The sequence below is a fragment of the Gorilla gorilla genome, chromosome 23 (assembly GCF_029281585.2).
Source record: "Gorilla gorilla gorilla isolate KB3781 chromosome 23, NHGRI_mGorGor1-v2.1_pri, whole genome shotgun sequence".
Lineage (NCBI taxonomy): Eukaryota > Metazoa > Chordata > Mammalia > Primates > Hominidae > Gorilla > Gorilla gorilla.
Window position 1 is genome coordinate 36,587,797 of NC_086018.1, and position 234,947 is coordinate 36,822,743.

Below are 234,947 nucleotides of genomic sequence, written 5' to 3' on the forward strand. Positions count from 1 at the left end.
GCACAGGATTCCAGCACGTATAGTTGGGCTTCTACAAAGTGATGCTTGCTGATACATATTCTTGAAATTTCAAGAGCTTGAATTTGAGAAATGCTTTAGTAGAGAACTAAAGAATGAAGGCTCATCACGTACAAATTTCACTGGGTAGAATTCCCCTTAAACATATTTGTTTGTTTTGTTTTGCTTTTTGTTTTTGAGTCAGGGTCTCCCTCTGTCACCCAGGCTAGAGTACAGTGGTAAGTAAGATCTTGGCTCACAGCAGCCTCAATCTCCCGGGCTCAAGCGATCCTCCCACCTCAGCCTCCTGAGTAGCTGGCACTACAGGCACAAGCCACCACACCCAGCTAATTTTTTGGTATTTTTTTGTAGAGATGTGGTTTCACCATGTTGCCCTGGTCTCAAACTTCTGGGCTCAAGTGATCCTCCCGTCTCAGCCTCCCAGAGTGCTGGGCTTACAGGCGTGAGCCACTGCGTCCAGCAGTGTTCCATTTCTTTATCTCAAATTTCAAATAATTTCCCTTTAAGAACAAGGTACTTGTAGCCTATTGCTGAGACCTGTACCTCTTAGTGGCTCTTCCCCTGGCTACATAAAGGTTTAAAATGACTGCTGTTTGTAAAGAGTCGATTAAAATTTTAACCTAGGGTCTTACATTATTCACCTCCAGTTACAAGAAGGAATACGGGGTGCCATAGGAACACATGGGAGGGACATCTTATTCAGTTTGTGGGTAAGTGGGGAACATGGCATTTACAGGCCGACACCCATGAGTAATTCATTAGTCAGGTAATAAGAGGGAACCAGTACTAACTTAAGAGAGTGCATTTAGCTGGAGCTCAATACTTATTTGTAGAATGAATGACTAGTAAAACACCTCTTACATTCGCCAAACTTTCTCTTTTTTTCTCAGTATTCTAGTTCCATCAATCTTGTCATGCTTTTTTTCTTACACTTCTAGTTTATATAGACATTTCAAATACTGTGTTTCTTGCCTCAGTAGAGGGAATATTCTGAAAGATACTAATTCTGCAGTGTGTGGATTTGCATTAACCTAAAGGGGTTTACTACAGATTTACTGGAAAGAAAAAAAAATCTGTAGGATTATGAACCAAAAAATAAAAAACCAAAGTTCCCATCTTTATTCAAAGCATTGATTAGCAAAAATAAAAGGCAAAAGTTGTATATATTTTTGCATATCTACTTCTTTTTTTTTTTTTTTTTGAGGCAGAGTCTCACTCTGTCACCAGCCTGGAGTGCAGTGGCATGATCTCAGCTCACTGCAACCTCTGACTCCCTGGTTCAAGCGATTCTCCTGACTCAGCCTCCTGAGTAGCTGGGATTACAGGCACATGCCACCACATCCAGCTAATTTTTGTATTTTTAGTAGAGACAGGGTTTTACCATGTTGGCCAGGATGGTCTTGATCTCCTGACCTCGTGATCTGCCCACCTTGGCCTCCCAAAGTGCTGGGTTTACAGGTGTGAGCCACCACACCTGGCCGCATATCTGTTTATTTCTGATCCTACTTTTTCAGTCACCTAATAAGCATTTTTCCATGTCTTAAGCATAATTTTAAATGATTGCATAATATTCCATTGAATGTATTATTAACAAATTCCCTATTATTGGACATTACTAATTAGTGTCAGCATCTTTTTGCATTGTTTGTTTTTTAGGATTACTTTTATTTATTTATAATAAAAAAATAGAGATGGGGTCTCGCTACGTTGCCAAGGCTGGTCTTGAACTCCTGGGCTCAAGCAGTCCTCTCACATTGGCCTCCCAAAGTGCTGGGATTACAAGCATGAGCCACTGCACCCGGCTGAGGATCACTTTTCTTAGGGTAGATTTCTGGATGTATAATCATTGATTGAAAGGCTGTGGACAATTTTAAGGCTATTGATAAATATTTAAAGCTCATGAAAATATTTGGTTGTACTAGTTTCCATTTACCAGCAGAGAAAGAGTTGGTTATTTCATAGCTGTCACAGAGCTTACAGTCTAGTAGGAAAGATAGATTTTATACAAAGAACTATATAAGCAGAACTGTGAAAAATGCATTAAGGGAAAAATAGTGTGCACTGTGCTAAGCACACAGATAGAAAGGTGACTAAGTCTCTGCCGTGGAAAGCAACAGTGCTTGGGAGAGGCAGACCAATAAACAGATTGTTCCTTTAAAAAAAAATGTTTTAGGCCGGTTGCAGTAGCTCACGCATGGAATGCCAGCACTTTGGGAGGCCAAGGCAGGTGGATCACGAGGTCAGGAGATCGAGACCATCCTGGCCAACATGGTGAAACCCCGTCTCTACTAAAAATACAAAAATTAGCTGGGTGTGGTGGAGCGTGCCTGTCATCCCAGCTATTCGAGAGGCTGAGGCAGGAGAATCGCTTGAACCAGGGAGTCGGAGGTTGCAGTGAGCCGAGATCGCGCCACTGCACTCCAGGCTGGTGACAGAGTGAGACTCCGTCTCAAAAAAAAAAATTTTAAATTTTTATTTTATGTAAAAAGATTTTTTCTTTCATTAAGTGGATGCGTTGGATAATCTATTCAAGGAAGATCACTTAGTCCAACTTAATGAAACCTATATCCTTCGCGTACTGACTGGCAGCACACATTAAGGCCATATTTCCTTTTCTTTTCGTTTTCTTTTCTTTTTTTTTTTTCTTTTTCTTTTTTTTTTTTGAGATGGAGTCTCGCTGTGTTGCCCAGGCTGGAGTGCAGCGGTGCCATCTCGGCTCATTGCAACCTCCACCTTCTGGGTTCAAGTGATTCTCCTGCCTCAACCTCCTGAGTAGCTGGGATTACAGGGGCCTGCCACCATGCCGGCTAATTTCTGTATTTTTAGTAGAGACAGGGTTTTGCCATGTTAGCCAGGCTGGTTTTGAACTCTTGACCTCAAGTAATCTTTCCGCCTCAGCCTCCCAAAGTGCTGGGATTACAGGCGTGAGCCACCGCACCCGGCTGAGGCCATATTTCTGAATCAGACCTTGCTGGTTTGAGCAGACGTGACAAAAGCACGAACACTGGCCACATTTTCATGGGTGGCTCCAGTAGAGCTGCTGGTGACCTATCTTGCTTTCAGTAGTACAAGGAAGAAAAAGGCATAAACAGGTCATTCTAAGTGTCGTGATTGACAGTTGATACTCACTTCAGTCTTAGTCTGTCCTTGCTTTTTTTTTAAATCACGTTTTCTTCTCTTGCACCTTTTAAATTTCATAAATATTGTTTATTTAACTATAATCCAATATACCACAGCCAGGTGGCTAAATGTCCTGTTTTTGCTCACATACTACCAATTTCTGTTCACCTACTTGAGTACTGTTCTGAGAAAAAAATCAGACTCCATGCAAGTTCTAGAAAAATCTATCCAGGTTCTAGATAAATGAGATGTCAGGGCAAAAACTTGACTTATTGTTGGGTGCAATGGCGTGTATTTGTAGTCCCAGCTACTCGGGAGGCTGAGGCAGGAGAATCGCTTGACCCCATGAGGTGGAGGTTGCAGTGAGCCAAGAGTCCACCTCAAAAAAAAAAAAAAAAAAAGGCCGGGCATGGTGGCTCATGCCTGTAATCCCAGCACTTTGGGAGGCCGAGGCGGGTGGATCACAAGGTCAGGAGATCGAGACCATCCTGGCTAACATGGTGAAACCCCATCTCTACTAAAAATGCAAAAATTAGCCAGGCGTGGTGGTGGGCGCCTGTAATCCGTTACTCAGGAGGCTGAGGCAGGAGAATCACTTGAACCCGGGAGGTGGAGGTTGCAGTGAGTTAAGATCGCACCATTGCACTCATAAGGGTATAAACTCATAAGGATATAAAGAAAGAAAATATTGTTGTATAGTTGTACAATGTGTGTTTTAAGCTACTCCAAAAGAGTTTAAAAGTTTTAAAAAATTAAAGTTTATAAAGTAAAAAAGTTACAATAAGCTAGGGTTAATTTATCATTAAAGAAAAATATTTTTGTATAAATTTCATGTAACCTAAGTATACAATGCTTATAAAGTCTATAGTAGTGTATAGTAATGTCCTAGGTCTTCACACTCACTCACCACTCACTCACTGACTCACCCAGAGCAACTTCCAGATCCATTTATTATAAATGCCCATTTATTATAAGCTCCATTTATTGTAAGTGCCCTATGTAGTTGTACTATTTTTTATCTTTTATACTATATTTTTACTGTACCTTTTTTATGTTTAGATATGTTCAGACACACAAATATTTACCATGGTGTGATAGTTGCCTACATTATTCAGTACAGTAACATGCTGTACAGGCTTGTAGCGTAGGAGCAATAGGCTATCCCACGTAGCCTAGGCCTGCAGTCAGGTATAACATAGAGTGTACTAGGTCTGTGTAAGTACACTCTATACTGTTCACACGATGACCAAATCACCCAATAATGCATTTCTCAGGCATATCCCCATGGTTTAAGTGACACATGACTGTGTGTGTATATATATATGTAAATATATATACACATATAAATAATATACAGTATTTAATACATAAAACATTAATATATAACTTTTATGTGTACGTATAACCCACAAAATATGTATAAAACACATACATGTTTATATTTATGTATATATAAAATAATCCTTTTGGGCTTTGTCATTTATTGTCTGTCTTATAGAAGTATGTTATATCTCAATATATTAAAAGTTTATGTAAATGGTTATTTATAAAAGAAGTTTAAGCTAAACCAGAAATTCATTTGTGCCTAGATATTTGTACTTCTTTAAATCTTGTTCCAGGTAATGTGTTCCTTTAAAGGCTGTATGTAAATGAAAATATTTACTATTTCTTTTTTTTTTTTTTTTGAGATGGAGTCTCACTCTGTCACCAATCTGGAGTGCAGTGGTGTGATCTCGGCTCACTGCAACCTCCGCCTCCTGGGTTCAAGTGATTCTCCTGCCTCAGCCTCCTGAGTAGCTGGGATTACAGGTGTGCGCCACCATGCCCGGCTAATTTTTGCATTTTTAGTAGAGATGGGGTTTCACCATGTTAGCCAGGATGGTCTCGATCTCCTGACCTTGTGATCCGCCCGCCTCGGCCTCCCAAAGTGCTGGGATTACAGGCATGAGCTACCACGCCTGGCTTTTTTTTTTTTTTTTTTTTTTTGAGATGGAGTCTTGCTTTGTCACCCAGACTAGAGTGCAGTGGCGCTATCTTGGCTCACTGCAACCTCTGCCTCCCAGGTTCATGCAATTCTCTTGCCTCAGCCTCCCAAGTAGCTGGGATTACAGGTGCATGCCACCACGCCCGGCTAATTTTTGTATTTTTGATAGAGACAGGGTTTCACCATGTTGGCCAGGCTGGTCTCGAACTTCTGACTTCAAGTGATCCACCTGCCTCGGCCTCCCAAATTGCTGGGATTACAGACGTGAGCCACAGTGCCCGGCCAATTTTTTTTTTTTTTTTTTTACCTAAAATTTATTTGGTTAAAGATGAAGACACAAACACACACAGTAGCCTAGGCCTACACAGGGTCAGGATCATTAATATCACTGTCTTCCACTTCCACATCTTTGTCCCACTGGAAGGTCTCTGCGGCAATTACATGCATGCAGCAGTCATCACCTATGATAACAATGCCTTCTTCTGGAATACCTCCTGAAGGACCTACCTGAGGCTGTTTTACAGTTAACATTTTTTTTAATAAATAGGAGTACACCATAAAATAATGATAAAAACTATAAGATAGTAAATACATAAACCATAGCTAAAGAACACTGAAAATTAAATAATGAAATAAATAAAACATAAACCAGTAACAGTCATTTATTACCATTACACCAGTATTGTGTACTATATTTTATATGACTGGCAGGCAACACAGTACGTTTGTTCACACCAACATCACCACAAACACGTGACTAATGCGTTATGCTATGACATTACGAAGGCTAAGAGTCGCTAGGTGATAGGAATTGTTTAGTTCCATTATAATCTTATGGGACCACCGTCATATATTCAGTCAGCTGCTGACTGAAACATCGTTAGGTGGCGCATGACTGTGTGTATGTATACACACACATACATGTATATTTAATAGTCATTTTGGGCTTTCTCATTTTTTCAGACCAAATTTGAAGAACTTTTTAACTTCAGCACATAGCTGTCCAAGAGAGGCTTGCTATGACAGTTTATTTTACTAGCATTTATTCAACACTGCTCAATTCCACGTCTCTGCTGGATATAAAGACAGGTAGGTACCTGCCCTCAAGGAGCCATGAGTCTAGTAGAGAAGACAATGCAGAAAGAGATAACCACCACACAAGGCAGGATGAGAGGGATTAGACATGCAGCTGGGAACCAAGTAGAGGCTCTCTCTGGGGTTGCGCGGATGGTGGCCCTTAGCTTGGGGCTGGATCAGTGAGGATTTGTCAATCGGGCAGGGCGGGAAAGGCAGAAGGAACACAGAGGCTTATTTGGGGAACTGCAAGTGGTTCTGGTGGAGGATTTTAATTTCAAAATTAAAGGAGAGAGGCCAAAAGGAACGAGTATTTGTTGAACACCCAATAATGATCATGATAGCCAGTACATGCTGCACTTACCATGTGTCAGGCACTGTTCTAAGTGCCTCCCACAGATTCATGCATCCACTCCTCACACAGACACCATGAGGCACAACAATTATCACCCCTATTTACACGATGGAACTGGGGCACCAGGAGGTTAAGTAACTTGCCCGAGGCTCACAGTCTGGCTCCAGTGACCATGCTCTTAACTGACATGCTAAACCACTATATGGCAGGCTTGTATATTCATATCTTGACTTTATTTTCCTGTCATAAGTACACATAGGAGCAGCAACTAAGCCAGACATAGAGCACACTTCAGCCATTCACTAGCTGTGTGGTCTTGGGAAAATTATTTAACCTCTCTGTGCCTGAGTTTCGGTATCTGAAAACCAAGAATAATATCGGCGCTGAGTTGTGAGAATTAAATGGGTTAATACACATGAAGTATGTGGGCTCCTGTGTGGAGAACTGATTGGAGGGGCAAGAGAAAGGGCAAAGAGAATGCTAGGAGAATATTGTATAACAGAAGTCCCAAGCCAGGAGTAATGGTGCTTTAAACAAGAAGAGCCTCAATTTGAAAATGGGGGAAATTGTACCTCATTCACAGGGCTTTAGTGAGACCACAATAAAACAGTGTGTAAAATATGCTTAGAAGTGTCCATGGTAGATGCCTTTAATTTTAAAAATTATGGCTAATATCAAATATGCACAAAAGTAAAACAGTATAATATTCCCATCACCCATCTTCAACAATTTTCAACACATGGTCAATCTTGTTTCACCTATACCTCCATCCACTTTCTCTCTCCCATATTATTTGAGTACAAATTCCATAAATCTTATAATTCCATCTGTGAATATTTCAGTATGTATCTCTAAAATGTGATAACTCTTTAAAAAATATAACCATAATTCTATTATCACACCTAGAATAATTTTATATACAAAATATTTAAGATTCAGATATCCATTTGTCTCATAAATGCCACATTTTAAGTTTGTTTCAATGGGATCCAAATAATGTCCACATGTTGTAATTGATTGATGTCTTTTTTTTTTTTTCTTTTTAGAGATGTGGTCTCATTCTGTCACCTAGGCTGGAGTGTGCAGCGGCATGATCATAGCTCACTGCACCCTCCAACTCCCAGGCTTAAGCAATTCTCCCACGTCAGCCTCCCAAGTAGCTAGGACTACAGGCGTATGCCACCTTGCTCTGCTAATTTTTACTTTTTATTTTTGTAGAGACAAGGTCTCACTATGTTACCCGGTTTGGTCTCACCTCCTGGGCTCTAGGGGTTCTTCCACCTTGGCCTCCTAAAGTGCTGGGATTACAGGCATGGGCCACCATGCTCGGCAACCGATGTCTTCTTTTAAGTCTCTTTTAATCTATATATTCCCCCTCTTTTTCCCTTGAAACTTAATTTGTTGAAAAAAATGAAGTCATTTGCCCTGGAGTTTTCCATGGCCTGGATTTTGCTGATTGCATCCCCTAGGTGTCATTTACCATTTGCCATGCTGTCCCCATCCTCTGTATTTCCTGTTATGGTGGTTGGATCTAGAGTTCAGATCACATTCAGGTTTACTTATTTGTAAGACTATTTGATAGGTGGTCTTATGGTCTAATATCAAAAGGCATTTAATAGCTGTTTGTCTTTTGTGATGTAAGCAGCCATGGATAATCAACCTAGATCCATTAATTCATTAGGGGTTTCAAAATGGTGATATTTAAAGTCTATCATTATTTCTGAATTTATTAGGTGGATTGTTTCTAAAGACAAGTTTCTCTTCCACTACTATTTGGTTACCTGGTAATACAGTTCATATGGGAATGGCATGATAAATGCTGGCCGGGCGCGGTGGCTCACGCCTGTAATCCCAGCACTTTGGGAGGCCGAGGCGGGTGGATCACGAGGTCAGGAGATCAAGACCATCCTGGCTAACACGGTGAAACCCCGTCTCTACTAAAAACACAAAAAATTAGCTGGGCGTGGTGGCGGGCGCCTGTAATCCCAGCTACTGGGAGGCTGAGGCAGGAGAATGGCGTGAACCCAGGAGGCGGAGCTTGCAGTGAGCCGAGATCGCGCCACTTCACTCCAGCCTGGGAGACAGAGCGAGACTCCACCTCAAAAAAAAAAAATAAATAAAATAAATAAATAAATAAATGCTTATTTACTTACCAGTTTTCAAAATAATGAGGAAGTTTCCTAGTATCCAATTAGTTTCTTCCTTTCCCCTTTCCTTTTTTTTTTTCTTTGAGACAGTCTCACTCCATCACCTAGGCTGGAGTGCAGTGGTGCGATCTCAGCTCACTGTAACCTCCGCCTCCCAAGTTCAAGTGATTCTCGTGTCTCGGCCTCCCGAATAGCTAGGATTCCAGGCATGCACCACCACGCCTGGCTGATTTTTGTATTTTTAGTAGAGACGGGATTTTGCCTTGTTGGCCAGGCTGGTCTCAAACTCCTGACCTCAGGTGATCTGCCCACCTCAGCCTCCCAAAGTGCTGGGATTACAGGCGTGAGCCACCGCGTCCAGACACCAATCCGTTTTTTTAAAGTCACAATATGAACTTACAGGTGAGAACATGTTTGACGTGCTTCAAATATGGCAATTATTATTAATGCCCAAATGGTCCTCTCTTTTAGCTAATGGGATTGTCTCTAAGTTTGCTCCCAAGTCTTTCTGACAGGATCCTTGTCTTTGATAGCTTCCTTGGTGTTAAGTGTGATAAGATGTTTCAGGTCTCATGATTTTCCTGCCCTAGACCTGGAACTGATCATTTCTTCAAGGATCCCTAGATCCTTTTAGGGCAAATAGTATTTCAAGACCACAGTCTGGGTCACTGCTGCCGGGTCAGTCTTTATTTCTAGGTCATTTCAATGGACAGAGTTTTAGGAAATATATACACATATTTTTGAGACAGAGTCTCGCTGTGTTGTCCAGGCTGGAGTGCAGTGGCATGATCTTGGCTCACTGTAACCTCCGCTTCCTGGGTTCAAGCCATTCTCCTGCCTCAGCCTTGCGAGTACCCGGGACTACAGGCAGCCACCACCACACCCGGCTAATTTTGCATTTTGAGTAGAGACAGGATTTCGCCATGTTGGTCAGGCTGGTCTCAAACTACTGGTCTCAGGCAATCCACCCGCCTCGGCCTCCCAAAGTGCTGAGATTACAGGCGTTAGCCACCGCACCTGGCTCAGGTTTTTTTTTTTTTTTTCCCAGACACAGTCTTGCTCTATCACCCAGGCTGAGTCTAGTAGCACAATCATAGCTCATGGCAGCCTTAAGCTCCCAGGCTCAAGCGATCCTCCCACCTCAGCCTCCCTAGTAGCTGGGACTATAGGTATGCACTACCACATCGGACTAATTTTTTATGTTTTTGTAGAGGCAAGGTCTCATTATGTTGCCCTGTTTGGTCTCAAACTCCTGGCCTCAAGCAATCCTCTTGCCTTGGCCTTCCAAAGTGCTGGGATTACAGGTGTGAGCCACCATGCCTGGCCTGTTCGTTTTTTAACAAAGCTTTATCGAAGTATATTGACATATGAGAAACTGCACACATTTAAAGTGTGTTTAGGTGTGTATACACCCATGAGCCTTTCACCACAATCAAGATAGTAGACATATCTGTCACCCCCAAAAGTTTATTTGGGCCTCTTTGTAACCCCTTCCAGCTTCCCTCCTATCCCCTCTCTAGCTATCCCTCCTGTTCTTCAGGAAACTGTGTGTTCTAAAACATACATTTCATCATCAATTCATAAGCAATTCAAAATCAGGACTATAGGATTTTAACTTCATCTCTTCTAGTTTAACATCTGAATTTATCTTCTTCCATGCTGCGAATATGGGTTTTCAGCAACACTGGGAATGACAGAATTAGAATATCATACAATTACTCATTTGCTTTATCCCACATTACAGCAAATGCTTTTTAAATGTTAGTTCCCTTTGATGCTCTACCCCGCTTCCCTTATAAAGGGCAAATAATTCTTCCCCATAATTTTCCCTTCTAATGTTTACAAAGGGCAGAGACAGGTTTCTTCATATTTAACATCCTGAGAGGCTACAGCTCTCTGAGTCCTCAGTCATTTCTGGAAAGGGTCCATGAAGGGATGATCTTGGACTGTGCAACAAATGGTCCTGAGAGACAGAAATGCGGTTCGTCCTGGGCTTAGAAAGTAAGGAGACCTTCTTGCTGTATGGGGGCTAATAATAGCGGTGGATAGGTAAACAGGCAATTCCAATCTACTATGGTAACTGCTGCCATAATGGGATGGCACAGAATGCTGTTGGAGCATAATGCAGTGGAGCACTTGTGCCTACCTTGCTCCTGGTATATTAGGGAAGGCTCCCAAGATGAGGGACGTCTAAGCGGGGTCCTGGAGGAAGAGCAGGAATTAGTGATGTTGGCAGTTAACAAAGAGGAGGGAGGAGAAGGCATTTTCAGGTCCAGAAGCAGCAACAGACAAAAGGTCCAGAAATAGGAAAGTGTGGTTCCTAGAGAAACTGCAAATGAAGAGTTGACAGTCGCTGGGGTAGTAAAGGGAAGGTGAGAGAGTGTTCTGCTTATCTGCCCCACATGGTGCCTTGTACTCGGCAGGTGCTCACACGTTCTGGTTTCAGAAGACTATACTTTTTTTTTGAGATGGAGTTTCACTCTTGTTACCCAGGCTGGAGTGCAATGGTGCAATCTCAGCTCACTGCATCCTCCACCTCCCGGGTTCAAGTGATTCTCCTGCCTCAGCCTCCTGAGTAGCTGGGGTTACAGGCACCTGCCATCGTGCCCGGCTAATTTTTTTGTATTTTTAGTAGAGATGGAGTTTCGCCATGTTGGCCAGGCTGGTATCAAACTCCTGACCTCAGGCGATACACCCGCCTTGGCCTCCCAAAGTGCTGGGATTACAGGCATGAGCCACCGCACCCGGCCAAGAAGAGTACACTTTATAACAGCAATAACAACAATAACAGCTTGCGGCAATTACAAAGTGAAAAGTACTGTGCCAAGAACTTTGCACAAATTATCTCATCTAATCCTCACAACGACCCTCCTAGGCAGGCATTCCCTTTCTGCAGTCAAGAAAGCACGTTCAGAAAGGTCAAGATGCACAGCTACTATGCTGAGTCACACATCCATATGGTGAAGCAGGGCAGGGATTCAAAGGCCCAAATTTTCTCATGCCAAAGCCTAAGCTCCTTCCCTCTTACCTTTCCTTCATCCCCTTTTACATGAGTAATAGCCTCCAAGGGGGTCACCTAGAGTTCTACTCAGGATTCAAGTAAAGACGTGTGTCTGAGGGATGAGCTACATTTCCCAAGATCTGCTTATCTGCTGCTTGGTTTGGGCAAACAGCCATCTGCACCATTTCTTTCCTCTTGGCTGTGACAGGTGAACTGTTCTAGCACAGACCAGGTCACTGCCTTGTGCCTTGAAGCTCAAATGATAAAACCTATGCCCCTCAGCCCAGCTGCTGGTCCTTTGGCAAACCAACCCCTGTGCCTGTGCCCCTCAGTGAAATATCTTCTGTCCCAAAGGGCTGCTGGCACACTGGCTTCACCTGCCTTGGTTTTTCTCAGATTCCACGCAGCTCTCTATTGGAGCATTAATGCATTTATTAGTTTACACATCCTTCTCTTTTTTCCAGATTGTAAGCCCCATAAGGTCAGGGACTGTGTCTTTATTTATCTCTGTATTCACAGGGCCTAGTGCAGGGATGGTACAGAATAGACATCTAGCAAATACCTAATCATCCCCACCAAGTCCGTTTCTTCCTAGGAGAAAATGGAGGTAACAATATCCATCTTGGGGGACACCAGGAAGGTTAACTGAGATAATGTCTAAACCAGACTTAGCAGAGCACTCAGCACATACTAAGTACTCAATAAATGACATCGCCTATGATTACTATTATTATGTTATACAATATTAGATACTCCAGGCCAGGTGCGGTGGCTCACACTTAGAATCCCAGTGCTTTGGAAGGACAAGGCAGGAGGATTACTTGAAGCCAGGAGTTCGAGACCAGCCTGGGCAACACAGTGAGATCCCATCTCTACAAAAAAATTTCTTTAAAAATTAGCCAGACATGGTGGCATACCTGTAGTCCTAGCTACTTGGGAGGCTGAGGTGGGAGGATCGCTTCAGCCCAGGAATTTGAGGTTGCAGTGAGCTATGACTGCACCACTGCATTCCAGCCTGGACAACAGACTGAGATTCTGCCTCTAAAAAATTTAATTTAGTTAAAATTAATTAAAAAAAATTTTTTTTGAGACAGAGTTTCGCTCTTGTTGCCCAGGCTGGAGTGCAATAGCATGGTCTTGGCTCACTGCAACCTCCGCCACCTGGGTTCAAACGATTCTTCTGCCTCAGCCTCCCGAGTAGCTGGGATTACAGGTGCCCGCCACAACATCCAGCTAATTTTTGTATTTTTAGTAGAGATGGGGTTTCACCATGTTGGCCAGGATGGTCTCGAACTCCTGACCTCGTGATCTGCCCACTTCAGCCTCCCAAAGTGCTGGGATTACAGGTGTGAGCCACCACGCCCGGCCTAATTTAAAATTTTTTAATTAAAAAAATTAATTTACATTTAAATCCTGACTTTGGCTATGGTAGGAATGAACTTTAATATTCCTTGTCTCATGAACTGGGAGTGACTAAATGTGTCCCTAGTTGCAGTATTATTCTGTTTTCTTATTTCTATTTTAGATTAAATCAGACAACATGTGCATGCTTTACCTATAAAGTTTCTCTCAATTCTCGGACAAAGATTCACTCAAATGAGCTGGAAGGTGAGAGGTTAAGAAGGCAGAAGCCTGGGAGTCACACAGAAACACATTACAGATGTCATGTGTCCCTGGGCTGAGTTTAGAAAAGACAAGATGTTTGCCAGGCAGAAAGAGGGCATATTGGAAATAGGCTGGCAATCCCAGTGGTTAGAGGAGCAGGAGGCAAAGGCTCAGAAGCAGCATAATAGAAGCGCCTATCAAATTATCAAATTAATAGTTCCACAAAGCTTGTTACAAAAAATTGCACTCCTCTAGGCCCATTTTCCTTTTCCCTCACAACATTTTTCTCTTTTTCCTCTGTCCAATACTTACAGCATTTAATGTGTTGATACATCTGTCTTCCCTCTACCAGATGGTGACTCCCTTGAGAACAGGGACTGTGTCTTATCTACTGTTAATTACCCAGTGTCTACAGCAGAGAACTTCGGAAACCTTTCTAAACCTGGGCTTGCTGCTGCGTAAAATGCAGTGGATAATCCCTACTTCATATGGCTGGTATGAAAGTTTAACCTTTGTATGAGGTCATATTTGTAACATACTTACCAGCATGCACGTAATAAAATACTGAAAGAGTAAATTTATGAATAAATGTAGTGACCCAAGCACCAACTCTCTACTCCTGCTTTTCACTCAGCCTAGGAAAAACTACAACGGAATCCTTCCCCTATGGAGAAATCATGATTCCTATTTCTGTCTTTGGCCACAATTTTCTTATTTTCTTGTTGTTCCACTCCACCTTGTAGCAGAAATATCACGGATTCTGCAGGCGCTTCCTGGTTCTAGGTTGTGGAGCTCCTCAGGGCTTGGAAGTGAGTGGAAAGAAATGTTCAACTTCTGTTTCTCTTCTCTTTCCCTCTCCTCCTTTCCCCTCCTGTGGGGGAAACAAACGAACAAAAACAAAAATTAATTTAAAAAATGTAATTTCTTCAAAGACTTTGCACGTGAGCAGTGGCGTGGCCAGTGGTGATCCTTGTGTGCATGGAATATCGAGGGTGTGCTCCTGCCTCCAGAGAAAGTGGTCGAGCAGGACAGCTGGCATCCACGGCTTCCACATCCCCAGTGCCTCCATCCTTCATCTTTCACCAGTACTGACAGGAACACTGCTGCATGGGATCTGAACTGGGCCCCAAAAACCTCTAGGTAGCAGGCAGGTACTACTCCATTGGAGGTGACATCCCTCTGGTGACGCTGAAAACCTGGATTGTGTTTTCTAACTCTGTCTGCTTCACACCTCCAGATGTGAATCTTCAGAATATTATTTGCTGGGCTATGGGATGGAGACTAGTCTCACAAGCCTAAAGGACTTCCTTTAATATTTCACGAAAGCATTACATTTATTTTTTTCTTTCTTTTTTGGGACGCAGTATCGCTCTGTCGCCAGGCTGGAGTGCAGTGGCGCGATCTCGGCTCACTGCAACCTCTGACTCCCGGGTTCAAGTGATTTTCCTGCCTCAGCTTCTCAAGTAGCTGGGATTATAGGCATGCACCACCATGCCCAGCTAATTTGTTTTTTGTATTTTTTTTTTTAGTAGAGACAGGGTTTCACTATGTTGACCGAGATAGTCTCAATCTCCTGACCTCGTGATCCGCCTGCCTTGGCCTCCCAAAGTGCTGGAATTACAGGTGTGAGCCACTGTGCTTGGCCTACACTTCTTCTATTTAGGTTCACTGTCCGTATTTGGAAAGAACATGCTACAACTTGAAGGAGAGATCACAAGATATACTAAAAAATATTTTGAAATAAAAACAAAAACATAACACAATAAAACTTATGGAGTGCAGCAAAAGCAGTGATAAGAGGGAAATTTATAGCCATAAATGCCTATGTTTTAAAAACAAGAAACATCTCAAATCAATAACTTCATTTTATGACTTGTGGGCCTAGCAAAAGAAGCACAAACTAAATCTGAAGCTGGTAGAAGGAAGGAGATTAAGATTAGAGCAGAGGACGTGAAATAGAGAATAGAAAAAATAGAAAGTCAACTGAAAGAAACAAAATGTTAGTTATCAACAAAATTAACAAACTTTGAGTTTGAATGACTACCAAGAAAAGGACACACATAGATGAAAGTGAGAACATGATTACCGACCTTACAGAAATAAAGCTTGTAAGAGAATACAAATGCCAATAAATTATATAGCCTACATGAAATGGAAAACTAGAAATACACAAATTACCAAAACTGACTCAAGAAAAAAATAAAAATTCTGCATAGACTTATAACAAATAAAACGATTGAATCAACAATCAAAAATCTCCCTTTGAACAAAGAAAAGTGAAAGACTACAGGGCTTCATTTGTGAATTCTACCAAACCATTAAGGAAGAATTAACACCAATTCTTCTCAAGCTCTTCCAAAAAATAGAAGAGGTAACAGTATTTCATAGCTCATTTTATGGGGCCAGCATTATGCTGATACCAGAACTAGACAAAGAAATGACAAGAAAAGAAATTATAGACCACTCTTCCTTAAGAATACAAATGCAGAGATCTTCAACAAATACTAAAATATTAAAAGGATTATACACCAGGAACAAGTGGGATTTATCCCAGGAATCTGAGGGTAGTTCCCCTCAGTGAAACATAAATCGATCAGTGTATAGAGCACAATAAAAGAATGAAGGGAAAACCCCACCTAATTATCTCAAATGATGCAGAGAAAGCATTTGACAAGAACCAACAGCATTTCATGATAATAAACAATCAGAAAAATAGGAATAGGATGGAATTACTCCAACATGATTATGGACATTTATGATAAACCCACAGATAACAGCACACTCAATGGTTAAAGACTGAAAGCCTTTCCCTAGGACCAGGGACAGGACAAAATGCCTCCTTTCATGGCTGGTATTCCACTTTGTATCAGAAGCTCTAGACAGATAATTAGGCAAGAAATGAAAGGCATCCAAATTGGAAATGAAGAAGTAAAACTATCTTTATTTACAGATAGCACGATTCTATACGTTGAAAATGCCAACACAGCAAGACCCTGTCTCTACAAAGAAATTTTAGCCAGGCGCGGTGGCTCATGCCTGTAATCCCAGGACTTTGGGAGGCCGAGGTGGGTGGATCACCTGAGGTCAGGAGTTCGAGACCAGCCTGGCCAACATGGTGAAACCCCATCTCTACTAAAAATGCAAAAATTAGCCGGGCGTGGTGGTGCACACCTGTAGTCCCAGCTACTCAGGAGGCTGAGGCAGGAGAATCATTTGAACCCGGGAAGTGGAGGTTGCAGTGAGCCGAGATTGCACCACTGCACTCCAGCCTGGGTAACAGAGTGACTCTGTCTTAAAACAAACAAACAAACAAAAAAAAAAACGCTGGGCGCAGTGGCTCACGCCTGTAATCCCAGAACTTTGGGAGGCCGAGACGGGTGGATCACGAGGTCAGGAGTTCGAGACCATCCTGGCTAACACAGTGAAACCCCATCTCTACTAAAAATACAAAAAAAATAGCCGGGTGTGGTAGCAGGTGCCTGTAGTCCCAGCTACGTGGGAAGCTGAGGCAGGAGAATGGCATGAAGCTGGGAGGCGGAGGTTGCAGTGAGCCAAGATCGCACCACTGCACTCCAGCCTGGGCGACAGAGCAAGACTCCATCTCAAAAAAAAAAAGAAAAAAGAAAAAAAGAAGAAGAAAGCTGTTATAGGTTTAATCATATTCCCCAAAAGACGTGTTAAGGTTGTAAACCCCAGTACCCGTGAATAAGACCTTTTTTGGAAATAGTCTTTGCAGATGTAATCAAGCTCAATGAAGACATCAGGGTGGGCCTTTATCCAATATGACTGCTGTCTTTAGAAGAATAGATGCAGACAGACATGAAGAAGGCCAGGTGATGACAGAGGCAGAGATTGGAGTGAGGCCTCTACAAGCCAAGGACAGCCACGGACTGCTGGCAACCACACGAAGCTAGGGAGAGGCAAAGGAAGACTACCCTGAACCCCGCACAGGAAGCATGGCCCTGCTGACACCTTGACTTTGGACTTCGGCCTCCAGAACTGTGAGAAAATACATTTACGTTGTTTGAAAAAGAAAAGAAATATATATACAGATGCCAAGAGGCGAATAAAGAAAGATAAGAAAATTAAAGGATCAGTCCAGCAGGTCTGACAATTGACTATCATAGTTCCAGAAATAGCAAAGAAAATGAAGGAAATTTTCAAAGAAATAATACAAGCAAAATTCTCAGAATTGAAGGACTCTACCCTCTGAACTGAGAGCACTCCCGACCTCAGTGACACATATTAAGAAAAGGACTCATACCAAGGTATATCATTGTGAAACTTCAGGATACTAAGAATGAAGACAATATCCTAGAAGTTCCCACAGCTGGGAAGACAGTGACCCACAAAGCCATAGGAATCAGAATAGCATGAGACTTCTCAACAGTAAAAGCAGCAGGCAGGAAAAATTCTCCAAAGTTCTGTAGAATATTGACTTTTAACTTGGAATTTTATTTCCAGCAAAACATTTGTGAAATATCAATCAAGAACAAAGACATTTTTTCATGTCTAATCCCAGCACTTTGGGAGGCCAAGGCGAGAGGACTGCTTGAGCTCGGGAGTTCGAGACCAGCCTGGGCAACACAGCAAGATCTCATCTCTTAAATAATTATTTTAAAAATAGAACAAAGGGCCGGGGATGGTGGCTCACACCTGTAATCCCAGCGCTTTGGGAGGCCGAGGCGGGCGGATCACCTGAGGTCAAGAGTTTGAGACTAGCCTGGCCAACATGGTGAAACCTCATCTCTGCTAAACAAAACAAAACAAAACAAAACAACGAAAAAAATTAGCTGGGCATGGTGGCACGCGCCTGTAGTCCCAGCTACTCAGGAGGCTGAGGCAGGAGAACTGCTTGGACCCAGGAGGAGGAAGTTGCAGTGAGCCAAGATCGTGCCACTGCACTCCAGCCTGGGTGACAGAAGGAGACTCCATCTCAAAAAAAAAAAAAAATGTTTTGGATATGCAAAGACTCAAATAATTTCCCATATACCTTCGTTTTGGGAACTGCTAGAAGATGTGCTCCAGCAAAGTGGACATGGCTTTTTAGGTCAGGACTATAAGGAGACAGACTTGGGCTGTCCATGGCCCTGAGGCAGAGGCAGCTTGAAAAAGAAGTCAGCCCACAGAAGGGAAGAGGATCAAGAGACAGACAGAGAAAGAGCCTGAAAATATCAAGCTGTCAGGTCTAATATGCCTGCAGATGGCCTACCATGGCCTTCCCAGTTATTTAAGCTGCTACATTCTCCTTCCATTTAAGCTAGTTTGAGCTGGCTTCCTGGCACATGCAACCAAGGAGCTCTGTCTCATACAGTTCATAAAGTACATAGGCCAATGCTTGGTACAGAGGAAGTACAAAATCATTAGTAGCCCTTACTACTACCAATAATAACACTAAAACTAAAATGAGAGTGGTGTGAGTAATACATAAAAGTAAGTGAACTTTTTTTTTTGAGACGGAGTCTCATTCTGTCTCCAGGATGGAGTGCAGTGGTGTGATCTCGGCTCACTGCAACCTCCAGCTCCCGGGTTCAAGCGATTCTCCTGCCTCAGCCTCCCAAGTATCTGGGATTACAGGCACGTACTGCCATGCCCAGCTAATTTTTGTATTTTTAGTAGAGATGGGGTTTCACCATGTTGGCCAGGATGGTCTCGATCTCCTGACCTCATGATCCGCCCACCTCGGCCTCCCAAAGTAGTGGGATTACAGGCGTGAGCCACAGTGCCTGGTCATAAGTGAACTTTTATATGCTCTTTCCTATGTTTTAAGAATTTTCCAGCCTGGGCAACATAGTGATACCCCGAACTCTACAAAAATAAAAAATGAGCTGGGCATGGTGGCACACACCTGTGGTCCCAGCTACTCAGGAGGCTGAAGTGGGAAGATTGCTTGAACCCAGGAGGTGGAGACTACAGTGAGCTATGATGGCACCACTGCACTCAGCCTTGAGGAGAGAGTGAGACTCTGTCTCAATAAAATAAAATAAAATAAAATAATTATTATTCTTACACTGTTCACACTTCTACCTTTCCCATGGTTTTTGTTCGAACAAACCTTAAACTCAATTTCTCTTTGGAGACGTCCCTTAGTTTTCTTGTCAGGTGATTCCTCATTGATGGCTGAAGGTGGGATGAACATGTGGTTTGCCTTTTTTGTATCTGCTGCTTTTTGATCAATATTCTTCATTTCCCTGGGGTGAAAACACAGAGACATATGGAAAAAGGCTGGAGTGATTAACATGTCCTCAATGTTCTGTATGTCCTATAAACTGATAGATCCACGTGACCATTTACAAAACATGTATTGAAGTATAACATAGAAACTAGGAGTGCACAGATTCTAAGTGTGCAGCTCAAGAAATCTTCATATACTGAGCACACCCATGTAACCAGCACTCGGATCGAGAAAGAGAACGCTGCCAGCTCCTTAGAAGCTGTTTCACGTCCCTGCTCAGTCACTATCCTACTTCCTTAACAGCAACCCTGCCCTGACGTCTAGTAGCACAGTTGTGTTTTAAGGCACTGCTTTTATCTGTAGACAAAACTTTGAGAATCACTTTATTAATATAAGGCATGATGAGCTTCTCAACAATATCTTTTTTTCTTTTTTTTTTTTTGAGATGGAGTCTTGCTCTGTCGCCCAGGCTGGAGTGCAGTGACATGATCTTGGCTCACTGCAACTTCCGCCTCCTGGGTTCGAGCGATTCTCCTGCCTCAGCCTCCCGAGTAGCTGGGATTACAGGTGCATGCCACCATGCCTGGCTAATTTTTTGTATTTTCAGTAGAGACGGGGTTTCACAGTGTTAGCCAGGATGGTCTCGATTTCCTGACGTCGTGATCCGCCCACCTCGGCCTCCCCAAGTGCTGGGATTACAGGCGTGAACCACTGCGCCCAGCAACAATATCTTAAACAACAAAAAGTGGATGTACTTAGCAATGCAACTGCTAACACACAGTTACAAACTTCCTCTTGACAAAAAAATCTTTACTATAATTCACCTAATGAGAATTTGTTTATTAAACAAGAGTATCCTTTATTTCTGAAATATATAAGCTATAAACTTAATCCTGGATATTCTGTATGAATTTAATGTTAATTTTAAGCTAGTTCTGAACTTTAAAACGTTCTGGCCATGGAATAGAAGGGTTATTTGCAACTTCCAGAAGAAATGCATTTCTTTGGACTCATCTTCCTTTGAACTGGATGAAATGTGGACCTGGTGGCTGGAACTTGAGCAGCCATTTCTTACCATGAAGTTAAATCATGGGCTGAAGCTAAATCATGGGCTGAAGCTAGCGGAGCAATATGATAAAAGATCTTGAGACCCTGTCACTATGAACTTTCATATCTGCTGGAGTCCTTGTAAATGAGAGAAAAGAAATTGTAATAAATTTTAGCCACTGTTTGAGTTTTTCTGTCACTCTAAGCCAAACCTAATTATAACTGATACAATTACCTACCTATGGGCCTAGTTCTGAGAAAAGTCTTTACAGACCTTAATTTATTTGATCAATACAACCCTACAAAGTAGGAAACACTATCAAATGACTGAAGTACAACAAAACGACTGAGGATCAGTGAAGTGTGTGCAAATAACCCTTCCATTTTTATTCCATGGCTAGAACTTAGCCCCATAGCCAGACCTACCTGTGGCCTTAAAAAGGCAAAAATAGTTTAATAGTCCATGGTCACAGAACCAGTCAGTAAAAAGACCTGTATCCCAACCTTAGCCTCTGCCATTCCATGGATCCCGCCATCAAGGCTTGTTACGACTATTGGGAGAGACAGATATGAGAGCAATCATAATGCCTGGTGCCCAGAAGGTGCTGAAAATCTGTTGGGACAATGAACTACAGAATAAATAAAGCATAATGGACTGGGCGCAGTGGCTCACGCCTATAATCCCAGCACTTTGGGAGGCTGAGGCAGGCAGATCACAAGGTCAGGAGATCGAGACCATCCTGGCTAACACGGTGAAACCCCGTCTCTACTAAAAATACAAAAAAATTAGCCGGGCGTGGTGGCGGACACCTGCAGTCCCAGCTACTCGGGAGGCTGAGGCAGGAGAATGGCGTGAACCCAGGAGGCGGAGCTTGCAGTGAGCCGAGACTGCGCCTCTGCACTCCAGCCTGGGCGACAGAGCAAGACTCCGTCTCTAAAACAAAACAAAACAAAACAAGAATAAATAAAGCATAATGAACAACAGTTACAGAGGCAGAAGCAAAGAGCCCCAAAGAGCAGTCCCTATGTCTTCTCCCTTCTCCATCCTGACCCTCTCCTCCCTCACCTACATGTTCAATCTCTCCCCTTTCACACAGGCTTGGGTCTTCTACCTTATGTTTATTTATTTATTTAGAGACAGGGTCTCACTCTGTCACCCAGACTGGAGTGCACTGGCATGCTCCCGGCTCATTGCAACTTCTGCCTCCCAGGCTCAAGCGATTCTCCTGCCTCGGCATCCCAAGTAGCTGGGATTACAGGTGTGCGCCACTACCACCCAGCTATTTTTTCTATTTTTAGTAGAGATGGGGTTTCACCATGTTGGCCTGGCTGGTCTCAAACTCCTGACCTCAAATGATCCACCCGCCTCGGCCTCCCAAAGTGCTGGGATTACAGGTGTGAGCTACTGTGCCCAGCCTTCTACCTTATGTTTAAATAGCCCCTGTTGCTTACCATCTGATCTTGCCTTTTTGATGCAGAATTTTATTCCTTCTGCTTCCTAGGAATCCCATCCATCCACAGGGACTTACATCTTCCCCTTCACGTCCCAGGCTCTGCCTTCCGACCTTAGCCTTGTTGAGACTGCCCTCTACCAAGTCGCCTACCTGTCTCTGCCCCACGTTTTGGAGTCTGGCCACCACACTGCTGCTTGCTGTTTCCCTACTGTCCTTTGTCCCCTTGGCTTTATGGTCAGTGTGTCTGCATGTATGGACTCTCCTCCTTCCCTTCTGGTCACTCCTCCCCTTACAGAATATTCTGTCCTCCCTGATGTATGTGGTTGCCCTCCAAGGTTCTGTCCTCAACCTCAGCTTCCACATCTGTAAAATGGGGATAAGTAAATAATTGTACCACTTTAAACACACTGTCTTATAACCTAAACTTCGGTCCAATAATATGTTGTGACCATCTTTCCTTGTAAAACAAAAATAGAGGGAGGTTCTTCTTGGCTGCAGAGTATGGAGGTATGATAGTTTTATTTAACCAATCATATTTTGATGAACATTAATGCTGAACTGCATTCCTGTGGTGGTGGTGGTGGTGATGTCTAACGGGGTTTTGTGAATGTGTGTGGTCTGTGTCCCATAATATTTTATAAATAACTCAATTGTGGCCGGGTGCGGTGGCTCATGCCTGTAATCCCAGCACTTTGGGAGGCTGAGGCGAGCAGATCATGAGGTCAAGAGGTCAAGACCATCCTGGCCAACATGGTGAAACCCAGTCTCTACTAAAAATGCAAAATTAAAAGGCCGGGCATGGTGGCTAACACCTGTAATCCCAGCACTTTGGGAGGCCGAGGCGGGTGGATCACGAGGTCAAGAGATCGAGACCATCCTGGCTAACACGGTGAAACCCTGTCTCTACTAAAAATATAAAAAATTAGCCAGGCGTGGTGGCATGTGCCTGTAATCCTAGATATTTGGGAGGCTGAGGCAGGAGAATCGCTTGAACCTGGGGGACGGAGGTTGCAGTGAGCCGAGATTGCACCACTGCACTCCAGCCTGGCGACAGAGCGAGACTCCGTCTCAAAAAATATATAAAAATAAAAATAAAACCCAATTGTATTATACTGCATAACAAAGTATTTATCTACATATTCATATTTTTCTGTCCCTCTTATTATGGGAGACATGGATAGCTGTCTAGCCAATAGCAATTCCCTCTTTCTCGTTTGTAAACTGAATCCCATTTTGTTTTGGACAACAAAGTGCCCAGTTCTATGGAAGGTCCAGTCCAGCTGTGGAAATCTCGCCCTCCTTGGCCAGATATTTCCCATGCTTCCCTTGCAGACAGGGTGGCTCCATGAAAGAGTTATAGGGGCATGCAGGAAAGACATGAGAGAGACAAAGAAAGATAAAAGAAAGTGAGCTATTCTTTATGGAAAAATGCCAGCTAATAAATGTAGAAGGAATGGCAGAAGTAGAAAAATCACCATTTTGCAACCTTAAATGTAATAGTTAATCAGGCAAAGACCACTGATGAGTGCTAAAACCACTGTGTGAAAGATGTTGGGGAAGCACATTCACACAGTCTGGGAGAATCACATCATTTATTCCTGACTAATTAGAAAGACAAACATGTGCTCTTACAATGCAGAGATCTGGTAGATACCAGTTTAACCAAGTGTTTAAACTTAGCATCACCAGCAGCAGAGCAACCTGACATGATATGCCTCCTAATGGGATGCAACATAAATATACAACATCACCTGTGAAAGATTCTGGGCAAAATGATTTAACGTGAATCTAATCAAACCTCTAGCATAGACCTAATGTCCAGTGTACAGAAAACATAGTCTATATTGGAACAAATTCAATGCTACTTTGAGGAAATATCAGAAAAACCCAGAATGTGGCTTGAGCTTTTCAAAAAAGTCCATGTCATAAAAAAACAACTAATAAAGGGGGGCGAGCAGGATACTGTTATAGATTCAAAGACACCAAAGAGATAAAACTAAATACAATTTCTGGCTAGGCACGGTGGCTCACGCCTACAATCTCAACAGTTTGGGAGGCTGAGGCAGGGGCAGATCACCTGAGGTCAGGCGTTTGAGACCAACCGGGCAACATGGTGAATCCCCTTCGCTACTAAAAACACAAAAATTAGCTGGGCATGGTGGTGCACACCTATAGTCCCAGCTACTTGGGAGGCTGAGGCGGGAGGATTGCTTGAGCCCAGGAGGCAGAGGCTGCAGTGAGCCAAGATCACACCACTGCACTCCAGCCTGGGCAACAGAGTGAGACTCTGGCTCAAAAAACAAAAAACAAAGTATAATTTGTGATTCTTGACTGGATCCTGGAGCAGCAGGTAAAGCCAAAGAAGACACACTGAGTTAGGCACAGTGGCTCATGTCTGTAATCCCAGCACTCCAGAGGAGGCTAAGGAAGGAGGATCACTTGAACCCAGGAGTTTGAGGCTGCAGCAGGCTGTAACTGAGCTGCTGCACTGCAGCCCGGGTGACTGAGTGGGACCCTGTCTCTAAAAATTAAAATACATTTTGGGGACAATTGGGGAAATTTGAATTTGGATTAGATATTAGAGAGAGAAAGCAAATGGGGCAAAATGTGAATACTTGGCAAATGCCTGATGGACAGTTCAGTGTACCATCCTGATGGACAGTTCAGTGTACTATCCTGATGGACAGTTCAGTGTACTATCAACTTTCTGAAAGGTTTTTCTAAGTAAAATAAAATTTCTGAAAAAGGCAGAAGACAGAGGAAAATGTCCATAATATGCTGCTAGTGGGAAAAAATAGGTCTAAAAAACAGACCGACAGTATGACTCTACTACTTTATTTAGTGATGCGGATATATGGGCCCAGAAAAAAAAGACTGGAAGGATTTATAGGAAAATGTTGGCAATGTGTATCTCTTGGTACTTTCATGTGGTTTCCGGGTCCTTTGTTTGCTTTCATTGAACACATAATGTTTTTGTAGTTAGAAAAAAAAATAACAACAAAAAAAGCTCTGGTCTCTGTTATTAGGAGTTTATAATCTGACCACAAGAAAGCTGATTATGCTTATGATGGTTACAGGAAACCCCCCTGCCCCACCAACCCATTTAAAAATGATGATGATGGTGTGCTGCAAAAGATGAGTGCGGAACAACGGCATTCCCCAAAGCCCCTTCCATACCTGGAGAAGTTGTCTTGCAGCTCCTTTAGATGCTTGTCAAAATAATTCCATTCAGTCCAGTGACGCTGGTACAACTGATTGAGGTTGTCTTTCCGCTTCTTCATGCTGCACAGGGTCTCACTGATGACATCAGTATACACTGGGGTGCAGTCAGTGGCTTCCGCTGTCAAGGAAATCCCCGTACTGTGGAACTGTGTTGACGCTGCATTATTAGTGGCATGAGTGCAGTGCATGGGGAAGAGGGGCATGGAGGACAGAGCAGGGAAAATGCCCTGCGTTTCTGGATAAGATACCTGAAATCTGAGCAAGAGATGACTCTCCTGCTCTTTGACCATGGCCTGCTTTGGAGGGAAGAGGCCATCCTATCCGTGGCCAGGCGTTCTCTACGTAGGAATAAAGTCCTTCTCTGCCCCTGTGGATGGAAGGCAGGGCTAAGAAATACTTTTTTAGACTGTCATCTGAAATTCTTATTCTATTATCACAACGGTGAACAGGAAGGGCTCCCAGCTTTCCTTTTCTCTCAGCCCAAGGCCTCATTCTCCATCTCGTTTGTATATAAAAATATGCTCGGCCAGGCGCGGTGGCTCACGCCTGTAATCCCAGCACTTTGGGAGGCCAAGGCAGGCGGATCACGAGGTTAGGAGATTGAGACCATCCTGGCTAACACTGTGAAATCCCATCTGTATTAAAAATACAAAAAATTAGCTGGGCATGGTGGCACATGCCTATAATCCCAGCTACTTGGGAGGCTGAGGCAGGAGAATCGCTTGAACCCAGGAGGCGGAAGTTGCGGTGAGCCGAAATCGCGCCACTGCACTCCAGCCTGGGCAACAGAGTGAGACTCTGTCTCAAAAAAAAAAAAAAAAAAAAAATTCTCCCTCTGCTCTGCCCTCCTTCCACCCCTTCTTGATTGGTTAGAATCTCAGCTACACTCGCCACAAGCTGTGGGACCTCAGACAAGATAGCAGTCATCCTCTGTGCCTCCATTTCCATATCTGTAAAACAGAGATAATAATGCCCACTTTAGATGATGTTAATCATAATCCTGGTAGTTATTTATGTAGTATCAGCTGTATGCCATTTAATCCTCATCACAACACTGTAAGTTTGGTATAACTATCTAAATTTTAGGAATGAGTAGATAAAGATATTGAGCTTGGAGGTCAAGCTGTGCACATAAGATCTCAAAGCCAGTGGTTGCTAAACTGGGACTCAAATCTAGGGCTGCATATCCCAACCCAGGTTCCTTCCACTACACTAAACTGTCTTTAGAGAACAATGAAGAGATGTTTGGGAAAACATGTTGCAAGAAATAAAACACTATGAAATGTGAGTTGTTGTTATTACTCTCTCCCTATAGAACATGTAAATAAGTTTGTGGACATGCAGTTCTGTGCAGAAGACGCAAAGTCCTCCTAGTTCATTACGAAACTCCTCCTGTTGGGGAGCTCAATGTAGACGTGGATCATCCCAGCCCTTGTCATCTGCCAGGCACTAGCCTTTATCTCTGTTGTGTCTGTAATCTGCATAATAGCCCTATGAGGCAGGTACTCTTATCCCTATTTTACAGGTGAAAAAAATGAGGCACAGAGAGAAGCTGGAACTTATCTCAAATCACTCGGTTTGCAGTAGAGTTGGTTCCTGAGTCCAGGTCTATTTGAACCAATAGACCAGTTTGATTCCAAATAGAACCCGTGTTCTCTGACTCCTATGGTAAGCTGCTAAGACTCAGGACACCAATATATGCCACATTTGTTTTCTTTTTTTTTTGAGATGGAGTTTTACTCTTGCTGCCCAGGCTGCAGTGCAATGGCGTGATCTCGGGTCATTGCAACCTCCGCCTCCTGGGTTCAAGCGATTCTCCTGTCTCAGCCTCCCAAGTAGCTGCGATTATACAGGCATGCACCACCAGGCCCAGCTAATTTTTTTTGTATTTTTAGTAGAGACGGGGTTTCACCATGTTGGCCAGGCTGGTCTCAAACTCCTTACCTCAGATGATCCGCTCATCTCGGCTCTCACAGTGCTGGGATTACAGGCGTGAGCTACCATGCCTGGCCAACCACACCTGTTCTCTTGAGATCTGAGCTTTCTATTAGATCTTTAGGATAAATGGCAACAGGGCCAGGAATATGCTGATGGGTCTAAGGGAGGAGTGTGTCTGAGGAGGGTGTTAGATGAAACATACATGTGGACAACAAAATTCCTGGTCAGGACATACTCTGGGGTCAACGAGTGTCTGGGAAGCACTATTTAGTTTCAATATATGTTAGAATACCAAGTTAGCACATTCATTCTGGTAAGTGGAAAAGAGATTTTGCACACAAGGAAATTTGACACACCCTGGGGTCTCACGGCCAGTTCACAAGGCTGGCTCTAGATTTGGAACTAAGATGAGCACGATTCTGACCCTGAGGCTCGCACCACTGGCCACCTCTGGCGAGTACACATGGTGTGCCAGGCGCTGTGCTAAGGCCTGGGTGCCATTCCCTGATCTTTGCTTCTGGGAAGAGGACATGGGGGCCTGGAGCAGTGCGCACCCTGCCCACAGTGACAAGGATATGGGGTGCTCGTGGTCTTTTCCCTTCTGACTATCAACACATTCTTGCCGTGCTGCTGCAGACTGGCATAGTTCTGGAGAAAGTACACAATCAGAGGGCTCTTCCCATAAATGTCGAAGAGGTTTGAAGTCAGCTCAGGGCTTTTGCAGGCAGCACACGACTAAGGATGAAAGAAAAAGGAAAAATAAAGGATATTGTCATTTTTACAGTCTGTATTAAGAACCAGAAAGGCATCAAAGCACTCATGTCCTTTGATCCAGTAATTCCAGTTTTAGGATGCATCCTAAGAAAATTACTCAAAATAAAGCAAAAAAAGGTCAAGGGGCAAAGATGTCCACTGCAGAGATGTTTACTATACATAGCAAAATATGAGAATAACTTAAATGTTCAAGGAGAAGACATTGATCTCTTTATCCAAAGGAATGGTATGTCACTATTAAAATGTTTATGAAGAGTTGATAACCTAAAAAAGGTTTCAGGTATAATAGTAAATTTTTAAATACTGAGATGCAAAGTTTGATAGTGTTTTTTATGTGTGTGTGTGTATATATATATATATATGTGTGTATATATATATACGTGTATATATATATAGTGTATATATATACGTGTATATATATAGTGTATATATATACGTGTATATATATAGTGTATATATATACGTGTATATATATATAGTGTATATATATACGTGTATATAGTGTATATATATACGTGTATATATATGTGTATATATATACGTGTATATATATGTGTATATATATACGTGTATATATATGTGTATATATATACGTGTGTATATATGTGTATATATATACATGTGTGTGTATATATGTGTATATATATACATGTGTGTGTATATATGTGTATATATATACATGTGTGTATATATATACACATGTATATATATATATATATATATATAAAATTTTATTTTATTTTTGAGACTTGGGTCTCAATCTATCGCCCAGGCTGGAGTGCAGTGGCACAATCTCAGCTCACTGCAACCTCCATCTCCTAGATTCAAGCAATTCTCCTGTCTCAGCCTCCCGAGTAGCTGGGATTACAGGGGCCCACCAGCCACCATGCCCAGCTAATTTTTGTATTTTTAGTAGAGACAGGGTTTCACCATGTTGGCCAGGCTGGTCTCAAACTCCTGACCTCAGGTACTCTGCCCGCCTTGGCCTCCCAAAGTGCTTGGATTATAGGCATGAGCCATCGTGCCCAGCCGATAGTGTTATATATTTTATAGAAAATAATTTAGTAAAAGCCAGGTGCGGTAGCTCACACCTGTAATCCCAGCACTTTGGGAGGCCGAAGCAGATCGCAAGATCAAGAGATTGAGACCATCCTAGCCAACATGGTAAAACCCTGTCTCTACTAAAAATACAAAAATTAGCTGGGCGTGGTGGCATGCGCCTGTAGTCCCAGCTACTCAGGAGGCTGAGGCAGGAGAATCACTTGAATCTGGGAGGCGGAGGTTGCAGTGAGCCAAGATTGCACCATTGCGCTCCAGCCTGGCGACAGAGTGAGACTCCGTCTCAAAAAAAAAAAAAAAAAAAGAAAATTATTTAGTAAAAAACAGATAGATGAGAGACTGGAAGACTCTTACCAAAACGTTAATAATTCATTCAGCAAATATGTATTGAGTGATTACTATGTATAAATACTATTTTAGGTGCTGAAGATTCAGCAGAGAACAAGACAAATTCCAGCCCTTATGGAGTTTGCATTACAGTTGGAAGAAAACAATGAAAAAAATCAACAAATAAAGGAATAACATGATATGATGAATACTAATAAGATCAATCAGGCCAGGGTATGGAGAGTGGTAGGGAGGAGAGGACTGGGGTTCCATGGGGTGATCAGGGAAGGCTGTGAGGAGGTGAGACCCCAGGGATCCTGAATGCTGTGGGGAAGGGAGCCATGGGAAGGTCTATCAGGAGTTGTTCCTGGCTAAGAGGACAGCAGGTGCAACAGATCCAGCCACAGATATGTGCTTGGTGTGGCTAAGGGGCAGAAATGAGGTGGCTCACAGGGGTGGGGGTGGGTGCAGAGGGAGCAGGTGCTGTGGTCATGGTGAGGAGCTGGGATATTTTTCTAAGGGTCATGGAAGCCACTGGCAGATTCTGAGCTGGGGTACAATATAATCTGAGTAATCTGTTAAGGTCTCTTTGACTGATAGGAGGAGAAATGACTGTGATGGGTAAGAATGTGTGCAGAAGAGCAGTCAGGAGGCCCCTGCAGGAGTTGGGGAATTGCTGATGGGGCCCAGGACTTGGTCATTGCAGACAAGGGGTGAGAAGTGAGCAAATTTACAACATATGATAAAGGAGAACTGGCAAGATTTGCTGACGGACTCAACTCTACGTAGGTGTGAGAAAGAGAAGAGTCTAGGGCGGCTCAGAGGACTTGGGTGTCAGCTGCTCAGGTGGGACAATCTGGGGAGGAACAGGCTGGGGTGGTGGGAAAGTCAAGTCCCGTTTTGGATGCTATTTGAGATGCTAATAGACAGCCAGGAGGAAACAGGTAAGAAAGAGAACAGGCTGGGGCCAAGAATGGTTTGTTTTCTTCTGCCTTTTTCCAAAAATGACAATACTGCTTTTGTGTTTAAAAAAATAATATTTTATTTTGAAGAAGCAGTTATACCTTAATGAACAAAAATTCCACCTCATGAATAAAGGCTGCAGCAGTACCCAATCACACTATTTTCTAATCCTGTTCTAATGGGATAGGGTTGCATTTAATTAATTGTCTAATGGGATTTCTTCTGTCTCCAGCAAGGTTTCTCAACTTCAGCACTACTGACATTTGGGGCTGGATATTTCTTTGTTGTGGGAGGCTGTCCTGTGCATTGTAGGATGCTGAGGAGCATCCCTGGCCTCCCCCAATGTCCCCCTGCCCCCAGTTGTAACAACTAGAAATGTCTCCAGAGCTGGCCAAATGTCTCCCAGAGGACAAAACTGCCCCAGTTGAGAACCACTATTCTAACAGCAAGATACCACTGGAATCACAGAAACCTGGAGTTAGCAGGGAATTTACAGATCATTTGGTCCAGTGATTCTGACATGCTGTCTCCTAATGGGGGCCATGCTGTGTCCAGTGGTCACCAGGGAAATGAGTGAAACAAGGAAAAATCTACATGAGTCTAAGTAAATTGATTCACTTTAAAGACCTTTTTAAATTTTCTGATTTGTGATATTAATGACTTTCTTTTATAAAATGCTACTGATGACAGACAGCAGTCATTTTGTTTTAATGAATTTACTTTGTAAAAAAAAATTTTTTTTTTCAAAGCCTATGAAAGTCCAGCATCTGGGATCCACTAATGCAGTGCAAGGTTTCTCTGAGGGTCATTCTTTTGGCAACCCAGCGTCCTTCCCCTTTCCTAACAGCCCCTGACTCCGGTGTGTTTTTGAGGGGGTGATCTGGCCTCTACTGCATTTGGGCTTGAAGTTTTGCTTTTTGTTGTTGTTGTTGTTGTTGTTTTTGAGATGGAGTCTCTCTCTGTCACCCAGGCTGGAGCGCAGTGACGCAATCTCTGCTCACTGCAACCTCCGCCTCCCAGGTTCAAGCAATTCTCCTGCCTCAGCCTCCCGAGTAGCTGGGATTACAGGCACCTGCCACCATGCCTGGATAATTTTTGTATTTTTAGTAGAGGTGGGGTTTCACCATGTTGGCAAGGCTGGTCTCGAACTCCTGACCTTAGGTGATCTGCCCATCTCGACCTCCCAAAGTGTTTGGATTACAGGTGTGAGCCACCATACCCAGCCAACTAATATTAATTTTAAAATTATTTGCATTACTGTGGGCTGGGAGCGGTGGCTCACGCCTGTAATCCCTTTGGGAGGCCAAGGTGGGCTGATCATTTGAGGTTAGGAGTTTGAGACCCGCCTGACCAACACGGCAAAACCCCACCTCTACTAAAGATACAAAAATTAGCTGGGCGTGGTGGCACACACCTGTAATCCCAACTACTTGGGAGGCTGAGGCAGGAGAATAGCTTGAACCCAGGAGGTAGAAGTTGCAGTGGGCCAAGATTGCACCACTGCACTCCAGCCTGGGCAACAGAGTGAGACTCCGTCTCAAAAAAAAAAAAAAAATTATTTGCATTCCTGTGGTATGGGCACCCCTCTCCTCATCTCTTTAAACTTCAGTAAAGTCTTCCATTCTTCCATATACACAAATACATGCACACAGAGGCCTTGTGTGAGTGGTTTTTGTAAAAATCAGAAGAGTTCCACATTCGGGCTGATGCAGTTAGTATGTGCATGTTGTATGCAGGACAGACAAGGAGCTTAGTACCAGGAAAACATCAGGCCCCCAGAGGTCACAAACATATTTGAGAGGGTACTAGACTTCAAACAAATTAGATAACAAATGCTTAAGCCAATTTTTAGCTAAATTCCAAGGAACAGAGTGACCCCTGGTGATACTGGGGGGTTATGTGAGTAAAGATTTTATTGAGAATAGGTAATAATATAAAATATTGGGAAAAAATTGGGGAAGATGTTTTATATAATCTTAGAATGGTAAAATGCTTAGCAACAAATGAAATCTAAAAGCCATAAGAGACTACTAAATATGACTATAATAATTAAAAACTTCTAACGTAAAACACCATGATTAAAGTCAAAAGATTAGCCCAGGGGTGGTGGCTCATGCCTGTAATCCCAGCACTTTGGGAGGCCGAAGGGGGCGGATCACCTGAGATCGCGAGTTCAAGACCAGCCTGGCCAACATGGTGAAACCCCGTCTCTATTAAAAATACAAAAATTAGCCAGGTGTGGTGGCACACGCCTGTAGTCCCAGCTACTGGGGAGGCTGAGACACGAGAATCACTTGAACCCAGAAGGTGGAGGTTGCAGTGAGCTGAGACGGCACCACTGCACTCCAGCCTGGGTGACAGACTGAGACTGTCTCAAAAAAACAAAAACAAAAAAACAAGAAATCTACATTCCTCGTGTTACTTGGCCCAAATTCTATGGCCGACTCCCTTGCTAGCTGGTGCCTGGGGAAGCTCCCAAACCTCTCACCCTGTTCTGGTCCCACTACACAAGACTGAAGTTCCTATTGATATAAACTACCATCCACTGAGGTTTGTGGGGAAGGGGAAGAGGAGAGAATGATGCTAGTGAGTTTCCTGTGCTGGGCACTGCACTAGAGGGAAAGCTCAGTGGTTGAGAGCTCAGGCTCAGAGCCAGGCAGATCTACATGCAAATCTTGGTTTTATCACTTATTTGCTTTTTATTTTTTTATTTATTTTTTTTGAGACGGAGTCAGACTCTGTTGCCCAGGCTGGAGTGCAGTGGCGCGATCTTAGCTCACTGCAACGTCTGCCTCCCAGGTTCAAGCGATTCTCCTGCCTCAGCCTCCCAAGTGGCTGGGATTATAGGCACGCCACCGTGCCCAGCTAATTTTTGTATTTTTTAGTAGAGACAGGGTTTCACCACGTTGGCCAGACTGGTCTCAAACTCCTGATCTCAAGTGATCCACCTGCGTCGGCCTCCCAAAGTGCTGGGATTACAGGCATGAACCACTGCATCCAGCCTTTATTTTTTTATTATTGTTATTTATTTTTTTACTTTTAGTATCACTTATTTGCTTTATGATATTTGACAAATTGGGTACCTGCTCCCAGCATCACTTTGCTCATTAATAAACTGGAGAATAACAATGATAACTATCTCAGAGGACTGTGACAGTAGAAGAAAATGCACTGTTTGCATAAGGTTTGGCATAGTACCTGGCATATAGTAAATATTCATTAAATGTTAATTATCATTTTCTTACCACACCTCTCACCCCCTTTGGAATCACCTTTACTATTAAATTTCCAATCATGTGCTCACCTTTTTAGGAAACATATTCTCACATTCTCTTGCTTCTGATATCCTCTTGACTTCTTGTGTAGGTTTCTTCAAGACCAGGGTCTGACAATGATGCTCTGTCAATGTGACATTAGCAAGAAAATGACCATTAGGTTCAAGCAATTCTCATGCCTCAGCCTCCTGAGTAGCTGGAATTACAGGTGTGTGCCACTGCACCCAGTTAAATTTTGTAGTTTTAGTAGAAACGGGGTTTCGCCATGTTGACCAAGCTGGTCTCAAACTCCTGGACTCAAGTGATCTGCCCACCTCGGCCTCCCACAGTGCTGAGATTACAGGCGTGAGCCACTGTGCCCTGCTAAAGCCGTGTTTAGAGGGAAGTCTCTAGCCTTAAATAAATGCTCATATTAGAAAAGAAGGTCTCATTTCATTCAGTTCAAATATTTTCTAATTTCCCTTGGCAACTCGTCTTTGATGCGTGGGTCTTCATGAATTGAATAGATATGTAAGCTCCAGGGGACTTGCAAAGTTTCCTACAAATATTTACCTCTATTTAGAGCCCTGGCTAAACCTCTTGATCAGTGGTCCCCAAGCTTTTTCTTTAAAAGTTTTACTGGGACATAATTCGCATACTAACTTCTCTGAGCATCCATTTCTCCCTCAAAAAAAGAATAAAGTTTAAATAACAATAATGATGTGAAATTACCTAGGATGATACTTAACAGTTCCTGTTCTGTGTTTTCTTATATTCCGTATTTGTCTATTTGCCATCCATTAATTACCAGGGCTAGACTAACAGACAAAGTTGCTAATATACCTCTCCTACAATCCAGAGGCCACACTTTGAACCAACTCTTATATCTAACTCACACACCAAGCCAACCAGGGACAGCCCCTATGCCCCAGAGCCCATTGGAATTATTCAATCCAGCCAATTCTAAATTTTTTTTATTTTGTTCTTTTTTTGAGACAGGGTCTCACTGTCACCCAGGCTGGAGTGCAGTGGCTCAATCATGACTCACTGTAGCCTCAACCTCCTGGACTCAAGCAATCCTCCCACCTCAACCTCCTGAGTAGCTCGGACTACAGATGTGCACCATGGTGTCCAGCTAATTTTAAAATTTTTTTTGTAAAGACAGGGTCTCGCTATGTTACTCAGGCTGGTCTCGAATTTCTGGGCTCAAGCAATCCTACTGCCTCAGCCTCCCAAAGTGTTGGGATTACACTGTAATGTACCCAACTAATCCTAAACTGGTTACCATGCCTTGCTTTGTCTTTCCTGCTGAGAAACTTCAAAAAAGAGTGTGGCCTGTCCCTTCCCCATGCTCCTTTCTGCCTCCTGGCCAGCACTGGTGCTTCCCCCTGTGGCCCTCCATGGTGTGCTGAGTTTAACATTACTCATGATTTCCAGGGCGAATTGCCAGGGGAATTGCAAGTAACACGAAACTTTTCTTTCAATGGCACTGACCTCTCTGTACTATCGCAGTCACCAATATAAATTAAGACCTGGGTGCAAATTAGTTCCAACCTTAGTAATTCCTGGTTTCTGGTGGGGGAGAGGAGCAGTCATCATGTCTTAAATTTATTTTCTTCTGGTGTCAGTAACCTCTCTTCCCCACAGATAACAGCACTGTGCTGACCTCATCACCACAAAAGTGGAACTTAATCAGTGCTTAGGCTGGGCGAGGTGGCTCACGTCTGTCATCCCAGCACTTTGAGAGGCCAAGGCGGGAGGATCATGAGGTCAGGAGTTTGAGACCAGCCTGGCCAACATGGTGAAACCCCGTCTCTACTAAAAATACAAAAATTAGCCAGGCGTGGTAGCGCACGCCTGTAGTCCCAGCTACTTGGGAGGTTGAGGCAGGAGAATCGCTTGAACCTGGGAGGCGGAGGCTGCAGTGAGCTGAGATTGTGCCACTGCACTCCAGCCTGGGCGACAGAGTGAGACTTCATCGCATAAAAAAAAAAAAAAAAAAAAAAAAAAAAAAAAAAGTCAATGCTTATTGAACTGAAAAGACAACTACATCCTTTCATAAAATATTACTTGGTGCCAAGGCCCAGGCTGGAACCCCAAGTATAAAGTAGGTCAGCAAATTCTGTTCATACGAACCCAAGAAACCACGGTTTTGGAGACAATAACTAAGCCAAAAGCCTACATTTCCCTTTTTGGTAGTCAATATACCTTTTGCAGTATTCTGCATTCGTAAGCTTTTTTCTGAGTTCTGCTTGGCCGAAGAGGTTTTTTCACTGGGTGAATTTGCACTAGAAGACTTCAGGAGACGAGAGAGAGAGAGAGGGAGAAAGCGAGAGAGAGAGAGAGAACAAAATAAAATTGGCAGTGAGAGAAATACAAAAAAGTAATACATGCAATTTCTTTGCTATTTCTTATTGTTCTCAGCAAAGGAACATGCAGAACGAGACCTTTCAGGTCCTCCCAGGAGCATGGCAGACAGCAGTGGCTGATGTGGAGAACACATGGGCTGGGGACCCAGGGCAACCAGGGTTCCAGTCCCAATTCTCTCACTCAACAGCCAGTGATCTGGGGCAAGTCATCAAACCTCTTTACCGCCTTGGTTTCCTTGTAGGATTAAGTCAGCAAATGCATGCAAATTACATGAGTGCTCAAGGTGAGTGCTTCAAAAACATTGCTGTCACCCTTTATGCAATCACCTTTTTCAGCAAATGTTTCACTGGGCAACTACTAATGTCTGCACTGGGCAAACACTGAAACTGAGCCCCTGGCTTGAGGAGCTTCCAGTCTAGCAGGGGAGATAACAGGAAATAGACAGTTATACTAAAGTGTGGAAAGCATCCCATATTTGTTATAGAGAGGCAATAGAAGTTAGAATTATGTTTGAATGTGACAGAGACTCAAAATAACAGTGGCTCAAACTAGGTAGAAATTTCTCTCCCACCATCCTGGGCAACATAGTGAGACCCTGTCTCTACAAAAAAAAAAAAAAAAAAAAAATTAGCCAAGCACGCTGGTGTGCACCTGTAGTCCCAGCTACTTGGGAGGCTGAGGTGGGAGGATTGCTTGAGCCCGGAAGGTTGAGGCTGCAGTGAGTCATGACTGTGCCGCTGTACTCTAGCCTGGGTGACAGAGCAAAACCCTGTCTTTAAATAAGTAAATATAAATACATTTCTCTCCCACATAAAAGTCTGAAGGCGGGCAAGCCTGGGTTCATATGGTGTTTCTAAGCACTGGTGGTGCTAAGTCCTCAGGGATTCTGACTTTTTTTTTTTTTTTTGAGACGGAATCTTGCTCTGTTGCCTAGGCTGGAGTGCAATGGCACGATCTCGGCTCACTGCAACCTTTGCCTCCCGGGTTCAAGCAATTCTCTTACCTCAGCCTCCCGAGTAGCTAGGATTACAGGTGTCCGCCACCACGCTAATTTTTGTTCTTTTATTAGAGATGGGGTTTCACCATGTTGGTCAGGTTGGTCTCGAACTCTGGACCTCAAGTGATCTGCCTGCCTCGGCCTCCCAAAGTGCTGGGATTGCAGGCATGAGTCACCGTGCCAGGATAGATTCTGACTTCTTCCAGCACACAGTTCCAGCTTTCATAAGATAAAATAAGACCCTTGTTCCTTTTTTTTTTTTTTTTTTTTTTTTGAGATGGAGTTTTGCTCTTGTTACTCAGGGTGGAGTACAATGGCGCGATCTTGGCTCACTGCAACCTCCACCTCCCGAGTTCAAGTGATACTCCTGCCTCAGCTCCCCGAGTAGCTGGGATTACAGGTGTGTGCCACCACACCCAGCTAATTTTGTATTTTTAGGAGACAAGGTTTCACCATGTTGGCCAGGCTGGTCTTGAACTCCTGACCTCAGGTGATCTGCCCAACTTGGCCTCTCAAAGTGCTGGGATTACAGGCATGAGCCACTGCACCCAGCCAAGATCCTTGTTCTTAGGGTCCAAGGAGGCATCTGGAGCTCCTGCCATCACATTCGCATTACAGGCAGCAGGAGGGAGGAAAGGACAAAGAGATAAAGCTGTTTTTTAAGGAAGGTTTCCAGAAACTGCCACACGACACATCCACTTACATCTCATTAACTGGATCTTAGTCATGTGGCCACACGTAGCGGTAGGGGAGGCTAGGAAATACAATCTTTATTTCGGCCAGGTACATGCCCAGCAAAAAATTGGAGGTTTTGTTTTCACAGGTGAAGGGGACAACAGATATTGGGAAACAACTCATAGTTGGCCGCAAGTGGTATGAGGAGAGTATCACGGGAAGCTAGAGCGAAGAACGCTCGATTCGCCTGGGCGAGAGCTGGAGGGCTTCCAAGGAGAGACGACATTTGCATTCTGTCTTTAAGGATGAGTAGGAGGTTGGCAATGTTAAACAGATGGCCCACCAAGTGGCAGACAAGCAGTCCACCAGCCTCAACAACAACCGTTTGCTTTTATAGAAATGTGATATTTGAATGGGCAGGAGAAAGCCGAAAGGACTTCCCAGACATCATGCAGCTGGCTGTCCAACAGCTACTGGTTTTTATAGTGTTGAGGTGGTTGCAGGGAAAACACTCCCAGGGCTCAATGAAGCATCAATGCTCATTCTTTTTCTTTTTTTTTTTTGTTTGAGGTGGAGTTTCACTCTTGTTGCCCAGGCTGGAGTGCAAGGGCGCGATCTCAGCTCACTGCAACCTCCGCTTCTCGGGTTCAAGTCTCCCGCCTCAGCCTCTTGAGTAGCTGGGACTACGGGCGCCCGCCACCACGCTTGGGTAGGTTTTTGTATTTTTAGTAGAGACAGGGTTTTGCCTTATTGGCCAGGCTGGTCTCGAACTCCTGACCTCAGGTGATCTGCCCGCCTTGGCCTCCCAAAGTGCTGGGATTACAGGCGTGAGCCACTGGGCCCGGCCATTTTTTGTTTGTTTGTTTTTAAGAGACAGTGTCTTTATTCTGTCACCCAGGCTGGAGTGCAGTGGTGCAATGCAGCTGGGTCCACAGGCATGTACCACCACACCTGGCTAATTTAAAAAAAAATTTTTTTTTTTGGTAGAGACAGGGGGTCTCACCATGTTGCCCAGGCTGGTCTCAAACTCCTGGGCTCAAGCCATCCTCCCATGTTAGTCCCCCAAAATGTTAGGATTACAGGCCTGAGCCACCACTCCTGGCAACCTGGCAAGGCTCATTCTTAACAGGCCTCAGAGAGTTCTGCAGTGGAGCAGAGAACAATGCGGGGGGATTCGCTTGGGTTTCAGTGACTAGACCCTCTTACTTGCTGGAGAGGCAGCTTGCTGATGCAGAGAGAGCTCAGACTGACAGTGTCCTGACATCAGCTGAGGTCAGCTGTGTGGCCTGGGGCAAGCCATTTATCCCCTCCGTCTATTACTTGCTTTGTCAAATAAAGATAAGAAGTAATAATGACCCACCTTGCAGGGCTGTTGTAAGGACTAGAGAGGATATATGCAAAGAAAACCCGAACATGGGAGGTGGAGGTTGCAGTGAGCTGAGATCACGCTATTGCAACAAGAGCGAAACTGCATCTCAAAAACAAAAACAAAAGAAAACCTGAACATGGTAGACTCCCCATAGAGACCACGTCCTTCCACTTAGAAAGTACTTTCCTGGGCCGGCGCGGTGGCTCACGCCTGTAATCCTGGCACTTTGGGAGGCTGAGGAGGGCCAATCACAAGGTCAGGAGTTTGAGACCAGCCTGGCCAATATGGTGAAACCCTGTCTCTACTAAAAATACAAAAATTAGCTGGGGATGGTGGCGGGCACCTGTAACCCCAGCTACTTGGGAGGCTGAAGTAGGAGAATCACTGGAACCTGGGAGGCAGAGGTTGCAGTGAGCCGAGATCGTGCCATTGCACTCCAGCCTGGGTGACAGGGCAAGACTCCGTCTCGAAAAAAGAAAAAAAAAAAAATCTTTCCTATCCATTCCCTGATGTTGTGACCAGCCACCACCCCAGGGGTGTATGAGGCAAGGTGACTATCATAAGGGTCGGGGGTAAACCAAGACTGTTCTGAGACCCCCTGTCCCATCCCAGCATAGAGGAGATGGAAGTGTTCCAGCCCACCTGGCCACCCAGCTGCTCAGATTCAGCACGCTGAGGGCTCAGTTGTTATTGTACAGAGTTGGGGGTTGGGGAGCCTAAATTTGAGCTACTATGAGATACAATCTAGGGATGCCTAGAAATGTCTGGGTGCGGAGGGAGCTGCGCAGACCTGGAATTAGCAGGTATGGGCAAGAGCTGCAAAAATCTTGAGTCCTTATTGTTAAGGACACTGACTATATCTATGCTGTTGAACTTGGGAAAATTCTGGTTAAATTAGTAGGTATTCCGACAAGACATAACTAAACGACAATCTCTGGGACATCACCTACCCCTAGATTGAATCTATAAGAATTAATACCAGTCACAATGCCCATTTCGTGGATAAAAACATTGAGGCCTAGATTTGCCTCAAGCAATGTAACTGATAGGTGCATCACTTAGATGGAAATGTAGGTCTCCTGGCACCAAGCCCAGAGAAGGCCAGCACTGTACCCCAGTGCCTTTGCCCATGGTTCCACCGTAGTCGTGCACTCCTAGTTCCCATATTTTGGCTTGGGTAGAAATTGTTCTCTCTGTAAGCCAGGTCTCTCCTCCAAAGTCCAGTCTTGTATATCTACCCACTTGGCATCTATCTTCATTTGCACTTTTCATAGGCATCTTAAAGTTAACAAGTTCAAAGTTGAAGTCTTGATAGCTTTCCACTAACCCAAACCCTACGCTGTCCATCTCAGTAAATGGCACCATTCGGATGCTGAAGCCGCACACCTGGGAAGCAACCTTCAACTCCGTCCTTTCTTCCCCCACTTCTCCTCCCCACTCCCAAAGCCAACCCACTAGCAAGTGTTGAAAGATCCATCTCCCAATGCGTCAGGTCTGTCTGCTTCTTGCCACCTTCCATATTTGTCATTTAGACAAATACAGAAGCCTCCCAGCTGGTCTTCTGTGCCCCTCCAATACATCCTCCATATTCAAAACACAGTGTGATCTTTAAAAAATATAAATCACATCATGTCATCCCTAATGTAATGAATTCTCATGGCACTTCAATTATATCCATATTCATATTCCTTTCTATGATGCTTACAACTCTGCAGCATCCAGCCCTGCCAACATCCCAGCCTTCGCTTGTGCCTCTCTTCTCACTCTCTGGGGTACAGTATTGGCCTTCTCTGTTTCCTGAACACTCGAGCTCTTTTTTTTCGCCTCAGGGCCTTTGCACATGCTGTCCCTTCTTCCTGGAAGGTTCTGCCATTTACTCTTCCAATGGCTGACTCCTCATCTCTTGGTTCTCAGCTCAAATGGTATCTTCTGGGGTCATTACTTGTTACATGTGTGCTTTTTCTTCTCCACATATGTGAAACCCATCCCCAAGGTAAAAGACTTAAGTTGCAGCTGGGGTGCAGACATTTCACCTGGGCTCTACCTGCAGATGCACCACCCCTGCCTGAGATTTCAAGATGGAAATGAGCAATAGGGAGGAAATGGGAAGTATGCGGACTCCAGTTTTTGGAGAGACTGTTGACAGGAGCAACTGGTTTTTCAAGGAGTAGAGTAGAACTTTTAACATCCAGTCCTCAGTCACACTGGCACACAGTAGCACACCTTGGCAGAGGCAGTATGGTTTGGCCATCATTCTTGGCAGCATGGCCTCTGAAGCTAACACGGAGACTCTTCCAGGGTAGCTGTGCACCTTTAATACATTTCTTTCTGCTTAAAGTAGCTAGAGTGGATTCTACAGTTTGCAACTGAGAACTTTGGTGATGATTCCTCCTTACAGAGGCCTTCTTTCACTGTCTTTTTTTTTTTTGGTGCTACAAAAACTCTACAAAAAATATATTATATATATATAATTATATATATAATATATATAATTATAATTATATATATAATTATATATAATTATATATATAATTATATATAATTATATATATAATTATAAATAATTATATATATAATTATATATAATTATATATATAATTATATATATAATTAATTATATATAATTATATATATAATTATATATATAATATATAAATATATATTATATATTATGTATATATCTATGCTGTATATATATTATATATATAAAATATATATAATATATATATATGTTTGTTTTCCCCCCTGCAAGGATCTAGGTCCAAGGTCCCAGCCCAGGGATGTCCTTGGACCCTGACAATGCAGTTTCTAGCCATCTCATCATCTTCCCAGAGACAAAGCTCAGGATCCTAATACTACGTGTTTGCACCTGACATATATAACGGGGAAGGTGTGTACAACTGGGTTTCACGGATGTTGGGAGTCCCTGAAATGTATGCCTTCCTGGCTCAAAGACATCATTTTTCCTAATCTCCAGCTGTGTTTCTCTAGGTACCACCCTTGTATAATATGATAAGAGCTAATGTTTATTGAGTTCTTACTCGGTGCTATGCTGTTTGCTGAGTGCTTGCATGTAAGATCATATTTAATGCCCACATTGTGACTGATTTCTCTAGGTACCCATTTTACCGATAAGAAAACTGAGGTTCAGTGAGATGAAATGACTCATCTGAGAGCTAGAATTCTTTTTTTTTTTTTAGACAGGGTCTCGCTCTACTGCCCAGGCTGGAGTGCAGGGGTGCGATCTCAGCTCACTGCAACCTCTGCCTCCCGGGTTCAAGAGATGCCTCAGTCCCCCAAGTAGCTGGGACCACAGGTGCATGGCACCACGCCCATCTAATTTTTGTGTTTGTAGTAGAGACAGGGTTTCACCATGTTGGCCAGGTTAAGAGCTAGGATTCTAGTCCACGCCTAATTTGATAGTCTGGTCTCTCAATTATATACTACTTCTCCAGGTTTAGGACCTGGGGAGCTGGGAAAGGGGGACACAGAGTTGAGCCACTGTGCAAAGAGACGCAGGGGAGAATATCCTGCCTGCTGCTCTTTTCATCTCCCTGGTTTTCTCTCTCCCTATCATTTTCTCCCTCAGATTCCATTTCCTAAAACTTTTTATCTTTAAAAATATTTATTAAATGAACAAATGACTCAGTCTCTAATAGGTGGGTGTCCTAATTTATAGCTGGGTCTCATAGCAGAAGCCAGCTCTGTGGTTAGATACTTTTTCATTTCCACTGTGCAAATCCCTAACACTTAAACAAGAGAAGGGCAGAGAGGAGACCAGAGATGGAAAGTAATTGCAACTCATTCCCCTGAATTGTGGACTCTCAGACAGACTACTGCCATTGAAATGCATATTTTGAACACAGCCAGCTCTTTCATTGAGCAGATGGGAAAATGTGTCTGCTCTTGATGAGAGAGGCTCTATCCCCACCACAAAACCCAATTACTCCCTCTATCCTGGTTTGCCCATTAAAACTTCAGCTGTGCTCAAGGTTCCAGAGTTTTTGATTATTTCTATTTTGGGGGCCGTAAATGGAATCTCTTAACTAGGTTCCTGAAATAACTGTCAGAAGAGTTTATGTACTTCAGTACAAAGAACACACGCTTGTTTCAAGCCATTGTGACAGGCAGTACCCAAACACTGAATAATATTTTGGTCTTGGTCTCTGGGTGATGGCTGTCCCTCTGCAGCACCTATGTCATCTGCACTTTTTGGGAACTGACGTTTACAGAGCACCGTCATATGCTAAGCACAGGGCCAAGAGTTTACATAGATGACCTCATTCACGAAGTCCAGAAATATTTGTTAAGTGTCTTCTTTGTGTTAGGTCTGTTCTAGGAGGTAAAAGAGATAGAACAGCAATAAATGTTACCCAGGCTGGAGTGCAGTGGCACGATCTTGGTTCACTGCAACCTCCACCCCCTGGTTCAAGCAATTCTCCTGCCTCAGCCTCCCCGTAGCTGGGATTATAGGCACGCGCTGCCACGCCCAACTAATTTATGTATTTTTAGTAGAGATGGGGTTTCACCATGTTGGCCAGACTGGTCTTGAACTCCTGACCTCAAGTGATTCGCCTGCCTGGGCCTCCCAAAGTGCTGGGATTACAGGCTTGAGCCACTGCGCCCGGACAGAGTTTACCTTCTAAGAGAGGGAGACAAACTCTAAACAACACATCAACCCAACAGGAAGATAAGTACTATACAGAGATTGAGATAGGTGATGGGAAGACAGTGGCTGGCAGTCAGGGACAGCTTCTCTAGGGCAATGATAGTGAACCTGGCATCTGAGGGACAAGGAGGAACCAGATTTCCCCTCTGGATCCCTGAGGAAAGCAGATTCCAGGCAAAGAGGACAGCGAGTGCAAAGGCCCAACCAGGCATAGACCTGGCACGTCCAAGAGGCAGAAGGAAGTCCAGTGCCTGGTGCTGCGGGAGGGCATGGGTGCCAGGCACCTGCAGTGGGGGGGCCTGATTCTGTACGGCACTGCAAGTCAGGTGAACGAGACTGGATTTTATTCCAAATGCAATGAAGAAGTTATTGGAGGTTTTAAGCAGGGAATAACCCCATCTGATGTATATCTGTAAAAGGTTACTCTGGTCACTATGTGGAGGCTGGGTTGGTGCTACAAGTAAAAGAAAGGAGCCCAGGTGGCAGCTGCTGCAGTCAGCCAGGCAAGAGAGGACACTGAGGGTTAGGAGTCAGGTGCTTTCCTCACCTGGTTAAGTCTCAAATCCTCCTGGTGTGGCTGAGAAGGCTGGTGGATAGACAAGTACGAGTTCCGGGAGAGGCCAGGGTGAAGGTGGGTCACTGGCGTATGGGCGGTATTTGAAGCTACCAGACCAAATGAGGCCACCCAGGGAGAATATGTAGATACACTAAGGAAGGGGGCTTGGGAAAGAGTAGACTGACAGGACAGGGAGCTGGCAGAGAAGATGGAGAGGGGTCAGCCAGTGACGAAGGAAAACACTGTCAAAAGTTTGGCAACAAAGAAGCCAAGAGAACAAAGCGTCTCAAGAAGATGGGAGTGGCCAACCACACCAAACAGGTTAGAGGAGTGACTCAGTCCAAGCCAGTGGGGTCCCCACGCTGTTGGCAAGAGCAGCTGCAGTGGCTGCCGAGGGCAGGAACCTGACAGGAGTAGCCAGGCAGAGATGGGGGTACAGAGGCATCTTTCAAGAAGTTCTGGACTGGACGTGGCTCACGCCTGTAATCCCAGCACTTTGGGAGGCTGAGGCAGGTGGATTGCCTGAGATCAGGAGTTCGAGGCTAGCCTGGCCAACATGGTGAAACCCCGTCTCTACTAAAAAGACAAAAAAAATTAGCTGGACATGGTGGTGCAAGCCTGTAATCCCACCTACTCGGGAGGCTGAGGCAGAGGAATCGCTTGAACCTGGGAGGTGGAGGTTGCAGTGAGCCAAGATCATGCCATTGCACTCCAGCCTGGGCTACAAGAGCGAAACTCCATCTCAAAAAAAAAAAAAAATAATAAGTTCTGGAGTGAAAGGGAGCAGAAGATGGGGATGTGGAGTCAAGATAAGAGATGATGAAAGCACGGCTGTTCAGTGATGGGAATGACCCCACAGAATGGGAGGAAATGAAGATGCAGGAAAGAGGGGCGCTAAGGGCATCTCTACTTGGGAAGCTGAGGGCCAAGGTTCAGAACACAGGCTGGGGACTGACCTGGGAGGGGAGCAGGACCTCTCCATAGGCACAGAGATGGCAGATGGCGAGGGTGCAGAGGGGGCCAGGCTGTCTTGGTGGTGGGAAGGCACGGGCCTTCCTGCTGACTGCTTGTGATTTCTCAGTGAAGACCTTCCCTGGGTGGTGCTGGGGTGGAGGGCAGGTGGGGAAGGACATGCTGCAGGGGAAGTGTTTCGAAGGTGGGAGAATCTGGGCATGCTAGGGCAGTACAGTGGTGCGGCCAGGCAGCACTGAGTGCCCTTCTGAGCTGTGGGGCCGCACAGTCTTCAGAATGTCTGCAAGAAGGCACCATGCTGTCGTATCTATTTTATACCCATAGAAACAAAGTCTTAGGGAAGTCAAATAACTTGCCTAAGGCCACACAGATGGAATCTGAACCTGTGAGAACAGACCTTTTTTTTTCTTTTTTTTTTGAGACAGAGTCTCGCTCTGTCACCAAGGCTGGAGTGCAGCGGCACGATCTCAGCTCACAGCAACCTCCGCCTCCCGGGTTAAAGCAAATCTCTTGCCTCAGTCTCCCGAGTAGCTGGGACTACAGGTGTGTGCCACCACACCCAGCTAATTTTTTGTATTTTTAGTAGAGATGGGGTTTCACCGTGTTAGCTAAGATGGTCTCGATCTCCTGACCTTGTGATCTGCCTGCCTCGGACTCCCAAAGTGCTGGGATTACAGGCGTGAGCCTCTGCACCCAGCCGGAGGAGGCTGTCTTAATGAATTAAGCCTCCAATGCCATTTGTTAAGGAAGCATGTCATTAGAAATGGGGCATTCAGGTACTAGAAGTGGGAATGTTGTCCTAGGGTTTAAAGATTAGCGGGGAGGCTGGGCCTGGTGGCTCACACCTATAATTGAAGCACTTCAGGAGGCTAAAGTAGGAGGATTGCTTGAGCTAGGAGTTCAAGACCAGCCTGGGCAACATAGCAAGACTCCTCTATTAAAAATTCATGGTGACATGTTCCAGCTACTCAGGAAGTTGAGGCAGTAGGATCACTTGAATCCAGGAGGTTGAGGCTGCAGTGAGCTATGATCACACCACAGCACTCTGGCCTGGGCAACAGAGTGAGACCCTGTCTCTAAAAGAATAAACCAATTAAAAAAAAGATTAGCAGGGGAAACAGCCATGATCAGAGTAATAACCAAATAATTACATGAGTGCTCTGAAGGAAAGGGACATTGGCCTGTATAATAAGGAACCTCATCCAGCCCAGAGGGGCAGAAAGCTGACCCTGAGGGTGAGACTGAAGGGGGTCAGAATCTGCCATCCCAAAATAGGCCACTTTGCATAGGAATTATTTTGAGCTGAAGGCAATTGAAAAACAGCAGATGCAGGAAATCTCTTTACAATTCCAGTTTCCATCTAAAAGCAGAGCATAAATTTTCCTTTGTGAAGGTGTCCCCACTTCCCATCTCCAGTACCAGGAAGAAGAGACAACTCATCACTGGAGATGGCACCCCTTGAATCTGCATATAGAAATCTTATTGAAAGAATCCTTATCTTCCATTAGTTTCTCCCATATATTTACCTTCCCACAATTTACCATCCCCAGAAGCCCAAACCTCTTTTCCTTTGTCTTGTCACATCTCCACAATTAATTGCTCTTTGTTAGGGTGGTATGTGAACTATCAGACCTAGCCACTTCCTTGAGGTTTTCGCTTTCTTCCAATGAAGTCCTGTGTCATGTAAAAATATTAACATCAAATAAAATTTGAATGCCTTTCTCCTGTTAAACTGTCTATCTTTTGTCAGTTTAACTTGTAGGGCTCCATACACTTTGCCTCAGAGGGTAGATAAAAGGTTTTTTTCCCTCCATACAAGAATCTGAACTGAGATGGAAGGATGACTATATATCTCCTAGACCAGGGGTTAGCAAACTTTTTCTGCAAAAAGCCAGATGATAAATATTCGGCTTTGCAGGTCCTAAAGTCTCTATCACAAGTACTCGACTCTGCTGTTTCAGTGTGAAGGTAGTTGTAGACAATAGTAAATGAATGGCCATGGCTGTGTGCCAATAAAGCTTTATTTTCAAAAACAGGCAGTGAAAGGTCTGATTCATAGTTTGCTAAACCCTGCCCTGGAATTTTTTTTTCCAGCTCTTCAGAAAAAAAAAAAAAAAAAGCCTTTATTTGTGGCATTTGGTTAACTGCATGCTAGCAATGTCTCTGGACTTGGGAGTTGGGAGGAAATGCTGACAGTGACAATGGCAGTGGTGATAGGAGCTTACCTGGGACAAGAAGAACAGGAGGTACAGAGGCCACATACAGAAAGGGAGTGTGGTATACAAGGAAATAAAAGAAGTCCCCTGAGGCAGGACCCCTGAGAGCCCAGGAGGTTGGAGAAGGGGTTGAGCCAGATGAGCAAGGCTGTGCAAGTCAGTCTACCCTAAAGGCCAGAGGAAGCATTCTGGGGTGTGGAGGGTGTCATTTTATTGGCTAGAAGTAGGATTTATTTATTTATTTTTGAGACAGAGTCTTGCTCTGTTACCCAGGCTGCAGTGCAGTGGTGTGATCTTAGCTCTCTGCAACCTCTGCCTCCCAGGTTCAAGCAATTCTTGTGCCTCAGCCTCCTGAGTAGCTGGGACTACAGGTGCATGCCACCAAGCCTGGCTAATTTTTGTATTTTTAGTAGAGACGAGGTTTCACCATGTGGACCAGACTGGTCTTGGACTCCTGGCCTCAAGTGATCTGCCTGCCTTGGGCTCCCAAAGTATTGGGATTATAGGCGTGAGTCACTGTGCCTGGCCTGGAAGTAGGGTTTTTAGGGTCGGGGGATAGGATAGGGTCAGGTGGTGATGGGATGATGTACTTAGCTTTGCACTTTGAAAAGATGGCCCTAGAAGTATCTGAGAACCTGAGGGAGACCAGTTAGGTGCCTACTGCAGTAGTGATGGGAGCTCAAACTAGGGTGGTGGGAGTGGAAGAGTGAGAAACAGGTGGTTCTGGGAGGTACATCAGAAGGAACATCAATAGGGCAGAGGAGAAAGTATGTATCAGGGATGACTGCTAGGTTTCAGGTTTGCCATGAGGATTAGTGGAGAAAAAAAATAAGTAAAAGCATCTTGCACTGCAGCCTACACTGAAAACCTGGTTCCTTCCCTCTCTCTTCTCAATTGCTGCATTTCTGTGAATGCCCCTTAGTATGCCACTTAGCCACTTACCCACGGGAGACCTGGAGGCCTCCCAGGGCTCCTCACTTAGAAGATGGAGTAGACCTGGGCAAGGGGTACAGAGATGTGCAACTAACCGGAGGCCACTGATGCTCCAGAAGAACCGAGGGTTCCTGAAGCTTATGGGACCCCAAAAGGGTCCCGGTCTGTGCCTCCCCACTTACCTGAGGGTGGTAGAATTTCCTGCTCTGGGCTGGCTTCTGGGATAAGGCTCTCTTACCAGCAAACAAAGAAAACTCTCTCCCTATAGAAGGGGAAAAGCTGTTATTAATTCCTCTTGTCATGGGACAATGAAGATTGCAGCCCAGGAGCTTGAGACAGCCTCCTTTCTGGAGACAGTGACACCCACCAGACCTAGGGTCTCTCTGTTGACTCCACCTGCTGGGCAAGTTACCTAACCCTGATCCTGTTAGACTGTGAACACTATCTCCCTCTAGGGTGAATGCACCAATTAAAGGAAATAATGTATGCACAGGGCCGGCGCGGTGGCTCACGCCTGTAATCCCAGCACTTTGGGAGGCCGAGGCGGGCGGATCACGAGGTCAGGAGATTGAGACCATCCTGGCTAACACGGTGAAACCCTGTCTCTACTAAAAAAAAATATAAAAAATCAGCCGGGCGTGGTGGCGCGCCTGTAGTCCCAGCTACTCGGGAGGCTGAGGCAGGAGAATAGTGTGATCCTGGGAGGTGGAGCTTGCAGTGAGCCGAGATTGCGTCACTGCACTCCAGCCTGGGCGACATAATGAGACTCCGTCTCAAGAAAAAAAGAAAAAAAAAGTATGCACAGCTCTGTGCATAGGGCAGACACTCAACCCACAGGAAAAAAAGGACTGGTTTCAGAAGAAAAACCAATTCAGAGCTCTGCAAAATTAAAATGCTTAAGTGCTTAAGAAACAATCTATCAAACCCATAGCTGTTAAATTTAATATTCATTAAAATGTCATTAAACTCAGGCAATTTATGGGTTAGGTTTTTCTTCACTTTGAAAAAACTCTCTGAGTCGGCCGGGCATGGTGGCTCACGCCTATAATCCCAGCACTTTGGGAGGCCAAGGTGGGCGGATTGCTTGAGCTCATGAGTTTGAGACCAGCCTGGGCAACATGGTGAAACCCTGTCTCACCCTGTATTTTTGTATTAAAAATACAAAAATTAGCTGGTGTGGTGGCGCATGCCTGTAATCCCAGCTACTTGGGAGGCTGAGGCTCAAGAATCGCTTGAACCTGGAAGGCAGAGGTTGCTGTGAGCCGAGATCACGCCACTGCATCCCAGCCTGGGTGACACAGAAAGACTCTGTCTCAAAAAAAAAAAAAAAAAGAAAGAAAGAAAAGAAAACAAGAAAAAAAAAAACTCCCTGAGTGTGCATGATGACTACAGGGAAATCGTATCTATGAAGGGATCAGGAAATGGAAATGCTTAGAGAGCTAACAGGTAAAAGTGTCTATGTCGGGAGGCTGAGGCAGGAGAATTGCTTGAACCTGGGAGGTGGAGGTTGCAGTGAGCTGAGATTGCGCCACTGCACTCCAGCCTGGGCGACAGAGCAAGACTCCAAAAAACCAAAAAGTGTCTGGCCCTGAATAAGTGCCAGCTTATAATTTCCAGCTAATAACCACCACCGTGCTCTGCTCCAAAGGTTTCAGGTATTCTATTCCTTAGTGCCCTAAACCAGGGCTTTTCAAACTGGAACATGCTTCTAGATCACTGGAAGTCCTGATCAACTGCAGAGTCGGAGTCAGTTGATTTGGAGAGATGCTGATGCTGCAGGTCCTTGGACCAACACACCCTTCAAATCTCAGCTCAAATGCCACGTACTGACCTTCTCAGGGCTGGACTGGGTACCCCTCCCGCTGTTGCCTTACCCCGCTGAATCCCCCCACTGCAGTGCCCAATCCCCTGCAGGACAATTGTGTGGCCTGAGTTTCCCACTAGATCATAAAGAGGTGAGGTTGGAGGTGGAACTCTACTTCAGACCTAATTGAAGACTAGCTTCCTAAGACATGCCCACCAGGCATCAAGACAGTTTATCCATTCCCTAGCAATGACCGGACTTGGAATTTACCACCCCTTTTTCCAGAAATTTCTGAATAATCTTGCTCTTAATTTGCCTGTAATTAAAAGTGGGTATAAATGAGCCTGCAGAACTGGCCCTGAGCTGTTCTTCTCAACACACTGCTTATGGGATAGCCCTGCTCTGCAGAAGCAGTCAGAGAGCTGCAACGGTCAAGGTGAGCTGCTTTGTTCTACCACCAGCTCATCCTTGAATTCTTGAATTCCTTCCCGGGCAAAGCCACGAACCTTTCCAGGGAGAAGCCCCATTTCTGGGGCTCCTTGGCCCTGCAACAGAGGGACTGGGCTTGGCTCCACCACCACGTTCCCAGTGCTGAGCAGAGTGCCTGGCACCCAGAGCTCATTATGGGTCTGCTGAGTGAAATAGAAAAGCTGACCTTGGACAAGTTGCTTCTCTGAGCTTTAGTTTCCTCATCCGTGAAGTGGATTTAGTGTGTACTTCAGCAGGTTGTCGTGAGGATTAAATAAAATGGGCTGGCCAGGCATGGTGGCTCACGTCTGTAATCCCAGCACTTTGGGAGGCCGAGGTGGGTAGATCATTTGAGGTCAGGAGTTCAAGACCAGCCTGGCCAACATGGCAAAACCCCGTCTCTACTAAAAATACAAAAATTAGCTGGGCGTGGTGGTGGGTGCCTGGGGTCCCAGCTACTTGGGAGGATGAGGCAGGAGAATCACTTGAATCCGGGAGGTGGAGGTTGCAGTAAGCCGAGATCACACCACTGCACTCCAGCCTGGGTGATAGAGCAAGACTGTGTCTCAAAAAAAAAAAAAAAAAAAAAAAAGAGGCAGAGAGCCCAGCACAGTGCCTGGCACACAGGTAGACACTCATTATCTGGCATCCACTATTCCAATACAAAATTCCATCCCCTGCCTCCCAACGATTATGTTGTACACTACAGTCCACAAGCATGAAGAATTTTGGTGGCTAGTTCGGGGGTACCCGAGAGAGAACTGGACCTGAGGACATCAATGCTAAGGCCTCTCCTCCCTCAGTTAGATAGTGGTTGAGTATGGCAGTGGCAAAGAAGGTGGGAGGCTGTAACTGCTATCTTACCCTTTGTCAGTCTTCTTCTGTATAACATTAATTCTTCTCTGCGGAATCGCTCTGGGTCTAGTTCCGAGTAGTCCCAGCTGTCATAGCTCTGTGGGCTAGGATAGGTGCCTAAGGGAGGAGTCAAGAGTGAGAATGGGGCCGGGTGCGGTGGATTACGCCTGTAATCCCAGAACTTTGAGAAGCCAAGGTGGGAGGATTGCTTGAGCCCAGGAGACCAGCCTAGGCAACATAGTGGGACTCCGTCTCTATTTAAAAAGAAATTTAAAAAAGAGTGAAAATGGATGCTTCTGCAAAAGAGGCCTGGGGAGCCCCTGCTGGCTCCTGGGAGGCTGGGCTTCCAGTGTTAGCCCTGCCCCATGCTAGCCTTGTGGCCTTGGGCGAGTCACTTCCTCTCTAGAGGGCTTTGGCTTCTTCATCTGGAAAACGGGGATGATGACCCTGCCCTACGTGTCAGCTGGGTGTAAGGGTCAGAACACACAGGTGTGTGAGTCCCTGACATGCTTTGCAAATGTGAAGACATCACAGTTATTTGTTTTCCATGTCCCCTGTTCTGGCTAGACCATGAGTTCCCTGAGAACAGGGACTGGGTCTTCTTCATCTTTATACCTCTGGAGCTCTAGATCTGGCACATAATAAATACAGTAGGTGCTTAGTAAATGTTTAACATGATCACACTTAGCTTAGTGCCAGAAATGGTTTCTCTTTACGTGTTTGACAGTGATGCTTCCAAGGATTACTTGAGACATTTGAGCCACTATGCAAAGCTGCTGGCTCCATTGGACAAAGTGGACAGGGGGTTTATTACTGGGGATAAATTGGGGTAAGAAGGTGTAGCCTTGGACGTTAAAGGGAACAGCAAGGTGCAACGGCAAGAAGAGAAGACAGTCAGAAAATTGGAGGCAGGGTGGCATAATGGTCAAAGACCCAGCTTTGGAGTGGCACAGCCCTGGAATGAACACTTGTTCAGTGCTCATGCCTGTAATTCTGGCACTTTGGGAGGCTGAGGCAGGTGGATCACCTGAGGTCAGGAGTTCGAGACTAGCCTGACCAACATAGTGAAACCCCATCTCTACTAAAAATACAAAAATTAGCCGGGCATGGTGGCGGGCACCTGTAATCCCATCTACTCAGGAGGCTGAGGCTGGAGAATCACTTGAACCCTGGAGGCAGAGATCCTGCCATTGCCCTCCAGCATGGGCAATAAGAGCAAAACTCCACCTCAAAAAAAAAAAAAAGATTAAATGGGTGTGCAGAAAAAAGTTAACACAGCAGGCCTGAGACTGCTATCCTTAGAAAGGCCTGCTTGCGAGGATGCCTTGGCTGGCCTCTGGGAACCTGGCTAGTAAACAGTTTCTTCCACTGATATAAAACTCTCTCTAACGGAAGAAGAATGGCTCATTGTGCCTATACTGTTGGTAGAAACTACGTGGCTTATGCTGAACACTGCTTTCCTGGAATTGTGGTACGTGACAGACAGAGGTGTCTATGTGACTATCCCAATGAAAACTTTGAGGACTCCAGCTCTAATGGACTTCCCTGGGCAGAAGCAACACACACATGTTGCTAGATTTTCATTGTAGGGGGATGAGTGGGTTCTGTATGACTCCTTATGGGAGGGAGGGGCATAAGGAAGTCTGCGTATGGATTCCTCCAAACTCTACCTTTTTTCCTTATAATCCAGCTCTATTTCCTTACTACATTACTGTAATAAATCATAGCGAGACTACACTTAAACGCAGAGACCTATGAGTTCTTCTAGCAAATCTTCTAACATGGGGGTGATCTTAGGAAGCCCCAACACAATAGGAAATGTAAAAGTGCTTACTTAGCACAGCACCAGGTACACAGGAACCTTCCTACAAATGGTAGCTTTTAATGAACTTAGAAAATGTCAAGGTTGAGATCGGGGGAGGGGACTAGGAGGTGGTTGAAAAAGCAGACATCTGCCGGGTATGGTGGCTCACGCCTGTAATCCCAGCACTTTGGGAGGCCTTGTCGGGCGGATGATGAGGTCAGGAGATCAAGACCATCCTGGCTAATACAGTGACACCCCGTCTCTACTAAAAATACAAAAAATTAGCTGGGCGTAGTGGTGGGCACCTATAGTCCCAGCTACTCGGGAGGCTGAGGCAGGAGAATGGCATGAACCCGGAAGGCGGAGGTTGCAGTGAGCAGAGATTGTGCCACTGCACTCCAGCCTGGATGACAGAGCGAGATCCGTCTCAAAAAAAAAAAGAAAGAAAAAGCAGGCATCAAGCTGGTCCCGTGTGTGCTGGAGGGAGAGAACCATGATTGGCCACTGGGGGGTCACATGGAGGGTAGAAGGGTGGGATGATCTAAACCCGCATACTGCTTTTGAGTCCCTGAGTCCTGGGTGCAGCAGCCCACAGCACATGGTTAACTAACAGGGCTGTGCTGAAACTTTGCTATCTTATTAGGATATGGCCCCTCACTCCCTGTAGATGTAGCTGAGCACAAAAAGGGGATTAGGGGCTGGGCGCCATGGCTCATGCCTATAATCCCAGCACTTTGGGAGGCCGAAGCAGGCGGATTACGAGGTCAGGAGGTTGAGACCAGCCTGACCAACATGGTGAAACCCTGTCTCTACTACAAATACAAAAATTAGCCGGGCATGGTGGTGCACGCCTGTAATCCCAGCTACTCAGGAGGCTGAGGCAGGAGAATCACTTGAACCCGGGAGGCGAAGGTTGCAGTGAGCCCAGATCGCACCATTGCACTCCAGCCTAGGTGACCGAGCGAGACTATCTCAAAAAAAAAAAAAAAAAAAGGATTAGGAAGGAATGTCTCAGAACTGTTTTGAGGAAGAAGGAAAATTTGTATTCCTTGGGGCTCCAACCACATACTTTGCTCTCTTTAATGTTAAGGAGAGAAAAGAGAGAATGCCTTCATGAAGGGCTGTCATAGCAAACAATAACATACCTAGGTGCCAGCGGAAAACATTTTTCTAGAATCGCTTTCCCCGGTGGAAAAAAGTCACCTCTCACCTGAAATCCACAGGCTCATTGTGTTACAGATGTCAGACTTGAATTCGTGCGTGTTGAACCAGGACTGTGGAAAGCAGCAACAGAAGCTGGTGTACACGGCTTTGCTCAGAAGTGATGGCAGCCTCTGCGGAGCAAGCCGAGCTCAGGCAACGTTCTCAACATTTCCACCCGGCTTACATGATTTGGGGATGAGGAAGGACTTTCTTTTTTTATATATAGTTTTTTTTGTTGTTGTTGTTGTTTAGAGACAAGGTTCTCACTGTGTTACCCAGGCTGGATTTGAACTCCTGGCTGAAGTGATCCTCTAATCCACTTGCCTCAGCCTTCTCGGTAGCTGGGAATAGAGGTGTGTACCACTGCACTTGGCTATACTCTTTAATCTACACAATCTAAGAAGTAAAATGGGGCCGGGTGCGGTGGCTCATGCCTGTAATCACAACGCTTTGGGAGGCCGAGGCGGGTGGATCACCTGAGGTCAGGAGTTTGAGACCAGCCTGGCCAACATGGTGAAACTCTGTCTCTACTAAAAATAGAAAAAAAAAAAAATAGCTGGGTGTGGTGGTGCATGCCTGTAATCCCAGTTACCTGGGAGGCTGAGGCAGGAGAAGCACTTGAACCAGGAGGACGGAGGTTGCAGTGAGCTGCGACCGTGCACTCAGCCTGGGCGACAGAGAGACTCTGTCTCAAAAAAAAAAAAAAAAAATATATATATATATATATATAGAAATTAGCTAGGTGTGGTGGTGCATGCCTGTAGTCCTAGCTACTCAGGAGGCTGAGGCAGGGGGATAGTTCGAGCCTAGGAATTTGAGGCTACAGTGAGTTATGATTGCACCACCCTGGCAGCAAAGCCAGACTCTGTTTCTAGAGAAAAGAAAACAAAGAAAGTCCTTCCTCATCCCTAAATCATGTAAGTATTCACTTATATTTTCTTCTAGCAATCCTTTTAGTACATATATACATACATATATACCTATATAAAAAGTATATATGTATAGTCACATTTTAAAATTTAAAATTATATGCTTATTTAAGTACTACAGAAAAATATAAAATGGAAAGGGAGGCCGGGCGCAGTGGCTCATGCCTGTAATCCCAGCACTTTGGGAGGCCGAGGCAGGTAGATCACTTGAAATCAGGAGTTTGAGACCAGCCTGGCCAACATGGTGAAACCCTGTCTCTACTAAAAACACAAAAATTAGCCGGGTGTGGTGGTACGCACCTGTAATCCCAGCTACTCGGAAGGCTGAGGCAGGAGAATTGCTTGAACCCAGGAATTGGAAGTTGCAGTGAGTCGAGATCATACTACTGCACTCCAGCCTGGGCGACAGAGTGAGACTCTGTCTCAAAATAAATAACAAAATGGAAAGGGAAAGTTTTTTTGTTTTTTTTTTTTTTGAGGCAGAGTCTCACTCTGTTGCCCAGGCTGTAGTGCAATGCTGCAATCTCGGTTCACTGCAACCTCCGCCTCCCGGGTTCATGTGAACCCTGCCTCAGCCTCCCGAGTAGCTGGGATTACAGGCGCCTGCCACTCACTCCCGGCTAATTTTTGTATCTTTAGTAGAGACAGGGTTTTGCCATGTTGACCAGGCTGGTCTTAAACTCCTGACCTCAGGTGATCCGCCCGCCTTGGCCTCCCAAAGTGCTGGGATTACAGGTGTGAGCCACCATGCCCGGATGGGAAAGTTTCTTATAACCTCACTTCCCAGTGATAAGCATTGCTAAGAGTTTGGTAAATATTTTTCCAGGTTTTTTTTTCTATTCATAGGTATATATATCATATAGAGTTGCATAAATTGCTTTGTTTTTCACTTAAATATATCATTGCATCTCCCGATCAGTATAAATAGCTCTACTGTATTTTTGTAACTTCTGCATTGCAAGTCAGTGTATGGATTATGACAATTTACTAATTACTCCCTTATGTAAAGAATGTTTAAGACATTCTCTTGGCATCAGAAATGAATAGAAATCTAATGTGACTTTTTTTCTAGATAGTGGCTGATGCTCACTTTTAAGAGTGCCTCTTCATAGTGGGACTTGGGTACACGAAACAAAAGTAAGGCATAGTGCTGGGCTATCCGGTCAAACAGATTATTCTGGAGCTCCTTGTTTGGCTGCCAGGAATAGAAATGAAAAAGGAATTACTAAAGTCCCTTGCTGAAACAACTGAGGGGCTGGGATTTTTAAATCAGTATTGTTTTCATTTCCAAGAATCTTATTCTCAAGATATTTAGCCTCATACGCTTTATGAAATAATGTGTTCATGTTGGGGGATGAGATGTACAAAGCACGTACACAGAGGCAGAGCGCTGTTGAAGACGGCACCCTAACACTGGCACAGAAGTCCTGAGGTCTACTCTCAACCCTGCCTGTGACAGCCGTGCAACCAGCTCCTAAAGCCTGGGGGAGCCGCAGGGCATTCTGCAATGGCTGAAGCACAGGGTGTGTGGCTGAGGCATGGGACGGGAGGGGACTGGGTGACAGGGGAGGCTGTGGGGTGCTCCATGGGATCAGAGGGGCTTGTAGCTCATGTCAAAGAGAATGGAATTGGTTCTGTAGAAAAATAACTTAAGCAAGGCAGAGAAACAAGCAGATTTGTATTTACCTGGTACCTCTCATGAAATATCCACCAAAAGCTATCCAGCCAGATGGCTCTTGGAGAAGGAGAAGAGAGAAACTTCTCTAATTCTCTACCTGAACAGAAATGCTTGGAAAAAAAAATTCACATTATTATTATTATTGTTATTTTTTAAAAAATCCATCTGGAGTCAATGTATTTTAGAATGAACAGAAAAACCACCTAATCTGTTAGTGAGGCCCTACCCAGGTAATTTTACATACTCTCATTTAACCCCTATAATAGTCTTATGAGGAATACATCGTTATCTCGTAGATGAGGAAACCAAGGACCAAAGTGGCAAGTGGCTGAGCCAGGACTGGAACCCACAAATCTAGACTCTGGACAGCTGCTCCACACCAACTACCTCCAGCTCTCACCTCCTACACTCAGCCAACAGCAACTAATATCAACCAACGCAGTTAATGGGCAAATATAAAACCACTGAACTATAAGATTCTGTTGAGTTAGCAGTAAGCATGTGGAATTCTAAAGTTAAAATGGAATTATCCGTGAGCTCAGAGCAGCAGAGATGTAGCTTCCGTTGTCATACAACTGGGTTTTCACCCTTGCCCTGGCTCCAAAGCTCCCACTATAATAATATAACATGTAACATTTAGTGAACGCTTCCTGTATCTGCCCCAGGGCTAGCACCTCCTCTCACTTTATTTTCCACAATCTATGTGGTAGGTAGTACAGTTATCCTACTGTATAGAAGAGGAAAGTAAGAACTGAAAGGTCAGCATTCTTGCCTGAGCTTACATGGGCCAGGAGGTTCCAAAGCAAGTAGCCTGGGCCCAGACTCACACACAGGTGCCTCTCCTTTACCACCAGGAAGCGTGCCTCTTCTTTACCATCACTCACACACAGGTGCCTCTCCTTTACCATCAGGAAGCTTGCCTCTTCTTTGCCATCACTCACACACAGGTGCCTCTCCTTTACCATCAGGAAGCGTGCCTCTTCTTTAACCATCACTCACACACAGGTGCCTCTCCTTTACCATCAGGAAGCGTGCCTCTTCTTTAACCATCACTCACACACAGGTGCCTCTCCTTTACCATCAGGAAGCGTGCCTCTTCTTTGCCATCACTCACACACAGGTGCCTCTCCTTTACCATCAGGAAGCGTGCCTCTTCTTTAACCATCACTCACACACAGGTGCCTCTCCTTTACCATCAGGAAGCGTGCCTCTTCTTTAACCATCACTCACACACAGGTGCCTCTCCTTTACCATCAGGAAGCGTGCCTCTTCTTTACCCTCACTCACACACAGGCGCCTCTCCTTTACCATCAGCCATCCCTGGGATGCAGACGGAAAGACCCGGTGGCATTCCCCTGCAGCCTCCACACAGGTAAGATCAACATGCATGGATAAACGAGCCTTATCCACTCGTAAGGAGCTCTCTGAGCCCTGCTCTTTGCTTTGTCTTTCTCACCTTTCCTCGTGTTTCTTCAGACTGGCAGTCTAGTGGAGTGATTAAGAGCACAGACTTGGGTGCCAGACTGCCTGGATTCAAATCCAGCTCTTTCACTTATTGGCTGTGTGACTTTGAGCAAAGTTACTGAACCCCTCTGTGCTCGATTTTTTCACAAAACACATAGAGATGGTCATGGTCCCCGCCTCAAGGACTGTTGTGGAGGTTCGATGAGTGGTTCCTATTAGGGCTTAGAACACTGCCAGGCATTCAGGAAACACTTGACAGGAGTATACTAGTTACTGATTGTTTATTCATTCACACTCCTCCCACCTTTCAAAAAGGATTTCATGTCAGCTCTTCAACAAATATTTATTGAGCACCTCCAGGTGCTCAAGATGATGCCATAGACTCCCTGCCCTCCAGGGTTTCACAGATAAAGAGACATTTACAACAGTGTGATAGGATCCCCGGGACAAGGCATCCCAGGGGGATGTGGAGCCCAGAGAGGGCATCTCATCTGCACTTCAGGTCTTGGGACAGTGCTACGAGTAAAAATAACTGGATGGCTGGGCGCAGTGGCTCACACCTGTAATCCCAACACTTTGGGAGGCCGAGGCAGGTGGATCACCTGAGGTCAGGAGGTCGAGACCAGTCTGGCCAACGTGGTGAAACCCTGTCTCTACTAAAAATACAAAAATTAGCCAGGTGTGGTGATGCGCATCTATAATCCCAGGCCCTTGAGAGGCTGAGGCAGGAGAATCGCTTGAACCTGGGAGGCGGAGGTTGCAGTGAGCCGAGATTGCACCACTCTACTCCAGCCTGGGCGACAGAGCGAGAGTCTTACTCAAAAAAACAAAACAAAACAAAAACTGGATGATGCAGCCATAAAAAAAGAATGATATCGTGTCCTTTGCAGCAACATGGATGGAGCTGGAGGCACTATCCTAAGTGATCTAACTCAGAAACAGAAAACCAAACACTGCATGTTCTCACTTATAAGTGGGAGCTAAACACTGGGTATGCGTGGACATAAAGATGGAAACAATAGACATGGGGGACTCTCAAAAGGGGGAGGATGATGAGGACGAGGGTTGAAAAATAACTTGTCTGGTACAATGTTTGTTATTTGGGAAATGGGTTCACTAGAAGCCCAATCCTCACCAGTATGCAATATACTCATGTCACACACATGCACAGGTACCCTCGAGTCAAAAATAAAATACGATGTAAGAAAATAACTGCATGATGAAGGGAGAGCTGAGAGCTCCTCAGAGACGGGGAAAACGTGTGCAGAGGCTATGGAAGCACTTGACACATGTGGGGTACTCCAAGGGGTTTCTGTGCAGTGGAAGCACTGGGTGCAGGTGGCGAAAGAGCAAGCAGGAGCCAGGCTATGAGGCGCCTGGTGCCGGGACTGGGAGCGGTTCTGAAACTGGACAGGGGGAGAAAAGGTACTGGTGCTGAGACATTTTCAACAGGGCAGAACACTGTGACATTGGCGTTCTAGAAAGATCCCTGGTGGCAGTGTACAAGACTCATTGGAGGGGATTAGAACTGCAAGGCAGACAGCAAGCTGGGGAGAAGACACAGTAACCCAGACAGGAAGTTGTGGTGCCTGAACTTGACAGTGGCCAGTGGGAAGGGGAGGAGATACAGGAAAGACGGTAGTTAAATCTTCCTAAGAGTGCGCAGAGGTAGAGATGAGGGTAAGGGAGGAGACTGGCTGATGCCCAGGTGGAAAGCTGTGTTTTCAACAAGACGGGGAGCCCTGGAGGAAAAGCAGAACGGATGGGTATGAGAGCCTGAGGGGCACTGAGGTTAGATAGAGGCAGAGGGATGGAGGGATATGGGAGTCTGCAGTGTAGTGAAGGCCTTGGAGGAAGTGACACAATTCTGAAGTAGTGATTGGTCTCATGTGGGAATATGATTGCTATGGTCTGAATGTGTTCCCCAAAGTTCATGTATTAGAAACTTAATCCCCAGTGCAACAGTGTTGGAAGCTGGGGCCTAAGAAGAGGTGACTGGGTTAGAGGGCTCCACCCTCATGAATGGATTAATGTGGTTATCTGGAGGTGGGTCAGTTACAAAAGCAATTTCAGTCCTTTTGCCCCCTCTCTCTTCCATCTTCTACCATGGGATAACACAGCACGAAGGCCCTCACCAGATGTGGCCCCTTGATCTCGAACCTGCCAGCCTCCAGAACTGAAAGAAATAAATCTCTGTTCTTTATAAATTACCAGTCTCAGATATTCTGTGATAGCAGCACAAAGAGACTAAGACAATGACCAAGGTCCACCTGCCCCCTAGGGTTTGTGCAGAGGGAGAAGACAAGAGAGTAGAAGGGAGGGGTCCCAAAGAACATGGGTGATAAAGGGGCCTGGGACACCAAGATAGTGCTGTTTGCATAGAGGGAGAATGACCCACCAAAACCAAAGGGGAAAGAACTTCAAAATGCAGGGAGCTGTCCTCTGGGTCAGTTCTACCAGAGGTCATCTAATAACAACAGAAACATAATCTTTAGATTCGATAAGGTGAAAGCTAATGATTGACTCGGGACACTTTCAGCAGTGGGTGAGGGTGGGAACCCAGGCTACAGCTGGATGAAGAGAATGGAGATGAGAACATGAAGCCAGCATGTGTGGACAGCTCCTCCAAGAAGTCCCAGGCGAGGGCTGGTGCGGAGCTGAGACGGCACTCCCAGATGGGGCAAGGTGGGAAAGGCTTTTGTCCTTGTGGAGCTCAGGGTTGCTGGCAGCCCCCAGACTCTCTAAAGCAGAGGCACAGCTGATGCCAAGAGTGAGGGGAGGTAACGGAGGAGAGGATTTGAGGAGGTGAGTGAAAGTTTGACATGGCCCCTAAGCAGAGTAGAAGAAGGTCCTTTCGAAGACGGGGCACAAATTTGCTTTGAGTTTCCTGGGAGCCAAAGAAAAGCAAGAAACAGTATCAGCTGTAAGGCTGAAAGCATTCCGGGAGTTGCACAGTTTTATTTGTAGTAAGTCTGAAGGAAAACGTTCCTCATAGGACCTCAAAAATGGAGCATTAAATAACATAGCAGTCTCTGTCCTTGGGGGCTTTCCACCCCGCAAATGAACTGTGAACACTCAGGCTGTGCCCAGGCAGTCTGTCAAGGCAAACTGCGCAGGAACAGCGGGTCCAAGAAGCACAACTCCATGTGCTTCTTACAGACAATTTGAAAATAGAAGAAGTAAAAGGAAGAAAACAACTATAATCTTTTTTTGTTTGTTTGAGATGGAGTCTCACTATATCCCCAGACTGGAGTGCAGTAGCGCCATCTTGGCTCACTGCAACCTCCGCCTCCCAGGTTCAAGCAATTCTGCCTCAGCCTCCCGAGTAGCTGGGATTACAGGTGCGCGTCACCACGCCTGGCTAATTTTTGTATTTTTTAGTAGAGACAGGGTTTCACCACACTGGCCCAGGTGGTCTTGATCTCCTGATCTCGTGATCCAAACACCTTGGCCTCCCAAAGTGCTGGGATTACAGGCGTAAGCCACTGTGCCCGGCCTATCATCTTATAACCTTATAACTCAGAGACCAGTGGTAATATCTATGTATTTCATTTAACATTTTCCCACGTGTGCACTTACATAGATTGAATTATTGGCCAGGTGTGGTGGCTCACACCTGTGATCCCAGCACTTTGGGAGGCGGAGGCAGGTGGACCACTTGAGGTCAGGAGTTCAAGACCAGCTTGGCAAACGTGGGGAAACCCTGTCTCTACTAAAAATACAAAAAATTAGCCAGGCATGGTGGCTGCATATCTGTAGTCCCAGCTACTCAGGGAGGCTGAGACAGGAGAAGTGCTCGAACCCAGGAGGGGGAGGTTTCAGTGAGCTGAGACTGTGCAACAGCACTCCAGCCTGGGAGACAGAGCAAGACTCTGTCTCAAAAAAAAAAAAAAAAAAAAAAAAGATTGAATTGTAGAGAGTTTTCCATACTGATACTTTTCATTCAACAACACAGCATGAAATGTTAACATACACTCTTTATAAACATTCACTTTTATCATCACATTTTATCATGGCTACACAGTCCATGATATAGATGTCAAAAATGACCATGCTGTTCCTCTATTATTGACCGTTAAACTGTTTCTAATAACACTAATTGTACAAACTACCATTTTCTTAGAATTTATGACTTTTAGCACTGTGCTAGGCACCTTTACATGCATTATCTTATTTATTTCACAATAACACCTCAAGGTAGAGACTGATTTTATCTCCATTTTACAGGAGAAGAAATTAAAGCTCAGAGAGGCGCTTAACCACCCAGATGTACTGCTTTCCACTTCCTTGCTATTGTAACGAACACTGTGGTGAGCATCTTTGTACACTGTCCTGTAGGGAACGTGATGCTCTGAGCACCTGTCCCTCCTACTGCCTCTCCCGAGGAAAGCAGGAGCAAAGGGAATCAGGTACCCAACACCTGGGCCACCGCTGCCAGGCCCAGAGACCAGCGCCCCTTCCACTGACTGACTGCAGGCCATGCCAGCAAATAGCACTGTCATTCTGGGCAGTGACTGGCCCAAACAGATCATCTCTCTTAGGAAGTCAGAATGCAAGAAACAGATGGGACCGACATAGCCCAGAGAGAAGGCAGCAGGAAGAAGCCATGAAGAAGAGAGGAGGGGGTCGGGCGCAGTGGCTCACACCTGTAATCCTAGCACTTTGGGAGGCTGAGGCGGGCAGATCACAAGGTCAGGAGATCGAGAACAGCCTGGCCAACATAGTGAAACCCCCGTCTCTAATAAAAATACAAATATTAGCTGGGTGTGGTGGCACATGCCTGTAATCTCAGGCAGGGGAATCGCCTGAATCAGGGAGCGGAGCTTGCAGTGAGCTGAGATCGCGCCACTGCACTCCATCCAGCCTGGCGACAGAGCGAGACTCTGTCTCAAAAAAAAAAAAAAAAAAAAAAAAAAATTAGGAAGAAAGGGCATGGGGAGAAGGAGAGGGAGGCAGAGATAGAGAGATGGGGTGTGGCTCAAAGCAACAGTGAGAACTACAGGTAGAACAGACTGAGATGCTGGGTCTCAGGAATGGTGGGGTGACTGGTTAGGAGCTCAGGGGACAATGATCAGAGCTGCTTTGGGGACAAGAGTTATGTGATGAAGAGCCATGAGGCACAGCTGTACAGTGGCCGAGACCATTTTCTGGGCTTCCTCCCTTCTCCAAGACCTCCCTATAAGGATCTCCCATCTCCAGAGTTGCCAGTGTTTGTGTCGCCTGAGCAAACAGGTTCCTCTGGGCCTTAGAATACTTCCTTGCTTTCTTCCCAAGGAACCCAGCATGCTCTAGTGCGCAGCTCTGCAAGGAAGCATACTCACCCCCAGAGGCGTGAGAAGAAAATATTCTAACTAATGTCTACGTAAGAAAGAAAAGCAATTGGCTGGGCATAGTGGCTCACAACTGTAATCCCAGCACTTTGGGAGGCCGAGGATGGGGAGGGGAAGATGGCTTGAGCCCTGGAGTTTGATAATAGCCTGGGCAACCTAGCAAGACCTTGTCTCTACAAAAAAATTTTTTTAAAAACTAGCCAGTGTGGTGGTGCATGCTACTCAGGAGGTTGAGGTGGGAGGATCACCTGAGTCTGGGAGTTTGAGGCTGCAGTGAGCTATGATAGTGCCACTGCATTCCAGCCTGGGTACAGAGGGAGACCCTGTCTCAAAAAAGTAAGAAAGAAGAAAAAGAAGGAAAGAAAGAAGAGAGAAAGAGAAAGAGAGAGAGAAAGAAGGAAAGAAAGAAAGAAAAAAGAAAGGAAGGAAGGAAAGAGGGAGGGAAGAAGGAAACAGAAAAGAAAAGAAAAGAAAAAAGAGAGATTAAGCATACTCATATGCATTGTAGTGATTGGCAACAGAATAAGTATATAATTTATAAACAGACACGTTTCAATGAGGGTTTGTGATAAAAATTGCACACCAGTAGGATATGTGATCAAAACAGTCTGAAGACTGTTGCTCTGGTAGAAGGAATCTAGGTTTTGCAGTGAGGTTGGGCTAGGGTTCCTAGCTCAGCTCAGACACCTGCAAGCCTGTGGCCCTAGGTGAGTTCCTCAGTTTCTCCTGGGGTGTGAAAGGGTGACAGCTGCATTTGCCCCATGTGTTGGCAAACTCAGGGCAGGCACTGCTTTTTCCTCACCTTGCCACTAAGGCAGTCTCTCTCAGCCCGGACCACGTTGCCCACCATGTCACAGAAGTCCACGCCATTCGGAAGCTTGTTTGGCTTGGAGCTGTTAAAGTTGGAATACTGGTACAGCTCTGCCAGCAGATTTTTATCTGCTGTTTTCTGAAGCAAAAGAGCAGAATATGAAAATGGGGTTCACATTTTGACAGTGTGAAACAATAGGCTAGCTTCCCCTCTTTATTATGAAGACAATATAACAACCTTATAGAATGTTGAGAAAATGAGGGGTGTTTAGGATCCTAGGACCCCTTCCAAACTCCTATCTACATTATTTCTTTTCTTTTTTTTTTTTTTTTGAGACGAAATTTCACTCTTGTTGTCCAGGCTGGAGTGCAATGGTATGATCTCGACTCACTGCAACCTCTGCCTCCTGGTTCAAGCAATTCTCTTGCCTCAGCCTCCGGAGTAGCTGGGATTACAGGCGCCCACCACCATGCCCAGCTAATTTTTTGTATTTTTAGTAGAGACAGGGTTTCTACTAAAAACTGTTGGCCAGGCTGGTCTCGAACTCTTGACCTCAGGTGATCCACCTGCCTCAGCCTCCCAAAGTGCTATCTACATTATTTCTGTTTTCCCTTATATGATTTGAGGAAATGTACACGAACACAAATACGTAACTTCAATCGTAATGATTTATATATGATTCGTCTGGCTGACTTTGATCGTTCTAAGAAGTAAAATATATATGTGATTTTTATGTCCTGCTTTATCTACTTCACTTTAGATTTTCATGTAGTTATGTTGTCTTCAGAATTATCATTTAAGATGATATATCCTGTTAAGACGTGCTATAATTTAATTAACTACTCGCTGATTACTTCCAATTACTACTAATATCACGAATAGCTTGGAGCATGTAGTTCCCCTCCCTTTGGGGTTATTTAGTGTGAATTTCTTAAAATGCTAATATTGGATATTACTATCTTTGTGGTTAATATATATCATTAAATGATTTTTAGGATAAAACTAAAACATGATGACTATAAAAAATGTAAAAATATGGAAAATAGGAAACTAATTACCGCCACCCAAAGGTGCCCACTGAAACACCTGGATGGCCCAGCTGACTTCCTAACTGGGCTCTGGCCATGGTCAATGAAAGAACAGTTCATGATTCACGGCACTGACTCTGAGTTAGATGACTGCAGTCAGGTGGCAGCTCCGCCATGTGCTGGCTGTGCCACCTTTGCAGGACACTTAGCTTAGCCACCATCAATGGATTGTATGACTGTTCCAATGCAGACTCACACCCCCCTTAGGCCTTGTGCTGTTTTGGAATTTCCTAGGCTAAAAGGTGTTAAGAAGGATAAGAACAACATACTGTTTCAGATTCCCTAGCAGTTAAAGGTTTGGATACTTAAGACCTAGGCAGTGTAAAGAACAAGCTAAGGGCTGGGCACGGTGGCTCACACCTGTAATCCCAGCACTTTGGTAGGCTGAGATGGACAGATCACTTGAGGTCAAGAGTTCGAGACCAGCCTAGCCAACATGGTGAAACCCCATCTCTACCAAAAATGCAAATTTAGCCAGGTGTGGTGGTGCATGTGTTAATCCCAGCTACTTGGGAGGCTAAGACAGGAGAATCACTTGAACCCTGGGGGCGGAGGTTGCAGTAAGCTGAGATCGTGCCACTGCACTCCAGCCTGGGTGACAGAGAGAGACCCCATCTCAAAAAGAAAAAAAGAAATAAAGAACAAGCCAAGGAGGATCTGAAACGCGGGGCTGTGCGGTGGGGCCAGATTGCTGCAGGGGAGGCAGTGGGGAGAGCCTGTCTCAAGTCAGAGGACTGAGCAGGAAGTGGGGCCTGTCATCAGTGAGCTGCATGACCCTGTGACAAGTCACCTTCTGCTCCTGAATCTCAGCTTCCTGAGGCATCCGCAGCAACTCTGCAGTGGCACAACTAGCATGGGGTGTGACTCAGAGCAGCTGCACAGGAGCCTGCAGTGTGGACAGCCCCTTGGAGCTGCATGGCACAGTGGCTCTGGATTAGACCTGAACATCTCTGAGCAGAGACACCTTCTAAGTTCTAAAAATAAACAGACACATGACCTCTATCACCTTCCCTATTCTGAGGCTGGGGTCAGCTCTGCCGTTTTGAGGGTGTTATGAGAAATTCTAGATTCAGGAGCTCTGCGATTTTTCCTTCATAATCACTACCCAGGCACCAAGTATTCTCCTCCCCAGGAATAAAATCTTTATTTCATGCCTAGCAGAAGCCGGTCAGAAACAGACACAGCAGTAGATCCCTTACCCTTTTTATAACAGAAGATCTGGCATGTCTGAGTTCGGAGCCTTTGCAGGAATACTGAGATTTCCTTTGTCTCTTGACTGCAGAAAAATGGAGAAAGAGATAAATGAGTAACCACAGGGTCTGTCCACAGCTGTGCAGTGCTTACAACTGTGCTTTTTCATTCCACCTGAGCTGCCAGAGGATACTCCTACTACTAGTCTCATAGGTCCCAACTGTGTTGCCGACTTATCTGATTAGACCACTTGATCCAGAGAAGCAGCAAGGAGGAGCAGACAGACTGTGACTTTAGGTAAGTTACTCCCCTCCCTCCAAGGCTGTTTCCTCATCTATAAAATATATTAAATGGTACCTACTTCCCAGGTGTTATAAAAATTTAACAAGGGGCTGGGCACAGTGGCTCACATCTGTAATCCCAGCACTTTGGGAGGCTGAGGCAGGCGGATCACTTGAGGCCAGGAGTTCAAGAACAGCCTGGCCAACATGGTAAAACCCCATCTCTACTAAAATACAAAAATTAGCCGGGCACGGTGGCGAGCCCCTGTAATCCCAGCTACTCAGGAGGCTGAGGCAGGAGAATTGCTTGAACCCGGGAGGCGGAGGTTGCAGTGAGCCAAGATTACGCCACTGCACTCCAGCCTGGGAGACAGAGCGAGACTCCGTCTCGAAAAAAAAAAAAAAAACCAAGGGAATGTGGATAAAAGCACCTGGTGCCACATGTAGGTGGTCTCTAAATGGTACTGCCCCTCCCTCCTTCCTTGCCCAATGTCAAGAAGTCAGATTTAAGGTTCCTTCAGAAGAAGACAGAAACATCCTCATCTGAAACTTGGGATTCCTACTCAGTTGCATTTTAGACACTAAAAAAACAAACCCCATGAAAAGAGCATCAAGGCTGAGGGAAAGGTTTTTGCCTTTGTCTTCTGGACTGCTGCGAGTTTTCTCTCTTAAAGCCTTCTTCTCCAACTCAAATCTCTCAATTGCCTTCAAAAACCAAGAAAAAGGGGGGCATTAGGGATTAATGCAAATCCTGGAGAAGGGTGGGGTTAGGGTCTGGGCGTTTCCTCTTGTTGGTGCACAAAAGACCTGGAGCAAAGTTTGTGGCCAGTGCCTTGTCTTTCTCCAGGTGGTAGGTCCTGGTGGCCTCAGTGTCACTGACATCATCCCCCAGAGTGTCTCACACTGCCCCTTCTTCTAGGAGTATGTGATTTAGAGCAGGAATTAGAAATTAAACAAGCTATTGTTTAATCTCTTTGTAAAAGGGGGATAATAATATCTGTCTTCCAGGGTTCTTTTTTTTTTTTGAGACGGAGTCTCGCTCTGTTGCCCAGGCTGGAATGCAGTGGTGCAATCTCGGCTCACTGCAAGCTCCGCCTCCTGGGTTCACCCCATTCTCCTGCCTCAGCCTCCCGAGTAGCTGGGACTACAGGCGCCCGCCACCACGCCCGGCTAATTTTTTGTATTTTTAGTAGAGATGGGGTTTCACCTTGTTAGCCAGGATGGTCTTGATCTCCTGACCTCCTCATCCGCCCACCTCGCCCTCCCATAGTGCTGGGATTACAGGTGTGAGCCACCATGTCCAGCCTCTTCTAGGGTTCTTATAAGGGTCAAAAATAAAGTGTTTAATGTATTTTAAAACCCTGGCAAAGAGGCTACCAGATAGGAGCTGTTCAATAAGGGGTATCTATTATCTACCCTTGACCTCTCAAGAGAGACTTCTCTTGATCTCTGACTCTTCCCCACCCCCATCCTTCTACCCCCCTGAAAAGGAAGACAGAAAAATGAATGCTAGTGACCCAAGTTGCATTGATTGTCAACCAAGAGTCCAGCAATGAGCTTGGATAACAAAGTTAACAAACAAGTATGAGTCTGTGTTTTTGCCCTCAAGGGACTTACACTCTATTTGGAGAGCCAAATCAGCACTCGTGGAACAATTAAATGCTAAACTGCTGTGATTATGAATCAAAGTGAGGTCAACGTGGGCCAGAGCAGTCACAGAGGACTGTCCAGAAGAGGCGGACATGAGTGTTGGTGGCATCAGGCTCCTGAGCTTGATAAACTGGGAAATACCTCTCCAGGCCTCCCCCATCTTTCCCTTGCATCAGCACTCCCTGGTCTGCATGAGTGAAAGGTACTGGGCATGTGTGCAGGGGTGTGTGTATGTGTGTGTGCCAGTGGTAGGGGGGCGGTCACAGGGGTTAGTCTATGTATGAACATTGTTGCTCCAATTAAGTAAGCCGAAATTTAAGGCATGAGGAATGAATTGGATGGGTATGAGTCACTGTAGCAATATAGCAATATCTCTGATCTTTACCAATGTCATTATAGCAGACACTGTATGGCCTGGAAGGATGGATAAGATTTGCACAGAAAGAGGGGAGAAAGGATAGTTGAATGCTGAAAGAAGAGCAAGTTTTGGGGGGAAAGATGGTAAGACCAGCACTGGGCTGAGTTTACCTTTGAGATGACTTCAGGGCCTACAAGCAGGGCTGTTCTCCAGGAAGGCAACTCCCAAACCGGACCAATGACCGGCATTTTGGGGAAGTATTCAAATACACAGATTCCCGGGCCTTTGCATTAGAGATGCTTATTTCCTGGGTCTGCATTGGGTCCTGAATTGCATTTATAGTGGCTCCTGAATAAAAAATTAGCCGGGCATGGTGGCACGTGCCTATAATCCCACTACTTCGGAGGCTGAGGCAGGAGAATTGCTTGAACTTGGGAGGCGGAGGTTGCAGTGAGCTGAGATCACACCATTGCACTCCAGCCTGGGTGACAAGAGTGAAACTCCGCCTCAAAAAAAAAAAAAAAAAAAGAAAGAAAAACCTGCAGGTGAACTTGCCTGCAGCTCACAGGATCTCTCAAAGAGTACATCTTCATCATTGTAATCCTCTGCCTCATAGCCACCATCGAGAAGCAGGTCTTTAGTAGTGACTTGTTGGTTGGTTGACATTTCTTTGCAGCTCTCATTTTCAAATCTCTCTATCTCCATATCTTAGAGCTCTTTAGATTTATGCCTCAGATTTCTTAAGTGCAGTTAAAAATAAGAAACAAATACACGCCATTGCCAAAACCCAAAATAGCCAAAAAGACACTTACAGATGATTCACGCCTGTGTTCTTCCATCTTGTGGGAGCCTGCTACACAACAGCTACTTGCTTAACATTTAGCACTCCTGCCTCCCGAAAAGATGTGTGTGTGTGTGTGTGTGTTTGAGAATTATTGAAGGGTTTGTATTTTTTCCCAATAAAAATGTACCAAAATTAACCTTCAGACTTCTTATTTCAGGTCCACATGTAAGGATCTCATAAGTCACCATTCTGTCCCAATAATAAGTAAAGCTGAATAAACTGAAAAATCAACAACTCTTCTTAGATCATTCAGAGAAGTGAGGTCACAGGGCAAACTACTGCCTGAAAACTGAACAGACAGGTAGGTAGATACAGAGAATGCCAACTGGCAGGAGAATAAACCCATGGGCAGAAACCTCCATGGGAACCAGTAGCAAAGCCAAAACTGTCATAAATGAATTCTGGAGGCTCAGTGTAGACACCCTGAGAGGTAAAAACTCCAGCCATCACAAAAATGAACTCAAAATGAATCAAAATCAAATGTAAACATAAAACTATAAAACCCCTAGAAGACAAGAGGAGAACACCTAGGTGACCTTGGGTTTGGCCATGACTTTTTAGATATGACACAGAAGGTACAATCCATGAAGGAATTGATAAGTTAGATTTCGTTAAAATTAAAAATTTCTGCTCTGTGAAAAGACACTGTCAAGAGAATGAAGTGACAAGTCACATATTAGGAGAAAATATTTGCAAAAAAATCCAACAAAAGGCTGTTACCCAAAATATTCAAAGAGGCCGGGCGTGGTGGCTCAAGCCTGTAATCCCAGCACTTTGGGAGGCCGAGGTGAGCGGATCACTTGAGGTCGGGAGTTTGAGACCAGCCTGGCCAACATGGTGAAACCCTGTCTCTACTAAAAATACAAAAATTAACTGGGCGTGGTGCCACATGTCTGTAATCCCACCTATTAGGGAGGCTGAGGCAGGAGAATCGTTTGAACCCAGGAGGTGGAGGTTGCAGTGAGTCCAGATTGCACCACTGCACTCTAGCCTGGGTGACAGAGTGAGACTCCGTCTCAAAAAAACAAAAACAAAAACAACCCAAAACAAAATATTAAAAGAAATCTTAAAACTCAACAATAAGAAAATAACCTGATTAAAAAATGGGCTAAAGGTTGGGCATGGTGGCTCACGCCTGTAGTAATCTCAGCACTTTGGGAGGCCGAGGCGGGTGGAACACCTGAGGTCAGGAGGTCAAGACCAGCCTAGCCAACATGGTGAAACCCAGTCTCTACTAAAAATACAAAAAATTAGACGGGAGTGGTGGTGGGTGCCTGTAATCCCAGCTACTCAGGAGGCTGAGGCAGGAGAATCACTTGAACCTGGGAGGTAGAGGTTGCAGTGAGCCAAGATCACGCCACTGCACTCCTGCCCGGGTGACAGAGCAAGATTCTGTCTCAAGAAAAAAAAAAAAAAAATGGTGGGGGTTGGCGCTAAAGATTGAACAGACACCTCAACAAAGAAGATCTACAGATTATAAATAAGCATATAAAAAGATGTATGTCACTGGAGAAATGAAAATTAAAACAACAATGGGATACCACTACACAGCAATTAGAATGACCAAAATCTAGAACATTGACAACACCAAATACTGGTGAGGACGTGGAGCCGCAAGAACCCTCATCCACTGCGGGTGGGAAGGAAAAATGTTAACACCACTTTGGAAGAGAGTTTGCCGGTTTCTTACAAAACTAAACTCTCACCATAGGATCTAGCAATTGTGCTCCCTGGTATTTACTTAACATGAAGTGAAAACTTATGCCCACACAAAGACCTGGACATGGATGCTTACAGCAGTTTTATCTGTAATTGCCAAAACTTGGAGGCAACCAAGATGTCCCTGAGTAGTGGACAAATAAACCATGGTACGTTCAGACAATGGAATATTTGGCACTAAAAAGAAATGAACTATCAAGCCATGAAAATGGGTTGTTCCCAGAGGGAACTGGCCAGGCACAGTGGCTCACGACTGTAATCCCAGCACTTTCGTAGGCCGAGGCAGGCAGATCACGAGGTCAGGAGATCGAGACCACCCTGGCTAACACGGTGAAACCCCGTCTCTACTAAAAATACAAAAAATTAGCCTGGCGTGGTGGCGGGCGCCTGTAGTTCCAGCTATCGGGAGGCTGAGGCAGGAGAATGGCGTGAACCCGGAAGGCAGAGCTTGCAGTGGGCCAAGATCACGCCACTGCACTCCAGCCTGGACGAGAGTGCGAGACTCCATCTCAAAAAAAAAAAAAAAAAAAGATGTGGAGGAAACTAAAAAGCATACTAAGTGAAAGAAGCCAACGTAAAAAGGCTACGTACTATATGATTCCAACTATATGGCATTATGGGAAAGGTAAAACTATGGAGAGAGTAAAAACAACAGTGGTTCCCAGGGGTTAGGGAGTAAAAAGAGATGAACAGGTGGAGTACAGAGGATTTTTAGGACAGTGAAACTATTCTGTATGACACTACAATGGTAAATACATGTCATTATTTGTCCAAATTCGTAGAATGTACAACACCAAGAATAAATCCTATTGTAAACTCTGAATGTCGAGTGATGATGATGTAACAATGTAGGTCCGTTAATTCTAACTAATGTGCCACTATCTTATGGAATGTCAACAGTGGGGGAGGTTGTGCATGCGCAGGAGCAGAGGGTGTATGAAAAAATTGTACTCTCTGCTTGATTTCGCTGTGAACTTATAATTGCTCTAAAAAATAAAGTTTAGGCCAGGTGTGGTGGCTCACGCCTGTAATCCCAGCACTTTGAGAGGCTGAGGTGGGTGGATCACTTGAGGTGGGGAGTTCGAGACCAGCCTGACCAACATGGTGGAACCCTTTCTCTACCAAAAATACAAAAAATTAGCCGGGCATGGTGGCACACGGCTGTAGTCCCAGCTACTCGGGAGCTCGGGAGGCTGAGGCAGGAAAATCACTTGAAAGGGAGGCGGAGGTTGCAGTGAGCCGACATTGCACCACTACACTCCAGTCTGGCGACAGAGCAAGTCTCTGTCTCAAAAATAAATAAAGTTTATTGGCCGGGCACGGTGGCTCACGCCTGTAATCCTAGCACTTTGGGAGGCCAAGGCGGGCAGATCACGAGGTCAAGAGAGCGAGACCATCCTGGCCAACATGGTAAAACCCCGTCTCTACTAAAAAATACAAAAATTAGCTGGGCATGGTGGCACGTACCTGTAGTCCCAGCTGCTCGGGAGGCTGAGGCAGGAGAATCGCTTGAACCCAAGAGACAGAGGTTGCAGTGAACCGAGATTGTGCCACTGCACTCCAGCCTAGCAACAAAGCGAGACTCCATCTCAAAAAAAAATAAAAAATAAATGTTTATTAATTTTTTAAAAAATTAACTTTGAATACTCAATTGTGTAAACATGTTTTCAAATAAATGGAGAGGCCCCAGGGCACTGCAACACCTTGATGATCCCCGGGGCCCTTCCCTGTCAGAAGCTTTGTCTCAGCTCCAGCACAGGTAACTCACCAGGCTGTTGGCCGACGTCTCGGTACGCAGATTTATGTCAGCAATCTTTTGGTTCACCTGGTGCATGGAGCTAATAAGGCATGCTGTGAGGTAAGTCTGCTAAGGAAACTCAGGGTGATGATTACACACACAACAGGATGGGGCTTGTCTGGTGAGAAGGGCAGCCCCTGTCTACACAGCCTCTCTCCTTAATTATTTTCTTTGCATTCACAGTTTTCACATTTCTTTCTTCCTTTTTTCTGAGACAGGGCCACGCTCTGTTGCCCATGCTGGAGTGCAGTGATGCAATCATGGGTCACTGCAGCAGACCTCCCGGGCTCAATCGATCCTCCCACCTCAGCCTCCCAAGTAGCTGGGACTACTGGCGCACACCACCACCCCTGGCCTATTTTTAAAATTTCTTGTAGAGATGCGGTTTCGCCATGTTTCCCAGGCTGATCTCAAACTCGTGGGCTCAAGTGATCCACTCACCTCAGCCTCCCAAAGTGCTCAGATCACAGGCATGAGCCACCGCACCTAGCCCATATTTCTTTATCTTGTTTTAAATGAGATACTTTGCAAATTATAAATGAGAGTTGACCATATTATAGACACCTTGGAACATATAAAAAGTGAAAAAGAGCCATCCATAATGCCACCACCCTAACAACTCTGTTAGGACTTGGGAATTTTCCTTCCAGTATTTCTTACATACATATTTTTGTCTGTATTTACAATCTGAGTGTACGCCTGTTTTACTACTCTGATTTCTCTTCCAGTCATTATTATTATTATTATTATTATTATTATTATTTTTGAGATGGAGTCTCACTCGCCCGGCCACTCTTCCATTCATTATTATGAGCATTTTTCCCTTTGGCTAAAGGAGCTTCATGATAATCATTTTAAATGACATTATGCTAATCCATGTAGAAGATACACCTTAATATACTTAACTGTTCCTTGGATATTGAAATTTTAAGTTATTTATACCTTTTGGCAATTATAAATAATGCTGGCTGGGCACGGTGGCTCACTCCTGTAATCCCAGCACTTTGGGAGGCTGAGGCGGGCAGATCACGATGTTAGGAGTTTGAGACCAGCCTGGCCAGCATAGTGAAACCCTGTCTCTACTAAAAATACAAAAAATTAGCTGGGCGTGGTGGTGGGTGCCTGTAATCCCAGCTACTTGGGAGGCTCAGGCAGGAGAATCGCTTGAACCAGGAGGTGGAAGTTGCAGTGAGCCAAGATCGTGCCACGGCACTCCAACCCGTGCGATGGTGCGAGACTCCATCTCAAAAATAAATAAAATAAAATAAAATAAAATAAAACAAAACAATGCTGTGTGCCAGGCACGGTGGCTCACGCCTGTAATCTCAGCACTTTGGGAGGCTGAGGCAGGTGGATCACTTGAGGTCAGGAGTTCGAGACCAGCCTGGCCAACATGGTGAAATCCCGTCTCTACTAAAAATACAAAAATTAGCAGGGCATGGTGGCAGACGCCTATAGTCCCAGCTACTCGAGTGCTGAGGCAGGAGAATCTCTTGAACCCAGGAGGCGGATGATGCAGTGAGCTGAGATTGCGCCACTGCACTCCAGCCAGAGTGACGAAAACAACAAAACAAAACAACGAAACAACAAAAAAAAGAAAAATAAATAAATAATGCTGTGATGCATGTGTGATGTCACATAGAGAGCTGTTTCCATATTTTAGAGTATTTCTTTATGAGAGATTTTCAGGGGACAGATGACGGCGTCAAAGGGTATCTCAACCTTGTTTATCACTTAAAATCTGTTCAGTTCTATGGCCCCTCTTCCTACCCTCTCAGCTTTTATATTTCTTTCTGTCTTAGCCTCAATTGATCTAGGATATATCCTTTGTAAAACCCCCATAATCCTATCACCCCTCACTCCCTTCACATAAAGCAAGGTTCACTCTTACTTTCATTGCCCTCAAGTGTTCTTACAAATTGGAGGATACTTGAAAAAGGAAGATACCAAGAAGGGACATGACAAATCACAGCAGGTAAAATGGACTTGTTAGGTGTGGGATTAAGAAGAAAGAGGGGACATTAGAAAGCAGCCCTGCAAAGTGAGACCCTGAAGCAAATTCTGATGGGATCACACTTTGCCTCATCTTAAGAAGGGCTTCTGAGAGGCAAGGAAGGTGAGGCGGGCAGAGTGGTATATGCAGCTGAGCTGGCAGGATGGCTTGAAGGTAAATGAGCTCCACAGGAGATGGAAAGACCTGGGGTTATTTATAGTCCGAGAGGGTTATTTGCTGGACAAGCTGTAAGGTCCTCCAGAGATGGAGTTCTGTGACCCTGGAATACAACTCAGGGTCAGAAGTGAGATGAGGATGAACGAAGACAGGGCCAGGGCAGTAAGATGCTGGTAGAGCCTGGATGATGCCAGAAGGAGCAGATTTGGGGCCAGGGAGAAGGGCTGGCAAGTGAGAAGAGGCAAGGTCAACTTGATTAAAAAAAAAAAAAAAAAAAAAAAAAAGGCTGGGTGCAGTGGCTCATGCCTGTAATCCCAAGCACTTTGGGAGGCTGAGGCAGGCGGATCACCTGAGGTCAGGAGTTCGAGACCAACCTGACCAACATGGAGAAACCCTGTCTCTTCTAAAAATACAAAATTAGCCAGACGTGGTGGCTGTAATCCCAGCTACCTGGGAGGCTGAGGCAGGAGAACTGCTTGAACCCGGGAGGTGGAGGTTGCAGTGAGCCGAGATCATGCCACTGCACTCCAGCCCAGGCGACAGAGTGAGACTCTGTCTCAGAAACAAACAAACAAACAAGAAAACCCAAACAAACAAACAAAATATTTAAAGAACTCTTAAAAACTCGACAGTAAGAAAATACACAACCTGACTTAAAAATGGGCTAAAGGTTGGGTGCGGTGGCTCACGCCTGTAATCCCAGCACTTTGAGAGGCTGAGGTGGGTGGACCACCTGAGGTCAGGAGGTCGAGACCAGCCTGACAAACATGGTGAAACCCCGTCTCTACTAAAAATACAAAAATTAGCCAGACGTGGTGGTGGGTGCCTGTAATCTCGGCTACTTGGGGGCTGAGGCAGAAGAATCCCTTGAACCTGGGAGGCAGAGGTTGCAGTGAGCCGAGTCTACGCCACTGCACTCCAGCCTGAGCAACAGAGTGAGACTGTCTCAAAAAAAAAAAGAAAGAAAAAGCTGGGTTTCATGCTCATCTGTCTGAGGGTGGAGGGTTGCACCACAATTTCTTAGTTGCTATCAATAACATCTATAATTCTTTGGGAGATAGAAGGGAAAGAAGGCAACCACTTTTTAAAATTAGCTTTTAAAATCTTCTTCCCCATTCTTTCAACAAATACTTCCAGAGCTTCTTCCTTTGGGGCTCTTTCTGATTATGTTAGTAAAAAATACTGGAGTCAAACAGTCCTTCACAGTCTCAAATTCTTTTAGAGGATAGGTAGAGTTTAAGTAATTGAAAAAATGTAACTGGCCAGATGCGGTGGCTCATGCCTGTAATCCCAGCACTTTGGGAGGTCAAGGCGGGCGGATCACCTGAGGTCAGGAGTTCAAGACCAGCCTGGCCAACATGGTGAAACCCCATACAAAAAATTAGCTGGACATGGTGACAGGCGCCTGTAATCCCAGCTACTCGGGAGGCTGAGGCAGGAGAATCACTTGAACTTCGGAAGTGGAGGTTGCAGTGAACTGAGACTGCACCACTGCACTCCAGCCTGGGCGACAGAGTGAGACTCTGTCTCAGAAAAAAAAAAAAGGAATATGGCTGGGCGAGGTGGCTCATGACTGTAATCCCAGCACTTAGGGAGGCCGAGGCAGGTGGATCACTTGAGGTCCGGGGTTCAAGACCAGCCTGGCCAACATGGTGAAACCCCATCTCTACTAAAAATGTAAAATATTAGCCAGGTGTGGTGACAGGCACCTGTAATTTCAGCTACTCAGGAGGCTGAGGCAGGAGAACTGCTTGAACCTGGGAGGTAGAGGTTGCAGTGAGCTGGGACTGTGCCACTGCACTCCAGCCTGGGTAACAGTGTGAAACTCCATCTCAAAAAAAAAAAAGAAAGAAAAGAAAAGAAAAAATGAATGTATAAGGGACAAGCTAATAAGTAATGTGCATTATAGACCTAAGCACTGATTAGATCTCTGTGGCATGACTCAAGTTAGGTGTATTTGGTCTGATTGTAGGTGACACCACCAGAAGGATACAGGGTGGATTGTTCTCTAACTCCTTCCTCACAGTCTTCACCATTGTATTCCGTGCAACAAGCGAGACAGCCAGGTGCTCATCCACTGGTATCATAGGTAGGGTGGTGAGGTTGATGACCTCCATCTTCCTGAAGTGATTCATTGTCCAATTTCTTGTAAATGGACAAACAAAAAGCTTCCACTTTTAAGAGCCTCTCATTTCCCACTCCAATCTTGTCGTTTGTTTAATCAGCCTCCTGGAAATCATAAACAGCATAGAGCCAGCTCAGAAAACACAATAAGAAAAGCCCAACGTTCCCCAGCTACACAGGGTTGATGGCAAAGCACATGTCCCATGCCTGCATGGGGAATGAAAGGGTTCCGTCTGAGAAGCCTATTCTTAAATGAGGATTTCAAGGTATATGGACTTGTTCTTCCAATGTCTGATGCCTGACTCTCCCTCTGCCCCTCCCCCATGATGAAAATTGTTCTAGTTTTAAAAATAAGGAAACTAGAATGCGGAAAAGGCCAGGGCTCCAGACTACTCCAGACCACTCAGCAAGTCAGTTCCCAAACGAGAAATGAAATCAGATCTCTTTGCTTCTCTGAGTCCCAACTCTAAAAGAGATTTGCATTAGGTGACCCTAAGGCTCTCTCCAGCTTTCCGATGCTGTGATTCTAGAATACGGGGTCCATCTCCTCAGCGCGAGGCTCCTGATCAACCTGAAGCTTTCTGCTCCCTCTCAGAAAACTGGACCCAACCCTACTGTTCCTCCTTGGCTCTGGAACACTCTGGTCTAACAGCTCTCCAGGGTCCTTGCTTGTTGGCCAGGAGCCCATTACTTCCATCTGTGGGCCCTCTATGTCCAGAGTCTAGTGTGATAGGCCTCGTTATAATACAGCAAAAGACTTAGATCCTGCCCTCTAGAAGCTCATACATAACGGAAGGACGGAGAAAACGTTGAGTTTGGTGGGAACATGAACTCAAATGCCCTTTCACCATACTCTCCTTCCCTCTCCTCCGGTTCAGGCCTTTGCTCCATCTTCTCCACAGACATGCATCTTACACGCCAGACCCGCAGAACTTCTTCCTGCTCCCTGACCACACAATGCTCTTCCTACCTCTATGCCTTTCCAGATGTGGTTCCCTCTGTTGGACTACGCCCAGGTGACATATCTGTGGAAACCTTCTCAAATAATTCCAAGCCATTAGCACCATGCTTCCTTTGCAAAGCCCAAGGTTCTGCATTCATCTATCACAGGACTCACAATAGTGAACTGGAATGATTTGCTTCTACTGCTTTCTCCACTAGGCAAATTATGGATTAACTGTGATTCCTTTTAGACTTACCATGGTTTTTTGTTTGTTTGTTTGTTTGTTTGTTTTGAGACAGCGTCTTGCTCTGTCGCCCACACTGGAGTGCAGTGGCGTGATCTTGGCTCACTCACTGCAGCCTTGACATCCTGGATTCAAGCCTCCCGTGTAACTGCGACTACAGGTACCTGCCACCCACAACTGCCTAATTTTTGTATTTTTAGTAGAGATGGGGTTTCACCATTTTGGCCAGGCTGGTCTCGAACTCCTGACCTCAGGTGATCCACCCACCTTGGCCTCTCAAAGTGCTGGGATTACAGGCGTGAACCACCACTCCCAGCCCCTTCTGAATATTTCATACCATTTTAGGTATTCTCTGAAACATGGTAAGTTTTTACTGCCATTACTTGGGGAGGATAAAAGGAGAGGGAAGAAAACTAGCTTCCTTAAATATCTACCCTGTGGCAAGCAATATGCTATGTGCTGGGGGCAGGGCAGAAGAGTGGAAGAGTAAGAAACCTTCTGCCCTCATGGAGCACACATTCTGGCAGTCAAGATTCAAATGCCCTGTTTAAAGTTAACATATTTGGGCTGGGCGTGGTGGGTCACGCCTGTAATCCCAGCACTTTGGGAGGCCGAGGCAGGTGAATCATGAGGTCAAGAGTTCGAGACCAGCCTGGCCAACGTGGTGAAACGCCATCTCTACTAAAAATACAAAAATTAGCTGGGCATGGTGGCAGGCCCCTGTAATCCCAGCTACTAGGGAGGCTGAGGCAGGAGAATCGCTTGAACCTGGGAGGTGGAGGTTGCAGTGAGCTGAGATCATGCCACTGCACTCCAGCCTGAAAGACAGAGTGAGACCCTGTCTCAAAATAAATAAATAAAGTTAATATATTTGATGCTTCTCAGAAGAGGCGATATGAAAAAAAGAAAAATTAAAATAACAAAAAAGTTAATATATTTGAGCATATAAAAACAACTCTGACTTTAGGCCAGGCGCAGTGGCTCACACCTGTAATCCCAGCACTTTGGGAGGCCAAGGCAGGCAGATCATGAGGTCAGGAGATCGAGACCATCCGGCTAACACGGTGAAACCCCGTTTCTACTAAAAAATACAAAAAATTAGCCGGGCATGGTGGCGGGCACCTACAGTCCCAGCTACTTGGGAGACAGAGGTAGGAGAATGGCGTGAACCCAGGAGGCGGAGCTTGCAGTGAGCCGAGATCACGCCACTGCACTCCAGCCTGGGCGACAGAGCAAGACTCCATCTCAAGAAAAAAAAAAAAGGTCGGGCGTGGTGGCTTACGCCTGTAATCCCAGCACTTTGGAAAGCCAAGGCAGGTGGATCACGAGGTCAGGAGATCGAGACCATTCTGGCTAACATGGTGAAACCCTGTCTCTACTAAAAATTAGCCTGGCGTGGTGGCGGGCGCCTGTAGTCCCAGCTACCAGGGAGGCTGAGGCAGGAGAATGGCATGAACCTGGGAGGCGGGGCTTGCAGTGAGCTGAGATCACACCACTTCACTCCAGCCTGGGTGACAGAGCAAGACTCCGTCTCAAAAAAAAAAAAAACAAAAAAAAAAACAATGCTGACTTTAGCATCTGACAGACTTTTTAGTATAACCCTCAGTCATACAATCAGGAGTCCCCAACTCCAGGGCCATGGATGGGTGTAGGTCTGTGGCCTGTTAGGAACCAGGCCGCACAGCAGGAAGTGAGTGGCAGGTGAGTGAGAGAAGCTTGTCTGTATTTACAGCCACTCCTCATTCCTCACATGACTGCCTGAGCTCTGCCTTCTGTCAGATGAGCTTCAACATTAGATTCTCACAGGAGTGCAAACCCTATTATGAACTGTGCATGCAAGGGACCTAGGTTGTGTGCTCCTTATGAGAATCTAATGCCTGATGATCTGTCACTGTCTCTCAGCACTCCCAGATAGACTGTCTAGTTCCAGGAAAACAAGCTCAGGGCTCCCACTGATTCTACATTATGGTGAGTTGTAGAATTATTTTATTACATGTTACAATGTAATAACAGTAGAAATAAAGTGCACAATGAATGTAATGCTTTTTTTTTTTTTTTTTGAGACAGAGTTTCACTCTTGTTGCCCAGGCTGGAATGCAATGGCACAATCTTGGCTCAGTGCAAACTCCGCCTCCTGGGTTCAAGTGATTCTCTTGCCTCAGCCTCTCAAGTAGCTGGGATTACAGGTGCACGCCACCAAGCCTGGCTAATTTTTGTATTTTTAGTAGAGATGGGGTTTCACCATGTTGGTCAGGCTGGTCTCAAACTCCTGACCTCGTGATCTGCCTGTCTCAGCCTCCCAAAGTGCTGGGATTACAGGCATGAGCCACCGCACCCGGCCTGTAATGCTCTTGAATCATCCCAAAACCATCCCCCCCATCCCAGGTCTGTGTAAAAATTGTCTTCCATGAAACTGGTTCCTGAAGCCAAAAAGGTTGGGGACTGTGGATGAAATGATTATTTACTGAGTACCTACCATAAGCCAGCAGCATGCTCATACTCGGGACAGGAAGGTGAACTAAACCAGACTTGGTCCCTGCCCTCAAGGGGCTTACATCTACTGGAGGAGACAGGACAATGAGACAATTACGTAAATCATGAGTTATAACTGTCATCACTACTTCAAAGGGAACAACACTGTAAGATGACATAATAGTGTGTTTTGACCATACAAGGAGATCAAGGTGCTAAAGGAAGTTAATTAGATAAAAGGGAGCAGGGCCGGGCACGGTGGCTCATGCCTGTAATCCCACCACTTTGGGAGGCCGAGGCAGGCGGATGACAAGGTCAGGAGATCGAGACCATCCTGGCTAACACGGTGAAACCCTGTCTCCACTAAAAATACAAAAAACTAGCCAGGTGTGATGGCGGGCACCTGTTGTCCCAGCTACTCTGGAGGCTGAGGCAGGAGAATTGCTTGAACCCAGGAGGCGGAGCTTGCAGTGAGCCGGATCACGCCACTGCACTCCAGCCTGGGCAACAAGAGCAAAACTCGGTCTCAAAAAAAAAGAAAAAATGGGGAGCGGAAATAATATGCCATCCAAAATGTACCATCCAAGCAGCGGGAAGTGAGGCTGGAAAGGTAGGAAGTGCCCAGACTGTGCTGGCCATCAAAATAGCACTAGCTACATGTGACAATTAAGTCCTTGGAATTTGGTTAATGTGACTGAATAAGTAAAATTTTAAGGCTGAATGCAGTGGCTCATACCTGTAATCCCAATACTTTGGGAGGTGGGGATGATGTCACTGCACTCCAGCCTGTGTGACAGAATGAGACCCTGTCTCAAAAAAATAAACAAAAGGCTGGGCGCGGTGGCTCACGCCTGTAATCCCAGCACTTTGGGAGGCCGAGGCAGGCGGAGCACGAGGTCAGGAGATCGAGACCATCCTGGCTAACATGGTGAAACCCCATCTCTACTAAAAATACCAAGAAAAAAAAAAATTAGCTGGGCTTGGTGGCGGGCGCCTGTAATCCCAGCTACTCGAGAGGCTGAGGCAGGACAATGGCATGAACCCAGGAGGCGGAGCTTGCAGTGAGCTGAGAGTGTGCCACTGCACACTCCAGCCTAGGCGACAGTGCGAGACTCCATCTAAAATAAATAAATAAATAAATACCAAAAAAAAAATTAGCCTGGCATGGTGGCGGGCGCCTGTAGTCCCAGCTACTTGGGAGGCGGAGGCAGGAGAATGGCGTGAACCCAGGAGGCGGAGGTTTCAGTGAGCCAAGATCGTGCCACTGCACTCCAGCCTGGGAGATAGAGCGAGACTCTGTCTCGAAAAAAAAAAAAGTAAAATTTTTTTAAAGTAAAGCAATAAAAGAATGGCTACTCCATAGATAGAACAGCCAAGAGTAAAATTTTAATTTTAATTAATTCAAATTTTGGCCAGGCGCAGTGGCCCGCACCTGTAATACCAGCACTTTGGGAGGCCGAGTCAAGCAGATCACCTGAGGTCAGGAGTTCGAGACCAGCCTGGCCAACATGGTGAAACGCCATCTCTACTAAAAATACAAAAAATTAGCCGGGCGTGGTGGTGGGTGCCTGTAATTCCAGCTACTCGGGAGGTTAAGACAGCAGAATCGCTTGAACCCGGGAGGCCGAGATCACGCCACTGCAACCCCAGCCTGGGCAACAGAGTGAGACTCTGTCTTAAAAAAAAAAAAATTAAATTTTTAAATGGAAGCAGTGCAAATTTAGAAATACTGATTATATCTTGAAATAGTAATGTTTTGGACATATGGAGTTTAAAACATTACTCAAATTAATTTCACTTGGCTTTTTTTCTTTTTTACTTTTTAAAAAATGTGGCTACCAGAAAATTTCAAATCACATATGTGGCCTGCTTTATGTTTCTATTGCACAATGCTGAGCCAGATTGTGAAGATTTTAGTTCTAGGATATGGAAGTCTCCCCTCTTTTAATGCAGGGTGGTGTAGTTGGAAGAGAACTGCGCTTGGAGTCAAAGACCCCTGGGTCCTGCCCCTCACTGGATGGATGCCCTGATACACCCACTAGGCAGCCGGTAAACTCCTTGAACGGCCTAAGTTTCTGCACTTATCAGACGGAACCAATAACACACGCTTTTAGGACTCTAGGAGATCTGGAGTTGATTCTCCAGTAGTTCTCTGTCCCTTCCTCACAATGCGACCTTTAAGTAGTCCCTGGGCCTCAGCTTCCCTTGCTTGTAGAAGCCGCCATAAGGGCAAGGGGAGGGGGCAGGCTGCCAGAGGTGGGTCATGGTGTGTCTGTCCGTCCGTCTTACCTGAAAGCATCGGCGGAATTTGACGAACCCGGGGCCGGTCCCGCCACGGGTCCCTCAGGGGACCCCGCAAAGTTCTGGGTCGGCCCCCGACAGCCGGTGCTCCCAAACTCACAGCAAGGGGTGCCCTTTCCCTTGTGCTGGGGGAGGAGGAGGGGAGTTGGGGAGAGGCCCATTTTGCTACTCTGAGTCCAGGCGTTCTCTAGGCAACGCTGGCGCGGTCTCCACTTTCCCGTTTCGCATAACAATGGAACCTTCGTGAGCCGCCGCGTTGTCCGCGAGATGCCGTTTCCATGGTGACAGCCGGGCCGGGGGCCCAGACCAATGTGTCAGTGGGGAGGGTGAGTGCAGGTCCTGGTCCTAGAGGCATGAAAAGGACCCCAGAAGACACTGCCTTTGTATAATCCGTTTACTATCCCGAGGTGATTCACAGAGTTTCTGGGGATTGGCGCAGGCTGGCGCTGGGAACCCCCGCGCCGGTTACCCCTTTCCTCGGTGGTAGAGGCCGGGCGGGGCGGCGCATGCGCGTGGCGGGCGGGCAGCAGGAGGCGGGTGGGTCAAGGTAGCTCTGGGCTACAGGGTCCTTGCTGGGGGTTCGGGGAGCGCTTGGACCCCGGCTTCTGGGACGCGTCAGGTACGTCTCCGAGTCCGGCGTCGCCGGCCAGCGCTGCCTGGGTTCACTCGGGGGCCCGAGCTGAGTAGGACGTCCGGGCCTCGCCTGGAGAGAGGCTTCAGGAGGGCCCGGGGAAGGGGGCGGAGGCCGGGCGACCCCGGGCGGTGGCCGCCCTCCTCTGTGTGTCTCCGCGGTTGTGAATTGGGGCGGTAATTCCTCCCCGTAGGTCGCCGTGAAGGTGATTGCATGAGATCGTGCGTGTGAACGTTTGTTGACAGCTGTTACTTGAGTCCGACAGCCCTGGGGGCCGTGCACCTGCGTAACATGGCTACCTCTGAACTCCTTGGGGGACACGTATACCTTTGAGAATCCGATGAAAGCCAGAGATTCCGCCCTTGTTTTCTTAGAATTAAAGTAAGATAATATATTTTATGGCCTGTTGCAAACGGAAAACCTTTACACAATGATTAGTGATTAGTATCAGTATCTGTGGACTGGGGAGGCTCTACTTACTTGATCCTCTTCCCAGGGTCGTTGTGAGGATCAAGTGCACAGCTTCCTATAAACACTAAAACACTATAACATCTTGTGAGCCAGGTACTATTATTATTCCTCAGTGCAAAGAAAGAAGCCGAAGTCCAAGGGGGATAAATGTTGGAGTCCCACTGTGGGTGAGCCGCAGAGTGATCATTGGAAGCCAGGTGCTCCCCCTTCACTTCCTGTGTGCGGAGCACGCTCGCCCCTGGAGTTTCACTAGAAAGAAGGTTGCCATGGCCCAGGGGGACAGCTTGTACCTCAAGTGCACGCGGATGCCCCAGAATCCCAGGATCTCAGCTGAGCTGTTTGTGGATTATTAGATCTAACTTAAAAGGTAGCTAATCCAGACCCTTCCTCATCTGTGATATATGGATGACAGCTCCCAGCTGTAGTGTTACGAGAATTAGTGCGGTCATGAGTGAGGTGCCCAGTTAAAGCCCGAGAAGTAAAGCAGCTGGGCCAAGGTCTAGCAGGCAACTGAAGGGCAGAGCCAGGCCCCTAAACTTGTTGTGTCCAGCCCATGTGCTCAGGCCCAGTGCAGTTAGCATCAGTGGGGACCTGACTTATTTCTCCTTCTTCAAATGTCTCTAGATTTTAGGCATGCTGGGGGCTGCTTTTTAACTGTGTTTTGTTTACTCTGTTCATAAGTAATACATGAATATATTCTCATTGTAATAATTCATTAAATCTCGAGTATATTTAATATAATTTTATATTGTACCATATGAAATTGTCACAATTTGACCTTTTTTTAACCTATAAAATGACAATTTCATTCAAGTCAGTCATCCTATTCCCTTTTTCAGGTTTAACCACTATGAACAGTTTGGCGTAGCCTTCCAGATCTCTTTCTTTCTGTTCTATTTTTTTTTTTCTTTGAGATGGGGTCTTGTTCTGTCACCCAGGCTAGAAAGCAGTGGTGCAATTTCAGCTCACTGCAACCTCCGCCTCCTGGGTTCAAGCAATTATCCTGCCTCAGCCTCCTGAGTAGCTGGGACAACTGGCGCACACCACCACAACCGACTAATTTTTGTATTTTTAGTAGCAACAGGGTTTCACCATGTTGGCCAGGATAGTCTCGATCTCTTGACCTCGTGATCTGCCCAACTCGGCCTCCCAAAGTGCTGGGATTACAGGCATAAGCCACCGTACCCGGCCTCTTTCTTTTTTTTAATACACACATATATTACTTTATTTTATTTTATTTTATTTTTTTTGAGATGGAGTCTGGCTCTGTTGCCCAGGCTGGAGTGCAGTGGTGCGATCTCGGTTCACTGCAAGCTCTGCCTCCTGGGTTCACGCCATTGTCCTGCCTCAGCCTCCTGAGTAGCTGGGACTATGAATAGATGGGACTACAGGCTCCTGCCACCATGCCAGGCTAATTTTTTGTATTTTTAGTAGAGACGGGGTTTCACTGTGTTAGCCAGAGTGGTCTCAATCTCCTGACCTCGTGATCCGCCCGCCTCGGCCTCCCAAAGTGCTGGGATTACAGGCGTGAGCCACCGCGCCTGGCCTATTCTTTTATTTTCACTTTGTCTTATCATATGGGGGAAATACCATACACGTCATTCTGCAACCTGCATTTGCAGTGTTAAAGCATGTCAGAAGTCTTTCAGGTTAGTTCATATACAGCTATCTCACTGTCTTTAATTGCTATTTACAATTTTATTTTTATTTTTATTTTTTGAGATATAGTCTCACTTTGTTGTCCAGGCTGGAGTGCAGTGGCGCAATTTCTGCTCACTGCAACCTCTGCCTCCTGGGTTCAAGCAATTCTCGTGCCTCAGCCTCCTGAGTAGCTGAGATTACAGGCACACGCCACCATACTGGGCTAATTTTTGTATTTTTAGTAGAAATGCGGTTTTGCCATGTTGGCCAGGCTGGTCTCGAACTCCTGGCGTCAAGTGATCCTCCTGCCTTGGCCTCCCAAAATGCTGGGATTACAGGTGTGAGCCACTGTACCTGGCCTACCATTGTTTTTTTTTGTTTGTTTGTTTTTTGTTTTTTTGAGACAGAGTCTTGCTTTGTCACCCAGGCTACAGTGGCACAATCTCAGCTCACTGCAACCTCTGCCTGCTGGGTTCAAGCCTCAGCCTTCTGAGTAGCTGGGATTACAGGCGTGTGCCACCACACCTGGCTAATTTTTGTATTTTTTAGTAGAGATAGGGTTTCATCATGTTGGCCAGGCCAGTCTCAAACTCCTGACCTTAAGTGATCCACCTGCCTCAGCCTCCCAAAGTGCTGAGATTATAGGCGTGAGCCACCGCACCCGGCTTAGGCCCACAATTTTATTATAAGAATGTGCTGGCCGGGCACAGTGGCTCACACCTGTCATCCCAGCACTTTGGGAGGCCAAGGCGGGCAGATCACAAGGTCAGGAGATCGAGACCATCCTGGCTAACACGGTGAAACCCCATCTCTACTAAAAATACAAAAAATTACCTGGGTGTGGTGGCAGGCGCCTGTAGTCCCAGCTACTCGGGAGGCTGAGGCGGGAGAATGGTGTGAATCCGGGAGGCGGAGCTTGCAGTGAGCCGACATCGCACCACTGCACTCCAGCCTGGGCGACAGAGTGAGACTCTGTCTCAAAAAAAAAAAAAAAAAAAAGAATGTGCCACAAATTATTTGGCTACACCCAAATTGTTTGGATTGTTTCTTATTTTTTACTGTTATCAACAATAGAGAACATTGGGTGTAAGCATGTCCAAGTCTTTCTGGAGTGTAATATTTTAGAAGTAGAGTTGCTGTCCAAAAAGTGTACACATTTACAATCTTGCCAAGTTTTGAGTGCCCTTGAAAGAATTATAGCATCTTCTGATTCCACCAGTAATAACAGTGTCTTTTTCTTCACATCCTCATCAACCATGGGTATTATTCATCTTTTTAATTTTTGCCAATATGATGAATGAAAATGCATTTTTTTAACTTTTTGTTTTTTGAGATGGAGCGTTGCTCTGTCACCCAGGCTGGAGTGCAGTGGCGTGATCTTGGCTCACTGCAACCTCTGCCTTCCAGGTTCAAGCGATTCTCCTGTCTCAGCCCCCCGAGTAGCTGGGATTACAGGCTCATGCCACCGCGCCTGGCTAATTTTTGTATTTTTAGTAGAGACGGGGTTTTGCTGTGTTGGCCAGGCTGGTCCTGAACTCCTGACCTCAAGTGATCCACCTGCCTCGGCCTCCCAAAGTGCTGGGATTACAGGCATGAGCCACCACACCGGGCCGAAAATGCATCTGTTAATGATGTGCCTCACGTTACTAATACAAGGATAAGTATATACATGTGTATATAGACACACACACACCATATGTATATACACATATACCATATATGTGTGTGTACAGGTACATACACACACACACACACACACGCAGACACATATACACCTTCTGCCAACTGATCATGGCTATGCACCTTGGGAAAATTGGGAAACTTCCCCAAACCCTAGCATTTTCATCTTTATTTATTTATTTATTTTTGAGACGGAGTTTCACTCTTGTTGCCCAGGCTGGAGCGCAATGACACGATCTCGGCTCACTGCAACCTCCACCTCCTGGGTTCAAGCGATTCTACTGCCTCAGTCTCCAGAACTTTATTCATGGATATTCCTCCTATTTTATTCTTGTTGTGTCCTTTACAAAAGATTATAGACATAAGATTAATGCTTTCCCCTCTTCTAACCTCTTTCTCTTCTCCAGCAGAAACAGTGCCAGGGCCTTACAGTGTGTTTTGGATGGTGACACAGCATCAACCCCCCTCTGCATCTTGGTCCCCACCCCGTCCCCTCCACTACCAAGCTGGAAGCACTCTGGTTTGTCCAAGTTCTAAAGTGCTGTGCCCAGGCCCAAATGCCATCCCCTAAGTTGCTGGTCTATGATTGTTTTTATTTTTATGATTTTATTTTAGTTTATTTTATTTTTGAGACAGAGTCTCGTTCTGTCACCCAGGCTGGAGCGCAGTGGCGTGATCTCGGCTCACCGCAACCTCCACCTCCCTGGTTCAAGCGTTTCTCGTGCCTCAGCCTCCCAGGCAGTTGGGATTACAGGTGAGCACCACCACTCCCAGCTAATTTTTGTACATTTTTAGTAGAGACAGGGTTTCACCATGTTGGCCAGACTGGTCTCGAACTTCTGACCTCAGGTGATCCACCTGCCTTGGCCTCCCAAAGTGCTGGGATTACAGGTGTGAGCCACTGTATGATTGTTTTTAATTCAAACACATAACTACCAGGAAAGCTGTCATGAGCACATAACCCCAAATACCTTCATTTATTTATAAATTATATATACATATACTTATGTATTGTATGTTTTACATACATTCCAAAGAAGCTTCATAACTTTTATCATTAATTTTAGTGAGATCAATTTCTCCCTTAATGAAAACAGCCTGGAAGTTTTTTTTCCTGTTCTCATTGGATACATATCTTGCTGATTGTGATGGATTCATACTTTGAATTCTCTTTTAATGATAATGGATATAAAACCTTGTTTCAAATAGTCTTGAAAAGATACCAACCCCTCCTCCTGCCTTTTTTGGCCCATTTCTTGTCAGATCCAATTAACCCGTTACTGCTTTTATTTCATAATGTAGTGAAGGAAGACCTTACGCCCAGGAGGAGCAGTGAGAGGTCGGCTGTTTTCTTTTTGCTCACTTGTGCCGTCATTGTTGTTCTCTTCAGTCTATGTCTTCTTAGAAGGATTCTTTGTAAGCTGTGTGCGTGCTATAAATTAAAATTGAATAATATAGGCCAGGCGTGGTGGCTCAGGCCTGTAATCCCAGCATTTTGAGAGGCCAAGGCGGGCCAGTCGCTTGAGCTCAGGAGTTCGTGACCAGCCTGGGCAACATGGCGAAACCCCGTCTCTACAAAAGACACAAAAATTAGCTGGGCCTAGTGGCGCATGCCTGTGATCTCAGCTACTTGGGAAGCTGAGGTGGGAGAATCGCTTGAGCCTGGGAGGTCGAGGCTGCAGTGAGCCGAGATCACGCCACTGCACTCTAGCCTGGGCAACAGAATGAGACTCTGTCTCAAAAAAAAATAAAAATAAATAAATAAAATAAAAAATTGGGTGATATATGGGGAAAAAACACTAACCCCTGTTTTACATCATATACAAATATTAATTCAAGATGAATTATAGTCACAAATGTGAAATGTAAACAATAATATTACCAGAAGTTAACAAAAAATATCATCATGACCTTGGGGTAGGCAATTTTTTTTGGGGGGCGGGGGACAGAATCTCACTCTGTCACCCAAGCTGGAGTGCAGTGTCATAATCTCAGCTCACTGCAACCTCTGGCTCCTGGGTGCAAGCAATCCTCCCACCTCTGCCTCCTGAATAGCTGGGACCACAGGCATACACCACCATGCCCAGCTAATTTTTTGTATCTTTGGTAGAGACAGGGTTTTGTTTGCCATGTTGCCCAGGATGGTCTTGAACTCCTGGACTCAAGTTATTTGCCTGCCTCTGCCTCCCAAAGTGCTAGGATTTATAGGCATGAGGCACCATACCCAGCCTGGGGTAGGCAAACATTTTAAAAATACAATACAAGCACTAATCATTAAGAAATAATAATAAATTGGGCTGGGTGCAGTGGCTTATGCCTGTAATCCCAGCACTTTGGGAGGTCAGGAATTCAAGACCAGCCTGGCCAACATGGCGAAACACCATCTCTACTAAAAGTACAAACATTAGTTGGGTGTGGTGGCAGGTGCCTGTAATCCCAGCTACTCAGGAGGCTGAGGCAGGAGAATTGCTTGAACCCAGGAAGCAGAGGTTGCAGTCAGCTGAGATCACATCACTGCCCTCCAGCCTGGGTGACAGAGTAAGACTTGATCTCAAAATAAATAAATAAATAAATAAATAAATAAATAATTGGATTTCATTATAATTAAGAACTTCTGGCTGGGAGCTGTGGCTCACACCTGTAATCTCAGCACTTTGGGAGGCCGAGGCAGGTGGATCACGAGGTCAAGAGATTGAGACCATCCTGGCCAACATGGTGAAACCCCGTCTCTACTAAAAATACACAAATTAGCTGGATGTGGTGGTGCGTGCCTATAGTCCTAGCTACCTGGGAGGCTGAAGCAGGAGAATCGCTTGAACCCGGGAGGCGGAGGTTGCATTAAGAAAGCAAAAAGAGGCCGGACGCGGTGGCCACACCTGTAATCCCAGCACTTTGGGAGGCTGAGGTGGGTGGATCACCTGAGGTTGGGAGTTCGAGACCAGCCTGACCAACGTAGAGAAACCCTGTCTCTACTAAAAATACAAAAATTAGCCGGGCGTGGTGGCGCATGCCTGTAATCTCAGCTACTTGGGAAGCTGAGGCAGGAGAATCACTTGAACCCGGGAGGTGGAGGTTGCAGTGTGCCGAGATGGCACCATTGCACTTCAGCCTGGGCCACAAGAGCGAAACTGTGTCTCCAAAAAAAAAGAAAGCAAAAAGAGGTCGGGCGCAGTGGCTCATGACTGTAATTCCAGCCCTTTAGGAGGCGGAGGCGGGTGGATCACTTGAGGTCAGGAGTTCGAGACCAGCCTGGCCAACATGGCAAAACCCCATCTCTACTAAAAACACAAAAATTAGCTGGGTTTAGTGGCAGGAGTGTGTAATCCCAGCCACTCGGGAGGTTGAGACAGGAGAATCTCTTGAACCTGGGAGGCAGAGGTTGCAGTGAGCCAAGATAGCACCACTGCACTCCAGCCTGGGTGACAGAGCGAGACTCTGTTTCAAAAAAAAAAAGAAGGAGAAAGCAAAAAGAAAAAAGTGGGAGAAGATATTTTCAGTACTGTACATATATACAGTAGTGAAACTTGTATCCAGCGTATATAAATACCCTTACAAACCCTTACAAAATGAACATGATAGACAGCTCAATTTTAAAAAATGGCAAAAGAGGGCTGGGCGCGGTGGCTCATGCCTATAATCCTAGCACTTTGGGAGGCTGTGGCGGGCAGATTGCTTGAGGTCAGGAGTTCGAGACAAGCCTGGCCAGCATAGCGAAACCCTGTCTCTATTAAAAATATAAAAATTAGCTGGGCATGGTGGTGTGTTCCTGTAATCCCAGTTACTCGGGAGGCTGAGGCAGGAGAATCACTTGAACCTGGGAGGCAGAGGTTGCAGTGAGCTGAGATTGTGCCACTGCACTCCAGCCCGATGACAGAGGGAGACTCCATCTCAAAAAAAAAAAAAAACAAAAAAGGCAAAATACATGAATAAGCATGCCACAAAAAAATCCATATATGTCCAAGGAGTATGTTAAATGATGCTCAACTTAATTAGTTATTTGGGAAAAGCAAATTAAACAATGCAACACCATTACATACCTGCCAGAATGGAAAAGATGAAAAAGAAAGTGCCGGATATTGACAAGGATCTCTTGCAAACTGCAGATAGGAGTCTAAATTGGTACAATGACTTTGGAAAACCATTTGGCAGAATCTGTTAAAGCTAAATATATGAATGCTCTGTGACTCTATAGTTATACCCCTAAGTATGGAACCAGAAAAGTGTACATATGCATGTAGATATACATGCTCAAGTCTTATGTTCTTAGCAGTAGTTTTTTTTTTTTTTTTTTTCTTGAGACAGGGTCTTGCTCTGTTGCCCAGACTGGAGTGTGCAGTGGTGATCATAGCTCACTGCAGCCTCAAACTCCTGGGCTGAAGCAATCCTTCCACCTCAGCCTCCTGAGTAGGACTACAAGGGTACACCACCACGCCTGGCTGATTTTTCAATTTTTTGTAGAGATGAGGTCTCATTATGTTGCCTAGGCTGGTCTTGAACTCCTGGCATCAAGTGATACTCCTGTCTTGGCCTCCCAAAGTGCTAGGATTACTGGCATAAGCCACCATGCCTGGCCTAGCAGCACTATTTTTGATGGTCAAAAACTGGAAACAGGCCGGGCGTGGTGGTTCACACCTGTAATTCCAGCATTTTGGGAAGCTGAGGCAGGCAGATCACTTGAGCCCAAGAGTTCAAGACCAGACTAGGCAACATGACGAAACTCCCATCTCTATTAAAAATGCAGAAAATTAGCCAGCATGGTGGTGCGTGCCTGTAGTCCCAGCTACCCATGAGGCTGAGATGGGAGGATCACCTGAGCCTGGGAGGTCGAGGCTACAGTGAAGAGATGGTACCACTGCACTCCAACCTGGGGGACCAGAACGAGACCCTGTCTCAAGAAACACAAAACAAAACTGTAAACAGCTCAAATGTCCATCTTCTGTAGACAAGTAAATTTTGCTATGTTTATACAATAGAATATTATCCAGCAATGCAAATGAACAAACTATAACTACACACAGCTGCATGGATAAATGTCAGAAACATGACGTTGAGTGTGAGAAGCCAGATGCAAACGAGGACTCACTGTGCAATTCTGTGCATGTACAGTGGCCAGGTGAGGCTTATGGAGTGCTGAAATGCTCTGTATCCCAATCTGGAGGGTGGTTTTAAAAAAATGTTTTGAGCCAGTGCGTTGGTTCACACCTGTAATTCCAGCACTTTGGGAGGCCAAGGTGGGCAGATCACTTGAGGTCAGGAGTTCGAGACCAGCCTGGCCAACATGGTAAAACCCTGTCTCTACTAAAACTACAAAAATTAGCTGGGCATGGTGGCACACACCTGTAATCCCAGCTATTTACAAGGCTGAGGCACAGAGCAGGGCTCTGTCTCAAAAAAAAAAATCATAAATAAAAAATAAAATTTTAAAAATATTTGATTTTAATTTTTTTAGAGATGGGGGTCTCACTGTGTCACTCAGGCTGGTCTTGAACTCTTGGGCTCAAGCAGTCCTCTCACCTTGGCCTCCCAAAGTGCTGGGATTTCAGGTATAAACCACCACGCCTGGCCCTGGAGGGTGGTTATACTTGTGTAGTAAAAACTCATGAAACCTTACACTTATGATTTGTGGTAGACTTTTCTGTATTAATGTTATATATATATATATATTTTTTTTTCTTTTTTAACCTTTTTTTTGGTAGAGACGGGTCCTGCTAAGTTGCCCAGGCTGGTCTTGAACTCCTATGCTCAAGTAATCCTCCCGCCCTGGCCTCCCAAAGTGCTAGGATTACAGGTGTGAGCCACTGCTCCCAGCCTAAATAAAAAGTTTGCTTCTCCCCTCCTTTTCTGCCCAAAAACCAGGGTGTTATCAGGAAATCTACTTAACTAGGCCTAGGTGAATTGCAATAGGTTGCATTATGCTAAAAGTAAATGTACAGGTTGGGGGGGTGTTGTTGTCAGCTCCGCCATGTCGTGGACCTGCCCCCTTTTCAGGACACCTCAGGTCACCTTCCATAACAGAAGAGGTAACGTGACATATGAGGGGCACTGTTGACAAGTGACACTGGTGACAAGTGAGGAGCACTGTTATCAATCTGGAAAGGAAATATAAGCATAGCTTTACTTATTTATTTATTTATTTAATTTTTTAATTTATTTTTGAGATAGAGTCTTGCTCTGTCACCCAGGCTGGAGTGCAGTGGCGCAATCTCGGCTCACTGCAACCTCTGCCTCCTGGGTTCAAGCAATTTTCCTGCCTCAGCCTCCCAACTAGCTGGGATTACAGGCACCCGCCACTATGCCCAACTAATTTTTTGTATTTTTAGTAGAGACAGGGTTTCACCACGTTGGCCAGGCTGGTCTCAAATTCCTGACCTCTTGATTCGCCCGCCTCGGCCTCCCAAAGTGTTGGGATTACAGGTATGAGCCACTGTGCCCAGCCATTTCTTTCTTTCTTTATTTTTTTTTTTAGAGACAGGGTAATGCTCTTTGACTCAGGCTGGAGTGCAGTGGCATGATCATAGCTCACTGGAGGCTCAGACTCACAGGTTCAAGTGATCCTCCCACCTAAGCCTACTGAATAGCTGAGACTACAGGCACGCACCACCATGCCTGGCTAATTTTTGTATTTTTTGTAGAGACAGGGTTTTGCCATGTTGGCCAGGCTGGTCTTAAACTCCTGGGCTCAAGTGATCTGCCTACCTCAGCCTCCTGAGTCACTGAGACTGTAGTTGTGTGCCACCATGCCAGGCTAACTTTTTTTTTTTTGAAACATGGTCTCTCACTCTGTAGCCTAGACTGGAGAGCAGCAGTGGACCACAGCTCACTGCAGCCTCAACCTCCCTGGGCTCCAGCGACCCCCCAGCCTCAGCTTCCCAAGTAGTTGGGACTACAGGCATGCGCCACTGTGTGCCACCCAAAAATCTTAGCATACCGCGTAGCACAAAGGGAGCGTTCAGCACATGGGAGCTATTACCAGGCGTCTTAATCCATTTTGTGCTGCCGTTACAGATTACCACAGACTGGGTAATTTATAAAGAAAAGAAGTTTATTTGGCTCACAGTTCTGGAGACTGGGAAGTCCAAGAGCATGGTGCAAGTATCTGGTGAGGGTCATCCTGTGTGAGGCAGAAGGCTCACATGGTGAGCAAGTGCATGAGACAGACAGCATGGCAGCAGAACTCATCCTTTTGCCAGGAACCCACGCCACAGAAAACTAACCTACTCTATGACAGTGGCATTAATCCATTCATGAGAGCAGAGCTCACATGGCCCAGTCACCCCTTATACTGTTAAACAATGGCAATTCAATTTCAACATGAGTTTTGGTGGGGACATTCAAACCATAGCACCAGGATCATTAGTAGCCACATGATAAAATGTATGTCTTCAAGATTTGAAGACAATGGCATAAGGTCAGTGATCCAGCTGCTTGTACCCCTGACTTTTTCTGACCCTAGGAGAAGGGAGCATTGGCTTTGCTTTCATCAGGCCAAAGATGCCTTTCTTTGGGAATACGTTCAGTCCGAAGAAGACACCTCCTCGGAAGTCGGCATCTCTCTCCAACCTGCATTCTGTGAGTGTCGGTACTGGGGTCGGCCGGGTGTGCAGCATGAGTTGAGTGCTGAGCGTGTCTCTGAATGGAAAGTGTGGTCCTCCAGAGGCATCGGTGCAGGAGGGCATCCTTTCCGTCCATATCATTGCTATTGCGGAAAACATTTTTGAAGTCTTGTTTGGGAATGATCGTCAGAGCTTGTTTATCCAAGAACCTAAGAAGACAATCTCATTATGATATTTGACCCCAAATACCCAAATTTTTTTTTCTTTTTTGAGATGGAGTCTCGCTCCCGTCCCACAGGCTAGGGTGCAGTGGCGCGATCTCGACTCACTGCAACCTCCACCTCCCGGGTTCAAGCGATTCTCCTTCCTCAGCCTCCTGAGTAGCTGGGATTACAACTGCCCGCCACCATGCCCAGCTAATTTTTGTACTTTTAGTAGAGACAGGGTTTCACCATGTTGGCCAGGCTGGTCTCGAACTGCTGACCTCAGGTGATCCACCCGCCTTGGCCTCCCCAAGTGCTAGGATTACAGGTGTGAGCCACTGCGCCCAGCCAGTATTATCCAATTTGACTTCTACTTTATTCTGTGACCTTTTCCTACAGAGCTGGCTATGCAGACTGGCCATGTCTTCACAGAAGGCGAGTGGGGTTGAACAACAAGGCTGTGGGGGCTGAGCATTCACTCCAGGTTTCAGGTCTTAAGAGTCTGTTGTCTCCTGTTCCCAGTGAAAATCATGGTGGGGGCAGCCCCACTGTGGCCAGAGCTGGGCATTCTGTGGAGCAGGCCAGGCAGAGGCTTAGGATCTCAGTTTCTGGTGCCCCCAGGCCTGAGGCTCCCTTTCCTCACTGCCATGTGTGAGAGATGCAGATACACTTGGCGGTCCCTCTAGGACATCCTCTGTCCTAACGCCACACAGCGTAAGAGCAGCAGTGTGCTTACATGACGTCTGTCTCTGACCGTGACTTGAAGTCGGTCCTCCCCTACGTTGTTTTCCACATGCTGACAGGTACTTGTAAGCCTTGGTACTTGTAAGGCCTCCACAGCGCTCCATATGGTCACTGGTGGATTTTATTAGTTCCCTGTTATTATAGGATAACGACCCAGATCTTGGGAGCAGCACAAATGACCCTTGGTGGCCTCACTCCAGCTCTCCTTCCCGCCCTTGCCCTCTGCACACCCTGTGCTGCAGCCGCCCAAGCCCCGTGTGAACCTCCTCTGCGCACGCTACTCCTTCTGCCTAGAATGTTTAATTCTAGAATCTAGAATATATTAATTAAAGAGCTATTGATTGATACCTTTCTATGTGCCAGGCACTCTCCTAAGCACTGGGCATGAAGAAGTGGATGAAGGAGGGGAGAGAAAAACATCAAGTCCCTGCTTTCATGGGGCAGATACTTTAATGGAAGGCTACGGAAAATAAGCAAATTTATATCAGATGGTGATATGTGCCAGACAGCAAAACAAAGCATAGGCCTGGGAGGGGGTGTGGCTGAGCACTGGGGACTGAGCTGTCATTTTCAACAGGGTGGTCAGGAAGGCCTAACTGAGAAAGGGACATTTGAGCACTTACCTGAAGGTCTCCCTGTGTTGAGCCGCTATTGAGGGCAGAGCTGGTCATACCCATCCCTGGATACCCAGTACCGAGTCCTGAATCGGGGTGGGTGCTCAGTGAGTTGTAGAAATGAATATCTAGGCCAGGTGCAGTGGCTCACGCCTGTAATCCCAGCACTTTAGGAGGCTGAGGTGGGCGCATCACTTGAGGTCAGGAGTTTGAGACCAGCCTGGCCAATGTGGCAAAACTCTGACTCTACTTTAAAAAATACAAAAATTAGGCCGGGCACGGTGGCTCACATCTATAATCCCAGCACTTTGGGAGGCCAAGGTGGGCGGATCACAAGGTCAGGAGTTCGAGACCAGCCTGGCCAATATGGTGAAACCCTGTCTCTACTAAAAAATACAAAAATTAGCCAGGCGTGGTGGCGTGCGCCTGTAGTCCCAGCTACTCGGGAGGCTGAGGCAGGAGAATTGCTTGAACCTGGGAGGCAGAGGTTGCAGTGAGCCAAGATTGTGCCACTGCACTCCAGCCTGGGCGAAAGAGTGAGACTCCGTCTCAAAAAAACCCCCCAAAATTAGCCGGGTATGGTGGTGCATGCCTGTAGTCCCAGCTATTCAGAGGCCGAGATGGGAGGATCACTTGAACCCAGGAGGCGGAGGCTGCAGTGAACTGAGATCGCACCACTGTACTCCAGCCTTGGTGAAAGAGGGAAACTCCATCTCAAAAAAAAAAAAAAAAAGAATATGTAAATTGTACTGTCGCATGTTAAGAAGCAACTCCTCTTCCTCCTAATTGTTAGAATTTTATGTCTTTTCCACAACATATGTAGCTCCATATTAAGCAAATGATAACTTGGGGGACTATTACATTTAAAAAGGATTTTTCACTGGATTAACAGTTTATAGTAGGATTGCTTAAACTATTAAGTGTGAAGTAGGTATAAAACAATTCAATTTATAAATTTCAGTATATATAGCTTTTCTGGAAAACATCTAATGTATAAAACAGTATATTTTTTATCTCACAATTAAACTTTTGCTGTACATCATTTGATTTTATGGCTTTAAAAAAATCATTAAAGGTGCCAGGTAATGATTAGAGAAATGAGTTGTTGGGGTCATATTGTTGGCGGAAGAGGAGCTGGGATGAAGGCGTGTTCCGGGCCTGCTGAAGTTGTCACATAGCATCTCGCCCACAGTTGGATCGATCAACCCGGGAGGTGGAGCTGGGCTTGGAATACGGATCCCCGACTATGAACCTGGCAGGGCAAAGCCTGAAGTTTGAAAATGGCCAGTGGATAGCAGGTGAGCTGCACTTCCTGCCATTTTGTCAAACAAGATTGTAGGAGGAAATCCCCCTTTAACTGGTTCTGTCCTTCCTCCAGAGACAGGGGTTAGTGGCGGTGTGGACCGGAGGGAGGTTCAGCGCCTTCGCAGGCGGAACCAGCAGTTGGAGGAAGAGAACAATCTCTTGCGGCTGAAAGTGGACATCCTGTTAGACATGGTGAGGCAGGTGATGGGGAAGAGAGGCCTAGCTTCTCCTTTTGGGGAGGCTCCACCTCGAGTCACTTAATCCAACAGATATCTCCTCAATGCCAGTTTGGCCAGGTACGTTGCTTTGCATCCAAAGCCACATGCAAGAAACAAGACACAGTTCCTGCCCTCACAGTGTAGAGGCAGGTGGACCGACCGTAAGCGTAATTACATAAGGACCCAGTTGGAGTCTGCACAGGATCTGCACAGCACACGAGGGAGAAGTTATTTCTGTCAAGTTGGGAGAGCTTCCCAGAGGAAGGGATATCTGAGCTGAATGTGGAAGGATAATGGCAGGAATGGAGGTTAGATGAAGGCATTCCAGGAAAAGGGGTAGAGCCGGCTCATGGCTTGAAGTGTCTCATACCAAGTAGGCATTAATCAGTGCCCAGCACAGACCAGCTGAGGGGCTCACACTGCATTAGTGTTGGTTTCTTGTGGCTGTTAAAAATCCAGCAACCCACTGGGCCTAGAGGAGCCTGTGAAGGTTCAGAGGCAGGAGAGCATACACTGTAGTGGTTAAGAGCACACACTCCAGAGCAAAATGGCCTGGGTTCCTCACCCAGCTCTGCTACTGACTAACTGCTCTGTAACTTAATTTCTTCAGCAATAAATGGCATAATAGCTAATTGTGGTGGTGCACCCCTGTAGTCCCAACTACTTGGGAGGCTAAGACAGGAGGATGGCTTAACCTCAGGAGTTTGAGAGCAGCCTTGGCTGCAAAGTAAGACCCCATCTTTTTTTTTTTTTTTTTTTTTTTTTTTTAAAAGGACTAGGCTGGGCATGATGGCTCATGCCTGTAATCTTAGCATTTTGGGAGGCCGAGGTGGACGGGTCACAAGGTCAGGAGTTCGAGACCAGCCTGACCAACATGGTGAAACCTTGTCTCTACTAAAAATACAAAAATTAGCCGGGTGTGATGGCATGTGCCTATAATCCCAGCTACTCAGGAGGCTGAGGCAGGAGAATTGCTTGAACCCGGGAGGTGGAGGTTGCAGTGGGCTGACATCGCGCCACTGTACTCTAGCCTGGGCAACAGAGTGAGACCCCATCTTGGAAAAAAAAAAAGAAAAAGACTGACATTTTAGGCTGGATGTTTTTTTATTTTTATTTTTATTTATTTATTTATTTTAGACAGAGTCTTGCTCTGTAGCCTGGGCTGGAGTATAGTGGCATGATCTCCACCCACTGCCCCACTGCAACCTCTGCCTCCAGGGTTCAAGTGATTCTCCTGCATCAGCCTCCTGATTAGCACCCGCCACCACGCTTGGCTAATTTTTGCATTTTTAGTAGAGATGGGGTTTCACCATGTTGGCCAGGCTGGTCTCCAACGCCTGACCTCAAGTGATCTCCCTGTCTTGGCCTCCCAAAGTGCTGAGATTACAGGCATGAGCCACCACGCCCGGCCTGGATGTTTTTTTTTAAAAAATGAGCATAATCGTAGTATCTACCTGATAGTGAGTTAGTACAAGAAAAGCACCCAGCCTGGCCGACAGAGCGAGACCGTGTCTCAGAAAACAAACAAACCAAAAAACAAAAACAAAAAAACCCTAAGGAGGAAAGTGGCGTTCTATTTCCAGCATTTTTTCCCCTCATCCCCATTATGGGAGCTACAGCTTAGAATCAATTTCAACTCTAATCCCTTAGCCTTACAATCACCAGTATCTGCCTTTGACGTCCTCTGAGACCTGCTCTCCTTCGTGCAGGGAGTGCCATGCCCTCCGGGTGACAGCATGCTGACAGAGTGGACTGTGAATATTCTTCAAGTACTTGTGGTCCTGGGTCATCAGGGGTTGCATTCTACCCAGTTACAGCGGGTTTCCCATCGTGGAGGCCAGCAGCATCAGAGAAGCGGCAGGGGGCCTTTCCTCCGTGTGTAGGACCGGCCTTGCTAACCCGAAACATTTCCTAGAAATGTGCTGCTTGCTAACAGCCGCTGCTTCACTTTCAGCTTTCAGAGTCCACTGCCGAATCCCACTTAATGGAGAAGGAACTGGATGAACTGAGGATCAGCCGGAAGAGAAAATGAAGACCCCAGAGACATTTATTGGGGAGTAGGATGTGGCTGAGTGCTTTTTTTTTTTGGCCAGACTAGCGGATTCAGTCCTGGAAGAGAGTATCATATAATGGGACCCACAGGCACTGGCACCCTTGGGTTGGCAATAGAAGGTGACATGGAATGGAGAAAACCAAGATTCCAGATGGGGATAGTAACTAGAAGGTGCTTCAGATGCACTGCCTGCGGGTGCCAGTCTGAAAACCAGACCGCACAGAGGCCTGGGGCTGCTGATGAGCTTTTTGGTGCTCTCCACACACAAGCTCACAAACACACATGTCCCAGAATAGCTTTGTGGGGTTGTGTTGGGAGAAGTGGCTGGAGTTCATTCTCTCACCCCCTTACGTTGGTGTTTGGCGTGTGACAGCAGTTCTACAGAGCTCTGTGTTGGGGTCATGGATGAGCGGCTCTCTTGGCTCTTAAAGGCAGGCCTCTCTCTTCTTGCCTTTAAAGAATCCTCCTTCCTCACACCTGGCCTCCTCTGGCTTCAGCTTCTCAGCAGCAAGCACCAGCCTTCCACAACTACACTATATTTTTATGCTACTTTCCTGTTTGCACTACTAGTTTTTTATTAAACGATGTTAAATAATCTCTCTGTGACCAAAGTGACTAAAAACAGAACCATGAGTTTCTCAAGAAGTAAATGGAGCTGGCCAGGCATGGTGGCTCACACCTGTAATCCCAGCACTTTGGGAGGCTGAGGTGGGCAGATCACCTGAGGTCAGGAGTTCGAGACCAGCCTGGCCAATAGAGTGAAACCTTGTCTCTACTAAAAATACAAAAATTAGCCAGGCGTGGTGGTGGGCACCTGTAGTCCCAGCTACTTGAGAGGCTGAGACAGGAGAATCGCTTGAACCCAGGAGGCAGAAGTTGCAGTGAGCCGAGATCATACCATTGTACTCCAGCCTGGGTGACAAGAGCGAGACTCCGTCTCCAAAAAAAAAGAATTAAATGGAGCCTGGCCAGGTGTGGTGGCACACACCTGTAATCCTAGCACTAGCACTTTGGGAGGCTGAGGCGGGCTGATTGCTTTAGCTCAGGAGTTCAAGACCAGCCTGGCAATAGCGAAACAAAATACAAAAAAAAAAAAAAAAAAAAAAAAAATTAGCTGGGCATGGTGGTGCACACCTGTAGTCCCAGTCTCTCAGGAGGCTGAGATGGGAGGATCACTTTGAGCCCAGGGAGGCTGAGGCTGCAGTGAGCTGTGATTGCTCCACTGCACCCCAGTCTGGGTGACAGAGTAAGACCCTGTCTCAAAAAAAAAAAAAAAAAAAAGTAACTGGAGCCTGGAGTCTAAGCCTCTGTTGTTCCATCAAAAGACAGAATTGGCCGGGCGTGGTGGTTCACGCCTGTAATCCCAGCACTTTGGGAGGCTGAGGCAGGTGGATCTTCTGAGGTCAGGAGTTTGAGACCAGCCTGGCCAACATGGCAAAACCCCGTCTCTACTAAAAATACAAAAGAAAATTAGCTGGGTGTGGTGACACATGCCTGTAGTCCCAGCTACTTGGGAGGCTGAGGCAGGAGAATTGCTTGAGCCCAGGAGGTTGCAGTGAGCTGAGATCATGCCACTGCACTCCAGCCTGGGCGACAGAGCAAGATTCCATCTCAAAAACAAACAAACACATAAACTCAAACAAAAATTTATATCACACCGCAGCCACCCACACCCACAGGCACCAGAGCACCTGGTATTTATGTGTTAACTCTTACCTTTGTTTGGTACATTGGGGAGATTTACCTGATGTTTTCCCAAAAGACCTGCAAGACACTAATTTATTCCTACCAAGTAAAACATGGCTCAGGAAAATGAAACTGGATCAGTGTCTCTCTAAAACAGCCCAAGAAGCAGGCCAAGGAGATGGACAAGGAAGATAAATCTTTGGCCCTGGTCACAGGCCGAATTAAGAAATCCGGCAAGGTGGGGCGCAGTGGCATAGGCCTGTAATCCCAGGACTTGGGGAGGCTGAGGCAGTCGGATTGCCTGAGTCTCGGAGTTCAAGACCAGCCTAGGCAACACAGTGAAACCCTGTCTTTATATATATATGTATGTGTGTGTGTATGTGTGTGTGTGTGTGTATGTGTGTATGTATATATACATAACACGTATATATGTATACGTATGTGTATATATACATATATACACATATATACATATATATACATATATACACATATATACATATATACATATATACACACACATAAAATATATATTATATATAATATATAACTATATATAGGCCAGGTGCGGTGGCTGATGTAATGCCAGCACTTTGGGAGGCCGAGGCGGGCAGATCACTTGAGGTCAGGAGTTCAAAACCAGCCTGGCCAACATGGTGAAACCCCGTCTCTACTAAAAATACAAAAAATTAGCGGGGCGTGGTTGGTGGTGCATGCTGAGGCAGGAGAATCGCTTGAACCTGGGAGGCGGAGCTTGCAGTGAGCCGGGATCACACCACTGCACTCCATCCAGTCTGGGCGACAGAGCCAGACTCCGTCTCAAAACAAAGCCACCACCACCACCACCAACAACAAAAAGCTAAAATCTTACAAAAAGCGACCTGTTTCACTGTCCCTTGGGCCTGCGGTGATGGTGGGCCTGACTCCATTCGTCTTTAAACATCTCTATTCCCGGCCACATCTTTGGCCACCTATGCTCGAATAAAGTGTTGTCTTGGAGCCTGTTGTAAATTTAAGAATAAACTTTTGTTAAAAAAAAAAAATACAGTGGCTCATGATCTCTTGAGTTGTTTTCACTCAGCCACTCCTACCTTAGCTGTGAACTTAAAGTAAAACAAGCCCCCAGAATCTTGCCAGAGTCAGCCCTTTGATCTTTGTTCTCCCCTGAACTCTATTACCTGGAATTAAAACAACGCATTTGAAAAAAAGAAAAACAAGCAAGTTTCTGAGCTCACCCTAAACCCGCTGAACAGAATGACTGCGGTGGCGCCCCAGAACCTCTCACAGGCCTCTCAGCTGCTGCTAATACCCGCCGAATCCCCGACGCCCGGATAAGGCCTGGGCTGCCGGACCAGCTGCGGGCACTGGAGGACCCGGGGCTAGAGGGCGCCGCTCTCGCCCGGCTCGCGCCTCGGCTCCCGGAAAAGCAGCTCTGTCCGCCGTTCGGCTGCGCTCACCTCCTTTCCGCTTCCGGTGTCCCCTACAGTCATGGCTGCCGCCGTCGCTGCTGCCGGTGCAGGGGAACCCCAGTCCCCGGACGAATTGCTCCCGAAAGGCGACGCGGAGAAGCCTGAGGAGGAGCTGGAGGAGGACGACGATGAGGAGGTACTAGGGCCTCGCGGGGTGCAGAGCGGGAAGCGGGCCCGCTCGTGGGTGTGGGATCCGCGTGGTACGGGATCGGAGCGAAGCGGCTGCTTTGGGAGGCGGGGTTAGGGGCCCTGCTGGGCCATGGGTGCCCTAGCTCCAGTGGGGCTCGGCGGCTCCCAGTGCCGCAGCGGGGCCAGGAATGGATGTCGCTTTTTCGGCTAAGACCCGCGTCTACTCCACCACAGCTAGATGAGACCCTGTCGGAGAGACTATGGGGCCTGACGGAGATGTTTCCGGAGAGGGTCCGGTCCGCGGCCGGAGCCACTTTTGATCTTTCCCTCTTTGTGGCTCAGAAAATGTATAGGTAAGGAACGAGGGCAAAGGCACTGGGTACGTGCATGGGATGGTCATGGTGCTGTGAAAGAACACGGGGTTTGGAAGCAGCAGACCCGTGTTGGGTGACCTTGGGCTTGTACCCTATCCTTTCTGAGTCTTAGTTTTCTCTTCTGTAAAATGGGGATTCTTACCTGGCAGGGGAGTTGTGGGGGTTATTTCAGATTGTTGGAGATAATTAATGAATAAGGAGCTTTGTAAGAACTCAGGAGAATGTTAAACCGCCATCACTAGATGATACAGCTACCATAGCTGCTCCTCCTGTCTCTGGTAGGAGTATGGGGTAAGGAGCGGGTAGAATACGTTTATCAAAAACATTGGAGTATGTAATGTGAGAGGTTTGGTTACTGGGTAGTTCTTGCCTGTTTTGTTTGCATGTCTTCATGCTCACCCTCTGGGGATTTTCCTCTGCAGGTTTTCTAGGGCAGCCTTGTGGATTGGGACCACTTCCTTTATGATCCTCGTTCTTCCCGTTGTCTTTGAGACGGAGAAGTTGCAAATGGAGCAACAGCAGCAACTGCAGCAGCGGCAGGTGAGCCCAGACCTTGGGCTTTTTGCCAGTGGTGGAGACGCAAGTTATTTCACTAACACATTGGTCCCCAACCTTTTTGGCACCAGGGACTGGTTTCATGGAACACAGTTTTTACATGGATGGTGGGTTGGGGGTGGCCGGGGGTTGGGGGGGGTTCTGGATGATTCAAGTGCATTACATTTATTGTGCACTGAATTTCTATTATTACATTGTAATATATAATGAAATAATTCTATAATGTAGAATGAGTGGGAGCTCTGAGCTTGTTTTCCTGCAACTAGACAGTCCTATCTGGGGGTGATGGGAGACAGTGACAGATCATCAGGCATTAGATTTTCATAAGGAGCTTGCAACCTAGATCCCTCGCATGCACTGTTCACGAGGGTTTGTGTTCCTGTGAGAATCTAACGCTGCTGCTGATCTGACAGGAGGTGGAGCTCAGGCAGTAATGTGAGCGATGGTGAACAGCAGTAAACACAGATGAAGCTTTTCTCACTTGCCTGCTGCTGATCTACTGCTGTGTGGCTCAGCTCCTAACAGGCCATGGGCCAGTGCCAGTCCACAGCCCAGGGGTTGAGGACTCCTGTTGTAGCACCTGAGTTGACCAACAGTTAATGTGTGGGTGGGGATTGGGATCGGGCCCATGCTCTTTTAGTTGTCTGACTGTGCTTTCAGTATTATTTTTGTAGACGTTGGCCCCATCAGGTATGGTGAGAATAAGCTCTCTAGGCCTGTATGATGCCTTACACCCCTCCTTTTCTTTTCCAGATACTTCTAGGACCTAACACAGGGCTCTCAGGAGGAATGCCAGGGGCTCTACCCTCACTTCCTGGAAAGATCTAGATTGTTATTGCTGTTTGAGCTGTCTCAGTGGGATAAGTTTGAAATTCAAGTGTTTGAACTGCTGATAATTTGGATTTTTTTTTTTTTTTAACTTTGGCACATTGATCTATCTAAACCTGGTGGGGAGAATTTATCCCCACATTGTCTCATGGAAAGACTCAACTTGCAACTGTGCCCTCCACACTATCCTTACTTCTGTCTCCACTCTGATACCAGAGTGCAGCCATGCAGACGGTTATTCCAGCTCTGGTCACCCGACTCCTTTCACCAAATTGCTCCTAACTGGAAGATCTCTCACTTTCCCCTTGTGGGGTAGGAACCGATGCCAGTGGGAGGGATGTGCCCCTGACCATTAACGACTGCTTTTTTTTTTTTTTTTTTTTTTTTTTTTTGTAAAGAATGGAGTTGTTGGGGAGGGACGTGCACACAATGTGAAACAGACAAAATGCATTACACCTGTAGTGTAAAGTGGCCACTATGAATCCCTATGTATGAGAGGAGGGAGGCAGGCTGCAGCTTCAGCCACAGAATGGGGACTATGGAAGACAGCAGGAGCTCATTTCCTCTGCACATTTTGGCTGTTAGACCTGTGTGTGTGTTTAAAAAAACAGAAGTCAGTGCTCACTTTTTGTATTTAAATATTAAAAATGATTCCAACTGAAAGTGTCATCCTAAGTACCTTGAAATGAGACCACGTCAGAGACATGTACTGCCCCTCACATTTTCTCACCTAAACCAGCAGCACCTCCATCTTAACAGCCATAGGCCCAAATTGTTTCCAAGTGAAAAAATTCATTTTTAGCCAAGTACTTCATAGCAATCTTTGCCCTGAATTTAGGCAGTCACTTTGAGATCCATCAGCCTAAAACAAAGGATTGGGTCTATGTACTTCTTTAGTCTATAATGACACTGTGTAATTATAAAGTATTTGTAGGGAATAACATAATACTGATTTCTGGGGAATAGGAGAGGGGGACAGAATTTTTTTTTTTTGCCTGAGACCAGGTCTCACTGGAGTACAGTGGTGTCATTTGGGTTCACTGCAACCTCTTACCTCCCCTCCAACTTGGCCTCCTGGGTAGCTAAGACTACAGGTACACGCCACCGTGGCCAGCTAGTTTCTTGTATTTTTGGTAGAGTCAGGGTTTCGCCTTGTTGCCCCAGATAGTCTTGAACTCCTGAGTTCTAGCCATCCACCCGCCTCCGGCCTCTCAAAGTGCTGGGATTATAGGCGTCACCCACCACGCCCAGCCAGAGTAAACCTTTTGTGTGTTTATCAGATCAACCAACACTACAATCTAGGTGGTATTGTTCCCATTTTACAGAAGAGGAAACAGCCACAGAAAGGTAATTGGTCAAGGCTGCAGAGTTAAGTGCTAGACCTGGATTAAAATCCAGCCAGTCCAACTACAGAACACTGCTGCTGTGCGTTCGGGATGGTGGGGCTGGGCCCAGGCCCGCTGGGTATACATGATCTTTCACTTGTTAACTAGGGAAAAACACTAGTCACCAGTGTGGTACAAACTTGTACTTAGGTGGATTCTTCAAATTGTCAAGATCAGTTTTTATAAATTAAAATAGACTGAAAAATGTCTTGGGGACATCTTTTGAACGAAATCCCATTTCAGTGACTATTTTGTCTGGACTTCTCAGGTGAAAGAGTTAATCAAAGAATGATATGTCTCTAAAAGATGACTTACGCTGGCAATGAATTCCTTTTAAAACAGCGTCATACTAAAGTTTATTTTTCTTTACACAATTATAGAATTCAGGCAGACAAGGAGACATATATGGAGTTTTCCATTTTTAATATTTGGTTAAACAAAATACATCTTTTGTAAACAAACCCAGCACAAGGCCAACAACAAAAAGGAATAAAAGCAAGAAAAACAAAAAGCCTAGGGTTGCCCGTTATTGGGCATCAGGGTCAGGCCTGTTCACTTCCTTAAAGGAAGTGGGGCTTTTTGCCCTTGGGCATCAGCATGGGTCCCTGTTCCTAAGCACCAGAATTGGATATGAACAGAGAAACCAGCCCTGAAATGTTTAAGCGTCTTTGCATATCCCATTGGCTCATGGACTCCAAGTGCATGGGGACTCTTTTCAAGTGCCATTTGCACAGGCCCAAGCGGATTTGTGGAGAGGAGTTTCCTCTACCCAAGAAATGGCTTACTCTCTGACAGTGCCAGTGGCCCCAAGGTCCTGCTTGTGACAATCAGCAAGGTTGGCTGTAACGTCTGGCTGGTGGTGGTTGGAATGTCATTGTGCAGGGCGGGAAAAGAGCTCCCTGTGGTGCCAAGCAGGTCTGGTGTAGAAAATGGTGCAGAAGAGACTGCGGCCGGTTGCTGAGAAGATATAATGCAGTAGCCGCTTGGTGGCCTTACTCAGCATTAAAAAAACGGCCTTGTTGGATTGAAGATACATGTGCAGAAAAAGTGCTGGTGTCAACATGCACTCCAGTCACAGGGGGGAGAAAGCCCAGCTTCACCCCGTTAAGCTTGCTCAGGATCAACATGCAAGCCCCAGGCTGGCTTTGCTGCTGGAGAGAAGTCTGGCCAGTGGGACAGCTCTCAGACCTGCCACGACCATTGCTCTGAGGGCCAGCAGGTCACCCCTGCCTGCCACCTGCCTTGAGGCAACCACATCCACTTTGGAGACACGCATATGGTATGATACTTATTTCTCCTCTTTTGTTTTCCAAAGTTACAAGAGAAAAGTGGCCTACAACTATTTGAAGAGGTAGGGGCGGGTTGAACTTCCATTGATACAGAGAGGAAATGACATGAAGATGACCAGCCCAGGTCCTATTCCATCCATACAGCTCAGAACCACCCAACCTGAGCTTGGCAACTACAGTGGCAGCCTCCGAGCCTAGAGTGTCTACTGAATTGTGGCTGCCCCTACTCCAAGAAGCTTGTCTTTACAATACTTTCCTCACCCAACTCTGCCCCAAATTAGTGGAATTTGATGTCAAAAGCAGACTTTTTTTTCCTGATTTTGCCAGAGTGAGTGAACTGGGAAAACTGCTCTTTGGCTTCTCTTTTGTCCCAGAGCCTCCTAAATCAATGCTGCGAAATGGTAGGGACAACACTGGAGTGAAGAAACCAAGCCACCCCATGGCTGTCCCAGGTTGGCTTTAGCCACATCCTGTTCAGTATCCTACTCATTTCATACTAGAATATTAGTTAGTTTTTCATTATAAAACTCTGCCGGGTGCGGTGGCTCACGCCTGTAATCCCAGCACTTTGGGAGGCCAAGGCGGGCAGATCACCTGAGGTCGGGAGTTTGAGACCAGCCTGACCAACATGGAGAAACCCCGTCTCTACTAAAAATACAAAATTAGCCAGGCGTGGTGGCAGGCGCCTGTAATCCCAACTACTTGGGAAGCTGAGGCCTGAGAATCGCTTGAACCAGGAGGCGGAGGTTGCAGTGAGCCGAGATGGTGCCATTGCACTCCAGCCTGGGCAACAAGAGTGAAACTCAGTCTCAAAAACAACAACAACAACAAAAAACCTCCATGTATGGCCATAAACCACCCTTAAACCTGGGGATAAGGGTTGGAGACAGCATGCTGTACCGCTGCTAGGGTTTTGGACATGGTTTCCTGAGAGACCTTTATGCTCTGGGTCCTTCAAACCAGTCACATGGGGTTTGTGTGCACTATCTGCAGACCCACTGTTTTCAGACCCAGACAGGATGGAAAGTGGAGGCAGCATCTCTAGGTGAGTCTGGAGCAGCAGTGACAACTCAGCAGAACCTGTGTCAAGTCCTCACAGAAAAGGGAAAATAAGCTAGGATTCCCTCCCCACTCCACTTTCTCCTCTGTCTCTTAAATAAAACAAGGGTTTGTGACCACTGGCCTTAAGTGCACAGAACTCCTACCTTCCTTGCCCAGGAACAAAACACTGAGTAGTTCTTATAACAGTCCACACGTCTGTCCTATTGCACTGTCAGATCTGAAGGGGAAAAACCTGATGAGATGTTTGGGGAAGTGGCAAGGGCAGACCCACTGTAGAGGCCACAGCACGTCACAGAGGACTGAAGGGGCTGAGGCGAGAGGGAGGTTGGGCAGAACTGTTACACATCGGTCCTCCAACTCTGATGAGCCTCTACCTCTTCTGGTACCACCAGCAGGAGTTCACAGTTCTTTCCTCGCAAATGATGTTTTAGAAACTTCCTATGGAAAAAGAGATAGAGAAAATGAAATGCTGGCAAGTTGCAAATTCCAGTCTCAGGACCACAAAGTCACCTGAAACCTCACTCTACCCTCGGCAGTCCAAAACACATCCCTGTAGTCATCTGGTTTTGGAGGGTTCCACATTTGGTTACCCTCCAATCTGTCCAGTTAAAATTCCAACCTGAATTTTGCTCATCCTTGTAGTTACTGCCAAGAGTAGCTGGATCTGTGAATAACAGTACCCAAAGTATATAAAGGACTTTTTTTTTGGTTTGTTTGGAGACGGAGTTTCGCTCTTGTCACCTGGGCTGGAGTGCAATGGCATGATCTCGGCTCATTGCAACCTCTGCCTCCCAGGTTCAAGTGATTCTCCTGCCTCAGCCTCCTGACCAGCTGGGATTACAGGCACCCGCCACCACGCCTGGCTAATTTTTGTATTTTTAGTAGAGACAGAGTTTCACCGTGTTGGCCAGGCTGGTCTCGAACTCCTGACCTCAGGTGATCCACCCGCCTTGGCCTCCCAAAGTGCTGGGATTACAGGTGTGAGCAATCGCCTCTAAAGAACTTTTACAAATGTTCTTTGGTCCTGGGGAAATTCAGTCCTCCCCAGCCTGAATGTTTGTCTTCCTTTCTATGAACTGGCAACTACACTGTCTCAGTTGTCTTAAATGGAGAGAATGTTACAATGCCAGCCCCACCAGACTAGAAGGCTGGTATCCCAGGCTGTGCACCTTCCCTACCAAAAGGACTTAAAAGTACTGATGCGCCATCGAAGATTAAGGTCAGGTCCGAGACACTATGATTCTAAGGCAGGGAGAGAATCCAAGGGCACAGGAATTTCATTTCCTTTGTCAAATAACCAGAGATGAGCTCAGTGTCCCCAGCATAAGAAATGAAGCAGCCTAGCAACTTAGTCACAAAAGGTGCCGATTACCTGAGCTCGCTCTCGCCTCCAATCCACTCGGGCATCTTGAGTTTGGAGTCGAGGTTGTAGTAGGCCCCTCCCACCTCTCGAACACAGATCCAGTGCTGCCTTTTGAGGGGCAGTTTCAGTGGACCCCAGCATAGGCTGGAGGGCAGATTCATGATGAAGCCCATGACGTTAGTGAGGGCAATGACACCGACATCCCTGCAGGGGAGAAATGGTGGCAGGCTCTGATGCAGCCCATTTTCCAGGGTTCCCTGGCTGTAATACCACAACTGGCTACCTCCCCACTCATGCCATGAGCCCAAGTACTAAAAGCTTATACTACAACAGTGCTGTTCTCCATCAAGTCAAGCCTGATTCAGATTACCTGCGCTTGTCCCACCAAACAGCTTCATAGCCTTTGGTCTGAAGTGCTGCCATAATGACATTCACATCGTAGTTGCCATTTCCCAGCATGCTCTTCTTGTGAGGTGTCACCATGGTGTTTGGAGACAACCTACCAATGTGAAAAGAGGAGGGCTGAGACTTGCTGGATGCCTGATCCCCCTGACCCCGCACTACCAGAGACGGAGAGCACTTTACATCACTGCCCCTGGAAGTTAGTTTCCCCACATTCAAGTGCAATTTCCCCAGCTTCTACCTAAGTATTTTGTAAGTGTTCCATGAAGGAGACTCACTTATGAAATCCCAGCCTCCTGCAGCCTTTCTGCTCTTCCTCCTGATACTGATTTTCCTGCCTCATGCAAGCCTTTTTTGTTTTTTAACATTGGAAAATAGGATTCAATCTTTTCATTTGCATGGATAGTAACTGGTGTCACTCCTGCTTTCTAGTTAAGGCCTGCAAACTTGGTAATCATTAATCATTAAATACTCAAAGGCATACAGGAGCCTAGACAGGTGACATAAATGTATAAACTGGGGTTGAATATAAGGCAATAAAAAGTAGTGAGGCCTACTGGAATGCACGACCCACCTAAAGGCATTCTGTGTGTGTGTGTGTGTGTGTGTATAGTACTTGAATAAATTTTTCTTAAAATACCCAATAAATCAACTGAAAAAAAATTTGTGCCAGGCAAACAAAACTCAGCTGCAGCACTGGTTTGCCCACCCAGCTTGAAGCCATTTACTTCCAGGTTTCTTTAGCCAGTCTGTATTTCAAGACAAGGTCCATGCTGAAGGCATTTCTAATTCTATTACTTTGCTTTCATAAACTTGTCAGGCCAGGAGCTGGGGAAAGGCCATTTTGAAGGAAGGGTTCAAGGGGCATACCTTTGGGCTTCGTGTGAAGGGGAGAAAGGGAAGTGTGGCGAGTTCCTCAGGACATAAAGTGCATGATCAAGAGGCTACTACATGCCATCTCCAGAAAAGAATCAAGACGTTAGGCCAAGAACGTCAACTCTAAAAAACTTAAGAAATCTTGTATTTTTAAAATTTTTCTGTGCACAGCAAAAATACTGGTATTTTTTTTTTCTTTTTTTTTGAGTCGGAGTCTTGCTCTGTCGCCCAGGCGGGAGTGCGATGGCACGATCTCAGCCCACTGCAACCTCCGTCTTCTGGGTTCAAGTGATTCTCTTGCCTTAGCCTCCCAAGTAGCTGGAATTACAGGCGCCCGCCACCACGCCCACCTAATTTTTGTATTTTTAGTTGAGATGGGGTTTCACTATGTTGGCCAGGCTGGTTGGTCTCGAACTCCTAACCTTGTGATCCACCCGCCTCAGCCTCCAAAAGTGCTGGGATTACAGGTGTGAGCCACTGAACCCAGCAATACTGGTATTTTTCAAATATAAAACATACTCCTGGCCAGGCGCGGTGGCTCATGCTTGTAATTCCAGCACTCGGAGGCTGAGGTGGGCAGATCACTTGAGGTCAGGAGTTCAAGACCAGCCTGGGTAACATGGTAAAACCCCGTCTCTACTAAAAATACAAAAATTAGCCAGGCGTGGTGGTGGCATGCCTGTAGTCTCAACTACTCAGGAGGCTGAGGCAGCTAACTGCTTGAACGTAGGAGGCAGAGGCTGCAGTGAGCCGAACGTAGGAGGCAGAGGCTGGATGTCACCACTGCATCCAGCCTGGGTGACAGAGCAAGACTCCATCTCAAAAAACAAACAAACAAACAAAACAAAACCCCATGCTCCTGGCCGGGAGTGGTGGCTCACACCTGCAATCCCAGCACTTTGGGAGGCCAAGGTGGGAGTATCGCTTGAGCCTGGGAGTTAGAGACCAGCTTGGGCAACATGGCAAAACACTGTCTCTGCAAAAAATACAAAAATTAGGTGGGCATGGTGGCATGTGCCTATGGTCCCAGCTACTCGGGAGGCTGAGGTGGGAAGATCACCTGAGCCAGGGAAGTCAAGGCTGTGGTGAGCCATGACTGCACTCCAGCCTGGGTGATAGTAAGACCCTGTCTCAAAAAAAAAAAAAAAAACACCCACAAAATTAAAAACAACAAACATACTCCTGCCACTGCTTAAAACCTTCTGATGGCACCTAAAGTACTTAAATACACTCTAAACTACTTCCTTTGGCGTGCAAGGCCCTCAAGGTCCTGCAGATCTCATCTCTTACCTTTTATTACACTGACCTTCTTACTGTTCCCTAAAAACAAAGCTCTTTTTCTCAGTGTGCACTCATGCACTCACTGTTCCCGCTGTCTAGAATGTTCTTTCTGTAGTTCCTTATTGTTTGGGTGTCAAATGTTACTGCCAGAGAGGCCTTTTCTTTTCTTTTTCTTTTTTTGAGACAGAGTCTGGCTCTGTCGCCCAGGCTGGAGTGCAATGGAGCGATCTCAGCTTACTACAACCTCCGGAGAGGCCTTTTCTTGACCACCCAACCATAAGTTTCTCCCAGTCACTACCTCACATCAACCTTTTGATTTAATTACAGCCCTGTCACTACCAGATGTGTTTCTCACTGGTCTGTTTTTCTACACTAGACTGACAGCAGGGGACTAGACTGACAGCAGGGGCCTTGACTATCTGTGAACGCTACACTGCTAGGGCCTAAAGAGTGCCTGGCACAAGACAGGTGCTCAAGGAATGTTTGCTGAAATGTTCAGTGTTTATTTTTGTTATCCTTCTCCTTCCCTGTAAACATTAGTAACTGACTCTTAAAAGGGCTTATATGCTCATCTCCAGGGCTAGCAAAGAAATCTGCAACCAAACTTTATCTTACCTGTAATAATAACTATCACTTATTGAAAAACCTCTGTGCCAAGCACTATGATAAGGTACTTTAATTTGCATTTCATTTAATCTTCACAATAAACCTATGAGGATATGAATTATTTCTATTGTATAGGTCCATAAAACTGAAGTTTGGTGGTTTTAACTGACCTGCCCATGAGCACTTACAAGTGACAGAACTAGGATTCCACCGTGGATTCATTTGAATCCAAAGTTATGCTTGCTGTCTTACAGCAAGGACCCAAGAATCAGAGTGGCAGGGGATGGGGGCTTGAAAAGAAGAGAGGCCAGCTACATCCCTGAGGACTGGGGCTGAAACATAGCTTAAAATGACAAAGGCTCTCCATGGGTACTCGCACATTTGGATTAAATGAGAACACACTGCCAGGTGCAGTGGCTCACGCCTGTTATCCCAGCACTTTGGGAGGCCGAGGTGGGAGGATCACCTGAGGCCAGGAGTTTGAGACCAGCTTGGCCAACATAGTGAAACCCCATCTCTACTAAAAATACAAAAAAATTAGCCAGGCGTGGTGGCAGGTGCCTGTAATCCCAGCTACTCGGGAGGCTGAGGCAGGAGGATCGCTTGAACCTGGGAGGCAGAGGTTGCAGTGAGCCGAGATCATGACATTGCACTCCAGCCTGGGCAACAAGAGCAAAACTCTGTCTCAAAAAAAAAAAAAAGAAAAAGAAAAAAAGAGAACAGAACACATATGAAAGAAGGCCTAGCCCCAGATATAATTGGCTCCTTTCCCTTTCCCAAGTTTCTTGTTCCTTTCACTGAAGTCTCTGACCAGTATATGAATGAAGGCTGCAACAAGGAAAATGCTGAGTCTTCCACCTCATTCACCATCTAACTCCCTACCAGGCTCAAACCTTAGAGCAGCGCTTCCCAAGGGTGCTCCTGGAGATGCCATTTCTATGTTCATTAACAGAGGATCCCAGAAGGCATCCAATACAATAACAGCTGAATGAACCAAGTAGGTAAATGGGTTTCCTGCAGAATTCTTGGAGTCCCTAACATGCTAATCTTCACCTTGAATCTCAAGGAAAGGGGATTATAAAATATGCTTCAGTTCCCAAACAAATTTGACCACACATTTGTTTTGAGGTGTACCTTACAGAACTAGCGTTCCAATCATCTTTCTTCCCTGTCCTTCATCTTCTGTCTTGGATTCAAATCCTTTCCTATTACCACTCCATCTCTCTCCTAACCAGAGGCTCCTCACCTCACACCTTGACTTCTGAAACAGACTCCTAAAAATTGATCACTTTGCTTCCAAGCGCTCCTTCCACCAATTCAGCCTCTATGTTCCTGCCAAATTCACCAAGGCATCAATTCACTTCCCTTTGTATATATAGGAACTGACAATGGTACCAACTCTAGTTGGCCAGTTCTACACTTCCTGGCCCCACTTGGCCAGCTATATCCCTCTCACTGGGCTTAGTGCACTTTAGGCACCATGATCATATGGCCTTTATTCTATTTTTTCTTCCTCTGTCACCTAGGCTGGATTACAGTGGTATGATTGTGGCTCACTGTAGCCCCAAACTCCTGGGCTCAACTGATTCTCCTGTCTCAGCCTCCCTCTTGAGCCACTGTGCCCAGCAGCCTCTATTCTTTTATCCTATTTCCTGTTCCAAGCCAAATCCTACAGCTTCTTCACACCCTATCTCTTCCACGGGATCTTCCCTGGATCCTCTGTAAAAAAGGGAGGGAGAGTGAGGACCATACATATCTGAGTTCATATCCTAGCACCGATCAACACTAACTGTGGGATTTAATCTCCATGCCTGTTACCTTGCCTGTAAAAATGGAAATAATTACTATTTTATAGGACTGTTGGAGAATTCAGTTATTTCATATATGTTCAATCAAACACTAAATCCCTGGATAGTTTTTTACTCTATATCCCTCACAGCTAGGCACTGGCAACTCAATAAACACATGTTGGGCAATTTGAATACAGGAAATGTTGAGTAGCTTCCATCTCATTCTAGAGGAATGGTCATTTGAATAAGTGGGGCCCACCCAGTGTATTCACCACACCAGCACTTGCTTGTACTTTTAACAGTAATCAAGTGGCCACTGTGTTAGCTGCTTTTATGGGCTTTATCACTTCCAGCCATCTTGAGATACCATAAACATGGAAGCTGAGGTGCAAAGGTTATGGTGACTTGCATAGTCAGGCACAGCTGGTGAGTGGCAGGGCCAGGGTCAGCCTCTACCCTAAGACAATACTGAACAGTGCTCTGGATATTTCAACACACCAGTCCCACTGAGTTCCATGGGATCCTGATGATTCCAGTGGAAAGTATTCTTGAGACTCCTTGGCAAACTCCTGTTCGGGACTGTCTTAATGATTTCCATAGAAATTCTGGGCTACAAAGTGAGCCTCTCACTTCTGTCATCCACAGCCAGAGGTTAGAGCCATGAGATGTGAAGTGATGTAAAAGTAAAAAGACGGGCCGGGCGCAGTGGCTCAGGCCTGTAATCCCAGCACTCTGGGAGGCCGAGGTGGATGGTTCATGAGGTCAGAAGATCGAGACCATCCTGGCTAACACGGTGAAACCCCATCTCTACTAAAAATACAAAAAAGTAGCCGGGCATGGTGGTGGGCGCCTGTAGTTCCAGCTACTTGGGAGGCTGAGGCAGGAGAATGGCCTGAACCTGGGAGGCGGAGCTTGCAGTGAGCCAAGATCGCGCCACTGCAATCCAGCCTGGACAACAGAGCGAGAGACTCAGTCTCAAAAAAAAAAAAAAAAAAAAAAAGTGAAAAGACGGGCTCTAGTCCAGGTCTCCCCACTGTCTGTGTCCTCAGATAAGTCCCTGTTCCTCTCTCGTGGTTTCCACTGTGTCTGACTATGGTGATGATTTTGGATATTAATGAAAAAGGAGATGGGAGACATTTCATCAATATTCTTTTCCCCGCCCTAATTCTTTCTTTCCTTATCAGATCTGAAGAGATGTGACATCAGAAAATATGGTTCAGAACTTCCTGATGTTTCTAAATCAGGCATGGGTCAAAGAGCTAGGCACCCATTAGTAACCTGTAGGTGTTAGCTATTATTACTACGTGTTTGCCTAGCCCTTGGACAAGAGAATTCAAGTCTCTAGAGGTTAATACTTAACAACAACTTTTCTCAGTTATAACCACCATACTTCTAAATGTGGCCCCTTCCACCTGCTCAAGGACTATGTAATGGGGAGGCTGGAATAGTCACCCTCTGTGGTAGAGAATGCTAATTGTTCACCAATATCCCCAATCTCTTTGTTCCTTCCAACTTTCATTAGATTTTTTTCCCTTGATACCAAGCTACTTTTTGCCTAGATTTTTTTTTTTTTTGAGATAAGGTCTCACTCTTTTGCCCAGGCTGGAATGCAGTGGCACGAACATGGCTCACTGCAGCCTCGACCTCCTGGACTCAAGCCATCCTCCCATCTCAGCCTCCCAAGTAGCTGGACTACAGGCGCGAGACCCCATGTCTAGCTAATTTTTAAATTTTTTGTGGATAGGGTCTCACTATGTTGCCCAGGCTGGTCTCAAACTGCTGGACTGAAGCCATCCACCCAACTCGGCCTCCCAAAGTGCTGGGATTACAGGCATAAGCCACCAAGCCCAGCTGTGGTTAAATTTTAATATTAAATATCCAAGGCCGGGCACGGTGGCTCATGCCTGTAATCCCAGCACTTTGGGAGGCCAAGGTGGGTGGATCACGAGGTCAGGAGTTTGAGACCAGCCTGGCCAACATGGTGAAACCCTGTCTCTACCAAAAATACTAAAATTAGCCGGATATGGTGGCGGGCGTCTATACTCTCAGCTACTCAGGAGGCTGAGGCAGGAGGATTCCTTGAACCCGGAAGGTGGAGGCTGCAGTGAGCCCAGATCACGCCACTGCAATCCAGCCTAGGCAGACAGAGCAAGACTCCGTCTCGGGTGGGGGGGAAAAATCCTATTTGGGAGAGGAATGCAGAACTAGATGTAAGAATCTGATCACTAAAAAACTGGGATGAGTCTAGTGAAAATGTTTCAGGCCTGAGCATTTTCAAAACCACCTAGCAAAGCTGCCATCACATAATTTGATTTCTATGACCCTTTTTTTCAAACCTTAGACCCCCTTTTTTTTTTTGAGAGATGGGAGTCTCACTCTGTTGCCCACGCTACAGTACAGTGGTGCAATCTTGGCTCACTGCAACCTCCACCTCCCGGGTTCAAGCGATTCTCCTGCCTCAGTTTCCCGAGTAGCTGGGACTACAGGCATGCACCATCACGCCCAGCTAATTTTTGTTTTTTTTAATAGAGACATGGTTTTGCTATATGTTGGCCAGGCTGGTCTCAAACTCCTAACCCCAGGTGATGTGCCCACCTCTGCCTCCCAGAGTGCTGGGATTACATGCATGAGCCACCGTGCCTGGCCCACATTCTTTATATAAAATGATGAGATCTAATATCTACATCTGTATACATATACACTGATGACACTTGCCCAGTTTATCTTTTCTCCGATTTCACAGGTTGAAAACAGATGCTTTTTAAACAAATGACCTCTTTTTGCAGATGTTACCACTATGTTCAAATCCTGGACCAAGCCTCTGACACACCTGACTTCTCTCTTCCTGTCCTTGTTGCCGCCATGTTGAGTCATTAGCTTAGCTCTGAGTTCCTATTCATTTGTAAGCATGAATCATCCCATATCCACAACTCTATTGAAACTCCACCCTGCTTTTGTATTTTGCTTCTTTTTTCTGGCTAAAATTCAACTGCTAGGATGAACTTCCTCTCAACAAATAGTGCTTATCGACATTTCCCTCCCATTTCTACCATTCACTAGCCACACTTTTAAACAGCATAGGATAATATCTGCTAAGGTCCAAATTGATCACTTTTCACTTTTTAATTGCTCTGAATGCCAGGGTTCTAACTTCACTTAAATCTAATCTCAAGGCCTGGTTAAAGCATAGCTGAGATGTGCTTCTCAGGGGCTGAGGCCTGTTTGACTTGTTTTCTCTATGGTGCCTCATAGTGCCTGGCACTCTGCAGGCAGCTAGTCAATGTTTGTTTAAAAAATTCCATCTTCTCTCCCTCACCTCTTCTCCCTTTGCTTTTTCCTCTAGATTCCTTTCACACTTCTGTATTTTTTGTTCCTACCTACTCATACATTCTTTCAATATAAAATACTCTACACAGAATTCCACTTCTGGAGTTGGGACAGAATACATGCCCTTATGTGCTGGCTTGCCAGCACTTTTTGGATCTTTATATTATGCTGCTAGAATTGGGGAATGCAGTACAATTTGCTAAAGCTTCAAAAGGAATAGGATCTTAGTTCCATGTAGGCATTTAGCAAATATTTAGCATTCTTGTATTCAGGAGAACAAAGCTGAGAAACTCTTGTTATCATCCACACACACTTGATGAGCACAGTCCAGAACGTCAGTGCTGGCCCAGCTCAGCAGCTGGAGGAACAGCTACTGATAGCACTCTACAGGCGCTTCCAGTACTCGAGAAACAAGAGAGCGGTTAGCGGGGCAGGTTCTAGAGTCAAAAGGCGTGGGGCCAAATTCTGCCATCAATAGCTGTGAACTCTCTGTGCCATGATTTCCTCAACTGGAAAAATGGGCAGCAACAGAATCCATCTTGGAAGATCAGTGTGAGGACTGAGTGGACACAAGGAAAGCACTCAGAACGGTGCTTTGCACCAAGTGTTCATGTGTGTTAGTGATCCCATCATTATTCCCATAGTCAGATCAGGGGCCAAATGTACAGAAGTGAAAACTTTTCTACCAGAGTGTGACTGGATACACAGAATCTTGTTTCTGGAATTTATTTACTAGTAGGTGAAACTGGGCAAATCGCCTAAAATGAATCCTAGTTTCCTAAGTTCATCACTGATAAGGTTGTTGCAAGATTGTTCATACATATCACAAAGTACTAAGCCATTGAGGTACTCACCCTCAGTCCTTTCCTTCTCCCTAGTTTTAGCTCAGGAAATAATTTGCAAATATCTGATTACGAGTAGGAGAAATACTAATGGCTGGCCAAAAGGAAGCATGTACTGGGTCCTCCTTTCAGTGACATGACCTGATGATCTGAGACAAATTATTTTATCTCCCAGTGCCCCAGGTCCTGCAGAGTCAATTCTACTTGCTGCCAGATAATGGCCATGATGCAAATGATATATTAGCTCTGGTAAGGCATTACTCTGGTTACTACTGGCATTGGAAAATAATTACTTTCATTACAGTTTTGTCTGCATCTGGGGATTAACATTCTTCTAAGAGTAGGCCTTTGGCTCTTTCAGGGCAAATGGTCCACACCTGTGTTTTACAAATCACCCCAAATAGGTTGCTTCCAGCTGTAATTCTGGTCCCTATGTGGCAACAATTTCATTTCCAAGCTAAGAGAGTAAGAAAAAGGTCTTCTGGAATTGCTAATATGCACTGCTTGAAGAATGCTTGAGCTTCTCTGCAGCGAGGACTGCGCGGGCCTAACTCCTTCTAGTCGGGGTCATCAGGCAAGATCACCACCTGAGTTGCTATGGACTGCAGACATGCTGTTGTGTCCATTAAGACACCACAGAACTGACTCTCAAAACCTTTAATAAAGTAATTCTAGAAAATCAAAGCAAAGAGAAAAAAGTTGAACTTCTTCTTTTGTTTTTCCGAGACCTGTCACCCAGGCTGGAGTGCAGAGTGGTGCAATCTTGGCTCACTGCAACCTCCACTTCCCAAGTTTATGCGATTCTCCTGCCTCAGCCTCCCGACTAGCTGGGACTACAGGCGTGCACCACCACGCCGGGCTAATTTTTGTATTTTTAGTAGACACGGGGTTCCACCATGTTGGACAGGCTGGTCTCAAACTCCTGAACTCAGGTGATCCGCCCTCCTTGGCCTCCCAAAGTGCTGAGATTACACCGTACTTGGCCAAAACCTGAACCTCTATTAACCTGTGGGGTGGCATTTGTTCTAAGTGGGTAAGAAAGGTCATCTAGAATAAAGGAGAAAGAAGAGATCTGCAGTCAACTTCAAATTATAGCTTTGCTATTTAGAAGCTATTTGGACATATTACCTGACCTTTCTGCCTATTAGTATAATACAGGCAGTGAAATGACTGTTGGGAGAGCCTCACAAAGCAATGTATGAACAGCACTACTGTCAGCACATGGCCTCACAGAAAAGCTGAGCATTGTGTATACATCTTGCTTGTGGTACCCACCACATTCCACCTTCAAAGACAGGTGACTGAACGTGTACGTATCTAGTCCCACTTCTAGACTGTAAACTCCTCGGCAGCAGAACTTTACAGGCATTATAGCATAGTGGTCAACAGCATAGATATAAGAATTCAACCCCAGCTCCAAGTCTTGTTATCTTGGGCGAGGTACTGAACTAAATGTGTCTTCATCAGTAAAATGGAAATAACATCACGTATTAACACGTATTCCACGGGACTGCTGAACAGATCACTCAAGAAAACACAGCTGAGGCTATGAGTACTTTCCTAGCCCACCGTAAGTGCCCGATAAATGGTAGTGATTATCTTTTCCTGTCTTGTGTTCCTTATACCTGCTAACGGAATCTAGCTAATACCTACAGCTTTGAAGGTTTATGAAGCTGAGACACTGTCCCACCCACAGAAATCCAGAAATATCAGTATCAAGATGCCAAGGAGAAGGGTCCCCTACCTCTGGAAAATCTCTTGCAGCGTATCCCGGGTGAAGGCATTGCTGTCCTGGAAGACGTTATTGAGGGCGTGGAGGGCACAAAGCTCCCTGCGCTGTTTCTCATGGTAGATTTGTGGGGGTGCTGCCTGGGGCAGCTCCAATGATTCAGATTTGGCCTTGTCTCCTTTCCATGGCACACAACTCATGTTTTTTGTTTTAGGTTCCAGAGATGGCTATAAACACCCCACTCTTCCCTCTAGAGGAAGAATGTAAGCTTCTCAGTCTTCCGGATTCCTGAGGTCCACCTTATTCTCTGGTGTCCATGATTTATGCTTTGTCACTGGGAGAAAAGATTGGAATCAAAAGGAAAAAAAACCCCACCTCTTCTCTCTTCTCAATAGAAAAATAACTTTTGGATTACTTTTATTTTGCTACCACTGTCAAAGTGCAGAATTTAAAAAAACACATAAAACGTAAGACCTTGTTTCCGTTTCCCCACCCTTCCCTCCCACCCCCCTCCAAAATCCCCACGATTTTCTTGCTGTTTCCCTCTGCAAATGCCAGGCCTCAAAGCAGGAGGACCGAACACAATCGGTCACATCGCTCCTTTTCCTCCATTTCTTTCGAACCACGACGCCAATGACTCGGGAGACAAGGCCTTGGGTGACGGATAAATTTAGCGCACGAGTCGAGTAGCTAGCGCGGGCCGGCAGGCGTGGGACCGCGAGCCGCGCGGGGGCCTCGGGGGCAGCCCTCCATCCCCTCGGGTACGGTGGGGCCCGCAGGGCGCGGCTCCCTCGGAAGGCGCGGACTCTCGCCCTCTGGCCGCGGCCCTGCGGAGGAGGAGACAACTCCGGTCAGCGGTGAGCGGGCGCGGGAAGTGCGCGGCGGGGCCGGCCCCTGCCCGAGGGAAGGTTCCGCGCGGCGACGGGCTGGCCCGCGAGGGGTGGGGCCGGACAGTCAGCCTCGCGCTCCCGGGCCCGCGCCCACCCGGCTCGCAGCCCCTACACAAACCTCCCCGCCCGTCACGTGAGCGCAGGCCCAGACGCCCTCCCGCCGCGCCCCCGGCCGCAGACCCCAGCACCGCCGGGACTGCTCGCCGCTGGCGGTCCCCTCACCGCAGCCGGCCGCCACCTGGAGTGCGCGCCGCCAACTGGGCCGTGCGGGCGGGCGGGCGCGCGCACCTGAGCCCGGCGTCAGCGGCCCCCGCCCGGCGCGTGCTCCGGAAACGCCCTCCCGCGCCGTCCTCACTCCTCCCAGCCGTGGCGTCACGCCTGACGTAGGTCTGACGTCATCGGCACCGGCCTGGCAGCCGTAGACGCCAGGCGTTTAGGGGCGCAGTTAAACGGTTGGGGTGTTGCAAAGGCCGTGGGTGTGGGGCTGCGGCCTGCGCACCTCGGCGGCGGCCGGCAGGGTTGGGGTCCAGCCGCTCGGCTCGGCGCGGCCCCTGGCGGGGCGGGGCGGCCTGAGGGAGTCCTGCCTGGACGCCAGCCTGCCCTTCTCCCGGGCGTGGGCGTTGTTTCGGGACGGCAGCCAGGCCAGCGGCTGCAGTCCGCGGCTTTCAGCACCCCTCTCTTCTCTGTGCCGGGCTGTTCGGCCGAACGTTCTCGCTCCTTCTCCGTTGACTGTTTTATGTGTGGTTAGCGCGCGGCTCACCAGGGGGGATTTTGAAGCACCTGATTCGGTCGGGCGCAAATTGCCTTGGTTAGTGGGCCCGACCGTGCCGCCCTGTCCAGGAAGCGTCAAGGGTAGGTGTCTCGCTGGGAGTCACATTTCAAGTGGAGAGGAGAATCCTGTTGCAGTTCCTTGGTGTCGCATTTCGGTTCACTACACACAAGCCACTGCCTTCTTGCCTGGGGGCTCCCCGCTCTTCTCACGGTGGCTTTCCTCTCTGCAGAGACCTCTGCGCGAGGTATACCTAAGCGCATTCGGGAAAAGGCGAAAACTACTCGCAGTCCCACGTGGATTTCATTTTTTCCCCTTTACCTACTCTTAGGGTGCGTGGTAGGCATCATTATCCACCTTAGCTGCCCTTCTTTTGGGTTTTCTGTAAAACTGGAAAAACGAGAAGAAATTGTTGCGCTTTAAATTTAGTTTTTTTGTTTTGTTTTTTGGAGACGGAGTTTCACTCTTGTTGCCCAGACTGGAGTGCAATGGCATGATCTCCGCTCACCGCAACGTCCGCCTCCCCGGTTCAATCAATTCTCCTTCCTCAGCCTCCAGAGTAGCTGGGATTGCAGGCATGCGCCACCACGCCCGGCTAATTTTGTGTGTTTAGTAGAGGGGTTTCTTCATGTTGGTCAGGCTGGTCTCGAACTCCCGACCTCAGGTGATCCACCCGCCTTGGCCTCCCAAAGTGTTGGGATTACAGAAGTGAGCCAGCGTGCCCGGCCTTTTTTTTTTTTTTTTTAAGATGGAGTTTAACTTTTGTCGCCCAGGCTGAATTGCAACGGGGCGATCTCGGCTTACTGCAACCTTCACCTCCTGGACTCAAGCGATTCTCATGTCTCAGCCTCCCGCGTAGCTGGGATTACGGGCTCCTGCCACTACGCATGGCTAATTTTTGTATTTTTAGTAGAGACGGGGTTTCACCATGTTGGCCAGGCTGGTCTCGAACTCCTGAGATCCACCCGCCTCGGCCTCCCGAAGTGCTGGGATTACAAGCATGAGCCACCGCGCCCGGCCTAAAGTTTTATTTATTTTTAAGACAGGGTCTTGCTCTCTTTCCCAGGCTGGAGTGCAGTGGCGCGTTGACGGCTCACGCACAGCCTCTGGGCTCAAGCGATCTTCCTGCCTGAGCCTCCTGAGTAGCTGGGACTACAGGCGTGCATCACCACACCTGGCTAATTTTTATTTTTATTTTTGTAGAGGTGGGGTTTCATCACGTTGCCCCAACTGGTCTCGAACTCTTTCCTGGGCTCAAGTGATCTGCCCGTCTTGGCCTCCCAAAGTGTTAGGATTACAGGTGTAAGCCACTGCACCTGGCAAACGCGACTATTTTAACACCATTACCCTCAACGTTATAATTTAACACGCTGGAGTGCCTGCCTCAGGGTGAGGAGCCCTCTGGCTCTGTCCAGCCAACTTTTGAATTAAATTTTTGTGGCCGGGCGTGGTGGCTCACGCCTGTAATCCCAGCACTTTCGGAGGCCGAGGCGGGCGGATCACGAGGTCAGGAGATTGAGACCATCCTGGCTAATACGGTGAAACCCCATCTCTACTAAAAAATACAAAAAAAAAATTAGCCAGGCGTGGTCGCGGTCGCCTGTAGTCCCAGCTACTCGGGAGGCTGAGGCAGGAGAATGGCGTGAACCTGGGAGGCGGAGCTTGCAGTGAGCCGAGATCGTGCTACTGCACTCCAGCCTGGGCAACAGAGACTCCATCTCAAAAAAAAAAAAAAGTAATTTGTAAGCTACCCACGGCTATGGTTATATTTACATATGAATAGTTTGAGGGCTTGCTCTGCAGCAAGCAGTGTTCTAAGTGTTTTACATATATTAGTTCATTTACAGATGATTTTATCCTATTAGATACTTTATTCCTTTAAAGGAGAAAACAAGCTGTAAGAAGTTAACTTGCTTAAAAGGTCACGTACATATGATATGTGAACCCAGTACGTAGTGAATACAGAATTTGAACCTAGGCTCCAACTTTTCTTCAGAAAGACGTGTAGATGGGTAGGGTAAGGAATTCCTTCTATAAAATGTCATGATAGAGTTCCCTGTTCAATTCAAAAGTACCTGCTCTGAGAGTTCTTTTCTGGGTAAAGGCTATAGTGCAAAGGGCATTTTTTTAGTTCGCTATTAGCTGTCAGCACATTCTGGACTTGAACTCTTTTTTTTTTTTTTTTGAGATGGGGTTTCGCTCTTGTTGCCCCGGCTGGAGTGCAATGACTCGATCTTGGCTCACTGTAACCTCCGCCTCCCGAGTTCGAGCGATTCTTGTGCCTCAGCCTCCTGAGTAGTTGGGATTACAGGCATGCACCACCACACCCAGCTAATTTTGTATTTTTAGTAGAGACGGGGTTTCTCCATGTTGGTCAGGCTGGTCTCGAACTCCTGACCTCAGGTGATCTGCCCACCTTAGCCTCCCAAAATGCTGGGATTACAGGCGTGAGCCACCGCATCCGGCCGACTTGAACTCTTTGGAAGAGCCAGTTGGTGAGATGCTATCAATCTGGGCCGTAAAGGAAAAGCCAAAATCTGTTTTTTAAAATGTTCTACTCTCAATACAACACAACAGCTCTGGTCACCAAAATGTGTGGATTTCTCCCCACCAGCAACCCATCAGTGCTGCAGGGGACACCAGCTGGATGTCCTCTAGTTCAATTCAATTCGTCTCACACTGTCTACCTGGAGATACTGTCAGATCCCACTGATTAAGGGCTCAGTCCCACAAAACTGTGCCCCTCCTTCAGAAGCCAGTTATGAGTTCAGGCCTCCAGTACTTCGTTGTTCTTTTTTTTTTTTTTTTTTTTTTTTTGTGAGTGGGAGTCCCGCTCTGTTGCCCAAGCTTGAGTGCAGTGGTGTGATCTTGGCTCACTGCAACCTCCGCCCCCCCCCCGGGTTCAAGGGATTCTCCTGCCTCAGCCTCCAGAGTAGCTGGGGTTACAGGCACATGCCACCACACCCAGCTAATTTTTGGTAGAGACAGCGTTTCACCATGTTGGCCAGGCTGGTCTCGAACTACTAACCTCAGGTGATCCACCCGTCTCAGCCTCCCAAAGTGCTGGGATTACAAGTGTGAGCCATTGCTCCCAGCCCATATAGGATGGAGGTGAGCAATTTGGCAAGGAAGAAATTAAAAAGCACATAAGAACAGTATCAAGACCATTGGAATCAGATGACTTCCTGTCCAAGATTCCCAGCTGTGTTTGTGCAAATAAGACTTGATAGTAGTGGAAAACAGGGACAAGAAGAGACTGTCTCTTTCTTTTCAGGTAGATCCCCAGAGCTGAAAGCCATTTTCAATCCTGCCACTTGCTCACTAAAGATTTAGGGTTTAGGTCCAAACCCTAAATCTTGGATTCCTTATCTTCTCAAACATGCTCTTGTTTGCTTGATGCCTGGTTCGAGTGGCCAAGGCCGACATTCTTAGACGTTGGTTAATCCCTAATTTCGCCAAACAATGACGGCCTAGGCTTTTCCGGCTTTTGAAACAGGAATTCAAGACACTAAAACGTGTGTTGATGGCATTTTGGGTTGGGGCTTTTCACAACTGATGACACTGGAAAAATAACCCATAGGAAACTACCTTATGAGACCCTAGATTTCGGTTTAGCAGTTCACCACAAAAGTGGTGAGGTGTTTTTTGGCTTTTAATTTTAGCTGCTTGCCTCTGTTTTTAGTTCGTGTGATTGTCTCCGCAAAGGCAGTGAATGGAGAATTCTCCCTAAGGTCAGCATTTAATTATTGCCTCACTCTGGCTGCTATAGTATTACAACTCTTGGAACGTACAGCATCGATCCTACTATTAAAGTTGCCTGGAGCATGCCAGCACGTTGGACATCGGCGTTCCAGCAACTGCCTCAGTCACTGAATCGAGTGGGAGGCTCATTTTGCAGTTTACTATCTCCATGAGCAGGTCCAGGCGCGGGACCTGTTCTATGACTCGGTTGGGTCCTGCCCTTGTCCGTCATCGGAAGGCTTACAGCGCCTACTGTTTTGCAGTAAGATTTGCAGGCTTAGTACCGCCTCTGGAAACAAGGAGAGTGAAGGGGCGTTGACGAGTAACGTTGTTTGTATGTCTCTCCTCATTGGATGGCTGCTGTGTCAGTCACACTCTTCTCTGCTCCCGTTGGCGGGAAGGCTTCAGGCGGGTAGCGGGGACTCGGTACTGCCCCCTCCCAAGCTGGGAGCAGGGCGCGTGACGTCTCAGACATTTGTTGTTGGGATTTGGGCCTCATTAATTATTCATTAGGTACTTGAAAGCTCTGCAGGGATTGGTGGCTGAGAGGCCTGGTCGACTGTTTCTTAGCTAGAGGTACGTGTCACCCAGTACGCGGCTGGAGAAGTTTTGCATAAATTATTCCGATAAGGAGCGGGGCGGGGCTCTGTGCATAGATTAGTCAAATGAGCCTGGGAGGGAGGGAAGCCGGCTACGAATTAGCCTAAGTTATTAAAGATGGCGACGGAGCGCAGTCGCTCCGCGATGGACTCGCCGGTCCCGGCCTCTATGTTCGCCCCCGAGCCCAGCTCCCCGGGGGCGGCCAGGGCCGCGGCGGCCGCCGCCCGACTCCACGGCGGCTTTGACTCGGACTGCAGCGAGGACGGCGAGGCGCTCAACGGCGAGCCAGAACTGGACCTCACCAGCAAGGTAGGCCCGGGCGGCGGCGGCGGGCGCTGAGGGGAGCGGGCGGCTGGCCGAGCAGTCTCCGGGGCGACGGCGGGGCCAGCGGCCGCCCTGTCCGCGGGGAGCGCGGAACTGGAAGAAGGGGCCGAGCCCGCCCACCTGCTAGTCTCCGGGACGTGCGGGGGTTCGCGGCGCGAGGGGCCGTCCCCATGGTCCCCGCACCCACCTTGGCTCCCCCGCGTCGCCAACCCAGCCTCCCGCCCTCCCGTCTCCCGCCGAGATCGTAACCCCTTGGCTCTGCCACGTGGAACGGGGGCGCCCGATGCCAGCTGCGCTCCGCGCGTTCCCTGTCCCCGCTCAGTGCCCCTCCCCGTTCTTCGGGTCCCCACTTGAGGGGATTCGGAGACCGAGAGTCTCCTCTTCCTGGACCGCGCGGGACAGCAGAGGGGCGAGGGGGCCCGGGCAGGGGGCCGAGACGCTCATGAAGACAGGTAGTCGGAGGCCAGGGCAGGGTGGCCGCCGCGTCTCTTCCCAGACTCGGGAAAGGAAACAGAAAGTAGTCGCTCAGCTGGGGAGGAGCATGTCCGAGAATGTCTACTTTTCGAGGCCACCTGAAACAAAATGGAAAAATGGTCAGGCTCCTTAGTCTCGCTATCCTGTGAGTGGAAGCTCATCTTGTATGAGTGGAGCAGTGAAGGACGTTTAAAACCGTGTTTTTTGAGCTGTCGAGAAGGTAGGCAGGAATTAAGGCCTCGCCAACGGCTTGACATTGTGAAGAATAGAAAAGTAAATACAAGATGTGACTGGTGTTTTGAAGGTGCTTAACGTTCCTTAGGGAAAGAATGCCAACTTGGGAGTCAGACAGGGCTGGGTTCCCTTTCCTGCCCTACCATCGAAAGGCTCTGTGACGTTGGGAAAGTTTCTTAACCTTTCAGTTCTCCAACCACCTCATCTTAAGAAAGTACAGATGGGTTGTAAAAATTAGAAATATTTAAGAAGACACCTAATAGTGCCTGATGCATACTAGAGACTCAGTAAATGTTTGAAGTGAACGAGATAGTTCCTAATTTCCTGTGCAGATTAAATAGCAGTGGGTGAAAGATAGAACACCAATACCACCACTTATGTTTGTAGGATAGTTACGATAGACATTTTATCCAGCTTTGAAAATGTTTGTGACTTTTTATAGTTTATGGCGGCAAATTTGCATGAAACTTGGTCCTAAACTGGGAAGGAACTTTCCCTGCAACCTAAGCAAGTTATTTTCAACTGCTCTTTGCCATTGTAGTCTCAGGTGAGCACTTGGAAGCCAGCTAGCCTGTCAAAGTTGGTCCTGTCTTGTGCCTGTAATGCCATAATGAGGATGGCCAAACTTAGAGAGAGGGATGGCCAGGACGATGTAAAAGACCCAGGGAACATCCAGGTTACAATTACAAGCTCTGATGAGTCAACTCAGGAAGTTACAAGATTATGGACCTGACTCAAGAGCAAACAAACTGGATGTCAACACATGGTCAAGGTGCTGAAGAAACATGGTAGGAAATTGCAGGGCAGAGTTGCAAAGACGGTAGTACCTTCATTTCTTGACCAGCTCATTTAATATTCCTAGAAGTGTTATTTCATCACATAGCTGGGGAAGTCCTCCTTACAATTAAAAAAAATCATATGTATATTAATATCGATGATACCAAAAAGAAAAAGTGATGGTGTGGAGGGAGAGAAGGGTTGGGTTGAATAGATTGATTCCAGAGGAACAGATTAGAAGCGAAAGGTTCATGTCCTTACAATAGAAAATGTGGAGACCTAAGGCTCCGAGAGCTTCCAAAGGGAGAAACACTTAGTGAATAGTGGTGGCTAGTTTCATCCAACAAGGTTTTTCTGGGAATGATTGGGTGAAGAAAACCTTGTAGTTTCACATTTATTGAGCTGTGGACTAGATGCTTTACATGTTATTATATTTGCTCTTTACAGTGGCCTTAGGATGCAGGTAGTATTAGCTCCGTTTTATAGATTGAAAAACTGAAACTCAGAGGGGTTAAATTCTTTGTCCAATGTCACACAGGAGTGGTTAGAGAATGGGGTCTGATTGCCAAATGGCTTACCCAAGTAAATGGTTGACACTTCAATGTTATTGGCAGACATTTGCAAAATGACGGTGCTAATACTCCTCGTAGTGGTAATGGTGATGGTGTTTTGTTGATGAAGACGAGTCTTGCAGGCAGTTTTCATTCCCAGATATTCCCAAATAGCTAAGACAAGATAGAACAGAATTCTTTTGTTATCCTGGGAGCCACTGGCCTGTGGGTGGAGGGCATGGAGGTATATGAGGTATATGTCTTGTGGGCTTCCAGATGCCAACTGCAGGTAGAAGACTTTGGCATGTAGATGGAAAGCACTGCGCTTTCTATCCACAGTGCCATATTCTCAGTCACTTGGGTCCTGCCCTTCCTGTTAAGCAGCAGGAGGCAGGCTGCTTGTGCCCTCTTTACCATGGGTTATGGCTCAGACATACACATTTTAGTATATCATTTGGCTCATATAAGGCCTGAGGCTCAAAGGCTACTTCAGGAGAAGCAGAGAGGGCATGAAGGGGCTGTGCAGCCTTTTTAGATGAGGGTGCTATGGGGTTCAGTCAGGATCTTTGGTTAGGCTATTATTGATCAGCTTTGGCTGTGGTGCTCTTCTAGCAAGTGTGGTCCTAAGGCTGTTGGTTTCTTTTCTAGCTGGTTCTAGTGAGCCCTACATCAGAGCAGTATGACAGCCTACTTCGGCAGATGTGGGAGAGGATGGACGAGGGATGCGGAGAGACCATATATGTCATTGGGCAGGGATCAGGTGAGCATAGTTTTCCTTTCACTTTATTTTTAAAAATTATTGGGCCGGGTGCGGTGGCCCTGCCGCCTGTAATCCCAGCACTTTGGGAGGCCAAGACGGGTGGATCACCTGAGGTCAGGAGTTCGAGACCAGCCTGGCCAACATGGTGAAACCCCATCTCTACTAAAAATACAAAAAATTAGCCAGGTGCTAATTAGTGGTGGCGGGCGCCTGTAATCCCAGCTACTCGGGAGGCTGAGGCAGAAGAATTGCTTGAACCTGGGAGGCGGAGGTTGCAGTGAGCCAAGATCGTGCCATTGTGCTCCAGCCTAGGCGACAAGAGTGAAACTCTGTCTCAAAAAAAAAAAAGAAATTATTTAGAGCACATTTTCCCCTCTTTTTGAACTTTTCTGCTTATGTGTCTCAGTTACAGTGATTCTTTAGTGTCTGCAGAACTGTTTGGAGTACATGAAAGTACAAAGTGAATGTTAATTCTGACCGTAGTGACCATAATATGCTTGACTTTCCAAGCAGTTTTACAGATGCTTCCTTTTTACCTCCAGTACTCTCTATTTGCATAAGAGGAAATGAAGCACAAAGCAAAGGAACTTGTTGTCTAAGGTAATAGGGCAAGCCATAGTTAGGTCTAGAATTAAGCTTATTCCTGGGCAGCTGAAGGTCTTCCCTTCCAGGCCCTGTTTACAGATCCCATTGCTACTTATTTTCTGCTTAGCAGAGGACCTCCGTGATTCTTCTTGGTGTCAGCAAAGAAAAGATGCCCAGAATTCCTCTCTTGTCAGGCTCCTTGCCCCAGACCCTACTGACTATTTAGTCTGGATAGCTGGGATAACAGAGGTCGTCCTCTCTCCCCACTGGATCCTGTCAGACACATAGGCTTGTAACCATTCTGAAAGGGACTGGTTATTGTTCTCCAAGCTGCTTATTCCTTGTAACAGAACCTACTATTTTAGAGGAAGGCAGCCCTCACATCAATCCCAGAGTATATTACGGTTTCTTCCCCTGGTCACTCCTAGTTAGCAACTTCAATACAAGACCTGCTTACCTTCATCTTCATTATGGGATTATCTTTGCTGAAATGACAGCTGGGGTTGTTAACGATTATGAATTCAGCCCATGCCAGCACTTGTCTCTGTCATCTTTGCAGGAATCCCAGGTGGGCCTGGATGCATCATTAAAGAAATACTTTTCTTTGCTGAATGTAGGCTTTGTAAAGCCAGGTAATAATTCTTTTGTAGTTTGAGTTGAAGATTGAAGAAATCTCAAAATCATTCTTAAACTATTTTATACATATCTATTAAGTATCTTCTAAGGCCTGCCACTGTTGCAAAGCTCTTTTGGAAACTTAAAATCTGATCCCTGCCTCAAGGAGGAAAGATGGCATATACACAAATAACCTCCATGGGAAACAGTATTTGGAAATGTTGTAAGAGTGACATAAAGAAGAAGGATTTGCTCTCCAGATGCAGCTGTGCCTTCCTTTGAAATATCTTTCGTATCTGTTCTTTCCTTCCCATCCTTGCTGCTACCTCTCTAGTTGCGGGTCTTACCACCTAAAGGAAGGCATGGTCAGAGAGATAGGCAAACTAAGAGGTTGCGTATCAAGAAAGGGAGAGAGTTGATTAGCATTATCAAGTGCTACAGAGGCAGCAATGAATGCCAGGTTCAACAAAAAAAAACATTCCATTTGTTGACTAGGAGATCATTGGTAGCCTTTTGAAGCTTTGATGTCAGGTACACATCTGGCCTGCTCTAATAAGATGAACCACTCAAAGATCACTTAATGATTGTAGAATTTCAGGAACCACATATAGGTCAATTTTGACAAGTGTTGAGTCTGTTTTTGAAGACCCAGATTCTTAAGACTCCTCTTTCCCCTCATCCTTTTATGTGGACTCAGTGAATTTTACCATGCCTTGACAACTCACACCCCACCCATGGCAATTAACCCACCCATGGCAAACCCACCCATGGCAAAGCGTAAGATGTCAGACATTTATTAACACATCTGTACACCCAAGCATCATCCTCGAATCCACCAGTTGGATGCTATTAGATTCATAGTGACTCCTCCTGCTGGAATTCTTTACAAATAGAAAGAGATCATAACTAGTTAAACAAGTTGAACAATAATCAGAAGACTAACCCAGATACACGGCCCCAAGGAGTCAGTTTCATCAGTGATTTCCTTGCTGCTTCACCTCTGTTTATCACATCCTTTCTCTGTAAAATGGGAATAATGATACCTTCCTCATCCTACCTCAGAGAAATTTTGTATAGATAAATAAGACATTTAAAATTGTAACAAATGTAGAGGAATGTGCTCTTTAAGAATACATTCTTAATGTTGGTATTTTAAAAGGGGGCAGTCTGGCCTAATCTATAGGATCTGGAACCTGGCAGGCCTGGATTTGCCTACCGACTCTTTTCCTTGTCTTAAAGTGGGGATAATAATGGAATCTCTCCCATGGTCTAGTAGTGAAGATTAAATGAGAATTCAAGGAAATCATCGTGAATAGTGAGCATTACATAAATGTTAGCTAATATTAGTAGTTGCAGTAATAATTTTTTTAAGGGTCCCAGGTTGTAGTTGATTTATCATGAGATTTCTTTGAAAAAGAAGACTCATGCCTATAATTCCAGCACTTTGGGAGGCCAAGGTGGGCCAATCAGTTGAGGCCAGGAGTTCGAGACCAGCCTGGCTAACATAGTGAAACCCCATCTCTACTAAAAATGCAAAAAATTAGTTGGGCGTGGTGGTGCACTGCTGTAATCCCAACTACTCAGGAGGCTGAGGCATAAGAATCACCTGAACCCCGGAGGTGGAGGTTGCAGTGAGCTGAGATGGCGAGAGTGAGACTCTATCTCTAAAGAAAAACAATTAAAAAAAAAAAGTTCAGGGGACATAGGAGGAGTATTAAGTCTTTTAAAATTATTATTATTATTTTTGAGACAGAGTTTCTGTCTGTCATCCAGGCTGGAGTGCAGTGGTATGATCTCGGCTCACTGCAACCTCTGCCTCCTGGGTTCAAGCAGTTCTTCTGCCTCAGCCTCCCGAGTAGCTGGGACTACAGGTACCTGCCACCACGCCTGGCTAATTTTTGTATTTTTATTAGAGACGGGGTTTCACCATGTTGTCTAGGCTGGTCTTGAACTCCTGACCTCAGGTGATCCCTCTGAGCCTCAAAGTGCTGGGATTACAGATGTGAGCCACCGCGCCCGGCCAAGGAGTACTAAGTCTTTGTGGAAGAGTCAGGAAAGGCTGTGAAGAGGAGCTGCCCTTTAATTGATTCTAAAGGATGAGTAGGAATTTTCCAGGTAAATGGAGGGAATAGTGAATGGGCAGAGGAAACCATTCTCACAGAGGCATGGAGGCATTGGAGACAGGAATATATAGTGGACCAAAAGTAATCCAGTAGGATGAGTGGAGAGTATGAGGTCCTGAGTGGTAGGAGGAGAGACTGGGCAGAGGAAGGCAGGGCTCAGATTCTGAGGGTCCTTAAATGCCATGCCAAAGAGGTTAGACTTTTATTCTGAGAGTCTAGGGAGTCTTTGCAGCCTGTAGAAGAGGAGAATACATATAAGAAAAGTGAATGAGCCGGCAGGATGGAAATCTGATTAGCGTCTGGCATGGCTGAGTATGTGGCCTTTAGTAATTGGACGTCTGCAGCTTTTCTCCTCCACCTTTGTCTCCGCTTCCACAGAGTGAGGAATGTGATGCATGCTGGAGACGGGTAATGTGACTGACCGAGAGCCCTGATGGACAAGGTGACGTTGGTGATAGCCCTTGGTGTGGAGCAGGACCTGAAAGAACAGGAGCAGGGGAGGTTGAATAGAATTTAGCCAGCCTTCTCAGGAACACTCCCAGCAAACCCTTCTCTAACCCTGAAGGCTTTCACGGCTCACTTTGCTGTGCATTTAGAAACTCCTCAGCCCAACCGCTCCCTCTTTGTTCATTTGTTTTACATTTTACAAACATTTGAGGACTTGATATAGGAAAGGCACTGGTTGTGGGGCATCAGGAAATTGTTGCGGTATGTTCCTTGTTTTCAAGATGCTTATGTATTGTGCGGGGAGGGGAGGATGTGTATCCAAAACACTGTTGCACAAGGCAGTACATTGCAAATGTAAGGGAGACACAGACATTTGTGGGCAGAATGAGTAGGATTTTGCCAGGAGGAGGTGCGCTGTTGGGCTTCCAGGATAGGAAATCCATGAGCAAAGGTGTAGAGCTAGGACCCTGCAGAGAACCCCAGCACAAGGAAGGGGAGTGCTGTGTGTGTGATGGGGCCACTTGCACCAGGACAGGGCTTACAAGAAGAGAGTGAAGAGGGAGTACGGCACAAATGGGGAGGCTGTTAAGCAGTTGGGCCTGGGGAGCCATTCAGAAGCTTTGACTTGAAGTGAGGGCGTCAGAGCTGTGCTTTATTTAGGACCTTAAGGGGTTGGTTGGAGGGAATAGAGACTGAATTTGTAAAGACAAAAGTTAAGAGTCTGTTGTGGTGGTTCAGGTAGAATAAGAGCCTGAATCAGGCTGGTGGCTGCGGATTGGCAAAAAGGGCAGACATCAGGGAAGGAGGCAAGGTAAAATGCTAGAATCATCAGGACTGGACTGAGGAGACTGGTGGCTAGAGAGATGGTATTGTCATTGTCAGAAATAAAGAAGGAACTGGTCAGGCAGTAAGAGGAAAAGGCTCTGGTTTTGGAATCTGAAGACCTGAACTCATGGCCTCCCCCAAGCTCTGAGATCTCCCTAGGTTCTTTTTACCCCACTGTTAAAAGGGAACAGTTAATGCCTACCTCATAAGATTACAGTGAGAAATAAAATGCTTTATTAGCATTGTTAGTGTCTGTTCTGTTGTTTAAAAGAGGGTTGGGTTGGGTGTTGAGTTTGGATATCAGACTTCTAGGAGTTATCCAGGCAATTGGAAATTCAGTCTGGAGTTCTGGGCATAGGATGGTGTTAGAAATGAGTGTTTTTATAGTTTTCAGAATGACAGCCAAAGCCATAGAACAAGATGGCCAAGGGGAAAGTTTGGAGGAAACAGAACAGGGCCACTGACAGACTACTGGAAAAAACTGGCATTCAGGAGACAAGAGCGGGGGACAGGGGTGGGGAGGCACGTCAGGAGAGGTCAGGTGATGCGTGAGCAGGGCGGGAGGGAAGTGCTTCAAGAGGGAAACGCTGAGTGGCCAGCAGTATCGAATGCTGTAGGAGTCAAGAAGAGGGCATTAGAGAGTTTGGAAGGCCACTGGTGGGCCAGGCATGATGGCTGACGCCTGTAATCCCAGCACTTTGGTGGGAGGCCAAGGCGGGCAGATCACTTGAGGTCAGGAGTTCGAGACCAGCCTGGCCAGCATGGTGAAACCCTGTCTCTACTGAAAATACAAAACTTAGCCAGGCATGATGGTGGGCGCCTGTAATCCCAGCTACCTGGGAGGCTGAGGCAGGAGAATCGCTTGAACCCGGGAGGCAGAGGTTGCTGTGAGCAAGGATTGTGCCACTGCACTCCAGCCTGGGTGACAGAGGACAGAGTGAGACTCCATCTCAAAAAAAAAAAAAAAAAAAAGGCCACTGGTGGCATGTGACAACTGCGGTTTCTTCTGTAGTGGGCAGATTCCCAGTGAGTAGATGGTGGGATAGTACAGTCAACACGCGTTGATGACTCTCGAGATGTTTGATGGTGAAAGGAAAAACAGGAGATGGTAGCTTTGCAGATAAGCAGGGGCAAGGGAAGGGGGGTGGTTTTCCTTTCTTTAGTTTAGGAGCTTGTTTGGAGTGGGAGGAAGAGAAGAAGAGACAAGGAGAATATTTGGTGCGGGGGAAGAGAGTCACACGTGCTGAAGGGGTTAGCCAGCCAGGGAAGGAGCAGGGGCGCTCTCGGAGACAGGACAGCTGGGAAAGGCTGAGGGAGTGATTGTGGAAATTAAATCCAGCACCTCATGGAAAGCAGCTGACGGGTTGTCATATAGTAGGAGCTCAATAACTGTTTGGTCGGTTGGTCCTGCCTTCTGTCTGATTCCCTTCCTTGTCCTGAGCTCAAACTCATTTCTCCAGCTGCTTGCTGGACATGTCACCTGAGCCACCTCAGTTAAAAATCTTATCTCTAAAATGTTTCTGAGTTCCTCCCCCATTTTCCTCCATCTTTCTGTCGTCATTATCTCTTGCCTGCATTATTAGAATTACTTCCTAACTGGACTCCCCCCTTACTGGTCTCTCACTTGCTGGTGCACACTTGGCACTGCTACTCAGGAGATCTTTCTAACCCACAGCCATCTGATCATGTTACTCCCCTGCCTCAGCCTATGGGTGTCTCAATGCCTGGTGCAGAAGGTGTGTCGCTGCTGTCCGTCTGTTTTGCTGCTTCCACCTCTCATGTAGTCTCCCGACACTCCATGTCACCCATCCTGCTCCCCAACACACTGAGCTGCTTCCTGGTCCCTGAACTTGCCATGATCTGCCACGCCACGCTTTGTTCCTCTGGCTAGGATGTCCTTCCTCCTTCTGCAGGCCCAGCACTTGTTGACCTAGCTTGGCATCAGCCCTTTGCAAAACTGTCCTCGGCTTCCCCAGGCAGTGCTTTATGTTCTCTTCGCACAGTCCTAGAGTGCAGCACTTGAGCTGTATTGCAATTAATTAATTTCCTGTCTGCCTCCCCCACTGGGCTGTGAGCTCACTAGGGGCACCTGTAGTCCTAGTACCCAGCATGAGGCTTGGCATAAAACCTGGGAGAGCCTCGGTGGCTGTTGTTGAATGAAGTAGCGAATGCTCTGCTTGATGGAGAGGTCTGTGGCACTGTCATGTTTTAACTTTGTGTGTGCCCAGGTTTTCTCTCAGGTAGAGAGGACCCCTGTTCCTCTGCAGTGCTGGGGTCGGGGGGGTGGTGGCCTTTGTTAGGTGGGGTTCCTGGCTGGCTGGTTGGCAGGCTGGTTGGTCAGGACTCCCTCTCCTGCTGATGTCTGGGCTCTTGTCACCAGATGGGACTGAGTATGGGCTGAGTGAAGCTGACATGGAGGCCTCCTACGCCACAGTGAAGAGCATGGCGGAACAGATAGAGGCCGATGTCATCCTTCTGCGGGAACGGCAAGAAGCTGGGGGCCGCGTGCGTGATTACCTGGTCCGGAAACGAGTAGGAGACAATGACTTCCTGGAGGTCAGGTGAGGAGGCCGCGGGACGTTTTGGGGTCCCCATTCTTCACAGAGGTTGGTGACTGAGCCTGTGGCACTTGGCGTGTCAGCTCCATCCTTTCCCCTCCTGAGGCGTGGAAAGAGTGTCCAGGTGTCTGGAGACATGGGCTCCTTGCTCTAATTCTGCACTTCCCTGTCCCTTTGGGAAGAGCACGAGAGAGGCCAGCTGTGCATTCTGTGGCCATTCTCTGTGGGTGTGTTTCTTTTCCCTTCAGCCTGTGAGCCTGGAAACCAGGGTCATGGAGAAGAGCCTTTTGTGCCTCTGGTAGCCTTGCGGCTCTTCCTGGCAGCACCCAGAAGCTAGTGGGAGTTAAGGGAGATAGCCGCTGTGGGAGTCTGGGCCTTTCTGATGACTCTACAGCAGCAGCTCCAGGAACCTTCCCACTGTGCTCCTCTGGCTCAAGGAGGAGCTGTGAGCCGGAGGGGATCAGGGGCAGGCCTGGACTTGCGGATCCAGTTACTGGGGTTATGATGGTCGGTCCACTTCACTCATTCACTAACTCTCACATAGATGTATGGGTTCATCTACACGCAGGGTAGCAGTGGTGGGCAACGTGGATGCTGGCAAAAGCACGCTTCTGGGGGTCCTGACACATGGGGAACTGGACAATGGCCGAGGCTTTGCCCGCCAGAAACTCTTCCGCCACAAACATGAAATTGAATCTGGTCGCACCAGCAGTGTGGGCAACGACATTCTGGGCTTTGACAGTGAAGGCAATGTAGTGAACAAGCCTGACAGCCACGGCGGGAGCCTGGAGTGGACCAAGATCTGTGAGAAGTCCACGAAAGTCATTACCTTCATCGACTTGGCTGGTCATGAGAAGTACCTGAAAACCACTGTCTTCGGCATGACAGGCCATCTGCCTGACTTCTGCATGCTCATGGTGAGTGGGAGGCGCCCCAAGGAGGGGAGGCTTCAGCAGGGCTGCTTGGGTCTGGTTATGTGCAAGTCTGAAACTGTTCTGAGACTGAGGCCTGTTGGTTTGGGGCTTTGACATCGGGTGAGGCTGGCAAGTTTTGCAGGGGTGCCCAGTCCTCTGAGTAATGGTCTTCTCAAGGCTTGAACCTTGATCTCTCCCTTACATTAGACTAGGGAAGGGATCCTCTTGGGAAAAACCAGGTACCCTTGAAGACCTGTCTTATTTTTTGCAGAGGCATAGAGGAGGGTTTCTCCTGGGCCTTACTTGTTACCTTCAGAAATGTTTTCTGCAGAGGATTGGGTTACTTTGAGGAGGTGACACCAGGTAGGTAGTACCTTCAGAGGGGCAGGCCTAGGGAAGAAACGGAGAAGACAGCCATAGGAGGCACAGGCCACAGTCGAGAGGCCCTGAAAGGTGGCCTTCTGGAGCCTGGGAGGAGGATCGGCCAGTGCACAGCCCTTGTTGAGAGGCTCCTGTGTGTCTGGTACTATGTGAGGTCTGATGATACAGCAATGAACAGGGCTGTCCAGAGGCTCCCAAAAAGCTTGGGGTCAAGCGTGATTAAATTTTTAAGCAGCTATTCCTGCTCGGAACATTAAAAACAACGAAAAAGTGTTTAAGCAGCTCATCTAATAGATTAACTGAGAAAGAAAGGGAGCAGAGGGCTCTGTGTTGGATCTCATTGCTAAGCTTGCCTTTGTGACCCACTGATCTTCCTCCCTGGACAGACAGTGGGAGTGCTGAGGGGAGCGGCAAGGCCTGTAATCTTGTGCACATCTCCACAGCTTTCACAGCAGGAGTAAGGAAGAGGGAGGGCGGGAAGGGACAGAGTCAGAGACACACATGCCTCGAGTGTTCCCTTGGCAAGGCCTTCCCAAAACCCTTCCCCATTTCTCGATTCCTTCAGCTACCTGTATTAATAAATGTAGTAAACATAAGCATCTGTTCATAGCAAACTTGATCAAGTTGCTGCACAAACACAGGTTCTCAAGCAAATTCTCCCTAAACTGGAGAGCAGTAAAGAGAGGCAGAGCCGTGTGAACACTCGTAGGCTCTCTGCCTGAGGCTTTTGGGACCTCAGCATGCCTTCATTTCCCATTTCCTTCAATGTTGCAAAGGGCCATGACCAGCTTCTTGACTGGGCTGAGGAGAGCTGCTTGCCAGGAAGGGATCTTAGTGGAAGATCCAGAGGGCGTATTTAGGGGAGTTGTTGGGTTGATATTAAGAAGGGTGTAGAAACTGGTTGAGAATAAGCATTTTTCCAGCTGAGCTACAGTGAGTAAGACCAATTAATGGAAATATCTTCACCCTGGACAAAATGTTACATATATATTATCTGACTTTTTGGTTGTGATCCAAATGTTAACCTTTCTGTAGAAAACAATGAAATATTTCATTATAGTCCCATGGCATTTGACTTCTAGGAAAATATATTTAAAATATATAGAAAACAGCCGTAGAGCACTCTCTTCTCCAGGTTGGGAAGAGCAAAAGCAAGTCTGCGTTGGGTTGGAAAGGTGGCCGAAGGGCACGGGAAGACGTCGGGAAGACTATGGAAGTGTCCTGGTGGAGGGAGAGAGAAGTGCCAGCTGGGGTGACTCATCTAGGAGCCATGGAAACTCAGTGGGCATCTCCGTGACACACTGGAATGGATAGGGCACTGTGTAAACACATCATGGCAGCTGTTCTTTCAAATTTTCTTCTGGTTTAGTATGGTACAAAATTGTGAAAAGTTTCCTCTCAGAGGCAACCAGTGTTTCCAGTTTCTTGTGTACCTGACAGAGATATTTTGTACTCAGATCAGCAAATGTCTATATATTCTCTCCCTCCAATTTTAAACATTCAGAAAAGGTGAAAGAATAGTATAACGAATACCATAAACCCACCACTTAGATTTAGCAATCATTAACATTTTGCCATATTTATGTGTCTATATGGTGGGTACATATGTGTATATATGTTTTTTATTTATTTTAATTTTTTTTTTGAGATGGAGTCTTGCTCTTTCGCCCAGACTGGAGTGCAGTTGTGCAATCTCAGTTCACTTCAGCCTCCGCCTCTTGGGTTCAAATGATTCTCCTGTCTCAGCTTCCCGAATAGCTGGGATTACAGGCACGTGCCACCACACCCAGCTAATTTTTAGTATTTTTAGTAGAGACGAGCTTTCACTATGTTGGCTAGGCTGGTCTGGAACTCCTGACCTCCAGCAATCTGCCCACCTTGGCCTCCCAAAGTGCTGAGATTATAGGCGTGAGCTACTGTACCCAGCCTGATTTAATATTTTTTAGAGAGACAAAGCCTCACTATGTTACCCAGGCTAGAGTGCGGTGGTGTGACTGTAGTTCACTATAACCTCAAACTCCTGGGCTCAAGGGATCCTCCCATCTCAGCCTCCCAAGTACCTAGGACCACAGGCGTGCACAACCATGCCTGGCTAATACTAATTTTTTTAGAGACGAGATCTTGCTATGTTGCCCAGGCTGGTCTCAAAACTCTTGGCTTGAAGTAGTCATCCCACCTTGGTGCCTCCCAAGGTGCTGGGATTACAGGTGTGAGCCACCGTGCCCAGCCAAGTATATATGTTTAGTTTGGTTTTTTTTTTTTTTGGCTGGATCACTTGAAAATAGTGGAAATGTCTTCATCCCAGACAAAGTCACAGTGTAGACATTGTGGGTTTTCACTGCTAAACACTTCAGCATACAGCTCCTAAAAGTGAGGCCTGTCTCCTACTGTTTTTACAATCAAGAAAATGAAGAATAGTTACCTAATATCCTCAGATATTTAGTCTGTATTTATATTATTTCAGATGTTTCCCAAATATCTTTCAGCTGCTTTTTTTAAGCCATGAATCAGTCACCACTTATCCCCCACTGCCTTTTATTTTCTTTTTTTCTTTTTTTTTTGAGACGAAGTCTTGCTCTGTCGCCCAGGCTGGAGTGCAGTGGCGCGATCTCAGCTCACTGCAAGCTCTGCCTCCCAGGTTTGTGTCATTCTTCTGCCTCAGCCTCCCAATTAGCTGGGACTACAGGCGCCCGCCACGATGCCCAGCTAATTTTTTGTATTTTTAGTAGAGACAGGGTTTCACCGTGTTAGCCAGGATGGTCTCGAGCTCCTGACCTCATGATCTGCCCACCTCGGCCTCCCAAAGTGTTGGGATTACAGGTGTGAGCCACCGCGCCTGGCCTTTATTTTCTTTGAGATGGAGTCTCACTCTTGCCCAGGCTGGAGTGCAGTGGCGCAATCTTGGCTCACTGCAACCTCCGCCTCCTTGGTTCAAGCGATTCTCCTGTCTCAGCCTCCTGAGTAGCTGGGATTACAGGCAACTGCCACCACATGCAGCTGATTTTTTTTTTTTTTTCTGTATTTTTAGTAGAGAAGGGGTTTCACCATGTTGGCCAAGCTGGTCTCGAATTCCTGACCTCAGGTGATCCACCCACCTTGGCCTCCCAAAGTGCTGGGATTACGGGCATGAGCCACCATGCACAGCTGAACACTCACCTCTTTTTATGATAGCATTCTATATGCAACTTACTTTTTTTTTTCCCTTTAAAAGCATATTTTGGAGATTAGTCCATATCAGTAGATAAAAATTTCTTCCTTCTTTTGTACAGCACATTTCATACATGTGCCCTGATTTATGTAACCAGTCCTTATGGTGATATTTGGAAACATTTATTGTTACTGGAAGGATAGTAACAGTAATAACAGGTGCAATTGCTTAAACACCTAGTTCCTGCTAGTTGTGTGCTGGACCCTTCATGTGTGTTGTGACATTTAAACATCAAGTGACCCTCTGAAGTGGATATTATCTCCCCATTTTACAGATGGGGAAACTAAGGGCCAGTGATGTTAAGTTGAATCCATTTTTTGTTGTTGTTGTTTATGAGACACAGTCTCGCTCTGTCACCCAGGCTAGAGTGCAGTAGCTCGATCATGGCTCACTGCAGCCACAACCTCCCAGGCTCAAGTGATCCTCCCACCTCAGCCTCCCAAGTAGCTGAGACTACAGCGTATCCTGCCACACCCAGCCAATTTTTCTTTTTTTTGCGGGGTGGGGGAAACGGAGTTTCGCTCTTGTTGCCCAGGCTGGAGTGCAATGGCACGATCTCGGCTCACCACAACCTCCACCTCCCAGGTTCAAGCGATTTTCCTGCCTCAGCCTCCTGAGTAGCTCGGATTACAGGCATGTGCCACTACGCCTGGCTAATTTTGTATTTTAGTAGAGACAGGGTTTCTCCATGTTGTTCAGCCTGGTCCCGAACTCCCGACCTCAGGTGATCCGCCCGCCTTGACCTCCCAAAGTGCTGGGGTTACAGGAGTGAGCCACTGTGCCCAGCCTTAATTTTTGTATTTTTTTGTAGAGATGGAGGTCTTACCAGGTTGTCCAGCCTGGTCTCAAACTCCTGGCCTCAAGTGATCCGCCTGCCTTGGCCTCCCAAAGTGCTGGGGTTACAGGCATGAGCCACTGCTCCTGACTTGGATTCATTTTGATGGCTCAGGACAGTTGTTTCCCTGACTGGGTTTATCTTTTTTTATTGTTTGCAAGTCTCCTCCGATTTTGACACCCCACATCATTGAGTCAGGGGTTAAAGTGATTTTTGCCCAGCCCAGCTTTCATCCACATCTGCTTTTGAGCCCCTGTGTCCACCCAGCAGCAATCTCTTTCTCTCTCATCCTGACACTTCCTTTCTGTGTTGGGGCAGGTGGGCAGCAATGCTGGCATCGTGGGGATGACCAAAGAACACCTGGGCTTGGCACTGGCACTCAATGTACCTGTCTTTGTGGTAGTCACCAAGATTGACATGTGTCCTGCCAACATCCTGCAAGGTAAGTGAAGCCTCCAGCTAGCAGCAGCCCCTCTGATTGGGGCTGTCACCTACTGTGCCTTCAGGTGGTCTGCTACCACGGCTTTAGCCCAGAAACTTCTTTTCTTTTTTATTTTTATTTTTTTATTTTACAATATGTTTATTTTTATTATATGCTCTACATTGAACACTTCAGCAAAGAAAATAATTATAATAATTTCAAAATGCAATCCCTGGATCCAATAACTATCCTTTATAATCCATTACACTGATCAATATCTAGAAATATATGTAGACAAAGTTAGCTAATGAATAAAATAAGTAAAATGACTAGGTAAACTATAAATTTCAAGCATGAGGGATCATGCATGATCAGTTAAGTCACTCTGCCACTTTTTAAAATAATATGATTCACATTTGCTTCAATCACATAAACATTCATTGCAGGAGTTAAATTTGACTGCTGATAACAATTGAAAGCTGTGATCTTTGTTAGCTTAAAAGAAAATTCAGCTTAATACAAAGACATTCAAGATGAAAATTTCAGGACCCTTGATCAGAAGCTTTCAATGTGTGTTGCTCCACTTTGTTGTAGGCAAGCTTCAAGTAAGGCTAAGACAGAAGAGTGTTTCCACTGAAGATGTGATCTAAGAATTGCCTTCTACAGAGGCGAATTATGTTCTGTAGAAACTAGCTAGCCACCAAGATGTTACCAATAAAGGATTCCTTATACTAGCAACTAACCATGTTTAAAAGTCCTTAGCCATTTAGAGTAATATTTATGAGTACAAGCATAATTGGTTCCTTGCCTTCTACAGATAATCATCTATAAAATGATAAAAGCAGGCTTCAACTGTGTTTCTTCTCTGGGGTGAGAAGGTGCAGATACACATGGGTGATCTACTGATTTACCTTCTGAAAGTACTCTTTGGAAGCAGCTGGATTTGGCTTGATTGTAGGAGAATCCAGTGTCCAGTTTGCTGGGCAGACTTCTCCATGGGTTTCTACATACTGGAACGCCTTCACCAAGTGGAGGGTTTCTTCCACGCTTCGGCCCACTGGGAGGTCATTGACGCTCAAGTGCTTGACCACTCCATTGGGGTCAGTTATGAAGAGACCTCTTAGTGCAAGACCAGAACCTTCTAACAGCACACCGTAGTCTCAGGAAGTTTGCTCAAATCTGACAAGAGTGGGATGTTCATGTGGTCCAAACCACCATTATTTCTTGGTGTATTTATCCAGGCAAGATGACTAAAGTGGGAATCCACTGAGACCACAACTTCACAGTTCACATCATGAAATTCCTTACCTTTGTCACTAAAAGCAACAGTTTCTGTAGGACCACGAAGGTGAAATCCAAAAGAAAAGCACCAAATTATTTCCCCTTAAAGTCATCAAGGCTTAGGTCTTTGAACTCTCCATTGACAATGGCTGTACCCTTAAAATAGGGTGCATGCTGGGCGACAGCAGGTGCATGGTATGAGGAGCTGGTGCTAAAGAATTTTGCTTGACTGGAACCAGACCATAATATGTTTGTCAAGCTCATTCTTCCAGAAGCAGCAAGCTTGAGGGCTGCAGTGGCAGAAATGCCCCAAGGAACGGCATTCACATGTCGGGCAGCTGATGCTCAGAGTAGCCTTCCCACAGCAGCTACCATCTTCAGTGCACGCGGGCGAAACTTGCTTTGTCTTGTACTTAGATCTTGGCCTGAATTTCCATCAGCCCAGAATCTTCTGCTACTTCCTCCCCTATTTAGTTCTTGGTCTGAACACAGCCTAGAATTATCCTCTTCCTTGTTCCTTCTGGTTCCAAATGCAGAAATCTTGAGATCCTGAATCTGGCACCTCTTTTCAGGTGACCCCAGGCAGAAGGAGTTGGGCTCTACCAGCTAAGCTGGATATATACGGGGAAGTTTGGACAGAGGGTCTGATTACCTTTTGCCACCAAAGCTTTGACACAGGGTTGCAGGACTAAGCCTTCATGCCTTTCTTCCTCACTGCTAAAGATTGTAGAAAAGTATCCCTTTGGGAAGCCTCATAATAAGGGTCTCTGTAGACTTCTAAATGTCTAAGAGATCCTTTTTGTTGGATGAGATTTTTTTTTTCCAGGAAGTAGTGCATTCTGAGAACTGAAGTGTGAAGTGAATTGTTTTTCTTGGGGACCCTCAAGTCACATGCTTACAGGAGGCAGGTCGTCTAGACACAAGAGAAATCTGCCAGGTTTCAGACGCAGAACCCTAGAAAAGAGGCCCCATCTGTGCTTTTTGTACTCTAGCAGCACCCAAAGTTTTGATCCTCCTTTTTGCTTCTCCAGGCATTGTGGCATTTAACACTGGTCCATCTATCTGTCTGTCTCCTGCTTGCATCAGTAATGAGTGGACCCATCTTGCTCTTAAAGCCTGGCCAAAGAGAAGGCTGTGTCCCCCTAATTCTGTTCCATTTCACCCTTTAAGAAACCCTGAAGCTGTTACAGCGCCTGCTGAAGTCACCAGGCTGCCGGAAGATCCCCGTGCTGGTGCAGAGCAAAGATGATGTGATTGTCACAGCCTCCAACTTCAGCTCTGAAAGGTAACGCGTGGGGAGCGCACACTTCAGACAGGCACCCTTGCAGGCAGGACCACAATGAGTGATGGGCCTGGAATGGCTGTCAGTGTGGGCATAAGGTCTCAGGAAAACGCCACATCAACACCTCTTCCTATTCAGAGATTGGAGGAAATAGAAGCTTCCAATCTAGCACAGAGTCTCCCAAGCCAGCATTGTTGCCCAGGGGTAATATCACGTAACCCAGATTGTGAGGTGCTGGCATTCCTGGGGTTGGCATCCCGGCTGAGACTTCAGCGTCCTTATCTGTGAAATGGGAATAACATTCCCTTCCCTGTAGGGCTCCCGTGAATGTTGGAAATGAAGTATGTAGAGCACTTAATGCCCTGCCTGGCTGGTGGATGGTAAATGCACAGCCATTTTTGTAACACAGTTTTTTATACTGTTGTTCCTCAAAAGCTCACTAATCATAGATCAGTTTTGGCATTTACTCATTAATGTATTCTTTCATTCCATAAATATTTATTGGATGTTTGTTCTGCGAGACTCTTCATCTAGATGTTGAGGATTCAGAGTTGAATTGAACACAATCCTTGTCCTCAAGGTGTTCAGCTCCTTGGTGAGAGATGCTCTCTCGATAATGGTGAACTCTACTAACTCTGCCTGTTTGCCCAGAGCTTGGTCTATAGTGCCAGGCCCAGAGCAGCCTGGCTTTTTGCCTATGCCTCTGCCCTGATGTGATCTTCAGTACCATCAGTTAGCCTGCAGAGGGGGCACGTTTCAGACAGCCCCATTTGAGCTTGTTGATATTGTTGAGTGCCTATTCTGTGCAGGCACTATTCTAGGAGCTGTGGGGAATGTATAATTCGTGATCTCAAGGATTTTAATTCAGTCACCCTGAATAGGAGCAATAGAGGCCATTTACAGGACTCTGATGAAAAATCAGATGCAGTCATGTGTAATAGAGAAAAAGCTCTCCAGGATCTCAGAGGAGTCAAGAGTGTCCACCCAGGAAGGATTTCACGGAAGAAGTGGTATTTGAGATGAGCTCTGAAGGGTGAGAGGGCCTGGTAGTTGCGTAAAAGGGAAAGAATTCAGGAAGGAAGGTCAGAGTGAGCAAATCCACAAGGGCAGAAAAGTTCCAAAGTTTTAGGAGAAGGGAGAGTTCTCTGGTGTGGCTGGAATATAGGAATTTGCGAGAAGTGAATCTGCAGAGATGGCTACAAGCCCAAGCCAAAGGGCTGTGAGTGTTGGGAGAGGGATTTGGGGTATCTTCTCTGTGGGGGAAAGGCGGTTAAGGATTTTAAGCAAGCATGCGTGTGTTTTAGGAAGAAGCAGTCATGAGGTTCCAAACTAGGGCAGTGGTGGAGGACAGAGAGGAGAGGACAGGTGTCAGAGACAGAACTGAGTGAGAGAAGAAGGCCTCAGAGCAGGGCTGGCCAGGAGCTTGCTAGGTCAGGGCAGAGAGGTCAAGCCCTTGGAGGCAGGTGAGGGAGGGGTGGAGTCATGAATAGTGGCGTCTGCTCCTCGAGCCCTGTTGCTGCCCGTGGCCTGTGTCAGGGCAGGACCTGGTCTCCTGAGCGCCTCTCTCCTTTTTTCCTTCCTCTTCTCCCTCTGCTTAGGATGTGCCCGATATTCCAGATCTCCAACGTTACAGGGGAGAACCTAGATCTGCTGAAGATGTTCCTCAACCTCCTCTCCCCCCGCACCAGCTACAGGGAGGAGGAGCCTGCTGAGTTTCAGATTGATGACACCTACTCCGTCCCGGTGAGTGGCTCTGGGCGGGTAGCTGGGTGGGCACTTCCTACAGTGGCATCAGGGGGTGGGTCTGTGCTGGGGATGCACTTATGAGGCTAGGGTCTTCTCCTTGGCAGGGTGTGGGGACAGTGGTTTCGGGGACAACACTGAGAGGCCTGATCAAGCTGAATGACACGCTGCTGCTGGGCCCAGACCCCTTGGGTAACTTCCTGTCCATTGCTGTCAAATCCATCCATCGCAAGCGCATGCCTGTCAAGGAGGTGCGGGGTGGCCAGACAGCATCCTTTGCACTGAAGAAGGTGAGTAGTGATGATACTGAACACTCCCCTCAGACTCCATCATGCTAGGCTCTTGGCCTAGCTCACTCTTGCCCTGCTCACCCACTCTAGTCCTCATGGCTGCTCTGCAAGGTCGGGATTACTGGCTTCATTTTTACAGATGAGGAAACTGAGGCTCAGAGCCCAGGGACTTGCCCAAGACACACAGCTTGTAAGTGCTAGAGCGAGGAATGCCTGCCTTCTAAGCTCTGTTCCTCCCTCTGGTGCCTGAGCAGGGTGGCCTGAGCTCAGTGGTGAGGTCAAATAGGAGTATCCCTGCTGTGCAAGGATCCTTCTACATAGGACCATTGGGATCTACACCACATCCTCTTCCCATTCAGCCTTCTATCTCCTGGGGTTTGGGGTGGGTTCTAGTTCAGGGGTCACCTACCTTTACCCACCAACTAAATTAACCAGGAATAGTAGGACTTTCTTCCCCACAGTGGTCAGGTCATGCCCACCTGTTGTTCCCCCTGAATGCTTGCCTGCCTTTGCTTCCTCATTCGTCCTTCATGGCCGAGCAGCTGAAGTGCTGATTCCCCCATGAAGCCTTCCTGACGCCCAGTAGTAGTGTTGAGTCTTCCCATGGAGCACTGAGGGTGCTCGTGCTGTCTACCCTAGAAGGCCTGTGGTCCAGTTGGTGAGGAAACCAGGAAGAGTTGGGGTGGTCCCTATCCCTAGAAAGACTCTTGGTCCCTGGGACCAGGGGCGAAACCAGAAGGCATAATTGTCCCTGAGGGCTGGGGCTCCCTCTTTCTTTCAGATCAAGCGCTCGTCCATCCGGAAGGGCATGGTGATGGTTTCCCCACGTTTGAATCCCCAAGCCTCCTGGGAGTTTGAGGCCGAGATTCTTGTCCTCCACCACCCCACCACAATTAGCCCGCGCTACCAGGCCATGGGTAGGTGTCTAAGGCCCTGCCAGCCCAGGAGGCCCTCGTGTTAGCTCCCCTCAGAAGGTGTTCCAGCAACCCAGGCCCCCTAGTTCCAGCTGCAGCTGGGTGGTAGGCCTCCTTCCTGTTTAGTGATGCCGTTCCTTCTGTTCCACCCATGAGCCGCAGTGTTGATTCCTTCCCACAAACACTGAGGGCTGGGCTCTTGAGACCCAGACCTGTCCGCAGGGACCTCACATGCAATCCTTCAGCAAGGTCTGCTGAACACTGCTATGTGCCCAGCGGTGTTGCTAAGGTGCTGGGAACAAAGATGTGGTAGATGGGCAAGGATCCTTCCCCGCAGAAGCCCACAGTCCAGCGAGGAGGCGCATGTGCAGTGTGCTGTAATCCCAGGAACTGGGACCCTTGTCTGCACAGGGCCTGGGGGTGGGGGATGACGGGTGGGCATTAGCTGGAGGAAAAGGTGGGAGATGGTAAGGCAGGATCAGAGCCAAGAACAGGCTTCACGGGGGTCTGTAGCCCCAGAGATAAGCCCCCACCCTTCCACAGCTTAAGCGTATTTCATGCTTTCACTCACTGCCTCCCCTTGTCCTGAAGCCACCAGGTGGCTCCAGCCTATCCTGACCTCTGGCTTCCTTGACAGTGCACTGTGGGAGCATCAGGCAGACAGCCACCATTCTGAGCATGGACAAGGACTGTCTGCGCACTGGGGACAAGGCCACTGTACACTTCCGCTTCATCAAGACCCCTGAGTACCTGCACATAGACCAGCGGCTGGTGTTCCGGGAAGGCCGCACCAAGGCTGTCGGCACCATCACCAAGGTATGGCCAGGACAGACCTTGCCTGCCTCCAGGAAGCACCAGGGGCCACTCCTGTTCTGTGACCCTGAGCGCAGGGCAGAGGTTTAATCACTGCCATGGGAGAGCTGGACCCACTGAGGTGTGGCCTCGGTGCCATCTCTCTACTCCCTTAGAGGTATCCCGTGGCCTCCTGTCCTGGGCAGTGGTGGTGACCATGGAGAGGAGAAGGTAGGGTTAGGGTATGATCTTCCTCCGTAGAAAACTGGTGACAGAATGTCTGGGCCCAGCCAGGCTCAGCCTCCAGGGTGCTGTCACAGGTTCCTATGGCCTCACTGGGACCATGTCTAAGGTCTCCTCTCAGAGCAGAGGTCTGGTTGGAGTAAGTGCAGGGGGTTATGGGCCTGAGTTCTCTTGGGGCTTAAGCTGTTGGTGTATCCTGGACACTTGCCCACTGCAGACCTTGCCCCTGGTCTTGGAGGGGCATTTGATAGAGGGGTTTGACCCCTGCTCCGTACAAAGGAGGTACTGGCCCCAGCCTATCTGAGATCTTGGAATCAGTCTTCGGCTGGCGTTGCCTCCAGAAAAGGCCCCCATCCACGGTCACCCTGGGGCTACAGATGTCCTTGAAGGCCTGCATGCTCCTGGGACTGCTGAGTTTGGCCAAGGCTGCAGCAAACACTGTAATGTCCTCTGGGACTCACTGGGCTTCTTTTGTGCTTTGTATGAGATAGAACTTGGGCCACAAGGGAAGATTTCAAGTCAGTTACTTCTGGCCAAACTCCAGATGTTTCCAGCTGAGGAGACATTCACTTGGTCTCTTCAGGAGGCCCTGAGTTAACACTTGCCCTAGACTTGTTACGGGGGCAGCAGCAGCGTGCTGGGGCTGGAGCTGCAGCATGCTCTGAGGAGTCTCCACCAGCTTAGCAATGAGGAGAGCCCGGAGCTCCACTTGCCAGGCTCTGTGCAGGCTCTGGGCTCTGGGGGCTGGACCGAGTGGGAGGTGGGAGCAAGGTTCACCAATTTCTCTGCAGGAATAGTAGCTGCAGCAGAGAACAGGGTGGAGCCTTTCTGGGCTGGGCAGAGGCAGGAAGTGAGGCATGAGCCCAGGGCCATAGCAGTCCTCAGCCACTGAGTGGAGATGAGAATGCCTCTTCATCCCCACTGCCTCCTGTCACAGCCTTCCTGCCATCTGCCTTGCCCTGAACTGGCAAGATCAAGGAATGAGGAGTCCGTGGGAGAAGGGGGCTGGGGGTGGGGGGTAGCCAAGCCAGTGCCACTGCCCCGCAGCTCCAGCCTCAGCCTCCCTCCATGGCTCCCACAGCTCCTCCAGACCACCAACAACTCCCCAATGAACTCCAAGCCGCAGCAGATTAAAATGCAGTCGACGAAAAAGGGCCCCCTGACGAAACGAGACGAGGGGGGCCTGTCTGGTGGGCCAGCAGTAGGAGCACCCCCACCTGGAGATGAAGCCTCCTCTGTAGGGGCTGGGCAACCAGCTGCGTCCAGCAATCTCCAGCCTCAGGTGAGCACGGGCCCCTCGCAGCTTCAGCATGGTGGTGGGGGCTGTGGCTTTTACTCTGATTCGGTGAGGGTGACATGTAGGCAAGCCTCAAGCCTGGCTAGAGGGTCTCCTCCACAGCTCTGGCACTGAAGTGCTCCTAAGAGGGAAGCATTTGTCTCTAGAAGCTATAAGGCAGTGCTTCCAAATCAGGGAATACAGCCCACCTGAAACCAGTTTAATTGGCCCTAACTAGCATTTGGTTTTAATGAAATAAAATAGAACAGAAAAATGTCGAAGCTTCCCTTTCATAGTAAGTATTGCAAGTATTGCTGGTGTGAGTGTCCAAGTGATATATGTGTGCACTGCAGTCCAGCAGGTTTGAGAGACACTGCCTTAGAGGGTCCCCCTCTGTCCCCTCCCTGACGTGCACACATCCTGAAGGGGAGGTGGCTTTGGGATGTGCCAGTGTGCCTCTTACTCGGCCTCTCCTGCCAGCTGTCTCCCACAGGCACTCTCTCCTGGCGTGATGAAGGCCTGGTGCCCCTTGCACCCCTCTCCCCAGCATCTTTCTCCATTGTCCCCTCATTGGAAAAGGAGGCTATGCCTGGATCTGTCTGTCCATTCTGTTATCTGTCTCCCATGGGTCTTTCCTCTGGTTCGTTCGCTTCCTTTCTCTCTCTCCTGCTCTGCTTTGTGCTTCTCTGAACGGCCGCTTCTCACACCCTCATTGTGTGTCTTACCCACCCTGTAAGGAAGGCAGGGCAGGCACTGGCTCCATTTTAGAGACAGAGGGGAGGTGCTGCATGCAGAGTGACCCAGTAAATTCCTGGTCAGGCTAGGGTGAGGACCACGCGGCCTGCTCACGCATCTTCCGTCCCTGTCTCCCCGCTGCTCAGCACCTCTGCTCTCTGGCCCTGCTCCTGATGGGCCAGTGCTTCTCAAGCTCCTTCTCTCTCTTTCAGCCTAAGCCCAGCAGTGGAGGCCGGCGACGAGGGGGCCAGCGCCACAAGGTGAAGTCCCAGGGGGCCTGTGTGACTCCTGCCAGCGGCTGCTGAACCTTCCCCTGGCCCACCCTCACCACCCAAGGGGTCATCATCTCTGGCCACCACTCCACCAGATGGGCAGAGCAGCTATGACCACCACCCAGCCCTCCCGCTCAGGCCACAGCCGGAGCCTCCGCATTGCCCCCACCCCCATTTTCCAGGGGGGTTGTAATTTATAAGCTGACGAAGGTAGCCAGACTTCTGGAGGACTGACCATCTCTCACTGTCCTCCCCACCTTCTTCCTCACTCACACATTTTTTGTACATCTGGGCCCTTAGTTTTTATTCTGTTTATTATATGTCTCTGTCTCTCTCTATTGTGTGTGTGTGTGTGTGGTGCAGGAGTGCCACCCCCAGGGCCCTGTCAACCTCTCTTTTCTCCTCCATGGCTGTCTGCCTGCGTATCTGTCTCTGAGAATCCTCGGGGCGGTCAGGGGATGTCAGGAGGGGAAGGAGCCGCCCTCCCTATCTTGCTGCTCCTCTTGGCACTCAGGGGCACCTTCCATGGAGCCAGACCGGGTGGAGGGGCTTCTGGGATTTGGTGTCTGCTGCTGCCAGAGCAGGAACCCCCAGTCTAGGACTTGGGCATTTTAACAGAGAGAAAGTAGTGGCTTCTTCTTTTCTCTCTCTCCTCCTTTTTCCCTTTAAGCCCAGAGATTCAGGTCATGCCAAAAGCTCTCTGGTTGTAACCTGGAGACATGTGGAGGGGAATGGCGATGGGATTATAGGACTCTCCCCATCCCGGGCCCTGACCCTGACCCTGACCCTTGCCACCAACCCAAAGACAGCTGGTGGGTTTCCCCTTGGAGACAATCCTGCGTTTGCCTGGGCCGGCCCTGGCTGCCCTCAGCTTTCGCTGATCTGCCCGGCCTGGAGCCTCCCATCACCCCGCTTCTTGTTGGGCCTCAGGCACTGGTTACCAAAAGGGGGTCTGGGTCTGCTCAGGATCATGTTTTCTAGCACCTCCTGTTGGAGGGGTGGAGGGATGTTCCCCTGAGCCAGGCTGAGACTAGAACCCCATCTTCCCCGCCACGCCACCCCTGTGGCTGCTACAGGAGCACAGTAGTGAAGGCCTGAGCTCCAGGTTTGAAAGACCCAACTGGGGCGTGGGGCGGGCAGGCAGGGGTTAGTGAAAGGACACTTCCAGGGTTAGGACAGAGCATTTAGCCCTCTGGAAGAACCCCTGCCTGGGGTGGGACTGTGCAGGCCAGAGAAGGTGGCATGGGCCTGAACCCACCTGGACTGACTTCTGCACTGAAGCCACAGATGGAGGGTAGGCTGGTGGGTGGGGGTGGTTCATTCTCTAGCCGGGGCAGACACCCAGCTGGCTGGGTCCTTCCTCAGCCTTGCCTCCTCCTGTCCCCAACCCTTTCCTTTCCTCCTGCTTGCGGACTGCTGGTCCCCTCTCCTTCCCTCCTTCCAGCTGTTTCTAGTTACCACCTACCCCTGGCCGTGGACTGATCAGACCAGCATTCAAAATAAAAGTTTGTTCCAAGTTGACAGTGTGGTGCTCCCTGCCCAGCCCCTCCAGGTGGAGGTGCTGCCACGGGAACGCAGTTGCTCTGCCTGCCCTGGGGCCCCTGGCGACAGCTGGGAGCAGGGCAGTGCTGTGAGGAGCCCAGCTTTCCCAGTCAGGCAGGCATGGCTTCCATGTTCAGGCTCCCTCACCAGCTGGTGACACGGGACAAGCTTACAAACCTTCTCTGAACCTCAGTTTTCTCATTTACAAGAGGCAAAGCCATACATTCAAGGTTGTGTGGATTCAGAGAATGTGAGGCCCTGGGGTGTCCTACACAAGGGAAGGGCTTGCTCAGTGAGCGGTCTGCACACCGTTAGCCACCCTGCCACCTCTGTGCCCTGGGCAGGCTCGAAAGGAAAGCTCTGGCTGGGACTGCCAGGAGTCTCACACACTCCTGTTGACATTCCCAGCAGCCGCCCCTGAGGTTGATGTTTGTTCTGTTTTTCTTTTTCTTTTTTCTTTTTTGAGACGGAGTCTCGCTCTGTTGCCAGGCTGGAGTGCAGTGGTGTGATCTCTGCTCACTGCAACCTCCGCCTGCCAGTTTCAAGCGATTCTCTGCCTCAGCCTTCTGAGTAGCTGGGACTACAGGTGCACGCCACCACGCCCAGCTAATTTTTTGTATTTTAGTAGAGACAGGGTTTCACCATGTCAGCCAGGGTGGTCTTGATCTCCTGACCTCATGATCCACCCGCCTCGGCCTCCCAAAGTGCTGGGATTACAGGTATGAGCCACCGCACCGGGTCTGTTCTATTTTTCTAGTTAAGGGAACTGAAGCTCAGAGAGAAGTGTCACCAGCAGGTGTTCATTCCCATGCCAGCCTTGCCCCCCGGCTTTTCCCAGGCAGGCTCCTGCGTGCCCACTGGCTCCAGCCTGGTCCTCTGTCTCTTGGCTGCTTCACTCCTGCTCTTTGTCCCGACTCTGGCCCTGCTTACAGGGGCCACTACCTGCTGGTGCCTCCATAACAAGCCTCTGGCGTTGAGCCCCCGGCATGGCAGGGGCTGTGGGGTCTGGTTTCCACAAGGCTTAGCCATGGCAGAACCTCGTTTTATTTTAACTCTTTGCCCCTACAAACAGCAGTACTTGCCGGAACCATTCTTGGGATTCAGGAGCTCTGGCGACTGCCTTGGCCTCTGGCCGCACCCAGGAGGGTGGGGTTGGATCTGTGTAGTTGCCAGGCCCACACCTGCCAGCAGGGGGGCTGACTGGATCCATGCTTTACTGTGTTTAATGGGGGTAACAGGGGTCCCTACAGCCCTCCCACCTAAACATTTGGAACAAAACACCAGCCCTTTTGTAGTGGATGCAGAATAAAATTGTTAATCCAATCACCTCCAATGGCAAGGCCTGACCCTTCTGTGTGTGCAGCAGGTGTTTGTGGCGTCTTTCCCAGGAGTAAGGCCTGTGATGGTGGGATGGGGATGGCCAGACCCCTGACTCCACAGTCAGGACTGTTCTGGCTTATCAGCCACCCTGGCACAGAGAAGGTCACAGGAATGAATATGCCACGCACAGGGGCAGCACAGGTTTAGTTGGGTTGGGGGAAGTACCATGGAGCTGGCAGTGTGAGGGCTGTGCTGTGAGGGCCCAGTAGGATTTGAATGTACAGATGGGCAGAGGGCATGTGCCCAGCCCAGGCTCTGGACTCTTGCCATAGTGTGTGGCAGCTTCCAGGGGCTTGTGTATTGGTGCTGCGTGGGGATGTCTCCTTTGTTTAGATGGTGTCAGAGGCAGAGCAGGTGTCAGTGAAGGGGAGTGAGCACAGGACCAGCTGTCTCCCAAGAGGCTGAGGAGCTGGCCCAAGGCTTTGGGGGCTGGATTTGTGCCTCACCCAGCTCCTCTCTTGTGGCTGTCTCCACAGTCCTCCCTACTGACTGGGTTTCTGCCTTTGTTTTCTCAGCCATGATGAGGAGCAGCCCTGGGCCAGGTGCCGCGGTCAGTATGAGAGGCTCCAGGATCAGGCTAGAGAACCACCCGAACCAGGTCTGGGGAGCTATCTGTGGGAAAGGTCAGGGCCTGTTTTTCTCCTAAGCTGCTGGCTGTTCAAGGGACCTACCTCCTTGTCCCTTCCCAGTCACAGGTCCAAGGGGCAAATAGCGACTTCCCATGGAGGAGAATCACTGCACTCCAAGTGGACATGGCTGGTAGGTAAGTGTAACTTTTTCTGCTGCTGTTCAGTGGTACTGAGAGACAGGAAAGCCCCACTGCTCCCGCCCCACCCTTTGTGATGGGTTATCAATGACAGCTAATAAAGCCACCTCACTGCTTCCTCATGCCAGCCCTTGACCCACAAATACTGGAGGAGACCTGCCTCAGGTCCCATCGCCCACCACAACTGGGGTTTAGCTGAAAGTTGTGGGTGTCTGAACTTCAGGAATAAGTCTTCGGGGACATTCGTTTGGCCAAGAATTCATTCCCTCATCTGCCCAAGAGCAGCTGCCCTAGGTGATAGGCAAAAACCACATGAAAGCCACATCCCACAGCTCTTGGGCATCGTTTATTTTTTGCATAGGCATAAATTAGGATCTGGAGATAAAAAACTTAAGAACCAATGGTGCAGCATTTGTGACAGGAGAGCGCAAAACAAAGCCTGGCTGCCTCGGGATGGAGCAGGGGCAGCCTCACCACCACTGCATCCAGCCTCATGCTCCAGAGCGGATTTAAGGCTCAGCGCTGCAGTGAAGGCCTGCCCGCCTTCTTGCCCCTTCCCCGCAGCCGGACCACCAGACACAGCCGGAACCAGTGCCCCAGGCCCCTCTCCACGGCCAGGAACAAGAAACTGAGTATCACCCAGTGCCCCACAGAACGGGGCTAGGAATCAAGCCCTTAGCTTTTCAGTTAGAAAAACAGACCTTGAAAAATATATACATAATACAGTGGGGCCTGCTGGCTCTAAAAGTCGCCTCCTCCCCCTTCCCTATCCAGGGTAACTTCTGCCAGCCTCTTCCCCCAGCCCCCACCAACTGCCCCACAGAGAACAAACCAGAAGGGCGACTACCTGAACAAGAGCTGCAAGAGCCCAAGGGGGCAGCCTGAGCGGAGGACCCCTACATCAGGGCCTGGTTAGATGTGGGGGCCGGTGCAGACAGACCTCGCACCCCGATACCCTGAACGTCCCCACAAGAGCCCAGGAGTTCCATGCTCCCCACTCTTCTTGCTATAACCCCAGATGCTAATGGCCCCAAAGACAGGTCTAGGTCTCCATACCCTGGGAGAATGTGGAAAGCAAGCTCAGGGGCACTGGCAGGCCCTAGCAGGAACAGGGAGCAGGGTGGGCCCCAACCTAGCATCAGGAGAGAGAAAAGCAACTACTGTCCCCAGCAGAGGGGAAGCCTACAGGGTTGGCCCTGGGCCCCTTAGAAGATCACAGGAGCCAGTCCCCTTTAGGGCACAAGAAGCCCCATGGCCCACTGCTACCCTCCCCGGGACAAATACACACTTTTGTCGAAGGCCTTCAGGGACCCTGTGGTTCAGGCTTCCCTAGATGGAGGGCACTAACCTTGCAGGAGAGCTGGGCAGCTCTCCATCAGGTGCTTCCTGCCTGGGGAAGCCCCATCCTGCTCTGGAGCTAAGCACCCTGCTCCCAGAGGGCCTCGCTTCCCTGCCCAGGGGCAGAGGCAGCTCACCTAGCCCAGGCCCTAGCTCGCCCCTCCCACAGCCCTGGCACCTGCTTCATCCGTAGGCCTCCCTTCAGCAGCTCCCAGGCACCAGCCCCTGACCCCAGCCAACACCAGTCAGGTCCTACCTCTCCCAACTTCCCAGTCCCCCATGATATGCTACATATATACACACTCCCAGATGGGAAGCAGACGCCACGGGCACGGAGGGAGGGAAGAAGGGAGCTGCTGGAGCCTGCTAACCGCCTCCAGCCACCTGCTGCTCAGGAGACCCTGCCCGTCCTTTTCATCTGCATGGGGCCACAGGCTCCTCTCTTGTGCTCCTAGAAGTCAGAGCGCCGAGCAAGCGTGTGGGGGAAGCGGCGGGGTGCTGTTCACCCACTCCCAGATGGCTGGCAGCAGGCACCAGTAAGCAGGGCTAGTGGGCGGGCTCCCCATGCACTCTGAAGCGGTAGATGCAGGTGTACTCGGGGTGGCCCCAGTTAGTCAGGATCCGCAGCTCCACCACCTGGTACGTGGCCATCGTAGGGGCCTGGGTAGAGAAGAAAGGGATTAAGAGCATCAGAGACCTGTGAGGCCTCACTGACAGAGAAGGTGGGAAGGGGAGACAGCCTCGCCTAGGACCAGATGGCTCCCCCGCTCCTTCCCTGGGGCTCTGAAGAGAACCAGGCTTCAAAAGCTCCTATCTTTAGCCTCCTGAGCAGTGTTTCCAGCCAGTGGGTTAAGGGGCCACCTGTAGCACACTTCGTCTGAAACCGGAATGAATGCATCCACAATCACTTTTTTATTGTGAGCAACGGATAGAACCACCTTCATAGAGGGCTTCATAGATGCTGATGTGGGGCACACTTGATTCTTTTTCTCCAGTGCCCATCGGGCCTCTGTCTAGCCACAATGTTGGGAATGGTGTTAGCAGCATATCTTACCTGGGCAGATGCCACAGGCCTAGCACACTCCTGGCTTGTCCCTTCTCTCTGGCACATCGTTATGTCCTCTACCCTCTTTTTTTTTTTTTTGGAGACAGGGTCTTGCTCTGTCACCCAGGCTGGAGTACAGTGGTGTGATCACAGTTCACTGCCTCAACCTTCTGGGCTCAAGGGATCCTCCCACCTTAGCCTCCCCAGTAGCTGGGACCACAGGTGCATGTCACCACACCCGGCTAAATTTTTTAACATTTTTTGTAGAAAGGGGATCTTGCTGTGTTCACCAGCCTGGTCTTGAACTCCTGGGCTCAAGCAATCCCCTCGCCTTGGCCTTGCAAAGTGCTGGAATTACAGACATGAGCCACCTCGTCTGGCCTCTATACTTTCCTAAAGAGAAATCCCAACCTCTCTCGCAGCCTACTTACCTCCTCAGAGCTGACGACAACTCAGTTCTTTCTGGCTCCCCCGACAGCTCCACTGGACTGTCCCATAGGTGCCTCAGACTCAGCCAGACCTGCTCCCTGCTCCACATTAGCCCCCATCGCAGTGGCTTCTTCCTCCCACCCCATCCAACTGGACATTCACGACCCTCCCTGCTACGTCTTTGTCCTCACTCCCAACGCCCCTCTCCCCCCGCCTATCCTGTTCTGGCTGCTTTCCCGCAACCACTTCCTGACGGGTCTCCCAGGCCCAGGCTCGCACCCTTCGAGTCATATAGTGATGTTAGTCAAATGGACATAGCTTTGTCACCTGAAGCACAGCACTGCCTCCCCCAGGCCCCTGAGGGCTTATTTCCTGCCTCTCTGTGGCCTCCTCTTCCTGCCACTGTCCCTTGTCCACCTCCCACTATCCCCGCCAACCCAATTCCTCACTCCAGGACTCCCCCGGTGTGGGGCTTAGGCCAATGGTTTGTTCAAATGCAGGCTCCTGGGTCCTGTCAGCCCTAAGGAACCAGACTTTCCTGGGGTGGAGACTGGGAATCTGCATTTCTAACTGACTTAGGAGATCGGATGCCCACTGAAGTTTAAGCCTCATGCACTGCCTGAGGCTCCAGCTGGCCATGGTAGAATGCCCGCGCCCTGGCACGTGCTGGCGGCGGCTCCTCGAACGCCTCTCCCGGCCTTCCTTTCCTGGCCACCCAACCCCTCTTATGAAAAGCCCACCTCCTGGTGTCCTTTTCCAGGAAGCTTCCCTCATGCTGCCCTTCTGGAAGGTGCCTTCCCCTGTGCTGACATCTGCAGGATGCGTGTTACACCCCATTTGGATATCACATCTTGAGCTGTGGGAAAGGAGAGCAGGGCTTCCCTCTCTGAACCCCATGCCTGGCAGGGTAAGTGCCCAGGGAGCACCTGCTGCCTGGATGGGGAGTCTGCACCACTTCTGCTAGCACAGCAGCATCCCGTACCTGAAAGTGAAACGTCTGAATAGGCTCGCCGTCCTGATCGTAAGTGAACTTGCCAAGGAGTGTCCCCTCCTGCTGCAGGTCTTCGTCAAACCCCTGCAAAGAGAGCGGAGGGAAGTGGGGAGGGGCTGGAGCAGGGAGAACACCCCTCCCCACTCCAATCCCTGCTCCTCCCACCCAGCAGGTCAGGCACCAGAGTGGCCTATGACAAGTCACTTCACTCTCTTGTGCCACAGTTTCTGCCTCCAAAGCCTAAGGTAACAGGGACTGAAGTGCTGTCTCCCACCCTAGCTCCTCCTCTTCCAAATCCACTCCCCTCCCTTCCAGTCCAAGGGTGACCCTGACTTGATCCTCAGTAGAGAGGCCCACAGGATCCTCCTGCAGCCCCTCCGGCCCCACCACAGGACAGATACTCACAAAGATGGCGAAGTCCTTGGGGGCACTGGAGATAGTGCTGTTGGGTGACAAGGCCTTGGGCACATGCTCTAAGGTAACGGCCGTGGGGCGGATGCGGGCAGAGAGGCGGACCACAGCGAAGCCCTGTGGCCCCTGGAAGGCCCAGCAGTTGCCTGGGTGCACATCTGGCTGGAGGAGCAGAAAGTCATGTCAGGACAGGGCCCTGAGTCCAGCTCTTGCTGACCCCAGATGGGACCAGCCCCCAGTGTGCTCAGAGCCCCCGCTGCTGTACTTGCCAGGTGCCCACCTGGAGGATGACTCGGGGTGACTGGGAATGGTACCACAGGGGGATGCCGAAGAGGCTGAGGAGGGCCGTCTTGGTCTCGTAGGTCTCAGAACATCGGGTGCTGATGACGCTGGCCCCTGAGACAGGAGAGGAAGGCAGGGTGGGCTCCCGCACGGGAGGAGGGCCCCGCTCAGGCCATTGGCTGTCTCCTCGCTGAAGGTGGACGGCAGATGCCCCAGGCCTAGCCTTTAACCCTAACCGAGACGCTCAGAGCAGCTTTAAAGGTCAGCCTCTCCCTGGCCCAGGATGGTGCTCGGTACCTCCTGACTTCCCTGAATTGCCACTTGCCTTTGTGATGGGTACTAGGTTGGGTGATTTCTGCTGATCCTGAGCTTTGCTTGCTCTGCCCCACCACCAACCTGGTAGATGCCAGGGGACCGGCCATTGTGGGGTCCAGGACAAGGCAGAGCGAGGAAAGCAGGGCACGTACCTCCTGACTCCAGGGCGTAGTCTGCCAGCCCGATGCGGTCCTCACTGTAGCGCTGCAGGGCCTGCTTCACAATGTGGTGCACCTGCTGCAATGCAGGCACCAGGAGACAGTTGCAGCAGGGAGCAGACGTGTCCCCCTGTCACCTCGTGGCCGTGGGCCAAGGACCCATGGGCTGACCCCTTCTAGGCTTGCACTGTGCTGGTGCCCAGGCAGATGTGGGCACACTGCCACCCACCCATGCCAGCCCCACAGCATACAAAGCCTCCTGCTTGGCACTTCCATCCTGGAACCTGCCAGGGAGCTGGCAGTGTGGGACTGTCCAGGGCTCCCAGGGAGGAGAGCTGTGGGTGGGTGTGTGGAGAGGGGCATATGGGCCTCACCTCCTCTGTCACTCCAATCACACCTTCTTTCTGCAGCGTCAGGCCCAGGGAGGCCGCGGCTTCCCTGGCCGACTTGCCCTGCATCTCTGCCACATGGGTGAGGATCTTGCTCTCCAGCTCTCGCAGCTGAGCTTGCATCTCCTCTCTCTGAAGGAGCCCCACGCGGCCCCCTCCACCTCGGGCAAGGAACTGACTGATCCAGGCCGGGAACTGAGATTCCACCTATAGGAACCCAAAGGGGTGTCACCCTGGGGTGCTTGCAGGGACAGCAGGAGCTGCTATGACAGGGCCAGTGCTTAGCTGGATAGCAGGGATAGGGTAGGAGGGAGGCTACTGGAGGAAAGAGTTATGAACACTCCATGGGCACTAACAAAAACAGGAAGAACGCCTGTCAGTGAGAGCCCACATGTGTCAAGGCCAACGCCACAGTCTCTTGGGCATAACAGAGGCTGCAGGGGCAAGGGGTGCCTGCTTTGCAGGCCCCAGGACACGTGGTCTCAAAGGAGGAGGAGAGGGACCAGCAGGGCCCTGGTGGTTCCCACTCACGTCGTCCCGCATGGCCTGGATCTGCTGGGGCAGCAGGCCCACTTCATCCGCCACCGAGCTCTGCTTCAGTGCCAGAGCCGCCAGCTCCTGCTGCAGGCCGGCCAGCTGGTCCTCCAGCCGCCTCAGCTCCTTCACAGAGCTCTCCCGGAAGGACTCCTGGGTCATGCTGGTCCCAGAGAGAGAAGAGTAAGCCTCGGATCTCTTTGGTGGGAGGTAAGGCCACACCAAAGATGAAAGAGGACCCCCTAGTGGGCTCCCGTCATGAGAGCGGGTGCCCAGCACTCATTGTGAACCTGAGAAGGGGCAAGGCCTCTCCTGGGGGTTCTGGCTGCAGAACCCCTGCCTGTCCCAAGGAGCTAATTCTGAGCCTGCCCCCTTTCTAAGCCCAGAGTCCAGAATGTACTCTGCCTCAGCCTCTCACATCCTCCACAAGCATGGACATCTGGGGCATGAGAAGGCAGTTATGTGAGGCTGTAAGAAAGGACGCTGTGTCTATAAATGAATCCCGGTCCTCTCACAGGGCCTGCCCCCCCGCCCTCAGGACTCCCCTGCTAACCTCCATGGCACCTCAAAGACAGGCCCTGGGCAGGGGTCCTGAGCTGGGTTTCAACCCCTCCCCCCACCATCTGCTTGGCAAGACGATCAGAACTCTCTGCTCTGCGGCTCTGCTCCCTAGTCCTGCCTGGAGAGTGGGTGGGGCTGGGGAGGAGCAGGCCGAGGCCAGCTGGTGGCGCCCAGTACCTTTGCCACTCTGACTTCAGCTGCTGGATGCGAGCCTCGGACTCCTGTGTAGGAAGAAGGGACAAATACAAGAAATACCCATCTCAGAAATTGGTGTTCCAAGCTCAGAAATTGGTGTTCCAGAGTAGGATCTGCTGTCTGTTGGCGTCTTTGCTTAACCACACCCCTGCCCAAGGTCTCTTGACCCCTGCAGCAAAAATCAAACTGGCCTCCTGGTCAAAGCCCTCATGAGTCTTGTCCATGTCTGACACACTGAGGTATCCATTCACCTACACTCAGTACGTGCACACCAGCATGACAGGCCGCTGTTCCCTGGCACACCCCAGGGAGCCCCTGCACAGCCCTCCAACTAAGGGGTCGGGGGTCAAACAGAGAAGTCAGAGGAGGGCACACCCCTCCCCATGCAACACCCAAACAGTCCCTTTGGAAGGGCCGAGGGGTCCGAGGTGAACATGTTGGATGGGGTCAGGACCCAGTCACAGGCCCTGAGTGCCGCAAGCCCGCTGACCTGGGAGGCCCGGACGATCTTCTTGAAGAGGTCTTCTGAGTCTTGCTGATGCTCTGCTCTCAGGGCAGACAGTTCTTCCTGTGAGACGGGAGTGAGAGGACAGGTCGGACAGAGCCATGCTTATAGGGACCCTCATGACTAGGAAGTGGCGGAACTGGAATTCAAACAAGGTCTGTTTGCTTCCAGAGCCCTGGCTCTCAGCCTTCTCTGAACCACGCAAGACTCCCGCTTCAGCTCCACTGCACACCTGTGCGGTGTCAGGCACCATGCTGGGGCTTTCTACTCGCACAGGTCACTATGGGGGTGGGGGAGACACGATGGCCTTCATCAAAGAGGAGGAAACTGAGGCTTAGAGAAGGTGAGGAGGCCTGGCGTGGTGGCTCACGCCTGTAATCCCAGGACTTTGGGAGGCCAAGGCAGGCAGATCACTAGAGGTCAGGAGTTCGAGACCAGCCTGGCCAACTTGGTAAAACCCTGTCTCTACTAAAAATACAAAAAAATTAGCTGGATGTGGTGGTGCATGCCTGTAATCCAGCTACTCGGGAGGCTGAGGCAAGAGAATCGCTTGAACCTGGGAGGCACAGGTTGTAGTGAGTCGAGATCACGCCACTGCACTCCAGGCTGGGTGACAGAGTGAGATATTGTCTCAGAAAAAAAAGAAAAAGAGAAAGGGAGTAACTGCCAAATGGCAGAGCTGTCTGATCCCAAATGACACTTGTTCTCTCTCCTGCTGGGCACCTTCACGCTTTCCTATGGGTGTCACCCACCTCCCACCCTGAGGTATTCCACCTCCTACCTGGATGTGAGCAGCAGTTTCCCGGCGGAAATCCTCCTTCAGGGCAGCTTCACGGCGGCTCACTAGCCCCTCCAGCAGCGCCAGGGTGTCCTCGTGGCTCAGGCCACCACCACCTCCCTGGCCAGGAGCCCCTTGCCGCAGCTCCAGACGTTCCAGCCGCATGGCCTCCTTCTGCCAGCTGGAGGAAAATTCAGCAGCAAGAGCTTCCAGACGCCGCTCCAGAGAGTGTACCCGGGACATAACACGCTGCTCAGCCTGGAAGGGCAGAGAGAGAGCCACGGAGTGAGGGACCCTTGGATGATAGTGCTTCCCAAAGACCACCCTGACACAGCCAACACAGAAAGAAAGGGAAAAGATTCCAGAGACGTTCCAGCATAAGGCCATGCAGGGCTGGCTGGAGCTCGTGGGCAGGGGCTGCCGACCTCTGAGCTGGGTGTGCTGGGAGCCGGGGATCACTGGGTGCCGGCCACAGAGGAGGGTCCCTGAGGACACAGTACCGAAGTCTGATCCCAGAGGAGGAAGGAAGGTGGGCCGGGGAGAAGGTCTGAGTGCAGGGATGGTCCAAGAGGAGGACTGGAAGCTGCAGGATGGCTGCAGGGGGCCGTGGACCCTGCTGGCCTGAAGCTCACTCCTTCCCCGCCTCCTACAGGGGCAGGGGAGCCAGGGCTGCGAGTTCTGTCTGTGGACTCTCAATGGCTTTCACTCCTTCCCTAGGTAACTATGGCTAAGAGACAGAATAATTTGAAAATACGTTCTTTTTCCTCTTAGGCTGGATGTCCCACAGAGAAAATGGAATAAATGTCATTTGGACTGAGGGTGGCATTTGATAGTGTGTCATGAATTTGAGAACGTTGTTGGCTTAACAACAAAATCATTGCCAAGAGAAGTGATAAAAACTGTCAAATAAAGGGCAGGGAGCTACTGAGCAGCAGAGGTTTTGAGTTTTAGAAATTCTGGTTTTTAAATAGGCGCTACATTTGCATGACTTAAAAAGCACACAAACAGGCGGGACGTGGTGGCTCACGCCTGTAATCCCAGCACTTTGGGAGGCCGACGCAGGTGGATTACCTGAGGTCAGAAGTTCGAGACCAGCCTGGCCAGTATGGTGAAACCCTGTGTCTACTAAATATACAAAAATTAGCTGGAGATGGTGGCAGGCTCCTGTAGTCCCTGCTACACAGGAGGCTGAGGCAGGAGAATCGCTTGAACCTGGGAGGCAGAGGTTGCAGTGAGCTAAGATCGTGCCATTGCACTTTAGTCTGGGCAACAAGAGCAAGACTCTGTCTCAAAAAAAAAAAAAAAGCCCACAAAAACCAGCAAAAAATCCTCTGCCCCATCACCCCAGTTGCCTCACCAACAGCCTCTCCCAGACCAGGAAGCTGTTTTTATTTTAACTTCATGCAAATGTTGCTAATACAAGATATATTCATTTTTTTAACTTACCCTTTTTTACAAAAAAGATGGTTCTGAAATTGAACTGTATTTAATGTCTTTAATGGTGAAAAAAGGAAAAGTCATAGATGACATGTCATTATTTTGTAAAATAATAAGATCATGGTCTGGTACTCACTTTGGCAGCACATATAATAAAATTGGAAAGATCATGGTCTGGAAAGTAATATATACAAACATAGATGGTTAAACATGTGATACCGGCTGGGCGTGGTGGCTCACGCCTGTAATCCCAGCACTTTGGGAGGCCAAGGCGGGCGGATCATGAGGTCAGGAGACAGAGACCATCCTGGCCAACATGGTGAAACCCTGTCTGTACTAAAAATACAAAAATTAGCTGGCATGGTGGTGCGCGCCTGTAGTCCCAGCTAGTCGGGACGCTGAGGCGGGAGAATCGCTTGAACCCGGGAGGCGTAGGCTGCAGTGAGCCGAGATCGTGCCACTGCACTCCAGCCTGGGTGACACAGCATTCCAGCCTGGGTGACATAGCAAGACTCTGTCTCAAAAAAAAAAAAAAAAAAAGTGATACTATGCCAGGTGCAGTGACTCATGCCTGTAATCCCAGCCCTTTGGAAGGCTGAGGCAGGAGGATTGCTTGAAGCCAGGAGTTCAAGACCAGCCTGGCAACATAGTGAGACCCTGTCTCTACAAAAATTTTTTTAAAAAATTAGACAGACATGGTGGTGTACACCTGTAGTCCCAGCTACTTCGCAGGCTGATGCAGGAGGATCGCTTGAGCCCAGGAGTTCAAGGTTACAATGAGTTATGATTATACTACTGCACTGCAGCCTGGACAACAGAATGAGACCCTGTGTGAAAAAATTTTTAAATGAATAATAAACATGTAATACCAAGTTAAATTCAGTGAGGTGCAAGTGCAGGTCAAATAACCATAATTAGAAAATGAAGAGTTTTATTATTTTTTTTTTTTGAGACAGAGTCTTGCTTTGTCGCCCAGGCTGGAGTGCAGTGGCGTGATCTCGGCTCACTGCAAGCTCCACCTCCCGGGTTCACGCCATTCTCCTGCCTCAGCCTCCCGAGTAGCTGGGACTACAGGCGCCCACTACCACGCCCGGCTAATTTTTTGTATTTTTAGTAGAGACGGGGTTTCACCGTGTTAGCCAGGATGGTCTCGATCTCCTGACCTCGTGATTCGCCCGCCTCGGCCTCCCAAAGTGCTGGGATTACAGGCGTGAGCCACTGCGCCCGGCCCGAAGAGTTTTATTAAAGACAGGGCCTCACTGTGTTGCCTAGGCTAGTCTCGAACTCCTGGCCTTAAGTGATCCTCCCACCTTGGCCTCCCAAAGTGCCGAGTTTACAGATGTGAGCCACCAGGCTTGGCTTAGAGGTTTAAATTGTCAGTATCAGTACCTGTGCTCACATTGCTTTCTGGTTATGCTGACTGCAGGCTCCTTGAGGGCACAGCCTGGGCCTGATTCATCTTTAGACTCTGGCAGATTATAAAAATGGCCACTATCCCTCACTCCTCCCTGCAGCTGCACCTCTGTCATGTGACCTTGTGGGTTCTCTTGCTGAGAGGTGAAGTCTATTTCCCTCTCCTTGAATCTGGATTTGGCTCTGAGATTTGCGGTAGCCAACAGAATGTGGCAGGAGTGATGGTGTGCTGGTTCTGGAGCAAGGCCTCAAAGGTCTGGTTGCCTTGGTTCTCTCTTGAAACCCTGCCTGGGTGTGATGAGAAACAGCTGGGGCTAGCCTGCCGGGTGAGCAAAGTGCACATGGAGTACAGCTGTCCTAGGCAAGGGCCTTGACCAGCTGGCCCCCAGCTGACCCCCCCAGCCAACTGCAGACAGACAGATCCACACAGGCAAGTACGAGCCCAGCCAAGATTGCTTCTCTTTTCTCAGACCAGAAAGACCACCCAGACAACCCACAGACTCATGAACTAATCAAACATTGTAGTTTTGAGCCACTGCTTTTAGGGGTGGATTATCTGTGGTAAGAGGTAACTGACTGGGATATTATCTTAGTCATAGAAGGTGCCCAGTAAATATTTGTGAAACAGTATTGAAAAGTAACAAAGCAGACAAGATAATTTGTTGGATTCCTTTTCTTTCTGTTTTCTGTGCCTTGTAAGATGGCAACTAACAGTACGCCTCAGCTTTGTGTGTATGGTGTGAGGCAGGCTGAGGGCACACCCACCACTTTCACCGTCACCTAATTATTGCTAAGCTCTTGGGAGCTACCACCCTCAGAGACTCACCTGGAAATGTGGCGATGAGTCTCTGGCTTCCCAGCCCTCATCCGGCCTCCTGCTGTCCTTCGCTGCCCACCAGGAAACCAAAGCAGGGTGGAATGTCTGCAGCCCATAGGGGTAGAAATACCAAGCGCCTGTGCACAGGGGAGAGGGTGTTACCCCAGCTGGGCCTCCAGCAAGAGGCGTGCGCCAGGGATGATGGCTACCTGATCCCTGCCAGTGCTTGTGGCCTGTCCCACTCGTGGAGCTGTGCCCTTCCAGAGGCATCAGAGGGATGCAGGTGCCCCCATTCTCTGAGGTGGCAACTTCCACCCAACAACCTCAGAGCATATTCATTCTCACACCCCCACGGGAATCCTTCATCTTTCTGTAAATGGCAAAACTTGGAGAAAACATTTTGAATGAGTTAGGGATGATCCAGGGTATGGCCCAGAGGACCTGATGGTGGTTCTCAGCCCTGTCTGGTCGTCAGAATCACCTGGGGAGCTTTTAGTACAACCAGGTCTGGCCCTGCCCTCCGGAGAGCAAGCTAATTGGCCTGGGGTGGGGCCCCTGCGTAGGTGGGTTTGTAAAGCTCCCTGGTGACTGTCATGGGCCGCCATGGCTGAGAGTCACTGCAACAGAAAGCACCACCCCCTCTAAGAGAGGCTGCTCGAGGCCCAGACATGAGCACCAAGCTGCAGCCACACAGAGACATGTTCATTCTGTTTTCAGGGCCATCTGTTTGATACCTGTTTACTCCTGAGCTCTGGGGCAGGTGGCAGGGGAGCGGGGGAGGGAGGGCTTTCTGTCCTGATAAAGCTCCATTCGCTACTCAAGCACGAGAGGTTGGCAGGTGCAAAAGGAAGCTCATGCCCATGGGGCTTGAAGTCCAGCATGGACATGGCCTTCATGCACATACTCCCTGAGCAGGTCACTGAGCCCCCTCCACGCGCATCTCCATGTGATGGGTTCACAGCACTGACTACAGCAACCCCATAAGGCCATGGTGAAGCTCAAATTGAACTGAGATAATGCACGGGAAAGTGCTCTCTGGGTACACTGCTATGCAATTATAAAGAATCACTGACTGCGCCGGGCGCGGTGGCTCACGCCTGTAATCCCAGCACTTTGGGAGGCTGAGGCGGGTGGATCACGAGGTCAGGAGATCGAGACCATCCTGGCTAACATGGTGACACCCCATCTCTACTAAAAATACAAAAAGAAATTAGCCAGGCATGGTGGCGGCCGCCTGTAGTCCCAGCTACTCGGGAGGCTGAGGCAGGAGAATGGCGTGAACCTGGGAGGTGGAGCTCGCAGTGAGTTGAGATCGCACGACTGCACTCCCGCCTGGGCAACAGAGTGAGACTCCATCACACACACAAAAAAAAGAATCACTGACTGGGCGTGGTGGCTCACACCTGTAATGCCAGCACTTCGGGAGGCCGAGGCAGGTGGATCACTTGAGGTCAGAAGTTTGAGACCAGACTGGCCAACATGGTGAAACCCCGTCTCTACTAAAAATATAAAAATTAGCTGGGCGTGGTGGTATGCACCTGTAATCCCAGCTACTCAGGAGGCTGAGGCAGGAGAATAGCTTGAACCCGGGAGGTGGAGGTTGCAGTGAGCCAAGATTGTGCCACAGCACTCGAGCCTGGGCAACAGAGCAAAACTCCGTCTCAAAAAAAAAAAAAAAAAAAAAAAAAAGAAGAAGAATCATTATTTTAAGGGTGGTGCTCAGTTTCCACTGGATATGAACCAGCTGTTCTTGTAGCAGCAAACACAAAAACGAAGCTAACTTTTGGAAAAGTGTTCTACCCTGTTATTAATAAAAGAAATACAAGTTGAATGATATTAAGCTTATAAAACGAACTCTCAAAAAATAATAAAGCATGGTCTTTAATTACTTGGTACAGTCATTAAAATTGAGCTGAGAGTCACATAGGCAATTCATATGAAACTAGCGAAGCTGTCAAGTGAAAAGCTGAACACAAAATGTCTATATAAACAAGGAAGGGCTGGGTGCAGTGGCTCATACCTGTAATCCCGACACTTTGGGAGGCCGAGGTAGGTGGATCACTTGAGGTCAGGAGTTTGAGACCAGCCTGGCCAACATGGTGAAACCCCGTCTCTACTGAAAATACAAAAATTAGCCATGTGTGGTGCTGCATGCCTGTAATCCCAGCTACTTGGGAGGCTGACGTGGAAGGATCACCTGAGCTCAGAAGGTCAAGGCTGCAGTGAGCTGTGTTCGTGCCACTGCACTTCAGCTGGGGTGACAGAAGAAGACTTTGTCTCAAAACAAACAAAAACCAAGGCAGGCCTGTGCTAGCGCCTGGGATGATTCAGGGCAGCTGGTAACTGACTGGTGTAAAAAGAGGCACTTATGGCCGGGCGCGGTGGCTCATGCCTGTAATCCCAGCACTTTGGGAGGCCGAGGCAGCTGGATCACCTGAGGTCAGGAGTTCGAGACCAGCCTGACAACATGGAGAAACCCCATCTCTAGTAAAAATACAAAATTAGCTGGGCATGTTGGCGCATGCCTGTAATCCCAGCTACTCGGGAGGCTGAGGCAGGAGAATCACTTGAACCTGAGAGGTGGAGGTTGTGGTGAGCTGACATCGGACCATTGCACTCCAGCCTGGGCAACAAGAGCAAAAACTCTGTCTCAAAAAACAAACAAACAAAAAAGGCACTTATTTCCCTTTGCTGCTTCCTTGTTTTTACTTTAAAGACAGCTCAGGATTTAACTTCATCTTGTAAAAATAACTCCCTCATAGCAGATGTCCCTGTTGGAGTGGAAGGAGGATGACTGCTAATGATAACGGGAGGGCATCCCGCTTTTCACCCAATGTTGCGGCACTAGGGTGTGCTCCTGCCCAGGGCGGCACAAAAGAGGCTCAGGAGAGGTGGGGAGGGCCATGCAGAGATGATCCAGGGTCCAGGGCTCAGGCCCTGCCCAGTCACAGGCACACCCCACCCAGTCTTGCCCCTTCCCTGCCTGCCAAAGGTCACCACCCTCTGGTGAACACATCTCTGTGCCTCCCTCTGCTCTCCCCACGCAGGCTCACCATACGTCAGGCACGTCAGCAAGAGCAGCGGCAGCAGGAACCAGAGGAACGTCTTCAGGGACGAGAAGCGCCTGGACCACGCGGGAGGGCAGGACGGGGGAGGCGGAGGTGTGAGGGGAGCTCCAGGCCTCCACGTTCCGCCCAGGGAGTACCCTGAGATGTTTTCCTGGGTGCTGAACTAGAGCTAAGGAGGATAGCTTGAGCTTCTCACTGTGCCAGGGCCAGCCTGGACATGTCAGAGCCTTTCCTGCTGGGCAGGTCTTAGAGTGATGGGACAATTTTGACTGAATTTTACTGATGTTATTAAAAATAGTGTGGTCTTTGAAAAATTCAAAAATTTTTATATGGACAGGTCCTCTAAGTATGCAAATATAGAAGAAAAAAGTAACTCCTTAAATAACAACAAGGAACCTGTTTTTGGTGACACAAACCCATCCTTGCCCCTTGTTTCAGTATGGCCAGCTGTCCCCTCTGCCTGGACCTGGATTACGGCCAGAGGGATCCTGACTTCTGGGTTCCGTGTTCTTCTGCCTAAGGGGCACATTCTCAAATCCTGGTTCTGCTGGTTTAGGGACTTGGGGAATGAACCCATAGCATCCTCAGGCAGAGCCTCTTTGTGGCTCTGACCATGAGTGGGGAACTCGGGGGGTTAGATTGTCCCAGGCCCAAGAAGGAAGATGGACTTTCTGGGAAACCCCACTTCTTGCCTGGAGTCAGTGGGCCTACCCTGCAGGAGGAAAGCCATCATGTGTCTGAGAGCCAGGCATGGCTAGACTAGTGTGGCGTTTAGTAGAATGTGTCCAAGAAGAAATAATCTGTGCTCTGGAATCCTGCCTCGAAGGGCTATCAATTCGGGGAGAAAAACCTGACTCTGAGTCCATCCTCTGTCAGGCAGGGGTGGGCTTTGGGGAGGCTACTCCGTGATCGCTAATAAAGGCTCCAGGGAAACTGGGGAAAACCCTCAGAGAATCGACCATTACAGGTTGACACACTTTACCAGTCCCTTCACCCCAGGGCCTTGCGATTTATTGGCAAGGGTGGAGTCTCGCTCACCTAGTTAAAACGAAGACGTCAAGGAGGGAGGCAGCTGTGGTCAGGCGGTACCAGGTGGTGCCAGCCCACCAGTAGAGAAGTCTGAAGAGCCGGCCTGGAAGAATGACCATCAAGCCGAAGGCTCCATATGGTGTTTGGGGGCACCGCTCCTTTGTCCCGTCTGCCGTCCTCGCTGCCCCTACCCCACCCCCACCTGCCAGTATGCCTCTGTCCTGCCCTACCGGGACCCAGGTCCTTGGATCCCACCTGCCCACACCCTCTGTCCTGCTCTGCAGCTACTCCTTCCCTTCCACGCAAGGGGGTCCCCACAGCTCTGGGCTCCCAGTGATTATTCTAGAATGACCTTTCCCCAACGGTCCTACAGTCTCTCTGCATGGGCAGGATGCCCAACTGCAGAGAGATGGGTAAGAAAGCACTATCACCAAGAATGGAAGTAACTGGGCACGGGTTGCAGCCCACCTGGCGAAGTGGCCACCATCCAGAGTAAGGAGCCCGCCCGTGAGACGGCGCTTCGGAGCCGCGAGCCGGAACTCTGCTGGTCCACATCCGAGTAGCCTGCAGGGAACGAGGACACTGGCTCAGTCTCTGTCACTTTCGAGCCTCTTCCTTCACTGTCTTCTGTGAGCCAAGACCACAAGTCACCCACCCTCCTTCACATCCCCACAGCCCCACGCAGGCCTGGTGTGCAGTAAGGAATGAAATGGGAGCTCTTTGACATTCTGTTTCCTCTGACAGCTTCTTGTTTGCATCCCTCTCCTCACCAGCCACCCCTCAAGCTGCTGTTCAGAACTAGGTGATGGGGTCTGACATGCACACCACTCAGAATGACTGAGCACCCACCATGTGTGGAGCCCCACAGGAAAGTGCTGGAATGGGCCTGAATGCAAGGATGTTGGCCTTAGGTTGCCATAGACTCGTGGGGTGGGGAGGACAGACAAGTGAAGGGCAGTCACAGCCCAAGGCACCAGGGGCCACCGCAGGCCAGGCTGGGGCGCACCCAGGGCCGGGCATGGGAGGGGCGGTGTGCCTGCCACACGCTGCCCTCTCTCCACCTCCCCGGGGCTCCCCGCCCAGCCTTCCTGAGGCCTCCCAGCAGCCTCGGATCTGCTCAGGAGGGAGGAATCATCGCCTACCCACGTAGTCGTCCTCAGAGGAGTAGCCCGAGGAAGAGCCCAGGAAGTCCTCGGTGGCCTTGCGCCCCACGAGCCCGCTGGCCCTGCTGCTCTCTGAGCCGCCCGTGCCTCTCCTCCTCCGCACCCGCAGGTCCTCACCTGTGCAGGGAAGAACGAGGGGCTCTTCTGGGCCTCCAAGAGCTTCTGAAAAGTGGGGTCTGGGCAGAGAGGTGCTCTGAGGAGGGAATCCCGGGGACTGCAGGGGACGCTGTGAGGAGTATCTTGCGGGAGGCCGAGGAAGCAAAGCCCCGGGACGGAGGGCTCCACACTCACCCCAGTTGGCGTCACCATGCAGTTCCTCCAGGGAGCTCCTGGGTGGGAACCAGGACTCGCGGACCAGCGACTCACTGTAGTAGGAGGTGTGTGCATCAGAGGACGGGCCCAGCTGTGGCGCTGGGGACAGGCGCTTCATGTTGCTGGATTTCCTCTTCAAGGTCCTGTGGGACAACCGTGAGGGCAGAGGTAAGGAGCAGGGAGGTGAGCCCAGCCAGGAGCATGAAGGAAAGCCACAGCCTGCGGCCTTGCCTAGTGCAGGGTGTGGGTTCCCTTGTTGCTAGGCAACTCGCAGCTGCCATTCCCCTGACTCTCCCAATGCTGGCACTTCCTCTCCTGTTATCTCTGAATCTCACCAGCAGATGGGCAAGACGGGCAGCGGCAGCTAGGGATGGAGCCACATTCAAACTTTACAACCCACTGAAACCAGGCAGACCTGACCTGGCCTCGGAGCTAGCCACAGCGTCAGGGCCTGTCTTCTGGGCCCCATGTCTGTGAGCGGGACAGGACAACCAGGCAGCTGCCGCCACAGCCCATTTCCCAGTGGCCTGAGGACTGCGCCTGTTCTCAGCCATGTCGCTGGCCAGCTGCTGAGGCCGGACAGGTGGTGAGACATGCAGGCGTGGGGCCAGGAAGGATGGTAAGGCTGACACGCCCATCCAGAGCAGGGGGGTTCCTGTGAGCCCAGCCTGCAGTTTTGGGGTTTCCGGCCTGGCTTATGCTTGAAGCTGCCTCTCTCCACTTCCTGTTTTCTTTCTTTCCTTTTTTTCTTTTTGAGATTGAGATGGAGTTTCACTCTTGTCACCCAGGCTGGAGTGCAATGCCATGATCTCGGCTCACTGTAACCTCTGCCTGCCAGGTTCAAGCGATTCTCCTGCCTCAGCCTCCTGAGTAGCTGGGATTACAGCTGCCCGCCACCATGCCTGGCTAATTTTTGTATTTTTAGTAGAGATGGAGTTTCACTATGTTGGTCAGTGTCAGGTGATCCACCTCCCTTGGCCTCCCAAAGAGCTGGCATTACAGGCGTGAGCCACTGCGCCCGGCCTACCACTTCCTGTTTTCTAAGCATGAGGGCAGCAGCCCCGGCTCACAGTCTGGGGGAGAAGAATGGGTGCTGTGTGCTCATACACATGGAGCAAGGCAGGACCCCCTTGACCGGACGGGGGCCCACGTCCTTCGATCTCCGCCCAAGGTTGCAACAAGAAGGCAGGGGGATGGCTGGACCACAGGGAGTGCGGGCAGTGCCCAAAAGCTTGTGGGGTCGTCAGGGGCCGTGGCCCTCCCTTGGGTCCCTACCTGAGAGGACTGTCTTTAAACAGGGTGCTCTGACTCCCAGCCACCGAGCTCCCTCCGCTGCTGCTGCTGCCGTCATCGTCACCCTGGGAGTAGCGCGTGAGGCGCTGGCTTCTTCGGGACATCATGAGGTGGGATGTGGACTCTTCCTCTGAAGAGAATCTAAGGAGAGAGAGGAGGAGGACTGGATGTGAGGCCTGGGGCTGTCCCCAGCTCCTCTCTGGAGGAGGTGGGACAGAGGCATCGCCTCACAGCCAAGAACAGACCACCCCCACCCCCAGCCCCCGGCGTTCAGTCTAAACAGCCCTGATGGGGGGCAAGGCAGGGATCTGTGAAGCACCCCCGCACTGCGCAGCGGCTGGAGTCACGCCCGGCCTGGGGCTCACTTCGTGACTCTGGAGCCTCTTCCAGGGCGCTTTCCACAGGCTTCCCAATTCTCAGTTTCCTTGTCTTTATCCTTCGTGGTGCTGAGCTCCGCACAAGCCAGAATTGGGTCTTCCTCGACCTCTGACAAGTAGCAGAGACTCTGGTGCTTCTGGTCACTGCCTGCATGCCCGGTGGTCCAGCCACCCCACCTGCTTTCTCCCTAGAGACTTCTCCCAGTCTCGCTCTAGCTGTGTCCCTTTGCTGACATGTGCTTGTTAATCGAGGGCCCCAACGAACCTTGATGGAAAACTTTTCCCATGTAGACCCCACCTATGTTCTTTTTTTTTTTTTTTTTTTGAGATGGAGTCTCGCTCTGCCGCCCAGGCTAAAGTGCAGTGGTGCAATCTTGGCTCACTGCAACCTCTACCTCCCAGGTTCAAGCGATTCTCCTGCCTCAGCCTCCCAAGTAGCTGGGATTACAGGTGTGCGCCACCGTGACTGGCTAATTTTTGTATTTTTAATAGAGACGGGGTTTCACCATGTTGGCCAGGCTGGTCTCGAACTCCTGACCTCAGGTGATCTGTCCACCTCGGCTTCCCAAAGTGCTGGGATTACAGGCGTGAGCCACCACGCTCAGCCGAAAGGAATTTTCTTTTCTTTTCTTTTAATAATAGAGACAGGGTTTCACCAAGTTGGCCAGGCTCCCACCTACGTCCTGATGGCGCTTGCACTGTCTGTCCCCACGGTGCACACTGTGCTGCCACATCTTGGTAAGATGATGATAAAATGGTAAGTGTCTGCTGGGACTGGGCTCCTTGTATACCCCATTTATATTATTAGAAGCAAGGTAGGTATCATTACTCCCATCTACAAGGGAAGAACCTGGACACCGAGGCAATGGGTAACTTGTCCACAGTCCCCAGCCTGTAAGTGACAAAGCCAGGATTTGGGCTCAGCTCTGACAGGCTGTAGGGCCTGGGTCTTTCTACTCAGCCATAAAGTTTTCCAGTTGTTTCAGGAATGTATTGAAGATTCTAGTTGTGTGTCCTCAACTAGAATCTTTTTTAGCCTCACACATGCGCAAAACAAGGCTGTATACAAACTTGTTACACAACAAATATTTGTTAGCAAACTAACAAAATAGGGAGGAGGAGGGCAGCATGAATTACAGTCAGTTCCAGTCACCATGTGGGGCAGAAATCAAGGCTCTGGAACTGATAATGAGGACAAAGGAAGCCAAAGTGCAAAGATCTGGCAAGAGGTAGCATTCTGTGACATGAGGAAGATTAATGAACCACTCAGGTCTAGACACCCGAATTCAAAGTCCCCGACTGCCAACATGGGGAGTCTCAACGTTAGTGCCTCTGCTGGCCCGTACAACAAAGTCACTTGGGAATTCCTAGCACTTGCTTGTGACTTTTGATCACTTCTAATATTCCTGGTTGATACTTAAATGACCAGTTCTCTGGGTTGTGTGGTGAGTATAGAAGTCCACTTCCCAACCCAGGCTGCAGAAACCCGAAGGTCTGGTTAGTCCAGCTAGAAAGTCCTCCTCTGAAAAACAAGCAGCCTCATGTCCTGGCCTTCTTGGCATCTTCCCAGGTCAGATGCCCATCTGGCATCCCCTCTACTTTTAGCTGGTGTTGGAAAAGGGACCGATTGGTAGTAGGAAAAGCAGGAAGTTGGCCTGGGTCCTTGTCTCTATTCCTGTCCTTATAAGGTAATCTCCCCTCCCCCCTCCCTGCCCCGCCCGTACGGTCCCTACCTGAAGGCTCCAGCTGCCCACACAGGGACTCCTCTTAGCCCCTGTCCTGCTGAAGGAGGTGACACCTTTGCTCAGGGCAGAAACAAGGCAACATGTTTATACCATACCCAAGCTTCCGCTGGGAAGAACTAAATATTCTGATGGAGGTTGAGCGGGGAGTGCTGAAAACTGTCAGCACCCGCCTCCGCCCTCCCAGAACTCCCAGAGATGCCTCTTAGTCTTTCCTGCGGCATCCTGGCATCACAAAACAGTTTACCATTGAGTCTGGGTTTCACAAGATGAAAAAGGTCGAGGCCCCATTCTCCAAAACAAGAAGTGAGCCTCTAGGAGCTGAAATCTACTACTGCGAATCATAATAGACACCACCCCCGCCCCACCTCCTCCCTAACAATCAGTTAGGAAACGCTCATCGAAAGCATCCTTCCCCACTTCTCAGCTGGGCGACTTCCTTTCTCAATTCCGCCCTTCCCCATCACAAACATCTCCATCCATCTTCAGACTTAAACGAGATCTGGGGCATCTTCCTCGTGACATTTCCACTCCCTGGGCACAGCCAGGCCACACGCCCTTGTGGGACCTGCCAAACGCCCGGTGCTAACTCCCTCTGCCCTCATTCCCACAGGCCAAACCTGCAGAAATTGTCACCAAAGGCGCGCCTCCTGGCTCTCTAAGTCACACCGCGCCCCCCATTGCTTTGTTTTGTTTTGTTTTAGAACTGAACAAAACGGGCCTTCCTCTGAGGCCCTGAGTTCTGACAGGCAGAGGCTGGGAACTGCCTGTCCCTGGAAACGGCCTGTCTGGCACAAAACCCGTAGGCGCTGCCCGGGGCCGGGTTGGGGCAGCCGGCCTTTGCCCTCCTCCTCCCGGGAGGCTGCCCGGGAAGTCCCGCCCGCAGACACCGCCCTCCCGGCTGACCAGTGGCGCGGCGGGCGGGGCGGGGGCCAGGAGGTGAGTCAGGGCGCGGGCCGCGGACCCGGGTGGAGGCTGGAGCCGGCCCAGCGCGGCCCGGAGAGGAGGAAGCAGGCCTGGCGGCGCGGCCCCGCCCGAGTGGCCCGACGGTGACCTGGGGTCAGGCCGGGCCGCGGCCCCCCAACCCTCTCCTGAGCTCGCCCGCACTCACCTGCTGCCGCGGCGGCTTCTAGCCCGGCCGGGGGCGTCCGAGGCCAGCCCGCCGCCGGGGCGCGCCCCCTTTCCGCGTGGGGATCCCGCGGGCGGCGCTCCGCGCAGGGCGACACAGCGGCCGGGCCCGGGGCGCGCGGGCACGCGAAGAGCGGCGACGTGGGACAAGGCGGGCGGGCGGACAATGCGGCCGGCGGAGGCCCGCGCTGCGCGAGTGGGGCCGGGCGGCTCGCGTGTGGCCGACTCTGTATGTGTGCGCCTGTCAGTCAACGCTGACAGGCCGCAGCCCATTGGCCAGGCCCCGCCGGCCGTCACCGCCCACCGCCGCCACCCATTGGCCGGTTTGAAAACAAAGCCCCGGCTCGCCCCGCCCTCGCGTAGGCCCCGCTGCCCTGCGCGCTCAGCCTAGGAGTCCGCGCGTGGGAGGCGCTGGGCGGGCGGGGACCCCGGGCTGCGGGAGGACGCGACGGGAGCCTGTGCTGGGGCTCGGGCTCAGCAGGGCACTGGACTCCCGATCTGGCGGCTCAGAACACCTGAGACAGCTCTGAGCGCCCCCACGCGCGCCTGCAGGCTGGTTCACCAGGCCGGCGTCCGAGGGGAGGGTGGGAGCCCTGGGAGCGGCAGCGCGCGGGTGGCCCTTGGTGCCCTCTCGGTGAGGCTGTTGAGGGCTTGCTCAACACCCGGCACCAGTGCCGTTGTCCTCTTAGCCGGCCATTTCTACACCCATTTTTCAGACAAGGAAACAGGTTGCTAATTTGGGGATTCCAGACATGCCGGGAGGCCCTGCCTCTTCCCAAGCTTTACCCAGAGCACGCGTTTCACGACAGCTCTTCTATTTTTTGTTTGTTTTAAACAGATTTTCTATTTTATTTAAATAGAGACGAGATCTCACTATGTTTGCCTAGGCTGGTCACGAACTCCTGAGCTCCAGTGATCCTCCCGCCTCGGCTTCCCAAAGTACTAGGATTACAGGTATGAGCCACCGCGCCCGGCCAGCTCTTCTGTTTTAAGGACGGTGCTTGCTGCACTTGAGCTGTGGGAAGGCAGGGCTGGCCACTCATTCTTCTACCTTACTCAGACTTGGAACGAGTGCTCAGCATTTGAGTAAAATGCTGCCTGACTCCGGGGGTCCTGTTCCTTGGCTCCCCATCCGCCAACTGTACAGATAGAGCAGGTGCACAGCTTGGGATGAATCACTTTCTGTGCCAGCTCTTCTAAGGGCAGATGAACAGTCGTTATTTTACTTTTAAAGTACCAAGAGGAAACGAGACAAGAATGACAAAATCACCGAGGCAGTAACAGGAAGGCTGTGGGGTCGGAGGATTGAGGAAAGGCAAAACCCTCATGCTAAAGTGGCTTCAGGCCAACTCCAGACAAAAACAGTCCCCTTTCCTGGGCCTCCATTGCCTGCTCTGGAAAGAGAAGAGTCTCCTGCTCTTCCACCCTCCTGGAGACCACGGTGCTGGCCATTATCACTCCTAGGTTTAGACTGCAAGCTCTTTGAGGACATGGACAAGCTCTCCAGAGCCTGGTACCGAGCCTGGCTCCGGTCTGAGTGTCTGCTGAATGGAGCAATGAAAGGAGAATTCAAATCAGATGTAGGGGCAGCATCCAGGTAGGGGAAGGGCCTCTCTGACTTCTCATCTCTGGGATGCTCAACTCCAGAATTCTGTCCTAACCACTTCTATGGAGTTTCCACATCCTACCTCCTCCATTGCACAGCCTGCTTCCCCCTCTCTGGGGGTCCTGGCAGACAGGGGGGTCTGGCCTTGCTGGGGTTGGGGGGGAGTCCAGGTCCCCTTCCAGGATGTGCTGAGTGGATATGTGAGGCTCATGCCCACAAGCTGACTGAAGGCAGGCCCCTCTTAAACTCTGCATCCTCTGGGGGCTGGGAGCAGGCAGAATAATGGTCGCTACAGGAATTCGGTACTAATGCTTGGAATCTGTGACTGTTATCTACATGCAAAGACTTTGCAGATGTGACTAAAGATTTTGAAATGAGATTATCCTAGATTATCAGGGTGGGCCCTAAGTGTAACACAAGTAACCCTTTAAGAGAAAGATAGGGGCTGGGCACTGTGGCACACGCCTGTAATCCCAGCACTTCGAGAGGCTGAGGCAGGTGGATTGCTTGAGCTCAGGAGTTTGAGACCAGCCTGGCCAAATTAGTGAGACCCCCCCCCCCCGCCCATCTCTAAAAAAGAAAAACAAAAAAAAGAAAATAATTAGCTGGGCATGGTGGTGTGTGCCTGTAATCCCAGCTACTCAGGAGGCTGAGGTGGGAGGATAGCTTGAGCCTGAGAAGTCAAGGCCACAGTGAGCCAAGATCAAGCCACCACACTCCAGCCTGGGTGACAGAGCAAGACTCTGTTTGAAAACAAACAAAAAACCAAAGTGAGGCAGAGAAGATGAGGAGAGGGCAATGTGACCATGGAGGAAGAGATTGGAGTGATGAAGCCACAAGCCAAGGAATCAGAATAATAATTAGTGTCCTGTGTGCCACACCAATGAGCTCTGTGGCCTTGGACAAGTCAATGGGGCTCTCTGGCCTTCATTTCCTCTTGCATGAGGGTCACATGAGCAAAGGACTTCTGAACTACTTCATCCCAAAGGGGTTTTATCACCATGATCTTTGCGGGGAGACGGGAGGAGGTTGGGCCCTTGGTTTGTCCTGGACCCATCATCTGTCAGGTGGGCTTCTCAGTGCTGCCGGAGAGCAGGGCCTCCCCTCTAACACCCACGTGATGGTGGAATGTGCTGTGTGCCTGTCTGCGTCCCCCATGGACACTGGACAGTGACAGGTCGTGGTGGGTGTTCAGCGTTCTATGAACACGAGTTAAGGAAGAGCCTCCAGTCACCTGCCTGCAACCCAGGCCAGCTCCACGTCTCCCTCCCTGCTGTCAGCATCAGTCAGCAGCCAGGGTGTCAGCGTCTGTCATTTAACCATCACAGGCAGGCCTTGGCGGGGGTGGGGGACTTTCATGTCAGGCATTCTGGCTGCAGGAACTCGCTTGGCAGCTGTCAGAGGGCGGTAACCTCAGGGGAGCTTGGCGACCCACCCTCCCTCCAACTCCCGGGGGCTGTTTCTCTGCACCCTTGGGGATCTGATGTGGGCTCCCTATTCCACCCCACCCAGTCTGGTGACAAAGGCTGCGTATTTACAGAATCTTTCATCCTGAGAGCTCAAAGAGCTCCATCACCAGGTGACAACCGCAGTTAAACTCGTTTTATGGAAGAAGGCTACTCTGAGGAGTGCAGGCGTGGGATCCAGGTTACAAAGTGGGTCAGCTAGGGTGCCAGGAACACAACGTGGGTCCCTGACCGAGGGGGACAGTCTTAGACATGCAGAGATTTGGCCAGACTCTTATGGGTGACTGTGCCTTAGTCACCTCTGTCCCCCACACCTATTACAGTACCTGGCTCCTAATAAATGCTCAATAAATGTTCATCGAGCGACTGCCTGACTGCAGCTTCCCAATCTTAAATCACCAGCTCCCCAGTGTGGTTGCAGACGCAGATCTCCTGCAGGCCTCACCTGCACTCCTGGGGCCTCACCCCAAGTCCTCTCCTACTCCTGAGCCCTTACTCAGGCTGTGCCTCAGCCTGGAACGCCTTTCCTTGTTTCTCTGCCTGATGACATTCTAATCTTTCGGCCGGGTGCCGTGATGAATGCCTGGAATCCCAGCACTTTGGGAGGCCAAGGCAGGCAGATCCCCTGAGGTCAGGAGTTCGAAACCAGCCTGGCCAATATGGTGAAACCCTGTCTCTACTAAAAATACAAAAAAATTAGCTGGGCATGGTAGTGTATGCCTGTAATCCCAGCTACTTGGGAGGCTGAGGCAAGAGAATTGCTTGAACCCGGCAGGCAGAGGTTGCAGTCAGCTGGCACTCGGTAGGTATAAGCTCCAATTAGCCGTCATTGTCACCAACACCCTGAGCACAGTAGCTGGCTCAGTGTGTGCTGCCCACATGGAGGAAGGCCTGAGCTGGCTGTGCGCTCACAAGGGAGGCTGGGGCAGTGCTGGAGCTCCCGAGGGCACCAATCCATGGGCCAGAACTCAGGGGCTGACATAGCCTGCTTGCCCCATGTCCAGGGTGTTCCTCCTGGACTCAGCCTCTTCATACATCCACCAGCTGCTCCACCTTCCATGGGGACATTCTGGGCCAGTGGTCCAGAGAGCAGGCTTGGAATGCAGATACTCCTGGTGAACGACGTGGGCAGGTTTAACCTTTCATTGTCTTGATGTCCTAATCTGTAAAACGGGGATGATATCAATGTGTCTGTGTCATGGGAGCTCAGTACAGTGCCTGGCCCTGGGCAAGGATTGCTAACTGTCACTAACTAGCAATCAAGGCTATTTTTTTTTATTTATAAGCATTTATTTATTTAGCAAATACTTACTGCTTGCCTGTTCCGACAATGTAAGACATGCCCCTGCCCTCCCGGGGCCCACTGTCTGCTGGAGAAGGCAGTCATGTGAGCCGATCATCACAACACTTCAGACTCGTGCCCAGGAGGGACACAGGGCTCAAAGGGACCCAGTGTGACTTTCATGGGCCCCCTCCTCCAGAAAAAGTATTAAGTATTGTGTTTTGCAACTATGTCAGTATCCACAAGCCGGCTAGGTTATATCCATTTTTTTCCCTTCTGATTAAACAAATAATTAAAACATTTCTGTCGGCCCCTGAAAATTCATGGCCCTGGCCCTGGGCCTGCTGTGCCTAGTGGAGAGTTGGTCTGGCCCTGACTCTCGTAACCAGACTTGGGGAGTCAGAGAAGCTGCTGGAGAAAGAGACCTCTGGAGAAAGAAAGGGCAAGAGGAGTAGCCGGGGACAGAGGGGACAAGAGTACCTGGCAGAGGGGATAGCAGCGAGAGCGCTCAGCTCACTGGTGGGGAAGCTGCCAGATGAGCCAGGCTCCCTGCGTGGAGACAGCTGGCAGAGCCGCCTCTGCCCATCCAGCCCTGTCACTGCAACCTCTAGCTCTGTCCCTTGGGCTAGCTGGAACGCCGTAGCACAACCCGCGTGCCCCCGACCCCAGTAAAAACTCCCCGGTCTACCCACCTCTCCCTCCTGCAGGGCTGCAGCCCCCAGCCCCTGCTCTGGTCTTGGCTTTTTTGTCTGTAGAGCAGGGGGAGTAATTGCCCTGCCCCCTTCCCTGCCAGGTTTCTGTGGAGGCAGAGGAGGTGGGAGGACCCTCTAGGCCACCAGTTCTCACAGCAGTGTTGCTGCGGGTGTGGCCTGTGTGCTTCCCATGCAGGGACACTCAGCACCCAGCTGTCAGCACTGCAGCCTGTACGCAGTGAGTCACTGAGGGTGGTCCCCAGGGAAGCTGGAGGGCTGGTGGGCCTTGGTTATGGCTGAGGGCATTTGAACCTGGGACCCCAGTTCATTCAGTCCTCCTTTGTGCCCACTGCCCCTCCCCCAGTGCCTCTGTTTCCCTGGGGACGGTGCTTCCCGACAGCCAGAGGGATCCAGGTGTAGGGAGTCTGGGTGGGTGGCCTTGATGGCACATAGCTGCATGTGGGCAGCTGCCCAGCTCGGCTTGACTCGGCTCTGCAGTCAAGCACGTCGGGCGGCACCTCCCAGGGCCCTGTCCATGTACCTGTGCGTCATATGCAGGACGGCCTGCGGCTGCCAGCCCGGGGCCTCAGGGGCTTGAGATGCAGGAAGTGGCTCTGGGGTAGGGCATAGTGGCCAGGAGCTGTGGGCTGGAGAGGGCGGCTTGTTGATGCTGAAGGGAGGGACGGTGGGGCAGGATCAACTGAGCCATGGACCAGGGCTGTCCCCTCCCCTCCATGTCCAGGAGAGGCTCACCTCCAGGTGGGTGTGAGTGAGAAGGTGAGAGTGTGTGTGAGTGTGAGCGTATGGGAGTGTGTGAATATGTGTTTGACTGTGAGTGTGAGTGTGTGGGGGGGGAGTGAGTGTGAGTGTGTGTGTGGGGAGTGTGTGTGAATGTGTGTGTGTGAGTGTGAGTGTATGTATGGGAATGTGTGAATGTGTGTGTGACTGTATGAGTGTCAGTGTGTGTGGGGAGTGTGTGTGAATGTGTGTGCGCGAGTGTGTGAATGTGTATGTGTGTATGAGTGTGAGTGTGTGGGGTAGTGTGTGGGAGTGAGAGTGAATGTATGTGTGCATGTATGTATGTGTGTGACTGAATGTGTGAGTGTGCGAGTGTGTGAATGTGTGAGAATTATGTGTGTGAATGTGTGCATGTTTGTGTGAATGTGTGAATGTGTATGTGTGTGTGAATGTGTGTATGAATGTGTGTGCATGTTTGTGTGACTGTGTGTGTGTGTGGAATGTGAGTGTGTGAACTGATGCCTGCTCTGGCGACCTCTCCTCTGTTCCCTGGACTGGCTTCCCGAGCTTGGGCCACACGGGCTCTGAGGGTCCCCTGGGTCATGGTCTTCCCTCTCTCCTTTGAGTCTGGGGTGCTCAGAGCTCCCCTGTTTTCTCCTCCTTTTCTGTGCCCAGGTTCTTTTCTCGGTGACCCCATCCTCCTCTGTTTGATTCTCAACAGCTCGGCTCTTAGGGCCAAGGTGGCTGCGGTGATTTGTAATTCAGGTAATTTCTTAATCTTCTCCTTCTGGCCTCTCCCCAGGCCAGCCCCCACCCCCTCCTCAGCTCCCTCAGCACCAGGTTCCTGCCCCCACCCCATGCCCACCCAAGTCCTGCCCAGGACATGCTTTTTGGATCCTGTGCCCCCCTCTCCCTCCCACAGGCTCAAACCGTTCCCCCTGAGACCCCCTTGGCACAGCCCCGCCTCCTCCTCCAAGACAGACGGGCCTTCTGCCCCCATGGGGCCTCTTGCTACACTGTCCTCTTCTCCAGTGAGCTTCAGTCCCTGAACTTGACTCTGGATGGTTTCTGCAGCTTCCTGGCTGCCCCCTCCCCTCCTCTCTGCTCCAGCCTCCACAAAGCTGCCAGGCGGATGTTCCTGAAGCAGGGGCTGGACCTGGCCACCTGCCTGCAGCCGATCATCCGTGCATGGCTCATCAGCCCCACGGCCAAGTCCATGGCCTGGAGGCCCCCATGACACGGCCTCTATCTGCCCCTCTGCCTCATGGCCTCCCCTCCCCTCCTTCCCCGCTAACTGTGTAGAAAAGAATGAACATAGCAGGCTGGAGACAAAGGCTTGCTTGCAAGGCTGGCCCTGGGCTGGCATCTGGGAAGCTGGATTTTGGGAGGATTCCCACCATTCCCTAAGAAGACCAGCTCACAGTGCCAGAACTGTTTCTACACACAGTGTGTCCACGATGCATGCCGGCTTTCCTTCTGGGGGGCTGGAATTCCGGTACGTGCCAGGCAGAGGGTGCCCATGAACCAGCCCCTGGGCTGAACCCCGGGCACTGAGTCTCTTTTGGGCGTCCCTGGTAGACAACATTCCCGTGTTGTCACCACTTGTTCTGGAGGAATTGATTACATCCTGGTAACTCCACTGGGTCCGCTGGGGGAAGATTTTTTTTCTTTTTTTTTTTTTTTGAGACGGAGTCTCGCTCTGTCTCCCAGGCTAGAGTACACTGGCCCAATCTCGGCTCACTGCAAGCACCACCTCCTGGGTTCACACCATTCTCCTGCCTCAGCCTCCTGAGTAGCTGGGGCTATAGGCATCTGCCACCACGCCCAGCTAATTTTTTTTTTTTTTTGTATTTTTTGTATTTTTAGTAGAGACAGGGTTTCACTGTGTTAGCCAGGATGATCTCGATCTCCTGACCTTGTGATCTGCCCACCTCGGCCTCCCAAAGTGTTGGGATTACAGGCATGAGCCACCGCGTCTGGCGTTTTTTTTTTTTTTTTTTTTTTTTTTTTTCACCTTTAAGCTCTGTTGGACTTGATGGGAAAAGATTCTTTTTTCTCTTTTTTTTTTGAGACAGAGTCTCGCTTTGTCACCCAGGCTGGAGTGTAGTGGTACAATCTTGGCTCACTGCAACCTCCGCCTCACGGGTTCAAGCGATTCTCCTGCCTCAGCCTCCCGAATAGCTGGGATCACAAGCATGTGCCACCACACCCAGCTAATTTTTGTATTTTTAGTACAGACAGGGTTTCGCCATGTCAGCCAGGCTGGTCTCGAACTCCTGACCTTAGTTGATCCACCAGCCTCGGCCTCCCAAAGTGCTGGGATTACAGGCATTAGCCATCGCGCCCAGCCAGTCCAAGGCTTCTTGACCAGGGCAGCTGAGGTGGAGGCTCCCCCACCTTCTCTCATTTTTCATTATTAGCCTCGCGAGTGTGTTATAAACAAAGGCTGACTTTCACGCAGTCTTTGGGGAGTCCTCCTGTCTGTGAAGCAGAGTGACCCTGAAGGTCAAGCTGGCGACAGTGGGCAGGAGGCCTGGCTTGGTCCACGTCCAATGGCAACACTACTCCACTGGACAGGGGTTGGGGACACTCCTCCTTCCACACTCTTGTGCTGGAAAAGAGGCCAGGCTGGGCAGCTGGGGAAAGAATCCCAGGCAGCTGAAAAACAATCCCGGCTTTGGCTGTTGGAAACACCCCCAGCTTTTTTTTTTGTTTTGAGACGGAGTCTCGCACTGTCATCCCGGCTGGAGTGCAGTGGTGCAATCTTGGCTCACTGCAACCTCTGCCTCCCAGGTTCAAGTGATTCTCCTGCCTCAGCCTCCGGGGTAGCTGGGATTACAGGCTCCCACCGCCACGCCTGGCTAATTTTTTATTTTTATTTTTGTATTTTTAGTACAGATGGGATTTCACTATGTTGGCCAGGCTGGTCTTGAATGCCTGAGCTCGTGATCCACCCACCTCAGCCTCCCAAAGTGCTGGGATTACAGGCGTGAGTCACTGTGCCCGGCCGGAAACACCCCCTGCTTTTTAGTCCTTGGGGTGGACGATGCTGTCCCAACCCTCAGGAAGGACGCTGGGTATCGGGGCCACAGGGATCTCTAACTGAAGCCACCCTGGCCTCAGCCTCAGTGACCCTCTGCCCTGGTGAGAACTAGAAGGGGACTGTCCCTGCAGCAGGATGGCCACCCCGACCCCACCAGCCATGCCTCAGGTGTGGGAGTGGAACCTCGTCCACAGAAGCTGCCCCTTATGCGTTACAGGACCTCATCAGCCACCCACCTCTCAGAGGACAAGAGTGTTTGTGGGGTTACTACGAAGGTTAAATGAAATTATTTTTATTTCAAATGATTTTTAAAAAATCATTTAAAATATTATGACTTGGCTGCGTGTGGTGGCTCATGCCTGTAATCCCAACGCTTTGGGAGGTCAAGGTGGGCAGATCACTTGAGGTCAGGAGTTTGAGACCAGCCTGGCCAACATGGTGAAACCCCATCTCTACTAAAAGTACAAAAATTAGCTGGGCGTGGTGGTGGGCGACTGTAATCCAGCTACTCGGGAGGCTGAGGCATGAGAATCACTTGAACCCAGGAGGTGCAGGTTGCAGTGAGCCGAGATCATGCCACTGCACTCCAGCCTGGGCGACAGAGCAAGACTGTGTCTGAAACATAAATAAAATAAAATAAAATAAAATAGTATGACTCAATGAATAATCTGTGCCGCACATTTTAGCATCAAGAAGGGGTGGGGCTGTGTATCCCTGGGCCCTCCCCAGGCCTAAGACTCTGAGTCTGTGTCTAAAGTCCTGGGAACCTCACTTGTGGTGGTTCATAGACGTCACCAGGTCACGGACGGTGACAGAGGACAGAACACCCCAGGGGAGGCTCTCACCTGCTCTCTCAGCACTCAGGAGAGACGAAGAGGGGTTTCTGTTCACCTCCAGACACAGGTGCACACACACCCCACACAGACACATACAGAGATACACAAAGACATAGACACACATACATTAGAGACACACAGACACACTTGGATACATCGAAACACACACACACACACAGACTCCTGAGGAGCTCTGCTAGGCCTTGGGACCTTGAAGGTTCCTGGAGAAAAGGTAGGAAAGGGGCTCCCCCAGGCCACTTGGGGTAACAGTGGGGGGCTCCCCATGTAGCCCTTGCAGCCACTGTCACCCTGGAAGTGCTCAGGTTGGGAAAGGCTCTGTAAACCTGGGGAAGGGGCCACAGGGGACTCCAGTGGGGCTCAGTGGGGCTCAGGGATGGGGCCACCCACTGAGCTGGGAGTCAGGAGCCCCTGCTCTCATCCAGTGCTCTAGGACAGGCTACAGGTAGGTGGGCTGGTTGCTTGCCAGCCATTCTGACCAACTACTCAAAGCCCAAACCTCTCTGAGCCTCACTGGCCCACAGGTAGAATGAGGAGGTGGCCAGACAGCAGTTTGCCAGAATGTTCCCTAAGATCCGAGGACAGGATCCCTGCCGACTCCCCCTACTTTGACTAGAGCTGTTCTGCTCTGGTTGACACACTGGGGTTCCCTGGGCAAACTGATTTGAAAAAAGGGATTCTGCTGCCAAAGAAACAACAACAACAACAACAAAAAGACAACTGGCCTGGCCAGTTGCCCTGTGACTCACCCTGGCTTGGAGCCTGCCACCTGTATCCAGGATGAGGATGAGCAGCGGGAATCCTTCCGACCCAGGCACAGCAGGCGAGTCTGTCTCCCCCTAGGGGCAGCTGGGAGAGTCATGGGCATAGCTTGGCTGAGAAGCTCCAGTGGCCGCCGGCCCACCCCAGTCATGGGGCAGTGGTTGGCCAGGCTGGGCCCAGGGAAGGGGGATCGATGTCTCATAGGCTCGGGTCTCGTGGAAAGGCCGAGGGGCTGTCAGCAGACATGGCCCCATGTGCACCCTGAACTCAGGGAAGGATGTTGGCTCAGTCCGTATTCCTCTCTGGGCCTCAGTTCTCCAAGAGAAGGGCATGGCCATTGACTGCTTTCATTATCTTGTGCCAGGCATGGGGTTCCCAGTGAGTGAGACCCCGCAGGGCTGTCCTCTGGTGCAGAGAAAAGGGATTTGTGGGGTCACACCAGGACTCACATAATCACGTAATGTCCTTATAGTCTCTTCAGTCCTGCTTCAGGTCGCTCCTCTTTTTTTTTTTTTTTTTGAGACGGAGTTTCGCTCTTGTTGCCCAGGCTGGAGTGCAATGGCATGATCTTCGCTCACCGAAACCTCTGCCTCCCGGGTTCAAGCCATTCTCCTGCCTTAGCCTCCTGAGTAGCTGGCATGACAGGCATGTGCCACCACGCCTGGCTAATTTTGTATTTTTAGTAGAGGAGGGGTTTCTCCATGTTGGTCAGGCTGGTCTTGAACTCCTGACCTCAGGTGATCCACCTGCCTGGAACACTCCCAAACATAGCTAGCTGCATGGCCCATTCCCTCCCTGGCCCTCTGCTCCGGAGTCCCGCTGACGTCAGGATACCCTAGCAGAGGGCAGGGGCACTCATGCTAGGCCAGGGATGGCCACTGCTGGTCCTGGGTGGAGGGGCCACTGCGGCATGCCTTCCACAGCCCCAGGGACACCTGCCAGACAGACCATGGGCGCAGCTTCACCTCCCGGGGCTTTGGCTCCTTTACCTGCTAAAAGTGGGGTAGTGACGTCTGCCTTGAGGGGCTGCGGATAGGCCACAGTGAGAACGTGGCTCAGGGCTGTGCACATGCCCACCTCCCTTCCTCCCCTGGCTTCCTTCCCCAAACAGCCCACAGGCAGGCCATTCTAAAGTTGGGGGAAATGGGCCTGGATCCCTCAAGAACACGAGGCTTTGAGCCTGCTCTGGACTCACTTGTCTGCTCGGCCACATTAGCTGTATGATCCTGGCAGCGCACCTGGCCGCTGTTTCCCCGCCCTGCCTCCTCAGGTGCACCCACAGCTGTACGCGGTTCTAGAGGGACGCTCCTGGGAGGGGGTTGTTTTTTGAGGAGGAGGGGGAAGTACGGAGCAGGCCAGGGTCCCTTTTCAGGGTGACTGTAGGCTTGCAGGGTAGGGTGGACTCTGTTCTAGAGGTGACACTCCCAGCCACAAAAAGGATGCCAAGAGGGGCTGGCCCTGCCTGCATTTTCCCTAAACCCAGATACTGGGGCCTGTGCATCCTACAGCGGGTAGGGAGCCCCCTTCCCCTGCAGGGAGCTCAGAACTGCCCCACTTTAGGCAAACCTAAGTGAAGAATCTGAAGATGCTGTGGAGGGAATGTTGGAGTGTTCCCCAGAGCTTCCCCATCCAATTCCATTATCTTATCCCCTGGGGGAAGAGGATGAACCAGTCACTCCCACGAGCTCCCAGAGAGGCACCCAGCATGGACAGCAGCACTGGGGCAATGAGATTTGGGCACCCAGGTGGGAGCTCTAGGAATAACCTTCTGAAAGGAGGGGCCTTGGAGTGCGGAGGCAAGAGCAGTGGGAGGAAGAGGTGGGTGATGATTGCCAACGGGACCACCAGGTCCCAGGTGTCTCCCTGGCCAGGACCTGAGCACCTTCCCCTCTGCCCTCAGGGGCCCTGTGAGACCGGCAATACTGAGTGGCAACATGGGGTGAACTCGGAGTGGGAAGAGGAGGAGCTGAAGCCCGCAGGCCTGCAGCTGCAGCGAGGTGCGGACCTGCCTGCTCTGAGGTGGCTGCTCTAGGACCTACACAGGTAGGGCATGCAGCAGGTGCTCAATAAATATTTGTGGCTGGGCGCAGTGGCGAGAAGGTGGGGGAGCCTCCACCTCAGCTGCCCTAGTCAAGAAGCCTTGGACTGGCTGGATGCGATGGCTAATGCCGGTAATCCCAGCACTTTGGGAGGCTGAGGTGGGTGGATCACCTGAGGTCAGAAGTTTGAGACCAGCCTGGCCAACATGGTGAAACCCCATTAGTATTAAAAATGCAAAAATTAGTTGGGTGTGGTGGCAGGCGCCTGTAATCCCAGCTACTAGGGAGGCTGAGGCAGGAGAATCGCTTGAACCTGGGAGGGGGAGGTTGCAATGAGCTGATCACGCCACTGCACCCCGGCCTGGGTGACAGAGCAAGACTCTGTCTCAAGAAAATAAATAAATAAATAAATAAATAAATAAATAAATAAATAATAAATAAATATTTGTGACTGAAGAGCAGAAGGAAGTCAGGCCTGACTCGAAGCCACCACACCTTTTCTCACTTGGGCCCAATGAGTGTGAAGAGGCTGAGCCTCAGAGAAGGATGAGGTGAGCCACCCAGCACCCTCCCAGCAGGCCCCCTCAACTGCAGTCCTCCCAATGTCTCCCCCAAGTCCTCCCAGGGCTTGGCCAGCCCTCCCAGTGTCCTCCCAGCGCCCTGTTGATGAGCCATGTTATGCCCACATGTGGCCATGAGAGGTCGCCCTGCGCCGCCGGCTGCAGCGAGACTGCGTGGTGGAGGAAGGAGCTCATCTTGGAGAAATAGCAGGATGCGGCCAGGGCAGGACTGGAGGATTGTATCATCCAGAGGGGCAGGGGTGCAGGGATTCCCAACGTTCTGCTGAACAGCGCACCGTAAAGGGGTCCCTTGGGGCACAGAGGAGAGATGGGCCCAGGGAGGGGGCGGCTGGCCCCAGAGACACACAGCAAGCCCATGGCAGAGCCAGAGGGTCCCCCGACCCAGGCCCTCACCTCCTGGGCTTGAAGAGAGCCTGCCTGTGTTTGGGGCATGTCACGGTCAGCCTCAGTGGGTACCCAAGACTTCTGGACTGCAAGGTGGAGATGAGGTCAGAAAGGACAGGGCTGGGGACAGGGAGTGTGGGCTGGGGGCTGAGGGGGGAATTGGCTGACCCGAGGCCACAGTATCCTCCCTCACTGGAGGTCCTGCAGGTCATGCTGGTCACCCCTGTTGATGTGGAAGTGGAGCTGGATGGGGCCTGGCTTGGTGGCTCTGCCAATTTGGTTTGGACCTCACTGATCCTGGGTCCCCAGACTTGAGGATTAGAGCTGGGCCCTGCTGAGAGGTGGTGGGACCAGGCCAGGCTGGGCCTCGCAGGTCAGGTTGAAGCATTGGGTTTTGTCCAGGGAAGTGGATAAACTGTTGGCTGGGAGGTTAGGCCACGCTAACCAGCATGGTCCCTCTGGTTATCGTCAGGCAAGAAGTAAGTGGGAGCTGACTTAGGAGGCTGCTGCTCTCCGTGCCTATAGCATAGCTTGAGGCCCAGCTCCATCCCTTACTGGCAGAGCAGGTTACTGGCCCTCGGACCTGGAAGAAGGGGCCTGTGTTCCTCAGGCCTGGCCCTGTGGCATCCCTCTCCTGCAGGAAGCCCTTCGTGGCTCCCCACTGTGGGCCCAATAACACATGTGTCTCGCCCAGCCCCGTCTTCAGCGCTGTGCACTCCTCACTCATAGCTCGTTGGCTGCAGTGTCCTGACCGCTCCTTATCTCCCTGGGGCCTACTGAAATCTCTTCCAGCCCCAACTCAAATGTCCCTTCCTCTGAGAAGCCCTCCCAGCCAGCCCTGGGCATCGAGGCCTCCACTCCTCTGGGATCCCTGGCACTTCCGGCCCCTGGGAACTCAGCGGTCATGTTGGCCGAGTCTGCGGTGAAGGCCCCTGCGGGAAGGGAGCTGCTGCTGGTGGCAGGGATGGGCCGTATCTGGCCATTCCAGGGTCCAGCGGCAAAGACAGCATTCAACAAAATGGATGGAGAGGAAGGGAAAAGAAGGGAGCCTGGGACAGAGAAACCGGCTGAGACCCTGTCCTGGAGCCCCTGAGCATCTGAGCTGTACAGGCCTCATGCAGCCCCCTTGCTTCTCACTGCACTGGGGGCCGGAGGGGCTTGGCTCCAGCCCGGGTACCCAGCACTCTCCTGGGGTCCGGCCTGCTGGAGCCTTATTGAGGAGAAGACAGGGCTGGGCTCCAGAATACTCATTACAGGATGTGTGCCCACCCTGGACAAACCTCTGAAGACGCCAGCCCATCACCAACGTGCTACTGCCTTCTTCAGCTCCACAGGGTCCCTGCGCTGGGGCAAGGACCAGCTAGCCCCATCAGAGATGCCCCTCCCCCTGAATCCTTGAGGCCCTCCTTTCACAGTGGCATTTCTGATGTCCGGTGGGTCGCCTTTCCCTGTTCAGCACCCTGTCTCCATCCTGGCGTGTGCTCCCTGCCCCCAGCCCACCCTCCGGGAGGGAGCTGCACCTGCCATGTGGGTGCTGTCGCCTCCTTCCAAGCCACCCATTTCCATGCCTTGCCTCAGCCAATGAAGCCCACACAGGTCTGACCCCTGCCTGCCTCTCCAGAGGCATCTCTCACAACCCTCTCACCCACGTGGCCCCCTTGCCCTGGCTGCACCAAATGGCCTTGTTTTCTTTCTTTTCTTTCTTTTTTTTTGAGATGGAGTTTCGCTCTTGTTGCCCAGGCTGGAGTACAATGGCGCGATCTTGGTTCACTGCAACCTCTGCCTCCTGGGTTCAAGCGATTCTCTTGCCTCATCCTCCCAAGTAGTTAGGACGACAGGCATGCGCCACCACACCTGGCTAATTTTGTATTTTTAGTAGAGACGGGGTTTCTCCATGTTGGCCAGGCTGGTCTCGAATTCTGGACCTCAGGTGATCCGCCTGCCTCAGCCTCCCAAAGTGCTGGGATTACAGGTGTGAGCCACCGCGCCCGGCCAATGGCCTTGTTTTCTAAAAATGTGACGCTTCTTTGTTTTCAGCACTGTGCACACACTCCTGGCTCCTGCTCAATCCCATCCTCTTGTATTGACCTTCAGCTCCTTCCTAGAGATCCAGTTCAAATGTCCTTCCCCTGGTCTCTGCCCCTGTCCTGGGCACTCTCAGTACCCAGAATGGCACTCTGCATACAGAGCTGTTCCTGTTGTCTCCTGCGTCTGCCTATATGCAAGGTTCTCAAGTGTGGCAGCCATGTCACACTGTTCTGTGTTACTGGCCCCAGCAGAGGCCAGCACAAAGAATGGGCTGAAAAGTTTGGTGAATGAATAAGTGGATGACAAGGGCATTTACTTAATAAACAATGATTGAGCACCTGCTGGGTACACAAGCCCATACCAAGCCTCGTAGTGGGTGCTGTAACACGAAGCCCCTCAGCTGGGGCAAATGCCTGGAGAGCAGTCAAAGCAGGGAGGTTCTGCTCGCCGCCCTGCCCCAGGGTGAACAGGAAAAGCTCCAGAGAAGCTTCGCAGGGCGCTCCTGCTGGAAGCACCCTCCGGAACATCTGCCTGGTGCCCCCTCAGCTCTGCCAGTTCCTTCAGGAGGTCCCTTTAGAGTCTGTGTACCCTGGGAACCAGAGTGAGTCTGTGTTTCCTCTGCATAGGGCCCAGCACCTCACAGGAGCCCCTGAATATTTGCTGAATGATGGCTGGAAAGACCACCAGGACAGCAGGCTGGTCCCCAGTTGCAGGCGAGACTGAAAGCTGTTGTCATGTCAGAGGCTTGTGAACCAGAGGAACTCCATCTTGAATAGGAGCTGGGTAAAACACGAGGCTGAGACCTACTGGGCTGTATTCTCAGGCGGTTAAGGCATTCTAAGTCACAGGATGAGATAGGAGGTCGCCACAAAATACAGGTCATAAAGACCTTGCTGATGAAACAGTTTGCAGTAAAGAAGCTGGCCAAACCCCACCAAAATCAAGATGGTGACGAGAGTGACCTCTGATCGCCCTCACTGCGAAACTCCCCTCAGCGCCATGACAGTTTACAAATGCCATGGCAACGTCAGGAAGTTACCCTATATGGTCTATAAAGGGGAGGCATGAATAATCCACCCCTCATTTGGTATATCATAAGAAATAACCATAGAAATGGGCAGCCAGCCGCCCTCAGGGCTGCTCTGTCTATGGAGTAGCCATGCTTTATTCCTTTACTTTCCTAGTAAACTTGCTTTCACTTTACTCTATGGACTCACCCTGAATTCATTCTTGCATGAGATCCAAGAACCCCCTCTTGGGGTCTGGATCCAGATCCCTTTCCTGTACATTCACAGGCCTAACATGAGACCCAGAGCCAAGCTGGCCTCTTACTTGCTGCTTACCACCCTCTGGCAGCCGCTGCTGATGACAGAAGCGTTATGACCCCCTCTGCGGCTGCTTCCCCAGAACCTCATCCTCCCAGTGACCCTCTGGGCTCAGCTAGCAAGGACTTCTTCCCATTTTACCCACAAGGAGAATGGGGCTCAGGAGACGAAGGAAGTCACTCAAGGCCACACGGCTGGCATGGGGTGGGGCCGGCATTGGAACTCAGGTCTCACTGCAAAGCCCAAGCTCTCTCCCCGCTGGGCTGCCCTTGAACAGCACCTTCCCTTCCACCCATGGGTTCCACTTGTGTTGGATTTTCATCTTTTCTTACGATCCAGGTCTAAGTGGAGTGACTGTGAGTCCCAAACGGACCTGAGGCCTTTCATGAGGGGCCTGGAAATTTGGCCGAGGGCCTCAGAAGTCAGAGGACAAAGTTCAGCCCCTGACCCAGTCCTTGCTGATACACCTCCTGGAGAAGTCTTTTCTTTCTTCTTCCTTGTTTTTTTTTTTTTTTTTTTAGAAGGAGTCTCGCTCTGTCACCCAGGCTGGAGCGCAGTGGCGCGATCTTGGCTCTCTGCAACCTCCACCTCCTGGCTTCAAGCGATTCTCCTGCCTCAGCCACCTGACTAGCTGGGATTACAGGCACGTGCCACCACGCCTGGCTAATTTTTATATTTTTAGTAGAGACAGAGTTTCACCATGTTGGTCAGGCTGGTCTCGAACTCCTGACCTCAAGTGATCCACCCACCTCAGCCTCCTGAAGTGCTGGGATTACAGGCATGAGCCACTGTGCCTGGCCCTGGAGAAGTCTTTTCCATCCATCCACCCATCCACCTATCCACCCACCCATCCACTCATCTACCCATCCACCCACCCACACACCCACCCACCCATCCATTCATCCATTCATTCATTCACCCATCTATTCATCCACCCACTCACCTACCCATCCACCCATCCACCTATCCACCCACCTATTCATCCATCCATCCATCCATGGACCCATCCATCCACCCACCCATCCATCCATCCACCCATTCATCCACCCACCTGTTCTTTCATTCACTCACTTGCTAGTCACAATGCATTTTCGATTCATATCAGCCTGACCCAGTCATTGCTGATGCACCTCCTAGAGAAATCTATTCCATCCATCCACCCATCCACCCATCCATCCATCTATCTGTCCATCCGCCCATCTACCCACCCACGCATCCATCCACTCATCCATTCCTATTTTCATTCACTCACTTGCTAGTCACAATGCATTTTCAATTTATATCAGGCCCTGGGCTAGGCATTGGGGATGCACAGAGAGATAAGACAGCCCCAGCCATCGAGTAAATAAAGCATAGCAGGTATAGACACCATGACAGAAGATGTGGCACCGTAGGGACGCAAAGTGACTATGTGTCATGGGGTGCAGCGGGGAAGGGGTTCTGGAGGAGCTGGTATCACTCTGAGCTGCTGATGTGCAGTGGAGACCTGAGGCCAGGTCCCATCCTGGCATGTCACATGTTCTCTATGACGCAATCTCCCTACTGTTAGGGGAGGGAGGAGTCGCATGGAAACTTCCAGGCTGCTTCATTGGCCATTTTGAGACTGGAAGGACAAACGCAGTGTGGACCCTGCTGGGTCAACAGCCAAGTCCTCCCACATAATTGCCATTGGGATTGTCTTTCTGGGTTCTGGTCCCAGCCACCTGGGGCCCTTGGTCACTGGACCAGGTGCATGTGCGTGTGTGGCTGCCCTGCCTCTCCTGCTTTGGCTCTGCAGGGGCCCAGTGCCTATAGGGGCTTAGAGATGATAACCTACCTACCTGGCACACCCTAGCCTTCCAGACTCCCAAGCCTCGCACCCAGAGTGGAGGCCCAAGGAAGGGATGGCCCCCGACAGCATCTGACCCAAATCTTTGATCAGCCCTTCCAACTTTAAAGCACACTCACATTCAGGGCCACTGTCTCCTGGGGGCCCTACAGGAACTTTGGGAAGCAGGCGTAGCCGGAGCTGCGAGTCCTGTCTTGCAGGTGATGAAACTGAGATCTGAGAAGCGAAGTGGCTTGTTCAAGCTGGCAGGCAACCCTGGAGAGGGTTCAGAACTGTCACAGGCCTGCGGGGAACCCTGGCTCTGCCACTTAGGTTGTGGGTCTTCTCCTCTGCACGAGGGTGACACTGAGGGCATCTCCTCACAGAATGGACGTACACATTAGGGAAGATGGAGTTGGTGAAATGCTTGGTGCTGTGCCTAGCACGTCTGAGGAATCTAATAGTTTGGGAATATTATTCAAAACGATTCGAGTCTTCTGCCTTCTAGGCGTGCTCTCCTTCCACCCCCACGGCCTTTCTAAGGATTGGAGATAGCAGCTGGCGGTGGGAGGTGGTTGCTTTAAATATGAGATGAGGAGAACGAAAGGAAATTAGGACAGGGTGGTGGCTTTTGTGGCTGCACTCTGACAACCCCCTCCCAAACCTGGACACAATCAGATGCTGCCTGCTTCTGCGCTTAAGGAGCTGAGCCTCTGCTGCACAGCTCTCACTCCTGCTGTGGGGCATGGGTGGGGGACACTGGTTTGAGGGGGGCCCCCACAGCCCCAGGGCACACCCCCTTGCCTACCTGTAGGGTCTGTCCTCTGGAGAAGCAGGAAGTAGGTTAAACAAGATGCTGGAGTTTCTCTGCACCTCTTCCAAGGCAACATGAAATATTCACCAGATTTCTCCACAGGCCCTGCAGAGAGCTTCAAAGGTGGCTGTCCCCGCAGCAGCACGCTCCCTTCCACAGGCGACACAGGGCCTCATGACCAAGCCCTCACCCTCCACCTTCTCACACTGACTGCCTTGGCACCTCTTGCTCCCCACTCTTGGGAGGCCTGTGGTTCTGGAGTCCCAGCAAGGGGACCTATGGTTCACTCTCTCTGATCTGGCCGGGCACTCACTGCTCTCCCAGGCAGAGGGACGGGCCCTGGGCTTGGGGCCTGTGACTCCCTTTAGACATGTCCAGACAAGGTTTCCGATTTTTGCCCCACACTGACTCTGGCTGGGCCCAGCAGAGCGGACTGGGGTGTTAGTGGGGCGAGGCCCTCCTCCCCATACTGCAGATGGCAGCGAAGAGGCGGGGTTGGTGGCAGGCCTGTGGTCACTGCCTCCACTATAAATGCTGCAACTGCCGTGGAGGGTGCAGGGGAGGCCTGGCGATGGTGGGGGAAGCAGCTAGGAGATGGACGGCCCAAGGCGTGGCCAGGCCGCGGGGAGCCCAGCTGTCTGTGGGGGACGGGGCAGGAGGGAAGTGGACGGAAGGTCTGAGAATGCAGCGTGTGTGGAAGAGCAGGGACTATCCAGGCAGGCAGCCCAGGTTCAAGTCCCGGCTACAGCTGCTCCCTAGCTGGACCCTGGGTCAGACACTCCATCCTCCAAACCTGGGTTTCTCCATTTGTAAATAGCAACAGCAACCCCTAATTTGGAGGTCTGTTGAGAGTTACACATCAGGGTCCTGAGGCAGGAAGCCCAGTGCCTGCCAAGTGGGGGAAGCCTCCTTCCTCCCGAGCCCCAGCAAACCCCTTCACCTTCAGCCCGTCCTCTCTCCCCACCCCCATACCCTCTCCCATCCACGGCCACTGCCCGGCTTCCCTGAACCCATTGTGAGCTTCCTGGAGCCCCCGCTCTGCACGGGCGGCTGGTCCCTCAAACAATGGTGACTTCCCCCTCCCCACCCCCATCTCACCCCTTCCTGGGAAAATGCCAAGGCCCAGTTCAATGCCACCTCCTCTGTGAAGTCCTCCCCAGCCCCCTAGTGAGAGTCACTCTCTTCTCTGAACTCCAGATTCCCTGAACCCCGTCTTCTCTCTTCTGGCAAATGAACCTGTCTTGCTTTTCTGTTCCTGGGTCTGGCCCTCAGTAGCCTGTATGCTGGGTGGCAAGGATGGTGCCTTCTCCGTGGTCACGGCCCTCTCCTTTCAGCCCATCATCAAATGCTTATTGAATGTTACGGGCAGCAAGGGCCCTGGAAGGCCAGGTGTCCACGTCTGGCATGGGTCTTGGGGAGTGGAAGTAAAGCCACCGGGGCCAAGGAAACCCCTGGGAAACACACCTGCCATGGTTCCGTCACCTGACCTGGCCCAACGGTGACCACACCATTGTCTGGGAGCAGGAGGGGGAGACTGTGAATGACCCATTTCTGGGAAGGCAAGTGAGGAGGGGTCTGCTGCAGTGACAGGAGTGACTAGGGTAGAAGGTTTGCTCGCCACCTGTGGTGCCACTGGACTGTGAGGGCCAGACACTGCACAGGCCTCATCTCACTGAATCTCCACCCACCCCGAGGAGCTGGTGTCAGCACCCCGTCCACAGGTGGCAAGAGGAGGGGCACAGCGATAATGCGGTGCACACCTTGGGGGTGTCACCTGTTACAGTTGCGGTCCCAGGCCTCCCGTCAACCTCGTGAGGTGGGTGCGGTGTATCCCCATTCTACAGACAGAGCCACTGAAGACAGAGAAGTTAGGAGGAGCAGGGCCAGACCCGAACCAGCTCTGCAGGCCTCAGCACCCACGCTCCTGCCACCCCCACCACCCTGGTTGCCGGCTGAGCCAGCCTCGCTTTTTGGCGCCCACATGCAGCAGATGAAAGGAGAGAACAGATGCAGAGCGGGCGGTAATCAGCGCAGCTATTCCAGGCCTCGGTGCCTGCTCCCCACCTCCAGCGCCGGCCCCCGCCTCTCCGTTCACTCCCTTCTGCCAATCCCTCCGCAACACCCGAGTGGCACAGGGCTCTGGCCAGGGCAGGTCTGAGGCCAAGGAGCTGCCCCATCCGCCAAGTCCCAGAGGGCCAGGACCAGCTGGAAAGCCACCCAACCAGATGGTCAGCCTTGAGGCGACGACTGCGCCTTCTCGTTCTTGCTTGTCTGTCCCTTCTCGTTCTTGCTTGTCTGTCCCTTCTCGTTCTTGCTTGTCTGTCCCACTGCTCTTGGGCCGGTCGCGCACACGGCAGCAACCTTCCCCTTGGCTGCATGGGTCTGGTCTAAGCAAACCTTACCTGCTCGCCATGAGGCTGTCCAGCCAATCTGCTGATGGATCTTGTTAGTGCTGGACGCTCAGTCTCACAAGGGTGGGGCTGGGACTGGGACAAGGACAGGGCTTCAGCTCCCAGACCCATGTATCCTAGGGACCATCTCAGGAGGGCCCCTGTGTGCATGGGAAGGCGGGCTCTCCCTGCTCTGCCCACGCCCGGGGTGTTCACTTCTGAGGCTCAGATTCAGGGGACAACCCCTGAGGGGGCTTCACAGGCCTGCACATGGCTCCTGTCCTCAAGTCACTTCTCATCTCCTGCGTTTACCCCAAGTGCCTTGGGGTAATGTCTAGTTTTCTGTCCTGAGAGCAGCCCTCTCCCTTGGTAAGATCCCGTTTTCTGTTCAAGCGTCGGCTGTCAGGCCTTACCCCACTGGAGACCCTGTACTCCCCAGGCTGGGGTTGGAGTCCCTCCTTCCTCCTCCCAGAATGCCCCGCCCTATCTTACAATGTTACTTTTCGTATGAGTGAAATGATGGGGCCCATGTCCTCTGCAGTGGACCGAGAGCTCACTGAGGCCAGACCTGTGGCTTGTCTTTGTATCCTCAGCTCCTGGGGCCTGACCCTCAGTGGCTGTTGAATAAGAATCTGTTGAACTGAGTGAAATTCTGTGGGCCTGAAAACATCTTTACTGTAGCTTAGTCCAGCTGCCAAGCGTATCTCAGTGTCTGTGTGGCCCCATCCAGCTGCACTTGGCCCCCAACCTCAGTGACCTAATGGTGAGAGGGGCCATGTCCAGTAGGGCTATGCCTGGGCCAGGGGCTTCCAGCAGCCTCACAGGTTAACCAGAAACATCTCTAGGTGCCTGAGCCTGAGGATACTGATCACACCTTCCCCTAACATCAAGAGACTGTAGAATGAAGTCAGTTTTTGGTAATTTTAATTGTAAAAACCAAGACATTTATATAAATAAGACTGCTGTGTAAAATACGATTCACCCTTCTACTAAAACCCTTCTCCCACACTCAAAAAGAACATAGAAAACCCAGCAGAGAGCAGTACAAATCAGCATGCGGTCCCTGATGCGAAGTCGCGGGCAGGCCAGGGTTCCCTGCGGAAGCAGCCTCGTGGTGAGAGCACTCCTGCCCAGGTGTCCCACCAGAGGCTCGGTGACCCCTCGAGAAACTGCCAGGTAGCAGCTCCCACACACCAGCCCCTGGCTCTCAACTGTACAGGTCGAGGAGGGGACGGGAAAGGCTGCTTGGTCCCTACCAAGGCTGGGGGCTGGGGGAGCTGCTGGCCCAGTAAGATGCAGTGGTCTGTTCAGCCTGGGGTCAAGTTGGGGGAAGGGGTTTCTGAGGGGTCAGCACCTCCCCAGAGGACAAGGAGAGAAGCTGCCTGTGTCCCTTGAAAGAATCATCTCCTTCTTGGGGCCATTTTCATATGACCACTAATGACAAGGATGGCCGACACTTCCCGGCAGTACTGGGGATGGCAGGGCAGTGGGGCTCCCAGGATGCAAGGGGAAGGCAGCCCTGGAGAAAGGGGGACTGGCGTGTTCCTGTGCGGAAGATCTCATCTCCCACCTCCTCTACCCTGTCACACCGCCCCACCCCACGTCTCCCACACAGACCCATGCCTGCTGCCCCGTCCACACCCTGAGACTCCGAGGGAGACGGTTGAGAGCCTGGGGATGGAGATGTCAAGTTCACACACTGGGCATGGCTCAGGAAACTGGTACACAAAGACAAAAAGAAAAGACCCCAACTCTCCTTGGAAAAACCAGGACCTGCCTAGGGCTGCTCCCCACCCCAGATGAGTGGCAGAAAAAGGCCCTGCAGGGGACGGGGCAGGGGACAGAGTGTCAGGAGCACTTCCAGACGCACACAGCCAGGGTGCCCCCGAAGTACAGGTAGAGGAGGTTCTTCACCTCGTGGGTGATCTCAAACCCAAAGCCCTCGCCGATCACCACGTGCCAGGAGGAGCCGAACTTCTTGTCCATTGTCTCTTTGATCATCTTGGCGGCACTCTGGAAGGAAGAGGGCGCTTATCAAGGGGGCGCAGGGCAGGTGGGGGCAGGAGTCAGGTCCTTCTCCAGGAAGGAGAAGGCTGGCACTGAGGTCTTGGCAAGAGAAAGGCCTGCTGTCCTATTTCTGTTGTCCTCCTGCTTCAAAAAGGGTTTCCACGCAGGCCACCTCCTGCCAGGTCTATTACACAGGCACAGAAAACTAGACATTACTCAGCAGTCAAGAAGAAACTGGCTGAGGCGGGAAGGCAAGCATCAGGTCTGGAGATAGCCTGGGGCTGTGTCCTGGCTCTGCACTTAGTGCGGGCTTCCTGGGCCAGTGCCACCTCCCTCAGATGTAACCTGGACAAGCGGGGCACCAGGCAGTCTCAGGACCAACTGGATGGAGAGACCTGGCACCCTGCAGACTGCGAGGTACCTGATGTGTTCAGTGGGCTCTGGGGAGGCGCCGACTACTCCCCTAGTCATGGCCACAGTCAACTTCTTCCTGTGCCTGCTCTTTCAAGACGCGCCCCCTGTGTGAGGAGGTCTAGAGGGGCAGGGACCCCCGCTCGGCAGGACGAGTCCAGGCGCAGGCACCTGAGGTACACCAACAGCGCCTCCCACTATGCCAGGCGCCATGCTGGGCACTCTGTCCCCATCGTCTCAGTAAATACATCCTCACAACTGGCCCAGTGAGGAGGCACCATCGCCACCCTCCATTTAAGGACTAGGAAACTGCGCTCAGAGTTGAGAAATGGCTCATTCAAGGGTACAGCTGGGAAGGGCTGAAGCCAGGATCTGAACCTGGGCCTGGCCGACCCAAAGCCTGGGCTCCCACTGGCCAGTGTCTTGCCTCCCCACCGGCTGCCGCAACACCGACTTCTCGCTCTCCCCACCAGATTGATGAATGGCCTTCCTGCGTTGACGCCTGCTGGCCGTGTCCCCAACACCTAGAACAGCGCCTGTTCAACACCTTTTTGAATGGATGAGTGAATACATGAATGGATGCCTGGGCAGGCCTCTGTTCACCACTGGGATGGAACCACGGGGAAAGGCGCCCTATTTAGCAGCCCACCTGAGGCAGGGAACATGGGCAGGGGCGTCATGGAGACCCCGTGGCTTTGCTCCTCTAGGGCTGGGTGTGACCGTCAGTGCCTGGAGTCAGCGCCAGCCTCTCACTCACTGACTTTCCCCAGACTGAATGCTTCCAAGGAAGGCTCTGGCCTCATCCTAGCAGTACTGTCTGGAGCCAACTGCAGGGAACAGGGGCCACTCTATTCACCCACAGGGGCCATCAAAAGCACGAGGGGCTGCCTGCACTGCTGGCAATACCTCGTTGTTGTTGGAGAATTTCTCACAGGCTGTGACACATAGCTCCATGGTCTCCACGCGCATCTCCTCTGGCATGTCCGAGTGCTAGAGACAGGGCAGGGGTGACAAACAAGAGACAGGCTTAGCCCATGACCTGGCCTTCCTGGCTGGCCTCTCTGTCCCAAGCTTAAGGCATGGACAGCAGGTAGCCTCCCTGGCCCAGCCCTGGGCAGGTGACCCATCTCCTGACTGAGGGCCTGCAGCTGGGGCAAAGGCGTGGCATGGAGCTGAGCCTCGTGGGCTCTCAAGCCCAGGCTCTCTGCAAGGGCGCAAAGCCAGCACCAGGTTCCAGCCAACAGACATGGGAAGAAGGCCGGCTGAGGGCGGAGGGAATGCTGGCTATGGAAGTGTGTTCCGAGAGAATCTCACCCCAGAGGCCCGAAGAGGCCGCTGGGCGCTCTCTGGGGCCCCTGGTTTTCCTCCGGCCTTTCCCTCTGCTCCTTCTCCATTGATCTGCTGGATTTCCTTCCTCCTCCCAGCTCCTGGAGGGCCCTGGGCCCCACCTCCACTCTCCCATCTCCAGCGACTCCATCTCTGGGGTCTTGTGTGTTCCGCGCCTGTCTGTCTCCTCTCTGTGGGAGGGCTCCCACACTTCTACCCCCAGCTCTAGCCTCTTCTTTGGGCTCCTGACTACTCTGTCAAACTGGCCACTTGACAACCTCACTTAGATGTCTAAAAATAACTTGATTCCCACAAACCCATCTTCTTCCATCTCCTTTTCCTGGTAATTGATACCATTTTTTCTCCCAATACTCAGGAAAAGACAGACTCTAGCAGCCACCCTGGACTCTCTTGCTCCCATACCCAGTCTCCAATTTGGCAGCAGGTCCTTTGGCCTCTGCACTCACGGAACACCCTAAACCCGACCGCATCTCGCACTTTACTCCGTGAGCCGCACTCAGCCACCCTCATCGCTCTGGGCCTCCGCAGTGGCCTCCCCGCTGGTCTCCCCACTTCTGCTCTGTTATCCCCAAATCCATTCTGCTCACAACAGCTGGAGCGAGCTTTTGAAAACCAAACAGATCTCATCACTCCCCTGCTTAAAACCCTTCAGTGTTCCCCCTTCGATTCAGGACAGAACCCACAGTTCTCACCACATTCTTCACTGTGGCTGGCCAGGCCTGTAGGGTCTGGCCCCACTGGTGCTGTTATGTCCTGCCACCCTTCTCAGCACTCCATTCCAGCCATGCTGGCCTTCTCTCTGTGCCTCCAAAATGCCAAGTTCATTCCCATCCCAGGCTTCCCGTGCCTCTGTTTCCCTGGCTTGGCATGTTCTTCCCCAGGTCTTTGTGAGGTTTGCTCTCTGTCTTCAGGTCTCTGATCTGCAAAACCTCTCCAGAAGCTAACCTCTGCTCTCCAGCTCCTTCCACCTGCTTCATTTTTCAGTATATACTTACTGCCTACAATCATGTTCTTAAAACATGTATTTCATGTGGGCCAGGCCTTCGCCTGTCTCGTTTACCATCCCCACAGTGCCTAGAACAGTGCCCGGCATACAGTAGGTGGCCCAATACTTGGTGAATGAAGGAATGAATGAAACAATGAATCACTGTCAACTCCAAGATGTCTAGGTCTGAGCCAGCAGAGCCCTTCTTAACTTCCTCCCATTGCCATCCTGCAAGGGACAAGCTCCACCCACCTCTCTCCAGGCTGTGTGGGCCCTGCCGGCAGTCCTGCCTCCCTCCCCTGGGGCTTACCCTGACCAGAGGGAAGGTCTGCAGTCGCTTATAATCAGCCTCATCTTTCTTCCCTTCTGTTTCTCCCATGATCCTTCCACTGTGACCACTGGAGGAGAGTGGGGCTCTCAGGAGGTGCTGGGACTGGCAGTTAAGACACACCCAGGAGATTCAGGAAGCAGGCCCTGCCAACTCGGTGGGAGCAGAAAATGTCTTTCCCCGGGGGGTGCTGCAGAAAACAGGAGAAACCAGAAGAAAAGAGCTGGCTTCAAAACCATACATCGCAAATTAGAAATGTCTCAGTAACAATCTGACACCTCCCCATCTTAACTCCTCCGCACCCTTTTCCAAATGGCCAGCAAGTCTGCAGACGGGAGGATGAGTCAACACGAGATGCTGGGACCTGGTTAAGAACACACTGGTACGATGCCGCAAGCCCACACTGTCATTATCAAGACAAATACTGACTGTGGGCCAGGCCTGCGGGATGGAGGCTTGAGCTGGCAGTGAGCAAATGCAGTTTCCCCGCGTACCCACTACATACACGGGCCTTCCCTCCCACTACATACACGGGCCTTCCCTCCCACTACATACACGGGCCTTCCCTCCCACTACATACACGGGCTTTCCCTCCGGCTACACACACAGGCCTTCCTTCCCAGAAGCTGTGCTTAGGAAGGGAAATGTTCAGGTCACCACTGACAGTCTGGGCTTATTGGCAAGCAAGGGGGCCCCTCTGCAGGCCCTGATCTTCAGGGGAATGGGCACAGTGCAGCTCTGTGCCCTCCCTGGCACACCAGGCTCCCTGGTTGTTCTTTCCTACTCCTTCTTGGACCACTGGGTCCTGTCCTGCTGGCCCAGCAGCTGGGAGGCTTGGGTGCTGCTGCTGGTTCAGTCACTCACCAGCAGTATGGCCCTGGGCCCCAGACTCCTCACCAGTAACGTGGGTACAGTGACATCCATCTCATGCGGCCGTTATGAGAATTCAAAGAAACAGTGCCTGTAAAGCTAAGACAGTGCCAAGCACACGGCAGGCACTCAGTACACGGCTGTTCCCTAACCGACGGGGCGTCTACTAAAGAGACGGGCCCGGACCCGAGATGACTGGCAGCACTCCTGCCAATCCAGGCATTTCTCTTTCATCTTCAACCCAATTTATCTCATAATTCAAAGTTGTTGTTGTTTTTTTTAATCTCAGAAGTACTGACATAAGCGGATACAAATCACCACGTTGTTAAGCCCTTTTTAATGATTTATATTAGACAAATACAGCAAAATAATGTTATTCCAGCATTTCTCACATTTCCAAATAAATTTCCTTTCACTGCACAGTCATGGAACACAAAGGTGCTGAGCACGGTAACTAACAGGCAGGTAATGACATGTGACGGCTTTCAGTTTCCTGCCTGTTGGTGTTTCACATGCATTTACACACCTTGTCATCGCAACAACCCCAGGAGTTCGGTTCTGTAGGGACAGAGGCATGAAGCTGGTCAGTCGCTGGCCTGAGGTCACTCAGCTCGTTAGCGACACAGCTAGGGTGTGAATCCAGGCCCGGCTGTCGGCGTGGGTACTCCTAACCCCTTGTTCATACGCCTCCTCATGGGCACACAGGAGGCACTCACAAGCATACATCAACTGCCCACTGGGACAGCTCCTATCATCCTAGAAGGGAGACGAATCAAATATTTGCTCTTTCCCTTTGCTGTCTCTTTCACTTTTTTTTTTTTTTTTTTTGAGACGGAGTCTCACTCTGTCTCCCAGGCTGGAGTGCAGTGGCACGATGTCAGCTCACTGCAAGCTCCACCTCCCAGGTTCATGCCATTCTCCTGCCTCAGCCTCCCGAGTAGCTGGGACTACAGGCGCCCGCTACCACGCCCGGCTAATTTTTTTCTGTATTTTTAGTAGAGATGGGGTTTCACCGTGTTAGCCAGGATGGTCTCGATCTCCTGACCTCGTGATCCGCCCGCCTCAGCCTCCGAAAGTGCTGGGATTATAGGCGTGAGCTACCGCGCCCAGCCTGCTGGCTCTTTTTCTAATGTTAACTTGACCCTGGTTTGGCCCAGCCTTGAGCTTTCTGGGCACTCTTTCTGGGCTGTGCTCTCGATTTGATCCCCGCTCCAATGACTCGGTGCCACTCCATTTGGTCGGCTCCCTCGCATGAGGCTGGAAGCCTGGCACAGAACCCCCCCATCCCATGACATTGGTATTTTCTGATTTCCCAGTGGACAGATGGCTCCACTTATCTCATCAATTCTGGGCATTTGTACCACTCAGATGTTAGCAGTTTTTGTTTGTCTCTCTCTACAAGCTGGTGAATTACCAAGCACAATTTCATTGTACTTTCTGGTCAGGTTCCTTATTTCACAAAATTCAGGGAATCATTTTGTCTTTGCTCATGAATGTGAAGGCGTATTTCCAATTCCAAGCTGTCCTCCTAGCCTTACTGCTTCCTCCTCTACCTTTGTCCAGGTGTGACAGAGGTGGCGGCTACACTGATGATAGAAGGAAAAGGGCACACAGTTTGTTTATCTCTGAGAATTTCAAGGGGGAACAATGAAAAATATGGAAGCAGCTTCTTAGGCATCTTCCACTGAGATGTTTCCATTTGATTCAATTCATCCCGGAGGCTAAAAAGTGCTGGCATGTAGGAGCCAGGAGGGAACCAGGAGCCAGTTGTGGACATGCCACCCTCCAGGAGGTCAGGGTCTGTGACAGCTGCTGTAACATGCAGAATCCTGCTGAGATGTCCCATGACTTCAGAGGTATGACCAAGGCCCATTTCTCAGGAACAACGGGGAAAAGCCAGTGGGAGAGTGACCTGTGCAGCATCTTGCAGAGCTAAGAAGTGTGTGCGCCGCAAGCCGGAGTGTGCAGGCATGGACACCAGCTCTGCCAAAGACGAGCATTCTGCTCACTTCCTTTCTCTGCAGCCTTCAGCAAGTAATTTCACCTAAGCCTTGGTTTCCTTCTCTATGAAACGGGATACTAAATCCTATCTCTGCGTTCTCAGGAAGCTGTTGCAAGCCCCAGGTATGTGTATGTGAGCGATCTGAAACGTTAAAGCTCTCTGCGCTATTATCACACTGCTCTCTGCTACCAGCATTAATTAGCCAGGACTTGGTCACCATGATTCAGCCAAGTTTACTAAGGGCCCTGACTACAAAGAGCTTTTTCTAACCACTACACATACTTCTGGGGACCTAAAAGAGATGAGACAGAATAAAAAGGAATCGTTATAGATGATGTGTTTCCAAATACAGAAAGGCAGGAGAATTTTTTATGACGCTGTATCATTATAGTACAGCTAGAGTCATTCAGCCACAGTCCTAAAACTCTCCTCAAAGAATGTTACCAAAAATAGCAGAACCAGAGGTTCTAACAACCTTATCAATCTTCCATGCAGAGAAGCATGTGCCTGAACGCTTCGAGCCAGAAAGAGTCATGTCAGGTCTAAAAGAGCCTTTTAATAATATAATTGTGGCTGGGTGCAGTGGCTCACGCCTGTAATCCCAGCACTTAGGGAGGCCAAGGCGGGTGGATCACTTGAGGTCAGAAGTTCGAGACCAGCCTGGCCAACAGGGTAAAACCCTGTCTCTACTAAAAATATAAAAATTAGCCGGGTGTGGTGGTACATGCCTGTAATCCCAGCTACTGGGGAGGCTGAGGCAGGAGAATGGCTTGAACCCGGGAGACAGAGGTTGTGGTGAGCCAAGATCACACCATTGCACTCCAGCCTGGGCAAAGAAGCGAGACTCAGTCTCAAAACAAAACAAAACAAAAACAAAACTGTGCCCACCGCCAGGGTACTTGAATCTCCTGGGTACAGAAGCTCGACCCCAGCCCATCTGGCCCACAGTGGTGCAAAGCCAGGGGCAGCCTTATTCCCTCTCCCACTGCCCCTGCTCTCCTCCTCACTCAAGGGCCATCTGTGAGCTTTACATATCCTCACCCCCTCTGATGTGAGGCTCTTCCTAGGCAACAGCGGGCACAGACAAGGGCCCTTTATCTCATTGCCTGGTCAAGGCCAGTGTTCCTGGTCCTGCTATCCCTTGTTCTTTTGTGGCACTGACCTCAGTCACCATTCATTATTCTGTGTCTGAAGCGTCTGGGAAGAATCCTAAAGAGGGTTAGGGTGTGTGGGAGGGACTGGGAAAAATGAATGCGTTCTGGGAAATAAGGCCCAAAATATCTGCCAGCCCCCTGGGAGGGGGGCAGCCATTCAATGTCTGGAACATCCTCGGCCCTTAGATCACGGCTCGCCTCCCTGTACCACCCACCATGCACCTGAGAGATTGCAGGACACACCTGGAGCATGTCATGGTGGTTCTGAGTACAGACTCCACCGTCGGATCTGAATTCACATCTTGGTTCTGTTTCAGACAAGGGCTTACCTCCCTAAGCCTCAGTTTTCTTTTCTTTTCTTTTTTTTTTTTTTTTTGAGACAGTGTTTTGCTCTTGTTGCACAGGCTGGAGTGTAGTGACGCGATCTCGGTTCACTGCAACCTCCACCTCCCGGGTTCAAGCAATTCTTCTGACTCAGCCTCCCAAGTAGCTGGGATTACAGGTATGCGCCACCACGCCCGGCTAATTTTTGTATTTTTAGTAGAGATGGGGTTTCACCATGTTGGCCAGGCTGGTCTCGAACTCCTGACCTCAGGTGATCCACCTGCCTCAGCCTCCCAAAGCGCTAGGATTACAGGCGTGGGCCACCGCACCCGGCAGCCTCAGTTTTCTCATCTGGAAATTGGGGCTAAGGACTCAGCTCCTGTTACTGGTGCAGTAGGAAGGAAACTGTGATATCCTTCTTCATAGACCAACCTGCTACACATCTAAACGTGCAGCCAAACAAACCACTATCTCCCAAGTTCCCACTACGTGCAAACCACTGTGGTAGTAATGAAGGAGGAAAGAGTCACAAGGAAATTCTGTGAAACCTCTTGGGGCTGAGGTGGTAGTGGTGTGGCTATGGTGTGTCTTCACATCTACCATCTCATTTCATCCTCCTAACACCTGTGAGGGAAGGATCCAGCTCCCTATTCTCAGACAAGTCACTGGAGCTCAGAGAGGTTTTATGGGTGGCCTGAGGGTGCACCGCCAGCAATGGCAGAACCAGGATCGGAACCCCAATCCATTCTTCTGACTCGACCTTCTGTGCTTTCTCCTTTGGCACAAGCAAGTAGGACACAAGCCAGTAACACAGATGACTTCGATACTCAGCATCCACCCATCCAGCCTCTGTCCAGGCCTGCCTCTTGCTTCCCGCCACATCGGGGACACAGGCGGGCACTCCAGTCTTCCTTGGCCTTCTAGCAAACAAATGAAGAACAAAGCTGACAGGGGAGGAAAAAGGATCCTAAGGACTTGGGCATTCGTCCAAGACGCTCGTAGTGAGGTCAGGAAATGATGCAGAAGCCAGGCTCCCAGACCAGTTTAAAGTGTGGGCAGACGCAGGGCTGCCATTTTAAAATTCTGCTGCAAAAGGGCCTTAGAAGATACATCATCTACTACAAAAGAGGAAAATTTGGCAGAATAAAGATCAGCCCTCCTCAAGAAAAGTCAAACACACGAAGTTGTTTTTACGTGGTCCTTATTTTTTCTCATTTTGCTGCAGTCCAATGAAAACTTAATGTGCCGGGGACTGAGGGAGGAGTGGAGGGAAGGAGAGGAGGGAGGGAGAGAAGAGAGGCCTGTTGTCTGGATCTGCAATTCTCAACATTTCCTCATGTCCGACACCATGTGATAAGTGACACTGACTCACACATGCACCCTCAAGGACTTAGCCAGACTTGGATGAAATCCCAGACAGTTTTGTCAAGATACAAAGTATAAGGAAAGTCACAGCCATCACAGCTATTAGCTCCCGGAGAACAGCTGCTCGCCACACACAGCAGGGCAGGCTCCCGCCCCCCTCTCTCCCACTCAAGAGAACAGATTTGAATCTAAGGGAGTAAGAGTGACATTATCACAGAAATAAATTGGACTTAGCATGGATTTATTTTTTAGAAACTCATTCACAATTGCTAATTACCAGTGACATCTCACAACCGATCACGACTTAACTGTGCCCGTGAGTCCAGATTCCCTGGGGCTGAGGAACTTGATTTGGCTCTAGATGCCCCAGAGCACAAAGGCCAGTGTCTGGCACACGGCAGAAGCCCAGAAATTATCCAAATTGCAATTAACTTATATTTTATTTGCCCCCTGGGAGGGGAGAGGACCTATCACATCCATTCAGGACTATTTATTGAACACTGATCCTGAGCCAGGCACCAGAATGGGCGATCTACATACAGGATGTCCCTCCCCCAGTCACTCTGTCAGACAGGCACTACTAGCCCTACGTTACTGGTATAGCCACACAGACTGAAAAAAAGAGAGTTTCCACCCAGTTAATAAACAAAGGGGCTAGGATTTGATTGCAGGTATATATGACTTCAAAGATTATGCTTTTTCTTTTCTTTTTGAGACAGGGTCTCACTCTGTTGCCCAGGCTGGAGTGCGGTGGCATGATCACAGCTTACCGCAGCCTCAACTTCCCAGGCTCAGATGATCCTCCTGAGTAGCTCATGCTACCACACTCAGTGGTGGCACACTACAGGCTTGTGCCACCATACTCGGCTAATTTTTGTATTTTTTGGAGAGACGGGGTTTTGCCATGTTGCCCAGGCTGGTCTCAAACACCTGAGCTCAAGCAATTTGCCCACCTCAGCCTCCCAAAGTGCTGGGATTATAAGCGTGAGTCACCATGCCTGGCCTGATTATGCTTTTTCAACTACTCGACTATAATCAACAGACAGTCCCTGCCTTTAAGGAGCTTACAATCTAATATGGAGACCAACAGGCATACACAAGGAACTAACTATGGTTCCTGGCAGCCTGGCAGAAAGTAGTGCCACAAGACGGGCATACTTGCAGTGGTGAGGAGGGTGAGATAAGACAGCAAAAGCAGCTTGCTGGCAGGGGCAGCATTTGAGTCAGGCCTGGAAAGGTGAGGAAGAATTGCAACAGGTGGGCGAGGTGAGGAAGACCTTCCAGGCGGATGAACACAACAGTGCCAAGGCAGAAAGTACAAAGCATCTTCTGGGAAAGTCTAACAGTCCAATTTGGCTAGAAGATAGAATTTGGCAAAGAAGGGAGAAATAAATCTGGGAAAAAAGGCTGGGGTTGGGCTGTGGACGTGTAGATGGGTCCTGAAACCCATGCTTACATATTTTTGTAGACATGCGGTCTCTATGTTGCCCAGGCTGGTCTTGAACTCCTGGACTCAAGTGATGCTCCCACTTCAGCCTCTCAAAGTGTTGGGATTACAAGTGTGAGCCACCATGCCTGGCAAGATGTGTGGATCTTTTTCATAGTGAATGGGAAGCCCTTTGGAGGTCTATGGGTGGCTGGTGACGTGGGTGGGCTGGGTTGACAGGAGCAGAGACTGGAGGTAGGAGCAGTCGCTAGGAAGCTGCAGTAATGGTCCAGGGGTATTAATGTCACAGGCATGAAAGACTTGAAGGAGAGTGGTGGCTTCAGGAATGGAGACGATGTGAGCTCTGCATGCAGGCAGAATCAAAACAACCTGACAACTGCCCAAGCGGAATGAGAATGGTGGAGTGAGGAATGGTGCCCAGGAGGATGGTGATGCCACTGATGGGGAGAGGGGAAACCAGGTGGCACAGCTGGGTAGAGAAGCAGGTCAGTTTCATTTCAGAGCTGCAAAGTTTAAGTTGCTGGTAAGATACACAGATGGAGGTATCTAGTCAGGAGAAAGAAATCACCAAGTCATGGGCTATCGGGGCAGAAGGGAAGCCATCAAGTCCAACTATCACATCAACACAGTCATGCGTTGCTTAATGACAGGGGCATGTTCTGAGAACCGTTAGGCGATTTTGTTGTGTGAATGTCATAGAGTGTACTTACACAAACCTACAGACCTAGGCTATACGGTACGGCCTATTTCTCCAAGGCTACAAACTTGTATAGCATGTTACTGTACTAAATACTGTAGGCAACTGTAATGCAATGGTGTTTGTGTATCTAAAAATAGGAAAAGTACAGTAGGCTGGGCGCGGTGGCTCACGCTTGTAATCCCAGCACTTTGGGAGGCTGAGGTAGGTGGATCACTTGAAGTCAGGAGTTCGAGACCAGCCTGGCCAACATGGCAAAACCTCGTCTCTACTAAAAATACAAAACTTAGCTGGTGTTGTGGCGCGCGCCTGTAATCCCAGCTACTCAGGAGGCTGAAGCAGGAGAATCTCTTGAACCTGGGAGGCGGAGGTTCCAGTGAGCAGAAATCACACCACTGCACTCCAGCCTGGGCAGCAGAGCGAGTCTCCACCTCTAGAAAAAAAAAAAAAAAAGGACAGTAAAAATATGCTATAAAAGATAAAAAATCATACACCTATATAGGTCACTTCCCATGAATGAAGCGTGCAGGACAGGAAGTTGCTCTGGGAGAATCAGTGAATGAGTGGTGAAGGCCCAGGACATTACTGGACACTACTATAACTTTATTGTACTTTTTAATTTTTATTTTATTTTATTTTTTGAGTGAATCTCGCTCTTGTTCCCCAGGCTGGAGTGCAAAGGCGTGATCTCGGCTCACTGCAACCTCCGCCTCCCAGGTTCAAGCGATTCTCCTGCCTCAGCCTCCTGAGTAGCTGGGATTACAGGCACGTGCCACCAAGCCGGGCTTATTTTTGTATTTTTTTATTTTGTATTTTTAGTATTTTGTATTTTGTATTTTTAGTAGAGATGGGGTTTCTCCATGTTGATCAGGCTGGTCTCAAACTCCTGACCTCAGGTGATCTGCCCGCCTCAGCCTCCCAAAGTGCTGGGATTACAGGCGTGAGCCACTGCGCCCGGCCTATTTATTTTTATTTTTTAGATGAAGTCTCACTCTGTTGCCCAGGCTGGAGTGCAGTAGTGTGATCTCGGCTCAATGCAACATCCGCCATCCGGGTTCAAATGATTCTCCTGCCTCAGCCTCCCAAGTAGCTGGGATTACAGGCGCCTGCCACCATGCCTGGCTAATTTTTGTGTGTGTGTTTGTTTTTGTTTTTTTTTTTTTTTTGAGTACAGATGGGGTTTCACCATGTTGGGCAGGCTGGTCTCCATCACCTGACCTCAAGTGATCCCTCTGCCTTGGCCTCCCAAAGTGCTGGCATTACAGGTGTGAGCCACCATGCCTGGCCACTACTGTAACTTTATTTATAAACACCGTAAAAAATTTACGTAAATTTAGGCTGCACTAAATTTATAGAAAATATTTTTCTTTCTTCCATAATAAGTTAACCTTAGCTTACTGTAACTTTTTTACTTTGTAAAAGTTTTGATTTTGTTAACTTTTTGACTCTTTCGTAGTAACACTTAGCTTAAAACACACATTGTACAGCTATACAAAAATATTTTCTTTCTTTATATCTTTATTCTATAAGCTTTTTTCTACTTATAAATTTTCTATTTCTTTTTTACTTTTTTTTTTTTTTTGAGACAAAGTTTCGCTCTTGTTGCCCAGGCTTGAGTGCAATGGCGCTATCTCGGCGCACTGAAACCTCCACCTCCCGGGTTCACGCCATTCTCCTGTCTCAGCCTCCTGAGTAGCTGGGATTACAGGTGCCCGCTACCACGTCTGGCTAATTTTTTGTATTTTTAGCAGGGACAGGTTTTACCATGTTGGCCAGGCTAGTCTCAAACTCTTGACCTCAGGTGATCTGCCTGTGTCGGCCTCCCGAAGTGCTGGGATTATAGGAGTGTGTCACCGCGCCTGGCCTTTTTTTATTTTTTATTTTTAACATTTATAACTTTTTTGTTAAAACTCAGACAGAGATACACTAGCCTAAGCCTACACAGGGTCAGGATCCTTAGTGTCACTATCTTCCACTACCACATCTTGTCCCGCTGGACGGTCTTCAGGGCAATAACACGCATGGAGCTGTCATCTCCTATGATAACAACGCCTTCTGCTTGAATACCTCCTGAAGGACCTATCTAAGACTGTTTACGGTTAAATTTTATTTTCTTATAAGTAGGAGGAGTGTACACTGTAAAATAACAATAAAAGTGTAGGATAGTAAACACATAAACAAGTAACAGTCATTTATTACCATTATCAAGTATTACGTCCTGTACACAATTGTATGTGCTATATTTTATGACTGGCAGCACTGTAGGTTTGCTTACAGCAGCATCACCACACACGTGAATCATGCATTTTGCTTTGACATTACGATAGCTATGTAACTAGGTGATAGAAATTTGTCAGCTCCATTATAACCTTAGGGCACCACCGTGGTATCTGTGGTCTTTCTTGACCAAAAAGTTGTTATATGGTACATGACTGTATTTCAATTTCCATCTGTCCCACTCCCCACCCCTAAGTAACCCTAACCATGGAAGCCCAGGAGGAAGATCAGAGAGGGTCAACTGGAGAAATGACAGTTCATGCTGACCGGGTTGATAACATTTCCCAGAGGGAAAATGTGGTGAAGAGACAAAGGAAGGAAACTAACAAATATTGAATCTATACTGGACTGGACTCTGTACTTCATATTAGCCTCAGAATTACCAAATGAGATGCACCGTCGCATACTGATTTTACATATGCACTGATTAAAAGCGCAGGGAGGGTAGGTCTTGAGACTGGGAATCCAAATTAGGTTTGCCAAGTTATTTTCGCAATACTCGATACCTCCCATTGGGGAGCACATCCTCTCGGAAGCCTAAAGTTGGGTCAAAGAACAACGACATCCTAGAACGTCAGAGTGGAAGAGGCCTTAGAGATCACTCAACTCAACTTCTCGTTTACAGATGGGGAAACTGAGGCCGAAACAGGGGAAATGACCAGCCCAGAATCCCAGTAAGTCGCCAACTCTCCAAGCCAAGAGCGGTCTGACCTAGTTGATGGCGACCCCGCGGGAGAGGGAATTACTCCGCGAAAGGTCGGGGGATCAAGGTGCTGGGGGAAGTCGGCTAAAGGAGGACGCGGGACCACGAAGCTGGGCAGGCCCTGGGTGGGTGGGAAAGAGCAGCCGGCAGAGTCGCGATGGCAAACCTGTCACGACAGAGCTCGCAGGTCCCGAAGTGGGGGTGAGGGTGGGGGCTGAGGATGGGAAGACCTGGGGCAGGGGAACAGCAGGCAGGAGACTGAGGTGGGGCCACGGCGGCGGGCGAGGCCTCTTCCGCCCTGCGTTGCCTCCCGCCCTCCCTCCGGGCCGGCCCTCCCCGCCTGGCTGCCCGCCGCGCCCCGGGGCCTCACCTGCTCCTGCGGGGGCCGGAGCCGGGGCCGCAGCCAGCGAACCCCCGCCAGGGTTGTCAAGGAGCGAAACAAGAGTGTCTTAGCAACCAGCAAGGAAGTCCTGCCCCCTCACCGGACGTTGACGGGAATTTCACTTATTATTGGTGGATAAAAGTATCAATCAGAGTGAAAGGCCCTTACAAGTCAGGCGTTTGCAAGGACAGGGGCGTGGTTTAGAGGCCAGGGAGGCGGGACTTCACTTATAGTTGTCTTAAGCGTGCCCGAGGAGCAGGGGACACATTGAAGTTCTTTTTCTAGGGAAACAAACTTTGAAAAGCAGTATTGCCTTGGGAGGTTCTTATAGTCACTTGAAATAACAAATGCAACTTGTTGGTGTCGTGACACTTAGCCACCACTTTATTGGGATCTGAAAAGCCTAATAATAACTAGCATTTTTGTAGGGCTGTACAATTAATATCTCACTTGATTCTCATTACAGTACTTTTAGGTGATAATATTCGTCATCCCATCTGAACTAAAATTCAGAGAGGTTAAGTAACTTGGTAAAGGATGGAGGTAATCTCCCTGGAGAAGGAACCCAGGGGCTCCTTCCTCTGTGCCACACCCTTGTATGGTCACCTAGCTCTAGTCACTAGGAGACATTTGTACCACCTAATTTCAGACACAGTTGCCCAGAGCCTACCTTTTCTTCCCCTTGGGAGGGAAAATTAATCCAAAAGTACGGAGAAGGAAAAGGGGAACGGGGAAGAACTGGCAGATTCTATTGTTTGATTGGTAGATCAAAGGGTCAGCTGGGTACTTCGTAGTTTAAACCTTTATTATTGTGATGAGTACTTGGGGTGAAACCCCACTGCCACATTTACTGGCATTGAAGCTGTCTTTGCCAAAATTATAACTGAGGAAATTATGACAGTGAAAGAGATCAGACCTAACCCACTCCATCTTGCCTTTCTAGCCTTTAAGCTGTCTTTCTTCATTCCTAGGCATAGGCTGAACGAACCTTGGGAAGGAATTTAGTTTATAGTTTTACTCTGAAACAAAATTGACAATAGCCCTTTCCCAAAAAGGCTCCCTTCCTGCCTTGGGACCAGTCTGCCTTTGTAGAACTAACAAATTAGCTACAACATTAGAAATTATGGTTTAGGGGTCACACAGCAGCCTCTGGCTGCAAGAGTCTGAACCTTCCCAAATTGCTCCTGGGGATAACATCACTATTGTAAAACCTAAGATCAGTACTTGATATATTTTGCAGACCCTGTGCTCAGTGGATCAGCTGACACCACCCAGACCAGTAATTTGGCTCAAACAGTTCTGTGATCCCACCCAGGAACAGAAGACAGCAAGAAAACCTCACTTCGACCTCCTCAGTATTCCATCTTCGACTTAATCAATCAGCACTCCTTGCTTGCCAAGCCCCTACCCACAAAATTATCTTTAAAACCTCTGATCCCTGAATGCTTGGGTAGCATATTCAACTGCCTCCTAGCCATGTGCACCAGAATGTTCCACAAGCCCTTCAAACTCAGTGTGTCCCAAACTGAATTGATCATCTCCCTCCAATCTGCTCTTCCTGCATTCCCCATTCCAGTAAATGGCACCACCCCCAACACAGTTGCCTCCATCAGAAACCAGGGGGGAGTCCTTCACTCTTCCCACTACAACAGCCCACTTCCAATCACAAGCATGCCAATTTCGACTCCTCACTATTTCCTGATACAGCCTTTCTGGCCACGTTCATGGCACCCTCCATGTGCACAACACCACAATCCCATCTACATGGGTGCAGTCTCCTAGTGGGACTCCCTGGCTGCAGTCTTGCACCTCTCTAATTTATCCTCTGTACCATAGTCAACATGACCCTGCCGAAACCCAAATCTCACCGCTGCATTCCTCTGTTTGAGTAATTTGAGTAATAATAAAACTCCCCTCTCCCGCACAGCTGGCTCTGTTTGAATTACCTTTCTCCATTGCAATTCCCCTGTCTTGATACATCGGCTCTGTCTAGGCAGTGGGCAAGGTGAACCCATTGGGCAGCTACAGCATCTACTGGGAGCTCAGCCCTCGCCAGGTGCTAGTGATTCAGAGAGGAGTAAGATGAGGACCTTGATCCCATGGAAGGCACAGTCCAGTGAACAGACAGCCATGTGAAGAAATAGATATAGAAAAATTCATTCTACCGATGCTGTGGTAGAGGTGTGGGCAAGATTCTGGCTCTCTCCAAGGAGGGAGTAACTAACTCTCAGAGTGTGGTACTTGAGTTGGCCGAGTCCAGGATGACCCTGGGGGGCTAATTGAGGGTGGGACAGCATGTTTAACTGGGGAACTGTGGGTGGCTCCGTAAGGTCTGGGTGGAGGGTGAACGTAGGTGTAGGTGGGAGGTGATGGGGGTGAAGATGCTAACGGAAGTAGGGAAGTAGTCAGAAGGGTTTTGAATGCCAGGTTCAGGGACTTGAGTGCTCCCTGGGATGAGGTAAGAATAGGCACGGTAGCTGTTGGAGGGTTTCAAAACGTGGTCACATTTGTGTTGTGGAAAGATCACTCTGGTGGTGAAGATGGTGAGCTGGATTTCGAGTGGGTAGACAGGAGGCAGGCACAGTGGGTTTGGTTGTGAGAGTTGGCAGCTTGAAGGGTGCTAGGTCCTTGCTGGTTCTTAAGATGCCTCCCTGGTGCGTTCTGATGGTCCATGGAATGTCTGACTCAGCCTCCAGATTTCCTTAATCCTCTTTGCCAACTTTCTCTAGGAGACGGAAGGTAGCCTTTGAGGGGGAGGATGCTCTTGCCTACGCCTCTCATCCAAATTTCTCCCAAAAGGGGTCCACAGTTGCTGTCTTCTCTTTCTCACCTCCCATTCACTCTTCAGCCCACTGCAATCTGGCTTCCACTCCCACGACACCACTGAAATTTCCTCCTCCATGGTTACCAGTGACCTCCTGAAGAGCGGAATCCAATAGACCCTTCAGTCTTTAGCTTACTGGACCCAGCCCCACTTCTGGCGTGAGCCTGTTGACCATGCCCATCTAAATGAACTTCTTTACCCCATCGGTGGCACCTGGAGAACTCTTTACCGTATAGATTCTAGGGCCCTACTGCTCCAGGATGGTGAAAGGCAGGAATGTATATTTCTCATCAGCACCCATGGTGCACACTAGAGAATCACTGCTCTATCCCAACACCCAGGGAACCTCACTCTCCTGCATGTCCTCAAACCTCTCCTCCTTTTCGGCCTCCTTCTTGGACTCTTCTTTCTTTCTTTTTCTTTCTTTCTTTTTTTTTTTTGAGATGGAGTCTCACTCTGTCACCCAGGCTGGAGTGCAGGGGCACAATCTCACAATCTCGGTTCACTGAAAGCTCTGCCTCCTGGGCTCATGCCATTCTCCTATCTCAGCCTCCTGTAGCTGGGACTACAGGCGCCCACCACCACGCCCAGCTAATTTTTTTTCTTTTTTGTATTTTTAGTAGAGATGGGGTTTCACCGTGTTAGCCAGGATGGTCTTAATCTCCTGACCTCATGATCCGCCTGCCTTGGCCTCCCAAAGTGCTGGGATTACAGGCGTGAGCCACCGAGCCTGGCCTTGGACTTTTCTTTCTTTGCTCTCTGTGCCTATCTTGACCCCCTTTTCTTCTCACTAATGCTCTCAAAATTCTTTGTACCTGAGGTCACCTCCTCATCAGTAACAGTGTTCCCCTGAGTCACATTCCCTGGGGTATTTACTGGAATTGAGGGTAGGGTATGCACTTTTGGAAAAGCCTCCCTGGTGATCCTGAACACTGTCCCAGGGAGCTATGCCACCCCTTGCATATCTTGTTGAGGATTGCTACCTTAGGTACTTTCCCCTGGGGGTCTCCTCCGCTCCCAAGGTTTCCATCGTCAATGTCCTTCTAAATTCTGATGCCTCCTGTATTTCTTTTTCTATATTAGACCTCTCTCTGGAGCTCTGGACCCAAATATTCAACTGCCTCCTGGCCACGTCCACCAGAATGCTCCACAAGTCCTTCAAACTCAGTGTGTCCCAAACTGAATTGATCATCTCCCTCCAATCTGCTCTTCCTGCATTCCCCATCTCAGTAAATGGCGCTACCCCCTACCCCCCACCAGTTGCCTCCATCAGAAACCAGGGAGTCGTCCTTCACACTTCCCACTACCATCGCCCACTTCCAGTCAATCAAAAGCATGCCAATTTTGACTCCTAACTGTTTCCTGATACAGCCTTTCTGGTCATGTTCATGGTACCCTCCATGTGCACCACACCACAGTCCCATCTCCATGAATGCAACAATCTCCTAGTGGGACTCCCTGGCTGCAGTCTTGCCCCTCTCTAATTTATCCTCTGTACCACAGTCAACATGATCCTGCCAAAACCCAAATCTCACTGCCGCATTCCTCCGTCCGATAACTTCTTCTCTCCTTCCATGGCTTCCCATTGCCTAAGGGTGACATTCACCTGCCCTGTTCTGGCATTTAAGCCTCCCCATGGCGTGGCCCCGGGCTCCCCCATCTTCTTCTTGCTGCTCCATCCCCTGTGCTTTACGCCTCCACTACACCAACTCTCATGGCTCTCCACACACGCCAAGCTGTTTTTCACTTCCCTGCCTTTGTTCACAAATTCTGTCTGCCCACATCCTCCCTGTGCTCCTCCCTCCCTCCTTTTGGTTCTATGAGCCCATAAGGTTTTGGCCTAAGCTTGTATACTTTGGGATCTCATCTCTTGCAGTCAGAAGAGTCTTTTGTGTTCCTGTCTCATCTGGTGCATGTTCCTGTCACTGCCCTTTGTCACCATTTTGTACTTGAGTTTCATTCTCTGTCTCCCTTTGTGAGCTCCTGGAGAGCAAGGGCCTTGCCCTCTTCATCTTTGCATCCCATGTACCACACAGGACCTAATCAAGAGTTGGTGCCCAGTCAATGCTTCGTGAATAAGTGTGTGAATGAATGACTGAGGTGCAGAGGGTCAGACTCTACTGCTCCCAGACTCAGCTCTTGTCAATTCCAAGACTTAGCCTAGTACCAGCTACACCCTTTCTTGGGCTGCTCTTGCTGTTTAAAGTGGCTGATGGTGGACACCCAGGAATCAGCAATTGGATCAGTTGCAAGTAACAGAGATTGGAAAAATAGTGGCTTAAACAATGCAAAGTGTTTGTTTTTCTCATGTAACAAGAAGTAATTCAGGGCTGCCAGGCATGGGTCTCCATGGTCTCATCAAGGACCCAGCTGAGCCAGCACAAGATCCACACCCCCATACCTCCAGCATCTCACTTGCACCCAGGTAGAAAAAGGGGGAAGGACAAAGGACAAACTAATGATTGCTAACTGGGTCAGTGCCCTTAAATGACACTTCCTTTAGCATCTCATTGGTCAGAATGATGTCACATGATGATCTTAGCTGCAAGGGAGGCTGGAGAATATATTTTAGCAGTGCATATTGCAGCCTCCAATAGAATTGTGGTTCTGTTTGTAAGGAAGCAGGGAAATGTAGACACTGAGTCTGCCTACCCACCCAGTTGCCATCTTCCCAGCCTTCTTTGCTGTGAGAGTTGCTATTGAGTATGGGTACTGAGTAGCACATACTCAGGGAAGTTGGGTCCAGTCCCAAAGGATGAGTCCTGTCTAGTTTAAACCAGTCATGGTACTCCCATTTCCGCCCGAGATGGGTTTGGGGTGAGCATGTGACCTACTTCTGGATAATGAGACATAATTGCCTTCTGAGGGCTTTCCAGAGAGTTTTCCTCCCTCATGAAGAAACAGATGTGATGAGGTAATCACCTCCCTTTTTTCCTGTCTTGAACACAGTTGGGTGATGACGTGATCCTGAAATAGCCTTGGTAAGCTACAACCATGAGTGGTCAGGGCTACAGGAAGCCAAATGCGGAGGATGGTGGAGCAGGGAGATGGGAGATTCTGGCTTCATCGAGTCTTTGAGTGGCTGAGTTGACCAATCTTGAAATTGCCTACCTCCAGGCTTCTTGTATAAGCCACATTTTAACCATATGTTCTGCTACTTGCAGCTGAAAATACCTGATATTTGTGATTTGTCTGTCTAGCATCCTTCCCTTTGGGAAATAGCACCCTTTCTTTTTTGGGGGAACTCCTATCCTCACTCAACCCTGTGGTTCTAGTTGGGGATGGTATTCATTGTACCTCATCCTCCCTGGGGAAGGATTCCTGATCCAAGCTAAAGCAGTCATAATCCTTCCCTGAGATTGTTTTTTTAAACTAAGCATAGACTTGAGCATGCTAAGGAGCCTCTTAGAGCAAGCCAACCTGGAGGAATACAGACAATCAGAAGGCATGAGGGACAGGGAACCAAAGAGCCTTGCTGGAGGTCCAGTTGTCCTTGAGGCCAGCTGTTCCCATAGGTTGATTATGAGAGTTCGTAGATGCCCCACTTTTTGCCTACACTGGTTCAGGTTGAATTTCTGTTACTTCTGACACACATGGGGCCTGAACCTCCTTCTTCCCCTACCTAAGTCCTTCCCATCCTTCACATTTCCACTTGGTTGCCTTTTTATAGCCAATTCTTTGCTGGAGTTAGCTGCTGAGGACATAGGGATTATTGAGACTCAGTCCTCACAACCCAGTGGAAAGACAGATATAGACAGTCACAATCCTTGGGGGGCAAGTACTACAAGACACAGAAAACCTCAGGCCAAGGTGACTGATTTATTTTTATAACCTGATGTGGTTTGGATTTGTGTCCCTGCCCTAATTTCAAGTCAAATTATAATCCCCAGTGTTGCAGGGGCGGGCCTGGCGGGAGGTGATTGGACGACGGAGGCAGATTTCCACCTTTGGTGCTATTCTTGTGATAGTGAGTGAGTTCTCACAATATCTAGTTGTTTAAAAGTGTGTAGTGCCTCCCCGCATGCCTCTTCCTCCTGCTCCGGCCATGTGAAGACATGCCTGCTTCTCCTTCACCTTCTGCCGTGATTGTAAGTTTCCTGAGGCCTTCCCGGCCATGCTTCCTATAGAACCTGCAGTACTGTGAGCCAATTACACTTCTTTTCTTTAAACCAGTCTCAGGTATTTCCTTATAGCAGTGTGAGAACTGACTAATCCATAACTCTAGTGTCTAACAAAGGGTCTGGCACAGAGTGTTGGTGTGATGAATGAATGAACACATGTACCAATTTGGTTAGAAGAAAAAGCCTTTTCACCGTATGTAGCTTATGGTCAATGCTCTTATCCCTAGGGTTTTGCTCTCATGGCCCAAGCTATTTCACACCACATCCCATCCCATGCGACAGGATGGAGGAAGGAAGGGAGAGGAGGGGAACGGCATGCCATCTCCATTTAAAGATTCAGCTGGGAAGCAACGTGCATCATTTTACTCCATCCCATTGCCCAGAACTTAGTTGTGTGGCTTAACCACAAGGAAATCTGGGAAATGTAGTCTTTATTCTGGATGGCCATATTTGCGCCTAGCTAAAAACCAGGTGTGTGCGAGGGGTTCTATTTCCATGAAGGAGATAGGAGAACAGGTATTGATGTCCAACTAGCGCCTCTGCCACAGTGGGGCTTCGGAATAAGGCAGATGTGATTTCAAATCTCAGCTTCTCAGCTCTGTGATCTCAGCAAGTCACTAGACCTCTCTGAGCCCAACCCTCTTCATCTATAAAATGGGAAGGGTCATGAGGGTTGGATGGCATAACTTGCATGCAGCACTTTATGGGGGATTAAATGTCTGTCGCTCTCCTCTTTTCCCTCCAGCGAAAGGACTCATGCTTGAATTCTAGCCCTGTCTCTAAGGTTCTATGCGACCTAGACTCCTGGGTCCTCTTGCTGGAGGAAGAGGTATTTAAGGCTTGGCTGGAGGATCACTTAGCGGGAAGTTGAGAAGGAGATTTAAGATCATATAGGGGGCTGGATGCAAAGATCTGAACCTGAGATTATAGTATAGGTTTTTGACACCTGGGATGAGTGTGTGTTGAGTGTTATGAAGCTTCTCCCAGGACAGCACACACACATGTTGCCCTACTCAGGCAAAACAGATAGACTTGAACAACAGCTTCTCTGTTCAGATACTGCAGGGATATACCTCCAGTTCCACTATTTGAGTGTCACTTGTTTGTCTATATGGCTGCCTTGTTCTGGACTGAAAGCTCCTGGGAGCAGGAAAAATCATTATATTTATTGAGCAGCTGTTATTTGCCACTTGATTTATATTTTCTTGTTTAGTTCTCACTACCACCTAGCAAGAACAGTTTTATTGTCCCCATTTTGCAGATGGGGAAATTGAGGCTCTGAGTTTACTAGAGTCACCTGTCTCTCAGTAGCAGAGCCAGAATCTGAGCCCCAAACTGCATCATGAGAGCCCATTTTCTTCCTCCTGCACCATGCTCCCATTGCCTTGTTCATTTCCAAATCCCCAGCTCTCAGTATGGTTTCTAGAGCACAGGAAATGTTTAATGAATTCTTAAAATAGAGAAAGCCTTGTCGCCGGGAGTGGTGGCTCATGCCTGTAATCCCAGCACTTTGGGAGGCTGAGGTGGGTGGATCATTTGAGGTCAGGAGTTTGAGACCAGCCTGGCCAACATGGTGAAACCCTGTCTCTACTGAAAATACAAAAAGTAGCCGGGCGTGGTGGTGCATGCCTGTAATCCCAGCTATTCGGGTGGCTGAGCACGAGAATCGCTTGAACCCCGGAGGTGGAGGTTGGAAGCTGCAGTGAGCCGCCATTGCGCCACTGAACTTCAGCCTGGGAAACAGAGTGAGACTGTCTCAAAAAAAAAAAAAAAAAAAAAAAAGAGAAAGCCTTGTGTGGACCAGAGTTGAGCGGGAGGGGAAGAGGTGTTAGGCTCTCCTACCCCCATCCCTGAGCACCTCTCACTCCGTTCCTGACGAGACAGTTCTCCAGTTTCCTGGGGGTCGCTTCATGCTAGGTCCAGATGACCCAAAGGTGGGGAATGTGGCTCAGCTGTAAGCTTGGATCCTTTCCCAGTGCACAGCTAGCTTCAGGCTAGCTGTGACAAAGTCTTTGCTACAGCTCCCTGGGGCTTGTTCTTGGAGCTCCCCACCCCGGGCACTCCCTAGCTCCCAGAACTTTCTCCCTACCTTTCCCTCCCTCCCTCCCTCCCTCCCTCCCTCCCTCCCTCCCTCCCTCCCTTCCTTCCTTCCTTTCTCTCTCTTTCTTTCTGTTTCCTTCCTTCCTTCCTTCTCTCTTTCTCTCTTTCTCTCATTCTTTCTTTTTTTTCTTTTTTCTTTTTTTTTTAGACAGAGTCTCGCTCTGTCGCCCAGGCTGGAGTACAGTGGCGCGATCTTGGCTCACTGCAAGCTCCGCCTCCCGGGTTCACGCCATTCTCCTGCCTCAGCCTCCTGAGTAGCTGGGACTACAGGCACCTGCCACTAGGCCCGGCTAATTTTTTATATTTTTAGTAGAGAAGGGGTTTCACCGTGGTAGCCAGGATGGTCTTGATCTCCTGACCTCGTGATCCGCCCACCTCAGCCTCCCAAAGTGCTGGGATTACAGGTGTGAGCCACCGCGCCCGGCCTCCTTCTCTTTCTCTCTCTCTCTCTTTTTCTTTTTCTCTTTCTTTCTTTCTTCCTTTCTTTCTTTCTTTCTCTCTTTCTCTCTCCCTCCCTCCCTCCCTCCCTTCCTTCTTTCCTTCTTTCTTTCCGTCTCTCTTTCTCTCTTTCTTTCCTTTTCTTTTCTATATAGAGACAGAGTCTTGCTTTGTTGGCCAGGCTGGTATTGAACTCCTGGCCTTGAGTGATCCTCCGCCCTCAGCCTCCCAAAGTGCAGGGATTACAGGAATGAGCCACCATGCCAGGGCCCTTTCTCTTCCTTCTGCTTCACTGAAACTTAACCATCCTAAATCCTTATTTTAGAAGGAACCAATTTTTGGCTTTATTGGTTCTGTCTATAATATTTTTGTCTTCTGGCCGGGCGTGGTGGCTCACGTTTGTAATCCCAGAACTTTGGGAGGCCGACATGGGTGAATTACTTGAGGTCAGGAGTTCGAGACCAGCCTGGTCAACAGGGTGAAACCCCGTCTCTACTACAAATACAAAAATTAGCCGGGTGTGGTAGTGCCTGTAATCCCAGCTACTCAGGTGGCTGAGGCAGGAGAATCGCTTGAATCCGGCAGGTGGAGGTTGTAGTGAGCTGAGACCGCGCCACTAGTCTCCAGCCTGGGCGACAGAGTGAGACTCTATCTCAGAAAAGAAAAAAAAATTGTCTTCTATTGTATTAATTTCTGCTATTATCTTTGTTACTTCCTCTACTTTCTTTCTGTTGGATTTACTCTTTCCAATTGCTTGAGATGGAGCCTTAATTGACTGTCAGCTTTCCTTCTTTCCTAATATATACATTTACGCCTACCAATATCCCTCTAAACATAGCTTCAACTGCATCTCACATGCTTTGCTGTTCCACATTTTCATTATCATTTAGTTAAAATTGTCTAATTTCTATTATGATTTCTTCCTTTATCTGTGAGTTATTTAGAAGTGTTTTGCTTAATTTGTAAACATTTGGATATTATCTAGATTCTTTTTTTTTTTTTTTAAGATGGAATCTTGCTGTGTTGCCCAGGCTGGTCTTGAACTCCTGGGCTTGAACTCCTGGGTCTTGAACTCCTGGGCTCATCATCCTGCCTCAGCCTCCCGAGCAGCTGAGATTATAGGCATGAGAAACCACACCCAGCAGGGGCTATGTATTTTTTCAAAAACATTGATTTCTGGCTTCCTACTTAGTATGCTTTCATTCTCAAAAATTCATTGAAACTTACTTTTAACCCAGGCGTGTCAATCATCGTCATACTTTTCTATGGCTGCTGTTTCAAATTCCCACAAACTTAGTGACTTAAAACAACACAAATGGATTATAAGTTTGAAATGGGTCTCCTTGGGGCCAGGAGTGGTGGTTCACGCCTGTAATCCCAGCACTTTGGGAGGCCGAGATGGGCGGATCACCTGAGGTTAGGAGTTCGAGACCAGCCTGGGCAACATGGCGACACCCCGTCTCTACCTTAAAAAAAAAAAAAATTAGCTGGGCATGGTGGCACGTGCCTGTAATCCCAGCTACTTAGGAGGCTGAGGCAGGAGAATTGCTTGAACCCAGGTGGTGGAGGTTGCAGGGAGCTGACATCGTGCCACTGCACTCCAGCCTGGGTGACAGAGAGAGACACCGTCTCAAATAAATAAATAAATAAATAAATAATAAAAATGAAAAATGCAATGTGTCTCATTGGGCTAAAATCGAGGTGTCCCCAGGGCTGCTGTTCTTCATGAGTCTCTAAAGGACACTCCGTTTCCTTTCCTTTTCTGGCCTCTAGAGGTTTCCCAGATTCCTTGGCTCACAGTCCCTTTGCATGTTTAAAGCCAGCAGTGACCGGTTGAGTCTTTCTCACGCAGCATTTCCACTATTTGAGTATCACTTGTTTGGCACTCCCTCTTCCACATCTAAGGACCCTTACAATTTCATTGGGTCCATCCAGATAAGCCAAGTTAATCTCCTTATCTCAAGACTACCTAAATAACAGCCTTAATTCCATCTGAAACATTTCCCTTTGCATGTGACATATTTACAGCATCTGTGCATTAGGATGTAGACATCTTGGTGGCGGGACATTTGTTTGTTTGTTTGTTTTTGAGGCAGAGTCTTGCTTTGTCACCTAGGCTGGAGTGCTGTGGTGCAATCTTGGCTCACTGCAATCTCTGCCTCCCAGGTTCAAGCGATGCTCCTACCTCAGCCTCCCAAGCAGCTGGGATTATAGGTGTGCACCAACACACCTGGCTAATTTTTGTATTTTTAGTAGAGATGGGGTTTCACCATGTTGGCCAGGCTGGTCTCGAACTCCTGACCTCAGGTGATCCACCCCCCTCAGCCTCCCAAAGTGTTAGGATTGCAGGCATGAACCACCATGTCCAGCCCAGTTTGGGTAAATTTTTCATGTGCAATTGAAAAGAATATCTATTCTGTAGTTGCTCTATTAGGTCAAATGTGTTCAATCATTTTGCCAAATTTTCTATAACCACACTGGATATAATTTTTTTTTTTTTGAGACAGAGTCTCCCTCTGTCACCCAGGCTGGAGTGCAGTGGTGCGATCTCCGCTCACTGCAACCTCCGCCTCTTGGGTTCAAGTGACTCCCCTGCCTCAGCCTCCTGAGTAGCTGGGATTACAAGCATGAGCCACCGTGCCCGGCCAGATGTAAAATTTTTATCTGCTTGTCCTATAAGTTACTGAGAGAAATGTGTTAAAATATTCCATTTAGTCAACTCTTGTTTTGCACTTGTTAATTTTTCCTTTTGGTTCTGCCAATTTTTTGTTTTGTTTTGTTTTGGTTTGGTTTTTTTTGAGACTGAGTTTCACTCTGTCCAGCCCAGGCTGGAGTGTAGTGGCATGATCTCAGGTCATTGCAACCTCCGCCTCCCAGGGTGAAACGACTCCCATGCCTCAGCCTCCCAAATAGCTGGGATTACAGGCACCTGCCACAATGCCCAGCTAATTTTTGTGTTTTTAGTAAAGACGGGGTTTTGCCATGTTAGTCAGCCTGGTCTCGAACTCCTGATCTCAGATGATTCATCTGCCTTGCCTCCCAAAGTTCTGGGATTACAGGTGTGAGCCACCACGCCCAGACTTGGTTCTGCCAATTTTTACTTTATATGCTATGAAGCTATGTTAATATGTGCACACAAATTTAAAACCATCATACCGTCCTAAGAGATTGATTCTTTACCATCATGAAATGTCCCTTTTATTTTTAGCAATGCTTCTTGCCCTTAAGTCTACTTTAATATAGCTATACCAACTTCCTTTGAAGTAATGTTTGCATGCTATATATTTTCTATCCTTTTAATTTCAATCTTTCTATGTAGTTTTTTTAAACCCAGATTGACACTATTTGGAATGCATATCTTTTTATATTTAGTGCAATTACTAATTTACATTAAAATTGTTTAAATCAGCCCACTTACTATTTATTTTCTATTTGTCCTTTCCTTTGGGAGTCCCTTTTTTCTCCCCTTTTTGGGGCTTTTTTGAATTATTTTTACTATTCTTGGTAGCTTGTTAGTTACATACTCTTTTGCAATCCTTTAATGATTACTGTAGGAAAATATAACATTGATCCTGGACGTATTAGAGTTTAATATAAAATTAATACTTTTGCTACTTCCAGGACAATGTAAGGACATTAGAATATTTTAATTGCATTCACCTCTTCCCAATTTTTGTTTTTATTGTCATGAATTGTAAAACTCACAAGACGTACTTGCTTTTATTTTCAATCAACATTAAGTAAGATTTATCCACATATGTACCCTTTCTGTTGTTCTTCACTGGAATCACCATGCTTCCTTCAGGGATCATTTTCCCGCTCCCTAAAGCACTTCCTTTTGTGAAGTTCTGTTGACGACAAAAAACATCAGTGATAAGTCCTCTTAGTTCTTTCTTTATCTGAAAATATCGTTATTTCATCTCCATTTCTGAAGGATGTTTTCACCGTCTCTAGAGTTCCAGGGTGGCAGTAATTTCCTTTCTGCACTTTGCAGATATCGGTTTATTGTCTTCCTTTCTCCATTCCTTCTGTTGAAAAGTTAGCTTTCAGTCTTGCTACTGCTCCTTGAAAGGTAATGCATCTTTTTCCTTTGGAAGCTTTTAAGATTTTTCTCTTTGTGTTTGATTTACAAATGTTTCACTATTTACAACTGTTTCACTATTAGGGGCCTAGTTGTGGTTTTCTTTTCATGCTTGGGGTCCCCTGAGATTCTTGAATCTGTGGCTTAATGTCTTTCAACAGATTTGGGAAAATTCTTAGATGGTCTCTATTAAAACATTATTTCCGGCCAGGTGTGGTGGCAGGAGTTCAAGACCAGCCTGACCAATATGGTGAAACCCCATCTCTACTAAAAATACAAAAGTTATCCAGGTGTGGTGGCAGGTGCCTGTAATCTCAGCTACTTGGGAGGCTGAGGCAGGAGAATCACTTGAACCTGACGGGCAGAGGTTGCAGTGAGCCAAGATCATGCCACTGCACTCCAGCCTGGGTGACAGAGTGAGACTCTGTCTCAAAACAAAACAAAACAAAAAAACCATTATTTCCTCCCTAATTGTGCTGTTTACTTCTTCTGGGTCTCCTTACATGTTAGATCTTTTCACTATGTCCCATATTAATCTTTATACCCTTTTCTGCACTTTTCATTCTTTTCTCTCAGTCTTTATTCTGGGTAATTTCTTTTGGTCTTTCTCATAGAGCTCACTTCAGCTGTATCTAATCTGCTGTTAAATCTATTTATTGAGTTCATAAGTTCGTTTAATGTATTTTTCAGTTCTATGATTTCCATTTGATTCTTTTTTACAGTTTACAATCCTCCGTTGAAATTCTTCCATTTGTCATCTAAAGTCCTGAATAGGCTTCCCTGTATTCCCAGCACTTTGGGAGGACAAGGCAGGAGGATCCTTTGAGCCCAGAAGTTCAAGACCAGCCTAAGCAACATGGTGAAACCCCATCTTTACAAAAAATACAAAAATCAGCCAGGTGCAGTGGTGCACACCTGCAGTCCCAGCTACTCAGGTGGCTGAAGTGGGAGGATCCCTTGAGCCTGGGAGCTGGAGGTTGCAGTGAGCCGAGATGGAGCCACTCCAGCCTTGGGGGGAAGAGTGAGACACTGTCTCAAAAAAAAGCCCTGAATATATTAATGATAATTATTTTCAAGTCTATGTCTTATAACACCACTATCTGGATAACAGGCCCATCATGGCCTGTTTTAAATGAAACATTTTATTTCAAAATAATTGTAGACTCACTCAGTTGTAAGAAATAACACAGAGAGAGCTCATGTACCCTTTACCCAGCTTCCCTTAATGGTAACATCCTATGAGAGTATAGTACAACATCACAACCAGGATATTAACATTGATACTGTCTTATTTAGGTTTCCCTAGTTTTACTTGTGGTCGTGTGTGTCTGTATATGTGTGTGTGTGTGTATGTGTGTGTGTGCATGTTTGTGTGTGTGTGTATGTTTGTGTGTATGTGTGTGCATGTGTGTATGTGTGTGTATGTGTGTATGTGCATGTGTTTGTATGTGTGTGAGTGTGTTTGTGTGTATGTGTGTATGTTTGTGCATGTGTGGGTATGTGCATGTGCATATGTGCATGTGCATGTGTATATATGTGTGTAATGTGTGTATGTGTATGTGTGTGTGCATGTGTGTGTATTTGTGTATATTTGTGTGTATATGTGTATGTGTGTGTATGTGTGTGTGTGAGATTTAATTGTAGGCAATTTTATCACATGTGTAGGTCTAGTGGCCTTAAAAAAATTTTTCCCCCTCTGTCTGGATTTTCAGTCATTCTGTTTCATTTCCAGATATGTCTGGTAATTTTTTTTTATTGAATGCCAAACTTTGTGTAACAAAAATATAATGTGAGAGTTTGGATGGCGTTGTTCTCTTCCTCCAGAGAATTTACTTGGCTTCTGGCAAGCTGTTGGTGAAGAGGCAGACACCTTAATTCAATCAATGAATGGGATGCTTGGAAACTGCCATTCTGTGTGTGGGAGGGCTGGACTATTTCCCTACTCAGAGTGTGTAACCCACTAAAAGCCTGGGTCATTTACCAGAGCTCCTCATCCTAAACTTCAGTTTTTAGCTGGAAGCTCTAGTTCTCATTGTTGTGTAATTTCTTGAAGATATTAACCGGCTGCTCAAGTTAGCCATTTGTTGTTAGTGGATAGGGGCCATAAGAGGAAGGCTGCTGCCCCAGAATCCAGGCTCCCCTCTCTGAACTTCTCTTCTTCCTGGGATCTTTGTCCCTCAACTCTGACTTGTCTTGATACCTCTCCAATGCCTTCCTTGGATGCCTTCTTTTGTTTTTTTTGAGATGGAGTCTCACTCTGTTGCCCAGGCTGGAGTGCAATGGCATGACCTCGGCTCACTGCAGCCTCCACTTCCCGGGTTCAAGTGATTCTCCTGCCTCAGCCTCCCGAGTAACTGGGATTACAGGCACGCACCATCATGCCTAGCTAATTTTTGTATTTTTAGTAGAGACAGGGTTTCACCATGTTGGTTAGGCTGGTCTTGAACTCCTGGCCTCAAGTGATCTGCCTGCCTTGGCCTCCCAAAGTGCTGGGATTACAGGTGTGAGCCACTGTACCTGCCTTTTCCTTGGATGTCTTAAATATGTTCTGTCTTTCTAGGTTTTCTCAGTGGGAGAGCTGGTCTGCAACAGAAATCTGCACCAGCCTTTGTTTCTCACACGAATGTTTTGACATCCTTGAGGGACAAAGGGGAACCCCTTAATTACAGACCATATTGTGCAGCATTTGGGTGCTTGTTCAGGAGTCAGACTGGATTAAATTCTAGTGTTGCAGCTGGGCGTGACGGCTCACACTTGTAATCCCAGCACTTTGGGAGGCCGAGGTGGGTGGATCACCTGAGGTCAGGAGTTCAAGACCAGCCTGGCCAACATGGTGAAACCCCATCTCTACTAAAAATACAAAAATCACCTGGGTGTGGTGGTGGGCACCTGTAATCCCGGCTACTTGGGAGGCTGAGGCAGGAGAATTGCTTGAACCTGGGAGTTGGAGGTTGGAGGCTGCAGTGAGCCGAGATCACTGCACTCCAGCCTGGGCAATGGGCAACAAGAGTGAAACTCTGTCTCAAAATAAATAAATAAATAAAAATAAAAATCTAGTGTTGTCACTTCCCAGCCATGTGATCTTGGGGAAGTCTCCCTCTCTGGGCCTCAGTTTTCTTATGGAACTTGCTTCCTTGGATTAAATAAACTAATATATGTCAAGTACTCAGAGAACTGAGTGCCTGTCATATAAAAGCACTCAATATATACCAGTTATTAGTATTCAGCAAATCAGTGTTAAACACCTACTCTGTGCCAGGGCGCTGGATCTATATGGTGGTGAAAAAGACAAATATAGTCCCTTCCCTCGTAGAGCTGACAGTTTATTCAGGAGGACACTCTGGTGACTTATCATAGGAAGTTAGTAAACTACCATTGTCAAAGAGAGACTCATACTGTGGTGAGAATGAAAAAGGATGATAGAGCAGGGTACCCTGGCAGGTTTGGTTCCAGGTTGAGCAAGGAGGGCTTGGTTCCCAGGTCTGCGGTAATAGAGGGTATGTGGCAAATGACAGAGAGCGACCAGGCAGCTACTTATGGCCAGGTGGTCAGCAAACACATCTGTGATTGCTGCATGACAGCTGAGACTTGGATGATCAAAAGGAGCAAGTCCACTGAGACCTGGGGAAGGAACATTCCAGATTGAGAGAACGACACATGCAGGTTATCTGAATCTGGCACGTTTGAGGGGCAGCAAGAAGGCTAGTGTGTCCTGGAGTGGAATGAGCAGAGGAGAGAGAGTGACCACATAAAATCCAGGAGGTGGGCAGGGACAGGATCCCAGAGGGCTTTGAGAGTCACCACGAGGGCGTGGATTTTAGTTTAAGCGAACTGGGAAGATTTGGAGAGTCTTGTCCTGTCTTGTCTTTTCCTTTTCTCCTTTCTTTTCTTTTCTTTTCTCTTTTTTTCTTTCTTTTCCTTTCTCTTCTCTTCTCTTTTCTTTTCTTTTCAACAGAGTCTTGGCTATGTTGCCCAGGCTGGACTGCAATCTCTGCCTCCTGGGTTCAAGCAATTCTCCTGCTTCAGCCTACTGAGTAGCTGGGATTACAGGCACCTGCCACCATGCCCAGCTAATTTTTGTATTTTTAATAGAGACGGGGTTTCACTGTGTTGGCCAGGCTGGTCTCAAACTCCTGACCTCAGGTGGTCCACCTGCCTTGGCCTTCCAAAGTGCTGGGATTACAGGTGTGAGCCACCATGCCCGGGCTGCTTTGGAGTTTTACAGAGGGGAGTGACAATATTTTGATTGCAACATGATCATTGTAGGTGTCATAAGGAGAACTAATTTTTTTTTTTAAGAGTCCCACTCTGTGGCCCAGGCTGGAGTATAGTGGAACAATCAGGGCTCACTGTAGCCTCTATCTCCCAGACTCAAGTGATCCTCCCGCCTCAGCCTCCAGAGTAGCTAGAACTACAGGTGTGCACCACCACGCCCAGCTAATTAAAAAAAAAAACCATTTTGTGGAGACAGGATCTCATTCTGTTGCCTAGGCTGGTCTTGAACTCTTCGGCTCAAGCAATCCTCCTGCCCGACCTCCCAAAGTGTTGGGATTACAGGGGTGAGTTACTACTGCACCTGGCCAGAGAATGGATTTTAAGAGAGGAAACTGCATTTTTAAGAGACAGTGGTGGCTTGGAACAGAGTGGTAGCAGAGTGGAGAGGAGTGAACGTGGGTTGAGATGTGGGTTAGTAGTTGAGTCAATGGGCGATGGATTGAATAGACGGGCAAGAGAAAGAGAGAAGTCAATGAGCAACCGGAATTGAGCCTATTTATTTGAGCCTATTTATTGAGAAGGGGGTGAGTGGGGTAGGGAGAGGAAGATCAAGTGCTTAGTTTTGGATACCTACATTTTGAGACTCCTATTGGGTAACCTGGATATGCAAATGTGGAGTTCAGGGAAAAATCTAGGAGGGAGTCAAAGCCATGGGCCTGGATGAGATTTCCTAGGGAGAGCATCTAGGTGGAAAGAATAAAGAGACCCAGAACTGCGCCCCGGGGTACTGCAGCATTTAGGGACCAGGGAGATGAGGAGGCACCAGAAGGAGTCCTAGTAGGAACCGCCAGTGAAATAGAGCAGTAGTTCTCAAAGGGTGGTCCCAGGACC

General features: G+C 48.8%; 6 protein-coding genes and 1 pseudogene across 30 annotated transcripts; 2 read left to right on the top strand and 5 right to left on the bottom strand.

Moving 5' to 3' along the window:
- Positions 1–12,751: 12,751 nt before the first annotated feature.
- Positions 12,752–84,187, bottom strand: FAM227A (family with sequence similarity 227 member A). The gene is made up of 17 exons (XM_055374650.2): positions 83,792–84,187; positions 77,713–77,948; positions 73,520–73,602; positions 67,816–67,885; positions 66,908–66,984; positions 64,612–64,758; positions 57,024–57,125; positions 56,428–56,532; positions 54,416–54,539; positions 51,411–51,518; positions 48,457–48,536; positions 35,726–35,813; positions 33,568–33,662; positions 27,718–27,875; positions 25,158–25,310; positions 19,360–19,495; positions 12,752–14,175 (listed from the first exon to the last, which is right to left on the bottom strand). Exons 2-17 carry the CDS (start codon positions 77,852–77,854, stop codon positions 14,101–14,103), a joined length of 1,743 nt encoding a protein of 580 aa, XP_055230625.1. The 5' UTR covers positions 77,855–77,948; positions 83,792–84,187; the 3' UTR covers positions 12,752–14,100.
- A 117-nt stretch (positions 84,188–84,304) lies between these two features.
- Positions 84,305–106,620, top strand: CBY1 (chibby 1, beta catenin antagonist). Of its 8 annotated transcripts, XM_019018508.4 has the most exons (8): positions 84,310–84,422; positions 93,200–93,339; positions 95,680–95,795; positions 98,533–98,638; positions 104,089–104,207; positions 104,435–104,553; positions 104,997–105,114; positions 105,883–106,620. In XM_019018508.4, the coding sequence occupies exons 2-8, from the start codon at positions 93,249–93,251 to the stop codon at positions 105,955–105,957; spliced, it is 744 nt and encodes a 247-aa protein (XP_018874053.1). In that variant the 5' UTR covers positions 84,310–84,422; positions 93,200–93,248; the 3' UTR covers positions 105,958–106,620. The 8 variants fall into 8 exon arrangements, with proteins under 8 accessions (XP_018874056.1, XP_018874053.1, XP_004063525.1 ...); XM_019018511.4 differs by lacking the exons at positions 104,089–104,207; positions 104,435–104,553; positions 104,997–105,114; positions 105,883–106,620 and adding exons at positions 84,628–84,815; positions 98,719–98,837; positions 100,818–101,513 and having other exon boundaries at positions 84,305–84,422; XM_055374654.2 differs by lacking the exons at positions 84,310–84,422; positions 93,200–93,339 and adding an exon at positions 94,650–95,325.
- Positions 106,621–107,748: 1,128 nt separating this feature from the next.
- JOSD1 (Josephin domain containing 1) lies at positions 107,749–123,174 on the bottom strand. Of its 5 annotated transcripts, none has more exons than XM_019018513.4 (5): positions 123,022–123,174; positions 121,925–122,736; positions 111,427–111,555; positions 111,066–111,260; positions 107,749–110,131 (listed from the first exon to the last, which is right to left on the bottom strand). In XM_019018513.4, exons 2-5 carry the CDS (start codon positions 122,107–122,109, stop codon positions 110,032–110,034), a joined length of 609 nt encoding a protein of 202 aa, XP_018874058.1. In that variant the 5' UTR covers positions 122,110–122,736; positions 123,022–123,174; the 3' UTR covers positions 107,749–110,031. The 5 variants fall into 5 exon arrangements, with proteins under 5 accessions (XP_018874058.1, XP_063561114.1, XP_055230634.1 ...); XM_063705044.1 differs by having other exon boundaries at positions 123,038–123,154; XM_055374659.2 differs by having other exon boundaries at positions 122,918–123,152.
- Positions 123,175–123,245: 71 nt separating this feature from the next.
- On the top strand, positions 123,246–165,206 carry GTPBP1 (GTP binding protein 1). 7 transcript variants are annotated; one of them, XR_010133194.1, is made up of 15 exons: positions 127,300–128,218; positions 130,918–131,029; positions 138,005–138,185; positions 138,727–139,099; positions 143,839–143,962; positions 146,393–146,507; positions 148,103–148,247; positions 148,355–148,537; positions 149,319–149,454; positions 150,089–150,267; positions 151,568–151,768; positions 152,710–152,757; positions 156,207–156,289; positions 156,381–156,454; positions 160,030–165,206. XR_010133194.1 is itself a non-coding variant. In XM_031005379.3 (13 exons), the coding sequence occupies exons 2-13, from the start codon at positions 128,027–128,029 to the stop codon at positions 152,800–152,802; spliced, it is 2,010 nt and encodes a 669-aa protein (XP_030861239.1). In that variant the 5' UTR covers positions 123,246–123,651; positions 127,251–128,026; the 3' UTR covers positions 152,803–155,639. The 7 variants fall into 7 exon arrangements, 5 of the variants coding, with proteins under 5 accessions (XP_030861239.1, XP_063561110.1, XP_063561109.1 ...); XR_004068330.3 differs by having other exon boundaries at positions 127,306–128,218; positions 138,751–139,099; XM_031005379.3 differs by lacking the exons at positions 156,207–156,289; positions 156,381–156,454; positions 160,030–165,206 and adding an exon at positions 123,246–123,651 and having other exon boundaries at positions 127,251–128,218; positions 138,751–139,099; positions 152,710–155,639.
- LOC109025435 (thioredoxin-dependent peroxide reductase, mitochondrial-like) lies at positions 144,777–145,597 on the bottom strand (annotated as a pseudogene).
- SUN2 (Sad1 and UNC84 domain containing 2) lies at positions 156,784–178,418 on the bottom strand. Of its 3 annotated transcripts, XM_019020483.4 has the most exons (19): positions 177,287–177,356; positions 177,031–177,095; positions 174,903–175,061; positions 173,607–173,770; positions 173,295–173,432; positions 172,621–172,716; positions 172,162–172,255; positions 171,109–171,179; positions 168,065–168,192; positions 164,392–164,646; positions 163,596–163,673; positions 163,088–163,131; positions 162,347–162,512; positions 161,801–162,022; positions 161,421–161,505; positions 160,952–161,067; positions 160,666–160,833; positions 160,252–160,344; positions 156,784–158,455 (listed from the first exon to the last, which is right to left on the bottom strand). In XM_019020483.4, exons 1-19 carry the CDS (start codon positions 177,287–177,289, stop codon positions 158,342–158,344), a joined length of 2,259 nt encoding a protein of 752 aa, XP_018876028.3. In that variant the 5' UTR covers positions 177,290–177,356; the 3' UTR covers positions 156,784–158,341. The 3 variants fall into 3 exon arrangements, with proteins under 3 accessions (XP_018876028.3, XP_030861238.2, XP_055230626.1); XM_031005378.3 differs by lacking the exons at positions 177,031–177,095; positions 177,287–177,356 and adding an exon at positions 178,151–178,418; XM_055374651.2 differs by lacking the exons at positions 156,784–158,455; positions 177,031–177,095; positions 177,287–177,356 and adding an exon at positions 178,151–178,412 and having other exon boundaries at positions 160,114–160,344.
- Positions 178,419–200,885: 22,467 nt separating this feature from the next.
- Positions 200,886–216,890, bottom strand: DNAL4 (dynein axonemal light chain 4). 6 transcript variants are annotated; one of them, XM_063704939.1, is made up of 6 exons: positions 216,266–216,375; positions 213,273–213,348; positions 206,453–206,682; positions 205,039–205,246; positions 203,303–203,386; positions 200,886–201,991 (listed from the first exon to the last, which is right to left on the bottom strand). In XM_063704939.1, the coding sequence occupies exons 4-6, from the start codon at positions 205,105–205,107 to the stop codon at positions 201,827–201,829; spliced, it is 318 nt and encodes a 105-aa protein (XP_063561009.1). In that variant the 5' UTR covers positions 205,108–205,246; positions 206,453–206,682; positions 213,273–213,348; positions 216,266–216,375; the 3' UTR covers positions 200,886–201,826. The 6 variants fall into 6 exon arrangements, with proteins under 6 accessions (XP_063561009.1, XP_063561010.1, XP_055230635.1 ...); XM_063704940.1 differs by lacking the exon at positions 206,453–206,682; XM_055374660.2 differs by lacking the exons at positions 213,273–213,348; positions 216,266–216,375 and adding an exon at positions 209,326–213,056.
- Between the last annotated feature and the right edge of the window lie 18,057 nt (positions 216,891–234,947).

Excerpts from the sequence above, each read along its gene's own strand:
- FAM227A (XM_055374650.2), bottom strand. The coding sequence starts at position 77,854 with ATGAATCACTTCAGGAAGATGGAGGTCATCAACCTCACCACCCTACCT. Across the intron at positions 64,759-66,907 it reads GATCTTCTGTTATAAAAAGG|AAAACAGCAGATAAAAATCT; the intron begins GTAAGGGATCTA and ends CTTTTGCTTCAG. Across the intron at positions 19,496-25,157 it reads CTGCAAGACAACTTCTCCAG|GGAAATGAAGAATATTGATC; the intron begins GTATGGAAGGGG and ends TTTTCACCCCAG.
- CBY1 (XM_055374654.2), top strand. The coding sequence starts at position 95,118 with ATGCGCCACTGTGTGCCACCCAAAAATCTTAGCATACCGCGTAGCACA. Across the intron at positions 98,639-104,088 it reads AAATGGCCAGTGGATAGCAG|TCATGGCTGCCGCCGTCGCT; the intron begins GTGAGCTGCACT and ends TGTCCCCTACAG. Across the intron at positions 104,208-104,434 it reads AGGAGGACGACGATGAGGAG|CTAGATGAGACCCTGTCGGA; the intron begins GTACTAGGGCCT and ends ACTCCACCACAG.
- JOSD1 (XM_019018513.4), bottom strand. The coding sequence starts at position 122,109 with ATGAGTTGTGTGCCATGGAAAGGAGACAAGGCCAAATCTGAATCATTG. Across the intron at positions 111,556-121,924 it reads CTGCAAGAGATTTTCCAGAG|GTTGTCTCCAAACACCATGG; the intron begins GTAGGGGACCCT and ends TCACATTGGTAG. Across the intron at positions 111,261-111,426 it reads GTTTGGTGGGACAAGCGCAG|GGATGTCGGTGTCATTGCCC; the intron begins GTAATCTGAATC and ends TCTCCCCTGCAG.
- GTPBP1 (XM_063705039.1), top strand. The coding sequence starts at position 128,027 with ATGGCGACGGAGCGCAGTCGCTCCGCGATGGACTCGCCGGTCCCGGCC. Across the intron at positions 148,248-148,354 it reads ATGACACCTACTCCGTCCCG|GGTGTGGGGACAGTGGTTTC; the intron begins GTGAGTGGCTCT and ends TCTCCTTGGCAG. Across the intron at positions 151,769-152,709 it reads CCAGCAATCTCCAGCCTCAG|CCTAAGCCCAGCAGTGGAGG; the intron begins GTGAGCACGGGC and ends TCTCTCTTTCAG.
- SUN2 (XM_019020483.4), bottom strand. Across the intron at positions 171,180-172,161 it reads GACGTCTTCGTTTTAACTAG|GCGCTTCTCGTCCCTGAAGA; the intron begins GTGAGCGAGACT and ends CGCGTGGTCCAG. Across the intron at positions 160,834-160,951 it reads CACCCCGAGTCATCCTCCAG|CCAGATGTGCACCCAGGCAA; the intron begins GTGGGCACCTGG and ends CTGCTCCTCCAG.
- DNAL4 (XM_004063483.4), bottom strand. The coding sequence starts at position 205,107 with ATGGGAGAAACAGAAGGGAAGAAAGATGAGGCTGATTATAAGCGACTG. Across the intron at positions 203,387-205,038 it reads AGACCTTCCCTCTGGTCAGG|CACTCGGACATGCCAGAGGA; the intron begins GTAAGCCCCAGG and ends CCCTGTCTCTAG. Across the intron at positions 201,992-203,302 it reads AATTCTCCAACAACAACGAG|AGTGCCGCCAAGATGATCAA; the intron begins GTATTGCCAGCA and ends TCTTCCTTCCAG.